The 288,358-nt window shown below is 35.3% G+C and overlaps 2 protein-coding genes across 4 annotated transcripts; one reads left to right on the top strand and one right to left on the bottom strand.

Moving 5' to 3' along the window:
• Window positions 1–100,163: 100,163 nt before the first annotated feature.
• Window positions 100,164–119,730, bottom strand: SLITRK5 (SLIT and NTRK like family member 5). 3 transcript variants are annotated; one of them, XM_005601295.4, is made up of 2 exons: window positions 119,605–119,730; window positions 100,164–116,488 (listed from the first exon to the last, which is right to left on the bottom strand). In XM_005601295.4, exon 2 carries the CDS (start codon window positions 116,478–116,480, stop codon window positions 113,604–113,606), a length of 2,877 nt encoding a protein of 958 aa, XP_005601352.3. In that variant the 5' UTR covers window positions 116,481–116,488; window positions 119,605–119,730; the 3' UTR covers window positions 100,164–113,603. The 3 variants fall into 3 exon arrangements, with proteins under 3 accessions (XP_005601352.3, XP_001916038.3, XP_070096486.1); XM_001916003.5 differs by lacking the exon at window positions 119,605–119,730 and adding an exon at window positions 119,014–119,536; XM_070240385.1 differs by lacking the exon at window positions 119,605–119,730 and adding an exon at window positions 118,297–118,878.
• Window positions 119,094–269,204, top strand: LOC138918461 (serine/arginine repetitive matrix protein 1). The gene is made up of 4 exons (XM_070240055.1): window positions 119,094–119,373; window positions 119,483–120,936; window positions 263,658–264,523; window positions 265,084–269,204. The coding sequence occupies exons 1-2, from the start codon at window positions 119,094–119,096 to the stop codon at window positions 120,220–120,222; spliced, it is 1,020 nt and encodes a 339-aa protein (XP_070096156.1). The 3' UTR covers window positions 120,223–120,936; window positions 263,658–264,523; window positions 265,084–269,204.
• The last annotated feature ends 19,154 nt before the right edge of the window (window positions 269,205–288,358 follow it).

The following is a 288,358-nucleotide window of genomic DNA, read 5'->3' as shown; positions in this document are numbered from 1 at the left end:
TACATTAGGGTTAAGAGAAAAATATGTAAGGGTACAAATTTTTAGTAACATACACATTCTCTTGAATAAGATCCCCTCACTTGATCTCAAACAGAACCTGGATTGAGTTGTTTCCAAAATTCTGATTAAAGTTTTAGATTTCAGAGATCCAAAATGTGGTTCCATCCACATAAGCTTAGTAGATCTTATTGTGCAAAATATGATAGGGAGATAGGCCATTAAATTATAAAGAGTATGCCATCAACTTCGATTGAGGCCAAAAAAAAGGTCAATAAAATCATTGCAAGTGCAAAGATGTAAGAAGGCAATTTAAAAAGCCTGAGCTGGAATTCTGTCTCTAGGAATCTCATTTCTCAGGAAATCCAGGAGTGACTGGATTGATTTAAAAATATGCTTTTGTCTGGATTTCAGGAGTGTGAAGAGTGAAAACGTAATAAATAAAAGTTAATTAAGCTTGAGAAGGAGAGAATTTCCACATAGGAAATGTGATTTTAAAGGAGAGGATATATACATTTGCAAGGGACAAATGAGAACTTGGAGGTCAAGCCAGGTAGATAAGAAAGCAGGAGAGACACATCTGAGTGTAGTTAGTTTTAAGGACAATATTAAAGAAGAGGGACCTGTTTCAGTTTCTACTAGATCTGAAAGAGTGGCTGGGTTCTGCCCAAAAATCAATAAATAAGAGCAGAAAAGAAGCAAGATCTCTGGGACTGGGAACCTCATGTCTGAAAGAATCCAAGAAAGGTTGAGAGGTGTCCTTTTACAGATTTAATTAACTACCGAATCCTAAAACAAAATGAATCACAATTTGAAGATAAGGACTAAGTCATTAGAGAAATCCTTAGAAACATTAAGTTGTTAGAGAACATATGGACAACTTTGAGAGAAGACTGGTAAGATCAGTGTATATAACCATATAATTAGTGAGTGAGTTTCAAGGTGACCCAGTTAATGCAGGTGGAGAAGAATTGCTTGCGCTCTCAGGAAACAGGCACAAAAGACATGACACATCTTGAAAGAGAGCCAGGCTGGATAACAATAAATCATATTCATCTTTGGTCTTATGGAAAAATTTTCCTTTGGTGGAAATATTCAGATGAGGGATGTAAAGATATATGTCTTTGAATATTCATTGATTTTTGCAAACCTAGAATTTGCTTATTTGTTCTATCTAATCAAGGGGCCTCAAGAAATAAAACTAGAGAATTCGATAGGAAACACTAATGTCTACCACCACCAGAGAAAGGGTAAAATAAGTCTTCATATTGAGCACAATTATTTGCTGTATATGTGGTGTAAAGAAAAAAAGTGAACTCAAATAGGTTAAACTGCTAAAAAGTCAGCTAAGCCTTCCTCAAAGTATAGGGGTAAAAGGAAGAAAAAGTAAACAAAGGTGTAGCTTCCTATGCAGAAAAAGAGAAAGTAGAAAGAAATGCTACTCAGGCTGGAAATATTCAAAAGACGGAAGAAGAAAGATGGCCAGGGCCTCGAGGTGTTGTGTAGAGATATTGGCCACAAGGAGGCTTTTTTCCTTTTTTTGTATTCTGCCCAATAACACAGGAAATAAAGAGATCTCAAGATCTGGGAACTGGGCCACCATCAGTGTAAATTTCCACACATTGCTAAAAGGCACATATGTCTCAAATGCCACTTTCTGAGTGAGGAGACAGTATGAGTAAGTGGATGACAGTCCTGGCACCAGCTACTGAAGAGACATCCACTGCCCAGCCTTCAAAGCGGGTTATCTGCCCAAGTATTTCAGAAGGCAGCTTTAGCTCACAATGTCAAAAAGTTTTAATTTTTAGAATGTAATTTTTCTTTTACTTTAACAAGAACTATGGACTTTGATGTATTTTCAAGTTTTATACCGTATTTGGATACAGGGATTGAAATGTTGGGTTGTAGTATTTTCTTTTGAACTCCATAATGGGAGGGAGTTTAAATTCAAATATAGAGAATGTGTGGCTGACTACTATCAGGCTATTCCAAAAGCTGTTATTCAATCCTATCTATTATTTCATTCACTGCTATTTAATTTCATCTCATAATCTCTGGTGAGGCACGTCAAAGATAGTGGTCATGGGTAATTTGTCCTGGGAACCCGATTGGGAGGAAATACTCAGCATAGAGTTTAGCACAGCCTTTGAGGTACTTTAATTAATGGCTTGTTCTAAACCAGTGCTTCTTGATTTTTAATGTACATAAGAATTACCTGGGGATCCTGTTAAACTATGGAATAAGGAGATCTGCAATTCTGCATTTCTAACAAATTCTGCATTTCTAATAAGCCCCCAGATGATGCTGATCCTTTTAGTCTGAAATAGTAAGATTCTAACCCCTTTCAAAACTCTCTGGGGCTGAAGCTAACTTCCTGTCAGTGAATCCAGAGGACTGACACAGAAACGCAGTTGTCATTAGGGGAGTGGCTTGGGAAGCTGGGAACAGGGCTAGCCTGATCAGCGACCCTGTCCTCTACAAAAGTGAGCAGCTACAATCAGGGCTGATCCTAGAGTTAATTGTTTAGCCTAACAAGAAAAAACAATCTGAGGAGTATTAGGGGAGAATATTTATTTCCCATTCTTCACATTTCCATGGAAGAGGAACAAATTCCCGCCTCGGAACCCAAGGAATAAATGTTGGGAAGAACATATCCATCTCTCCTCTGGTCCCTTCCTCTCCTCTGTACAAGAGCGGAGAAGGGACACATTTGCTTGACGGGCTCAGGGCACTCCAAGTTCTCTCCTGCAGCCACCTAGCCTGCAGGATGTCTGCTTACTCAGCTCCTTCAGAGGATAAGCTCTCCCTGGTCAAGAAGGCCATCTCTCTTCAGCTCTGCCAATACTGGATATTACACTCTGTTTAACCCTGAGGTACAGCGTTTCAAATCCAAGTGGCCATTTTCTTAAAGCCACATTGACTAAACACCTTTATCAGTAATAAAGATGCCATTTTTTTCCTCCATCCATCTGATTCTTGTGTCTTATTTCTCAGTAAGTTCCAAACTCAGGAGGGGAAGACAGAAGCATTCCTCATGGGTTGCCTAAAAGACCAATGGTAGATTCAATATTCTTGAAATCCCTCCTGATTTGTGCTTCTCCATCACAGCACTGGTTTCTCTCCTGACTCTACTTGCCACTGGGTAGAGTTCCAAGTCATGAAACTGGACTTAAGAAGGAAGAAATAAAAGAACAGGCTGCTCCTTCCCGACTTCGAGGATTATTAGAGGACGAAGAAAGATAATGGTAACTTGATGATGTCGCCCTACTTAATTGGCACTTTGCCCACTAGGAGCTAATCTTAACAAGGAGCAAGTTTTAAGTGCAACCAAATATGCACTGGGGACCTGAGCACCTAGAGCAAGTGTCCCGTTGCCCTTGAACTTGCGTGGAGAAAGCCAAGGTCCACTGAAGAATCCTGGCTTCTGCATCAGGGCCCTGCCCACCAAGGCATCAGAGAAATTACACAGATGAGCAATTAGTTAAGATACATAACGATTCTCCACCCCCACACCTAACCTATGTGTAGTGGTCAGGCAGTTAAGAAATGATTGCTTAATTCATAAAGCAAAAAGAAGGTGCTGAGCGCATAAGTAAAAGGTTAAGGCCTAGGATTGGGGAAGAGAAGCCTATGAGTGTGAGGACTTAAAGATGAAAGGCACACAGACGGGAACCACAGATCCTAGCCATAGGTGTCTACGTGTCCCACAAAATGCCAAACAAGACCTGCTCAAAATCAGCAGTTACATGTCCAGTAATCATACCAGACCAGCCGCTCACAGCAGAAAGCAGCACAGAGGGCATTCCTGAATGTGAGGTCCTCTTAACCATCAAGGACACAGTAAGACTCCTCTTATACACAGTTGCCGTTTTGGGGGAGAATGGGGAACACGATCTAAAAGAGACTCCTTTCTATAAAAAGAACTATTTAAAGTAGCACTGGTGGGGAGTTGAACTATGAATAGACTAACATTTTAACAGTAAAAAACTGTGATATTATCTGAAATATCTGTTTCTTTACCAGTGGCATAAGGTTCATAAGAGATAGTAATTCAGCAATGGAATAAACAAATAGAAGCTACATTTTCTATATTGACCAAATACAAACTAAACTGAGAATGCAGGTGGAATGAGGATAAGAGACTGGGGATAAACTCAGGATATCCAAGCTCAAAATAAAGGCGTTTAAGAAACAGACAGCAAAGAAAATGAAAACTGGGCACAAATGAAAGATAAGAATTACTAAAAGCTAAAGAGTAACATGGCTCTTAAACATATTTTTGCCAATTGCACACGTGTGCAAAACTGATACCTTTATATATTGCTTTGAAATTCAGTACGTGAATAATATAGAAAAAGTTACAGGAATTCATAGAGGAGAAGATGATCAATAATGTACAGAAAAGAAGCCAGTCTCAGAATTCTTATCAGCAATACTGTGTGTTAGAAGACAATGGAGTAAGGCCTTCCACATTCTGAGGGAAAAGCGCTTCCTACTGAGAATTGGAAACCCTGACAGATTATCGATAATATCTAAGTCAGAACAAAGGCATAACAAAATTCAAAAACTTGGAAATTTATTTCTGGCACATTCTTTCTTAGGAAATAAATTAGTTGAGTGCGTGCCTGGGAAGGAATGAGGAATAAGTCAAGAAAAGATCCAATCAATAGAAGTTTCAAACCAGGAGATCAGTGAAAGAAAATTCTAGGATATGAGTTGAAGCAGGAAGACAGAGCTCTCTGAGAGGGAGGTCATGGGCATGAAGAAAAGGGTACACATCAGAACAGACAGCATAATTGGAAAATTGAAAAAAACTGATTATGTAATAAAAACATAGATCAAAAGGAAAATGATCAATTAATTATTAATATGGCTATATTCATATTTTAATTAATAATTGATGTACAATATCTAATATAATGAATGATATAATTAATAATTAACATAATAATATTCTTAAAAAATTTACAGAACTGGGGGTTAAAAGGCAAAGCAAATCAAACAATTGCATCGTTTTGAGGACTTAATGGCATCTGTGTTAGTCAGGGGACCAGAGAAGCACACGCCAAGGTAAGATTCAACCTGCAAGGATTTTATGAGAGTAAGTGATTGTGTGAGAAAATGGGAGGAAGCTGGGAGGCTGGAAGAGCTTTCAGAGAGCAATTTGAGTCTGCATCTGAGTGAAGAAGAGACGGAAGGCAGGAAGGCTGGAAGCATCCTAGAGCACTGAGAAATCTAAGGGAGGTACAGTAAGGCCAATAGGGAGTTCTTGTGCCAATTACAGCTATGAGAAAAGTCCCAAGTGACCCAGAACTGAGCCTGCCTTTGTGACCCTCCCACGCTCAGTCCTTGGCTAGGAGCAGCCCCTGAAAGTCCAGCCTCAGTGCAAATGCAGCCCCAGCACTTATTTCAGAGCACAGAAGCTGTGGTCCTTGGTGCTACAACTTCCTGCGGTTGAAGGTTTACAAGGCTCATTCTCATGGCTTATCACAGCACATAAAAAAAACCACTTAATTCTAGGAATATTCTATTTTGACTGCCCAGATCATGACCTTGTAGTCCAAGATGAGTCACACCACCTGGCTTTGAAACGAAAAATATGACGTAGTCATAATCAAGCTAATACTCTCCAACTGTTTTCAAATGTAAAATCAATCTCCACACAGATTCCAAAAGTTAACCTGGTTACAGAATAGCTATTGCTTTACAGATGCAAACAGAATATTATAAATGTCAGAAATAGAATAGTAGAAGTGGGGAAGAGAAGTAAATGAAAGAATAGAGCAGTTCTAGCCTCATCTACAAAGTGAGAAGTCTAGAGATAATTTCTGTAGTTGAGATAATAAGAACTGTGGCTTAAATGTTTTATTTCCTTTAGTATTTCAACCCACTGAAAAATTAAACTGCGCGATATGACCATATTGGTAAGAAAAGGAATGAGTAGGTGGGGGGAGGCGTCGTACAAATGAGCTAAATCTTCATCTATTAGAGAGATAAATAGTGATGTAAGAATATTATCTAGTATTATGGATGTACCCCTCAGAACTAAAAACAAAAAACTATTATACCTCTGATGAGTAAGGTCAGGAAGATTCGGTTTAGAAAATTTTTGAACTTAATTATATAACTTTCTGTATATTAGATACACTTACCTATACGAATTTGATTTTTTAAAGTTAGGGAAAAAATTAAATCATAATTCCATCATCCAGATATAACCAGTTTTTATATTTACTGTATTTTCATATGTTATAATTACATAATTGACCTTATAAGGTACAAGTTGTCTTGCAAACTTTTCTTTCTACTTAATAGTAGTTATAATTTTTCTCCTATATCCTTACATATTCTTTAAAATTATGATTTTGACTACTTTCACGTACCATGTCAGGAAAACGTGCCATGAATTATTCAACACATATAAATTCAACACTTAGGTTATCTCCATTTTTAACATTTACAAAAAATACTATAATGAAACCCTTTTATATGATTTTTTTACATATTTTAATTGTCTCATTGTGACAAATTCCAATAAATGATAATATTGCACCAAAATCATAGATGTTTTCAATTTAAGATAGACAGAAAAATTTTCCTTCAGATGTATTTATCATGTATTTCCTCCATTCTCACAGTACCTGTTTCCTACTTGTTGCTAGCATCTTTTTTCTCTCTGTCTTTTCCAGTGTGGATTCATTGCTATTTTAATTGCATTTCTTTTTGTTTGATAACAAGTGAAGTTCAACATGTCTCATAGGTGTACCGGCCTTCTTGTATGTCTTGAGGATCGTCAGGTCATATTTCTCAATCTATTTTTCTATAGAAATGCTCCTTTTCATGTGTTTTAACATGTAGGCATTTTAAATTGATATGTGGCTAAATCTATCAATCTTTCTATTTGTATTTCTTTTGTTCCAGTGCATCTGCAAAGCTGAGTCGTATTTATCTTACAGAATGTGCCCTTTCCTCATCAAGGCACATTCTCACTGGATGTGCTGCATAGACGGAGACAGTATCCCATGGTGTACGTGCCAATCTGGCAGAATTCTGTGCCCCCCACTCAAAGTACCAAAGCCAGCTTCTCGGGACGCTCCCACTGATGCTTCCTAGGAAATGGGCTCAGAGATGTCATCTCAAGGTATTATTGTTCTAAAGACGCTTGGTGGGGTTTCATAAGTAGTTTCTATAAATGTTAGCTATGTATCTTCTTTATATTTCCTCCTATGCCTGTGTCCTACCTTCACTCAGCATTCATTCCATGCTGTGGATTTTATGCAGTTTGGGAACACATCCCTTTTTCTTTTGCCTTCAGGTGAATTGGGAACCTCTTTGCCAAATGTGAGTTTTAAGCTTTCAAAAACGTGAAACAGGCAAAATAACAGGATTAAAACAAAAAACTTCAAAGAAAAAAATTTCAGGGAGAAGAATCACAGAGTGATATGTACCCAAGAGCAGAAAGAAAACGATTTGTATAAAACTACATATTTAGAAAACTGGCTATCCTGTGCTTTGTCTCACAAGGACTTAGAAACAATTATATTTAATGATTCTGATGCAAATGGAAATGTTGTTGCTCATATCTTGCAAATTCAAGAGTTCTTCAAGTATTATGGGCTTAAGTTTCCCTTTTTTCCTAGGAGAGAAAAAGATTGTGGTAAGATGCAGAGCAAATATGAATCGTCCCTCCACGGCCTTCTATTTTTTTATTTTGGGAAAGGGAGATCCCCTTCTCAGCAGTCCTGTATACCTTGAAGGGAAGAAACTTGGCTGTGTCTTCCCTTTTAATCATTAGAGAATCTACATCAAGCACCAACTATTTATTTGCCAGATTCTTCAGAAGAAATATAGAAGAGCATCACACCATCTCGGATGCGTAGAAACAATTAATTTTGTTACGCGTATCCCTGCCCCACGGTTTAGGTGATGCTAACAGAAACAGAAATTTTGTTTGCTCTCCGGAAGTGGTTGTCTAGCAAATGAGAATATCTACAATGGTCACTGTCTACCATGGCCAACTGCGGGAGAATGAATTTCTAACAGAATAGGGACTTCAGAGTCACACATACACACCAGGGTTGAATGCTTACTTTATTACCGGTACAGTGGAGACTCAGGATGTTGATATATGAATTAGTGCAGCAACTGGCTTGGGGAAAAGCAGAAATCTTATTCTTAGAGGGGAAGCTTTTCTGGCCTGGCTTAAAAGAAGATGTTGACGTAAGCTAGAGGAGCGACCCATCAAGTTATGTCTTGGTACCATCTTGTCTGAGACCTGGGGCAAGATATATAACTTCTTTGAACATTATATCTCTCATCTTTAAAGTAGAAATAACATTATCTGATAAGAATGCTATCTATCTTCTAGTTTGCTGTTGGGATCAGAAGCAATGCATGTGGTCACTTGCACTTCACAAAAGCACATGTTATAGCATTTGTTTCTAATGTGATCATCATCATTATTAGTCACTTTGTATCTGTAGCCAGTCTTAGATACGCCATAAATGCTCTCATAAACTATTTTCACTTTCCACATGGCCAATATAAAAAGTACCCTCATTTTCAAAGAGTTGTTTTTAGTTGTGTTTTTTTCTCTTTCTTTTTTAGCTTTTTTTTTAAAGAAGAAAGCAATGCTACACTGATTCGTGATAATTCTCTGTGAAACATTATTTGAAATTGCCTTTTTCAAGGAAGATCCAGTCTGTACACCCTTTTTCTTTATTACATTTAAACAAGGGATATATCTGTCCTAAAAAAATCATATTTCTCAAAGTTTGATCCTAAGTAAATCTGCTAGAAAAGATCTTAAGTAAAAATATGCTATTTTACAAATCAAGAGATGTGTCAATACCCGGAGTGGTCAGAATACCAAGTGAAGTTTATCCCCTGTGGCCAGATTTCCCCTTCAAGTATACCATGCTTTCTAGAAAATCTCTTCCGACAAAAAAGATGTGCTTGAGAAAATTTTGTTTCTCTCCTATTTTATCTTCAACGCCATTAGCCATCTTTCTGGCGGTTTGCTACATCTCTTCGATGAAGTGTGCTATACAATAGAGCTGACTGTGGGTGCTCCTGCTATGTCTTCCGCTGCCCTGGCTGAACTTGACTGAGCAATGACAGACCTCAGGGGTGGCAGGTGCATTTCTCTGGAGCCTATGATCAAAAACTTCATGCAACCTAGATGACCAGTGAGGCTCAGCTGGCTTGGCCTTACCTTGTTTTGTTCATTGCAAGAGGAGGGTTGTCACGAGGAATTGAGGCCAACCAAATGGCCTCTTTATGGTGTCTTTCAACTCACGCTCAGTCACCATCTTAGCTCCTCGGCTTTCCTCTCAATTGTACCCTTCTGTGCCTAACATCAAAAAGAATACTAAGAATAAATGATTATTGAATGTTTACTATATGTCTGGCACTCTTCTAAATATTTTACATGTATAATTCCCATAATCTTCACACCAGCCTTGTAATCGAAGTACAGGTGTTGTCCCCGTTTTACAGATGAGGAAATTAAAGAACCTAAAAATTAATGTGCTAAGTGTTAAATAATTATTAAAGAGATTCTAGCACAATAGGTATAAAAAAAACAATGGATTGGTTATATACTTACATTTGCAAGATTTATCCCAATGGTATGATAATTTCTGTGCATGTTAACCCCCAAAGTAGCTGCTTAAAAACCTCAGTAAATCAAAGTGCATGTTCATTTTTGGTGGCAAAGAACAACATACTGGACAAATCAAGTATTATTTATTTCTCCCCAGTACTGTGCACCTGAAAACCTGATGAACATACTAACCGATTGAAATCTTGTTAGAATACAGACCCCACTTCAGTGGGCCTGTGGTGCTTCCTGAGATTATGCATTTCTGATGAATTCGAACATGATGCTGATATAGCTGGTCTGCAGACTACATTTTGACTAGTAAGCCTTAGTATGTCTTTGAATTCAACTTGAATGCTTGATTCTCTATTTCAAAGAAATTCCTGTTGTAACATGGGAAAAAAAGACAATTGAGTTATTGCATAAATGATTTTGCTTTCGCTTGGTCTACAAGTTCTTAAAACCTGTACACATATAAACCCAACTGGCCATCTCACAAATTCACAGTAGGTACTTTAAATTAAATTATGAGATTAAAAACGGCATCAAGAAAACACATGATTGCCACTGTGAGTGCTAGTGAGATGACCAATGAAAATCTGAAAGTGTGTACTATGGGGGAACAAAAAGTCAGTATATAAATTTTCTGAGTGCATAAACATGCATGCAAAAAAAATCACATCCATACATCACAAAACTGCATGCACCCATTTATTAAATAAATACCATCACTGACTATCTGAGTGTTAAATGGTAATTGGACTGCCTATATCTGATGTTAGAAAATAATTATTTTTCTCGTAACCATCTCAAATCCTACTTTAGTGCCACTACATAAATCCTATTAGAGTCATACTAGAACAAAACATTTTCACATTCTCAACATTTGTCTGAAGTTGCCCACCCTTAAATTAGCCTTTACAGCAATGTTGTGGATGTTTTAGTTCAAATGTTGCATTTCCTCTGAGCCGTCTAGATTGCCCATGTCAAGTTCCAGTCGGCAGTAGTGGGGCTTGTATGGTCATAAGCAAGAGAACAGGGTAACAGGGGGCAGAAAAAGAGTATCAATCATGCCATGGTATTCATAGTTAGCCACTTTGTGGAAAGAATCACTGCCTCACAAAGCTACCTGAAATTAGCTTTGCAAAATGACCCATTTCTGCACCTGTATTATCAGCATCTTGGGCTCAGCAGGAGAGTGGAGGGCACTTTGCACTTGGAGCGCTGTCAGAACCAGCCACACCTGTAGCCTCACATGTGCCGAGCATTGAAATAGAAATTACTGGCGTCACAATTAACCTTGACAAGCCATGATTATTGACTATTCAATTTAAAGGTATATACAAATACGTAGTAGACTCCATTAAACTATTATCAAAGCTACGAATTGAGCTACAGAAATTTGAGAACAAAGACTAAATTAGATATCACTTCAAATTATACTTGGGCTACGAAAGAAAATGTCAAATTTATAGTTGGTGCAGGTGACTTTTTCCTCTCTGACTTTTTTTAGGTCAAGACTACTTGCACTGCCGAAAGAGTGGTGAATGGTTTACCATATTTCACACTATAGTTTCCAGCAGTAATCTGCAGACTGTATCATGCGGTGGAATCTCCTGGGGGGATCTTTAAAACAGTTAGGTAGGCCCTCCTCCCACTGGATTCAGTTGGTCTGCAATGCACGTGACAATTTGCATTTCTAAGTTTCCCCTGTCATGCTGATGATTCTAGACCCTAGACCACACTTGGAGAATTACTGCCTTTATGTGTACTACGAAAGTGTTCACTCCTGATTGGCTAATCTAACTCATTTTTATTTTGCAAACAAATTTTCTTACAGTTTTGAAAATGTTTATTTTTCCTATTGCTTCAGTTACAAATCTTTTATGCAAAGATTTGTGACCATGTTATTCCAGATAATTTTTGCGTCACATTAATCTTCTGAAATAGTTTAGACATATTCACATTATTAAGAATTAAGAAAAAAGTTAAAATTCAGCCTCTTTTCCTTTATACTCAACATACAGGTTTTAGAAATTTGTAATTTGCTGATTATGTAAGACATTGTTCAAATAAATCGTATACCATACGGCAGACTACAAATTTAAGAAATAAGAAACGAGTTTCCAGGTTAATTGTGAGCAACCAGTGTGGAAGGTTTTACAGATAGCCATCACCCACAGCGCCCTAACCTCATGATTACCAGTAAGAGGTCTCTGTAAAGTCAGATGGTTTGATCATCAGTACATCTGACATCCCAAGCTCTCACTCAAAACCATGTACCATCCACTTACATCCTCTACTTATTAGACATTTTCTCCCCAAAAGAGGCCCTCTGTGGAAAGTACAGGTTTATTGCAGGCAGATTTCAGTACACAAAAAAGGAATCTGACAGATTGAAAACGGAATGAATGAAAAAGTAGTTCTAGTCATACATGAGTACTGGTCATATTGTGTTAGTTTAGCTTGGAATGACGTTCTTCAAATTATCTGGTAGTGAGCTCGTCTCAGGAGAAGATAAAATTGCAGGACTCAGATCTTTGATGCCATAAATCAGGACTTAAATAAATTATAAATCAGGGTGGAGTTTCAGGTCCTAGGGATTTTGAAACATCTCAATATCCATGTATCCCAGTAAATAGTTGAAAGCCTGAAGAACAAAAGAAATATCTGGCTCAATATCAAGAAATAGATGTGTTTATATATTCTAAAATTGAAACAAAAAGCATAGTAGTTGTAAATCGTATGAGTTGTGTCAAAAAACCCTCGGATCTGGACTCATAATTTAGCCTCTGCCAGATTTTCAGCAGGTTCTATTGTATTTACAACTAAATTTTGGCAGAGTTGAAGCATGAAAGTAGCCATTACAGTGAGCACACTCAAACAGATTTAGAATACATAGTAGAACATTTTCTTTTGGTTGTATCTGCCCTCTTAATCCTCAAATTGCCTCATAATTTCTGTGGAATATTTAATATCATAAAATTGATATGCAGAACCAGATAGTGGTGTAAATCAATTTGATAACCTTAAATTCACTTTAGTTATACCCATATTTTGGGGATCAGCATTAAACAAAGTGGACTCCTAAAAAGATGACAAAGGGGCAGCCTTGAGGCTAATTTTGGCTGCACAAATTTAAATGTATGAATAAAATATGTGGAAGAAGTCTGGAAGGAAATTTATCTTTGATTCAACACAGTAGCTTGAAGTCTTTCCTTTACAAGAGACTGCGGTGGTTGTTGAATGGGTATAGGGTTTCAGATTCGCAGGATGAAAAAATCCTGGAGATATTTTTCACGACAATGTGAAAATTCTTAAAACTACTGAACTATGCACTTAAAAATGATCAAGATGTTAAATTTTACGTTACGTACTTTTAACCACAAGAAAAGAAAGAGAGTAGAATCTGAGAACTAACATGCTAACTTCTTGATATTTTTGATGCTCCATTTCTGTATGCCAGCCCTAGTGGCCTATGGTTAAGATTCAACACTCTCTACCATGGCCCAGGTTTGTTTCCCAGTCAGGGAACCACACCATCCGTCTGACAGTTGTCATACTGTGGCAGATACGTGTTGCTGTGATGCTGAAAGCTATGCCACCAGTATTTCAGATACCAGCAGGGTGACCCATGGTGGACAAATTTCAGCAGAGCATCCAGACTAGACAGACTAGGAAGAAAGACCTGGCCATCCACTTGCAGAGGAGTATTGGCTGCTATAGTGCCGGAAGATCAGAGGATGGTACAAAACAGACTGCAGTACACAAGGTCACTAGGAGTTAGACATGACGGCGCTAACAATAACCATTTTGTGTATTTTAGGTCGTCTTATTTTCCAAACGATAGCAAAGCTGACTTTAAATAATCAAATCGTAGAGGAAGTATAAAATAAAAGTATAATTCTACCTCTACGCAAAATTTACAGAACTCTACCCAAAACCCCATAAATATTATTATACATTTTTTCAATTAATAGTATATCTTGGAAGTCATTTATGCAACAAAAAATTATGGGGTTTAGAGAACCTGCTGTAAAAGGCAAGCTTCATCTGTATTGCTGTTGCAGACATGAATAAAACAGACAGTCCCTACCTGCACTGGGCTTATAAAACAAATGGATTTCTTTTCCAATAAGGTAGTTTTGATATATGTCTTTTTTTTAAATGCTGCCCAATATTTTATTGGACAGATGTATTCCATTCTGTTTAACTTGTCTCCTACTGTTAAAGACTTTGGAGAATTCCATTTTTGGGCTGTTACAAATGATGTTGCAATCAACACTTTAAAAAATATATTTAAGCACATGTAAGAATCTATTTCTATAATAAATGCATAGACATACAATTGGATCCAAAGGAGTTTCATGTTTTAAATTTTGGAAGCCTTTGCCATAGAGTCTCCAAAATCCTTTTACCAATTTCATCTCTTATTACCCTGTATGGAATTCCTGATCCCAGCTTCACCACTCATCCTACGTAAACACAACACACAGCAGAGTCTCATCACTCCATAATTACCTGTATTTTGTGATTTATGATTGATTCAGGTGATATCTGCACGTGAGGGCATGTCCTTAGTAGCTAAAGTCATGCCAGGTAGCGTTGCTAGTCATGGTGTGGTTTTTGGACAGGCAGCGTCAGCATCACCCGCCAGCTTGTTAGAAATACAGACTCCTGAGCCCCAACCCCAACCTACTGACTCATAATTAGCATTTTAACAAGATCCCTGATTGATCCAAATGCACATTAAATTCTGAGAAGCACTGATTTAGGGTATCAGGCCTAGGTTTTGATCTTGTTACACTGCCTAAATACTTAGCAGCTGTGTGAACGTGGCTACGTCAATAATCTATCCGAGTTTCTACATCTACATAATTTAAACAATAATATTATGTATTTCATTTTATTGTTAGGTGACTTCAAAGAAATAGTGTTTATAAAGTAGGGAATAGAGCACTTGGCATGTAATAATTGTCCAGTAAATATTGGCTCTTATTAATTATTTTGAATGCCATATGTATCATATTATTATCTGATTACTTCCTGTTGTGGACATTAATTGTTAAGAATAGTTAAAATTTAAATTAGTGAAGTTTACCACACTTTTTCATTATGACATACGGTTTTTGCACACTGGTATAAAAAGAGCTTTCCCTTTCCAATATTATATATAAATAAATTCGAGATTTCTTCACATCTTATACAGCTTTAACCCTTTAATCTTGCAATTTGTTTTCTAAATATACTTAATATGAAACTTTTTATCATGATCATAGTTATTCAAAAATATTGAGGGTAAGTTAACATTTAGCTGGTTTGCCAGTCAGTGCAGATAAGTCCTACTAGCATGTTTCTTAATGTCATGTGTGTGTTTGTGTGTGTTTCCCAAGGCCCTGTTTAAATGATTCAAGTCTGGCCTTTAACACCTCCCTAGGGAGACTATTACATACTTTAATAAATCTGTTTCTTTAACCCTTTATGTGGAGCTTAAATTCTTCTTGGCTCAGCTTCATTTCAATACTTTTAGCTCAACTAAGATTTTGTTTTATCAGCCTATTGAGAGAGTAAAAACATTGGATCTGCATTTATTTATTTTTCATTCACTAAACACTTTGAACACGTCTTGGTACATGTGCACAATACACTAAAGCCCTATAGTTCTTATGAGCATTCTGTTCATTCATTGCAGGAAATATTTCATCTCTGGTCAGCATTGCAGCCTAAAGGGTACTTTATTCATAAATGATACACATCTTCACGTTTTAGGTTCAGGAAAGTTTTCTTCAAATTTCCACGAACATTTTGGTGTTACTTCCTTCTTAAAATGAATACATTTTTGTTAGTGATTTGTAATTGCCTATGGAGAATAAAGAAGCTGAAAATATTATTCCATGGTAAAGATAGGTTGGAAAAAGAAAAGAAGGAGCTACTAGAAAGCCTTTTCTGATTAAAAGCTTCTTTAATCTATATATATTTTAGATATACACAAAATTTACAATATAGACAGGTATATGATTCTTATTTCTACTCTTTTGCTAGAGGAAAATATCTGTGATTTCCAATTTTACTTTCAGCTCCCCTCCACCACTTTCCTTTTACTTGAAACCTTGATTCCTCAGGTTTCAGAGGGTCTGCAAGTGGCCTAAGAAGACAATTCAGAGCTTCCACTCTGTTTCTGAAATGGATAACTTTATATATATTAGTTCATCAATTACCCCACTATTCTTCTATGCTAGTGAGCGATACATCTGAAGTTATCTTAAGTTTTCATATAGATAACCACTGACAGAAATGGAAGTTCATAACTCCTTCAGTGTGTTGAATACACAGTTCCTTCAAGCCCTTTAAGAAAAGTATTAGTTGGAGTTCTGTCTGCATCAGATTCTACTTCCACTCAAGATGTTAAAAGCCACAAGGCAATATCTACCCTACGTTAACAATGAGAAAAAGCCAGATAATCTATAAAATCGTAATCCAAAGGCTGACAAGTCCATCTTAGGGAGACAGGACACACAGACGTGTTTTGCCTTTGAAAGAGTGAGGGTGACAGTCATAGAAGTGGGGAAGAAGAAAACTAAAAGAAGTTTATCCAAAGTTTAAGGGCCAAGTATGAGTTGTGTGATGGTTTAGAATGCCCTTTAGCCCCAGACATGATATAGTCTTCACCCATTTGTCACCTTTTTTCCATGGACTTCCACCAGATGCACATGAGAAAGTTTGGGTTCAGGGGAAGAGAACTGAGTGAATTTTCCCTCAGTGGTGCAGGTGTATTAATCGTGATTGACTTTTGCAGCACATGTGCAAACTACTGGACTCTTCTTCCGTACAAACAAAAACTGTCTGCCACCAGGGGAAGGGCAGAAATGTTTTCACCATCAAACATCTCATCTTCAGTCCCTGGAAAACCTTAGCCACCATTGTACCATTTCAGGGCTCATTTAAAAATAAACGATTGAATAAATACATAAATGTAGGAGAAGAGACAAATTTCCCATGCAGAAGAACTCTCTAGTTTGCTAGGGCTGCCGTAACAAAGCACCAGGTACCGGGTGTCTCAAAACAACAGAAATTTATTCTCTTACAGTCCCGGAAGTTAGAGGTCCAAAGTCAAGTTGTTGACAGGACCATGGTCTCTGTAAAGACTCTAGGAGAGGATCCATCTTTGCTTCTTAGTTTCTGGTGATTACCAGCAATCCTTGATATTACTTAATTGTAGATCCAACACACCAACATCTGCCTCCATTGTCACATGTCTGCCTTCCCTCTGTTTGTCTCTGTCTCTGTGTCTTTTCTCTTCTTATAAGGATACTAGTCATATTAGATTAAGATCCCACCCTACTCTAGTATCTCCTCATCTTAACTGATTGCATCTTCAATGATCCTATTTCCAAATAAGGCCACATTCTGAGGTTCTGAGAAAGACATGGATTTGGAAGGGACACCACAATCCAGCACAAGTTCCAGATAACTTATGTAAATATTCTTCCCTCAAGGAGGTAAAGCATAACTCCCCACTCCTTGTTATGTCGGCTGCACATATTGACTTCCTTCCAAAGAGTTCAGTACAAAGGTGGGGGCAGTGGGGGAGAGATTAACTTCACAGTTGAGGGACTTGGCAAACACCACCTCAGCTAGGTGATCAAGGTCAACATCAACAGTAATAAGTGAGATTGATTGTGTGTGTACTTGCCATGATGTAATAAAAATGACACTTAACCTCAGTGAACTTCCTCCCAGTAACCCATAACCCCAGTCTAATCATGAGGAAAATCATCAGACGAATCCCACTCAAGGAACATTTTACAAAATACCTTAGAAATACTCTTGAAAACTAAGGTCATCAAAAACAAGGAAAGTCTAAGACAACATTAAAGTCAAGAGTTAAGGAGACATGACAACTAAATATAATGTGATATCCTAGATGGGATCCTGGACCAGAAAAAAGGTTGTTACATAAAAACTTAGGAAATGTGAATGAAGTATGATCTTTAATTAGTAATACTATATCAATATTTGTTCATTTATTGTGAAAAATGCACCATACTAATGCAAGATATTAATAATAGGGGAAACTGAGTCTGTAGTATATAGGAACTCTCAGTACTCATTTTGCAATATTTCTTTGTCTAAAACTGTTATAAATAAAACATTTATTTAAAAAATAAAAGAAATATAAATCAGAAAAACAATAGAGGAAAGTAATTGGTTCAAAAGTTTATTATAATGAATAATAAATTGATAAAGCTCAAGAAAAATTGATCAGAAAAAAAATAAGACACAAAAAGCTATTATCAAGAATGAAAGAGTGGGCATTACTACAGATTCCACACATTTTAAAAAGGATAAAAGATGACTATTATGGACTTCTTTGTGTCAATATATTCAGCAACTTAGATGAAAATATAAAATGATACAAGCTCACTTAAGAAGAACTAGACAACCAAGTAAGCTCTATACCTATTAAACAAGTTGAGTTTTTGGTTAAAAATCCCAGAGAAAACACACTTAGGTGATTTCAATGTTTCATTCCACCAAATTTTCAAGGAAGAAGTAATATTAATTATACACAAGCTTTTCCAGAAAATTAAAGAGAAGGGAACATGTTACCTTTTTATGTTAACTTTTTAAAAAACCATTTTATGAGGCCAGTGTTACCCTGATTCCAAAACTAAAGACTTTAGAAGAAACAGGAAACTATACAATAGTATACCTCAAGAACATTGATTCAATAATCTTTAACAAAATATCAGCAAACAAAATCAAGCAAAATACAAAGAAGATAATTGATCATAAACAGGTGGAGGTTATTCCATGAATGCAAGGTTGGTTACAGATTTTTTAAAATAATCAATATAATTAACTATATAAACTGACTTTCAAAAAAGGCAAAAAAATGATCATGTCAATAGATATAGAAAAATCATTGGACAAAATTCAGAAACTGTTTATAATAAAAACTCTCAGCAAAGTAGGAATAGAAAGAAAAATTCTTAACCAGATTAACCTCCACCAAAACCTGTAGCTAAGACATATTTAATGGTAAAAAACTGAATAATTTCCCTTTAAGATTAGGAACAAGGCATGGATGTTTGCCAGGCAGAATTCTCAGATGACTCCCCATGAACCTTGCCCTTGTATAACCTCCTACCCTTGAGAATGGGCAGGGCCTGTGAATATGATGAGATATCACTTCTGTGATTATGTTCTGTTATACGGCAAAAGTGATTTTGCAGGTGTAAAGTTACTGATCAGTTGACTTTGTTAGTCAAAAAGGAGATTATCCAGGTGGACTTGATCTAATCACTTAGGCCTTTAAATCTGGATCTAGAAGTCAGAGACAGATGAAGTCAATCCCTCCAAGTGTGAGAGGTATTTCAGATGAAGGAGATTCTATATTGCCAGCTTTGAAGCAGGAGGAGGCCACATGCCAAAGAATGTAGGCAGCCTGAAGGACCTGTGAGCAGCGTCTACCTGATAGCCAGGAAGGAAATGGGGATCTCTGTCCTATAGCTACAGGGAGCTGAATTCTGCCAGTAACCTAAATGAGCTTGGAAACCGACTCTTCTCCAGAGCCTTCAGAAAGCTCTGCAGCCCAACTGATACCCTGATTTCAGCTTACAAGAGCTTGAGCAGAGACCCTCTCAAAGCCATGCTGAGTCTTCCGATCTCAGAACTGTGAGTTATAAATGTCCTAACAGTGCAATAATGCATTAAAGAAAAAAAATCATGTAGATTGGAAAAGGAGAATAAATGTATTGTTATTCTCACGTGATACAAACCTTCCCTAGGAATTGCCCAAAAAACCTACTAGATATGTGTGTAGCAAAGTCACAGGTTAATAGCAAAAAGTGATTTGATTTCTATAAACTTGCAAGGAACATTTAAATTTTAAAATAATGATTTCAATGGTTCCAATAAAATATGAAATACTAAAAAATAAGAAAATATACAAAACCTTTAAGCTGAAAACTACAAAATATTACTGATAGTTAAGATATAAATAAATGGAGAGATATACTGTCTATGTATTAAAAAACTCATTTCTTAAATGGCCATTTTTCCTAGAATAATCTATAAATTCAATACCTCCTCAATAAAGTTCTCAGTTGATTGACTCTTTAAAATAGAAATTAACAAGCTGATTTTAAAATTCACATGGAAATGCATAGGATCTAGGAAATCAAAACAATTATGAAAAAGAAAAACAAAATTGAATTTTAGAACTATTTTAAGTCTACAGTAATCAATAGAATGTGGTATTGGCTTAAGGATAGACATATAGATTAATGAAATATAATAGAGTCAAGAAATATATATCTAGATATATATGGTGAGTTAATTTTTGACAAAAATGACACGATAATTCTGTGGAGATAATCTATTCAACAAACAGTGATAGAAAAGGTGGATACTCATATGCAAATTAATGAACGCTGACCCTTATCTTGCACCATACCCCCAAATTAACTTTAAATGGTTGTGGACCTAACTTTTTACAAACTAATTCTATAAAACTTCTAGAAGAAAAAAATAGGAAAATACCTTTTTCACCCCATATAAGACAAAAGTTTCTTAGATATGGTATCAAAGAACAAACCTTAAAAAGCTGATAAATTACGCTTCTTCAAAATTAAATTGCTTTTTGAAGGACACTATTGTAAAAGAAAATATAAGCCACAGACTTGGTGAAATAATTTCAAAACACAGATCTTTTAAAGAATTTTTGTCCATAATATATAAAGAACTCTTAGGACTCAACAATAAAAACAAAACCTGATTTTAAAATAAGGGGAAAAATATTTGAAAGGACACTTCACTAAAGAAGATATCCTAATTGCCAATAAGAACATGTAAAGACACAAATCATCATTAGTCAATAGGGAAATGTGAATTAAAACATTAGGAAATACCCCTATATATCTGCTGGAATGGCTAAAATCAAAATGACCGAAATATTATGTTCTGCCAAGTATGTAGTACAAATTGATTTATCATACATTGCTGGCAGGAATGCAAAATGGTGCAGCTATTTTCGAAAGCCATTTGGCACTTTCTTGTAGCATTAAACATAAAACCACTATAATACCTAGCAATTTCAAGAGAAGTGAAAAGACACATCCATGCAAAGACCTACTTGCTAATATTAATAGCAGCTCTAGCCATAACTGGCAAAATCTGGAAAGAAGTCAAATGTGCACGTACTTGTGAATGAGTTAAATTGTGGTACACCCATAAAATGGAATATTACCTTGTAATCAAAAGGAATAAATAAATTACTAATACATCCAACAACACGGATGAATCTCAATAGCATAATATTAGTGAAGGAACATTTAGTGTGCATATACTACGCCTCCTTTTATGTGCATTCTAGTAAAGGCAAAACTGCAGTGACAGAAAACAAAGGAATGGTGGTGAGGTGTTTGGGGCACAAGGAGGAATTGAGGGCAAAGAGGCAGGAGGAAAAGTTTTGGGACGATGAAACTGTTCTATATATTATTAATGTTGCTGGTTACACACCTCTTCAAACTGTACTCTTAAAGAGGGTGATTTTTATTTGTGTATGTAATACCTCAGTAAACCTGACTTTTAATACAAAGTTCAGTCCAAAAACCTATAGACTGCATCAGAAACACCCGGGGATCTAGAGTTCTCAGGGATTCAGATTTCTGGACCTCAAACAGACCTATTGAATGAAAATTTGAATGTGAAAAAAAGAGAAAGAATGTGAATGTGGTTCCTGAGAAGCCACACCTTTTAAAATTACCCCTTCAAGCCCCTGCTGTGACACAAGACTTGGTCTTGCATTGGTCTAAGCTTGAAGCTGCCTGCTGAGCTTGTTAAGGAAAATCAGTTCACAGGTCTCACTGGGACCGGATATAATCATCCTTTTATTAATTAGTATAGAACATTATTATATAATGCATTGCTTACATCAGCTTTCTGAGGACAGATCCATTGATTTTGATGTACCGAGTATTACCACAGACATTTTTATATCTCATTGGTACAAGCAATGGGACTGAATTTGGACTTTACTTTTAGGGAAGTAGAAAAGGTTCCTGTGTCAAGAGCTTTGTAAAGATCCACTCTCAGGCTTCATGGAGAAGTAAATATAGCAGTTTCTTCTGTTTAGGGGTCTCCGATGAGTTGAGGACATAACACCTGTGCTCAGTGGTGTGCCGCTGACTTCTGTTTACAGGTGCAAAGCAAAGTGATGGCTTTGATGTTAAGTTGATTTATGCTACATACAGACTGTCTGAGCTTTATTCCTTATCTGGATAATTCCCTTTCCACAGTCTTTATATCAATTTTATACTAAAAATTTGGAATTGTTTTTAAATTACAGTGGCTGAGGAGTCAAGTTGTTTTTTGTGAATTTTCATGTCTACATTATAGTTAATGCACTTCAGCACTAGAAACTAAAATATCTGTCTAAAGGCATTGAGTGGCATGGTGCAAGGGAACGAGGATGAAAGGAGGCCCTGCTTTCACACTCATTCACATTCTGGGGGTAGAATGGAAAGTATAGCCTACAGGCAACTATCATTCAATTGTGTAACCTCAAAACATTTTGTACAAATAGAAAATGCCAGATGCCAAAGTTACAATGGGACTTTCTTTTCTCAATTACCATGATTTTATTAGAAACATGGAATTGGTAGCTGTTTTATTTCAGCACAGATAACATCACAACTTCCATAAGAACAACACATTAAATGCCTAGGATTTTAATTTATGGTTACAGTATGATTTCACTTATATAGAGAATCTAAAAAAGTCTAACTCATAAAAACAGAGAGTAGAATGGTGGTTGCCAGGGGCTGGGGATAGGGAAAATGGGGAGCTGTTGGTTAAAGGGCAGAAAGTTTCAGTTAGGCAGGATGAATAAATTCTGGAGATCTAATGTACAGCATGGTGACAATAGTTAATTAATACTGTAGTATATACTTGAAATTTTCCAGGAAAGTAGCTCTTAAGTGTTCTCACTACAAAAAACAAAAAAGATAACTATGTGAGGTAATGAATATGTTAATCAGCTTGATTGCGGTAATCATTACACAATGTGTATGTAGTTTTGATCACAATGATGTGATCAAAACATCACATTGTGTAACTTAAATCTATGCAATTTTTATTTGTCAATTATACTTCAATAAAGCTCGAAAAAAATTATAAACATTTACATGCCATGGAATATTGTCTAATATAAATTGTAAATATTATTTGAAATAGTATCCAGCCAGAAATTACAAAATTCTAGTAGTCATAGTAAAAATACCTGTGCCAATTTGAGGCATCCTTATAAATTTTTTACTGTAACTTTAACCTGATTTATTTCTATATCCATAACTTATTTGGCAAAGCTTATATAATGCAACTGGACAAGGAGCTGCAAAACAACAAATTTGTCAAGTTAATCTCAGGTAATTTTCCATTGTACAACAATTGTGTTTTGACGAAAACAAACGGGTGTCCTGTCACATTCTAGCAAATGTCAGCGTTGCTTGACAAGGGCAACGTTCCACTTGATTAGAGGCCCACATCTCTTCATGTCCCTAGCCTTCACTGTCTTTCACTTTTGTGCCTTGGGCATCGCATAAGGTGTAGAATTTAAGCCTATGTGCTATGCTTTCTGCTCCACAACTCATGACTGCTGACAGTTGTGTGAACACCTGACTTAAAATGGCATCATCTTAATCACTTGCAGATAGATAAATAGCAGAGGCACAGACATGAATCTTCCAGTGCAATGTCATGTTTGAAGAAGGAGCATTTAGAGTTGCCCTTAGCAACCCAGCTAGTTTATTTTCCTCCTTTCAGGTACAAGCAATTTATCTGCTAAAGTGGAAGTTCCCTATTTTTCAGGTAGCCTCCTCCTTTCAGTTCACATTCTTTTTCTTATACACACGTGATCACTCATTATTCCCTTAAGGTTTACCTAGCATCAGACTCTGTCAAAAGAAAGGCTGTAATAAATCATGATAAGTTAAATAATGTTTCCCACTTTTTATTATTTTTGCTGTTGCTATAGTGTTACCAAAAATGCGGTTGTGTTTATTGAATGGATTCATATCAAGTGTTTACAAGGTTGGACAGCTACTTAAATCTAATCATTAACAAAGATAAACAAATCCTGAGATTTGAAAGTAAACATGAAAATAAACTTTTGTTTTCTTTGTTTTAAGAGTACATGAACTGTTTTGATTCCAGGTTAAGCATTTATTTGTCTAATTACATGGATTACTACACTAATTTTTGTCCTATCTTCTAAAGCATTTGTAAAAATAATAATGCATTATGGAGATAGATATGTACAAATAATCTTGAGATTATATTATAACCTATCATCAGATTGCATTGCATTAAGGCTCAAGACTTCCAAGAAATTTTATTGGAGATAAATAACACCAGAAACTCAACATTGCTAAATAGCCATTTGTTTTTAGATCAAATATCAGGACAGACTTCTTACGTTATCTTCCTTGAGAACACTGTATTTACATTCACAATACCCCAACTTCATTACTGAAAGGTCCTATACCCATTATCTTCTTGAAGAATGAATAGCTAGAAAATAATAAAGTCATTTAAGTGTTAGAAGTGTTGTTAATAATAAAGTTCAATTATCTGTACTTAAATGTAGTCATGCTAAATATTCTGTGAAGTTGGACTCTTATGTTTATTGAGCTTTCAGCTTGTAATTCTTCATTCTTCTTACTTTTCCAAAATATAACATTCAAAATAATCTCCCTAAACTTCTCTTAGGATAATTTTACTGCTGTTTTTCTGAGTTCAACAAATCTGTGCCATCCGGCATGGAAGACATTATACATGAAACAGTGAATAGTGACCAGTATCCACATTGTCTCTCAATATGCTATTTATTAATCAAACATTTAGACATCTACTCTGTCTCACTGTTGTGATTAAAACAACACTGACAAGGGCACCTCTCTAAAATGTTTTTCTTCAAGGTCTATAATGTGAGATCACCCTGTTAGTGAAATTATCTTAAAAAGAGGTTTCATTGGCTCTATTATCTCATGCAGAATATATCCTCTATCAAAGACTTAAATCATGTTTGAGGGTAAAATTTTCTCCTGGGTCAGATTTTTCTTAATAGCTTATGTATATGCTGATGGCTGCACAAGATTTCAGACATGTTATGACTTTACAGGAATGTATAAAAATCCTAGGTCCTAAAATACCAGTCGGTGCAGTACTTCATCCGGTTTCACAATACCTCACATAGAATGAGTTCGTCAGTGGTGAGAGTGAACATCCTTTATCAATAAAGCTTTACATTTCCACCTAAAAGACGGAAGCCCAAGGTCTTCATAATTGTTTTAGATTCACTTGGGAACTGAGTGTACATGACAATCCTATAAGACTTCTTTTGAGGGTGAAGGAAGAGAGGGATATTAATCCTGAGGATCAGGATTAAAAATAGGATATGTAGTTAATAAAAATTAAAATTCAGCATAGAAACAATCACGATGTGCATTTATATGAAACCTACATTAAATACTTTCAAAATTATAATTTTATTATGTTTTCACAATAAAATCTCTTTCTGAGATTCCCAATTTTCATATAAGGAAGCCATGTCCCTAATTTACAAAGCTAGACAGTGGAATGCCCAGTTAGGTCCCAGTCATTCTAATTTCAAAACCAGATGCTTATTTTTATTTTCTTTTTCTATTTAAAGTGATTTTGGTAACATGATTCTCTGAGTGGGAAGAGCTCAGAGCAACTCTATTGAAACAAAATTTTATGTGCAAACCTTCCCAACCAGAGCAGTCCTGCTTTCATTCATTTGCACTTGAGCTTTTATATAAAATTTTATCTCAATAAAGGATTTAGTAGCTTAAAAAGTTTGAAAAGCACATAATGCATGTATAAAAAATAATCTTTAAATATATTATTTAAAAACTATATTTTTATCTTCTGATATTATAAACAAATATTGGCTAAGATTATCCTTGAAAAGTTGCTTTTTAATATTCCCTTAATAATGTGAGCAAAGTTGAGTTTGACCTAAGGAATATCTGGAATTAACATAGTAGTACTTTTCATATGGTTAGATTTCTCAGGGTAACAATAACTCATATCTGCAGCGTTGGTTGGGCAGAAGTCAGCATCCTCACTTGATTTTCACTGTTACTTTTGGTTATTGTCTTCCTCACTATTTTCTAAAGAACGACAACAAAGTGATGCCAACTAAAATAATCTACCTTGTGGTCCTACAAACCTGAAGAAACATTTTCGCAACCTTACATTTGAACTGGAAATACCAGTATGGACTTGTGATTAATCTTCCTTTTAAAGTATCTGTTCTACATCTGTCTAGGAAAAAGCCAATACATGAGCCCTCTTCATCTCTCCTTACCCAAATTATAGTTTCTAAATTTCATTTACAAAATGCATACCAGGGCTCTTTGTAGAAATGGTTAAATACAAGTGGTGAAATCGAGTGCAGGGGATATGCTAGATGATCCTGGGACATGTTTTTGTGCCATCAGACTAGAGAGCTATAAAACCACAGGATTCGTGTCCATGGAACACCAGAACCAATTGGAAGGAACTCCCACTTTCCTAAGATGGTATAATTTAAACAAAAGGAGACCAATGATGGTTATTAAACAAAACACTTAAAATATATAAAAATCCAAAAGTACATAAAGATTTGAAAACAATTAACTTATCTATCACAATTAAAGATTGTAGCACCAACTAGTTACTCTGAAATATTTAAAGTAAAATGAAAAAATCAGACATTTACCCCGACTGACTTAAATGAACTGTATTTGAAATAACCACATAGGTGATGATAATAATCTCCTGTAGAAATTTGGAATTAGAAATTAACCATTTTTTAATTCCTAATGATATCATTGATTCATAAAAATAATCTCTATCTTAAAATTAATCATTGAAATTTTGAGGTAAACTTTCTAATGGAACATCCAAGCTTATACCTGGACCTAGAAAACTCTATTAGAATTCTCAATGTCATTTAAAAAGAATCTTTAAGAACTAATCCTTTATACTAAAATTCTATCTTGAAAATGGATTTTCTACAGTTTACACATACAAATTGCAAGATTTGGGGAGAGTGATGAATTTCACAAACAAAAAACCATTAAAGACTTACCTCATATTATGACTATTTATTAAAATTATTTCTCCCTAACACTCTTGAAAAGTTATATCACTTATTGAAAAACCACTCCTTATTATAATATAATGGCTTCTTTTTACGTAAAAATATGCTAAATTCATACTCTATAAGGAGTGCTATTTTGACATTATGGTTTCATGAAGATACACTAATCAATTTACTCAACACAACAATATGACAAGAAAAATGATTAAGAAGCATTAATATTATAATGGAAAAGACAAAACTATCACTTCTTGCACAAAATACAATTGTCTTTTTCAAAAATTAAATATAGAAAATAATTGTAATATATGTAAATTAAAAATAAAAATACCTAGAAATTATAAAGGTGGCTCAAAAAACAATGAAAAAGACAAGTAATCCAAAAGAAGAGTGAATGTAATATATAAACAGGCAATGTTTTTAAAATATTTAATTTAACTCATAATCTAGAGAATAGAATTTAAAACAATACTGACGTAATTAATTATTCCCCCAATAGATCTTCAGAAGTAAAAATGTTTTATATCTTATTAACTATTGCTGAGGGTGTTTAAAATGGGTACTTTTATGCACTTGTTTAGAATATTAACTGAGGAAATATATTTGAAAAAGCATCTTAACTACGTCTATTAAAATTTTTAAATGCTCAGATCTTTAGATCTTGCAATTCCACCTATTGGAAAATTGTGTACATTTTTGCTCATGTGCATCATGATATAGGCATAAAGATGAACAATATAGTATGTTTTGGCAGCAAAAAATGAAGAAAAGGGGTCACATGAGCATGGGATATAAGCCTTGAGATTAGATTTGAGGCTAAGATTGTTAAGGGGAAGGGAAGGCTTCCTTTCCCAAATAGACATTAAGTGAGGTTTTTTTTTTTATCCATTGAAGATTAAGATACAACAACTGATTCTGGCCAATTTCAACCCTTCACTGAGATTCACCTTCATAGAGAGAAGTGGTATTTTAATTTTTCTTTTGAGGATGATGGGCCCTGACCTAACATCTGTGCCACTCTTCCTCTGTTTCAAGTGGGATGCCACCACAGCATGGCTTGATGAGCGGTACTAGGTCTGCACCCAGGATCCAGGGCTGCGAACCCTAGGCTGATGAAGCTGAGCAAGTGAATTTAACCACAATACCACTGAGCCAGCACCCAGAGAAGTGTTTTTTTAATGGTAGTATGTCATAAACCTCTGACTTTGGGTTGAATATGTGCCAAAAATAACAACTATTGATGAAATGTTAAATTATTTAATACTTGTAAAATGTTGATATCGTGTTCTTAAAATCTCTAAGCCATATCTTAATTTTAATTTTTTAATTATGATAGCTGTAAAGTTTATAAAGTTTACAACTAAAGTCCATCATTTTTTGCTGCATTGTTTGTTTAGTTTCCATTCTCATTAATCTTTAACAATTAAATTGACTTGCTGGGTATGCTTGTTCTTTTTCTGAAGACTGTCTCTGAGGAAGTACAGAGGTAATCCCTGTTCACCAATTAAATTGACTTGTAAGGTAAAATTCTGAGAAATTAGATGATATGATCAATCATATCTTCATAGCTACTTTCTTTATTATAAAGGACTGATATGTTCAGTGAAAATATTTGTTCAAGCTTCTCATACAAGTCTGCCACTTGCCTTTTTGTTATTGACCTGATGTTCAGTATGTGGAGGTAAGACAGTTTCACATTTTTGCCCTCTCTAGAGATCACATTTTTTACATGTAAACATGGTGAAATGTTTTCTCTGATTGCTAATGCATTGCTCATGCTCTGGTCTTAGTTTGCCAAAGGCTAACTCGAGAAGGACATGTGAGAGCACAATTCCCTCCTTCATTTGTTTTTTCTTTTGTGGAGTAAATGTAGGAGTTGAAGGGGACAAGGTGAAACTCTCTGATTTGAGAGTTGGAAAATAACGAGTTAAAATCCAAGATGTACTTATTACAAAATGTGTGATGTGGGGCAATTTAGCCAACCTTTCTGAACTTCGTTTTCCTGTTTATAAGTAGGGCTAACATTCCCTGATTTATACCACTGGGTCATTGCTGGCCTGAACTGAGACAATCTATGCAAGCTGTCAAACCACTTAAAGATCACATATTCAAATGTTCCCAATCCGGACTTCCTGGTGCAGGGAGAGAAAAAATAAGTGACGGGGGACTTATTCAGAGCAGTTTCTTAATCTTGAAAATGTTATAATAGTATATCTTGTGTAGGTTACTCAAGGATTAAATAAACTGATAAATGCAAATTACATAGTAATAGTACTTCACAATATATGTTCAATAAATGTTAGCACTTTCGTTTATTGAACAAATATTTATAGAATGCTTCGTAAATGCAATGCAATGAGCAAGTTTCTTGGGGAGAAGTTATCTATATACTTGTAAAAGAGGTAAAATTACCTACAAGTAATATCAGACACATGGCATAAAATGTAAATACATGGTCTCAACAGTCATAGTGTGGAGCCAGCCCTGATGGCCCAGCAGTTAAAGTTCGGCATGCTCCACTTCAGCAGCCTGGGTTCCATTCCCAGGTGTGGAAGGACACCACGTGTCTCTCTGTAGCCATGCTGTGATGGTGCCTCAATAGATGAACCAGAAGAACTTACAACTGTACGCAACTATGTCCTGGGGCTTTCGGAGGGAAAAAGCAAGAAAAAAAGGGGGAAGATTGGCAACAGATATTAGCTTAGGGTGAATCTTCCCCTGGGGAAAAGAAAATCAAACTGTGTCAGTTTGAGTTGTTTAGAATCTCTGTGGATTAGTTTCCTAATCTTTAAAATTAGGTTAACAATAGTATCTATCTCATAGTATTGCTTTGAGAATTAAATTAATGAGTATTTTTTAAGCACATAAAATAATGTTTGGCATATTGTAAATGTCAAGTTTTTGAGAAATTAAAATACAAAATACATGGTAGAAGGTAACATGTCATTTGGTTAAGAATTGATTGGTACACTTCTCCTCAGGGGACATGAAACTCATGTAACATTTCATATGGGAGATTGCATTTGATTTAGGCTTTTATGTTGGAGAAGATTTGAGCAAATGGAGTTTAAAGAAGAGAATGCCATGTGTGAAAAGAGAAGATGAAAAGGTACAGATCTGGAAATCCAAGGGTTTCCAAAAGGAACAATGTCTTTACTTTAGTGGAGGGACCAATTTTGAAAGAGAAGAATGGGAAAGAAAAGATTGAAAAGGTAGCTTAGAAAATAGATCTTAGAAGTTGTTGAATGCCTTTATTCTCCTGGAGATGGGAAGCAGAAAACAATTAATTTGGCAGCACAATGTAAGAAAAAGACATAGAGATTGTACTAGGAAGACCAGTTTTACAGCCTTGCAGCAAAGTAAGGGAAAGAGTCAAGTCTCAGAGGAGAACATGGTAAGTAAATGCAAATAAAAAGACACGTGTTAAAAATACTGCAAACATGAAACCAACAGAGTTTTGTAAGAGATAACAGAGAGAGAGAGTATTCAAAGAGGCTTATGATATTCTTAGACTATGAGTGAGAATATGGTTCTATTATCAAAGCAGTAGTAGATATACGATTATTTCAGATTTGGCTACACAGTGGTATTTTTCTAACCGTTTCAAATTTTGGTTCTCTATAAATCCAAATAAAAGAGTATTCATAATTGTGACACACTTATACTGCTTTGGGAGAAAATGCACACATATACATTTACACCACCACTACCAACCATAGTCACTGCTTTCTAAATGAACATGGAAACACTTTTAAAAAGTATTTAGGGGCCAGCCCAGTAGCGTAGTGGTTAAGTTCAGCATACTCTGCTTTGGTGGCCCAGGTTTGCGTGTTCAGATCTCACATGAGGACCTATACCACTCATCAGCTATGCTGTGGTGGTGACCCTCATATAAAGTGGAGGAAGACTGGCACAGATGTTACCTCAGGGCTAATCTTCCTCAACAACAACAAAAAAGTATATAAGCTTCTAATCAGTAACAAAATAGTTTTGTGTGTGTGTGTGTGAGGAAGATTGGTCCTGAGCTAACATTTGTTGCCAAACTTCCTCTTTTTCTTTTTGCTTGAGCAAGATAGTCACTGAGCTAACATCTGTATCAATCTTCCTCTATTTTATGTGGCATGCCACCACAGCGTGGCTTGATGAGTGGTGTTAGGTCCACGCCCAGGATCTGAACCTACAAACCCTGGGCCACCAAAGTGGAAGCACGTGAACTTAACCACTAGACCACTGGGCTGGCCCCAACAAAATAGCATTTTATTTTAAAATAGATTTTAAAATAAAAACATCATTTCTCTTTCTCTTCCCTTTTCCATCCTTCCCTTTACCATACGAAGCGAATTAGGTCTAAAACTAAGTGGCACACTGCAGTGAAACCGTGTGTACTTGCGGGGCTGAGTTGGGGAGTCACAGAGGATGAAAATGGGTTACCAGAGCAGAGCTTGGTGTTAGAACTTGAGCAGGGTGAAAGATCACAGAAGATAAGGCTAAAGAAGCAACAAAAGGAGCTCGCCAACTGACAAAATAAATAATATTAATTGATTTTAACTCATTGAATAAAATAAGAAATCATGAGCCCATACTGATATAAAAAACAAATTGAATAAATTGAAAGTTTGATGAGGAACTTGGCTATTCACATTGTTTCAATGTACCTGCTACAAAATACTTTGCAATTGTTAAAGAAAAAGAGTAACTTTACAATGGTAGAGTTACAGACACCACCTTAATCAACTGATCAAAGTGATCATCATCAGTATTAGGAAAAACAGAAATTGCATGCCACCTAATAAGATGCAGTGAGAATTCAGCGTAGCTTCTGTGATATTTCTGGCAAAGACACATAACCCGTAAAATCACGAGGAAGCATCAGATGCTCAGATTGAGAAACATTCTACAAAATGATTTTGTTATACTCCAAAAGTTTGAGATCATGAAAGCCAAGCAAACACTGAGAACTATTCTAGTTTGAAGGAAACCAGAGAGCCACAACAAGTGGATGCCATGGATGATTCTCAACCTGATCAATTTGCTACAAAGAACAATGTAAAGATAACTGACAAAGCTTGAGTGGGATCTAAGGAGGAAATGTCTATAATGTATCAGTGTTAATTTTCAGATTTTGACTCGTATTATGGTTATATGGAGGAGCGTACTTAGTTACAGGAGTTACATATTAAAGACTTTGGGGTGATAGGGCAATCGGATTAGCAACATGCTCTCAAATATTTCAGCAAAAACTCAATCTTTGTGTTGGACTTGCAACTTTTCTATAATTTTGAGATTGTTCAAAAACAAATGATTACAAATAAATAGCATTTTCACATATTACCTTAATAGTAAGTATTGTTTTTTACTTTACTTTTTTACCTTTTATTAATTCTTTATTTACCACAGTTAGGATATCTTTTCATTCATTGTCAAATATATGCATGCGTATTTCTATGTTTTACTGTAGACTGCATGTATTTTAGGATAGCTTATTCTCATACCTAGTCCACTGCACAGATATTTAATGTTTCTATGAATACAGCCATGTGGATATTCTCAAAAATACTTCCAAATTCACAGCATCAAGTTTTACATTTTCTATAGGTCACAGGAGAGGGGTTATATAATTCGGCAGGGAGGGAAATACACACTCAAAGAAGGAAGAGATAACATTATGTGTGCAACCAAATGATACCTTTATTTTGTGCATCTGTGGAATTACAGAATCTTAAAGTTAAAAAGGACCTCAAAGGGTCTTTAATATGGTACTTATTAAGCTTAAATAACCACGCGCATACTACTTTCCTCAGGAGAAATACTTTCTGGAAGCCCAAGATATGAAGTGCTTAAAGCCAATCTGCCCTGCTTAACACATCAACATAGGCCCCAGAGCGCTGTCTTCTTGGCTCTTCCTTCATTCCCAGAGAGGACCCTTGGCAACCAGAAAAGAATCCCTAGAAATTTATAGGCTACAATGTGAAAACCACTGTTCTATATCATTTCATATTTGATGTATGAACCCTCTCTACAGCATATCCAGGACATAATTATCTATTTCTCAGCTTTGTTTTTGACAGTTCCAGTAAAAGGAACTCACTAAATCCAAAGGCAGTCCATTCCCATTTGGACAATACAAAGTATCTATCACTAAAGAGACCCAGATAACTAGAGAAGCCACATTCATGATACAAATATCAATGTTATCTTCTATCATCTACAATTAGAAGAGTAACAAGAAGCAAAAAAAAAAAAAGCAGAGATGTCACATAATGAGCCAAGCCCCAGGTCAATAATTAATCTTATTTTTGTTTCCGAATGCACTCCCCATGTGTTGCAATTTACGGCTAAAATTTTTAAAAATGTATTACAAAAGATGATATATGTTCCTAAATAACTACAGTTTGTTTTAATATTAACAAGTAATTTTACTAACAGTTGATTTGCTCATATTCCACATTGTATAAACTTTTGTTCAATTTTGAAATAACTGGAATATTAATTATCCATTCATATCTCAATTACTGATTCTTACATATTGACAGTGATGGGTCCTGATCTATGTGCTTGGGGTACAACTGAGGACAAGCAGAGTCCCTGCTAGCATGTAGATTAATTAAACACTGGAGTCAGTGAACTACTTAGAGCAGATATGTCACCAAACACGTAATATGAATTACAATTTAGTAACTTTAAAAAAAATTGTATATGCATTTAATTATTTTATCTTTAATAATAAATGTTATTATGTACGATCATATCTCTGAGAAGATACCAACATAAACATCAACATTTGCTTCCTCTTATCACTTACGTTTATTCTTAACAATTTTAGCAGAAGATTAAAAGCTTCCTTCAGCATGTCAATCAAACATGTTATGGTAGATTCCAAAACAATTCGTTCCACTTTTGGACCTATTTATGTTACTAAAAACCTCATGCAGATCGTTGTAAAACAAGAGAAAGTAAATAGTATGTAATATATATTCAAAATCATTTTTTATTTTGAAAGTGGATAACTTGACAGCTACTATGTCTAGAAACATGTGAGCTCTTTGCTACAAATAAATAATATATTCACATAATTTCTCTGATTCAAAGTGTAATATGATGTTTCCCTTAATATTAAAAGTTTTAATGATCAAATATGAGAATGGGAGAATGTTATTTTATTCTTAAAATAACTATTATATTAAATTTTCTCAAAACACCTTTCAAAAGAAAAAGCAATTGCTAAATGCATTGACCTAATTTTATAAGCCATCTAAAGCTCTGTCTCTTTTCTTTTATTGATATCTACGAAGTCTTGCTCTTACCTTCATACTCTTGTCTTGAACTGGCTCTCCATTTTTTTTTCCCTGAAATCTCCTTGATTCTCCTAGTGTTTGTACTACAGATCAGAAATAAACTATATTTGATTTCAGTTTCTAATCCTTCTTCTTGAAACCCAGAAAACTCTTTTCTTGCTCAATAAAAAATGTTATGCAATTTAATAAAATCATTGTAAACAGACAATCATTTTTCACAAATGTTTACCAGATATATCTGCATTTAATTCCTGCATCAATCACAATACATCTTCATGGATTACTAAGTATGCATATGTCTTAGAAATGCTATTTTGGAACTGTTGAAGGATTTTACAAACTACAGTTTCAAATATACATAAAGATGAAAATATATTTCATAGCACTTTTACTTATTAAGCAAGTTTGATTTCTCAGTTTTTAGGAAAGAAAGTATGTTCTCCCAAGTCACATCATATAATAAAAATGACTTGATATGCTGTTGAGTATTAAAAAACAGGAGCATTCATTTTTTAAATGGTAATGAGGCTCATACTCATATATTTATTAGATTAATGTATACATTAGTGAGTTAAGCATCCTAGCCTGATATGCAAAAGTCTGGTAAGGCTCAAACGTGTGTCCCATTTGTTTGGCAATCATTCATACATTAAAAAAAATATATTGTGAGAGAGTAAATGTCATTTTGGAGGAATTAACCTTGAAATGTTCATAATTATATAGATAAACACACGTAGCTTTAATTAGAATGTGTAATTAATATCACATATATAATTCACTAGAATAATACCTGATGAAAATCTCAGTGATTGGCAGATAGATTCTACTGACCTGTTAATTTATGCTTGCTAGCTAAGTAGGCAATTACATTTTTCTCAGTATTTCTGGATAAGTCTGGCTGTATCTATCCTTCAAGCTCCATTTTGATAACATGGTATAGTGGCAATATTGGTACAAGACCGACCATCAATGAATGAAACATTTATATTGTGTTTTACACTTTACAATTTACTTTCAAAACCAGTCACAGTAGTCGTGTTAGGTATGATTATCATCTCCATTTTATAGATGTGTAAACTGAGGCTCAGAGAGAAACGTGCTTGTTCAAAGTCACAGGATTTTTAAGACAGAAAGCTAAAGTTAGGCCTTTGGAATGAAAATAAAATTTACCAAGCTAATTTATATGTCTGTGAGATGTTATAAAAGGGACTATCGCTAAAGATAATGTTCTTAGCCAATTTGTACTGGGAAGACGGCGAGAACAATGTTTGAGATTTTTGTATACACAACAATGGTGATGATCTTATCAATCACTTATAGAAAACAAATATTCAAAGCACTTTACATTTGTCATCTCTCTTCACCTCTGAAAATACCTATGAGGTAGTTATTGTTATTCTCATGTTGCAAATAAGAGAACTGAAATCTAGAGAGTCTAGGTAATTTGCCCACAGTGAGATCACTAGTGGATGCATCAGGTTTCAGTCTCATCTCTGACAGGCTCTATCACACCAGGACATGAGGCCAAATCACTCTATGTTGATGTTACGTACACTTTCAGGTCTCCGATTACATAAGATCCAGGCATAGTGCCTATGTATATTAGATACACTGGATTAAGGTAAGGATGAAGCCTACACACTACACTGAAAAGGCTGGGGAAATGTTTTAATATTGTACTTTTTCCTAATCTAGTTTAACTAAGCTGTAATAAAGACCATTTTCTGAAAAGTTTTAGATATATAAAAGAGCCAAGTTCTAGAAAAAAGTGAGTAGACAAGACAATAAATTGAAAAGTAAAAAGAAGAAAATAAAAGATTTTAAAAAGGTATTGAATAAAATTATAAACAAAATTTTAAGAAGAGACGTAAACTGAGAGGAAGAAGAGACATGACTAGAACATCAGTCATACTCAGAAAGCTACCTTTCTCAGCAAGTCGGGACAAAAGGAGAAATAGCCACAGCGCTGGTTCACACCCCACGGTCCTTGCAGCCTCTGATTTTTTTCACTTGGCCTCTACATATCTTTAATTTCCGCCCTGAAAGACATTGCCAAAGATAAAATCTCTGCTATTTGATGATAAATTCAATATGGTAGAAACACCAAAAATAACTAGAATTGCTTGAAGAGAGGTTTAATCTTCACCTAGAATTATTACTTGCATTATACTTTACGTTTTATAGTCTGTAATATCTGAGTGTGGGGGTTGGATGGGTGAGAAAAAGCAAAATATCACATATATAATACTTTGAGGGTGATGATGACACTCGGAAAAAATCTCCAGGGGCCAAAACTAATTGAAAAAAATTTGTTCAATTAGCACACACATGGTAACTCCCAACACCTCCGTTCCTCTTCTCCAACACCCAGACACAAAACATAAGAAAACAAACCCCTTTTGCTTTTACATTACATGTTAAATCTTCCAAATTACTGGTGCCCAGGTGGGTACAAGGGAGAGTAAAGAAAAATCAAATTCCTTATAATCTTTTGCAGATGGTCAAGAATATATTTTGTAGGTAAAAATGCTCATTTATTGTCCATATGTTAGTGAGAAACCAAATATTCAAAGATCATGCCATTATTTTTAATTTATTCCACATTTTTTTAAAGAAAGACTGAAATACCAAATTTGTTGGTGTTCTGGGTTGAATAGTGACACACCTCCCCCCCAACAAAATTCATACGTTAAAGTTTTAACTCCCAATATCTCAGCAAATATCTCAGCAAGTAATCTTATTTGGAAATAGGACTGTTGCAGATATAATTGGTTAATATGACATCATTAAAGTGTGCCCCAATCTAATATGACTGGTTTCCTTATAAAAGGGGGAATTCGTACATAGGCACACACAGAGGAAAATATCAAGTGAACATGAAGACAGCCACCTGGCTGCCAAGGAGAGAGGCCACGAACAGATCTTTCTCTCACAGCCTTCAGGTAGAACTAAGCCTGTCAACACCTTGACTTCAGCCTTCAAGAACTGTGAGACCATGTATTTCTGTTGTTTAAGCCCCCTGGTTTGCGGTACTTTGTTAAGGCAAACTAGTGTGTATGGCATTATGTCAATAAGAATTTGAAAATCAAAAAACTTTAATATTGTTCTAGTTTAATGTGAAGCACTCAGAAGTGATCATTAGGAGACTAAACCTACTTAGAATTAGTCTTCACTAATTTGCTATAAATATTTTGAAGTCAAATGCTTTGAAATAACTAAACTTTAGCGAAAATATCAAATTATTTAATTATTTCACTTGCAAATATTTCAGAAAGGATGTTATCATAGATGTATAGTCCTATATAAATGTGGTTAATGGACTTTAATTTACTAAACATTATCAAAATTTCTAAGAATAATCCCTGAAATGGAAATAGATAACACTTAACTTCCTCCTTGGATTGGCCTAACCGAATAGTCTGATTCCACTTTGGAAGGTGATGAAACTTAGCACTTAGATTCTAGAATTCAAAATACAAAAATTTAAATGAGTAGTTTTTAGGTAAAATCACACCCTTTCATTTTTTTTTTTATTGGTGCCCAGTTGTCAAAAAATGCTGATTTAGAATAGCACCTCCCGATTAGAAATGCTAGGAGGTACAATTGGAAATCCACCGTGCAATATTTTCTTTACGTAAAACATTTTACCTTCTTTTGCAATTTATTTGCTCGCGTGTTTTTCTTCTCAACTAAACCTGAGCACTTCAAGAGATAAGTGTCCACAACAGCATCTGCAGCACACTCAGGATTCAATGATTGGTAAAGGAGAAATGGGAAGGCCTGAGGGATTGGATAGAGAAGATAAGAAAGAAAATTGTGGAGGAAAAGCTGTGTAATTTCTAAGGGACTATTTATTCATATCCAATTAATTTTTCCTCTATATCATTCAGGGTTTTAATTTTCAGTTCTCAGTAATCTTCATGGTGACCTACTGTAATCCAAAACACAGTATGATACATTTCTTCCTGGAAATGCGGAAGCAATTGGTTGGCTTCTGTACGGGTACATCAACTATATGAAACCATGAGCCAGATATATGAGAGGGAGAGAAAGAGAGATGGAGAGACTGGCTGGGGGTAAGGGACAAATATCTTTAGACCCTGGACAAAGAAGATTTTATTATTCTGGTTCTATTCAAGGTAAACATTCATACCATTGTGCAACTTTTATTAGTATGATCCCTCACTTTTGTGTGCATGGCTTAGGAAATGAGAGACCATGCAACAAGTTAAATAATGTTGTACTCCTTCAAGAAAAACTCAATATATGTTGTTTATTCACTATCTGCTAAGAAGAAATTTCAAATTACACAGTTTATAACCACAGTATCTCTTCCTGAATTATTGATGCAAAATTAAAAATAGGTTATTGCAGTTACTAAATGTGTTTTCAAAAATCGCAGTCCTGAATCAATGTTGAAATTTTAGCATTAATTACCTAACTCATCTGTATTCTGTGTCTAAAATATAGTTTACCTGTGAGAAAGTCCAAGGCTTTTGTGCTTAAAGGATTAATAGTGAAGGAAATTTTACTTCATACAAAATCCATTTAAAATAGTTTCAACCTATTGCTTTCGATAATAAGCATAAAATCATGTCTAGGATTAAGAGTCCAGTTTCTATACCTGAGCTACTTCTATGTCAATCCTGATTCAATAGTGATTTTGTGAATTATTAATTATATGACGCTGGCCATGTAGTTTAATGCCTAAGTCCCAGTTTTGGACAGATAACAGTACCTACCTCACAGAGTTAAGTATTAAATGAGATAATATCTGTAACGTTCCTAGCATAGTGTTACAAGTATCGTAAAAGTATTAGCTATTACAATTATTTAGAGTTATATCCATATGAGCCTACCACCAAAAGGAAAAAATACGTATGCTGTGCTTCTTTCTGTTTTCCTTATTAAATATGCAGTTATTAAGTTCCACTTTGACTAGACATTTGCAGTACGGGAGTAGCAAAAATAAATCAGCAGGGTGTTCTTACACTGGAGTAAGAGTTAGCAAAGGATAATCCTTTTGCCCTGCTTCACTATATGGTAACAAATCGGTAATGACCTGTATTTTCCCAATTAACCCCTCATGCTTCTCTATAGATAAAAAATCCAATATTTAGTTCTTAAGATGTCTTTTCACAGGCTAGACCAAGAAACACAAGTCAGTTGATGTTTAGGGAGCGGGGTTGTGGCTTTCAATCCCAGCCTAAGAGAATCAGAGGTTTGTCACTGTTTCTCACTGTCAAAGTGTACACATCTTCTAGACCTGGTCGTGCACAGTAAAGAAGATGAGGCCTGTCCTCTGCTGCTGTGGTGCATGGCAGGTCAGGAACTGCCCAGAACCATAGTGGTGTCCACAAGGAAGGGCTAATTTGTATATTTTTCAATGCTTTCCCCCATGTTCAGCTATTACCACACAAATGTGACTAATGAGCCTCAAAAGTATTCCAGCCTTTGGTACAGGCTATGGTCCACACCATAATCAGTAAGCCCCCTCCCCACAAGCTCAGAGTACCCCACCCACCTGCGACCCTCCTTTGGGGTACTTGAGGTCTTCTCTTACCAAAGAAGATCAGATATGCCGCCCTTTCTTCACACAAAATGTTGCTCTAACTTTGGATCTCGGAGGGCAGCTATTCAAGGCAACCCTCTTGATTTTTTTTAAAAAGCCCCGGGACGCCATATACAATCCATCCAATGCCTACGTGAAGCTGACACACCAAAATAAGTAATGTTTGCTAATATACAAGATTTGCTCCTGGTTACTTTCAGCAACGATACTTTTCAGCAGCTGGTAGCCTTTCTCATTTTTTTTTAAAGTGTTAACATTTACTCTGTTCCATAATTAAACAGATGATTCTAGTACAAAGAAGTGTGCTGTGATTGAAGTGAGTATGTGGTACTATGGGAGCGCTGAGAGGGCAACAAATTTGAATTACCGTAGTAGGCTCTAGAGGGGAAAAAGAAAGAAAAAGACAAAAGGGAAAAAGAAAAGCTTTCTTCTAAAGCAGGGTTGAGGGATCAATCTTGGAGTAACTGTGATCAGCAGGATAGCAGCTTTCAACCATGAGAATTTGAAAATCATTGATCTCGGCAAGAGAAAAGGTCAATGGCTTTAAACTTAGATTTGGGTTCAAATTTGGTCTTTTCCACTTACTATATATAAAATTGAGGTCATTTCTCATCTCTTCTAAACTTTTGTTTCTTTATCTAAAATACTGGAATACGTATTATGAAGATTAAATTTGTCTTAACTGAAAAACAATGCAGATCATGAGACAAACTTTTCTCAGTTTTCTTGCAAATTAACCAGAAAATCTGAAGCCCACATAAACAGCTAGTATAGCTGAGTGGCTAACCACCTTGACCCTGGGGTCAGGCTTTCTAGGTTTGATTCCAAGTTCTATCAAGTACAAAACTGGCATTTGACAACTTACTTAATTTCTCATCTATAAAATGGGGTTATTAGTAGTTTCTAGTTCATATGGCTATGGATTGAATGAGTTAATATGCATGAGCATTAAGAAAGGACTTGGGGTATTGTGAATATTAATTTTGGGGGTATGTACCTGCCTCTATTGTTACTCCTTCTCAGGAACAAAGAGGTTCTACTTTTCAGTTGCTTCTGAATCCTCTTGGCTTGATTAATTACTACAGGATGAATTATTTACAGGATCATTTGCTATTCTTTTTTCTATATATTGCATTCTACCTCTTTGTTTTATGTTTTCGAACGGCACTGTAACAGGCTGGAATCTCTCTAACCTTATATGATAAAAAAAAAAATTCCTCCTTCAAAGTCAGTTTCCTGCCCACCTTCCACCCTGTATTCTTATCTTCACAGGCCAACTACTTTAAGGAATTTCTTCATCACGCTCTCATTCTCCACTCCATTCCATCCTGTCTCCGGGTTCCCCTACTCAGAGAGCTCTTTCTTTCCTCATCACTGATTTTTATATCACTAAGTCCAGGGCACATTTTCCAATTTTCACTTTGCCCGATAGTTCAGAAGCATTTCACACTACCTCTAAATTGACATTAAAGAACTAAATACCTCTGAAGAAAATAATTAACCACTATGTCTCAATAAAATAATATCAATAATAACAATAGTAATAACAATAACAGCATATTGCCTTGGTTTATTGATATCACACTCTTCAGGCATTGTTCTTACCCGTCTAATTTTCCCTTCTGGATCAGATGGATGGTCCATTTTCTTCTATCCAGTTTTTAATTGTTGAATGTGCTTTATCCTAGATCATATTTCCCTTCTCATTCAATGGTCTTCAATTCAGTCTTCACAACATACCCACCATGGCTTCAGTACTTAGGTATTTACTCTGACACTAAATATGTAAATATGTGTCTACATCTCAGCCCTCTCTTTTGAATTCTAGCCTCATATATGCAACTGCCTATTTGTATGTTTCCATGTTCAACAGTGAACTTACAATGTCTTCCTCTACTGGCTCCCATCTGAATGAATCAAAACAATATCCGACCAATTTCACAAATTGGAAACCTGAGAATACTTCAAGACACTCTCTTCTCTCTCAAATCACTTATCAGTGAAGTCTGATGCTCTATTGATTTTGCTTCCTAAATAGCTTTCAGACTTCGTATCTCTCAGCATCTTCTCTGCCAGGATCCTAATCCAAGGGCTCATCATCTGTTTCCTGAATTAATGCAACAACAGCCTAAGTGGTCCCATATCCTTTTTGTCCTGCAAATTCTTTTTCTATGGTACAGGAAAATCGATAATTTAATAATGCAAATCTGAATGTGTCTTTCTTGTTTATAATCTTTTAGTGACTTCCCCACTTTTAACATGTACAACAAGGCCCACCATTTTCTGGTCCTACTTCACTCTCCAGCTTTATCTTTCCACATTCTCCTATTCTTTCTTTTCACTCTGACCTTCATTTCCTCTAGTGAGCAATACTGTTTCCTGCCTTAGACCATCACACACTGTTCCCTCTGCCAAAACCATTTTGTCTTTTCTCTTTTTTGTCAGCTAACCATTCATCCTTTAGTTCTCAATGAAAAGATCAAAGTTTTTATTTTCAGGGAAATACTGAGGACATTTATCTAAACTAAGTTGGATCTTTCATTTATAGCACACTGTATTTGTCCTTCATAACACTTACCATATTATTTTTAATGACTATCTCTCTCACAAGACTATACTTTTTGATGATAGCAAAATGGTGTCTGTTTTACCCACCATTAAACACCTCAGTTTTTAAAGGGCTACGAATTCCAAATTCTAGCAACATTTATTAAAGCCATTTTTTTTCTCTTAGTTTTACAAACTACCACTCTATACTCAACTCCCTGGACTAAGTACAATTCTATGTTAAAGAAAAAAAACCCCACAAAATTTAGAACACCAAAGACAAAAACCAATTAAACAATTTCATTTTTAATTCTCACTAAATGCAATGACTAAAATATTTTTACAAATTAGAATTACCCTTATTGATTTTAGTCTTTTCCCTGAATTTGAGAAAGTACAATTGACTGAATATTCTTAGACGTGATCTTGCTTCTCTCTGTCACATTAGGGCGATAGAAGAGGTACCTGCAGCTAACAAGGCAGTGGTATATTCAAGGAATTTCTTCGATAATATACTGATATATGCAAGGAAAGGGCTGATTCTTTTTATATTTTAATAAACCTTCCTAGTGTTAAAATTAAAGTCCCTTAGTGAATGATCCTCTCAAGCTTTCCTGTGGTGAAATCCCATTAGACTTTAATTTGCTTTATTTGGAAAACAAAGGTAAAAATCTTTCCTTAAGTAGTTTAGGGATACGTACATATCAAAAAAACAAGGGAGAGCCCAACAGTTTCCAGAATCTCAGAGGTTCAGTTTCAGGTCACTAGCACCACTCTATCTCTGGTTGTAGGAAATGAGATGATATAGTTAAGGACACCAAATTGTTATGGCCAGGTAAAATAAGACTTGGGGGCCACTGGCTGAGGCAATAACCCTGGAGTTACTCCTCATTCTTTACCATCTTCCAATAAATCAAAAGAAAATGGACCTCAATGGGCAGAAAGGAAAAGATGAGTGTAGAAAAGCAGGTTGGTGTTGAAGATGTGAGACAGATAGGAAGGAAGGAAAGAAGCAAGAATGATAGCACCATTTTTGTGGCCTACACAACCTCCAGTTTATATTGTATTTATATTATTCTCCCAGAAAGCTGTGTCTGCTTTTTACTTGGCTTGTTTGTAAAATATTTTTGCTGTAGTTTCTGAATATGTGTTAATTCTTTGATTCAGCCAATATTTACGGTATTTCTTTTTTTTTTTTTTATTAATGTTATGATAGATTACAACCTTGTGAGATTTCAGTTGTACATTTTTGTTAGTCATGTTGTGGGTACACCACTTCCCCCTCCGTACCCTCCCCCCACCCCCCCTTTTCCCTGGTAACCACCAATCAGATCTCCTTCTCAATATACTAATTTCCACCTATGAGTAGAGTCATATAGAGTTCGTCTTTCTCTGACTGACTTATTTCGCTTAACATAATACCCTCGAGGTCCATCCACATTGTTGTGAATGGGCCAATTTCGTCTTTTTTTATGGCTGAGTAGTATTCCATTGTGTATATATACCACATCTTTATCCAATCATTAGTTTCTGGGCATGTAGGCTGGTTCCACGTCTTGGCTATTGTAAATAATGCTGCAATGAACATAGGGGTGCAACGGACTCTTGAGATATCTGATATCAGGTTCTTAGGATAGATACCCAGTAATGGGATGGCTGGGTCATAGGGTGTTTCTATTTTTAACTTTTTGAGAAATCTCCATACTGTTTTCCATAGTGGCTGTACCAGTTTGCATTCCCACCAACAGTGTATGAGGGTTCCTCTTTCTCCACAACCTCTCCAACATTTGTCGTTCTTGGTTTTGGATGTTTTTGCCAATCTAACGGGGGTAAGGTGATATCTTAGTGTAGTTTTGATTTGCATTTCCCTGATGATTAGCGATGATGAACATCTTTTCATGTGTCTATTGGCCATATTCATATCTTCTTTTGAGAAATGTCTGTTCATGTCCTCTGCCCATTTTTTGATCGGGTTGTTTGTTTTTTTGTTGTTAAGCAGTGTGAGTTCTTTGTATATTATGGAGATTAACCCTTTGTCGGATAAGTGGCTTGTAAATATTTTTTCCCAATTAGTGAGCTGTTTTTTTGTTTCAATCCTGTTTTCCCTTGCCTTGAAGAAGCTCTTTATCTGATGAAGTCCCATTTGTTTATTCTTTCTATTGTTTCCCTCAACTGAGGAGTTACAGTGTCCGAAAAGATTCTTTTGAAACTGATGTCAAAGAGTGTACTGCCTATATTCTCTTCCAAAAGACTTATTGTCTCAGGCCTAATCTTTAGGTCTTTGATCCATTTTGAGTTTATTTTGGTGTGTGGTGAAAAAGAATGGTCAATTTTCAATCTTTTGCATGTGGCTGTCCAGTTTTCCCAGCACCATTTGTTGAAGAGACTTTCTTTTCTCCATTGTAGGCCCTCTGCTCCTTTGTCGAAGATTAGCTGTCCATAGATGTGTGGTTTTATCTCTGGGCTTTCAATTCTGTTCCATTGATCTGTGGACCTGTTTTTGTACCAGTACCATGCTGTTTTGATCACTGTAGCTTTGTAGTATGTTTTGAAATCGGGGATTGTGATTCCGCCGGCTTTGTTTTTCTTGCTCAGGATTGCTTTAGCAATTCGCGGTCTTTTGTTGCCCCATATGAATTTTAGGATTGTTTGTTCAATTTCTGTGAAGAATGTTCTTGGGATTCTGATTGGGATAGCATTGAATCTGTATATTGCTTTAGGTAGTATGGACATTTTAACTATGTTTATTCTTCCAATCCATGTGCAAGGGATGTCTTTCCATCTCTTTATGTCATCGCCTATTTCTTTCAAGAGAGTCTTGTAGTTTTCATTGTATAGATCCTTCACTTCCTTGGTTAAGTTTATCCCAAGGTATTTTATTCTTTTCGTTGCGATTGTGAATGGGATAGAGTTCTTGAGTTCTTTTTCTGTTAGTTTATTGTTAGTGTATAGAAATGCTACTGATTTATGCACGTTAATTTTATACCCTGCTACTTTGCTGTAGTTGTTGATTATTTCTAATAGTTTTTCTGTGGATTCTTTGGGGTTTTCTATGTATAAGATCATGTCGTCTGCAAACAACGAGAGTTTTACTTCTTCGTTACCTATTTGGATTCCTTTTATTTCTTTTTCCTGCCGAATTGCTCTGGCCAGCACCTCCAGAACTATGTTGAATAGGAGTGGTGAAAGTGGGCACCCTTGTCTTGTTCCTGTCCTCAGAGGGATGGCTTTCAGCTTTTGTCCATTGAGTATGATGTTGGCTGTGGGTCTATCATATATGGCCTTTATTATGTTGAGGTACTTTCCTTCTATACCCATTTTACTGAGGGTTTTTATCATAAATGGGTGTTGGATCTTGTCGAATGCTTTCTCTGCATCTATTGAGATGATCATGTGGTTTTTGGTTTTCATTTTGTTAATGTAGTGTATCACGTTGATTGACTTGCGGATGTTGAACCATCCCTGTGTCCCTGGTATAAATCCCACTTGATCATGGTGTATAATCTTTTTGATGTATTGCTGTAATCGGTTTGCCAAAATTTTGTTGAGGATTTTTGCATCTATGTTCATCAGTGATATCGGCCTGTAGTTCTCCTTCTTTGTGTTGTCCTTGTCAGGTTTGGGGATCAGAGTGATGTTGGCTTCATAGAATGTGTTAGGGAGTTCTCCATCTTTCTCAATTTTCTGGAACAGTTTGAGGAGAATAGGTATTAAGTCTTCTTTGAATGTTTGGTAGAATTCTCCAGAGAAGCCGTCTGGTCCTGGACTCTTGTTTTTGGGGAGGTTTTTGATTACCGTTTCTATTTCCTTACTTGTGATTGGTCTATTCAGATTCTCCATTTCTTCCTGATTCAGTTTGGGGAGATTGTAGGAGTCTAGGAATTTGTCCATTTCTTCCAGGTTGTTCAATTTGTTGGCATATAGTTTTTCACAGTATTCTCTTATGATCTCTTGTATTTCATTGGTATCTGTTGTGATTTCTCCTCTGTCATTCCTGATTTTATTAATTTGCGATTTCTCTCTTCTTTTCTTGGTGAGTCTGGCTAGGGGTTTGTCAATTTTGTTAATTCTTTCGAAGAACCAACTCTTTGTTTCATTGATCCTTTCTATTGTCTTTTTTGTTTCAATATCGTTTATTTCTGCTCTTATTTTTATTATTTCCCTCCTTCTACTGACTCTGGGCCTTGTTTGTTCTTCTTTTTCTAGTTCTGTTAGGTGTCGTTTGAGGTTGCTTACGTGAGCTTTTTCTTGTTTAGTGAGGTGAGCCTGTATTGCGATGAATTTCCCTCTTAGGACTGCTTTTGCTGCATCCCAAATGATTTGGTATGTCGTGTTCTCATTTTCATTTGTCTCCAGATAATATTTGATTTCTTCTTTAATTTCTTCAATGATCCATTGTTTGTTGAGAAGCGTGTTGTTTAGTCTCCACATTTTTGCACCTTTCTCTGCTTTTTTCTTGTAGTTGATTTCTAGTTTAATAGCGTTATGATCAGAAAAGATGCTTGATATTATTTCAACTCTCTTGTATTTATTGATGTTTGCTTTGGTTCCCAAAATATGGTCAATCCTTGAGAATGTTCCATGTGCACTTGAGAAGAATGTGTAACCTGCTGTTTTTGGATGAAGTGTTCTATATATATCTATTAAGTCCATCTGGTCTAATTTTTCATTTAATTCTATTATTTCCTTGTTGATTTTCTGTCTGGATGTTCTGTCCATTGGTGTTAATGGTGTGTTGAGGTCCCCTACTATTATTGTATTGTTGTTGATGTCTTCTTTTAGTTCTATTAAGAGTTGCTTTACAAATTTTGGTGCTCCTGTGTTGGGTGCGTATATATTTATAAGTGTTATGTCTTCTTGGTGGAGAGTCCCTTTTATCATTATATACTGTCCCTCTTTGTCTTTCTTTATCTGTTTTGCTTTGAAATCTACCTTGTCTGATATTAGTATAGCGACACCTGCTTTCTTTTGTTCATTATTAGCTTGGAGTATTGTTCTCCATCCCTTCACTCTGAGTCTGTGTTTGTCTTTGGGGCTGAGGTGTGTTTCCTGGAGGCAGCATATTGTTGGATCTTGTTCTTTGATCCATCCTGCCACTCTGTGTCTTTTGATTGGGGAGTTCAATCCGTTTACATTTAGAGTGATTATTGAGACGTGGGGGCCTACCACTACCATTTTGTGTCTTGTTTTCCGGTTTTCTTCAGTTTCCTTTGTTTCTCGTCCCATGGTTTAATCTGTTCTGATGTAGAGCTGCTACTCTCTGTTGTTGTCCTTCTACTTATCTCCTCTGCTCTTGGTTTTGTAGCCCCTTTCCTTTTTTGGATTTTTCAGGAATGAGGGTTTTCCTGAGGATTTCCTGAAGAGGAGGTTTTGTGGCAATGAACTCCCTTAATTTTTGTTTATCTGGGAAAGTTTTTATTTCTCCATCGTATTTGAAGGATATTTTTGCTGGGTAGAGAATTCTCGGCTGTAGGTTTTTGTCCTTCAGATTTTTGAATATATCATTCCACTCTCTTCTAGCCTGTAAAGTTTCTGCTGAGAAATCTGCTGATAGCCTGATGGGGGTTCCTTTGTAGGTTAGTTTCTTTTGCCTGGCTGTCCTTAATATTTTCTCCTTGTCGTTGACTTTTGCTAGCTTCACTACTATATGCCGTGGAGTTGGTCTTCTTGCATTGATAAAGTTTGGAGATCTATTGGCTTCTGTCACCTGAAGATCCATCTCCCTCACCAGATTTGGGAAGTTCTCAGCCATTATTTCTTTGAATAGGTTTTCTGCCCCTTTCTCCTTCTCTTCTCCCTCTGGTATACCTATAATCCTTAGGTTGCATCTCCTAATTGTGTCTGATAATTCTCGGAGAGTTTCTTCATTTCTTTTAAGTCTTGCTTCTCTCTCCTCCTCTGCCTGCAACAATTCTATATTGCCATCTTCCAAATTGCTAATTCTTTCCTCCATATTATCGGCCCTACTGTTCAGAGCATCTAGATTTTTCTTAATCTCCTCTATTGTGTTCTTCATTTCCAGTATTTCTGTTTGGTTCTTCTTTATCGTATCAAACTCTTTTGTGACATAGCTCCTGAACTCGTTGAGTTGTCGGTCAGAATTCTCTCTTAACTCAGTGAGTATTTTAATGATGGCTGTTTTGAAGTCATCATCATTTAGGTTATATATCTCATTTTCTTTGGGATTGTTTTCTGTGTATTTGTTACTTTCTTTCTGTTCTGGAGATTTAATGTATTTTTTCATATTGCTTGATGATGTTGATTTGTGCCTCCGCATGGAGATAGAGTTTAGTTGCTCCTTTCACTTGTTTCAGCTGCTGCAGTGGGGGGAGCAGCTGTTTATACTTCACCAACCAGGAACCCTATCCGTAGTTGCTAACTGGGCCTGGGCCCCTCTTCGTAGCCACAGTGGCCCTTTGGATTCCCTCCTCTGCCGTGGGGGCCGTCACGGGGGGCTTCAGGCTGCAGGTGCCTACTGTTGTTGCCCACCTAGATGCGCTCTCTCCTTGGGGTCTGCAACTGTGTTATGGGCTTTTCCAGCGGCCAGGGGTGGGATCACTTTTATTTGTCGCTCGGTTGCTGTCGGCACCCACCAAATCTCACTTGTCCTCTATGGGTCGCAGGAGAGCTATTGGCATCTTCTACAGTCTGTGGTTAGTACACCTAGCTATGCTTCTTTTGCCCTGGGGTCTTCCAGCCTTGTGGCTGGCAGCTGGGTGCCTTCTACTGGTGCTGTGCAGAGGCTTTCCCTAAGGCTTCTGTGAGCCTGTAGGGTTTCCCCCTAGGCTACTAAGCTGGGTCTCTGGAACTCTCTCCAGCCCCAGTCCTCTCCGAGATCTCCGGCAATCCCTAGCCTCACCGGGTGGGCAACGGCAGCTGGGGGTCGCCCCGCCCTCTGGGCTTCTCTCCGGGCCTCTGCCGGGAGCTCTGAATGCTCAGCGTGGCCCCTCTGCTACCGGCAGACAGAGAGTTTTATCTGCTGCCTGGCAGAGCTCCGGCGCTTCCCCTCCGGGTCGCCGGACCCGCCTTTGAAAGTTCCCCCGCCCCGGTCCTCTCCGAGATCTCCGGCAATCCCTAGTCCCACGGGGCGGGCAACGGCAGCTGGGGGACGCCCCGCCCTCTGGGCTTCTGTCCGAGCCTCTGCCGGGAGCCCTGAGTGCTCAGCGTGGCCCCTCTGCTACCGGCAGACAGAGAGTTTTGTCTGCTGCCTGGGGGAGCTCCGGCGCTTCCCCTCCGGGTCGCCGATCTGGCCTTTGAAAGTTCCCCCGCCCCGGTCCTCTCCGAGATCTCCGGCAATCCCTAGTCCCCCGGGGCGGGCAACGGCAGCTGGGAGACCTCCGTGCCCTCCGTGTCTCTCTCTGGGACCCTCCGGGCGCCCCGAGCACCAGGCCAGGTCTCCCCGCCAATGGCGGGGAGAGACTCTCCCCGCGGGCTCAGGTGTGCAACTCCAAAGTTTCCCTCTGCGTTTAGGAGTAATTGCGGGGGGTTTAAGTAGGGTTCTGGTCACCTGTTTCCACCATCGCTCCTCTGTTGTGTTCTCGCTCCTGCCCTAGATGTGTGTGGATCCTCTGGGGGCGTCCGTTGGAAGAAAGCCGCTTGCGGGTACTAGGCTGCCCGTCGGGGTCGGAGAGTTTTCACCTATTTCCACATCCTCCCGGAGGAAAGTCCGTCCGCCTTCCGATGTATAGTCGCGTGGGTGTCTCAGACGTCCTGGGATGCTGTCTGGATATCCTTTGTCAAGCGATAAGTGTCCAAATCTTACGGTATTTCTTTTATCTACACCTTGAGTAAATAGTATATATATTTGCTGAGAAAATAGTCATCAACTAAGTGGATTCAGCGGCTCTTCAAGGGATGCTACAGTCACTGAAGGAGATTCCAGGATGATGAAAATGGACTTTTGTGGTTTTAACTGAGCCTGTACAGATATCTTTTGTAGCCACATATAACTCAGGGAAAACTTTGTCTTTGCCATCTGGATTTGAGACAAACACACGAATTCCATAAAACGTGTACTCTAATTTGTATGTCTTCATCTAGAAAAGTTACATCTCCTTTCAGATCATGTCATACTCACACATTTGATTCATAGTCTCATGTATATTAGAGATTGAGTTGACTAACTTTAGGACACATTCCTTGATAAGACTCTCTGTGACTTGTGAATATATGAAGAACACAGAGGGGGGTTTCCAAACAACTTATAAAGTGAATAGCATGGTTTCTTCTAGGTCTCATATGGGCATAAAAATCAAAATCATATAACTAAATATATGTTTCTTCCCCTTTAAGATAATTTTATTTCTAGGTTCCCAAACACTTTCAATTGCAATATATAAGGTATATATATATATATTTATGTATCTATGTAGGTATATATATATATATATACATATAAGGCATATGTGTACATATATATATATATACACACACACATACATATAGGTAATTTAAATATATGTAATCATCATCCTCTTAAGTTTTCCACTCTGATGGTGGACTCATTATTTAAGCAAACAATCTTAGGGGAAAGTCTTTTATGGGAAAGTCTTTTATAGGCAAGTCCACAGGCTGGAATTTCTGCAGTGACCTTAAGAGATTCATATTTAGTAAGGAAAGCCTCTATTCATTTTGGAGAAACTACTGCTATTTTGAAAATAAAATGCTGGTCTAATTTATTGGTAGGAAGAGAGTATAAATGTGTTACCAGAGTCCTGGAATCTCCTGCCTCAGTGCCTCTTGTTTTTGCTGAAAATCTACAAGTTGCCTAGTATAGACAATGTCTCTTTTTAGATTGTTTGCTCCTCTGACCCACAAGCCACTATTATAAATATTGGAAAGTTTCATTTCCTACATTTCCTACATTTATACCTGAACATGAAAGTATTTTGCATCCAAAAATGTGTCCCTAGATCACCGGACTTTTCCTTTGTGAGGAGCTGGTGGTTAATTATCCATCGCTATGGGTCCAGATGGAGGCACATTTGTGGACTTGACATTTTTTTTATGAAGCAAGGCCAGAGTTGATTCCCATTAGTGAGTAGGGATTGTCTCGAAGAACCTGGGAACGTCACACCTCTTTCTAATGCAGTGGCAAAGCTGCAGTGTGAACGTGCCCACATGCTGTCTTCCGCATGCCCTCTACCTTTTGCACCTGCTATTTTGTTGTGATTTTGAAGTTACACCATGTATCTATACTCCCAAAGCTCAACCCATCTTGGGCCAGAAATTGATTATCAATTCACCAAATAAGAATAGTATTCTGGGGCCAGCCGGGTGGCACAGGAGTTAGTGCGCACGTTCCACTTTGGCGGCCCGGGGTTCACTGGTTCGGATCCCGGGTGTGGACATGGCACTGCTTGGCAAGCCATGCTGTGGTAGGCGTGTCACATATAAAGTAGAGGAAGATGGGCATGGATGTTAGCTCAGGGCCAGGCTTCCTCAGAAAAAAGAGGAGGATTGACAGCAGTTAGGTCAGGGCTAATATTCCTAAAACAAAAAAAAAATATATGAATAGTATTCTGCCCCTAGAGTCATAGAAACTTTTAGAGTCATCAGGGGAAGTTTTCCTTTACTACCAAAGTATTACAGGACACCTAACTCAGCCTCCTGAAACAATTTCCAAGCCTACTGAATTCTAAGGATCCAGGATTTTCTCCCTCGGAATTTTAATGACCCTAACTTCTGAAATCCTTATGTTCTCATTGAATTTTGAACATTCGTCAACATGTTTTATCATTTATCTATCTATTGTCTATATCTGTCATCTATCAAAACTGGATAGGTTTTTCTACTTGTAGAGGAAATAAATTGCATTTATGATGGGGTGCAAATAGCCTCATCTGATCGCGGCCCCCCTGTTCAGACCATAGCCTTCTCTAATAGTTTCACATAGATATCTCCTCTAGGCAATAGTTATTACAGATTGGTCCTTCTAAAAATTTTTCTAGACTAAGCCATTAAAAGATTAGTTCTGAAATTTGCTGCCACTATCACCACCACCATCAACCAAGTTCTAGGTTTATGGTGCTCCCCTGAAACAAGCAACGAGTCTTTCACTACCCATGCTTCATTTTCACATAGCAAAGCCCTCTGTAGACACATACCACAGGTGTCTTCTCTCACACGCACTTAATTACAATGACCATAATATTGGCAGTTATTATTGCATAAAGGTTAAAAGTTACATCAGTTGTTAATGAGGTCAAGCAAAAGTGCAGCTATCGTCTCTTTCACTAATTTCCATATTAGCTGATGCTTTTCTCTCCATGGCTGATTGTTACTGAAAATTAGCTGAGCTTAGTACGTTGTACGTCTGAAGTCCAGCTTATTTTTCCATTGAGAAAGATGTGCTCCTCCAGTTGGACAAGCAATTACTTTTCTTAAATGCCTCCAATATATGGATGGTTATTTTCTAATCTTCCTGTGATTTCTAACCAACTTGTATTAACAAAAGATCATCAAAACTCCCAATTAGCAAATAAAGGTCTGTTCTTGAAAGTGTTCATATAACCAAATAAGTTTTCTGATGGAACTCTTCATGTCTTCTGCCTACTTTCAATGTGGTCCAAATTTGCACTATCTTTTCTTCAATGATATGGATAGAACCAATTTTTAATTCAAGAGAGTAAGGAACGTTGGCTAAGACCCCACCTTTGGGGATATTCTAGATTATGACATAAAGGGGTAATAGACTTGGTAATGTTTAGGCTCGTTATACTCATGTATACGCCCCTATACAGTATTATATTTTTATTTTGCAACACTACATGAATATAGTTTCAAAAGAAGATATATTTACCTATTTCCTTTAAACTGAAATTGATTTACCCACATCTACCACTTGTTTGCAGGTTACTTGTATTAATTAGCTTCACTCTGGTAACAACAACAACAGAATTCCGAATGTTCCCTGGCTTACATTGTATCTTACACTGAGCCCTACAACAACATATCATTATTTCTCATGTTACAATGCCAGCTCCCGTGGCTTGGCTCTTGTGGCTCTGCTTCATTTTTAGCCCTCTGCTGAAGGAACAGATTCTGTTTTGAACATGTCATTCTCATGGCAAAGGAAAATGGCTCTTGAAACTTTTATTTGTAAGTGACATCATTCATGCATGCTCCTATCCTATTGTCCAAATGCATTCACATAGCCAAAGCCAATGTCAATTCATTGAGCAAGTGTATTCCTCCCATAGGGAATGACACAGAAAGTCATATGGCAATGGGAGAGGATATAATATTCTTCACAGGGAGGTGAGAAGTAAACATTTGGGGACAGTAGTAAATCTATAGCAATAACCTATACTGTTTTCAATTTGTCTGGAGCCTACAGATGTTGTGTCTGTTGAAAGGCTAACTACCCAAATATATATTTTAGTACTCACCCCATACCTTTCCTGGTATCATAAACATAGGCACAAATCATTGGTACTAATAGAAATTTCTTGACTGCTGAACATCTTAGCCTATTGGCAAAATATTTAATAACACTTATTTTAATTGGTTCTCCAATAATATAATTAACTCAATTGATGACAATCCTCACCACCTTATATATAAAGTGGTTCCTGTAAATTGGTTATTCTCACTCTCTTTAGGCATAAATTCCGAGAAGGTTGAAACTAATAAAAACCCTAATACTGATAATGAAATTCCAAGGAATCTGATCATTGACCATTACCTAGAGTATAAGCTGATGACTAGAAGTATGAGCAAAGCACACCTGAACTATTTTTTTTGTTGTTTTGGAGGAAGATTGGCCCTGAGCTAACATCCACACCCATCTTCCTGTATTTTATATGTGGGATGCCCGCCACAGCTTGGCTTGACAAGCAGTGCACAGGTCCACGGCAGGCTGCTGAACCTCAGGCTGCCGAAGCAGAATGTGGGAACTTAACTTCTGTGCCGCAGGCCAGCCCTCACATCTGAACTATTTTAATGAGTCTATCTACTTTCAGGTATGTAGAAATGACTTAACCTTTTAGCTGATTTTGTTTTTATTTCCTAAACTCATTTGTTTGTTTTAAGGAAGTCACATTTCCTTTCACTAGTTGGCTTTTTGAAATTGGGATATGTCTTTCAATTGGTGTCTGTGTTCACTACAATAGTGTTTTAATTGTTCTCTCATAGGCTAGCATGAAACAAGTTATATCTAAAATTTTAGGATCTCTGTATTCAGACACCATGGCTGATTGGTTCTCAATAGATCCCATCCTACTCGGTGTAACAGACCATTTCCATAGTAAGAAGTTCACTTGGCAATTTTCATGACTGCACATTACTGACAGTCTCAGTCACTTAGTCTCCCAGAATTGTTCTGACCTCATCAGGCCATGTCTAGTACCTTCTGAGTCTTCAGGGTCTATATCCTTCCATCAACATTATTTCGCCTTTACTTTTATATGATATGTTCTCTTTCTCTTAGCTCTACCTAGAAAACCTATCCTTAGCACAAAAACCGGACATACAGCCACAATTCCTTTCTCTATGCTTATTGTTTCATAAGTGCATCTTCCTAACATCCTTCTCTTTTCAGCATAGTGACATTTCAACTAATGTCATTTAGTAATTCAACTGCCAAAAATATGTATATATAACATACATCACAAGAGTACCAGTTTGGGAAATAAATTATATGCTTACCCTATTTATTGAATGTATAATATCTAATATAAAGTTGATTTAACCTAGACTTCCTTTTTGTACATTTCTTCTTAGTACTTCCCTTTACGTTTAAGTCCATACACTGCCCAGGCATAGTCTTTCATTAAACGTACCATTCTCACTTGCCCTCAGCTTCATTAAATGTACAGTTTTGCAACACACTGAATAGAATCTGAAAAATGTTGTTTATTGTTTGCTTAAATTGTCCACAGTGGTGCAAACATATGAGGTAGTTACTACACCCATTTGGAAGAGATTCCTCAATTGATTTCATTATCGATTTATTTTTCAACTTTCAGAGATTATTGTAACCATCTGGCTGTCAGTTCACTATCTGGAATCTTCCCTGAACACATTGTTAATATGAAGTTCACCGGTTACAACTAAATACCTGCCTTCTTCCAGACTGTATGTAAAGACCCAGACCATCTCTCATTGTTGTTATTTTTCCTTTAGTATAGCTCTCATTTTCCTTTCATATATATATTTCCTGTTCTCTGAAACCTCAAATCTTTTCATAAACAGTTGTCTTTTTTACTTTAATGATGATTTCTACTATTGTCAAGGCTAAAGTACCTACACATAGATTCTCTTACAGGATAGTTTTCTCCAGCTTTAAAATTCTTGTATTCATTGTGCCCACTGAGGAAGAAAACAGATTAAGAAAATACCCTCCTCAATCATTTTGCAATATATACATATATCAAATCATCGTGTAGTACTCCTTAAACTTACACAATGTTATATGTCAGTTACATTTCAATAGTTGGAAGAGAAAAAGAAAATGCCCTCCTCCTTCAACTTGTTACATATTGTGTAACAATTGGTGCAACTCCTGACCTATGCTTAAATTGCACCACCTCAACCCAAGAGAGCCTGCCGGATCCACCTATTCCTCATGCAAATCAGAGAATGAGCCAAAATAATACTCAGACATGAGAGAAGGAATAACAGATTGAGCAGAGGTGGAGAGAGGGGAGAAAGGGGAAGTGGGTGTCGTAGTCACTTGAGCTGGGATAACGGAGTGGAGTAATTCTGGTGGAGTGAGGTTACAAAATGAGAGGCTTAAGAGAATGTAGGGTGTAACAGATTCTGGGAGAAGAGGAAAACAGATATAAAATGTTTCCAGGGGTTATATATTAAGTCACTTTGCTATCCTATAAGAGACTGGAGTAAAAAATATAAATTTATTTCATTTACTTAAGTATTTATTGATTAACTCACCTGATTGTATTATATTCTTTAAATGTGCCTCAGTGCCTAGTTAGACTCACATGGATGACTACATTAATAGTGTTATAAGCACATTAGTGTTACTTTGATTTTCAAAAGCAAAGACATTCCAAGTGCAGGCCTCTTAGCAAATGTGGGGACTTTATTCCAAGAATACGGAAAGTTCCATATAATTAAGACAACCACTAAGTATCTGTTAATTAATAATGCGCACAGCAACACCAATAATCTGGGTTTCTAAGATCCACTGCTAAAATTGGTACTGATTTAAAACACAAACCTCAGTCAAGTTGCGCTCACTTAGCAAAGGAGACAGGATACCTCAGGAAGATTTCTGGAAAGCCAGATGAATTCCTAGAGGCTATTCTAACAACAGTTCTCTTTTTTGAGACAGGAGTTGATCCAACAACAAGAAAAAGAGTAATCAAATTTGAAGCAGTCATTATACAGACACCTTCCAGGACACAAAAACCAACGCCAAAAATCTAGTACCCTCTAGACCTCTGTATAAGACCTAAATGTTTCCCCAAATTTACAGATATATTTACTTCCAGGATATTGTACTGCCATCACATACACAAATTTGATATCAAATTGAATCTCTGAGGTTTTCAAGTCAGGCATAGGCTGAAAATGAGAGATGGACTATTACTTTGTGCCTTGGGTGGAGCCAGCAAATAAGTATATGAGGCAGCCAACAGAGATACTCCAAAGACAAACCACATCAGGATCGTGCCAAAGCCTGCTTCTTAATAGATGGTAGAGAAATGAGCAAATCCTAACCCATTTTTTAGTCCAGTGTTTATCTTTGTTGCATAGGTTAAAAAAGATCTGTGGTGGTTGACTTATTGGGAGATGATCCACTTACTTTTATAAATGTACCCATTGCTAAGGAATCAAAAAAATTTTGATCAAATCCAATTTAAAGTGTATTTATATTGAAGGAATGCAGCAAAGGAAGCTCTATCTGCCTTTGATGGGAAAAAAGCCTAAAGCAACTAAAGAAACTGTGGTTTCACTTGAATGACCAGCTTCCCCCACCCCACTGCCAGCCATGCCCTTGGCCCTGTTCTATGGCTCCATGACCTTGGTAACATAATTGACAGGCAAGGTGTCCAATGAACTAGATTAGTTGCACCAGTATGCTAAACTTAATAAATAGTTAACTACCCATGACATATTATTCAAAAAGCATGCATTACCTTGAGTATGCTCACGGCCTTGGTGCGCGCCAGATGTTCTCCAGTATATAACATACGATCAAATGAATGAGCTGTCAGAGCATGCATGTTCACTGGATCTGTAGCAATTTTGCTTTAATTTTAGATATTTTAATCTCTTTCATACAAATCTTAAAAGTTTAATGATATGTAGCACTATAGAAACATGAGATTGATACAGTTTTATATATCAGTCCCATTTATTTAAGGAATGTATTATAAAAAGCATAGGAAATTAGAATCAAGCTAGTTAAGCCATAACTGAAACAATGTGGACTCCAAATTGCAGGGTTTTTAAAGAAGTAAAACAGGGGAAAGTGGGGGCAGTATTCTCTTTTACCTAAATCAAAGGGATAAAAATAAACATTTTTTTCTTTGAAATGGGAAAAGTATGCTTTGGTTTGAAAAGCAATTTATTTTGTCAATTTTAGGGTAGTAATTGGATTATTCTCTTAAGAATGTTCTTCATTCTCTCTCTTAGCTAATTCCCATTTTTCTTTCAGGCTTCATTTGGAAAGCTGCCTATGCAGAGACTCCCTCCTCAGGTTAGGTTATGCCGCTAGCGTCTTGCCACTATTCTCCCACTTGGTCCTATCATTTTCAGAATAGTTCATCCATTTCTTCCTGGTAGGTATTTGATACATTTTTCTGCTCCAGACTGATTGAAATCATCCTCAATCTATGTGAGAAACTTCTCCAGAGGAATATTTTATTTCTGTATTAGCTTTTTGTTCGCGTCACCTTAATTTCAAAAAAATTCAACTTGCAGATTTACTTTTAGTACAGTTATTTTTTGAAATGGAGATTTTAAACAATGACTATTTAGACTTTGTTTGATGGAAATTCAACAAACATTTTCGGATGTAAGGAATTCACGGAGACGTAAATTAATCCAAATGAAGGGCATTCATCAAACTTGCAAATTAAGGGTTTGCAAAATTTTATTTTGATGCCAGTTTGAAGCCATCATCTTTATCCTTCTGTCCCTACTAAATGAAATTCCCGAATGCCAACATATTTCTTGGGTCTTTCTTATGGACTAGATTGTGTTTCCTCAAAATTCATATGCTCAAGCCCTCACACCAATTGCCTTCAAATGTGATGGTATTTGGAGATAGGGACTTGAAAGAGGTAATTTAGGTTAAATGAGGTTATAAGAGTGGGGCTCTAATCCCCTGTGATTGGTGTCCCCATAAGACAAGGAAGATATCAGACATGTGCAAACACAGAGGAAATGCCATTTGAGGACACAGTGAGAAGGCAGCCATCTGTAAGCCAAGAAGAGAGGCCTCAGGAGAAACCAAACCTGCCAGTGCCTCAGATTTCTGGCTCCAGAACTGTGAGAAAATAAGTGTCTGCTGTTTAAGTCACCCACAGTGTTGTATGTTGTGTTAGCCCCAGCACAGTACACAGTAGGTCAACACTGATGGCTACCTAAATATCTGAAAACATTGATATTCCATAAGAATGAAGTAAATCCTTTAGCTAGCTGTCTCTAAATCGACAGTTTAATCCAGTACGTATCTGAACCGTTAGTCCACTCAACTCAAAGCAGAAGGTCCATTTACAACTTTATCAATCACTATAGTTCAATATGTCAAGGTGTAAAGAATTAGAAAAAGGGTTTAATACTTAGTAAATGTACATATTATGTTTATTTTCCCTCTGCTCAGATGTTGCTTTAGGATTTCCATACCCTCGGAGATACAATTGGACTCAAACTCTCCATTTCATCAGCAGAGAAAATTCAGCGTTCTCCCTTAAATTTTATAGCTTCTTCGGATTTTTTTTTTTTTTTTAATTCCTACATGGCTACCGTACTCTCCTACATTTACCTGGGGAATTTAATCATTTCCCCCACCCACCCAACACAGACACACTGCAGCTCAGAGCACAAACTCAGCTATCACCAAATTCAGTCACTCCAGGTATGTCATTATACTCGTAGTTTTATTGAATATTTTTTCAGCATCATGGGGAGATGAACATTCGGGAGACCTTAGAAGAAGGTGGGGACTTTGAAATGTGATGATGTTCATTATATTGCTGATTCTAAGAACATAACTTATTCTTCTGGAAACTCTGACTTAACCTCTCAACATCTTTGTAATGTTCAAGCTCCATGAAGATGACTCTCTTTGGTTTGCATAACCCTGTCTTCCTCTTCATTGCTCCATTGTCTTAAGCTATTTATCTCTTTGGGGATTTTCCCAATAAGCCAATTTGTCATTCTCACTCTTAACTTATTTTAATGTGCATATGCATATGCATGTTTTTTAAAAACAGAATCTTGATCATATGTTTTATTAATTTTAGCATCTCTTTGTTCACTAGAATTATATTGTAAGCATTTCCTAAGATCACTAACTATATTCTAAAGTGTTTACAATGATTAAAATATTATATTATTTGAATGCTCCACAATTTATTAACTGTTGTCCTGCAATTGAACATGTTAACTGGATCTCATTTTTGCAGTTAAGAAGAACACTGATATGAGCATATTTGAATATAAATCTTTCCATGAATTTCTGGCTATTTTCTTGTAATTTATATAGAAAAAGGTGACTGTTAGATTAAAGTTATATAATGTGTTATTGCCTTTTTAATAATTATAAAAGTAATCATTTCACTAAAAATCAATGGATATTGTAATGTATTATTTTAACAATTTATACAAAGAGTACTGTATAATACATAATTTTATGCAGTTTATTTTTTATAAAGTTTATCTTGGAAAAATTGTCTATATAGATAGGTAAATATCTACAAATATATTGCATATACATATATTTACACATATATTTGTATATATACATTTCTATATTTTAATATATGAATAATGTGCATTTCAATTTTAAAGCACTGTGTGCATTTCAATTTATAGAGATAAGAATAAATCAATGTTGTATTGATGGAAGTTTAATGTTTCATTATGTTTATTGCAAATTTTGCTGCAATTAATATGCTTTTATATATAACCCTCTATACACAGATCTTTATAGCAATTGTTAGAACTGAATTTGTTGGTTCAAAGCATATTCACATTCAAAAATTTAATGAATTTGAGCAAACAGCTCTCCAAAATTGTTCAGACAATTACCTTCCATTCAGCAGTGAAGATGATACATATTTCACTTTTCTTTTCCTAACAGTCATATCATACATTTTATTAATATTGAAACAACAGTTGAATTGATGAGTAAAATTTGGTAGAATATTATGCTTATATTTTCATTCCACTAAGGTAAGCAATATTTCTTAGGTTTAGACACCATTTAAGTTCTTATATAAAATGTATATTAAACATACATATATACATATATTAGTGAGATAGGGTTACAGTGATATTGTAAAATTATTTGGGACCACTCCAACCATTTTCATGCTGTAGATCAATTTATGTAGCCTAGAAGTTGCCTATTTCTTGAAAATTATAAGAACTTACCTTAAAAACACGTCTAGCTTCAGAGCCTGTGGGGAAATTTCTACTTTATTCTTTTCCATTTCTTCCCTAGACTATTCTTATTTGCTTATTTGTTTGAGAAACTCAACGTCTTAAAAAGTTTTATATTATTTTGCTACTTGATATAGATAAAGCTCAAGTATTTCTGTTACTGCCCAAGGGGGCTCATCTGCCCACCACAAGACATGCCAATAGTCAAGAGGCAAGGTGGTAGGAGAGAAAGGGTTTCTTTATTACAGCTTGCTAGCAAGGGGGAAGATGGCTGACTAATGTCCGAAAGAACCATCTTACAGAGCAAAGACTGCAGGCCAGTTATATAGGTGCTTGTCTCCAGGTAGGGGAAGCGTTTGGTCTCTGGTTGGGGCAGACATCTAGTCATCAGATGGAGCAGACGTCTAGTCTTAGCTCCTGATAATCTTTTGTTTTACTGGATATGAATTAGAGACCAGAGCAATACCTTAAACATTGATCTTTCAGTTGTCATAAATGATGTCATAGAGTCAGCGTTGACTCACCACCCAGTGGTCCTCACATTCCTAAGGAACTCAAAAAACAAAGTTATCCACTTATTGCAGTGGGAAGGGGCCATAAAATCTACAGAGCTTGTATATCTCCTGGAGGGTGCATATCCAGCTGGGTTAGTCAATGAGAGATCATTCAAAGTTACAATGTGATTTCTTTTCTACAATGTGGCTTCCCTTATGTCAACCTCGTGTTGAAATAGTATCGTTTCTATTTTCATATGGCATTTGTCGTTACTAAGTTTATCTGTTTGGGCAGCTTTTTCATTGTTTGAACATGATAGAAGTTAGCATCATTTTCATGACAGATTAAGAATTTTTTATTGTATGAAAAATATTTAATATATGCCAACTCCTTGAAAATGTGTAGTTAGACTCCGATACAGGTGGATTTAAGATAATAGCACTTGAATGTGTGATAAACCCCTCATACCCTTCTCTCATCGTACACATTGTTGGGTTAAAATTTGGATGGTCAGTGCAAGCAACTTCTCCTGATTTATTGATTGTGATTATAGGAAAATGCAGAATTAACATGCCCTTCATGTCTTGAAGAAATTCACTCACTGCCAAGTAAAGTGTGTGCATTGAAATTATTGCCATTTTCTGTATTGATTTCTCCTTTCTTTGAGTATGTGAATGGGGATTGTGTGGGCAGAGATAACAGATATACTTCATTGATGAAGATGCCTCTAAGTAGTTTAAAAATTATGAGGAGAAAAGTGTCCACATTTTTAAAAACTACTGCGAATTTGTGCTTACAATTAGTGTCACACTGTGAGTATTAAAGCAAAAAGTAACAGAGAAAAATGTTGGTTACCTTACCTAACAAATTTATTTTATATCCACACATATCACTGTGTGCATACACATTTCTTCACTGGGGAATCACTAACAGAATTTTTAATTATATTAATTATTTTAACATAGTTTAATATAAGTCAATGATAATGATAATGTTTTAACATCATTAATATATTGATATGCACTGTTAATATTTTGATGATTGTTTGCCATTGAATATTTATTTTCTCTTTTATATTTTAAATTGTGATATTTCTCCACCCAGAGATTAACTATTTTTTCATTGAAACACATAATGAGGGTCAAAGGAAAAAGATAATTCATTAAATAAAATTGTGTGTCAAGATAAATATTTCCTGGAATATTTACATTATCATATCCAGTATATCCTGTAGACATATATATGTATTAAAATTAAAAACATAGCTTAATTTTTTAGAATCAAAATTTCCAGTTTTTCATAATCCATCATTAATTGAACAGGAGAAAGAAATTTATTTAAAAATAAACCTTTAAATGAGCTTCTATTAAAATATTCACACACTACTCAATTCTCTTCTCCAAAGAAAAAGAACAAGCTTAATTAAGTGTAAGACAAGCTCTATACTTTGAAATGGACGATAGAAGAAGAATCTTCGTGGGAGTTTTGGCTAAACAGAGATATTTTATAAAGAAAAATTTTCTTGGTGTTTATAGTTAAAGTAGATTAAAAAGAACAACAACAATAAACTTTAGCTTGTAAACTTCTGTAAAACTGAAATGGTGATTTATAAACTTTTTTACTCCTCAGAGTTTTAGCACAGTGTTTCAAAGGTGACCCTGAATATATACCAAAAGAATGAAAAAAGGCAAAAGGAAAGAAGCAGGGGAAAAAAGGAGAAAGGGAGGTGGTGGGGCGGGGGGGGAGAGAGAAGACAAGAAAGAAAAGAAGAGTGAATAAATCAATACTCATTCCAATGCAAGAAAGAAACCCAAATAAATATAATACAATAAGATAGTGCTAATTTGCAGATAGGCCTAGAAGGCTAAAAGAGAAAATGTGCTCTTGACTCTGACTATCTAGGAAATCTTCCCTGAACAGAAGGCAATTAGCACAAGAAGCTCAAATTGGCTAGATGGTGGCCTTAGCATAAGGTTCAGTGGGATTTTAATTGTGCCTCGCCCTGCGGAAGCATTCCTTGTCTGGAAACCAGAAATGAGAACTACAAATTCCTCAAGCAGATCACTGGAAGTGGTAGAGTGGGATCACTCTTAATTACGCCTATTGTTTCCTAGACCCACGATTGTAACTTTTGGGGACATAGCACCATATAATGGCCACATATCTGTCTATCTTGAAAGATAGAGTCTATTTTCTCAGGATAGCATCTCCTCAGCTCTGCTTTCAAAAGGCCATTCCATCGCTCTATCAGGAAGCATCTTGATAGTGCAGCATGTGGATAGGTCCAGTGAATTTCATTATCATGCACTTACCACCACATTTCCTTTGCTGGAAAGTGGATTCCTTAGTGTAAGGAGATGTTTTCGGGCATCCCATGTTGATAGATAGAGCCTTTGGGTAATTGTGGTACAGGCACTGCAGGCAAAAAGGGAAATTTATCTAAGAATATGAGTCAATCTCAATCAATAAGAAATATTGCCTTTCAGGGTAGAAGGGACTTGATCCAATCGGCTTGCGACCAAGTAGCTGGTTTTCCTCCTTAGAGGGGATATCATATTGGGGGCTCAGTTTTGGTCTCTGTTGCTAGCAAGTCGTTTATTCAGCAGCATTACTCGGCAGTAGTTGACCTGAAGGAGCCCATGCTATTGGGCTCAAATATATCGGTTACCTCTCCCACTATAGTATTAACAGGCATGATTCCATTGCATAAGCACTGGGTTGGCCTAGGACAGAGACTGACTGAAATCTACTCACTGAATAATCTGTTGTCCAATTACTTGTTTAGTGATGCTTCTAATGGGCACTCATTTTGTGATACAAACATCTCTATACTTTCTTCCCATGTCCATAGGTCCATCTACATGCCTCTTCCCCAGGTCTCCTTGTCATCAAGATTTCAATGTCATTCTTTCCAGTCTCCTGATCAACAAACTAAGCCAATCTCTATTGCCATGAGTATGTGTACTTTTACTTAGTTCTTTTCCATCTTCACATAAATAACCCTGACCTGTGCCCATTGGGAGAATTTTCTTCACTGCTGTCTTCCAGGGCCACTTTTGAAAAGAGCTTGAATGCAAAGATGGGAAATTTTTAGCTGACACTCTCATACCAGGCTGACCTAGCCATGAAACAAGTTCAGGTGTTTTCATCCTTCATCAGCTCCTCACAGGGTGGCCATTTGGCTATAGCTATCCACTGAGAGAGAGGCACTGGTGCAATATTGATAGGCAACGTGGGGTACTGGGCAGTATACTTGTGCAGCTTGCTTGTACTCTCTAAATATGCTTGAGCTGACTTCTATTTTATGAAGGATTGCTTCTGAGCCCACCCACACTTATGACTTGCTGGATTTCATAATGGAAAGTTTGGCACACATGATCACTTGCTGTCTCATAGGCAGACACTCTTTCTACTAGGGCCCAGGAGCATGCCAAGAGCTGATTTTAAAATGCATAGTTTTCTACTGCTGGAGTAAGGGATTGCCTTACCCCAGAGCCCCAGTGTGTGTCTGCACTGTAATTATTTTATTAAGGCTTATCAGTCTTAGCAAATACTTAGTAAATCCACAGGACATATTTTTCTACCACAGGTACCTCGAGTACCATGGGATCTGTAGGGATATATGGCACATATATCCAAATGGCACAGCTTCTTATATCACAGTCTAGAACTGCTATAAACCCTTTTCTTGACCTCCCCCCATTCAAATCCAGCAGGCTTATACACCAATAAATGAGCTATAGCAGTATTCCACAGTATGGAAAATGCTGATGTCAAAATCTAAGGATGCCTTCCAAACTTTGTGCTGTTTCATAGCTGTAGGATCCACAAGGTGCAATGACTTGCCTTTTACTTTGGAGTGGAATGTCCTCGCAGGCTCCAGACAGTTGGTCCCTGAGAACTTCACCTATGTGTCAAACCTTTAAATCTTCGTAAGATTTACTTTGCATGCTCTAGAGGACAGTTGTGTTACCAAGTCATTCAGAACTCTTGCCATTTCTTGCTCATTGATTACAATTAATATGATGTCATCAATATAGTGGACCAACATGATGTTCTTCGAGGTGTCTAGAACATTACAATTCCTCTGGACTATTTCAGGAAAGAGAGCGGAAGAATGACCTAGTACTGGGGAAAGAGAATCAGATATAGTATGTGAGTGTGAATTGCTTCTCATCTTACTTCTTGATGGTCATGGAAGAGAACACATTCACCAGATCAATAGCCACAACTGGCACAGCAGTTGCAATCAGGGATACTAATTGGTTAAATTTGTGCTAATCTACTAGTCCCTTCCATTATCCATGCGATTTTTTGCCCCGAGCCAGATTGTTGAATTAAAGAGGGATATAATGGTCACCAATTACATCCTTTAAGTCTGAGAGGGTGTCAACAATTTCTGCTATTTCTCCAGGGATGCAATATTGCTTTTAATTTATTATCTTGACCAAAGTGGGGATTTGGCTTTCAAGGTCTCTGTTTTGCCTGACCTACTGTAACAGCTCCTACTCTACAGGTCAAGGAAACCATGTGAGTGTTCTGGCAATGCTAAGTATGTCAAATCGAATTTTACATTTCAGAAGTAGGGAAATCATCACCAGTGTTTCTCTGAAACCCAGACCTTGTCCAAGACACAATGTATTACTTAAGTTCCATGCTCCCCTACTCTAAAGGGTAGGACAGTACATTATATTCTCAAGTTTCAGAGTCAGTTTGCACACCATACCCACCAGCTCTTGAAAGATCTGGGTATTCTGATTTTTGTAGTGTATGGTTGTGCAGGTAGACGACAAAAGGCCTTTTAAGAGAAGGACTGAGGGAATCACTACTTTATACAATTTCTGAAACATTACAGTGTCTTTCCTCATGAGAACCTTCTCATCTCTCTTTCAGTCATGGTTTCTGATTTTAAAATCAGGATCAGGTCTGGAAATTAAGCAAGGGATCATGAATTTTTCATCTGGGTGGCTGACCTCAGCTTTCTTCTCATCTATTTTTGAATATATACGTGTATACACATCCGCACATATATGCATACATTATATATACATATACATAGATACAGTACATTTATTTGATGCCTATCTATCTGGCCCTGAACCATCTCTATATTCTTACAGCAATGCCCTGGATATTGACCTTACTGTCCAATTAACTAAACCAACATTTCTTATGGAAGTTAAGTGTTACCATCTTTGTTAACAGGAGCCCAGTTCTCTAATATCTCCTACTACCCATCCAGATGTACAGATGACAGTCATTACTGATCTTTCAACATTTCTTTCCTTATTGCCTTGGTAAATGGAGTGGCCTCCTCACCCTTTGAAGGAATGTGATCATTTTGTGTGTGTGTATGTATGTTTTCTTGTCTTCTATAGTAAACCCATTCTAGCACACTCAATTCTCTCAGCTTTTTGATCCCTTCCTCCAGAGTTTGTGACTGAAGTTCTTGCATCTCTACTTCATTGAATTGGGGCTGTTGCTTTTTCAATCTTCGAAGAGCAATCCCATCCATTTGTTAGTTGTGGTTGTCATTATTATTACTATTTCAGGGTTCTAACTAAGGTCACTTTGTGTATAATTCCTCTCCTTCCTTAGCAGACCTAGCACTTTCTCAGTCTGGTAATGCTGAGATTTGACCTTAATTATGAATCTATTGGACAGAGAAAGTGGGGACAGAGCCTGAAGAGGGAAAGTATTGTCTTGCAAAGTATCTGTCTTATTTGAAGCCTTTCCATAGTCTTCAAGCAAAAAAAAAAGCCTCTATTTTTCACTAAAGTATAATGGGCCACTTCTGAAGAAACACAGGTTAAGAACAACTGTGGATTCAAGGTTCTCAAGTGTCTGTACATAGATATCCATTCGAAATCTCAAAGTCCCACTCTTTCCCTGTTGGGACTCTCCTTCAACAGAGCAAACTTACCTGGTCTGAAATTGACCCTTCTCTGGTGTTCTTCCACTCTTACAATTCGACCCAGTGCCTTATCTTCAACCCTGCCTGATTTCTGATCATAGGAGTTGTTTCTCCTTGATATTTCCAAGGAAGCCCTCTGATGCTTACATTTGCTTTAAGTTATTAATAAATCTGAGCCTATGTTGTATCTCTTCAACAAATCAATAGTGCTTTGTAACTGCCGCCTGATTTCACAAGTGCTTATATCTATTAGACCCACCCTCATATGCTAGCAGGGGAGATGGATACGAAACAACGCTCTATAGATTAGTGGGGAAAATACAATTGCAAACACATGTATTTAATACAAATATGGTAATGTATATACAATCTCTGATGGGGTAGTTACTGTGTTTTAGGGAGGATTCAGGAAGAATTTTATTGAAAGGTGATGCTTGAACTAGATATTGAAGTGTAAAAGAAGATTCTGTAGTATATACATAGAGAGAAACTTACTATATTTGTCATTAAAGGAGTTTAATCTGGGTAAAGAGATAATTCGGTTTGTTTTCTAGAGATATCATCTGGGGAATAGTTGCCTAGTTATTGAAATAGTCTAGCCAAGAATTGACAAGCTTCTTAACTAAAGAAAGTGTAGAGACAATGAAGGATTGATTTATACGAACAGCTCATGAGTTTCTTGTGGAGTGGCTAAGTGGATAGTGGGGTTGGTTTCTGAAACGGGAATTATAGGAAGAAAAGTTTTGAATATGTGGTTCATATTGTACATTTTGATTCCAGATGCCAGTGAAAAGTGTAGGTAGAGATATCAAGACATATGTTCTAGATATGTGGCAAGCAAACAGATTCTCTTCGGATATTTCTAAACATTTTTAACTAAGAGTATAAAAGAGGATAAAGGAAGGAGTAATAGAAAATGCCCAAGTTTGAGGAATAAGAAGAAAACGATTTAGTTGTAACCATACCTACATTTGAAAGATCTAGAAAGCAAAGAGGAAGCTATTTTTTTAAAATCTCTCATTTTCTTTTAAACTTAGCAGAGTCCTCCCTTGTACTATTAAACATAAATAAAAGGACTGAGCTCTTGGACAATGCTGCTGTTTGACAAACTTTCAGAAAGAAAAGCATATAAAAGTTGTCCAGAAGACTCCCTTTTAGTTAAACCCATCAAGACAACTATTACAAAAAATCTGTCATGAGCTAAAGAATATTCAGAACAATAGCATTAACCCTTATAGAACAGGTCATTTTATTTTATTTTATTTTGAGAAACAAAAAGAAGTGTAAGTATTAGATAAAAAGGAAAGTAATTTTTCTAAATGAGATGTAATTTCCAAAACATCTTTTGAGAAGATAGGAATAGCAACCTTTAATTATGATTGGGATTTGCATAGAAATACTGGGACACCGATTTAATCAAAAGCAGATGTTCTACTTTCAGTGCTTTTCCAAAATGTGGGGAGATGACAATAGCAACTTAGTAACAAAAATAATAGGAAATGTAATATCTTACTAATATTCATCTTACTCAGATGCAGACCTTGCCATGGGAAGATCTTCTTTTGTTTAAACTAAGCCTAATTACTATAATAGTTTGCTAATTTTGCTTTCCTTGAAGTCATTCCAGAAGCTTAAATTCTTGCAAGGCGATGCTACTCATTTTCCATCTTTTCTTCCTTCTCCACCCACAGCGATGCCTTTGCGGCTTGTTCTAAATATCCTAAATGGATCTATGACAAATATATGAGGCATACATCCCACACACATCAGATTATCATCAATTTCAGATTTTCCTGGGTGTCCATTTTCTAGTTTGAAGGTTATATCTTGCTTCTCTTTAATTCTTACCAGCTTGAATTAGATCTCTAAAGCCAGTTAGAAATCATAGGAATTCATTTGAGTCACTTTTATAAATTGCTCTATCAGTTACTCCTAAAAGGAACAAATTGTCTAGAGCAAAGTGCCCCTGAAAATATAAAAAATGTCTGTTTGGTGTGATCAGAACCTGCTTTTCTTTTCTCTTGTCATTGCCATCTATGTTTTAATCACCTGCTTCTCATTTGCAAACAATAGTGAAAAGATAAATTAATGAAAGCAAATTTAATAAAAATGTTTTTACACGAGAACTCAGTTGAAGGAATGAGATGTTTATCCCTGTATTTAACGACTTAAAAAAGAAATAGACAGTGAGCTTAGTACATTTTCATCCATCATACAAAAGAACAAGCCACACAAGACCTTTGGTGTATTTGCCAAGTAATATAAAAAGTTATGAAAAAACAAGCTATATTTTAGATGTATAAAAGAGCAAATTAGAAGAATTTGAATACATAAGTTATTTTGAGTTTTAATTACATGTAACATTATGCCAATAACTTTACAAAGCTTGATAATAGGAAGAGTTAAGGAAATTTTTATATTTAATTGTTGAAGAGTATTCAGAGATTTATGAGAGATATTTATTAACACAGAACTTTGGGTACAATAAGAAGTCAGTCTTTTGTATGATGGTAATAGGTAAGGTTGACTACATAATTTATCATCAACCAGCAAAGTTTTGAAAATCAAAGTTTGAAAAATAAAATATAACTATAAATATTTATATCAAATATTTATTACTTATATTGATTACTTTATAACATATTTGATTAAAAATTATTACTAAAAAATATTTTTTCTTTCTACATGTCCACACTTTGTCTTACCAGTGAACAACTAAACAGGCCATATTTCAAACTGAAGTGTTGGTATCATTTCTATGAAAGTGGTCATATAAGGAGAGGATTGTGATTCCAGGTAATCTTCCAAATAAAACTAAATTTCGAAGTGGGATTACTAGAAAAGACCAGGGAAGAAGCTAGTTTTACAAAGTGGAGTCCTATCAAACCCAGTGCGGTTTATTTTAACGCAGCTATTGTACTAAGATAGTTAAAAAATGAAAACGAAAAGGGTAAATGCTAAATTATATGGTCCAGACTATTCCAACAGATGTAAAATGGGTATTCTCCTGGCCAAACTTGGATTTCCATGTACTCAGCAATCGGATGAAGAATGACATGTTTACATTATATCAGCATAAATAGCCAGAGAAGAAATTTTTATATTCTCTAAAGTATAATGTTTTTGATATAAATGAATGAATGTATGAATGAGTACATTATCTGAAATATTTCTTACCATGACAAGTAGACCAAAAGTACATTAAGAAACACTTTTCAAGGTTTTGCTACGCAATGAGGTTTTTTTCTTTCTTTCTTTCTTTCTTTTTTTTTTGTGGGAAGATTGACTTTGAGCTAACATCTGTTGCCAATCTTCCTCTTTTGTTCCCCTACCCAAAGTCCCAGTACACAGTTGTATGGTCCAATTGTAGGTCACTCTAGTTCTGCTATGTGGGATGCCTCTGCAGCATGGCTTGAGCCACCGGTGTGTAGGTCTGCACCCAGGATCCGCACCAGCGAATCCCGGACCGCCAAAGCAGAGCACGTGAACTTAACCACTTGGCCATGGGGCTGGACCCTGGTATTTTTTCTTAAACAAGCACTTATTTCTTCTTTTTTGATTTATTTAAAAAACTTTTACACAATTTCTTATACAAGTTTGAGAAATAGTAAATGATTTAAAAACTTGTGTTATTAGAATAATACATTTCAGTCTTTACCTTTCACTCATGGGGAAAAGATGAGTTTCAAGAAAATATTTTTATAAATGGTAAAATATGATTAATATTCAAACTAAAGCATTATATTGAAATCACACTATCTCATCTGGTTTATTTCAATAAACTCAATAATCTATCCTCTTTTATTATGTGATTATAATTTATCTTAACAGGTACTTCTTTATTTTCTCCTTCCCATTTATACACTCAAAGCCAGTGTCACTTTTGATAACTAGCTATCAAGGATAGCTAATCTCCATAATTATCTCTGCCAGGAAAATTGTCCTACTCAGATGACCAACACTTGTGGCAGACTCATGTTCATTTTTCAGTTGAAGAATGATAACATGTGTGTTCTTTGCAATTGTTGTATACATATACTTATTGTAATCGATGTGATGAGTTTTCATGTATTAGTTATTTTCATTGTCATTTAATGGTTATCAATTGCCTAGAGTTTAAAAAAAGTTAAATTCTAAGTGTAATGTTTCTCCTGTTACATAATTTTAAAAATTATTATCTGGCACCATGTGATTTTTTTTTAATTTTAATTTTTTTTTCAGATGTACATCATATTTCGAATTCTGTGTACATTACATCATGTTCACCACCGGAACACTAATTATAGTGCATCCCCTCACATGTGACCCTAATCACCCTTTCGCCCTGTTTCCCCAATGGTAACCACCAGTCCAATCTCCAATACTGTGTTTTTGTGGGTTTTTTTGGTCATTTTTATCTTCTACTTATGAGTGAGATCATATGGTATTTGACTTTCTCCTTCTGAGTTATTTCACTCAGCATAATACCCTCAAGTTTCATCCATGTTGTCACAAATGGCTGGATTTCGTCATTTCATATGGCTGAGTAGTAGTCCATCGTGTATAAGTACTGCATCTTCTTTATCCATTCGTCCATTGATGGGCACCTAGGTTGCTTCCAAGTCTTGGCTACTGTGTATAATGCCACAATGAACATAGGGGTGCAAGTATCTTTATGCCTTTGTGTTTTCAAGTTCTTTGGACAAATACCCAGCAGTGGAATAGCTGGATCATATGGTAGATCTATCCTTAATTTTCTGAGAATACTCCATACTGCTTTCCACAGTGGCTGCACCAGTTTGCACTGCCACCAGCAGTGAACAAGGGTTCCCTTCTCTCCACATCCTCTCCAACATTTGTTGTTTCCTGTCATATTAATTATAGCCATTTTGACCGGAGTGAGGTGATACCTCATTGTAGTTTTGATTTGCATTTCCCTGATAGCTAATGATGTTGAGCATCTCTTCATATGCCTGTTGGCCATCTATATATCTTCTTTGGAGAAATCTCTGTTCAGATCTTTTGCCCATTTTCTAATTGGGTTCTTGGTTTTTTTGTTGTTGAGCTGTATGAGTTCTTTGTATATTTTGGATATTAACCCCTTATCTGATTATATGGTTTGCAAATATCTTCTCCCAATTGTTAGGTTGTCTTTTTGTTCTGTTGATGGTTTCCTTTGCTGTGCAGAAGCTTTTTAGTTTGATGTAGTCCCATTTGTTCATTTTTTCTTTCGTTTCCCTTGCCCGGTCAGACATGGGACTTGAAAATATGCTGCTCAGACCAATGTCATAGAGCGTACTGCCTATGTTTTCTTCTAGAAGTCTCAATCTTTCGGGTCTTACATTCAAGTCTTTAATCCATTTTGAGTTGATTTTTGTGCATGGTGTAAGGGAATGGTCTACTTTCATTCTTTTGCATGTGGCTGTCCAGTTTTCCCTACACCGTTTGTTGAAGAGACTCTCCTTTCTCCATAGTATGCTCTTGGCTCCCTTGTCAAATATTAGCTGTCTATAAACGTGTGGATTTACTTCTGGGCTCTCAATTTTGTTCCATTGATCTGTGTGTCTGTTTTTGTGGCACCATGTGATTTTAAATCAGAAATTCAATTGATATTTATTTAATACATTTAAAAATATTCATAAGGATAGTCCACACTAAATACTTTTGTTGTGGTTTGGAATTAAATACATTTTATTTTAGAAGGAAAATTTGTTGTAGAAAAAGTGTAAGACAAAGAATAAAAATCAGCATAAGTTTACTACCCATAAAAAACACTGAAAATGTTTAATGTGTTATATATCGATAAAGAATTTATGATCTCAATCATAATCTTTTGTAATGTTTCTTAACTAAAAATGTACATAAAATAAATTTAATACTCAATGTAAAGTGTGTTAATCTGCTACATCATTTTAAAATTCTTATTATTCTGAAATACCATCACTTTTTTAAACAAATTACCCCAAATTTGTTCAAGATATTTGCAATTCTTTGGTACAGTACATAACATTAAGATGAGAAAATCATTAGAATTAAGCTTTTTTCTATATTTTATTTATATTTTTACAATATGTTCTTAAAATTGTACATACAAGGATGTGCAAACTTTTTTCACTTATCTTGCTACTCATGTTTCAATATCTGTATGAGAACACGAGCTGTTACTTGAACCAGACCCAGTATTGTATACGTAATTTTTAATATCTGGTACTATTATAAGAAGAAGAAATGATATTTCTATTGTTTACTTTACTTTCTTTGGACAATTAAGTTTGAAATGGTTTCATATATCCTGTTTCAGGAATAGCCTATTCATATAATTTATGTATTTTGTTATTGAGATGCCCATTTTTTACTGATTTGCAAAAATTTTTCACTCATTAAGGAAACGCACTTTACCTTTAATGTTTGTTGGAATCAAGTGTTTCTTGATCCGCCTTTAAATTTAGTTTATCATTTCTCAGATATATAAAAATATTTTTTATTTATTTGTAATTTATTTTCTTCAGACTATTTTCTTTTGGAGCCATGCTTAGAAAAACCAGGGCAATACTTACTTATGTGTCCCTCTGTTATGTTAGTGATGTTACACTTAAAATTTAAGTCATTCACCAATTTGAAATTTATTTTGGTATGTCTCATGCACCTGTTTTACTCAGGTTTAGAATCATTCCTGGAATTTTTGAGTTCATAAGCTCTGCCAATTTCTGTAATATAACTGCATACAATTTTCTACATATCATTTTGTGTCTCTTACACTTTAGAAATCTCTCTGTACATTACACAAGTAAATTCTTCAAAAAAAAGTTCAAGACACTGACTAGCATATATGACTTGTTTCATATTTTTACCTCATATCCAAGGTACTCGAACTTTGCATAACACAGAGTACAAAAAGAAAGTAAAATATAGAGAGAAAAGCTTAAATTATATTACATGCACTGTTTTGAGATTAAAACTTACAGAATGGCTGCGTGCAGGCAGATACTCGTTTCTGTAGCAAGCAGGACTGAGACTCTAGCGAAAGTGCTTAAGGGTGCATAAGCATATAAATCTATAAAATCTCAGTGTTGATCTCTTGAAGTTCTTCATAATGCTGATCTGACAAAGACCAAATATATTGAAATTGTAGCTTTTCAGACCATGATGTAAAGATTCACTTCCATAGCATGAAGCCCTGACTGTCAAACTAATTACAAGATATGTTTTAATCTTTTAAAACCATTTAAATTATTTCATAAAAAATGGTTTTAAATAATTTTAAGTATGTATTTATGTTCCAGTGCAGGTGAGTCTAAATGTGTTGTCCCAATTATTATGAATATGATACGAAATTAATTCATATTTTACCCTGTTTTCTGTGGAAGCATTATTTTTAAAAAATCCCTCAGGCTCATTTCATTTCTGGTTGCCTTTTCTCTGTAACTTAGTAACATCTGTCACTGGGGACTCCCCAGGGAAGACAAACTGCTTCCCAACCCTGAGTCATTCACCTAGGCAACAGTGGGATGCAGGTGGGCAACGTCCTTTAAAGGGAGATTGAACCGCACTGGCTGTTACAGACGATTGCCATGCCCCTACTCCCTCAAAACAGAGTTTTTCATTCACGTTTGCATTGGCCTGCCTCAAAGGATGCCCTGGCAGCCTTACTGGCTCCTTTCTCCTAGAATCCACATCCCTCCAGCAGGAGCCAGCAGCTCCTTTCTTCTGTTTTATTCATCCCAAGTGTGGAGCCATTGGAACCAGGACATGCAATTATAAACATACATATACAATAAACATTTACAATTATTCTCATTCTGTAGGATTTTTTTGTCTGGATGAATGATTCTCCAACTATCACTCAACTATAAAATGGCAAAGAGCTTGAAGGTAAGAGATAATCGAAACTGTGTTTAATGAATTTCCCCTCAACCTCATAAAATTATTATAAAAGTGGGACAAAAGCAATTCTACACTACCTTTCTTGCATTCAGGGGCATTCATTTGACGTTTATTTTTATCAATACAGAAGCCTCTTCACACTATCATCTATCCTTGGATGAAGACCTGTCTAATATAGCATGACATGGCTCTTTCTGTCCTCTCTTAAGATAAACTTGAAACAGTTTATTACATAATTTTAATATTATCACTAAGCAGCCTTCCTAATCCACTTTCACATTCCCTTGCTATGTTTCCTTTCTCTCCTCCTTTTCTCCCTTTTTAAAAGAATTGGGAGGCAATGTGCAGTGATTACTGAGACCTGGATTTTCCAGAGGACTGAAGGACAGGCCTATGCATCCAGGAACACAAAAATATGCAACTTAGTCAATATTTTCAACTTTCTATTTAGTTGCTCTCTTTTCTATTAGTTGTAAGGATAGAGTCTTGACCCACACTTGTAAAGAATTATTTAGAGAAGCTTCTCAAGCAGGCTATTTTTCTACCACATTTTTCAACCACGTTTTTCTAGAATGCTAACATGATTCTCCACAGTGATTCTCATAATTAATGTGGTAGGGAACACAACATAACCTGAGGAGTCCCCAGCTCCTGGTTAAAAACTTGTGTGTGATGTTTTCAGGCCCAAACACAGGCAATGACAAAGGCTTTACCTGTTGGACTTCCCCCACCCCACAACAGGCTTGGTGCACAGCCAGTGCTTTGCAGTCTCTGAGAGGAGTTGCAATGAAGAACTCAGGCTCTCTGCCAGTCATCTCATGGCATATTTGCCTTCCTAGCCTCTGTGCATGCATTCCTAGGTCTCTTTATCTGGGTCCTTGGGTAGAGGTCCTCTTCAGGCACCTCTGCTGAGGCCTCCTTAAGGTGGAAGGAGAGGGTATCTCTAAGACACTCCTGCCACCAACCGCCCCACTCCTAGCCCTTCCCCCTTGCCCTGCCCTACCCCATTCAAGCTCCATAAAACTGCCAAAGTGTTTTTATCAGGCTCCCTCAACAGTGGGATGATGTCCACATCTACAATGAGTCACTTGACCTTCAGTCTATATGCCACTCTGGAGAAAAATGGATCCAGGGAGTCGGCTCTTCCTCCGGTTTTAGATTCTTATTTATACCATTGCAGTGACTAAAGGCTTAACTCTTTCATTTTTAACTTGTTGCTTTAATGTGGTACTCCAACACGTGGCATCTTAGTTCTTTCTCTGCCAGATCAACTGAGCTCCTGATGTGAACATCCATCATTTTTAGGACGAAATAGCAACACATTAAAATAGGGGATCAACAGAAGAAATTGACCCTGATGCCAAAAATATTTAGCTCACAAGTACTCAGCATTGTGCATTACTGATACTCATAGATTTCCACTATACATGTTAGCCATCTGTTACTATTCTAGTGGCCATATCAATGGCAAATGTTCTCTTACGACTGAAATCTATCAGCATTCCATCTTCTTCCCCTTCTTATTTGTATCTTATTTCATCTTCCACTGGCAGGAAGAAATATAATCATTGCTAATTCCTTTGGCAATTGACCGTATGCCAAAAACATTTAGCTCATATTTAATCAGGTGATGTATGTCATGGAAACTGAGGGAAGAGAGTCAACGCTATGGCAGAATTAATAAAAAAAATTTTTCTAGTAGATTATGAGCAATTCAAAGTGCAAACCATGTTTGTCTAATTGCAAAACATGTCTAGTGTTGATAGTTTAATTAAATACTTTAGGAAAGTTCTTGGTGCAGACGTAAAATGATATTTTCTAAATCTGGTCAAATATCGATTTCTCTCATATACGAGTTCAATACACTTTATAAAATTATAATTATGGTATAATGTCTATCTATATGGAAAAATATCCACAAGATTATAAATTTTAATTACATGGAAATCATTTTTAATAGTCTCATATTACATATAAAGTTAATAAAATATTTAAACATCGATTTATATTGTTTTAGTAATTTAGTCCAGTAAAAATGATAAAATCATTAGAAAGTAAGTTTCTAGTTTTGGAATGATTTTTGTTCTGGTAATGCATATTAGAAATTTATATATTTGTATTTTGATCATGAAGATTAGTCTAAGAATACTATTTGTAAAACCTTTGATCCATAAGTTATTACTTGTGATGATTCTAGCAAAGCTAAATATGAATAATGCCAGAGGAAAATGATAGTTCTAAATTCTGGTTGGTCTACTCCTATGATTTTTGTTTGAAACCCTTTCCTTAACTACTTAATCACTTGGAAAAAGTTTTTTATTAAATACAGTTTATGATAAAATAAAAAGAAAACCAGGAAAGACAGAAAATGTTATATTTTAAATTGAAAAACAATCATTAAAAGAAATGAGCAGGAAATATACATTTGAAGAAGAAAAGTGCTAATATTATATATAACTTTAGTTCTAATTGGAGCAGAAAATGTATTGCTTATGTTTTGATGTTTTAACTCGTGTCCTTTTTCAAGAAGCTATATATACACATAAATATAACAAGGATCAATAATAATAAATGAATATATATTTATTTGAGATTCTTGTTCTTTTGTTCTTATATCAAATCATAGAAGAAATCTCTCTGCCCTGAATTCCCTCTTTCTCTCCTTCCTTTTCTCAGGTGAATTAGAGATAGAATATTGTTTTTCAAGAGAATCTTATTTCTGTTAGTTTCAAAGTTTCAATTTTAGAAGAAAAGAAGGAGGATTTTAAATTATTAAGACCTGAGCCATTTTCAGGGAGTAAGTAATGTCTTTATAGAAAGAATAGACTGCATGCAGAGAACACGAAAATGGAAATACTTGGTAAAAGAGAAAATTTGGGGAAAGCAGCTGAGTGAAGAACAGTACGCGGTTCAGACTGATGAAAAGCCACTAAGTTATTCTAGGAGAATTTGATGGTGTTCTGGAAGGTGACGGAGAAGACAAAGTCATCTGTTCACTTAACCAGACAAGTGACAGGTGTGGGAAGAGACAGACAAGTCATGACAGAATATATAAATACTTCATGTAAATTCCAGAAGCTCAAAAAACTGGCTAAGAGGAAAGAACAATAATGTAGGGAAGGATATTAAAAAAATAAAGAAAATTTCTTAAAGTTTTAAAGAAAGAAAACCACACATTCTCTCTAACAGAATAGGTAGTAAATTATAGAACTAGTTTGCTTTCAGAATGGTTCAAATCAAACATTCGAGATAAAATGTAAAGGTTTGGAAATCTTCTGTATGGTGGTTCTCTAACAGATTAAGAAAAACTTCAATGTTTTCTATTATAATTCATTGACTGTTTAGAGGCACAAATACTTTCTAGCAAGATTGTGAATTATTTGGATACACAGGACCAAGATGTATTCACACTCTTGTCTTTGTGACTGTTTTATACTAAGCAAAGTACAGATTATTAAAATCCCTATGGAGTATAAAGCAATTAAACTGAACATTTAATTTTAAATCATGAATATTTAAATCACTAAAAATATCTGACTTTTTTTGCATTTTCAGCCAACATTACAGTCTTGAATAAAATATACTTATTTAAATGAGTTCAAATTTTAAGAGCTTTAAAAATGTACCAACCTTTCCTTTATGTAGACATCTGATGTAGAAATTATGCAGATTCCCAAAATATATCTTTATGGCATTTAAAAAATATTATCAAGGAGTACCATGTTGGCAGAAGGAAAATGTTGACCCATGGATGATGATGCTGTATATGTGTGTGCCCCACACACTTTATCCTTGTTTTATGAAGAGATCAGATAACTTTTTGAGCATCCTAAACTATATACATTTTATGATTAATTCAAGTAGAATCAGATTAGGTTATCTTTGGAAGCAACTCTTTCTCTCTTCATTTTTAGTGCATGTTTATATTAAAAAAAAATCCTGTAGGTTTGAGCATGGTGTTAATATATTTAAAGTCTTGAGTTTGATCTCCAGCATAGTTAACTTTGCACTGTCCAAGAGCCATAACCTCAATATAACATGAGGCAGACTACTTTTAACTTATGTCCTTGATCACAAGGAGAACTGATGACACAGAAAAGAGCAGTATTAATTTATACACACTTGAGGGGAAAATAGTTTTTGGAATAATCCTTATTGACGGTTCATCAATTCTACTGCCTCCCTCAGTATAAAATGGAATTTTATGTTTCAGAAAGGTAGCAGTTTAAAGTAAACAATTATGTAGGCTGGATGATACAAACATAAAATAAAATTTGACATCAATATAATAAAGTATTTAAAGGCAGAATGTTGGGGATGGGCACATGTGGGTTCCTGTATTGGCTCTGCCAATTAATTTCTTTGCGAACTTGAGAAAATCATTTACTGTCTCCAAGAGGTTAAACGGTAAATGAGGAAAATAAATCTCTTTTTGTTATTGAGTTGTTTTCTTATTTCATAGTTAGAACTGTATAGTGAATTTAAATGCTTAGTATGGTGATTGGCACTTGGCAACCACTCAATAATTATTAGCTAAATTATACTTACATTCAAAAGTGGTTTAAATGTTTTCAAATTTATTTGTGTGCATTTTGCTAGAAACAATGCCATTCAAAAAAGACAAGGAATGCAGATATCAATACAATAATTATTTTAAGTTGTATTGATATATTAATAGACTCTAAGATCCCACTAGATTGGGATCCTAGGATCACAAGCTCTCTGTTTAGATGGTTATTAATTCCTAAACTCCCATACCTAGCAGAGTGCTTAATGTATTATAGGTGAAATATACATATTTGTTGAATGAATGTGTTTTAATCATTCTTATATTTTTACCTTTTGCAAAACATAGAAAATTAAATCTCACTTACAAATAAATTTTAAATATTTAAGTTACTAGTTTTCCTCATAGAAAAATAAACAAATTCTTCGCTCTGATGTTTCTCAAATTGTTTTTAGGTATTATTGCCTAAATATATTTTGTTGTAAGATGTTATAAATATTCTTTAAAAATTCAAAATTAAAAAGTGCTTTACTGTTAAGCGTAATTTAACAGTGCTTTATAACTCAGGATGATGGTCAGGTCCTGAATTGCTGCTTTCATACCCCTTAATACTATTAACCAATGTCTGGCAATTGCTCAGAGGTGTCAAATGGATGACAACCTTATTTACAAACTTTACCTAATACGAATCACCCTTCTTGATTTTGGAGATCTTACTTTTAATATGATCCCACAGAGAAATTGAAGATGATTGAGCGGCTTGTCAAGAAGCTCCTCTGGCACCACCTTTTCTAATTTTCTTCCCTTTTTTTAACCCTTTCAATAGAGTTACTGCCTAGTTTTTTTAAGAGAATTGATGAGGTATTTTGTGATGCAGTCTTTTCAAGAAGCAGCTCTCTGTATTAATCATTTGAATTTGCCATGTAAAGGATATAAATATATATCTCAAAATCACCATACAATGCAGAAAAATAACTACAAATCAAAGTAAATTAAATAAGAAGTTAATGGGGTATAGATTGTAAATGGACAGATACATATTTTTCCTAATAAACACTTGGGCCATTTCCTCCCTGACTTACTCTGTACATGTAATAATAATTCACTGTTTGCAGGTTCAATTATTTCGGTTGTGTTTAGTTTTAGTGGGGCTCTTTGGTACTTTTAACCACTTTACTCTCATTAAAGAAAAAATTTCTTGATTGTTTTCCACTTATTAATGGGTTTTATATATTGAGACAATACTTTTCCTTACATCTTCCAATATTTCTCAAATCAGTTCAATTAATAATTCAGTTATAGTAAAGAGTATTTTTAAATTTATAATGGTCCTGACGCTGTGTATTGCCTGGTAGAATTTACTTTGCCTTTCTTTATTATTTTTTTTAATTTTGACCTGTTGATTTTGTGTTTCAGTACTCAGTATTTGTCTTCAAATGTGAACCTTTCATTGTATACCTCTTCCTGTAGATGATGTATAAGTCATTTCCTCACCACCTCTATGATAGCTAGAGTGCTCCATATCTCTTAACAATCTCTATTTCCTTCCTTACTGTAAGTTGTCCATTTTAAAAACAAAACATATTTAAAAAAATTTTTTTTCTCACTCACAGGGTGACTTATTACTAGTGAGACAGCTTTTAGAAACATCGCAAAAAAAAGAATTTTAGGGGCCGGCCCCATTGCCTAGTGGTTAAGTTCCGTGTACTCAGCTTCGATGGTACGGGTTGGGTTGCTGGGCATGGAGCTTCACCACTTGTTGGCTGCTGTGCTATGGCGGTGATCCACATACCAATAGAGGAAGACTGGCACAGGTGTTAGCTCAGGGACAATCTTCCTCAAGCAAAAAGAGGAAGATTGGCAACAGATGATAGCTCAGGGCAAATCTTCGGGAAAAAAAGGATTGTAAATTGAAATTATATTATCATAGCAGATATCAAATGATAATGTTACCTACCTTTTCAAATAATTCTATTTAATAAAAAACAATTTATTCTTAGGAAACCAATTTTTATGTTTCTATTCAATTATTTTATATATTCTTTAAGTTTTCCCAGCAAAAATTTAAACATATGGTTTATAGTTGCCGAGATCCTTTTTGGACTCCTTCTAGTAAATACAAGTTATATTTTAAAATCAGAATTCTTCAATACACTGGGTAACTATTCCAACAAATAGTTCCATTTAAGTTACCTCCAAACCTTGGGATTGGTACTTGCAGTAGCATAATTTGTCTTTTACAATAGCATTAATTAAATATAAAGCATCCTAGTTATTTTTTCTAGTTTCTTTTAGTTCTCAACTCCGTTTATTTTAAATGACAACAAAACAGTTGGAATTTGAATTAACTTATTGAGAATATCCAATATTTAATATCAGAAAGCAATTAGAAATTAAATAATATTTCCAATATGTCTTCATTTCCTATGGCTACTGTAACAACACAACACCAATTTATTCTCTTACAGTTCTGGCTATCAGAAGTCCAAAAGGAATCTTTATGAGCTAAAATCAAGTTGTTGATAGAGCCAGCTCCTGCTGGAGGTTCCAGGGCAGAATCCATTTCTTGCCTCCTCCAGAATCCAGAGCTGCCAGCATTCTTTCGCTACATCCCTCCAATCCCTTCCTCTCTCCTTACAGTGCCTTATTCCTCCTTTGATACTTCTTTCCTCCCTTTTGTCAGGACCTCTGTGATTACAGTTAGAGCCCACCTAGATAATTCAGGATAATCTCCCCATCTCAAGCATTTTAACTTGATGTCTCTTTTACTGTGTGAAATAATTCATCCACAGGTTCCAAGTTCCAGGAATTAGGATGTAGATATCTTTGGTGGGGTTGGAGAGAGACTTGTTCAGTCTATCACAGTCAATATTACCTAAACTATAAAGTATATGGGACATCACTCCTATGAAAAATATTTAACTGGTATTCTATGAAAATATCTGCCAATTAGAATTAGTATTCTACTTCAATATTTATTGAGTTAGCATTATGTTACCAGATATCACGAGATACAATAGGGTTTTCTAGAACAAAATTGAAAGATTTCATCATGTTTACTACTGTTTCAGAAATATTCCCAATTTAAATCTAAAAATTTAAATCTAAATATTTCTCACATGTACAATATGTTTGGTAGTTTCATATTAATTGGAAAAGTCAATTTTTCTAACTGGGTGTTTTGTGATATAGTAGAAGCATTATGAGGTTTACAACCAAACAAACTTAGTTTGCATCATGACCTTGATTCTCTGGTTGTTTAACTTCTCTAAGTCTCAGTTTGCTTTCTTATAAAATAAGGATAATAGATAATTTTCCAGATTATTTTTTGTAAGGATAAAATGAAGTAGTTTTGCAAAGCATCTAGCTTGTTTTCTAGCATGTGAGAAATGCTCAATGCCTTTAGGTCACTTACCTGTAAGATATGAAAGACTGTATAATAAATTTGCTTAATAATACAGCATTCTTAAAATTGTTACGATACTCTTCTTCTGCTCTGTCATCTGCAAGTAAAACTAAATTACAAAATCTTGGCATGTAATGTATGTTAGTTTTGCATAGTATCATTCAACATTCTGCATTGATACATAGGTAATATGCTAAAAGCATATAACATAAAAATAACTTTGCATTATTTAAATTATTAAATTTCAGAATATCTTATGGGAGGCATCACAATGGAATTATGTTCAACAGACAAACATAGAAATTGGTAGGTGAGCACAGATTTATGGAGGTGACTTTAATTACAGTTGGTCCAGATCTTCCAAGACCATCAACCTGTAGAGATCAGGCAGCTCATAACAGGTTCTACTCTTTTACTGTACTTGATTGTGACATCTGTTTCTTCAACCGATACCCTAAAATTTGAACATTTTTTAACAATGTATTTCTAGGCAGAACTAAAAATAAGACCCACTTAAAGGAATTTTAAAGAAAGGAATTAGAATAATTCAATAGATGGAGTACTCAATGATGAGACACTAAAATAATTATATGATTTTTCAGCCTGGAAATAAAGAGACTCAAAGAATATAACTGACATCCCCAAAATTAAAAGAGAGAGAGAGAGATAGAGAGAGGAAGAAAGAAACTTAGATTAAGGTCATAGAAAGCATAAAACTAGTGCAAAAGTCCCAAACTACTAAGATTCACTATTTATTCAAGATGCAGCTCAGAAGGCAGCTATTCCACATAGTTCCTCTTGCCTTCTTTTCTCTCCTTTTTTCTTTACCCCTGGTAGATTAGGTTCCCATGTTATTAACCAAAAAGAAAAAAAATGTTTTTTCCTTACATCTGTCATAGTATTATTAGGTAAGCTTTCTAGGGTCTCAAATAGCCACTTCTTTCTTTCTTTTTTTTTAAGATTGGCACCTGAGCTAACATCTGTTGCCAATCTTCTTCTTCTTCTTTTGTCCTCCTCCCCAAAGCCTCCCAGTACATAGTTGTACATTCTAGTTGTAGGTCCTTCTAGCTGTGCCATGTGGGCCGCTGCCTCAGCATGGCCTGGTGGGTGGTACCATGTCTGCAGCCAGGATCCAAACCAGTGAAACCCTAGGCCACAGAAGCTGAGCATGTGAACTTAACTACTTGGCCACAGGGCTGGCCCCTGGCCATTTATTTCTTTTTCCTAATTCCTAATTCACTGCCTGAAACATTGCAAGAACCAAGTAATGTCCTTTGAAAAAAGGGATATAGGCATGAATGCACGAGCAATCTTTAAAATATGACACTGTAATTTTACAATAACTAAAATAAATACTTACTAAGTAAATATTGCTGATTTAAATCACTAAAAAAGTTAAAGGACTTACAGATATAGTGATATTATTGTGAATATTATTGTTACTAATATGTTAGAAATATCAGTGGTATAATTCTGTTTTCAGAAGACTGCTAATGATACAGTGACATGATTTTCTGAAGACCTTCCAAGTCAGAAGCCAAGTACAAAGGAGGTAGCCAAGGAAGAATGGCATTTTTATAGGAGTTGATAAATGAAGGAAGATTGGATATTGACCTAATATGCAATAATATTATCTTACATGATTCTTTTGTTCCTGTCAAATTTATGATGAAGGCCATAGCATGATTTTTCTATTTTTCACTACTTTAGTTCATTTTGGAACCAGACTATAAGTATAATAGACAATTGTAGGTTCTATAGTCTGACCCAACTATACAGGAAAAGTATACTTTTATCAAGTATATTTTTATATCAAGAAAGATATAGGAGGAGTTGATATTCCTAGATATAAAATTTCAAAGTCAAACTAAAAAAAACAAATCAAAACAAAACTAATGTGTATTGTATTGCAAAATATTTTAAGTGAAGTAGATAATTATTTCAAGTCTTCAGCATAAACAGAGCAACACAAAACATCTACCATTTCAATAAGTCAGAAAAAAATATAATCTGAATTGTGGCATTACGTTTAAATTGGTTTATCAGAAGAATTCTTGGTTCAGAGTTTCCAGAACAGAGAGATTTTTCCAAAATAACTGTAGCCTGAGATTAGTGCTGGATTAAATCACTCGCAAAACCAAGACTATCCACCATAAGTACTTCTTTTCCTCTATTATTTTAAACCTAATCTGTATGTTATAATAAGGAACAAGCCCCAATCCAAATGGTTGGTGAGTGGCCAAATGATGGCAGCAAGTCCTTTCTTCCAGGTACTTCAAAGGCTGCGTCAGGACTTGTTTTTCCCCTGTGGTCATAATTTCATTCTCTTACGGGTAATACGTCCGTGGCTGCTGTTGACCAACTGCTACTGACAGTGACTTTTGTTTCCTTCTGGGGAGGTGGCTAGGCCTCTTTTTGAGCAATTTTTCTGTGTGACATTTAGCCCAGAAAGAAATACTTTATTTTCCTGGATGTTCTTGACCTCCAAAGTCAAATGACCTCCCTCAAAGCCTTTCTGATCCCACATATATGTCCATTCTCTTGCCTTTATCCAGATTCCTCACTCACAGGCACTGAACCACTCTCAAATGCTGTCTTTCCTCTTAAACTTGGCCCTTTCTAAGAGAGTCCCGCCCTGCCTTGCCCATAGTTCCTCAATTACCTCCTTGTCTAACCTCCTTCACCTCAGCTCATCTCAAAAACTACATGCTCCTCAAGTTTCCACTTAGCCACTAATTTAACATTAAACCTAAAATTATGCTAAGGCATAGGGGATAGAGAGGTGAATAAAACATAGTCCTCTCCCTAAGAAAGCTCATGATCTAGCATGGAAAAGTGACAAATATTATTGTTATATAGTAACTGATAAAGTCATTGTAAGAGATAGGCATCGGATTTAATGGTGAACATGAAATGGACTCTGTCTGAATACCGTCCTTAGAGAGTGGAAGGACATCCTGTGTACAGTATGAACTAGAAGAGAGGGATGGCATTCTAGGAAAAAGGGTAGGGAGGCAATAAACTGCATATTATGTGTTAATGATGTTCCAGAGGGTGTCGAGAGTGAGGCAAGGGCCGGAACAATGAACATCTTATTTACCATCTTAACGAACTTAGCCTTTTTCCCTTAGGAAAAGGGGATACATCAAAGAGGTTTTAATCATGAAAATGGCATGACCAGATTTACAACTTATACAAATTACTCTAATAAAAATGTGGAATAATGAATGCAGGTAGACAATATTACAACAACATGTCAAAAAATGATTGTTGAAGTTGGACCCTTACTTTATGCCATATATAAAAAATAACTCAAAATGGATCAGAGACCTAAAGGTAGGAGCTAAAACTATACAACTCTTAGAAGAAATTGTATGTGGCAATGATTTCTTGGATATGACACTAAAAGCACAGGCAATAAAAGAAAAAAAAATACACTGGACTACATCAAAATAAAAAATTTGTGTATCATAGGACACTACCAACAAAGTAAAGAGACAATCATGGAATGGGAGAAAATATTTGCAAAACAGATATCTAGTATGAGGTTAGTATCTAGAATATATGAAGAATTTCTATAACTCCACAATTTAAAAAACCCAATTAAAAAAGTGACAAAAGACTTGAATAGACATTTCTGGAAAGGAAATATACATATGATCCATAAGCATGCGAAAGTATATTCAACATCAGTAATTATTAGGGAGATGCAAGTCAAAACCACAATGAGATAGCACTTCACACCCAATAAGATGGCTACTATCAAAAACAAAATAAAACAAAAAGAAAATAAAAATGGTGAGGATGTTGAGAAATTGGAACCTTGTGGATTGCTAGTGGGAATGTAAAATGGTGTAGCTGATATGGAAAACAGGATGGCATTTCCTCAAAAATTAAAAATAGAATTAGCATATGATGCAGCAATCCCTCCTCTAGGTATATGCCCAAAATAATTGAAAGCAGAGACTCAAACATATATTTGTATATCTATGTTGACAAATAGAAATGGCAAGCAATAGTATATATTGGAGTATATGAGGAAGCTATTTGGTGTAAACCTAATTCGGCCTGACTTTGTTTTTTCCAAAAGGGCCTGACTGTGGCCATTGAGGACGCATTGTATATCTGCTTTAAACATTTCCTATGGCAAGAACAAATGGCCTTAAGATAAAGGTGCAACTCCCCACCCCCCCCACATTGGCATTTCCTTAAGGATAAGCATCTTTCTTTAGGCTAGGAACTGATTGCTGTGCTCACCTGTGACCACACAGCTCGAGACAATAGACCTGCCACCCTGCTGTGTTCACTAAGACAGCAGACCTACCTGCTGTTTCCATCAATCACTGTGCCAACAGAGCAGTCTCACGACTATTGTAAAAGGGACATTTCAATCATATGTGAAACATCCTGTTTGGGGGTATATAACCATTCTGTGCACCCCACTTCTTCGGTGCCCTTTCTTCCTTTGGGGAGAAAGGCCCTGGGCCATGGTCCTCACATTTTACCTCAGAATAAACTCTCCCAAATTTTCATTTATAGATTGGTTATGGATTGTTTTCATTGACACTGTTCATAGCAGTATTACTCATTGTAGTCAAAAGGTGGAAGCAAACCAAGCATCTGTCAATAGATGAATGGATTAACAAAATGTGTTTCACATATATACACACACAATGGAAATATTTAGCCTTAAAAAGAAAGGAAATTCTGACACAGTTACAGCATGGATGAACCTTGAAAACATTATGCTAAGTGAAATAAACCTGTCACAAAAGCACAAATGTTGTATGATTCTACTTATGTGAGGTACCTAGAATAGTCAAATTCATAGAAACAGAAAGTAGAACGGTGGTTGTCAGGGGCTGGGGAAAATAAAAATAGAGAATTACTGTTTAACAGGTATAGAGTTTAAGTTTGAGAAGATGAAAAATGTTCTGAAAACATATGGTGGTGATGGTTGCACAACAATGTGACTGTACTTAATGCCAGAGAACTATATACTTAAAAGTGGCTGAATGGTAAATTTTATGTTATGTGTATTTTACCACAATTAAAAAACCAATTTGTGAGCTAAATTTGAACAAGTACTATCAGGGACAAAAAGAAATGACTTGAGAAATATCCAAAAGATAAAATGGCAGCAAATGAGGAAAGAGAATAGTGAATGAATATTTCTGGTATGAGCTGATTTTACTTTACCTTCCTCCTTGTCAATTTTCAGCAGTAGTAGTCTACATATACCAGAGAGGGTATATAGGGTTGTCTTTCATATGGCGGGAGCTACAGACCAGATGAATCAGAATGATGGTGGGGGGTCTCCAAAGCATTTTGAGTTTTAATAAGCTTCCTGGGTGACTCGAAGGATTTAGAATCATAAAATTGAGGAGAAAAGACATATTAGGAGATTGAATTTAGACATCTGGAAAACACCAGGCTTAAGGGAAAGAGGGATAAGCGGTATTCAATATGGAGACAGAAGAAATGATCAAACAGATGCAAGATGAGTCATAAGAGGTAGGTGGAAGCTAACCAGACATGTTCCTGAAATACGGGAGCAATTAACTCTGTCAAATGCAACAGGGAAGTCCACTAAATAGAACATATGTTTACTGGGTTAAAAAAATAGGCCATTACTACTAACATTAGCAGCGGCGTTGTCAAAACAGTTGTAGAATCATAAATCCAATTGACATGGGTTAGGGAAAAAATCAAATCACTTGATAAGAGTTAAGTAGTGAAGGGCAGATCATGGTTTAAAAATAAGGTTTAATTAGAAGGAGAAGAGAGAGAAGAGAGGAGACACAGCAGCTAGAGGACTCATTAGAAAAAATAACTCTTCTTTTAAATTCATGTAAATGGGATGTGAGCATGTTTATAGACTGGAAGTAGAAATCCAGTAGAAAGGGTAAAAAAGACACATACAAGAGAAAGGAGAAGAGAGAGAAACATTAAGGTTACAGCCAAGGAAAAAGCAGACTTGATCTGGACAACGCCTCTTCTGGATTTGCAAGTCCTGTTCCAAGCCACACATTTTTTTCAACGAAAAATGAAAAACCTTTTAGCTCATAATTATTTTCTTTCCCAAGAAACTATGACAACACTTACCTTGTGCTTCAAATTTTAGGTAGATGTTCCAGAAATTCAGATTCTAAACATTTCTAATCATCCCAGAGTTTGCCGTCTTTTCTGCCTCAGTTTGAGGCTCATATAGAAGCCTGGGAAAATTTATATTCCTTTTTAAATTTTACTTCCTCTCTAAGGATGAGTGCCCGGGGGCACATCTATACATGCACGTAGAAAGGAAACGTTGCATGTGTGGCTCTCCTCCAAGTGAGGAGTTAAGGTGGGGCCAGCTGGCCAGAGCAAAGCTATTGGAGCAGTCATCTCCTACAAGACATCATAAGGTCCTTGCAGAGGCAGCTTCATTTTCAGGTGCTGAATCTTGATCCTACTGTTGTTTCATTTGTAACACACTAGTTGCACAAGAGATTAAGAAATGCTTCAGGAGTAATAGAAATGCGAAAGAGCACCCTGCAATGAAAATCTCACCTCTGGCACTGTGAACAAATTATGCTACCGTGTGTTCATTTCCTCTTCAGGAAAAGGAGCAATTGAAGTGAGGACCCATCCAACTTAGACTATAAAATATGCTCTAGGAAATTAGTTTCTGAAAGTTTGATGCAGGAAGTCTATTATATTACTAGAAAAACGTGGATTATGTTACCTGATGTCTTCTGTGGAATGAAATTATTAAATTCCCCAATCCCAAAAGAACACCAAAGGAATCGTGCTAACCCAAAGATGTATGTTAATACTTTGGACAGCCTTAGAGAAATTTAGAAACAATTTGTCCCATACGAAAAATGGGAATCCTGCTCAGATTAATACAACTGGAGGACCGGGAGATTCAAGTAATTAAGCTAATTACTACAAACAGGAAGATGAAATATACCATGACACACATGGGCACACACACATACACGCACAAAACCAATAGAAGTGTTTATCAAAGTGACTCTCATACTGAACATATTTAGTGTACTTTATATTCACTGGAAAATACTTATTTTTTAATTTACTTTTTCCATCATAGGAAAGCACTTGAAAAAATCAGTTATGTCTTTACTCGTGATGAAAACTACAAGCATATCTGAAAGGTAGTTTTAAAATCCACTGTGCTCATCTGCAATTCATAGTAATGAATTGTTAATAGTTAATAGTTTATTATGTAAGAACTAAAAAAAATAACACGTAAAAATATTTACCACGCTTCATTCTCTATCTTTGGTAGAGTTGCACACACTCGGTAAGCTTCAAGGCAGTCTTTATTAAATGCTCCTTCATTTCCTTTTCCACTGTGTCTCTTTTTCTCTATTTCACACTTGGGTTACTGAAATGCCTAGCCAACCAATGTTCTTTTCTCCAGTGTTTCTCCTTTTTTAGCCAGTCCATCCTCTTCAACGAGTTATATTTTCTAAATGAAAATTTTAGTTATGTCAGATTCCTGCTCAGAAACTTTCAATTGCTCCCCATTGTCTGGAAATTCCCCAACATTGCTTTAAGGCTCTTCATTTTTGGAAAAAAACTTGATTTTCCAGAATGTTCTGCCAATTATGCCACTGAACGAATACTAATACTAATGTTAAACAGGACTGCTTCCACCTCCTAGGTCTGTCCCTGGGTTTTATGGCTTCGATGCCTTGGCTGCTACTGCTCATCAGAAATTCCTACTTTTCCCTGTCAAAATCTTAACTTTATTTTTGAAGCATTTGAGGATACTATCTCTTCCATGATACCTTTTCCAGTCCCAATGTAGCGTATCTTCCCTCATTGGTATTCTCACAAACTCCCTTTCCATTTCTATAAGAGATCCCACAATTATCTTTTCATACATCTACTTTTCTACATATTTTTAAGTTTTAGCATTCATGGGATAAGAAAAGGCATTTGGAGTCAGAGGGGATCACCTCTTAATCCAGACTTCATCACTTACTGGGTGACTGTGAGAAAGGTAACTTCTCTATGAGTCATTTTCCCGCTGCAGAGTGAGAATAGATTGCTTACAGAATTAGGAGAGCTGGTGCATGCAGAAATCGACAAGGCATTCATAACCACATATAGAGTACAGTTTGAAAAACAATGGCTGTATACACTAGGAGAATAGACAATGCTAGAATTTTTCATGGCTGTACTAAGTGCCTGGCTCATATTACGTATGTAATAATGTATTGATTTATATCAAGGCTTATTTCCAAAGTATATCATGACTACCAAATACTGGGTATTAAAATAAAACCTGAAGATTTCAAGCACAAATCTACGTAAAATTTGGAATCTAGATGCTTGTAAACTGACAATTTTGTTTTGATTAATTTTTTTTCTCTACTTATTCCTCTTGTTTCCCCTTTGTAGGAAGGGGTGTATTATATTAATCCTAAAATAAGTAAGCTACATCATATTGCATTATATATTGACTAAACTTATACAGTATTTTTTTTGCTGCTGTACTATAATCATTTTCTTCCTTGCTGACTTTCCAAAAATTAGTCGCAATGAAAGTTTTAAGCCTTTACTACTATAGATAAATTTCCTATTAAAAAAAAATCTTATTTTTCAAGGACCAACAATTACGAAATTTAGATGTGGAAGTTAACTTTATGACACATTTTCTTTTATCTCATAAAAAGAAATTGTCCAAATCCAAAGGAAATAAGACTTTGAGTATACATGAATATTAATAAATATAAAATTTCTCTTGCCTCAATATCACTTTATTTTACTCTACTGATTTTCACTGCCAACAAGTGCATTAATGTGTAGTATTTTCAGGGGGAGTTAAGAGAGTGAACATCTTTTTGGCAAAAGAAAGTAAAGTGTTCTAATTATATCTACATGAATATTGTAGTCTGCACTTACTATAAACCTACACAATTTTGGATAAAAACTCTCAAAAAAGATAAATAGCACAGTTCCTTGTAACTCATGATTCTCATAAAATATGTTTATTTTAACTTGACTTTAGTCAAAATTGCAATATTGGATATTTTATATAGGCAGTTCGTCTCTTTCTAGAATGCCACACAGGCACAGAGGACAATTCTAAAATTCTGTCAATTGCGTTAATACATTTTGAGTTGTTCACCTTCTATTATTACATAAAATTCCCAGGATGACTTGAATTTTAACCCTTATGAATTTTGATATAGATTCAGGCTGAATCTCTACAAATTTACAAATCTGAAATTCTAAGCTTTTCTCAGGTTTGGAGGGAATTGACAATTTTCTAATATCTTAATGTTCATTGAATTGAATAATATAATCATTATATTTGACCAAACAAATACTTTTTGGTAAATTTGGTTTAAAAAAATGTCCCTGCTATACTTATGTAGCTAAAGTCAGAGACACATCTGAAATGACAAAGAAAACATTCCAAAGAACCTGGAATATCTTTAGTCTGAATAGTTTAGCTGCAGTAAAATATTAGTAAATCATTTTAAGTAAGGCTGATCTATCAAGTGGTGAAGTTTTATCTGGTTGTAAACTGTTCCTGTAACTGGAATCAGTTAATTCTCTGTAATCACTTAGTGGGTGCAGGAGAAGAAGGAAAAGGAGAAGAGAAAGAGAAGAGTGAGCGTTTTTACTCTGGCGCCTCACAGACACTAATTTCTTCCACTTAACTAGTTGATACCCAGAGAGTAGTTAACTTAGCCTGAGGTCCAGGTTACAATTTCTACCATCATTTCTGTTTGCAGAATCACTTTTTGAGTACTCAAACACACCACATTCCAAATCAATTGAATCCTTTATGTGCAAAAGAAAGAAAATTAAAATGTGCACAAAAGCCATGATTCCTATGATAAATAATGGATTCAAATAAATAAATAAAAACAGGGTTTCTTTAATGGTTTTAGTAGTAGAACTAATCAAGCTACTCAAACTTTTAGTAAAAATTAATTCAAATTGGGGATGGGAAGAAAATTCGGAAATATATGTATAACGTTTTCAGCAATATCTACTGATATGAATGTGATTAACAGAATCATTAAAATAAAAATAATTCAAAGTAATCATCTTCAAATCAATATTTGATCAATATTTTAAAAGTAACCTTCTGGTCAAATTTACAAATTAAAGTGATGATAAGAGATTATAAATTTATATACTGGTATATGGAAATTATCTTTTTTCCTGTACGTTTCTCTGTCCAGATAGCTATTGTATTGAGAGTAATGACTGGTTCTGTTTCATCGTCTTTTAATATGAATTACCTGTAGAGTTTCTCCTTGGTGCTCTATGAATGAGTATTAATCCAATAAGACAAGAGATATTCTTTCATTTGATTATTTAAAAATGAAAAAGAATATAAAATCTGGCCACTCTATTAAAAGGTCAATCAAAATTGGCCAATTTCTAGCAAGGACTACTGTCAGTTGTCAAGTGACGAATATAATGTCTCTGGTTGATTTACCCCACACCCACCTCATTTCCCAGCTGAATATGAAGACTTGGATGTTTTGTGTGTGTGTGTGAGGAAGATTGTCACGGAGCTAACATCTGTGCCAATCTTCTATTTTACGTGGGATGTTCCACAGTGTGACTTGACGAGCAGTGCTACGTCCGCGCCTGGAATCTGAACCTGCAAACCCCAGGCCACGGAAGCCAAGTGGAGGAACTTAACCACTACACCACCAGGCCAGCCCCAAGCCCTTCTTATTTTTAACAGTAAGAGTAATGAGTATCATTGAACATAACATTCCCTCTGCATTATCACGCTGCTTCTTCTGAAAATGGTCAGAATGACAGTCACCTGACATGTCACATGTATGGTTTATTGCCTTAAATGGTTTGCTGCCATTGGTGGCTCTCTTCTCACTTTCAAAAGGCATTTCACTATCTGCTACTTTTTCTCTTTGCCTCGTCGTCTTCATACAGTAATTTTTCGAAAATGCAGCAATTCTTTCTTCTCAGCAAAATCTGTCTGCTGCTGTCATTTCGTGGGCATAAATATTCTGCTTCAAATCAGGCTGAAAAATGTTCATATAAAAATTCTCTGACTCATTCACATGATAGAAACAATACAATTTCATGGTATTATTAAATAATTAGTTAGAAATCCATTCACAATCCAGCTCAGTTATTAAGGGCGAGTTGCCTTATTTATGACTTCACTAAGCCATTAGATAGTAAGGATGTCCAAATGAAGCTAATGTTCCCTAACCAGAAATGTCCAAGGCCATGATGATTTCTTAAAGACTGATGACGTACATCTTGTTTTAATGAATGCTTAACAATATAGCCCTCATTTTAAAATTAAATCAATTTTTTAAAAAGCCATTCTCAGAGATATAGTATTCTTTATATTTATATGCATTCGTCTGAACAGAAAATAATTCACACAAATTATTCATAGTGTGCTTTTAAAAAGATGAAGATACCTATTGCAAGTGTCCCATGGCTCTGTTGGACTCTATATATAGCTGCATAAAATGTTGTGGCTATGCCTTTTTACATGACAGAATATCTTCAAGGATGTACATTCTTAAATATATCATTTACTTTACCTGGACATCAAGGATTTTTTTCCAACACCTCAGCATTTCAAATACTAAATAAAAAGCATTACCAATTTTAGTTCTACATGGATATATTCTTACAGTATATTTCTGCCACTAATAAATTGGATTAAATGCAATGCTGTGAATTAGTCAAGAAATACACAAAAATGAATTTACAAACAGGTTATTTTAAAACATTATCATTCATAGTCCCTTTTTGAAGTTGAACTTTTCTCTGATATAACTGAAACTGTGAAAACATACTTTTACCGGGCCGGCCTATGGCCAAGTGGTTAAGTTCACAAGCTCTGCTTTGGTGGCCCAGGGTTTCCCTGGGTCAGATCCTGGGCGCAGACACAGCATAGCTCATCAGGCCATGCTGAGGCGGCATCCCACATAGCACCACCAGAGGCACTCACAACTAGAATATACGACTACATATCCGGGGGCTTTGGGGAGAAAAAGAAGAAAAAGGAAGAATGAAAAAAAAAACAAGACTAGCAACAGATGTTAGCTGAGGTGCCAATCTTTAAAAGAAAACAAAACATACTTTTATAACTGTCAACAAAGATAATCTAATAAATAATGCCCCTTAAGTATTTATTACACCATGTGAATATAACAGAGAACCATATGTGACAAGGTTCAAAATAATTCAAAAATCTAAGTTACCAGGTTCATATTTCCAGTCAGATTACAGGTTATTAACTTTGCCTTCTCCAAATGTAAAGGCACAAGGGATTTCTCGAATTCTAAGAAAGCAATTATGCCTTTCAAGGCCTGCAGAAGGAATTCAAGGTGGGTAAGATGGGCTGAACACTGAGGAGTGGAGATAAAAATTCTGGAGATGAATATTCAGCTCAGGGAGTAGGGAAGATCAGCAGCTCCAGATAATAGAGAATAAAATAAGACTCCTGAAGACAACACATCTTAGGCCAACTACTATTTGCCCGATTTCTTTCCTTTTACTAATGCTTTCCCCTGCCACTATTCTTTACTTCTAATCAGGGTTGTTTCCTCCCTAGTCCACTGAATAATAGACTAGTGCTACAACTACACAGTGTCTTCCCCAGCCAAAACAAATCCACAGTCCTCTGTCTATCTACCTATCTACCCACCCATCTATCTATTGTTGGTAGTGTTAGGGAAACAAAGATAGGGTTAAATGTTTCTCTTTTCTTCTTCACCTGCCCATCTCTTTTTCATACAGCCAGAGAGTAGTAAAAACCAACACACACAAACTAAGTTCCCAATGCATGGACTAAAATCAAACACAAAGACAGACAAATAAAAACCATTCGCATGTCAGGAGGAAATATCAAAGAAACATCTTCACAGAAACTAGGCCCAGCGCTTTGCCCTCCCACCTGGGGCACTTTCTGGGAATCGTGAATGAAGAAATGGAGCAGGCCCTGGAAAGCTGCAGGCATGTGCAGAGTCGCAGGGCTGGTGCAAACAATGGTAGAAGGGTTCCCTTCTCCATTTCTTTCTCTTTACTCTCCTTTTTTTTTTTTTTCCTGTTAACTCCATTTTGCCACCAAGGGCTCCACAGAAGTGAAAGAAGAATGCGAAGGAGCATCCTTGAGAATGAAGAGTGAGGAGAGGGGGAGCTTTCAAGGGCAGAAGGAGAAAAATGCTTGGTTTCAAAAACACTGAACTGCAGTGATTCTTAGGTGGTTATTCCAAGGTGAGATCTTTGAGTGACTCAGATTATTGAAATTGTCAAGGTGTATAATCTTAAGTAGCTCCTGGTTTAGTATAGTTTTAAAAATCAATTATCCAAATGAATAGCCATTTGTAGTCCAAACTTAACTAATTTTAGGAGGTTTGGTTCATAAAATTACAGAAAAGAACCAAGGGTAAAACACACACACGAATTATTCTTGCTTAAGGTATAATGCAACCTTCATTTGTACATGACACCTTTTACATTATTTCCCTAAGTATTGTTTCAATTCTTCAAGAGTACTCAAAGCAATAAAATGCAGAATAAAATTTCCTGATTTTCAAAATTTTAGTTTTACAAACACTCACAAATGAATTAAACAAAGCAAAAACTTTTGAAAATAATTCATGGGCCAGCCCCATGGCCGAGTAGTTAAGTTCGCACACTCTGCTTCAGGGTCCCAGGGTTTTGCTGGTTCGGATCCTGGGTGCTGACATGGCACCACTCATCAGGCCAGGCTGAGGCTGCGTTCCACATAACACAACCAGAGGCACTCACAACTAGAATACACAGCTATGTACTGGGGGACTTTGGGGAAAAGAAGAAGAAGAAGAAGAAGAAAAAGAAGATTGGCAACAGATGTCAGCTCAGGTGTCAATCTTTAAAAAAAAAATTCATGATTCAAAAAATTGATTTTTCCATTTTTCAACCTAGTAATGACTTTCAGATTGTCACGTAAATCCCGTAATAAAAATGACCTCTTGCAGGGGCCGGCCCTGTGGCATAGCGGTTAAGTTGGTGCCCTCGGCTTTGATGGCCTGGGGTTCGCTGGCTCGTATCTCAGGCACAGACCTGTGCACTGCTTGTCAAGCCATCCTGTGGCACACGTCCCACATATAAAATAGAGGAAGATGGGCACAGATGTTAGCTCAAGGCCAGTCTTTCTCAGCAAAAAGAGGAGGATTGGCAGCAGTTAGCTCAGGGCTAATCTTCCTCAGAAAAAAAAAAAGACCTCTTCATTAAGCAAAATATCAAGGAAAAGGGAAACTAAAATAGAACATAGCAAGTAAGGCGCTGGAATGCATAGCAAGAAAAAAAAAACATTTTATATACTGGATCATTATCCACAAGAGCATAATTTGTATAAAGTCAAATAATTATCTGGAATTTTATAATAGGGAGTATTTTGGAATACTTCAATAATTTAAACCTTTCTCTTTTTAGATAAGTAGTAGAGAAAATGAGATTATGCAAATAAATAACTATTCCAAGAAAGAACATCAAAAATAGTCCTGCTGTGGCACACTAGAAATATACTATGTCAAATAAGGCAAAACGAGTGGAAGAGGGAGATTAGCTCACAGTGAGAGGTCAATATTTCACATGGCTTTGCCTTTGTCTTTATCTCAAGTACACAACACCTAGCTTTACCTCATTTGTAAAAGGAATACAAAGGAAGAGATTTAAAAAATCTCTATTTAAGGCAGACATGTATTAGCTATGTTTACTCACTCAAAATCTTATTGAATTTTTTCTGGACCAGAACTCTCTTTTGAAAAATTGGTATATTTGTCCACGATATTTGAAGATGAACAGATATCGCTAATATCTTGTCCATCATCCCCCAAATCAGAAATGTGTGCAGTTAACAAGGTAGACCCTACCACTGGAACACTGGTAAGCCCCACTCTGTCTTGAGAACATGACCAACAGAGATTATAGCTCACAAGTCTTCTTGGCATCGTTTTCTGCTCGTGATGGCTGGGATAAAAGGATTGCTAAAAGATTGTCCTACCCCTTCCTTCAAATCTTCAGCATGTTCTTGTGTATGCAGCTTATAATGAAAAGGTTCACGACAGCTCGCAATATATAAAACAAAAAAGAAACCAACAAAAATGAATTAAACAAGCAAGCGCTCCTGTAAACCTGGCATAACACAAACATACGTACACATATCATAACCTAAAATACACGCTGAAAGGAAACATCATTTGTTTCTTCAACTCTCTTATGTCTCCAGACACAAAAGATAAGCTTACTGCACCAGTTTATAATTGCTGACCAGGCAAATTCCTGTTTATCGTTTATCCGTCGGAGTGTTTTAACACGGTTAAAAGATGTTAATGGTCTCAAAATAGTGAAAATATAAGGAGTCCTTAACCATTTTATCATACTTGTTAGATTATCTTATAGCAAAGTTATTTAATGCCCTCAATTTGAGTTTTATTTTTATACATCCCAATTGTACGACTAAAAGCATTACTGTTGTTTAGATTAAATTTAAAAAGGATAAGCACAAAATCTTTCTGTTTTATTTAAGAAAGAATCACAGAACCATACGTCTATTGAAGGGTTATGCTTGTACTTCAGAAGCTAGTCAAATTAGAATTAAAAGGAAAATTTTAAAGGAAAGAATTGTTTCTTCATTTGAATATAGCTTTCACAAAATTGCATTATATTTGAAGAGGTAGAAATAAAAGATTTCATTGTACCAGTAAATAAATTATAACTGAATAGTATAATACCAAAATGTATTTCAACCAAGTTTGTAATTTATTAAATAAATATACATAATTGCTATATCAGCCAATTAATGACCAAAAAACTGTGTATATTCTCTTTGACAATTTTTAAAACTATAGACTAATGTCAGAGTAAATTTAGTTGCATATATGAAAAACTAATAAGTGATGCAAATGCACTCCAATTTTTCCACTAATATCCCACATGAAAAATGTGGCAAATGCAGTTTAAAACAAAGTTTTTTTAAAAGCATTGACATAATAGTTAGAAATAATTAGATTTGGTGATTAAAATATCTTTTCTTGATTAAGTCCCAACTGTACCCTTCAACATTTTTTATGCAAGATGGAAAATATAAACCATAAAAAGGCAAGTGAGCTATTCTCTTAGGTGACTACATTGTCTATGCGATCGGCAGGCATGGCCCCCAACAAGATGAGTGAGCTAATCTGCATACTTTCTGTCTTTGGTGCCGAGTTTGGTTTCCTGGGTGTGTCCCCTCCTACTATCATTGTTGTCACAGAGCATGGGGTTTCATAGGTAGAGGTATGTTTAACAGCTTTGAAATTCTTTTTCATCTCTGAGGCACCTTCATCATCACATCAGTCTCATGAAGGACAATGTCATGAACTAATTAACACTTTAGAAAAAATAAATTGGAAGTGACATGATTGTAACTTTCTTAGTGAACTGCAAGTTAAAAGGAAAACCAAAATAGAGAAGAAAACTGAAAAGGACATGTGAGTTACCTCCTTCACAGTTTTCCTAGCAGATAAGTCCAAGCCAACTGAGTGAATGCCTAAATTTAAGAACTAGAACAATGTAAACGTAAAAATTTTTCAGTACTCAAAGTAATGTAAATCAACTAGAGTGATCAAAGTATACAATGTTTCACTGAGTTGAATATTGTCAACATGTAAGAAGATCAATAATCAATTTCGGAATCTTTGATTTACATACATAGACAGATGCCATATCCTTGCACTGTATTTGATTCAGTTACCAACGCTACCTGGCTCATTGCATTACAAAAAATTATCAGCCAAAGACGCTGTTTTATATACAGTGAATGAAAAGAATAGGGTTATCTCAGCACAGAGGTAAATATTTTAAAGATCCACAAACCACATTCAATGAAACAATAGGAACCATAATAATATATCATGAAATATAGTCTAACAATAATGTAAAAACATGAATCTGGTTCTTGTGAATAATTCACTATACAGGAACTTTTGCACCAAAATTCTATATCCATTAGGAAAACAAAAAAAAGTGAAAGGAGAAAATGTAAGACCTCAAATTCCAAATCCTAGTTAATACATAGTGCCATTCCAGTTATAAAACAATTGTACTACTCCAATATGAGAAGACATGTATGTCATATATATGTGTATAGATATATCTATATAAGTGTATAGATATATATGTTAATATATATATTTAGAGTTCATGACTGAATAAATATTTGGTATAAGAAACGACTTTATTTTATGGAGATTTTCTTTATAGCACCCATAATCCAGTGCAACAACAGTTCTAGATGATAAGACCTACATAGCATTTCAATTACAGAACGATTTTAAGGGGAAAACATAGCAGCAGCAATAACAGCATGATTCATTTGAAGAAAATCACATCAAATGGAATTTTGTCCAATGCTTCTAATATTTTGAATAGGGAATCTAATAGCAATGTCACAACAGATTATGATGTCCTGGGATTAAGAATTAGTTTAAAACTATTTATTCAAAATTCTTATGTGATTATCATATTTATGTATATATTTATTTACTACCTGGTAGATACTAAATTCAGAACTCCCTAAAACTAACTTAAGGTTTTTTATTGGAAAAGTTTTCTTAGTTTGACCATAACCACATTCTTATTTCCCTTGGTTTCATTGTAGCCCCAGTCCATCCACATGGGAAATGTCCTGTTTCACAGAAAGATTTTCAAATGGAGAGGAATCTTTATTAGTAGTAAACACAATAAATTGGGAGCAAAACTAAACCAAACATTGCTCCTCCCATTGTGATATTTACAAATTTGTCATAGCTATGGCACAGAGTATGTGCAAATAATTGTCTCACCTTTTCTTTTTTTGCTATTTTGAAATAACATTGTTAAAGGGGTTATCTTTAGCATGTATGTCAGACATTGGCATTAGTTCAAATAAGTGAATACAAAGAGTATGTGAAAATACATACTAGTAATTGGATCACCGTGCGAAACACCTAGAGATCAGACTGAGGTTAAAATTTGCCATATAACGAATTTTCTCGAATTATTTTTAAATAAAAGTTACTAATTGTTTTTGAACTATGTTTGTCTTCATTCTCTGGCATTGTAAGTAATGTTGCCTTTAGTATTATTCATAGCACATATAATAGACTAACCTTTAAGGTAATTTTATTTAAAAAAATTCACAAATAGAAATTTAACCATATAAAATTTGAATAAAATATCTACACATTATTTAACTTTAATACAAATATTCAATATCTGCCAGTATGTATATTGTTGTATTTTTTCAAGTTACTTTATAAAAATGTGCATAATGATGATATATTGCGAGATAATATTATATCAACATGAAGACCTTAAATTTTCTCAATTAGCTGTTTAGATGTTATGTTATTTTTTTCCAATTCCACAAAAAATAACGTAGTTTAAACTGTTAAGACAGTATTTAAATCATGCATCTGAATACCCACATTCCCATTTAAAAAGACAAGAAAACAGAAATCTGCATGTCAGTATTGTTTATAGAATCACAGTTCAAACGTTTAAAGAGATTCAAATTTTTGAAAAAAGATTCATTTTTTTCTCTTTAAAAGTGTTTACTTTGTTCTAGCATACGATAAAACGGCTTAAGTTTCAATAAATATAATAGGTTTTATATTTCTATTTTTAGGAAATTCATTTCAAAAATAGCTGATCTTAATTAATTTTACTTTAAATGTTGTCTGAATGCACAAAGAAATAGCTACATCAAATTTACTTATGAATCAGTAAAGCTGTGATTTTTATTTTAAATAACAAATAGTGATTTTATTTTTACATAATAAATAGCAATTCAAATTAAGCAATTTTAATGAATATTAATAACAGGAAACTGATTTGCTATTAAGAAATGAGAGGAAATAGCAGGAGGAAAAGATCTTTCTCAAACACCAACATCTAACTTTCATTTTTATTATTTTAAATATTTTGAAAAGGTACTTCTTTGATTTTTATTCTTCATTATTCTACATGAGGCTAGTATTCTTAAAATAAAATACATTTCTCATATTTGTCATCAGATTTCTATTGAAATATTTTGATAATATTGATATATCTTATGAGACAAAAAATTATTTACTATAGTTGATGGTTATGAATGTGTATGTTTTACAAACAAAAGCACAAAATCAAGATATCTCAATGTTTTAATATTCTATATTTAATATCTACTTGTTTCTTATTTTGGAAAGAAAATTATGAGTTTGTAAAAAAAAAATAGCTAAATATTAAAAATCCAAAACATTATGTAGTTCTATTCCAATAATCTTTAATGGGCAAAAATGGTTACTGATCAGAATTTTGAAATATATGAATATTAAATATAACATTGAGGAATTAAAATATGTGGCTACAAAGTCAAAAATCTTCACACTCTTATGTCATAAACTCTCCAAAATATCTGAAGGGACCGTAAGAAGTAAACACTGCATCATCCAAGTGTCCATCAAGATAAAAATGAAATATGTTGGGATGGAGAGAAAGAATTTATATTTTTGTAACAAGACAGCTTAAAGACTTGTAAAGTTGTGCTGTTTGGGGTTCATTCGTGAAATGATAAAGCCACTTCTTTTAAACCTCTTGTTATGTTCAGTTTAACAAAATATGTAAAGTACATATTAGTAATGATCTATTTTATTGTATCTCAAATATGAAGACAGCTAAAATTTTAACAAGAAATAAAATTCCTTAAATTATAATTGATGTATAAAAAAGCTTAGAAAAATATGTCAATATATAGTCAAAAAATACTGTATCCTGTGTTCACGGTGCCTTATGACTAAATGCAATGATATTTTAAAATATTTAAACTCTCCCACTGAAATATACATGCAGTCAGCCCCAGAGAAAAATGTGTCCCTGTGTAGGCAACTGCCCTGAGGAATGTATCATTCCTTCTGGATTACTTTTTCCCTGGAGGTAACATTCTCATTAAAAGGATGAACTGATTTTTCTCACACCCAAGGGAAAGCACATAGTGCCCAGGAAAGCTTTTTAAATAGATAAACACGTCACCAGGCTTAAAAGACCAGGAGCCCATCTGTGAAATGCCTGAAAATTTCACCAGTATCTGGTATAGGCCAGGCTCTGAACAGTAATGTAAGTACAGAACAGCAATCATGACTTTCCTTAACTATTTAAAAAACAGCTAATTACACCAGCAAAGCAAAATTAATAATAAAAGTTAAAAATTGAGATGAGTTTTATGTTTAAGTGTTCAAGTTTTATTTCCATTTTTCCTTAATGATCTGAGATTTTTTTTCAGAAAAGTGGACTAAAAGTGAAGCTACTAGGAAAATATTTCCTGTGTTTATTATAGATATATTTAAAATTCAAGAACAGCATCTTTGATGGTTTTCTAATATACATTTACATACCAAAATATTAAGCAGTCACCTAACATTCTTGTGGATACTTCAGCCATCTTTGAAGTTTACGCCAAGGTAAATGGTGTAGTGACTGGCAACTTAGGAAGTTTATAGTATTCACTGAATTCACCTTAGTCTGTAGACATCTATAAACACATGTTTGTTAATTCAGTAGAGGAGTGCCTGCTAAGTACAACGTACAGTTCTAGGATCTGGTGACAGATACAGCGGTTATTCCAAATAGATCTTTTTCCTACTATACCTTTATTTAGATGAATTTTGGCAAGTTAATTAGAGAGAAAACTTGTGATAAAAATAATTCTGGATTATTTAATTTTCTGTTGCACTGAATAGAAACATAATGTTTGTATAGAACAATATAAATGTTGTAAGGTGATATTACTAAGACCTTTTGATTAGGTATGACTGTTAGTTTACTACACTTTCAACGTTTTGAGACGTTATTTTAACGTACTTGAGTTTCTGTTCTCTTCTTAATAGAGAAGGTAATGATTTAATTACGTTGTTTATAGTGGATTTGTCATTGCTACATTTTAAATTCCAGATATTAGAGTTCTCTGTTTATAACAATCTATAGAAATTCCTTTAAGCATTTGAAGAGGAACTCATTTTTACTGAGACTAGTAAATAACAGTTGTAATGATATTTGAAAATATTGAGAATAGAAATAATTTCATTATTGGATTATCAACTAAATTTATAGCACAGCAGATGAAAGAAAATTACCACTGTCTATATCATTAATCATTATGTAGGAGAGTAGTTGCTAAGTTTAGAATATTAAAATGATGAATGATATATCACATGCTTAGTCTACTTTTTGTAATTAACTTTGCAAAAAAATAAGCCAACTATACTTAAATGTTATACATAGTATATATTATTGACACATCTTTGTATAGAATTTATTATGGAATCTTATCTAATAAAAATTAAGTATTTCCAGGGTTGTTTGGATTAAAACCAAAAAATAGAAATTATCTCACACATAATTCCAAAATGTGTTAAATGCAAACAAAATGAGCAAATGTAAGAAAAAAGATTACCAGCTAATTTAGAAACAGCCTTCAATTTTTCGAGAAATAAATACTGATCATACATTTTTTAAATATACTGAAAGTTCAATGTTATCATTTTGAAGGTTAAGAATATGTACGGTAAAGTTAAATAAACTACACTAAGTTATTTCCCTTTCAAAGAGGTTGTACTTTTAGATTTAAAGTATCTACAAGTGACCATATAATTTTGTAACATAACAAACACGGTTAATGAAGAAATTGAAAAATACATTTCAAACTAATGTGATATACATGTGTGTGTATGTGTACATATGTGTATAGAGAGAGATGTTTTCATCTGAATGACATATTCATAACTTTCATAGGTATATAGCAATGATAATTAATTTCTATGTTGCTAATTTTAGAAAGACTCACAGTTGACATACATCCAGTAGAGAAAATCAAAATCTAAATTTCTTTAAGCTCTTCATAAACCAAGCACATTGTTTTAATTTTTACAAATTGAAAATGAGGCAGAAACACAAAGAAAGTTGCCAAAGGACACACCATCTGTAAAGGAAAAGGGAACACAATTGGGAATATTAGAATCATCTTTCTGCTTTGTTGAGACTGGCTACCATTTGGTATAAAATAACAACAAATAGTGTGCAACTATTATTTCATTATTTCAGGCACAGCTTATTAAACTTTCAATGAAGGACAAAGTTAAGATTACATGATCGCTAAACCAAGTCATCAGTAAAAATAAAAATCCAACTGACAGTATATTTATATAGCAAAGCGAATTCACATTTTGTTAAAAAAAAATAATAGAGAAGATAAAATCCAAAATTTCTTTAGAAAGTATGTCGGTGTTTAGTCTTAAAAAAATAAAAAAAGATCTAAACAGATTTGGAGAGTTTAGGAATCACGTGACATTCTCTCTTATTTCTTCTAGCTATACATTACTTCTTCAAGACATACATCAATTTACAAATGACTTACACTAGAACAGTCAGGAATACTGAAGAATATCTTTCTTCTACTCATTAGTTTGTTTAACACACTGAAAAAATTGTCTTGGTTATTTTGTCTCCCCATTTAAAAAAATTTTTAGTCCTAAATCTATTGAATCAGATTTTCCAAGTTATATCTTCCATCCTGGAAGTGATTCTCTTAATATATGATGTTTGACATATTTTCACTGAATTGACCTTTTGCACTGTTTTCAAGTACATCAGCAGTTAGATATTCTGGGAAAAGCTTCTGTTGTGAGCTGTGATTATAATTTCCTTCGATAAGAACATACTTCTTAAGTTACTACTCCAGCTCCCCTTCCTTAGGACGTCCAGGGCCTGTTAGAGTCAGAGCAGTTTACAAAACCTGCTCTGGGAGACTCCAAGTCACCGTAAATCTTTAACGCTTACAACTACATTTCCAATAGAACATTCATATACAGTAAACCAATTTCCTCTGGTTGTAAAATTATTCATTCCGATTTTTTCCTATATTTAATTTTGACTTCCTTATAATATAAACCTACATGGAATCTGCTACTTCATATATTATATATAAAGCATTAATAAATCTGAGCTCCTTGACAACAATGCCTGAAAGCCCATGATTATGATACATAAATTTTAATATTAAAGGAACAAATTTTATTTAAATATGGTTGAAAGTGCAAATGCCCTCATGGTCCATCAGACAATATAATATTATATGAAGCTGCTAGGTTAAGATAATATGGAGGGGGGTGCTTAATCAGCCTAAAGGCACTCAAATTCAAATTTATTATTTTATAAAAGGAAATAGAATTGTTCTGATCAAATAAAACATGGATTTTTTCAGAATTTAGCCTGTGGATTGCCACTTGGCAAGCATAGCTTTAGTGTTTATAAGCACACAATAGTGGAACTTTCTAAACTATATGAGCTACCCAGTTAATCGAAGTGTGAAATTTTAATTACATTCACATTCAAGGAAATTTTTACTTTTTATTTAGATGCCGTGTATTGAAGGTGATTATTAATGAGTGATAAGTCCATAGTGACAATCTAATAGCCACATTTTCACATTCACATTAAGTCATGCTTACATAGTACTTGAATTGTTACAGTAGGAATGATGCGGGTTAATTATATTTTTAATTTAACAATATGAGGGAATGTTGTTTATTTGACTGAGGATACATTTAAAACTCATTAAAGCAAATGGGGAAAATACACCAACTTTTTCTTTTCAATTCTTTCGGGGGTAGGAAAACGATTTGAGTTGCAAAGATTAAACATAATAATAGAGACTATTTTCACTATGTTTAAAATTGGGCACAGAGCTTTTAAATGAAAGTGTAGGCCAAAGACATAGTGGGACAACAAGATGACTCAAGGGCATCCTATGCAAAAAATATCATCTCTCAGATAAAAATTCTCAAATGAACAAAGAGTTCTTCATTAACTTTAAAGTCAAAAGATTATGCAAGCCATATGAAATTAGCAATTTCATAAAATGTATAATTTTAAACAAAGACCCTTTGTAAGTCTTTTCTGTATATACGATTTTGTTAGCTTTGTAGAAGATACTGTAAATTTAGAATCCAAATACTCAATATTGATCTTTTGCATTTTTTTAATTAAAATTTCTAATGAGATACTTAATTTTCATCTAAGACTTGAAGGTCTTTATCCATAACCAGCTAACAAAAAGATCATTGTACTGATCGAACAAGTTAAAATGATGGTATGGTGAATGATTTTGAATATTCTCTGACATATATGAGTAATTTCTGATCTGATTGATCACATATAGAGGCTTCTATGTAAATACACCATTCACTAGCTTTAAAAATTTGGAATAATTATGAAATTGAGGGATACTGCTAGAGTGAAATGAAATTTAATTTACAATTTAACAAGTGCTAGTTCATAACTGTTTATTTTCGTATTTGCTACCTACATGTCAAATAAAAAGAAAAACATGAAGGAAAAGTATTATGTATATTTGTATGCTTTAAGGGGACTTTAGTAAGGGCAGATTTCAGTAATATAAACAAACACACGTACCACGAACTTTACACTTGGGAACAGAGATTTAAAGTCAATGTTAAAATAGGATTTAAGTAAACTTGATAGCTATAAATTTTGCAGTATTATTAGGATTGTGAAATGCCCTTTTCGACTTTAGACTTAAAAATAGGAAAAACATTCTATTGTAATGTTAAAAAGCATGACTTTTGTACAGATAATTTATGTAGATAGATGGCTACAAGTATAAGATATTTACTGATCAAGTATTCATTTTTGCATATCAATTTTTATATTTAATATTTGAAATTTTAGTCTACATGAACATGATGAATCTCTCATAGATAAAACACACTGGTCAAACTCTCTATTGTAGTATCTGACAAAGAACTTTCTTAATCACTTAACATGGAGTTACTGCCATCCTTCATGTTTTACTTAAATAGGCATGTACCTAATCACAAATTGAAAATAAACAGTAATTTTTGGTTTCAATATCCAATATTAAGGTTTTTTTTTTTAATGAACCATACATGAAGATTCTTAAAAAAGGTGTTAGTTGGAAATGCTAGAGGTTATTATTGGTGGTAGAATAAATTTGTAAGAAAACCTAAAATATGCATATTCCAGAACACTGAAAAGCAACACAATTTTGCTACATCCATACATATAATTCTATATTGAACTAGTACAATTCAATTTGAATTGAATTTATATTGTGATATGTTGAAAATATTTCTTAAAATGTAATGATCTGCAAATAAGTTTGTTAAAAATAGACCAAGATAGGGGCTGGCCTGGTGGCACAGCGGTTAAGTTAGCACATTCCGCTTTTTGGTGGCCCAGCATTCTCCTGTTCATATCCCGGGTGTGGACATGGTACCACTTGGCAAACACCATGCTGTGGTAGGTGTCTCACGTATAAAGTAGAGGAAGATGGGCATGGATGTTAGCTCAGGCTCAGTCTTCCTCAGCAAAAAGAGGAGGATTGGCAGTAGTTAGCTCAGGGCTAATCTTCCTCAAAAAAAAAAAAAAAAGTAGACCAAGATACTAATGAGCTTTCAATTTGATAAAGCCACAGTTTCATTTCTTTATGTTAAATTAAAAAAAATTTATCCTTGAAAACATTGTTTCATAATTTCCACATTTAGAATTACATGTGTGTAATTTTGAAACAGTATACATTTATTTTATAGTAGAAATATATAATATTCCTTCATATTCACTGACAAAGATACCTAATTATGAAAAAAACTCTGCGAAAGACTTCCATTTAACATATTTTATTACTTTTCTTCTATAAAATGGTTTTTCTAGTGTCTAATAAAAATATGTCTGATATACTTATCATTATGCAATATATCATTGCATTTTTATTTTGACAGTAAATAGAAAATGAGAAAGTCAAATTATTCTATATTTCCATTACCTCATTTCTCTATGAAATATGTATGTTTTGAGCTTCCAAAGTACTTTTCATAAGTAATCTAAATTACTCTTAAACTAAATTAAGTTTAAACTTTGTTCTTTTAAAAAATGGGTATAAAAATTATTCATTTTATAATACTGATAGAGTCACCATGAAAAATGTTTGACGTGTATCTTATAAGCCAAATGGCCTGCTATGAACAAGGGAAGAAAAGAGTATTGTATTTATTGTCACACTCAACTATTATATTGCATAAAATTCTTTTCTTTTCCCCACTCTAACATTCCTAAAGCATAGAACATGAAAATATAATTTGAAATAAATTTTAAAAGAACTCTAGAAGAAAATTGAGTATGCAATGTTCTCTTTGATAATGCATATTTTTGTATGCCATATACATGCTACATATATTGAGGAAATATATATGGATAGTTATAGAAAGGCATTGAGTTAAATTAAAATAAAATTAATGATAAAGTGCACAGTTGGCAAATGCAATATTAGGTGATACGAGGTTCTTTTGGATATAGATGTTTGATAATTATTTTCATGTACAGGACTAATATCCATCCAACTACTTTAATTTTGTCGTATATTTGTATTGCAAAACAATAGAGAACTTCAAGAGGTTTGAGGAACATTATCTGTAAGTTAAACAGTTAATTTGATAACAATTTGATTACCACTTTCACAACATTTTATTCCTTTTGAAAATCAATTAATTAAATGCTTCTGTCTTCTAGCATTTAAATTGCTTCTTTCGTTGTTCTTAATTCCTCTTTTTCAGAGTAAAATTTATTCTTAAAATTAGTTATACCAAATATTTTGCCACTCCTGCAAATATCTTAATCAGGAGCCATCTGAAAAGTTCAACAAGAGCGTATTTCCAAATGAATCAGAAGCATAGTTGTGGTCTGCTTTATTTTCATTAATTTGGAGTTGCATGACTTTGGGAACAATCCATTGAGCTCTTGAAATTAAGTAGCCAGTTTCTGGCATTTCAGACAAGGACTGAACTATTCTTACTCGTTCCCTTGCTCTACTGAAGAATAATGAAGTGAAAGAAGAAGCGAGAAGGAAGGAGGAATGGGGGAGATGTAAAGAAAAAGGAAGAAAGTCAGAAAAAACTGAATAGGAAAAGAAAATTATATATATTTAATCTGAATAATATGCTTATTACCAAGGATAGAATTACTAATGTAGGGCAAGACACTGGTATCTTAGATTAAGTTTAACGTTTTTCTATATTATGTGTGGATATTTTCATTACACACTAGACTGCTTTTCCTATCGAGGTTGAGGGAACAGTGGTGAGGGACAGATCTGGATACCAAAATTTTCTACATTACATGTGTAAAGTTGGTAATCTTGCCTAAACAAAAGATGTGTTCCAAGTATGAAATTTATGCTAAAGTTGATTAGCTCATAACGTCAATCAATAGTTTAGCTGTAAATTATTTTGAATATTAACATACAAATTATCTACATTTACATGGAATGTACTTACTTTCTCTGAGATAATTTAAGTATTTACACCATAGGCATATATAGATAAAAATAAAATTTTGCAATATCTACCTGGAAATATATTTGTATAAGGTTATGCAAGATATCAAATAGAACAAGCACAAAGAGTAAGCTTAGTTTGCATCCAAACTTTAATTGATGCCTGAAACATTACATATTGTTGTTCTCCAAAATTCTATGGAGAGAATTTGCAGGGTTCCTTAATTTAATCATATACCTCTGATATATCCAATTTAATTATTTATTCAGTGAACAACTGAAAAACTAAAAATCAATATTCAAAACCACACAACTTATGTTCCTTTGTATATTTAATGTATTGGCAGGAAACCATGTATAAGGAGAGAAAAATTCATTTTCAATTCTATACAATTTCATAATTCTACATGTTAAAAAATTTCAAGTTTATTAGAGCAAGGATGAAGTCACTTTTATCCCTTAATACAGTTGGGAAAAATATAATTTAAAAGTTAGAAGTAATCTCTTTTCATAACTCATACAATGGTTATTTTTAAGATTAAAAAACTGTTGAACACATTAGGAAGAGCAGAGTTATAAATGGGCCACCTAAAGAGAGTGTGACAAGATTATGTGAAATAGGACTGGTTTGAAAATAATATTATTATTTTGTAAAGTTTTGAAAAATATATCAACAAACTTTCTTTGGAAGCTACTTATATTGTCCAAAACTACATCTTTCATTTCATGTAATTCTCATCTCTTACTTTTTATGCATCAATTAAGAAATAAAACTTAGTTACATGGAGGATTCCACTTTGCATTAATATTTTATAATTTATACAACTGTCATATTTACATATAATCATATTGGGGAAGTGATTTTGTCTTTTTAAAAGAAAAATAACTTACATTGTGAAGAAAAATTAACAGCAGCCCCAATTGTGAAGTCAAATGCTAGCATTTCTATTTCTTTTCTAATCTTGGGTCTAATATGAAGGAGGTAGATGAATAGTAAGAGATACATCTTGTTTCATGATAACATCATGACATTATTAAGTTTATTTCTTTCCTCTTTGAAAAAAATTTTTGGAAGAGAAAATGTTGCAGAGAATGAGGGATAGCTCACTTCGCTTGGCCCATGTAGCATTACTATTTTTTTTTTTTAATTCCTCAGGGAAACTGTTACCACCTGTTCAATCTGAATTCAAGCAGTTACTGTCAATTTACTTACGGGTGAATGCTGCCTCTTTGTGGCAGAATGCCACGGAAAGTGTTCCTTAAATATAAAGTTCATGAACAGCCCTTGATATTGTACACATTCCAGGTGAGATTATGGGGAGATCCACCAATAGCAATGAAGCACATGGCTCTTTAAGTTTCAGATTTCCTACCCTTAAATACTAACCAAATTCACTGGCAATCCTTATTCAGAGGTGAACAGCTTATATCCACTAACATCTCGCACATTTAGGATACAGATCAACTTCCGATAAAATACCCATCATAATTGTTGAAGATAGTTTTACACAAGTTAAAATATGGAAACTATGGAAAACTGTAGACTGAATAAATAATACTGACATGACAAAATACATAATATTGAGAGAAAAATGAATATGCAATATATTACTTACCATGCTCCATGTATTAGATGAATACTTCAGTAAGGAAAGGAAGTACACAAATGAAATTTCATTAATAAACACATTAAATGACACATTTAGAAAAACGTATTTCCCTGAACCAACAAAGGTGTAATATTATATATATATATAATATATACTTTTAAAATTTGATAATTAGGGGAAAATTTTTTTATCAAGCATAAAAGTTAGCTATTATGCCCTAAATTGTTAATAAGGGAGATTCAGTCAACCACACATGGTTAATCTTTTTGCACCTTAAGTAATCATTACTTCAGTCCCTCATATTTGACATAGTTATCAAGTGTTTATTCAGAAACTATTTAAAAAATTACATGTGCTGGAATACATATGAGACTGTAACAACAGTAGCCCCATCTTACAGAGATCCTGTTTGTGGTTATCATCATTGCTTGCTGCCCAGAGAGACAGACATTGTATAGAGATTTGTACAGTCCATCATTTGGTCTTCTGAGGTGCCAGTACACGTGGATCTGTACAAATGCAACTGGGTTTGGTTAAACAATCAAAAACCGGCTACAATAGTAGTCAAATCAATACATCATTTTGGTTGACTAATAAAAATACTTTTAAATCTTCTCTAATAAAAACAGAAACTTGCACACAATTCTCCCTCGAATGAATGGCCCAATTAATTGCCCTCAATTTTTTTATTTTAAGCATTGGAATACAGTTTTGTTTTGTTTTTTTTAAATTTAAATTACAGATCCAATTGGGTGGGTTGCATTGGCTTTAAGATTTTACCATTAAGTTTTTCATATTTTTAATTATTTAAAATGCTTTCCTGATATCACTTCAGTTTTGGAAATGCAGCTCCTAATATAGTGTGACACCTCTGTGAAAATCATAGGCTAAATAGAGAAGGAAAGAGAAATGCTAAATGTGCATATAAAAATAGGTGCTACAATAAAATATTTGTATATTTCATCAATAAGTTATTTTGACTAATCAATTATGGATCATATAGCTCTGTAGTTTTAATGATTTGTCCACATCTATGGTGATCCTTTTCAAGATCACAATACTTTCGTTTTTTAATTCAAATGTCCAGAATGCATACAAACACATCCTTTAAAAAGAAAGGAAAGGAATGAGAGAGGAGGGAGGCAGGGAGGCAGAGAAAGGGGCGGGGGAGGAGAGGGAGAAACAGAGAGAGAACAAACTTTCTATTAAAGTTGGGGTGTGCTAATCTCTCCACAAAAGCCATTTAGACCCACCCATGGCTTAAAGGGGGAGAAGAAGAAGGGGGGGAAGGGAACAAAAGAGGAAGAGTAGAATCTATGGGCTGCCATCTTCCTCCCTACTTAGCACTTTCAACCACTACAAATATGACTGCGACCTTTAATAATCACCCGCGCAGCAAATTGTTCTCCATAAAGCCCTTCTCCTCTCCTCCCCCACACGCCAGAAGAGAAAGTGATGTGCCCAGTTTACACAAATGTTTCCCCACGTGTAAAATTAAAAGGAAATTGCACACCCTTTCAGTATCTTCCGCCGAAGCTGAGAATCTCGTGCCAAGGCACTTCACCCTAAACGTTGAAACAACACAATTAATCAAATGTGTTCACCGTGTGTGTCTGCTTGCTTGTTTGTTTTAAATGCAAAAGCTCCAAGGGAGTTTCTTTGCTTTTAGAACTGGCTAAATGTGGTCTGTTTTTCCAGCACTTCGAGGTAGTCCGGCTCAACGTTTAGTTTTGCTTTTAACTCCAGATATTCGTTCCGGTTGGGTTCTACAAAGACAGCACTGGGGGGGCTGTAGAGCACCGGTTCCCGCAGCCTGCTGTCCCCTGCCCCCGGGTGCAAATACTGATGGGGGCGTCTCAGGTCATAGTTGGGGGAGAAAGTGTAAGCAGCGGGGCTGCACGGGAATTTGGGATATTCCGGGAGGCTATTGCCGGCGGGGGTGGTGGAGCAGTGTTTGTCTGGTTCTAAAATGCCCCTGTAAAAGCGGTCGGCGTCCTGCACCGGCGACAGTAGGTCCTCCCGGGGCTCGATGGTGCTGACGCTATAGGCGGGGCTCCGCAAGTGGTGGCTTTCCCGCCTCTCCTCCTCCCCCGGCTGCAGCTGCAGCTGCGGCGGCGGGGGCTGCTGCTGGGGCTGCGGTGGCGGCGGCGGCGGCGGCTGTTGCTGCAGGTGGTGGTTGCTGCTGTAGGTGACCTTGAGCTCGTGCAGGTCTTTGTAATCCTCCACGGAGTTGCCCTCTCGGGAGCGGTAGATGGGGTTTTTGCACATGTGGCCCAGTGGATGGGGGATGTACTCGTACACGTGGCCCGCGGGCGTCTTCACCTTGGGCAGCGCGGGCCCGCGGTGGTGCACGTGCGCGTGCGGGTGGCCGCCCGAGCCGCCGCCGCCGCCGTACACGCTGTACTGCATGTTGAAGGAGCTCACGTCGGAATTGTTGGTGCTGGTGTGGTCACTCTGGTTCTTCTTCCTGCGCTTCATGACCAGCACGAAGAGCCCGGCGGCCACGAAGACGGACATGATGAAAACCAGCAGCAGGCTGAGGATCAGCACCGACAAGGGCACCGACGACGCACCTCCGCCCGCGCCCAAGCCCGCGGGGGCGCCGGTGCTGTTCAGACGCACGGCGGGGGTCACCGCGTTGGTCCTCTCTGGGACCTGGACGGAGGAGGGAGTGGGCGTGGAAACCACCACGTCCGAGTAGTCTGGGCACAGCAGCTCCGACTTGATGGAGCGCATATCCGTCTCAGCGAACTTCTTGGGCGCCTTGCAGATGACCTCGTCCACCAAGACACCCACTTTGAGCTGCTCGACCCACAGCTTCATGCCCACCACGTCGCAGGTGCAATCCCATGGGTTGTCGTGCAGGTCTATTTGGATAAGTGACTTCAGCTGGTCCAGAACTCCACTCACCGGCAAGGAGGTGAAGTGGTTACTCCTCAGGTTTAGCCTGAGGAGGGTCAGGCCTGAGAAGACGCCTGAGGGCATGCTTTGCAGGAGGTTGTTATTCAGGAATAGCAGCTGGAGGTTTGGGACCGGATCGAAAGTCCCAGACTGAATCTCGCGAATGAGATTGTACTGGAGGAAGAGATACTGCAGGCTCTGCAGGCCATAGAACAACTCCGGGTTCAGCCTCTCGATCCTGTTGCCATTTAGGTAGAGGCGCCTCAGGTTGGTGAGATCCCCGAAGGCGCGGTCCTGGATCATCGAGATGCGGTTGTTGCCCAGGTGTAGGAGGTCCAGCCCGGTGGCCTCCAGGAAATCGCTCCTGCGCACGACGGCGATGTAGTTCTCTGTCAGATACATTTTCTTGGGGTTGTAGGGCTTGGGCTGCAGCTCTGCGATGCTCTCGATCTTGCGCTCCTGGCAGTTGACGTTGAGGCCCAGATCGGAGATTTGCAGGTTGCAAGTGCACGCGGTGGGACACTCCAAAGGCACCGGAGATTTGGTCTGGTAGGCGATGCTGGGGCCATAGTTACTGTAGCCCAAGTCCTTGGAAGGCTGCCGAGAGGTGGGGCGCGCCCTGGGCTTGTTGGGTTGGCGGGTCCCCTTAGGGGACTTCAAGGGAGGTTTGTAAACAGCAGAGGAAGAAGTGGCCACGGAATTCACCGAAGCTGGGGTGGTGTGTAAATACCCCGTGGTGCTCAAAGGCGTCTGCGGCCTCATCTCGTAGTCTGAAATAAGTTTCCTTGGGCAAAGTTCCTGCTTGGACACCTCGTCCAAGTCCCGGCCGTGTAAGCGGAAGGGGGTCTCACAAACCACATCCCCCACCAGGGCCGAGTAGGAGATGCTGTCCAACCAATCCTTGAGAGAGATCAGCTCACAGGAGCAGTTCCAGGGGTTTTCCTCCAGCTGTAACTCCACAACTTTATCCATGTGCTGCAACAGCCCCACATAGGGCAGAAGTTTCAGCCGGTTCCCCCGCAGGTCCAAGTGTGTTAAGGGCACAAAACGGAAAAGGTTGTTGGGTAAACTGGACAAGAGATTGTCATTGAGGATAAGCACCTGCAACAAATGCAGTTTCCCAAAAGCATTGGGTTCAATGACACTGATGTAATTGTAATCGACCTGTAGGTACTCCAGGCTCTCCAAGCCAAGGAAGGTATCATCGCGCAGAAGTTCCAGTTTATTATTGTTCAGATGCAATCTCCTTAAACCCCGCAGCCCATGGAAAGCCCCGGTCTCAATGTCCTGGATAACGTTGCTACCTAGATGCAAAATTGAAGCCCCAGTGTAATTGACAAACTCATTGGGATAGAGACGGTTCAAAAGGTTTCCAGACAACAAGAGGTGGTAGATTGGGAAACGAGGAGGGCTAATTTCAGAGAGGCTGATGATCCCCCGGTTTTCACAGCTCACAGTTAAAATGCCGTCCTTTTCCTCACAAGGACATGCATTGTCACAGATTTCCCCATAATAATCGATGGTTTCTGCACACGAAAGGACGAGAGATGTTAGAGCAAACGCTAGAGTCTGCAGCATCCAGCTATGCATTTTTCTGTGAAGGTCCTGTTCCAAAGTTACTGGGGGGCAGCAAGTGTGCATTTTACCTCCTGCAAGGGAGAGAGGAAAAAAGGAAACAACAGAATATGACAAAAATTTAAGGGATCAGTCAGAAAGTCTGTCTCTTCCCTACTACTATTTCTCTGAAATCCAGAAGGAGGGGATATGAATGACCCCCCCACCGCACCCCGTGGAACATCAACATTCTCCAGACTTTATGAAAATCTGATATTCATTTTGATGTAAGGGTTGATTTCATTTTCTAATGAGAACAACAGGAACATGCTGCTCTTTACAAGATAAGGGCAGGTTAGATAAAGTCCCATTTTAGTGTTCTTCCTCGCTCCCCCCCTTTTCAAAACCAACCCATAAATATACATAAAATGGCTGTCAGTTCAGTTTCATGGTTCTAATTTAAGAGAAAAGAAGCACCATTTTACAAGGTCCCCCACCTCACCTCTACCCAGCCCCTTTGCCTTTCTTTCAGAACCTCTTCACAGTTAACAGTTCACCGTGAAGCTCTCCCATTTTCACAGAAAAGCAAGGAGCCACAATACTTGGGCTATTCTAAACCGTCGCTGGAAATGCCAGGGTGGGAACCTAAGGAATACTTTTCAGAGGCAAAAAGGATGTAAGATAATGCATTAAAAGGACCCAGAAGAAGCTCTTAAATCACCAATTGTCTTCAGGAGCTTTGAGTAGGGAGAAAAAGGAGAGCGCGTTCGCTTTGATGGTGGACTCCACTACCACGCTATTAAGCACATCAGCGTCCTAATTGCATGCACGGTGCCACTTAGCAGCGCTTCCCTGAGAGCGCCCTACGTCCCCTTCTCTTCATTGATCATGTCAGCGACGCTACCAAACCGCATCTTTAAGCCATTGAAATAGTTATGCACGATGGATTACAAAGAACTCTGCGAAGGCATCCGCAATCCCGGAACGCCTCCCGATACCTGGAGTTTAAAGAGGACGTTCCTACCGCTTAGCCGGAATCAGCTGAAAGTAAACCAAGGACCAGCGCCAAAGCCTCCCTTCCCTCGGGCTCCGCGTCTGTTTGACATGGTATGCAAAACTAACCCTAGTGAATTAGCAAGATTTGGATGAACTACCACTTCGCCAGCATCCCCATCTTTGGAGTTGCTTATAGCATTTAATTGTCAATGCTTTACTCACCCCACCGCCCTTTCTATTCTCGGGGAAAGGGTACTTGGGCTGATGAAGGGGCAAAATAGAAAGGTGGAAGGGAGGAAGAACAGCAAGTGACATAGGTCAGTGCTTTAATATCCGAATTTCATCTCCTCAAAGAATCAATGTGATCCCTCCCCCCTTTTCTTTCTTGCTTTCTTTTTGTCCCCTTAAAGGCTTCCTTCGACTTCCTACTTCGGGTCGACAGCAGCACTCATAAAGGAAAGGACATAAATGGAGCGAGTGTGTGAGTGTGTGTGCGTTTGCGTTGGTTGGGGGGAGGGGGAGGGAACATTTGGTAGAAACGCTGGGCTCGGGGAACCAATGCCTTTTTTCTGGTCAACGTTGTCTTTGCCTCACCACCACTGAAGGCTGATGTCGAATGGCAACCCAAAACTAAAGCCAAGACGTTTCTGAGTCACGGGTTCAAGCCTGGAGACCTCGATCTTGATCCCCAAGCCAACTCCAGCCCGCGTTATTAAGAACCCCTGCATTCGCACGCACATGTGCAAGTGTGCCTGCGAATCATTCACGTGTGGCCACCCAGACGTGTCGAGACGAGTCGGAATCACAGTGTATAAACCTCGCAAGTATCCCCGACCTCCCCAAGCAATGGCAAGCATCTCTCGGCTTAAAAGCGGCAAAACACCCCCTAGGAAAGCAAAATATTTACCTTGAAATTTCGGTTGTCCACTGGATCAAATCTGCACAGCCATTCAGCGGGGGTTGGGTCCCCTCCCCCTCCCTCCCTCCGCTTCCCCGCCCCCATTCACCTCCCACCCCTTCCGACAGCCCCTGGCAAATTGTGTCCAGCCAGTATTAAACTCGAGCGTTTACAACTTTAATTCAGTTCTGCTTAGCCAGGGTCGAAGAGCTTCCTCTCACCCCACTCCCTTTCCCCTCCTCCTTGCCATCAAAGGAGCCCGAAAATTTGAGAAAATAAAGTTGAATGAGCCGAGGAAGGCTGACATTCTGACTGGGAAACGCACCTCCGATGTAAATCGCGGGTGCGCTGCACATTCTCAGATTATCAGATTTTTTCTTTTGGAGGGCGGAGGCGGGGAAACTGTATTCGTTTCCCCCAAAGAATTGAGACCCGGGGTCGTCGCCCTGCACATGCCCGCAGTCAGCGGCTTGGGGCCGCGCGGGCTGGAGCCCAGCACCCAGGCCAGCCCCGCCGCTCCCGGCACACAAGCTCCCACGGCGGCCCAGGCAGGAGCACCCGGAGTTCCCGGACGCGAGGCTCCCCCTCCCCCACCCCGCCCATAGCGAAGGAAGGGAAAAGGGAGGAAGGAGGGGAGGGAGGAGAGGGGAAGAAAGCCACCCCGCCGCCACACACACAGACACACACACAGAGGAGCCTCTTTTGCAAAGTAAACGGCCGACTTACCCCGTCTCACATCTCCTGGGCCCACTCATCATAGCCAGCCTTACAAAAGATAGCTCTTTGGGGTGTGCACTGGGTGTCTGATGCCCAGGCAGGGCAAGGAGGCGGCGAGCAGCGCGGTCCGAGCGGCTGGAGAAAAGAGGCGCCCGGACGCCGCCAGCCCGGGGCCGCCGCCGCGGAGGCGACCGCGGGTGCCGGGGCTCCCCAAACGGCTCTCCCCGGCGCTCTCCGCGGTAGTCGGAGCGGGCAGCGGGGTTGCGGGGAGAGAGGGGGGCGATCGCGAGCGGCGGCTGGGAAGGGAGGGGGAGGGGGCGGCGGAGGACCGGCTGGAGAGGCGCCTCGCGGTTGGGGCCGGGAACCGGAGCCGGGAGGGGCGGGGAGGGAGCTCCTGGAGGGGGGAGGCGCGGAACCCGAGGAGGGGGACGCGGAGAGGGCTGCCTGGCCCCGTCGGCCGCGCCAACGTGACGGTCAGCCCCGCCGAGCGCTCGCACCCGCTCACCCTCACGCTCACTCGCAGACTCGCTCCCACCCGCGCCACCGCGCGATCGCCGGGACCCCGGTACTCTTCGCCGCGCCCCCCAGGCGAGTACTTACAGTTGCCATCTGCATAGGGGGCAACTTTCTCCAAGCCAGCAGCGGCCGCCGCCCCCTCCAGCCGCCTCCGGCTCCTCGCACCCTCCGGCCTGGGTTCGCGCCGGCCGGCCCTCCCCTCCCCCCTCGGCTCTCCTCGCCGTCTTCACCACATTCCCCCCTGGTCAGTGGCGCACGCCCGAGGACGAGCCAGAGGGAGCGGGGCGCGGGGGTGTGCATGCATCGCCCGCCTTCTTCTTGCAGCGCACACTGTACATGGTAGTGAGGGGGCGAGCGAAGGTGGCACCGGCCCCTCGGCTGCTCCGGCGGCGGCTGCGGATCCTGCGCCGTCCTCCGCCCCCAGCGCAGCGGCGACCACCGCGCTGGGATCCAGCCGCCGCTGTCCCCGCGCCGAGCCCGCCGCCGCGGCCCCTAATTAATATTTGTAAGGCTCTTGCATCCTCTGGGCCGTTTCATCGCTCTCGGTGTTTGCAGGGGTTTTTCTCTATTCCTTCCCCAGATGCTGCGCAGGATCGTCATTATTTGGAACTCTCTCTCTTTGACATCCTTTGGGGAGCCTGGGGGGCAGGAACAGCGTTGTTCTACGCCTGTGGCGTGTCCCGGCAGCCCGGTGGCTCTTAAAAACTCAGAGAAAGTCGCGTCTTCCCTCCTGGGCGCTGAGGAGGTGGCAACACGGTAAGCATCGCAGGGGTCTCTGAGACATCTGCTCCGTCCAGTGCACTTGTTTATTGTCGCGCGGCTGGTGCGAGCCAAGCTGCAGCAGACATGATGGGCCCGGGGCGAAGCGGGCGCTCCGTGGCCAATAGATGGCAGCCGAGGGCGAAGGCGTCTCTGGGCTCGGGCGGCGCAACCAGAGCCCCCCTTGGATGTCACATTCGTGGGAGACAGAGGAGTCTTGGACCATGTGCGTAACACGAGCGTGGGACTGTGCAATCCTCAGATTGAAAAAGGGAGGAGTGGAAATAACCCCACCAGTGCCAGGCTTGTTGGCGGTCAGGGACAGATGATTCCAGCCCTGTGCTGATCGTCTGCCTCCCTCCTGCCGTCTAGAATAATACAGCCCCTGCTGCTGTCTCATGTACTTACTGTGAAGGACCCTGGAAGAGGGAGTGGTTCGTCCTAGCAGCAAACAAGGGCTCTAATTTTTTTTTTTTTGAGAATTGAGTTTTATAGGTATGTCTGGGCGATACAAGGGAATGCGAACGACTTTCAGAGAGAATGTGAATATATTTGATGTGTATTAAAAAGCTGGAAAGCCCTAAATAAATGCAGTGTGGATAGAAAACGAGTTTCTTGAAGAGTCACCTGCCAAACTCCACTAACGTCATCTCTACAGTAAGTACTCCTGGCTCTTTCCATGAAACCAGACACTTCCCTCCCCCAAAGAGGGTCTTTACATTTGTAAGTTGTATTTCCAATGTTTGTAATATTAGATCATCCCAGGTATAGAAAAAAAGTTGATCATCATAAGTAGCCCGATGCAGGCTGAGTACACATGTGCCTGTTCCTTTGATAACTGTGTGGTTTTACTACTTGAATATATTTTATCCATTTTCTTATGGATTAATTGTGTTGTATCTTTTGGAATTGTCTTAAACATAATTGATATTATCTTCTTGGTAACATTTGGGATAATATTGTGGTTATAATATCCTGATTAAACATAGGATTAATATAGATTCTGATATATATAGCCACAAATGTATCTTCCCTCTAGCATGCTGAATTAGGAGTGTTCTAGAGGTGATGAATATCATAGTCTTCTGAGGTTTTGCAATATTTCTTGAAGTTTCCTCTGAATCTGTTTAGCAAATATTTTTTAGTTAAGCCATTCATACTTTGTTTGGAAACAATTTTGTTTATTTTGTTTAAATTTGGGGTATGTACATCAAAGGGAGAAAAGAAGTAATCTGTAATATTAGATAATGAAAATGAAATCTTATAATAGAACTTTTTGTTAAATTTAGAAACATTTGGCCTAGGAATGATAGCTACCTGCTACAGGTACATTATATAAACAGACAACTTAAACTTCACTTTTTACTTTGTTTTTTATTTAGTCATTACCTTCTAACATGATATAAGCATTTTATAAAATTTATTTTTTGAAGTATAAAAGCAGTTTTATATTTTCAAAATGAAAGCTTTCAAGTGTCATATTTTAAAATTGCATATTAATTACAGTTAGAAACTTTGGGCATAAAAATGTTAAATTCTATCATAGACATAATTTTCAATGTTGATAAACTATGGAACTTCTGAAAGAGTGTGGAATGGCTTACTCAATTATTGGACTTCTCAAAGCAGGTGAAATATAGCTATTTTAGTTCATTATTTTATCACTTTCCTAAATCTTAACAATTGCATTTAATATCAAGTTTTAGTTTAATTTTTGATTTTGTATTATTTTCATTTTAAATACTTATTACCCTCATAAAATAAATTTTGTTAAGCTAAGAAGTATTAAACATATTTGCAAGTAATTTAGGTTATAGTTTTGTTAGATACACTGATGCTAAAAGTATTCCGGTTTACCTCTTGTGGATCAAATAAATAAATGATGACAACTTTCTACCGTGAACTCAATATTAGGGATGGCCTGAGAAGCCGCCATTACCATTTACCACTAGGTGTCTCTATAAACTACTCTGCAGGAAAGTGAATTTTGAGAAAATACTGTGACATGAAGAGACTAGAACATAAGAACATGGGAAGGAAAACCTCAGGATAATAAGGAAAAGCCTCATTTATTCATCTGTAGACTCCTATTTGCTTTGAATGTTGACTATTTGCTTAGAAAAGAAATAAATGAATCATGTAACAGGGATTGAATTTGAGCCAAGACGTTCATCCACAAGAACAAACGCATCTATGTTTTAGTCTATACTAAACAATATACAGTCATGTGGCATGTATACATGCATTCATGCAGTACCCAAATGAACACACAGGATTGCGTAAACACACTTGGGAGCTAGAAAATGAAATGATTGAGCAGATAGATCTCTCCAGAATTAAGGTCATTAATACTAAATTAAACATTATTTGATCTAGCTGGATATGAAAAGCTGAGAATCTTTGAATCTTTGTCCAAATGTTTGAGAATATATTTATGCATATTATAATTAGCTCATGGTCTAGCACCATCATAGATACATTTCATATGTGGCAATATATTTGGCAGTAATTAGTGCAAATTAGGGACACAATTTGATACCTGCCTATTAGAATTTAAACTCAAACCACAATTAGCATAATTGTCACTTGAAATTCACCATGTATTTTTGTGAATTCATGTATATTATTACTTGGAATTATTGTTTGTGTGCCTTGTGGACTCTTTGGAGAAATTCTTGTATTAATGCATTTCTTAAAATATCTCATCCTATTACATTTGTGCATCACTGTGGGAATTCTTTAGAATATTAAAATGCTAAGTTGAGGATTATAGTCCCTCATGAAGCAACCTAACAGAGATTATAAACAAGGAAATTCTTTGGTAATAATAATGAGATTTCATAAAGACCAATCAGCATCTTTGAAATCTAAAGCTGGTAGATCTTGCATTTCTTTTTGTTAGCCTAACTGGTGCATTAAGATTATAGAATTCTAATGCTAGATTCCAGACTCTCCCCAAATTAACTCTAATAGATTACTTTTATGATAGTAATAATTAATGTCTATACAACCTTATTTAGTAAATGATACATTTTTCAGACCTAAATTATATTTTTACTATCTTTGAAATTGAAATGATAAATACCACATATTCCTAAAAGGAGAAAAGTTTCTCCTGGAAAGGAAAACATGAGTCATCCTTTATGGTTGTTTCTCTATTGCAATTCCTGGACTAAATATCTGTATAGCATATGTTTTTTATCAGTTTGATACATTTGGAATTACAACAGCCAAACATATTATGCAGTGATATTTATCAAATCAAATGGGCAGCTAAACGACTAATTTCACCAAGATTATTTACTCACTTATAGACTTAATTAGTTATTTACAGTCTTAGAAATATGCTCTCAGAGGCATGAAAGAAAGATATACGTAGAATAGACAGTCTTCTTCCTCGCCTCATACAGTTCCTTGTAAATACACTCTGATATTCTTTTGCCAGAATGATGTATTAAAAATTCTTATTTGGAGGACCACTTGGAAATATCTACTAAAGTTTAAAATGCGTGTATCTTTTGAACAATTATATTTTCAGAAGGTAGCCTACAAGTGGACCAAAATACAATGTATGAAACAATATGTAAGAATATATTCATTGTAACAAATGCTTGCATTTGCAAATGGCTAAGGACAGCCTACATGTGTGACTAAAAGAAAAGTGGTACACATCCCTCTATACCTTGGAATACACTTCTGCCTTTCATAACATTGTATATAGGAATATGGTTCTGTCATTATTAGTAGTGTATATAGCATCATCCATATACATTGTTTAGAAAGAAAGAGAGAGAGAAAAAAAAAGGAGAGAATCTTTCCGGAAGGAATCATAAATTCAGTAGTGATGTGTGCCACTTGGGAGAAAACTGGGGAGTCCTGAGTAGAATGGAAATTTATTTTTCACCATGCATTCTATTTTTTACTGCTTGAAATTTTCAGTTTGCATGTACATTTCCAATAAAAAATAAAAAGAAAAAATTGTAAAGTACTTGAAAAAAAGGATAATATTTGGAAGAATGATAGGAGAGGTGATGAAGAGTTGAAAATGACTTCACCAAATTAATTCTATCCCATAGTTCTCAAATCTATTTTTTTTATGATACGTTGCTTTCAATGGAGACACCAAATATGTGTCTAAATATATGAGTGTAAATTGATTCATTAAAATGGTTTCTCTTCATAACTCTTATATGTGACATTCAATTCTAGCAGTCAATATTAACTAATAGATTAGTAATTAATAGAATCTAGCTTCCCTTTTCTTCACTGTGTAGAACACCATGCTGTGTACTGACAACATTAGTTTTATTTGATACTCTAATGGGTGAAGGGTGAGATCAAAGAAGAAGCCAAGTGATTATACTTGAAATTGTCAGCAGCAAATCTTTACGGCTATCTGCAGGAAGATGCATGAGTGTGTAATTGTGACATATTTTAAATATACAAACTATCATCAGGCCCTGATAGAACCAAGGCTGCTGCCATCTGGCTTATACTTGCATTGAAATATGCACAATTCCACTGGAAAAGAGGCAGTTTCATTACATGGCTAGATTAGCTTCTCTATGTATCCTTCTGTGAGAGCTGTGATTTGTCTCTTGGGATCTGTTGGTTCTTGGTTCTCGCATATCTCTAATCATTTTTAGGAAACAAGTTCTAACAGGCATCGTGTTATGCTTACATTTTCTGTACCCTTTCTGGTTTTTCAAAGAAAAACAATTTATCACCCTAAACCACAGTTTTGTCACAAAATTTTCAGAAGGACCACTGCTTGTATAAAAATGTCTGAATTGGTGATACTTTATTCAACTTTTATCAACCGGAACTCTTCACTCAACAGGAGACCCCCATAATCTCTCTACCCCTCAAAATAAATCAGCCTTTCCCTCAACTCCAAAACTTTGGTTTGCACTGTCCTTTCATCTAACTGGCTCTTCACTTTTCTTTTATCTATTGTTCTGGAGATTCACCATAAACCCTTCTTCTCCAAAAAAATCTTCTCTCTCCACTCTAACCAATATTGAAGACTTGCGTATCTAAACATTCTCTTACATTGTCTAGCACCTGATCTAGCACAGTGTTCTATTTCCTGCTTAAAGTTGTCATTTTCTTCTGGACTAGATTATCGTTGCTTATTGAGAATTTTTTCTACTTGTTACCCCTCAATAGTGAGAAAAGTGATCTCCAAAAAACTCTTTGCATATACAAGAAATACTTGTCATTTATGAATTTATTCATCCAACAAATATTTATTTTGTACTAAATTGCGGTAGACCCTGTTATGTTTGAGATATATAGTTGATTCATATCAGGGTAGTTGGGTGATTTCAGAGACATTTTGATTTTCTGACAAATCATCTGTATTCTCTAGTCAAAATAAATGGAATATAATATATAAAAATACTCTTGCATAAATTCTATAGTTGAATAATATTTCTTGTAGCATATATTGACCAAGCCTCTCCAAGAGTGCATTTCACTAGGACTTTCTGTGGTGATGGAAGTATCTCTGTCTGCATGATCGTCATTAACCAACAGCCTAATTTTTATCTGTCACCATATACATGTGCCCCTTTACCCCTTTCGCCCACCCCCCAACTTTCTTCCCTTCTGGTAACCACTAATCTGTTCTCTTTGTTTGTGTGACTGTTGAGCAATTAAAATGTAGTTGGTGTGACACAGGAAATACAATTGCAATTTTTTAAATTTTAATTTATTTAAATTTAAATAGCCACATGTGGCTAGTGGCTACCATATGGACAGTGCGGGTCTAGACTGTAAGTCCCTAGAAGGCTGAAACTGTGTTTCTTGTGCAATTTCTGGGATACCTTGGAAATTCAATCACTAGGAACAGCTGCACTCATAAGTAATGATGGTGATTATGACACCCTCAATAAATAAGGGCAATTATGATTCACATTTGGCAAGAGGCGTGATTTGCGTTGTGTTGAGGGTCTCCATTCAATTCTTTTAAATTGCATTCAGTTGAGGGCCTCTACCATTCTTTAAAGATTTCAAGGCATTTTGCAGGCATTTCAGAATTCCTTATTACATCCTCATTACACTCCTATAAAGAAGGAAAGGTAGATTATTTTATATCAATAGAATTTTATTAGAAGATAAGTGCCTTTTTATGCATGATGAATTACTCTCCAAAGGCTTTACTCTAGATTACACAGTGGGATGTTAGTAGAACTGGAAAAGAAAGTCCTAAGTGGGTGTTTTGCTTCAGGAATTATCTAGAATAGGCTTTTTGTGCAGAGAAATCTGTCAGTCAGTAATAAAACTGCACTTGAACTCTTGCACTCCACTATTTGAATACAAAAGGACTATTTTGAAATTTAGTGGTATTTTGTACAATTAGAATGAGCAGAGTTTGGACAGCAAGTTGTAATTAATGAATTTGTAGAATGCAAATATGGCCTCTAATTTCCATGAAGATCTAAATAAATCTCAGTTTAAATAAGATCATATTTATATTTTTTAAAACAAAGATGTAATAGCTTGGTAACCAGTCTCAGTTACAAGGAATTACTGTAACTTATGAGATTAAATGTTGTTTGTTTTTAATCAATGTATTTAAAATATTAATAATAAAATGACAAATATTTCCACTATTATACTTCTTCCAGGGGCAAAATCAATATAGCTTCAAAAGGAGCATTAATTGTTTGAGAGCTTAAGTCCAAAATAAGTAGGAAGCCACCTGATCCAGGGCAGCAGAGTGGATCTCAGAGATCTCAGCTCTGTTCGTGACTCTGGCTTTGCACCAGCTGTGCACTTGCATTTATGAAGACCTCTCTTGGAGTAGATTACATATTTTAAGTATGAAGACGTTACCGCGCTTTCTCTTCAGTGGATCATATGACTACCACACTGGTTAATCAAATGATAAGTATTAAAATGTAATCTCCTTGCAAGAAAAATAACATATTCATTAAATTGTAGACTTCAAATTATTCACTTTATCCTAAAAGGTAAAGCTATCTTTATTTAAGTAAATATTGATAATCAAGTGCTAACTTGTTAATAGTCTACAGTTTGTGGAAAACAGATCTGTGGCAGCTCCTTTTTGTTTAATATGACATCACACACTTTTTTTTCCCGTGATCAAACACGTTCTAGCAAGCTAATGAAGCTTTATGGTGACACTAGATTTGTAGTTATTGTCATAAGACGTATACAATGTATGCTGCAATTTTAATTGATTGTTACATATCCCAATGAACACATACCCATTTTGGACTTGAATCATCAGGATAAGATGAACAATTCATTGTACAATCAATCTGTGTCCTTAATTACTCTATTATATGAGCAGTGACTGCTATGTAGACAGATTTTTGTCAATGACTGTACTGCCACTTACTTGAATGAAGATACGCATGAACTTATTTCTAAGTATTTCCATTTAAAAGTATTTCATTATAGTATTGATATGGTAGCATTTAGAAATAGAGAAAGGGAGGCCTACATTGATTTGTCTCAAAGAATAATCATCTGTTTGCCCAGATTTTTTCAATTTATAATGTGATTTACCAGCCACAGTTGACACAAGCATCAACAGGCAATTTATACATCATTTATAATTCAAAATCAAAGGTAAAAAAAAGTATACATACATACAACATACATATAATCATTTATTTTTTGCTAGCTATTTTATGTAGATTGTCTCCTTCTTATATGTAATTACTACAACAATTTCATGAGGTGTTATTTTTTTCTTACAAATGGGAAAACTGAGTTTCAAGGTAGTTGGTGATATTCCACATTTCATGCAGACAGTGCATAGAAGATGCAGACTATGATATGAATTACAGGCACTCTCAGTATCCATCCTTTGACTTCATCATGGTAATTCAAAAACACACTTTTGGACTTTTATTTCTGTTTAAGGGAAAAGTGAAAATAATGTATATCAATATTTAGTAATTAGCTTCAATAAAGATATGTTCTAAGTGGTTCATCATTTCTACAATATCAAATGTATTCTGAGAAAGTCAACAGTACAAATACATTTCAAATTACTAGTACATATTACTACTCTTTTAAGTATTACAATAATAAAATATATCTTAAGTTAATCATGAAAAATATTTCTAAATGAAATGTCTTTATATTGATGAACCTTAAGGACATCAACGACATCATTAACTACAGCAATTATTGTCACAGTAACTTGAATACAGAAGATTCATAAAACAGTACTTTTTGAATACATACAGTATACTTTTGCCTAAAGTAGAATATGTCTCTAATAATAGTTTTTTTCTATTTTTGGAATTTTGACTATAATTATTTTATATTTAATAAACCAGGAAACAAAGCAAGCATTATATACCTCCTAAAAAGTCAACAGTAAGAGAGTAAAATGGTTCCTTTGGGGAGGAATCATATCACCCCTTTCACGCATAAGATTACGGATACAACCCCATAGCCCTTTGTGACATGAACTTGTTATATAAATAATTAAAAATTGAAAATGGCATGACACATTTCCTAAACTTTTTCAAAATAATACGTACAATGAAATAATCTCATGACTAAATTAATTTCTTGATAATTGATAAACCACTTTGTTTCATGAAATTAATCACAAATGGCTAACATCCATTACAAATAGCTACATTTTATTTTATTATCTTTAAGTGTCCGCCCTTAATTTTATTGACTGGCCAAGTCAAAATAGTCCAATTTCACTATGGATGTTACATGAATACCTCCATAAAACTCAAAGAAAATATTTGAGTGTTTGGATATATCAGTATTTCCTCAATGTAAGTAAAATTATACATGAACTGAATTGACATAAGTGTAACTGTCCAATATTGAAAGTTTATAAATATTAGATTCATCATTGACTATCACTTAATCTCTTTATAATTATGTTGAAATAAATATGTGTACAGAAAAAATACCAGTATCTGTCCACGTTAGCAGTTCATGAGGTTTCTGACCACCTTCTCCTAATATGCACTCGGAGAGCCTGCAGCAGCACTTGAGAATGCATCTTGGAGTTCTTCCAGAAACTCTGAGTCAAAGAGCAATGTCTGCATTCACAAAGAAGCATTCACAGCTGTCAGAAGTTAAATGTCCATGAGACTCATAGTACAGCTGCATTGATTCCAGTACACTGACAATATCTGTGGAAACCAGAATTTGATAACTAGTTCTTCCATGGAAAAGATATCACAGAAGCATGATTAATCTTTGCCTGACCGATGATAAATAGTTATGCATTCATGGCACATGAAGCATCATTGTCCTACGTTACTGAGCTTGCAGTGCTTTGGCAGCTAATTGTCACTACCAGAGAAAGTACTCTTGCTGCAATAAACTGTCAATGAACTTCTTGTAGGAAAACACCTGCAGACACCTGCTAGCAGCAGGTGTGTAAGATTTAGGATCACAGAAATAAACCAAATTGTGCAAAGCTGTCCTGGGTGTGAGTGCGTGAGGACATACTTAGCTGGAGAAATGCATGCATGAACAGGTATTTTGTTTCCATTTATACTTGATAAAAGGAATAGACTGATTTTTTTTTTTCTGAAATGTATAATCCAGTTGAGCAGAGTGATAGAAAAACAAGCTATATTTGCAAGGTTTTCAACTTAGGGTAATGTATCTCAGTTTATTATCAAGTGTTTTCAGGACAAATGATTACTATGCCAAAAATATTTAGCCTTATATTACTCTCTAAGCTCATATGGAGGTAATAAGTCACCCAGACTTTGAATTACTTTGGGGAAAAAAAAGCTTAATATGCTTTTTGAAAATATCTGGAAAATTCTAAACAAAGCTATAAATCTCTGTTTCTGTAATAGTTTAGGTGAGGTCCAAATGGAAATAAGTGCATTAGCTCATCTTTGGGTAACTGTTCAACTTTATGGTTGAATGAAGAAACCCTTTGAAATTGTATCAGTTTTTAATTGCTGAGTCACTTAGCAGATCAGTAGTCCTAAATGTAAAGATCAGGTTCCTAAAATCTGGTCAATTATTGAAGATTTACTTCAAGAGAAATAGATTTTATCACATCTAAAAGCAAAAACAATTAGAAGCTTTTTATAAATGTCAGTTTTTGAGTGTGTTTTTGGAGTTGTGGGTATGAGAAATAATGAAGAAAAATGGAAAGTACTTTCATTAAATTTTAAAATTGGCAGAGACCTTGTGGATTACGGAGTCCTACAACCTAATTTAAAGGACCTAGACAGCGTACATGTTTTAATCAAAGTGCACCTCTGGTTATTGGAGAATTAGGTCTCCCAGTTTTCTGACTCACTGGTCAGTGTACATTTTTAGAGTGAACAAAAATGTGAGTTAACTTGATAATTAACGTTCTGAATGGCATGAAATAAAAATAAAACACTAACAAGCACAGGTTCTATGTTATTTTGCCAGCATTTCATGTCATTTGCATAAGACCTTCATGTACTAAACGGATTATCATAAAAAAAGTCAGCTTGGTTTATTGAAGAACTTTGTTAGACAAGGTAAGCAGTAGATAACTTATTAAGCTGTAGTCTTAACCTGTCTGTTCACTGACAGAAAAAAATCAAGCCAAAGTTTGGTTAACTTTATGGGGATATAAAAAGTTGGCCTGTGGCGAAAGCATCCCGCATTTCTGGTTACATGCATGTTAATTTATGCATGTTAGGTCATGCTTAGGGTACTCGTATTCCTCTTAGGGGACTCATAGCTGTACATTTCTGATATCAATAAATGCACTATAAGGACATCGTATTTTGGAGGTTTTTTGTGAATTTAATAACATTGTAACAGAAGGCATTATCAAAATGCAGAATGTTTCTTCCAAATGGTGTTTGGGGTAGATACTTTATATAAGGAGATTGAACAAAATTCTGAAGTGTATAGTGTTTTTTTTTTTTCTCCAAATCATTGTTTAGGAAAAAAATAGGTATAAACTAAGGCATATTTTTCATTGGATTTTTATCCAGTAATTCTTTATTAAAATACATTCATTTCATGTTTTCAAACACAGAGGTATGAGTCCTTTTGGCTTGCCTTGTTGCTCTTAACTGCGTTTGATGGACTTTTCCACAGATAGGGCAGTGACTAAAAACAAAGGTTTCGATAAACATTGCCCAGGATCCCAGTCCCATCGCTGCCTTTTAGTGACTGCTTAAAATATTGGTTAATTTATTTACGTCAGATAATCCGTACATTTTTTGGGAGGATTAAATGAGATAATCCATGCAAAATGTTCAGCACACATCCCAGTACGTTGTAAGCACTAAATGAGTGTTAGATATTATTATTTTTTTATTCTTATATTATTAATTTTCACAGACACCACATAGTTTGAGTCTATGCTGTAAAGCAAAAAATTGGAGATGGCCACGTAGGATGGCAGCAAGGTTTTTTCCCAGAATAGACGTCGTTCTAGCCAGGTTGCATTTCTTATCAGCTGATCCTGATTGGTTATGGATTTATGGCACCAGGAGTCTGCCATAGATTAAGTGGTTGCTGGCTTGCAGATTTTGCCAGCTCTTTTTGGCTGCTGGAATAAGAAAATGGGAGTGCTTGCCAGACAGCAGTTCCTAGTGATGAATTTTATAAAACTCATGCATGGACGTTGCTCTGAAAGATCTGGAGGACAGAATAGAGGAGAAACTACAGTCTTGTATCTTAGCTTTACAACATCATAAATAACCAAAACCTGTAGTGGTATTGTAAGGGAAATTGTCAGGTGTGAATGTGAAATATTTTGATACACTAAAGAAATTATAAAGCAATTCTTATAACTGTCTTCATGATGAATATATAATTTGGATATATTTAAAATAAGTCTGTAACACCACGGTTAATATTTAGATATGAAAGTGAAGGTTACTTTTATAGAAAAATATAGGACAGTCAATTTAAGTTACTAGAGATATTAAACTCTAATGTAAATTACTTAGTTTATCATGTATGTAGGACATTATATATGCATACCATTAATTCAAATTATTGCTCTACCATATTATCTGTTAATTTTTTTTCAGTATATATGCAAATGTATATCAGAAATATTATGGTTTTATTGTTACTTAAAATATATACATACATACACATATGTATATCTTTTTGCTTGTGTATTTCAAATGAGTTCTGTTATCCCTGAATTTGTATTTTAAGCACACAATCTTACTAACTTCAAATTCTGATATTTAATATGTTTACTTTTTGTAAATGCCTCTATTAAACAGGTACTTTTGTGAAAGTGCAGTTTTGAAGCCCAAAATTATAACCTTGAAAGTCACATATGAGAAAAAATTTTCTCCCTCTTGAAGAAAATATTTTGACCATGGGTATTTTGTTTGATTCCACAAAGATTAATTTTGGTGTATTTGACTTACAGATACTACTTTTCACATGACAGCAAGCTGTATAATAACTTTGCTCTCATAGCTTTGGAGATGGATGGCCTTGTTTACACACACACACACACACACGTACTAGCAGAGAGTGAGTGAAAATGATAAATGTATATACCACATGTGGAATATCCAATTTCCAAATATCAGAGCATAATAAAATGCACTCACCATGAATGTCATCCTGAAAACAGTGCTTTTTCTTGTTTTTCTTTTTTGCTGCCGGTTTCAAAAGACACTACATAGACGCAAATAAACTCTTCCTGTGTTCTCACTAAGCTGGAATTTCCTTGATGGTAGGTAGCAACTATATTGTACTAATATTTGTATCTCCCAGCAGCTAGGCTATTTGTTGACTGACTTTCACATGAATATTATCATCTGCTACATCTGCTCATCATTTCAAATAACAATTATTATTATATCCAAATGTTAGTTAATAGACACTTTTTGCTGGGAGAAAATCCAGTGATTCAGATTTTACCACATTTTGGGAGTTTAGATGTTTATAAATATTTATGTTGCTTTGCTTATGTGTACCAAGGTTCCATATTGGGGCAATATTCAGATGGCATGTTTAGACACGGTCCCAAAGCCTGTTTTATTTCTTCCTTGATATTTTCTAAGACCTGAGTGGAAGGATTTGCATACACATTTTTATTTTACTGTTTAAAGTTTTAATCCCTGCACCCCCAGCCATATTCTTGCAGAATGCAGAATAACCCAGGGCACACTTGAGTGTACTGAAGAGGAAGAGCCTGGGGCCACAGTAGCTGTATTTTGGGGGGCCCAAGGATGCTTCCAGTCACCCAGAGGGCTTCTGCCAGTAGAAACCCTTGAGAAATTCGTAGCCGTGTAAATCCTGATTGGTTGACCAGGCAGGTTGTAGATGGCCGTTAAAGCTGCTCTGTTCCCGCTTAAAAGGCTGCAGAAACCTTCTGGCAGCTGTTAGAGTAATTACTTCTAGAAGCCCTTCCTTGTCTGCTTGAGCAATAGGTGGTTCTAAAGTGCTCTGCCCTCCAGATTTCCTGAATTTGCAGTGTAAGTGTTAAGAGAGAGTGATGAATGCTTTCACAAAATAAAACACTCTGAAATGAGTTTTGGTTTGTTTGTTTGTTTGAAAATTCTTCTGACTGTGTGATACAAAATAAGAGCTGGATGTCTGCCAATACATGCAGACTATAGAAAGAAATTTACTCTCTTTCTTTTTTTTTTGGTGAGGAAGGTTGGCCGTGAACTAACATCTGTTGCCAAGCTTCCTCTTTTTACTTGAGGAAGATTGTCCCTGAGCTAACATCTGTGCAGTCGTCTTCTATTTTGTACGTGGGATGCCACCATAGCATGGCTTGATGGGCGGGGTGTGGGTCTACACACAGCATCCGAACCTGTGAACCCCAGGCCACTGATACAGAGTGCGTGAACTTAACCACTAGGTCACCAGACTGGCCCCAGAAATTTACTCTTTAAGAGGAAGCAGAGTCAGTAGGCAAAGGTTTTATTATTTTAAAATAATCTATGGCACTCATATTAACAAAGATAATGCAATTTGAGTAAAAAATGATTATAAAAGAAGTAAATTTGGGTAAATTCACTGGTCAAATTTGAGAAATGTTCAAAAAATTATTTGCTTTAGGCGTAATAACTATTTACTCTTTCGAACGTGATATTCCTAAAGTGCTGGATGATACTGCCTAACCGAGAAGAAGGCATCCTGCAGAGATTTTACATTTTGCCTCATCTGATTTTAATATGGAGCTCCTAGGCTTATCCTCAAAGCCCACAGTTCTTCCTTAATCCGACCTCAGTTCCTGCATTTGCTTCTGAGTGTAAATTATAGAGGAACTTTTCTGAGCATTCATGACACTTAGCATCCCCCTCAAATATAAGTACTTCATTATTACATATAGTTATTTCATTTCCTCAATATAAATATTAAATTATCAGGTTACTTCCTTATCCTTTTCTTTTGAATTTTAAACTTTTCTTTTCAGTTATTTCATTGCGGTCATAGGGGTTTCTAACATTGTGTAATTTTGGGTGTACATTATTAGTTATCACTTTCTCTATAGACTGCATCATGCTCGCCACCCGTAGTCTAATTTTTATCCATCACCATATATATATGCCCCTTTACCCCTTTCGCCCAGTCCTCACTGCTCTTCCCTTCTGGTAACCACTAATCTGTTCTCTTTATCCATGTGTTTGTTTATCTTCCACATATGAGTGAAATCATGTGGTGATTGTCTTTGTCTGTCTGGCTTATTTCACTTAACATAATACCCTTAAAGTCTATCCATGTAGTTGCAAATGGGACAATTTTGTCTTTTTTGTGGCTGAGTAGTATTCCATTGTATTAAATTAAGTGTTATGTGAATAATACAAGTAGGTTTTACATATAATTGTTCATGAGAACACTGCCCAAGCTACATAATCAATGGTTCATGCACTATATTTTGTAATTTTGTCCTATTTCAATCCTTTTTTGTAATTAAAGTTTGTGAAATTTTATATTTTAATATCTATGTATTTGACTGCTACATACATTTGAGTGAGATATCTTTAGATACTTTCCATGTTAAGTAGTTCGATTAGATGTCTACTGCTAATATGTGTTTATGAGTTTTATTTGTGAAATGAATGAAAAAATATCTTTATTCTCAGTCTTAACTTATGAGTCCCTCAATTTCTAACCTGGTCTTTATCAAGTAACACTGCTTATGTGTGTCTATATCTTCAGAAATTCAATTCTCTGATATACTAAACATTTAACAATCATTTACCAATCACTTAATATGTTGAAAAGTCCTTTGTCAATTTTCAGAAACAAATGGTATTAAGGAGGATAAGACATCTCCTTCAGGGAGTTCACAGTCTGTTGGAGAAACGTACAAAAAAAGAAATACTTAAAATGTAGTGAATTATTTACTCACAGTTCAGCTAATATGAGAAAAGACAATAATTTTTTGAAGACTGTAAGTTAAAAGGGAATCTTGATTAGCCTTCCTCTACTCATTAAAAAAATAGTCTTCCAACAATTTATGAACCACTAGAAGATCCAGAATATCCTATGTTCTATTTTATCCTGCTATAAATTCAATGTAGAATAAATTCTAGAGTTGAGTATTTTACGAAAGCAGAGCCCTTGCTTTCAACCGGATTGGAACCATGTAACATTTGATGCACAGTGAGCATCAGGGGATGTGTCAATTGTTGATTATACATATCCTTGTAAATCACCATTCTGGAAGGAATAGAATTTTAGCTTGCATTTTAAGTTAATTTATGATTTATTTTACAGGGAAGCATAATACTTTGTTGAGAGTACACTTAATTCTTCTCCATAAATAATTTAAGGTGAAAATAGCACACGAGTCCATCAGGATGTGTTAAAAGTTATTTGTGGATGGTAGCTGAAAGGTAAACCAGTGTAAACAAGAAGGAAGAAAAGTATAGTAGAAAATCCAATAGAAATTCACCGTGAGACAACGCATATCTATTCTCTCTCTTCCTCCCTCTCTCCCATTTCCATCTCCCTCTCCCATCTCCATCTCTATCTCTGTTTGTATTTCACCAAATCTAAGATGCATCGATCTTGCTTCTTGCTTGATCCTAATGGAAAATATCAATGGAAGTTTTTACTCAACTTTCTAACAATAACCATCTGACTGATGGTGATTACAAGACACCATTGACCGTAAAATGCACCCTTATTTCCTTGATGTAAAAATGTGAAAAAAAATGTGTGCCTTAGAATTGATAAAAACATATACCTAAATGTCTAAGCTGAGTCGAGGCTAGGACTTAATACTCAGGCTCTGAAGGAAAGGTTTCTTGTCTTTTCACACGCTCTCCTCTTCGTCTGAGTCTTCTTGCCATGTTTCTATCTAGGTAACTCTTCTGCTCAAATATCCTTCTAAACCTAAAAGGATCACCTCCCCTGGGGAGACATTCTCTTTCCCTTCCATAAAATTTACATCTGCTTTTCCTTTGCTTTAGAGAAACTGTGCATACCCCTGTGATTGCACTTATCACACCAGCGCATAATGATTTATTGGTCTTAGTGCCTTATTCTAACATAAGTTCTTTCAACTTTAAAATTTAATGAAAATTGTGTCTCCAAAATCAAGTATCATATATAAGCAGCTTATGATAAAGGGTCAATAAATATTTGTTGGATGAAAGTTCAACAAATCAGCAGTCAAGTTATGAATGTTGAATATTTTCATCACTATTTGACAACAGAGAAAAGTGAGGACTCAGGAAGGTTGAACGGTTTGCCCAATAATGGTTCCAGGACTCAAATCTACTTCCTCTGTATTCTAGCCTAAAAGCTCTCTCCATTGTTCAAACCTAATGTTGTGTTTTTCTCTTGTTAATTAGATGATACCAAGTGATTACACACCAGATAGTGGCTTAGGAACAAATTATGGCAGAGAAGAAGCCATTTTGAGGATTAATGTTTTTGCTAATTAGGTTGTGTGTGAATGCTGGACAATTATGTCCCTAACACAATACCCCCAACACAATAGTGTAGAGGAGGAAAACTTTTCCCTTCTTCCCTTCTAGGCTCTTTGATTAGTCTAATAAAATTGACATAAGACAGATTAACAGGAGAAAAAAAATTAATTTTGTACATGCAGAAGCCCCAAGCATATAAGGCTCAAAGAAGTGACTAAAGCAGGCAGTTTTATATCTTTTAGACAAGGAAACAGTTTGTGAAGAATTGACAAAACGAAGAGGTTTGGGCTTGGGGTAGTAAATTAGTAAATTAGAGAAGTAACAAGGTTTGTTTATGCAGCCTTCTCAGCCCTGGACCCTGAATTCCCTAGCTGCCTTTTACCATCCAGGGGTAGGGAGGGTACCCTTCACATGGGGTGAAGTTTCCTGCTTTCAGGGGGGCAAAGGAGGGTTGGAGTATCCTTCTTGCATTGGCTATTTCTTAAGTAATTCAAAATAATCAATATGCCAAAGTGACATATTTTGGGGCAGCCTGCCCTGAACCCCCATCAATAGCCATGGCAATGAACCCGGATGTTGTACAGTCTTAATGGATGAATCTAAAGAGCTGACTCCTAGTGGATTCTATCATGTAAGACTTGTTTTAGAATACTTTTGGGGCCTAAAAATCAGACATTAGAATACATTGACAGCTAGATTTTGGACTTCTTTTAAAAAATAAACAATAATTTTTAAACAATTCTAAACACCTGATATTACTTGATATATTTCCTATGACTTAATGTGGTCCTAATTTAAGGTTTCCTTGAATTAAAAATTTATGGAAAATGATACAAATTTGTAAGCATCTGTCCTCTCAATTTCTCTCCATGTTTTTACTTAAAATTCTTAGCTCATAGTGTATGTCAATAACATAAAAATCTTATGATTAATATTGTATTCCTGAGCAAGCAGCAATACCTCTTTGAAAACTCTTGAGGTTTTCAACTGCATAAAAAACGTATGTAAATTGCTAGACAAAAAAGTGAATAATTTTGCTTTCAGAATAAGTTTCATATAAATTATAAACATCTTCCATCATAATTATTCCTTAAGACAAGCAGGTGCAATCCATGGGATGGTTGCAACATTAGCCTGGCTTGTCTTTTAGGAATTAATATACATGAGTCCCTAATACATTTTCCAACATGAATATTGTCATCTTACCATTAATATGAGCAATAATGTTAATATGAAAATTACAGAATAACGTGACAATATGTTTCAGAAAATACAGATTAATTAGAATTTATAATTTTGGAGATTTTCTATCTAATATATAATTTTTAAAACATTGAGTAAAGCCATCTTTCTGAAAATTTGAAAATATATTATTGCCACAAAAAATGTATAACCACCAGTACAAGTAATTGGTATCAATGGCATATTTTTGTTTATCAGTGTTATCTGTTGATTCATATTTCTTCAATTTGTTACATCTAAGAAACCATATCCAAATGAAATGTATAAATAAAGCTGTTAAATTAAATTAGAAAAATTAAGATTTTAGATGGATTTTTATATGAAAGTGAAGCTTTAGTATTATTTATAAATAGAAGGTTTTCGTTTTCCTCTGAAAAATATTTGTGGAAACTATGCCAGAATTTAAGTAATAAGAATGAAACCCAGGGGCCAGCTTCTTGGCACAGTGATTAAGTTTGCACGTTCTGCTTTGGCAGCCTGGGGGTGGCCGGTTAGGATCCCAGGCATGGACCTATGCCCTGCTTATCAAGCCATGCTGTGGCAGGCGTCCCAGATGTAAAATAGGGGAAGATGGGCAGGGATGTTATCTTAGGGCTAATCTTCTTCAGCAAAACGAGGAGGATTGGTGGCAGATGTTAGCTCAGGGCTAATCTTCCTCAAAAAAAAAAAAACAGAACAAAACCAGTTTGCATTTCTGTACTAGCCTGTAGGCCTCCTAGGGATCTATGAATTTCTAATGAATGAATGTGAATGTAAGAATGTAGGCTTTCCTTGGTTTGGCTAAGTAGGAATATGTGATTACACTTTATATCCTGAAGTGGTGTTAGTAAAAGTTCTCTGACTATATTCTAAAGGCAGTAAAGGATTCCTTGGCCTTTTCAGAGGAGGAGAAAATTAAGAATAAACAGATTAATAAAGGGAAAAATAAATAGGACATGTAAAAAGGCATGTTTAATATATGATCAATGACATCTGAAACACTTAAAATGCCGACTTATATGAATGCTCTATTTGTGCCAAAGGACTTTGTTTTCTAAGCTGTCTGTTTTAGCATATATAAATCAGATTCATCATTTATTAAACTAGATTGAAATCATGTTTAGGGTAAAAATTCCACATATTATCTTTATTACCAATACTTTACTTTTAAGGATGTAAGCATAATTTAACATTTATTATTGAAAATTTTAAACATTTACCCATAACTCATGACCTTTCATGATTTTCATAACTTTTTTAATTAATTTTTCATCTATACTCCTACCTATTCAACCTCCAGATTTATATTGTAGTAAAAACCACACATCACTTCATTTCCTCACAAATATTTCAGCATGCATCTCTAAGATGGATTCGTGTTTTAAAGTATAACAACGGAATTATCTCACACAAAAATTAGCAATAATTCCTTGATGTCATCAAGTAACCAAAGTTCAGTTTCCTGATTTTCTCACAAATTTGTATTGTTGTTTTTCAAATTAAAATCCAAGTAATGTTCGGATATAACAATTTGTTGATATTTTAAGCCTCTTTTAATCTATATGTTCCTTCTCCTAGTGTGCACTCTCTCTCTTTTCTCTCTCTCTGTCTCTCTCCTTTCTCTCTCTGTCTTTCTGTCTGTCTGTCTCTATCTCTCTCTTTGCCTCTCTCTCTCCTGGTCTTTTCCTGCAAAAGATCTGATGAAGAATGTGGATCTTCTGATGGGGCTTGCACTGATTGCCCTCTGTGGTGATATTTAAAATGCTCCCTGTATTTTTTGTAGATCAATAGTTACATTGAGAGGCTGATATGGGTATTTTGAAAATCTACCAATATAATGAAGAGAAGGAAGGAAAAGGAATATTTGAGATTTAAATATTTCCAGATGTAAGTAAGATACGTATTTCAATTAACATAGTTTATAGATGATGAAACTGAGATCCAGATACATGTCAAAAGTCAAACAGCTTGTAGATGGCATAGTTTCTAATAGAATCCGAGTGTTCTGAATAGAGAGGAAAGGAATAGAAATTTCAGGACACAAAAAGTGCCCTGCACCTAATGAAGAGCAGTAGGGTACGTTAGTAAGCCAGTAGCAGTTCAAATTGGAAGATTTTTGTCTTCCTTACTGTATACTAACTGTGTAACGTTAAGCAAGTTGTTGATTTTCTGAACCCATAGTAGATATCAGAATGCTTATGACTTTTTTTCATAGCAAAAGCACAGAGATACAAATATTTAGTCAAATAGCATTTAATTGGCTGTCAATGGATGCAGTGAGTTTATCTGGCCTGCCGGGTGCCTGGATGAACTTTAACCACCATCGATTAGATTTGCAGCTTCAGCAGTCGCCCCAAACCAACAGGAGCCAGAAGCCCTCCTATAGTGGGTTTTTCTGAGAGGTCAGAGAGTCAACAGTTGTTAGGTCTTGAAGTGTTCTATGGGGAAAGCTGCTAGCTATAGTTGCATGTGCAGGTTCTTTTTCTGTCATTCCATTTTTATTAAATGTATTTATAACTGGAAAACATTTGTGCTAAATATAATGTCACGCAATGATTAAAAATGTCACTTAAGGCTGATAGACTTTCTCCTTTTAGATTTCTTATTGGATGAACATTTTTAGCTGGATAATCATTTGGAAAGTTGGTCATCCTAAGACGTATCCATTGCATGAAACTGCCCCATGGAACCTCATTTTCCTCATTTATCAATGAAGGAAGGATGCAAACTGAGAACACTCTGTGGCCTCTAGTTGTCACCACACCTCTTTCTCACCAAGTGAAGAATATCATGCCAATGTTACTGTATACAAAATAAATAAGCTGTAAAGGTGAACACTAGAATTAGAAAGGTCGAAAAAGTCCACTGCCTCCAGATATTTTCCCCAACATCTTAGATCATAAGACCAAAAAATTCAATAATTTATGTTAAAGTATTGCTTCCAGAAATCTCTCGTTAAACTATAAATATTTGCCTAGAGCTCCTTGTCACTGCTTATATCACAATAATATTATAGGGTATTGTGGATTTATTAGCTATTATAAATTTGACCTCTGGTGACCCAGAAAGTCAAAAATGACTGAAAAATGAGATGCCCCTACAACATGAGTTCTCCCTGTTCATATGAGAGACGTTCAGATATTGGATGGAACAGGGCATGTGTATAAAGTAAGTTAGACAGGATTGTCAAATGCCTGGGAAAAGTTTATAAAAACAAGGTAAAGTGGTTATTTTCATCAAATTTGTCCACTTTATATATTATTTTAAATCTAAATCTGGGCTTTACCTTTCTAGGATCCCTCGAGTTAATCACAGCTGACTTCCTCGGCAACTTGCTCTGGTTAATTACCAGTGTTTTAACTGAATGCCCCGGGGTATCGATGTACTCAAAGACCACTTCAAGCCTCAGAACACTAGAAATCAGGGCAGAACTCCAGAGACAGTTTATTAATATCTAATGTATTTATTACTTTAAAAAGCTACACAAAGTCTATGGATATATGGGTTAATGATACTACAGTGTTTAAACAGTATGAGTAACTGAAGATTTCTTAAAAACTGAAAATCATTTTCTTGCTAATACTCAGGCCATGTACTTTGAACGACTGTTAACATATGCTTTTTACTAGATAAAACTCAAGTGAGTATTTTATGTAACTATCTTTAGAATTTCAACATAAAACAATATTTTATTTTTAACAGTTATTTGAGACACTTATTTGGGAAACAAGATCCTCATAGCATAGGAGATCCATCCCAGGCCTGGGCTCCAGAACACATAAACTTGTAGTTTCAAGTCAACTGCCTATGATCTGTGTGACTTTGGGGAGATAGCTTGATCATTGTGAGAGGTTTTTTGTCCTCTATCTGAGAGAGCAGTTTGCTCCCTTGCTTGTCTACAGAGCTTCATTTCCCTCCTTGCCCCCTGCCATTCACCAAACTCTAGGCCACGGTCCTTCAGCCTCATTGCATGACTTGCAGTTGCCTGAGCTAGCCGTGCCCTCTCTTGCTTCTAGGCCTTTGCACCTGCTATTCAATGGAAAGTTGGAGGCAAGAGCCTGGAACATTCTTCCCCTCCTCTACTGACTTTTTCCCTGATTAAATGTCCATGTATGCTTTAGTGAAGTGTAGATGTCACGCCTTCCCCAAACTTTTCCTGACGCCCTTTGAGGTTACATCTGGGGTGATTACACCACTAGGGTGAACATAAATCCTGTGTTTTCGGATTTAGTCCCAGTTTATATCCGTTTTCTTAACTGAATTATTAATAGTGACCTTTTTCACTCTCAAGTATCCCAGTTTGTATAATAAATTATACAGTAGCACTGCATAGGATCCTCTGCTTGTCCCTTTTCTTCCATTTATATCCTCGTATTTTTACTGCCAGTTTATGTGACTGTTTTCACCGGAAGAATGTAATATTTGTAGCATCAGATGAGCTGTATTTTATTATTTACATTTCATACGCAAACTATAATCAATTAAAATATTGTAACTATTACAAAATATATTTGTAAAATAAATTGAAAGGCATCAAACAAAACAAGTGTACATAGTGGTTCTGTTTCTTTCCCATACCTCAATGATTCCTATTGAGCCCCTCTTAGATTGTGACCATTGGACAAATGATCAAAGGAAGGGTATAGAAAAATCCATTTTTTGATAGAAAAAATTATTCTGAATAAAGTATTTGCCACAATGGTTCACTCTTCTTGGAAGTTTTTATTTTTCCCTAACCACAATATTAAAGAAGGGAGAATAGGAAAAATAGCAAGCATATCAGAGCGTTTGATTCCATGAAGAAATAAAAAATAATGAATCTAGAAATAGTTTTGTCAATGTTATAGAACTTTCACTAACATGGTCCAGTGACTTAACTCAGCTCTTGAAATTTGTTTCCAAGTATCTAGAAGTCATATTCTTTGGAAATAAAGGTGTCAGTATGTCATAAAGTTATAACTATGCCTGTGTAAATAAGAGTAACAATTCTTCCCATTTATATGGTTATTTAGAGGTAACCAAAACTTTTACATATATTATCTAATTTTTTCCCCCAAAGACCTTGTGAGACAGAGATGTTATTATTTCTCTTGATATTTTTATTTTTTGGTGAAATTGATCTTAGTTTGTGATATTGCCAGAGTCTTCTCATTCTAAATCCAGTACTCCTTTCATTAACCATTTGCATAAATAATTATTAATACATTAATTAATATTAATGTAGTCCTGAAGTACTTAAAATAAAAACTTCATTAACCATTTGCATAAATAATTATTAATACATTAATTAATATTAATGTAGTCCTGAAGTACTTAAAATAAAAACTTCCTATAGTTACTGTTAACTATAGTCTTTTACTCCAATTCTTTTATACCAATGGCATGCAAATATAATTAGTTCAGGTTTGAAAACTGATTAGCTGGTACCATAGCTACAGTGACAAAAAGATATAAAGAAGTCCCTTTATTAAGATCTTTAGAGACTCGTTGCTGAAATATTAGAAAACTTTTTTCTTCTTTTTTGACAATTCTCTTCATTTTCGTAGGTCGAACTCGCCATTATATGCCCTAGACAAGGAGTAGCACCTTTGATGATAAGAATGTCTTACTGGGTTGGGGGAGGGGGAAGTAAGGGGAATTACGTTTTTTCCTTCTCTTCCAAGATTCCCTGAAATTCATTTAAATCTGTTTTCTCATGAGGAAAAGAAAAGAGTTTATTTTTTATAGACTAAATAAAATGATAGATAGTCTGAATCTTCACTTTATCGGTAATTCTTTTGCACTGAAGTAGGGACAGGTGCCTGTATTGTGAGAAATTGTTTCTCTGATTTGGTTGAGTTAGAGGTGAATTCATCCTAATTTTAACATTAGGTGTTTGAACTTGAGGAACTATGATACTAGTCATTCTTAGTTGAGAGCTTTTTTTTGTCAAGTAGAGTTTTCATTACTTTCAAGAGATAAAAATAAAGCCTAGTTTAGTATAAACCAATTTAGTGTTATATTGTCTTGAATTCTTTAAACCTTAGAGTCACAGAAGAATGGTGCTAATTGTTAGAATGGCTATTATCAAAAAGACTAGAAATAATGATTGTTGGAGAGGATGTGGAGAAAAGGGAACTCTTGTGCACCGTTTGTGGAATGTAAATTGGTGCAGTCACTATAGAAAACAGTACGGAGATTCTTCAAAAAATTAAAAATCAAACTATCATATGATCCAGCAATTCCACTTCTGGGTATTTATGCAAAGAAAATGAAAGCATGAATTCAGAAGATATATGCACCCCATGTTCATTGCAGCATCATTTACAATAGCCAAGACACGAAAACAACCTGAGTGCTGAGCAATGGATGAATGGATCAATTGTGGCACACACACACAATGGAACACAATTATTCAACCATAAAAAACAATGAAATTTTTGCCATTTGTGATGACACCGATGGAGGTTAAAGGCATTATGATAAGTGAAATAAGTCAGACAGAGAAAGACAAACACTGTATGATCTCTCTTATATGTGGAATCTAAAAAAAAAAACACAAGCTCATAGATACAGAGATCAGATTGGTGGCTGCCACAGGTGAGGTTAGGGATTGAAAGAAATGGATGAACTGTTTTTCCTTCTTTTTTTAGTTTAAATAAACTGAATAAAAAAAGAAAAAGAAATAAAAAATCTATCATTACATTATTTATAGTAGACACATCAAAGACAAAATTTAAAACATTTAAAAATAATGTGATCTCTATATATAGACCTGGAAATTTTAAACAAGATTTTCAATATATTTCAGTCAAAATAGCATTTATGGTAAAAAATCAAGGGTCTGTTCTCCATAAATCAGCAGACATTTGAGAAACAAGAATATAAGAGCATCACAAATGTGTAAGCTTTGAATAATATACATTTGCATGATGGAAAAACTCTCAAAAGTGGAAGAAGAAATGTAAAATAAACAGTTTCAAATTTGAAAATTGTATTCAAACATAGCAAAGCTAGCAAATAACAAATAGGAAAAAATGAGGCTGAATTACATGATAATAATAATAAAACTCAGTTTTACCTGATATTAAAAATTATCTCCCAATATTTCTTTTCTATTTTAATCTATAATATGTGTCCAATATATGAATAACATTCAATCTATTCAAACATCCATAATTTTTTACACACATAGAATAAGGACACTAAGAAAAGTCTCACTAAACCTGTATAAACAGAAACTATACAGATTATAATCTGATAAATATGTGAAAGGTTAAAAACAGTTTCCAAAAGGGGCCAGCCCAGTGGTGTAATGGTTAAGGTCAAATGCTCTGCTTCCGTGGCCCAGGGTTCACAGGTTCAGATCTCAGGCACAGACCTAGCACTGCTTGTCAAGCCACACTGTGGCTGCATCCCACATAAAACAGAGGACGATTGGCACAGATGTTAGCTCAGTAACAGTCTTCCTCAAGCAAAAAGTGGAAGATCAGCACAGATGTTCGCCTAGTGACAATATAGGCCCAACTTTCTTTGCAGAAATTTATCCCAGTGTCCCTTATACGAATCTCCTGCATAGCCAAGTTGGACTCTTGATTGGTTCTTGAATAGATACGTGTTCTCTCTTACGCTTCTCCTATGCTGTCCTCTCCATCTGCAGGTATTCCGCCTCATCTCACTGTGAGAACTGCTTAATTATCAATGCTCATATCAGTCTTTCTACCCTCCTTTATTCTTTTCTTCATTATTCGGCTGCAGGTAACTTGTCTTTTGAATAACCATTGCATTTTGAACTTCTTTTGGAATGTATATCACTTCACATTGTATTATGGTTATTGTATACTTGCCTAATTATTGCTAATTTATAAGGTGCTTGATGTCAAATATTATGCTAAACTCCTTTTGTATTTTCTACCATTTACATTGGTCATAAGTGTTCCAAGATATTTCTCAAGTTAAATGGCATCTTCACCTGGGTGCTAATAAGTTTAAAGAGGTAATTTGTTTTTCTTTCTCTCACTGTAGGTATAAACATGATATAGATAGATGGACAGATAGATGACAGATAGAAAGATAGTTCCCTTGTCAAGAGATGACAGTCAAAACTTTTGAAGTTCACTGTAGCAACTTTGAGAAAAAAGACATCATTAGAGAGTTTATATATCTTCTTTTGTGTTCCTAACCAGCAAAAATATTGAATGAATACATACACTCTTATACACGTATAATTATTCTTAAGTTAAGAGCTAATAGTATACTTCCAGTATCTAATCTTAATGAAACAGAAAGAAATGACATTTTTTGCAAGTTTACAGATTCTCTGAATCCAGTAAATTATAACAGCAAATGTTCGTTTTAACTTCGTTTAATTCTCTATATTAAGATACAGCAGAAAAATTAACATGGAAAACATTCTATTGGATCAAATTCTCTAAAATTATGACATGATTCAAAATCTAAATTATTCAGGTAGAAAGAGTCGCTTGCTAGAAAATTTAAAACTTGCAACTTTGGTTTCTATTTACCTATTTCCTACTGATTTTTTTTGGACTGAAGTATTCATTGTCGTCCATACTTGGAAGAATAGTGAGCTTTTTTTCAGAAGAAATTCCTTTAAGTTATTCTTCTATAGTACCTCAAAAATCCGAAATTATTCAAAACAGCTAACTGAAAACACCTATCATGGGTTGGCATTGAACTCGACCCAAGGTGAACTGTGCAGAAGAATGACTTGGTTTCTGTGTTCCTGGGCAAGAGTGACAAGAACCCAATGTTAGCAATTCATTGTTACTAAAACATCATCAGCTTCTAACAATTTGTTAAACTCTCCTGACAATTTTAACGTTTGGAAGAGTAACCCAATTTCCTTAAGAGCAATTTTAAAGATATTATTCTTGTTAACTTCTTCATTTTATAAATAAATTAAACATGTTGGCCCTACAGTCTCCTTCAATGATGAGTATAAACATTGTAAAACACAAATATAAATGTTCAGTTCCTGAAAAAATTTTTTGGCCAAAAGGTATTGAACACAGAACTCGCAAGAAATGGGCTGGAATAGTTACTTCTAAAAATAGTTTTAGGTGTAAAGGGTAATGGCACTTTACCAATATATGGATATTAGTTTTCCAAGGAATACAGAAGCTATAATTTAATATTTATATACAATATTTTAATAAATATGTTTTTTTTAATTCCTTGTCTCTCTTTCTATATAAATGTCAATTCTTTAAAGTGCATTGAAGTGGAAAAGAGTTCACATTTTATGCAAGGCCTTTTTGGTATTTTTCAGGCCTTTTATATAATGTTTTGTGAAAGGAATTGGAATTGACAGCAACCATAAAGGAAAGAAATCTCCACATAATAGGCATTCACAATATTTAAGCGCTGAATCTAAGTGAAAATGCATTGTCCTTTCTTGACTTGATCCTTTCTCTATCCACCTTCCACTACAGAGGCAGAAGTCTGAATGGCAATTAATTTGCTACTTTTCCATTTCACAATATAGTCTTCATTGAATAAGTGAAAAATGCTATCCAGTTTTGAACTGACAGAAGAAGAATATGGTATAACATCTCATTCAGGCAAAGTAATTGCACATTAATAATAATATAATTCCATGTATTATATTTTATTTATCAATGTAAACTTCCTCTAATTAGTTGCAATATGAAAACATGTGTCATTATTATACATAGATTATGTTTAGTCTTATGAAATATTTACAAATATTTGAAATGATTTTTGGTATAACAATGATGGAGAAATGAATAGTCACAGATTTATATATATTTTATTCATCAATATATTTAAAGTAGATATAGTATTTTAACATTTCTACATTTGCACTAGAAATAAATTATACTGGATTAGTTCATGATTAATATTTATGCTGAATGATGTAAATATATATTTTCATCCAATGTCTTATTGCATGCAAATATGTCACCATTTTCGGGCAAACCAGCTGGATTTGAGAGGAAGTATGCCATATCTTTTTAATTTATGTATCTACAAGAGATAGATGAATGTGTGTTCAGTTTAAGAAGCATATTTGTTCATTGTCTTTACATTTCAGTTACATGTTAACTTAAATTTAGACCATGAAAATCACATGACAAAGGATATATGGAGCACCTTATACTTTTTTTCCTACTAAAATTTCTCATATTTTCCCTTAGCTGTTCTGTCTAGTTCCTTCTAACTTTTTCTGTGTCCACACTTTATTGTGTTCTTCTTAAACTTGCTTATATAGGGATGTATTAAATGTGGGTTTTAAAAAAATTTCTCTGCAGAACTCGGTAATTACGACAGCACCTCTAGGTTATAAATTACAACAGTTGCACTCAAGGTGGCTGCTATTTCTTCCATCCTGAATACATCTCTGTAGGCATCTTTACTAACAAAAGTCCTCCTCTTTCTTCTTTAAACAGCTATACTTTTCCTCAGCCCTTGATTTATCACCAGTACCTGCTCAAAAACCTTCCCCATACTCTGTTCACGTCTTTGTTTAGTTATTCGTATGCACCTGAAGAATATGACATATACAATATAAAGAATATAGACTTTGAAACTTGGAAAGTTAAACCCTGATTTCAATATTCATGATCTCTTTAACCTCGAACCATCACCTTTAGTGTGTAAACCCATTTTTCCTTATTTATAGAATGGCTTTAGAAACTCAAGATGATTAAATAAATGAATATGTTTAAAACCGCTACCGTGGTACTGGCACATAGCACTCATTTAGTAAGTGAGAGTTTTCTATAAAACTTAAAAAATGCTGCTCTATTTTTCCCATTTATTACCATCATCTACAATTACTCATTGACCTTCATAACCTCCAGATACCATAGTAAATACAACAGTTAAAATGCAAGACACATCCTTGACCTCAAGGACTCATTGTATCTCACTAGATAATGTCTAGAACCTGAAATTTGATTTCTGTCTGTCCTCTTTTATTGAAAGTTATTTCTCAAAATTCTCCATGAGATCTCAGTTATTCAGCATATTCAATTAATATCTGTTGAACATAGATTTAGTGAATGCCATCACCATTTTCCTTGACTTTGATCATTTGAGATTGATCAATATCTCCCCATTTTGAATTTCTTTTCTTGGGATCTTGTAGTATTTTACACCAACAGTTTTTTTTTCGTGCTTCTATGACTGATATTTATCCTCTGCCTTGCTATACTTTATTCCTTCCATCACTTCTTACATATTTTTGTGCCCTGAATTCAGTTCATAAGCTTAACCCTTTCATTAATTGCTTAGTTCTCTTCTGATTTCACATTGAGCTTCAGTCCTGTTTTCTAGCTGCCTGATAGATAATTCTATACCTCATCATCTCAAACTTCACATATCTTTGAAAACATTCTGCATTTCCCTTGACATAAAGTCCCTTGCAACTGTGATTGTCCTATTATTATTAGCACTAAGTTCATAGTTATTCTGCCTCGGTCTCGATCAGTGATGCTCCAGAACTGATGTATAGGAGGGCATTAGAGAAAGTGGCTCAGTGACATTGGAGGAAGGAGGAGCATGGAGAGGAAACTTTTTCTATAGTTTTTCTAAGTTTTCTATAGTAACCACTTTATATATTATTTTTAAAAGAATAAAAGATAAAAATTTACCAAGGTTCTTCCTTTCATACTTTCTATAAAAATAAGAAAATATAAATTAATATTATGTTATTATGAGGAGTATTATTAATATTATTAGTACTTAGGATGGCTTGTGAAGGCTGATGGATATTATAAGGAGCTGAAATCTCCTGTTGTCCCTCACCTCAACACACCCCAGAGTACCATCAGGGATATATGTCGCTTTTCTTTCTACTTCTATTTTCAATTGTTCGGGAAGCTCACTCAATTTAGTTTACACAATGCCTCAGATCTCTCCCTTCTTTTCTATTATTGCTGCCACAAACCAGCCTCAAGTGTCCTCTGACCTTTCATCCAGGGAATTACAGTAAATTTTTATCTGATTTATTTGCCTCCAAACTTTTCTCATTCAATCTATCCAATATATTGCTTTCAGAAGAATCCTCCAGAAGCAAAATTTTGATCATGCAACTTTGGCGGTCAAAAATCCTGTTATCTCTGATTTGACCAATGAATAAATTCCAAATTATTTTCTGAAATTGGGAACCTTACGTAATCTGGCATTAATGCCTGCAATTACTTTCAACTACTCACATATACGACCCCATCAAACTACTGTGTAAATGCACTTTTCACTTTCCTGCTTTCCCACTTCTGCTCATGGATATTTGTGCCTCCTTGTCTCCTACCTAACTTCACCCTTTAAACTTCAGGAAAAATTTGCTTTTTTTTCTGACCAGTCTAGGTGGAACTTTATCTCTGTGTTCTCATGGGCTAGCAACAGTAGATTCTGTGCTCTTCAGGATTTTGTACATTTGACATAATTTAAGAAACATTACAGAACAGAAACACTAAAGCTTCTGAATTTGAGGAATCCCTAATTTCTCACTTAGAGACAAAGGGCTTAGTGTAAAACCGTGTACTTCTTCAAAATGGACATGTATGCACATACACTTAAATCATATATATAAATTACATACATACATATGTGAGAATATACATTCAAAATTACTGCGTCATCAGGGCTGGCCCAGTGGTGCAGTGGTTAAGTTTGCAAGCTCCTCTTTGGCAGCCTGGGGTTCGCCAGTTTGGATCCCAGGCGCAGATCTGTGCACCGTTTATCAAGCCATCCTGTGGCAGACGTCCCACATATAAAATAAAGGAAGATGGCCATGGATGTTGGCTCAGGGCCAATCTTCCTCAGCAAAAAGAGGAGGATTGGCTGTGGATATCAGCTCAGGGCTAATCTTCCTCAAAAAAAAAATCGCTACATCAACGGATCATCCAATTGGTAGAACAGAAATTTAGGATGTTATTGATTTTATCTCTGGAGATATTATACATATTGCATAATGCTTTTAGCGTATCACAGACACTAATCTTCAGAGGATTTCTAAATAATAATCTCTCTTTTGTTTCTTCTTAATCTTTACAAAAAAATAATGTGCATTTGAAAGGAGGACTAAGGTAAAATAAAATTAAGTTAATCATTACCTTGACAACAACCGTGTGAAATTAAGTATACAGGAAAGCATTGCTAACAGTCCTTCTCCAGCAGGAAAAACTGATGCTCCATAAGAGCTGGTTCTAATTGAAATTAAACATTGAATAAGTATTTTAAAAAAGAGATTCATATTGATGACAGTTAAAAGTATTAAAATTGGGTTCAGGAATATATTCTCAGGCAACCTATTAATTACTATCTACTTGATTATTATTAAGTTAATACATGTTAATCCTTTTTCATATAATTTTTCATTTAATCCTATTCAGAGAGATATCCATGTGGACTAATATTGAACATGTTATATAAAATAATGTCATTACTTTGTTTATAAAAGAAATTAAATATCTGAAGCATTTGTTAGTCTTAATTTTTGTCTTTATGTTACTAAAATTGACATTATATCGTTTTCTTGTTTTTCCTAAATTTGTATAGTTAAATTTATTTTTTATTATGCTAAGTTTGTGTGTAATAAAATTAAAGTTTTTTAAATGTATGGAGCACTTCAATGATAGTTGGACTGGTTTTCTCAAATAATTTTAATTTTTGTGGTAATGATCAAAGTAGGTAAATTATCCTTTCTTTTCATGATAAAATAATTGTTTATTATATAAAATTGGCATTAACATAATGAAATACCTGGACAGTATGTTTTTGTTAAAGAAAGGTAGGAAGAAAGAAAGGAAGGAAGAAATAAGCCAAGAGAATAAAAAACAAACAAACAATATAAGACAAAGCAAGAAATCATTGTCTCTTTTCAGATCTATGGTAATAAAAAGCACTAGGCCATTCAAAAGTTCATTTTACAATAGGGATAACAAATTTTCTCTACCCATTCTTCAAAATGAGTGAAACTAGTTGGGTTTTTCTCAAATTAATAAGATATTCCGTTCATTTTTAAGTAATCTTAGTGCTTTTGCTGACTGTTAGAGTTCGATTATTTTTTGATTTTTTTTAAGCAGGATTCTCTTCCTCAACTTATTCTGATAATGTTGCTCATCCTAATACTGTTTAATAAGTATTATTACTGATTTCGAAATTTAAATAATAGAAGTTTCAGTTTGGGATGACTTCAGCCTCTGATATGTTCTTGGCTTGTTTACAAGTATATTTAATCAATAAAAATCAATCCTTACTCCACTCATCCTTTAAAGATACTTATTTCATATGACTTATTTCATATGATACTTACTCATATGAGCACTTCATTTTGTTTTATTTTACTCTGGATACTGCCCGAAAGAATTGAAATGTAGTGGAAACATAAGCAAGGTTTCTACTTTCAATTTCTACACTGTTTACAAAAACAAGTTTATATTCATCTACCCTCTTCATTTTAAAAAGTGTTTTGTTAAACATTTTTTTTAGCTATTTGTTAGTATCAGACACTGGAGTAGAGGATTAAAGATCCGGTTTGCCTTCAAAGAGCTCATATTCTGGTAGAGAGACAAGTGATTAAAAATAAATTAACAATTTAATGTAATATGGAGAATCATCGAAAAATTTTATCTAGTCCTGATGGCACGATCAAATTTGATTGTTAAGTAGATTACTGTTGTAGCAATGTGTGAAATAGATCAGATACCAGAGGAAATGAAGAAAAGGAGTTCAGAGTATGTCACAGTAATTTCTACAAATAATGACTTGGGTCTGAACTAAGATCTGGGAATGCTTTGGATTGAATTGATTAGGGAATTATTAAGAAGATAAAATCACGAAAATTTAGTAGCAGATTTGAATATAGGGTCATAAAGAAGAAACTTCCAGATTTCTGGCCAGGACATTCACCCATACGAAATATAAGAAAAGGGACAGATATATCCATTTTGAGGTATAGAAATGAACTAAATTTTGTAAATTTAAAACTTTTTTGGCTGTAGGGCGTGCAAGTAGAGATATCCTGAAGAAAATTAAATGGAGCAATGCCAGATTAAGAAGGTAGTTTAGATCTATAAAAACAAAATTTAGAAATTCTGGTTTGGTCATATTTAAATTTGCTTTTTGTTTGAGATATAGTACTTAAACTCACCACACTTCAGTTCATTTATATTCTAGCAACCTCATGGAGAAAGAATATTAATTTCATTAATAAGTTAAGGTGCTTAAAATAGTTCTTGCAATGTATATACTCAGTGAATGTTAGCTTAAACAAAGAAAAAAGTGACATCTCTATTTATGTGTTGTCTGGGGTGAAATTTTGTTCTAAGTTTTTCTGGAACCAAATGGTCTTAAAGGAATGTGCAGCAGCTTGTAAAGAGGAGATGGAAAAATGATCATAAGTTTAGATCTCTTGCAAGAAGGCCAAGTTCTGGACTCAACTGATGGGAGAGAGTAATGCAGTAATGGGGGCTGAATGTCTGCAATTCGCTTGAAATCATTGAGCAAGTGAACTGAAGACTAAATATAGTCCATTTGATTCAAAGTCTACGTTACCACGCTTTTCAGAAAAATTTAGTTATTTGGTAATTTAACCATCTATAACTCATGAACTGGCATGTTTATGGAACCTAAATATTTTTGGACTCTCTTCTGTTCCATTAACCTCTATGTGTATCTTATCTCAGTCCAACATTGTCTCGACTATTGTAGCTTTAGAGGTACCTAGTTCTAATTTTCTTAAACAAAGGAGAAAAGAAAAGAAATTGCTTTAAATGTACTCCACTCAATTTAAGTTATATCTAAAAATTATATACGTGGCAGAACCCAACTCTTCACTCTCTTAAATAATATAATTATTTTGGCTTTTGTAAATGTATGGGACCATGTGGCCACAATGGAAAACTCTGGGATATCTTTATCTTACTGTTAAGTCTGAGTAAGATATTAATGTCATGCGGTAACAGGAAAAGGTGACAAACAAGTGAGGAACAAAGTATAAATTATGGTTGCTGTTCAATCCGTACTCATTTCATGTATATTTTTTAACACTTAGTATGTGTCACACACGGCTTTCGAGAATCTGCAGAGAACGGGAAGACAATGTGTCTGGCTTATGGAGGTTAAAATCTAATAGTAAAGACAGATAATAAATACGTGAATTAATATAGTTAATTTCAGTAATAACAAGTGCTATAAAGGAATAAAATGGGGCACTGTAAAAAGAGAAGTGCAAAGGGAACAAATTTGACTAAGATGATCAGCAAAGTCTTTTCTGAAGAGGTGTAATTTAAGCTGAATGGTGGAAAGTGACCACATAATAAAGAAAAGTATATTCCAGAGAAAAAGACAATAATAACAAAGGCCTTGAATTGGAGGAATACTGGATTGATTGAAGACCATAAAGAAACCTCTTGGACCTGCAAAATAGTGAGAGATGTTGAATGTGGAAAGAAATGAGGTTGGAGATGTGGTCCGAGATCAAGTCAAGAAAGGTTTATTAGGCTCTGGTAAGTAATCTGAGCTTCTGGGCTTTTTTCCAGTTCACTGGGAAATCTTTGGAGGGTTATAAGTGAGGAAATTATGTCAAATTAGTGTTCTTGTTCTCTGACAGACCACTGCAAGCTTACTGGCATAAAACAACAACACTGTTTTCTTTGGTTTACCAATCTGCAATCTGGTGAAAGGGAGGCTGGTCTTTGCTCTCCATGACATCAACTGGGTCAGCTCAATTGGGAGCTGGGGGATCTGCTCCATATGATCTCATATGGCTGTAAATTAGTGCTGGCAGTTGGCTGGAACCTCAGTTGATGCTGAGGGCTAGGGGCTTCTGTTCTTCTCCATGTGAATTTCTCCAGACAGTCCTCCCCACTGGGCTGCTTGGACTTCTTCACAGCATGGTAGCTGGGTATAAGGCGAGGGTCTCAAGAGACAGGATGTGGAAACTATCAGTTTCTTTCAGCCTTGCTCTGGACACTGGCAAAATATCATTTCTGTCATGCACTATTGGTTACGTATTTAGAGGCCAGATCTCAGGGAGAGGCATAGACTTTACTTCTCAATGGGAGGAGTAACAAAGAATTTTCGGGCCACTGATTATTTACATTCCTCCTACATGCAATATATACTCATCCTGCCCAAGAACCCCCAGAATTTTCATTGCATTACAGCATCAGGAATCAAAAAGATCAAGGAATAAGATCTCATCATCTAAATCATATATAGCTCTGGTTGACACTCCATAATAATCCTTAAATCCAGCTGAGAAAATGTTGCTAGTTTATTTATTGGGTCACAGTGCTGCTTCCCATGAGTGATTCTTGATGGCTATGGCTTCTCTCTTTGGCATCTTGGTTCTGCCTTCTGAAACATCGTTCCCTTTTCTTAAATTGTAGTTCACATTTACAGCTGAGTGGATCTCTCAGCCTGCTTCCAGCCCATAAAAGTTGAGGAGTTCAAAGACCTGTTTTCATTTCGTATTGTCTCTGTTCCTTTCAGTCCAGTCTTGTGGTGCGTCCACCAGAACATCTTTGTGAGCCTTCTATGAAATTTATTGGTGTTTACTGTTAGGAAGAAGCCACAACTACAAATCTTGCTGAGACAAGCTTTACTCTAACTTGAGATCCTTGTGAAACTACTATGGGATAATACCAGCTAATTAAGCTGGGGGTTCCTCATGCACTTGCAGTCAGATGTGACTGGAGCTGGAACGGCAGGTGAGATGCTGAGGGGCTGGCCATGTCTCTCTTCTGAAAGTCCCAAGCCTCCTCAGTGGGAGCTCTCCATGTGTGCTGGTTTGGGTTTTGTCACATCATGGTGCCTGGATACAAGAATGAGTATTTCTAGAGAACCGTGTGGAATTTTATGGCATAGCCTTGGAAGTTGCCTGTCATTATTTCTGTCATAGAAATAAGGCCTCCAGGATTCCAGACAAGGGAGTATAGACCCCACTTCTTGAAAGGAGAAGTATCAAAGTCACATTGTAAGAAAAGCATGTAGAATATGACTTAGGATTACAGTAATTTTTGGGAAAATACAACTTGCCACATTTAGAATTCAGGCTAAACTTCTACAATAAAGAAGTCAAACAGGCAATGGTTCAAAAAAGTTAAAAGGCTTTTTCCTTTTTTAGAGGAAGTATAGCCCTGAGCTGACATCCACTGCCAATCCTCCTCTTTTTGCTGAGGAAGATTGGCCCTGAGCCAACATCCATGCCCAGCTTCCTCTAGTTTATGTGGGATGCCTGCCACAGCATGGCTTGATAACTGGTGCATAGGTCCACGCCTGGGATGCGAACCAGCGAACCCTGGGCTGCCTAAGTGGAGCATGCAAACTTAACCACTGTGCCACTGGGCTGGCCCCTTAAAAGGCTTTTTTTTTTTCTTTTGTCTCTTGTAACAGTCAAGAGATGAGAGGGCCTGGTCTGTTACCAAGACTTTGGAATTCTCAAAAGGTGACTCCTAGCTCTGGGTTACTCTAAAAGACACTACCTCCCTGCCAGTGGGAAAAGACCAGGGAAGGCATGTCATATTCCTTCTCAGCGCACAGCCCTGAAGTAGCACACATCACTTCAGCTTCCCTCCAAGTGGACGAGGCTTAGTCAAATGTCATACTAAGCTACAGAAAACATGGAGCAGGTCGTTCTTAGCTGGGCAGCCATGTGTCTAATTCCAATCTAGGGAGTCACTTATTAACAACGGTAAGAATGGATGTCATTGGAAAACTAGGAGTTCTTCCACACACAACATAATCAATTCTTGTTTCAAATTGTTTCAAAATTTGTAATTCAAACTTTCTTCTTCACTGAAGAAGGAAATGATGAAGAAAAAGGAAGACCAGCAATGTGGCTTTTGGCTTAAAGACTATAGAAAGCCACCTGGAAGGTAGAAACCCAAAGGGATGAAGAGGAAAAGGAGACAGAGGCTGTCAAGTTCCTTTCCTTTTCTCTTACTCAAGAGTTAGGTGTGCTCATTTGGATGAATAATGCCAGGACATTATTTGGTTAACGTATTAGAAAGTTCTTCATTAAGTTTATTCTGTTTTGTGTTTCCACCTCCCTGTCTTCCTCCTTGCTAGTTCTCTGTCTAAATATCTCTTCCTCAGAGAGAATTTCACCAATTATCCAGCATAAAGAAGGTCTCCCTGTTATTCTCTTCCACAGAATCTATTTATTCATCTTATAAGATTTACCACAATTTTTAATTTTGTCATAATTTATATATTTATTATGCAAAATGTCTGTCTACTTAGAATGTCATTTTTGTGCTTTTCACAAATTTGTAACTCTTCAAAAATTTTATTCACGACCATTGGGTTTTGAGAACTCTTTCTCTGTGAACTTCTTTCCAAGAACACACTGCTGGCTGTATAATACAACGAGAAAGGGACCCTGCCTAAGAAGACTGAGAGCGTGTGACTCAGTCTGTGGCTCTAGGCCTTAGGGACACATTGATTTTTCCCTTTTGTCTTTGGTGAGTTTTTCCTTAGGACCAGCTCCCTTTGCTGTCTCCTCACTGTGGCAGCAACAGTATTTGAAAAGCCGTGATTAGAGAAAGGGCTCTGGAAAAAAGGCCAAGAAACCCATTAGTTCTGCTTTTAGTGGTGTTCTTAAGCTTGCCAGTGGTCGAGGCTAAAGGAATTCTGAAAGCTTTGCACAGACTAACCCAACTCATAAAGCCACTGGGCCTTGGACCGAAGCCAGAGTTAGTAATACAATCGGCCTTATCTCTCTGTATCTTCTGGCTATCTCCTTATTTTATTCTGTGGCTCTAGAAAATGGGTAGTTTGAGGATTCAGACATTCTACGTAGAAGCCAAGTATAGTTTCAGTGGTGAATTACATGCAAATGTAAAAGTTTCACCAAACCTAAAGAATAAGGATTATTGTCTACTACATCAAGATATCTTAACAGAATCTGATATAAATTTAGCGGCATATTGAGTATTGAGTGACATAAGACTATTAAGTAGAAGAATGGGAATCAGGATTCCAGATCTGTTGGGACACAAAAATACGTGGTCTCCATATTATGTTAATTTGCTTATGTGGCAGATAATGGTAGCAAGCATAAAAAAGAGCCTCGTTTTTTATTCGAAACTGTTCACAATTTTACTGCATTTGAGACAAAGGAGCGTGTCCTTGGTAATCAGAGCTGAGGGAGATACGGATTTGAGATAGACGGGATTTGGATTTGAGTAGGAGAGAAAGATGGATTTTCAAGGTGCTGGAGGTGTAGAAGGAGAAGTAAAGGCTTATAGGACCAAGTAGGTACAACATGTTGCCTAGCTACCACTACAGCCAAATAATAAGTTCAGACTCTGTTATAAGTAAAATAACCACGTGCACTGAATTCCTCTAAGTGTCATTTCTCTTTCTTTCATGTTTTAATAATGTTTCAAAAAATATGAATTTTAATAATTAATAAACAACATGAACTCGACTTGTTTCACAGACTGGCTTGACATAAGACTGGGAGGATTGTTGTAGCCTTATTTTTTTCCTCTGAGGAAATAATTGCTTACAATAAATGTTGTTTTAAAATTTTATTTTAGGGTACTTCTAAATCCATTTCTCACATATTGAAAGGGTGCACATGCAGACTATGAAATAAGAAGCCTGGATTCTACTAGACCTAATTTTTTTTTTTAGCCATTTGTTTCATTTTCAGACTTCATCAAGATTTACATGCTTTTCTCTCCTGAAGTGAACTCTGTCTCTCTCTTCACAAATCAAGTGTGTGAAGAATGGGATTCACTGCAACTTGCCTAAAGTGTAATAAAATTGAGCAAAAGAAAGCCGAAAGTTCACTTTTGCAAAATATGAATAATGTTACAGAAGAGAATAACACTCATCCTGGCTCTCCTTCTTACAAATGCCCCTAAAAGAATTTATTACTCAAGTGAATGAAGAGTCTAGTGGGATGCAGTTTTCTAGGCTAAGACGTAAAATATCCTAAGAGCATGTATTACTTCTGACTGCATCTGAACCCTTTTCAAAGAATAGGTCTGCAAATTAGAGGTATCGTGTTGGAAAAAATAGTTTCTATTAAATTTGAAGGATAATATAAAATAAGATTAACCTATTTGAATTATCATTTATATTTTATCTCATCTACTTCATATCCTCTGAGAATTTATAGTAGAATCTAGCTAAATATACACCAGAAATAGCATTAAGCTGAGAAGGATATTCATTTGGTTATGCTGTTTTAGTTCTCTCTTAGAAATGTTGTTTAATAGCAACTATTTCCAGAAAGCTCTTTGACTGTACTAGGAATCTTTTCAGATATGGTTCCATAATAAATATGGCTTAGATTACTGTTTATTCACTGTTAGTACCTCTCAGAGAAAAGAGGAAATATGCATGTTTCAAACCTTTAAAATATTTGTCCTAATTTTAGGAGTAGTTTCTAACTTAGCTCAATCATTGTTTCCATTTTTTATTTCACTTTGTCCATATATTTGTAGACTTCGCATTGCATATGTAAAAGTATATGTATATGCATTTGATATATTGTGAATGCTAATGGGAGGGCATTTATTAAATATAAACGTATTTAAATAGGTTACATAGATATTTCATGTTGCATCATTACAATTAATTTTTAAAATTATAGTTGCACTCAATTAAACATGGTTGAAATGTCAAAAAAGAAATTGTGTCCATTTTGTATGTTACAATTAACTGGTTGGTTGAGTGCACTTTCATTTTAAAATATACATTTATAATACTGTAAAGCCAAAAGATTAGATAGCAGTAAACTAAATTAATCCCCTTAATTAAAATATGCAAAAACTGACGCCAAGTTTGACATACACACTGGCTAGACAGCTGTATTTTAAAAACTCACTTAAAAAAAATAGGCTGTTTTATAATGAAATTTTTCAGAATAGTTGCATTGACCAAATATATTAGCAATTTGTGCATCTTTACTTTTTCCATTTTTGTTACAGAGAGATAAAACTATGAAACAAATAGCCAACTTGAACATATTTTGTGAAGCAATTTTGTGGAATTGCTTTAAAACATATATTAAAAATTGGCACAAATATGTGCAGTGGCCAGCTATAAAATTATTATTTAGACTAAAAACTCCAGGTAATTTAACTTGAATTTGAATTATATCCATTAATGGAGTCTTTTTCTACATTTTCTTTTCACATGAATTATCCAAAGTTAATTTTTCTTATATTTTTCTATTTAAATTTAGATTTAGGTGAACAGCTCCTATTTCTTTGTAACAAATGTGATCTTTTTTCCTTCAATTCACCTTAGAGGCAAATAAACATATATATGTTGTGTGTGTGAGGAAGATTGGCCTTGAGCTAACACCTGTTGCTAATCTTCCTCTTTTTGCTTGAGGAAGATGGTCCCTGAGCTAACATCTATGCCAATCTTTCCCTACTTTATATATAGGATGCTGCCACAGCATGGCTTGAGTGGTGTCTATGTCTGCGCCCAGGATCCAAACCTGTGAACTCCAGGCTGCCAAAGTACAGCCTGCCAATTTAACCAGTACGCTACCAGGCCAGCCCTGCAAATAAATATTTTTAACCCGTAAGTTAAATAGAAGGTTAATAATATTAACTTTTACATAACAATTATAAATTTGTAAGAACTGGATGGATGTCCTAGTAGAGGGTGTGTTTAAGACAGGAAAAGACAATTATGAAAGAGGAAATATAAATGGCCAATAAAATAGTTAATCTTTAAAACAATGGGATGTCATTTTTCACCTATCGTATTAGCCTTTAAAATATGTAAGATCCATTGTTGAAAAGGTGCATAGGAACATTGCAATCAATGTTAGCGGAAATTTATACATTTTGGCAGAAAGAATTGACTTAGAATTTGTGTAATTTCGCTTCTTAATACACTTAGACAAATTATCTAAACTATTTAAGCCTCAGTTTTTCAGTTTGTTAAACTGTGGTAATAATATCTACTAATGGAGCTATTGCATAGAGTAAGAAAATTAGGCATGCTATATTGTTTGTGTAATGCCTATATATAGGAAATTACATAAATGGTAATCATTATGATGATGATTGTTTATGATCACGTCTATATATTCTAGAAAGAAGTTTGGTAATCTTAATTAAGAACCTTCAAAATGTTCAGATCTTTGGCCCAATAATTCAATTTGTAGGAATTTATCTTAAGGAATAATAAGTTTCTGTCACTCTCTCGGACACACCTATAACATCAAATGTTGTGATAAAGATATGGTAAATTTATGACACTATCTATCAATAGAAGAATACTAAATACCTCATGGGTTTTTTTTTTTTTTGAGGAAGATTAGCCCTGAGCTAACTACTGCCAATTCTCCCCTTTTTGCTGAGGAAGACTGGCCCTGAGCTAACGTCCATGCCCATCTTCCTCTGCTTTATACATGGGACACCTACCACAGCATGGCTTTTGCCAAGCGGTGCCATGTCCGCACCCGGGATCAGAACTGGCAAACCCCGGGCCTCCAGGAAGCGGAACGTGCACACTTAACTGCTCCGCCACAGGGCTGGCCCCTCATGGGTTCTTATTAAAGCTAATTTTGTATGTTGTTAATAGGCTAAAATATTTTGGTCTAAGTTTCAGGGAAAAGTAAGATGCTAAGCCATGGGAACATGCTGACTTCGATCCTTTCACTGCCTGCACCACCCACCTTCCCTTGGTTCAGGAGGCTTCTGCAGAGCTGCCCTTCTCGCATTTTAGCCAGAGATGGCTCTCTGTCTCCCTTACTCTCAGAGGCTTCGCATTTGTTAAGGAAACTTTTAAAATGTCTCTCCTTTCCGGAATGGGCTTGAGGTGGGGGTATATCTACTTTATTTTTCTCTTCTTTATCTAAATATTTTCTCTTCCTTTTCTCTCTCTTTTACTATAAGCATGAACATTTTTACACAGTCAGAAAAGTATAAAGAATAGTATAGTGAGCAGTCCAATATCCAAAATCTGATTTTAATGTGTTGCTATTTTCTATATTTTCTTCACTAGCTATACTTTTTTTTCACATTTCAAAGTAAATTACAGATACTTTTACACTTCATTCCTAAATACCTCAAACATGCATCTCCCATCCCCCAAAATTCTCCTGCTTTACCATAATACCATATTACAGCTAATAAAATTGAGACAAATTACCTAATATTATTTAATACTAACCCTATATTTGAGAATATTTAGGTATTCCAAAAGCGTCTTTTATAGCTGATTTCTTCCCAGCTGGATCAATCAAAGACCAAACATTATTGCATTTGGTTGTTTCGACTCTTAAGTCTCTTCTAAACTGGGACAGACATAGCTCCTTTTTTTTTTTCTTTTCCTTTTATGACATAGAAAGTCTAACACTGGGAGTGATACATGTTCAAATTTGTAACTTAGAATTCATGAACTTTTCTTCTCTAAAGCCTGTTACGTTACTGCTTTACACAACACCTTCCTAATTTATCCAAAAATTAAATATTGAATTCTGAATGTGTTTCAGCCATTGGACACATTGCAACTATGGCAGTGAAAAAGACAGAAAGATCCTCATTCTTCTTCCTTTAAGTATTTTTCTCCTTCCTTTTAGAATGCTATTTACTCATCCAAAATAGCAGTTTGGTTATAGAAATTCTAAGGACTATAGTTTACTAAATTATATGGATGGATTTTTTCCCTCATCTTAAGAATAGTACAATGATAAATACTGAAAAAATCATAGTAGGTATATTTCTAAAAAGTAGAATTCAATTTCAAACACCTCCAGTTCTGTTCCCGAAGAATACTTTTGGAGTGAGGTTAAGACACAGGAATCTAAGGCCATTGACCAAAGGTGGTGACTGCTCACTGCCTAATTATTTATGGTGCAAAGAATAGCAATTTGGAGCGTCTGTGTCTGGCTTTGTTACAGGTAAACAAGGGGGGCATCTATAGGTCTTATCTAAGTCATATGGGGAGGGGTGGTTCTTTGCAGTGAGCTATTTCCTGGAACCAAAAGTTTGGGGGTGTTTTTTAACCTTCACTATTTTCCAGGAGCCAAGGATTCAGGTAAAATTCAATATTGTCAGGGATAGCCATGGTGATGAGAATCACTTGTATGTATGACTGCCCTTAACGCAAGTGGTGGCTCTGTCTGGATGAAGCAGTGGCATCTCTATAAAATTCTGCTTCTGTCCTGAAAATATGGTACATTCCAAGAAAGGCAATAGCAGAGTCCAGCAGAGGCAGTAGTGCTCAGAAGCTGCAGTGTAGATGAAGCATGTAACAGTTAAGATGGTAGTTTCTTGAACGTGTTTGTGAGCACATGCATAAAGTCTCTTGAGTTAAACCAAACCAAAACCAAACCAAGCAAACAAAAAAACAGGGAGGAGATTTGCAAAGGTGTCAACTTCCTGCAGAACTCCTGGGACCAAAAAACAGTAAAAAATGAGTTATTAGTACCAATGTGACTTTATTTAAACATAGTTTGGAAAATGACCTGTAGACTTCCAAGATCTGTGGAAGTGCAGGGTACAGTGGCATAGAAAAAACTTACACCTTCCCTGAACTGACTTGAGGTACAGTGGGAAAAGCCAAATAATACAATCTGTGGATGGTAGAATTCCGTTAACTCATAGCTACGATTATCTGTATTATCTGACATTTTTACCAAAAAGCATGTTTTACTTTTTTTTTAAAGATTGGCACTTGGGCTAACAACTGTTACCAATCTTCCTTTTTTTTTTTTTTTTTAAAGATTGGCACCTGGGCTAACAACTGTTGCCAATGTTTTTTTTTTTTTTCTGCTTTATCTCCCCAAACCCTCCGTACACAGTTGTGTATCTTAGTTGCAGGTCCTTCTAGTTGTGGGATGTGCGACGCCGACTCAACGTGGCCTGAGGAGCGGTGCCATGTCCGCGCCCAGGATTCGAACCCTGGGCCGCCGCAGCAGAGCGCACGAACTTAACCACTCGGCCACGGAGCAGGCCCCTGTTTTAATTTTGATATTGGGAAAAACGCTCATTATGTAAACAGAAATATTTGACATATCTGAAAGAGTAAATCTTCCCTTATGATTTGAGAAAACGACTAAGCAAAAAGTGGCCCAAACTATTTCTCATTTTTGGTTAAAATGAGAACTCAGTGATAGATAGTAAACTTCAGATTAGTGCTAAAGAGATATTGCTGTTAGGACAAAAGTGACAGACTTCAATTTCTAAGTAGAAGTATTCAACAACTAGTAAGGTAAATATTTGAAGGCCCCAACTGTAACCCCTTTTAACATCCCACAGAAGTTCAGAACCTCCTACCTCAGTAATTAAATCTACTTTTCCTCCAGCACCTGCATTCAAGATCAATTTTAAAAAATATCCAATCCAATATTACTCTGGAGCTTTTGTTTAATTACTGCTGTTGCAATACTTTGAGAAACTACTGCAAGGAGTTTACTTACTTTATATTCATATGCCGAAAATAAAATAATGACTTTCCCAATATAATTTCTCTCATATTTACTGAAAACATAGAGCTTTCAGCTCAATTATGAGGCAAATTAAATTGTGATATAAAGATATGGGTCCAAAACTACAAATTTACCATTCTCTTCTGGAAAAAAATTAGATTTCTAATTAACTTATAAATGTTTTCTGGTAAAATTAAAATGGTTCCTAACAATAACTTGTAGGACAAATGGCTTTTTTTTCCCCCATATCTACTACATAATATTTCTCAAATTTGCTACTACAGACACATAGAAATTTGTGGACCTGTTTTTTAGGTCCCACAATATCTCTACTAGAATTTGTATTTTAATTTTATTATTTTTTGAAAATAATTTAATTATAACTTCATATAAGCATATTCTGTATTATTTATATGAGGAAGTACAGGTATATTATTTCATGTCATGATTGCCTTTGGGTTTATAATTTCATTGGCTCCAAGTAGTACTTTAATGATGTCAAATTAATGAACAGATGAGATAGAAAGTCATATACAATGTATTTCTCCCAAGTGAAGTCCAAATTACAACTATAGAAACTGATTTTGTAACAATTTAAAGTAAGAAAAAAGAGAAAACAAGTTATTGCAAGGCCAAGGGTTGACTAGGCTTGTGAAACTCAACAGAAATTTTTACTGTAGAAAGCCTATCGTATTCAAGTTGAGGTTGGAAATTTACTGTCAGCAATACCACATGATTAATTACTTTAAATTTATGTTGTTAATTTTAATTTTATGGGTTTTGTAATTGTGCTTGTACTTAATTTATAAATTCCCTTTGGTTTTATAGTTATAAATCCCAAGAATAACTTGGACTTTATCCCAAGATTTATGTTTTTAAGTGTTTAATACCATAAGGTAATTTAAATTGATACAAAGGTCAATTAGGATTTTTTTTTAATGTAAAAAGGGCCTATACATTCTTCAAGCTTGAGAAACTGTTCATTGAATATATATCTTCTTTCGCTTTCATATTTGCAGGATAAAAGAGGAAAGGTGGAGAATATTCACTAAATTAGAACTTGTGTGCGAGTATATGGTTGAAATTACTTGTTAATGCCATGTCGTTCATTCTACACATTTTTAAAATCCCAACATTTGCCACTCAAGGAATTTATTAGGGGACCAGCCCAGTGGCACATAGTAGTTAAGTTTGCATGCTCTGGTTTGGCAGCCTGGGGTTTGTGGGCCTGGATTCCGGACGTGGACCTCCATACTGCTCATCAAGCCATGCTGTGGCAGCATCCCACATATAAAATAGAGGAAGACTGGCACAGATGCTGGCTCAAGGACAAAAAAAAGTTTATTAGAACTTGGTAGAAAAAAGCAAAGAACGTATATATATTCATACACACACTAAAGACAGAAAGGAAAATGTCTCTTTTAAGCCAAACATGTTTGTGCCTCAAAAAGGTAAGTAATTTGCTGTCAAACAGGAATTATATACCACTCCTGGAAAATTTTTTTAATGGAGACACAACCAAGAAGAAATGAACTTACCACTTTGAATTATTTTAATTTGTTGCCGTGACAACAAGGTAGAGATCAAAGACTTTTGATTAAAAATGATGCACCTGATACTGTAATAAAATGATGGATTATAAAATATAAATTCCCAACCACTGTCATTCCACACCAGTTCTAGAGGAGCTAAAACGAAGTGGAAAGAAAAAAAGCTGTGAAGGAAAAAGTGTTGCCTTCAGTGACTCCTTTGTGCTTTTGTTTATTTATGAGACGCCATGCACACGATTCTAAAACTCCTCAGCCTCCGTCTTCCCTGTCCAGCTTCCTGCTTTAAGAGTATCCTATTTGATCTTGTTCTTCCTGAGCAGAAACCAGTGCCTTGAAATGTTATAATTACATTTAAAGTTACTTGCTCTTTCTCCTATTCCTAGAATTTCCTAGCTGCTTTGTAAGAAGATATCATTTAGAAAATTATTCACTGTGATTTCCCTTCCTGGTATAAATGGCCAAATGATCTTAAATGTTGGAATTTTAGGTTGGGCAGTGGGTGGATAATATTCTTGAATAAGTTATTTTCTTTGTATTACCTCCTTATAAACATTATCTTCTAAGTTTCATTGCACTTTTTTGCTAAGAGTATAGAATATATTGAAAATTTTAATCTGCACACTTAGTGTCCTATTATTATGATTAGAATTGTTTGGGTCCTCAGTAGAATTTCAAATAAAATATATTGTGACATATTTGTGACTATTTATGTTTCAATCTTTGAGTCACCTAGTTAGGATCTCAGAAATGAATTTTAAGTGCAAATTTATTACTTCTTCCCTCCTTTATGCAGTCATCTGAAAAATGTTAACTCTTTCCTGCTTTCATCATAACTTGAGATGGCCATTTCCTTTTCATCTGTCTCATTCTAATTTATGTATGTATATTTATTACATGTATAAAAGCTGAAGTGTATTGAATAAGGTAGTGTAAAGTTTAATAAATATATATAATATCAAAACATTTTCTTTGATATTTAAGATACATTTTGTTTAATTAAAATGCATTATTTAGCTGAAGTGACTTGTAAAATTCATAATATTTAAAGGCTTAGCACTATGTCAAATATGAAATTCCTTTTTTTTTTGAGTTTAGAATTTCAGAACATAAAAAAAGTGTATCAAAATTATTTACCAAATTGACAGAATATGTTATTCTTATAAATAAAAATACCAATTTATATTTCTTCCTGTAAATGCAATATCTGCTTTGACTTGTAGTTGCTCTGTGGGGGTAAATATGCAAATAAAATACATAAGTGATGTAAAAAGCTGCCTTTCATGCTGCCTCACTCCCAAATAGATCTAAATATCAATCCAAATCAAAAACTATGATATGGACAATTTTAAGACTGCAGTCATTTTTTGTAAAGTATTAACTCTAAGTCTAAGGCATTAGATTAAAATATTGACTAAAATGAACAAGATTAGGAATTCAAGACATTTTTCTCATATAATGTGTTGAGCTATGACGGTCCCTGTCAGTTAAAGTCTCCAAGTTACATGGCAAGCCCTATAACCTTCGCAAACATAAATTATAGAGATAACCCTTTCCACTTATTTAAACCCCAGACATCTTTCTAGGCAGTGTTATATAGTGAAAATTAGTTAAATGTGCAGATAAATATTATAAAATAAAAGCCACCATTTATTGAGCTCACATCATATACTAGACAACGTATTAAGGATATATCATATACGATTTCCTATACTCTCAGAAACAAGCAGTGTAAATTCTGTCAGCCCCACTGACATTTCCTCCATTGCTTACAAGCAAACTGAGCTTAAATGATGCTAAAGTGGCAAAATCATCCAAGGTTGACACAGATTCAAACCTGGGCTTGGAAAGTCCAATCTCTTTCCACCACCAGAAGTTCCCTAGAAAACAAGCAAACAAACAAACAATACCGATTGGGCTGAGACTCTCTCTTTTTCAATGGCCCAAGCCTTTTGGTCTGGTCTCTTAGGTCTCATATTCTTTATTTTCAAACTGGGAATAATATTTGTCTGATTCATAAGGTTAAGGTGGAGAGCCTCTCAAAAAACTTTTGTGTACTTAATTCTCTGTTCTCTGAAAGCATTTTGTATTCGCTATGTATAATTTCTGTTGAAATTAAACCTGTACCTCAGTTTTCAAGATGTGGTCTGAGGCACCTTGGAGGACCCTGAGACCCTGTCAGCAGGTCTGGGAGGTCCTCTCTTTTTTCAAATATGCATTTGTCACAGGCTGGATCTCCTTTATATACTTCAACCAAAACAACATATCCCAAGAGATTGAATGCTGAAACAGTGGAAAATTCAATTGACTTCTTCTATTGAGCCAGACATTAAAGAAATCCACAAAAGTATTAAACACCACCATTCTTCTCACTAAACTTACCTTTGCTTTGGAGAATATGTATTTGTCATGAAAATTTGCTATTTTTGCTTACATTTATGTGTGCATTATTATTTAAAAATTATTAGTAAATACTTTTTAAATTTCTCAGTTTTAATTTCTAACTCAACAATATCAATAAACATAACCCACATAAACAAAAGATATTTGGGATCCTCCATAAAGTTAACAGCGTAAGAGTTCTGAAGATAGAGAAGTTTGAGGACCACTGCTGTACATATTTGTGACACTCTTTTAATTTCTCATGTTACTATTTGATATTTACTTACTATTTATTTAAGGTGTAAACTTTTTGAAAGTGGACATAATGCTGTTTCTTTTATTTTTCAATGTATGTAATGCCATGATTTGCCCATAATTGGCACTTGTAAAATATTTGGAGATTGTTGATTGGTAGAAGTTAATTGATTTATTCTCATCTTTATACAGGTAGTTAGACCCAGAGCAGAAATTCAAACCTAGATTTATAGTATTATTTGGAGTTGCAGCTAGAAAATAAATCTGCCTCCAAAATTGGAGGATTCCATATTTTAGCACTGGAAAATTATTTCCCCTTGTTAGGATATTTTAACTCCCTTCTGGTCAACCCCATTTGTTTTGCAGCCCCAAACCAGGACATAAAATTATGTCTTACTAAAGAGAAAAGATTTTCTTCATATTAAAGTTGAAATTTTTTTCAAAATATGAGTTTTTAAGTATACACATTTCGGTACTAACTGGAAGAAACAAATTAACAAATTTATTATAAGTATAGAGGTAAATAAAACGGAATTTAATTTTAGAAAGTATATTTAGGCTTTTCAATGATTGGAGAGCCAACTCTGTCTTTCTCCTTAGGTCTTGGATTCTTGTCTTTCTCTGCGTGCATATGTTCCCATCTCGTTTCTGTACATGGCTGCCTAATACTAGCATGTGGCAAATCAAAGCATCCCCAAAATGGGAATCTCAGAGACAGATAGGGTGTGTATAGCGTTACAGGTCAATCATGCCTAGCTAACTGACTCAGCATTGCTTTGTCTTCATTCCAGACTCTCTGGAGAAAGATCCACTTGTGTGTTATTCACTCTCTATAGAATTATCTGAGCCTGTGGTGGTGTCTTTGGGTTGAGGGAAGGGAGGAGAGGTGTTTCACCTGAAATGTAAGGCTAGCTTCCTGTCCTTCATGAGGGAATAGAAAGGAGTGAATCTATGGGAAAGCTCTCTAGCTTTAGGACAACAAGCAATTAAATCCTTCAAAAGATGTTAGACCTTTAGAGAAAGTGATGAAAAATCCCTACTGATTTATTAAAAATCCATTCCAAAATTAAACTTTTGCTTCGATGGCTTTAATATAAGTTGTCATCAGGCTTCTGGGAGTTTTGATCAAAAATAAAAATGTTATTATAGCTACAGCAGCAAGTCGTATATAATGCCTAAATGGCAGTTTTAGTTGGTTGCTCTCAAAAATAATATTACTATTCCACATAGATAAGTTTATTGGTTTCAGAATGAGATAAATGGGCCTATTTTTGAAACATTTTTAAATATGACTGCAAACTTACATATTGAAACTTTTCAGGATATATTTTCTTATGAATTTTCTCTATCTGCAATGTAAAGAAACATTAAAGTGTCTATTTTTATGTAGTGCATAATGTGAGGATAAAATTATGTCATTTTAAAATGAGCTCTTAGTAGCATGATAATATGCTTTTATAGAAAAGAAGTTAGTCAGAAAACACAAGGACTTGCAGTTGGCCGTATGTCAACAGGTACAAAGCCTGACTTGTTTTGCCATGAGTCTCGTGTCTAGAAGCCACATAATAGCTAAAAAGAGCTTAGAGGGGCCGGCCCCCTGGCCTAGTGGTTAAGTTCAGTGCACTCCACTTCGGCGGCCCAGGTTCAGTTCCTGGGCGTGAATCTACACTACTCGGTGGCGGCCATACTGTGGTGGTGGCACACATGCAAAATGGGGAAGATGGGCATAGATATTAGATCAGGGAGAATGTTCCTCAGAAAAAAACAAAACAAAAAAAAGGAGCTTAGAAGAAAGCTCTAAAACAAATGATTGTAGTGCTACAGATTGTCACTGCAATATTCCCTAAGAGTTCATAGGTCTTTTATTGTGCAATACAGGTATTGCTCACAAATTTTGTTCAATAAAAGAATCTTGCAATAAGGAGAAGGCAACCTAAATTAATATATGTTTTAATGCTATTCTCAAAAAATATTCCTGAAGTAAAATATCTAAGTCTCTACTCTGTTCAAGTTATTAAAAGTGAAAATGACTACAAAATACATTGAACAGTGAATCTGTTAGCTATTAAAAATCCATCTTAATATGGAAGAGGAATATAGAAACTGCATAGTATATAGTAAGTATATTAATTCTTGTGTATATTTCTTGTTGTGTATTCTCATTAAAGGTAGTGACAGATACTGTATGATAGATTTTTATATTTTGGGTTGTAATGGAAAGACTTAAACATGCCCACTTTCCATTTGTGAGAGGTTAGGAGGCTGAGTAAACAATCAAAAGTGCTGTAAAACAGATGAGCCTGCAAAGGCAAGTAATCCATTGTGTTCATCATCAATACCCTTCCAAATCAGATGGGTACAAGGTTGAATTTAGCGCTGGGTTGGAGAATTCCAAGAAACTTAGACAGCTGAGATATATTTTAACATTTCAACTTTTATTAAGGAAAACAGTTTTAGTGCTTCTTAAAAAAGGAAGAAAAATCTTTTCACCAATTACTGGATATAAGAGGAAAAAAGCTGTGTGTGAGGGAGACTGAGAATCAAGCTGGGATGCGGAAGGAAGGAAGTTAGCTAGTGGCACTGATTGAACTTTACTTGGATGAAGAGAGGGCACAACGGAGTTTTTCCAAGTATATGAAAGGTGCATGTGCATACTTAGCCAGAAGGTAAACTGAGGAAAGTGGTTTTAGCTGGTTAGTCAAGTCTGGATAAAAGTTTATTTCTATGCAAGAAGAGGAGAATAAATTTAGGGAGAAAAGCAGTTGTCTGATTTTCTTCAATTACCTTCTATTCAAATTGGCTCTTGGACCTACTCAGTCAGTGGCATTCTTTCTTGTCATATTTCCTGACCTTCCTCCCATCCCTGATTCTGTTTTCACTATCCTGCTAGCATGTTCCGTACTCTCATCTATGCGTTTTTCTTTATTTTCTGATCCCCACTCCTCAGTTTTGCTATAAGCTCTTTTAGCTCAAAATTATTTTTATATCCTGTACAAGAAATGCAATGAGTGTTAATGATAAACTACCATAGGACTGCAGAAAGGAAGGTTGTTTACAGGTAAGTAAGTTAAGCAAGATATCATGTACATGGTGCATTTAATTTGGGTCTTGAGTGTCATGATATTTAAGAGCTCTACAGCTGGAGAGAAAGGATAATTCTGGTTGAAAAGGACAATGTAGTAAAAGATAGCGTTGTTAAAAAAAAAGTACAGGGCTTTGATAGGAAAGTTAAAGTAATGAAATTTGGTTGGACTCTTATGCATTCAATAAATTTTTATGGTGTGTTGAGTATATTCTTGTTTTGACTGCTTAAATTCTCTCATGATCAAAACACCCAAAACTCACCGTCCATGAGAATCTAACATTCTACTGGAGGGAAAGGGATAATTGATTGTAAAAAATGTATAACATAGGTAATTGTATACTAGGTTAGAAGGCATGGCAGGCTATATGTATGGCTACATATGTTTGTGACACATTAATTGTTCATTCATTTAGGAAGTTATTTATTCAAACCTAACTATATATGCTGGAGATGGTCATTAATATAACTGATGTGATCTTCACTCTGCTAGAATTTATAGAGGAGCAAAGAGTATAGATAGACACGTTATTATTTAGTTGTTTACTGAGTAGTTACTATTGCCAAGCACTGATCTAAGCACTTCATGTTGAATTAACTCATTTATTTAATAATGTAATTCACTGACCTAGGTACTGTTATTGTTAGCCCCATTTTCTGATGAGGAAACCAAAACATTGGTTCTTTAAAATTTTCGGATTCCTTGTATTGGTACTTTCGTGGGTTTTTTTCTTTTCTATTTATTTGTTCATTTTTGTTGAGGTATAATTGACATATAGCATTATATTAGTTCTGAGTGTATAACATAATGATTTAATATCTGTATATATTGTGACGTGATCACCACAATAAGTCTAGTTAACATCTGTCACCGTACATAGTGTTACAAATTATTATTTCTTGTAATGAGAACTTTTAAGATTTACCCTCTTAGCAACTTTTAAATATACAACACAGTATTATTAACTATAGTCACCATGCGGTCCATTACATCACCAGGACTTAATTATTTTATAACTGAAAGTTTGTACCTTTTGACCCCCTTCACCCATTTCTCCCACCCCGCCCATTCCCCACCCCTGCCTTTGGCAATCTGGTTCTCTGTATCTATGAGCTCTGTTTTTTTGTTGTTGTTTTTAAATTCCACATATATGTGAGATCATATGGTATTTGTCTTTCTCTGTCTGACTTATTTCGCTTAGCGTAACGCACTCAAGGTCACAAATATTAAACAAATAACTGAAGTGAAAATTTCTTCTTTTTTTATTTGAAACACATGTTGCTATGGGAGTGGATACCCAATCAATTTTGGTGTAGAGGAAGACATTACAATCCTACAGAATAATTAGTCGGGAGTCTGGAAAGTAAGAAAGATAAATAATTTTCAAAAACAGAAAGAAATCCACAGTTGTAAAGTAGAGAGAAAGAAGAGAGTGACATACCCTAATTGTGAGGCAGGAAAGCCAAGGAATCTGCAGTTCTTTCAAAGTCATGCTACAATGCAGAACCAATAGAAATTGTTGACAGAGTGGAGGGAGTATGGCAAGGAGAGAAGCCAAGGATATTTCCAAAATGTTTCTCTTTTGAAATTGAAAGACAGAGTTACAATTTACTGGCATGGGAACGACTACAGGTGGCAAAGCTTTGAAGGGAAGACCTTAAGCTTGTCTTTTGACATATTAAGTTTGAGGGACTTATTAACCAACCAAGTGGGAGATGTCAATTAGGTATAGAGGTGCACAGTTAAGGGTAGAGGACCCTATTAGAGACATAACTTTGGAAATTGCAACATTTAATATTTAAACAAATGAGATGGGATGAGGTTACCAAAGGAATGAGTGTATGTACAAGCGGTGAAATATAGAGTTATGTTGAGGAAATTGTGATAGTGAACTTATCCAATCTCAGCTCCCAGCAGGTAGCTAACCGTTTCAAATAATTCGCTAAGCTTTTATACTGGCTATTTGCCTTGGGGCTTTGGGACTCGTGTTTACATAAAAGGGGTCATACTCAGTATATTAGAGTGCAATTTGTTTTGGTCCATAAATGATGCAATGAGGAAAATTTTCTTTTTCAGTATGTATAATTCTACAGGATTACTTTTAACTGCTTCATTATTTTTAGTGATATTCATATACCATAGTTTATTTAATCATACTTTTATTTAGGTAATTGGGCTTTTTAAATATTTAGTTGTACATGGGGTGAAGGCTGCTTGAACGCAAAAGAAGTTAACAAAGGAAGAGTTAATTTAAATATTAGAGGTAATGCTGTCTACCATCTAATCAGTTTACATATGCTTTCATGTAAATATGAATTTGCATACCAATTGTTTATTACCTCATTGGGTCTCAATCCTACTTCCTTCTAAGAGTAATAGAATCTTACCATCATGATGAGTGGGATTCTAGTGTTTTGTAGATAAGAATTTTTAGTGTCACAAGGCTTCTAAATACAAGAGCACTACTTCATTTAGTGATCAATTGGATGTAAAACTGTCTGTTAAAAGCGAAAGGAAAATACTGTTTCTGGTGGACTGACTCAGAGATGCTATGTAAGCATTTAGATGAAAACTTCCTTGAGATTTTTTAAAAATAATGCTCTTATTACTCAATATTCACCTTATAGACTACTCTTAATACTTAAGCCCTGCATAAGATGCCACACCATTCTGCAGGTAATGGTGCGACACACCTTCCAGGTGCATACTATATATCTGAATGCACACAGAACCAATTCTGGGGGATGTATTTCCAAAAGTGGGAATGCTGTGTCTAAGGGTTCACAAATTTTTCACTTTCATAGGACTACCAAACTGTCCTCTGGAGGCTGGAAGAACGTACACTCCTTCCAACACCTTATGGGAGTTGGTTTCCCACTCTTGATAACATGGATGTTATCAACTTTTTAAATTTTTGCCAACATGACCATTATTGTTTTAATTTTCATTACTCTGCTTACTCTGAGATTGAACACCTTATCATATATTTTACTTCTGTTTATATATTTTTACATTCCTATGCACGTATTTGCCTCATTTCAATTATTTTTTAGTTTTCTTTGAGATGATTTGTGGTTGCTCTTTATATTCAATCCGTATTAATTCTTTATTTCATATACTAAAGTACTTTTACCAAGTCTGCATTTATTGGTATTTTAACTTATTTACAGTTTTGTTTATGGTAAAGAACTTTTCTTTTGTGTGTGACTGCGGGTGCTTTGTGAACTGTGTCTACGTGTTTACTGTAGTCAAATATCGTCTTTTATTTTATTTTGGATTCTCTATCTTGCTTAGTGCTCAGAAAATGAGTTTGGGAGTTTTCAATATTCTTTTCACACTATTATACTTTTAAAAACTTAAGTATTATCTATTCTTGAAATTTTGGTAGCCACACCCATAGCACCATGTGCTGTGGTGAAATTTAGGTGTCCTTCCTGCTGTGGTTCTTATGCAGCTTCAGCAAGAATACTTTACTGGGCCTTTCTTTGGGTTGTGTGTTGTTCTAGACAATTTACTCATTCTTGGGCTCCTTTTCTTTTTTTACCTCCCAGTCAGAAGGAAATATTAAGCTCCTGTCATCGACTATCTCTGTGGTTGGCAAAGGTTTTCTAGTCCGCAGAGATATTTCATGTGTTTTATGCTTCTCACCCCAACTAGTCCGCCTCCCTCTGAATTAGAATTTAACTGTGTGGGTTTTTTTAAAAAGTTCACTTTTCCGTCTCATTTTTGCTTCTGGAGAGATGATTAGGAGATGAATATAAGGGGACAATATAACGGTTAAGTAGATTTAACCTTCAGGCAAACTGCCAGGATATGAGCTCTGACTGTGGCACGCATTAAGTTTTTAACCCTGAGGTTACATAATGTCACTGTTGCTTCATTTCCTGATCCATTAAAGGGATAATACCTCCAACCTCACTAGGTCATTGTGAGATTTAAATGAGTGTATATTCGTAAAGTTCTTAGCATAGTGCTTTCACTCACAGTAAGTAGTCAACAAGTATTATCTAATATTACTTTTGTTTAACGAGAGAGCATACGATTGAGTTAAGATAAATTATTGAAGCCACACAATATGAGGCACATATAGATCTTAATCCTCAAATTCATGATTGCAGAAATATATAAATATTATTTTCTCTCGTTTAACTACGTTTTCATATTTTTTAACTTTTTAATTGAAGTATAATGTATACAAATAAAAATGTGAGCAAAGCATGTATATATATATATATATATATATATTTCACTATGACAAAGAAACCAACTGTGTAATGACAACATATGGAGAAATAAAATATTGCCAACACTCCAGATGCTTCTTTATGCCTTTTCCCAATTTCTACACCCTTCCTGACTCTGCCTCAAAGATTTCTTTATTTTGACTTCTAACTCCATAGTCCAGTTTTGCCTATTTGTGGAATTTAAATTTTTTTTCTTTTTTTTAAGGAAGATTAGCCCCGAGCTAACATCTGCCACCAATCCCCATCGTTTTTGCTGAGGAAGATTGGCCCTGAGCCAAAATCTGTGCCTATCCTCCTCCACCTTATATGTGGGACACCTGCCACAGCATGGCTTGGCAAGCAGTGCATATGTCCACACCCAGGATCTGAACCAGCAAACCCTGGGCTACGAAAGCAGATTGTGTGAACCCAACCACTGTGCCCCTGGGCCAGCCCTATTTTTGAAATTTTAAATAAGTGGAATCATATAATATGTAATCTTTTGTATCTGGCTTCTTTCACTCAACATTATAGCTATAGATGATTTTCTTTGCTACATAGTAACATTCCATTGTATAAAGAAAACAAAATGCACCCATTCCACTGCTGATAAACATTTGGGTTACTTAAATTTTGGGGCTACTATAAATAATACATCTGTGAAAAATTTTATACATCTTTTAGTGCACATGTGTATGCGTTCACACATACACACACACTCAAGAGTGTAATTGCTAGGCCATAGAGTACATAAAGGTTTAACTTTAGAAGACAAGGCCACATTGTTTTTTCAAAGTGTCTCTGTTATGCACTCACCAGAAGTTTATAAAGGTTTCTGTTTCTCCATATTCTTGCGAACAATTGGTTTATCAGTTTTTTTAATATTAACAATTCTGGTAAATTTATAGTAATATGACATTGCTAATTAATTGTCTACTTTTTCTTGTATTTATTAAACTTTTGAGTAACCTCATTTTGGGTAACCTGAATAGGCATATCAGGTTAAATTTCTACAATGCATTTTTTGTATTTCTCACAGTGTTGTAGGAGTTCTTTATATTTTCATGATTTGAACCACTTGGCAAATTGTATGGATTGCAAAATGCATGTTCCACTTTACAATGTTGATTTTTGGGATCTTTGAAAATTAGATTCTTTCTCCATTTATTTAGGTTTTCTTTAATATCTCTAAATGCTTTTTATAATTTTCTCTATTGAGGTCTTCCGCATATTTTGTTATATTTCTTCACACTTACCTTTTTATTAAAAATGTATTTGAAAATTTCCTTTTAAAATCTTTTATATATTGTGTTTGTAATAAACACTCAAGTAGGTTTTAGGAAGGAAACAATGTATTTCAGATTTTGCTTTTAGGAAAATCATAGCTATGTTGTACCGATGGTTGGAAAGTAGTGGAGAAAGAAAATCACAGTAGAGGCGTTTCCAACAACCTAAGTGACAGATAGTCTGGGCTCAATGTAGAAAAATGGGAATTAGTATGCGATGAATGTGAAAGCTACATAAAGAAATATAAGAGACTGAGTCCATAGGGACTGGCATTATTTGGATTCAAACAGTGATGAGGTAGGATGAAAGGAGAAAAGTGCCTTTCCTTTATAAAATTTCATCTACATAAAAAATCTCATCATTTCCTTTTTCTAGAAGAATGGGATGAAATAATAGTGTTGAGTGGGAGTCAAGAGAAAGTGCAGGAATTCACGATGCTGTTTTTACAAGTGTTCCTGGAAGCCTTTTTCTACATTTTCTTATGTGCTCATTACATAGAAGATAAACAGTTTTTTAAAAGCTTTCTTTTCTTTTTGTCTGGTCTCCATGCTTCGAGATATATACTGAGCTATTGCTAGCCATGAATAAAAAGAACTCAGTGAATGTTTCAATGATGGCATAGGAGCTAACAAGTTTGTAGAGTCTTCTGGAAAAGTGGCTGTCATGCCTGATCGGTGCTGGGGATCCCAGGTCACACACCTGTCATAGGAGCTGCCCTGCAGTGCAGACTCTCACCAGGTGACCTGGTGCAGAGAAGTCCCAGTCTTGGGTAAGGCAAGGTGATGGGTGATGTCTAACTCTCCAAAATGGGCCTTAGTTTCTACACCCGGAGTGGAAGTGACCTAGGGAGAAGGCCCATCTTCAAGGAAGAGGACAAATCAGCCTAGCTTTTTATGTTATTTTTTGTTTTTTAGGAATATTAGCCCTGAGCTGACATCTGCCACCAATCCTCCTCTTTTTGCTGAGGAAGACTGGCCCTGAGCTAACGTCTGTGCCCATCTTCCTCTGGTTTATATGTGGGACACCTACCACAGCATGGCTTGGGAAGTGGTGCCATGTCCGCACCCAGGATCTGAAATGGTGAACCCCAGGCTGCCAAAGTGGAATGTGCGAACTTAACTGCTGTGCCACCAGGCCAGCCCCTGGCCGAGCTTTTTCGTTGTTGTTTTTGGTGAGGAAGATTGGCCCCTGAGCCAACATCCATTGCCAATCTTCCTCTTTTTGATGAGGAAGATTGAGCTAACATCTGTGCCCATCTTCTTCTGTTTTGCTTGTGAGATGCTGCCACAGCATGGCTTGATGAGCGGTGCTGTAAATCTGCACCAGGGACCTGAACTCACAATCCCTGGGTTGCCGAAAATGAGCACGCAAATTTAACCACTATGCCACTGGGCTGGCCCCAGGTGAGCTTTTAATGACAGAATGGGCACCGATTGGGTCAGAAACCAAAAGAATCCCTAAAGTAAAAATAAATCATTTGCACCAATACTTATTCTTTCCTCTACTGCCTCACTTTTTCCCAGACTGGATTTCTATTTTAATCCCTTATTTTTCCAGACTAATTTATTTCAGTAAAGCCAGGATTTCTTTTTTCATTCCTCAGTGCAGTTGCTATGTTCAAGGGATTTACATAATTCCCAAGGCATGAGGATAAGTAATCAGGGGAAATAGCACAATCCATTTTCACCTGATGCACAAGCATTGCTTTTATACCAGCCTTGACCTCTGGACACTGAGAGTTTTGGCTTTTAGAAGTTCAAAGGCATAGACTTGTAGACACGTTTAATGACTTCCCTGTCACACCCATACCTGAGACAGAAAGAAATCAGTTATTATTTCAAAAGCATTATTCTACTACATGTGTTTTAATAACAAGTGAGAGCAAGTAATCATCCCTCATAGCACCTATTTTTCAAAATAATTTTGACTATTTCCACTTGCTTCTTAGAGATGATCTTGAGAATACTGTAAAGATCCATTGTGACTGTTCTCTTTGAAAGATGGGTTTGTTAACTGCAATGCACATTTTTTTTTGCTAAGAAACACAATAACATGATGTGAATTTGATTAGAGGCAGACTTTAGGATACAGCACAATGTTTTGCAGGCCTTTTTACCATTTCTTACTCTTATTAGATTTTTGCAAGTTTTTGATTTCTCCCAATCTTGCACAGTTGGGCTGTCTCTGCATGTACTCGCGAGACGCCTGTACAGGTTGGCTCTCTCTGTCCACTGCAGCTAGCACAGGGAACCAAGCACTGGGGTGGTGGGGTATAAGGATGCCCAAGGCCAGTTGGGGGAGGGCTGCTGGCAAGATGTCCCAAGCTGCTTGTAGGCAGGGTTTCTGCACAGTCGTTAGTAAGACCTGTGGCCTTTTGATGAAGTCTGAGGCCTGGTTGCTGTGCTTCCAGCCTCTTCCAACCCCTGAGTCATGCCCATCACATCAGTATTCTGGGTGGGGCATCAAAAAAGTGGGCCTCTTTGGTAAGTGTCCCAACTGGCTAGGGAAGCCGGGCACTCCCTATGCCGTGGCCTGAGGGGGTCTCTCTTGGCCTTGAGCTCTGTTGTCTTGGGGGAGTGTGAACTAGTAAAGTGAAACTGCTCTTAAACACTTTAATTCATCTATTCTCAGATTTTATACTCCAGTGGTGTTCTAGAACTTCTCCACTGGACTTCCAGATTCCCACAAAGGTATTCTCGTCTGTGGGCAGTTGTCAAAATCAACGTTTTATGGGGCGATGAGGGTAGAAGACTCCTGTTTTGCCATCTTGCTGATGTCACTCCATGAATCAGTTTTTGGTGTTTTAAAATTCCTCAATTGCACATAAAATTATTAACAGTTCGTTAGGTTATGACATGACAATTGTTCTTTTACTATAAATTGTAACATTTATCATCCAAAGTAGTTTGTCAAATGTGTTTTTTCTCCTCCACTTTATATCTTAGTGAAGCTATCTCTCCTGAACTCAGCTAGCAAATACCGTAACTAAACTAGGAGCCGCTCTATCATTCTGGATTCTCTCTCCTTCTTTATTAGTCCATGCCAGTTTTGTCTCCTAAATAGTGTTAAATCCCGTCTCTGTTTTTCTTTCCTGTACTTTCTGTCTCGTGTAGGCACTCATCAGGTCTTTCTTGGGTTGCAGACCCAAACTCTTGATTCTTCCTCATCCCTCATGTCTTGCCAACCTCAGACTTGTCTTCTTGCCTGTGGCCAGGCTGCTTCAACTGAACATGCTGCTCCCTCACTAAGATGTGCTTTTGAAAACCTATGATGGCCACCTCTTCCTTGTTTTACCATGCTTCAGGGAGGGGTTGCAGGTGTGCTTACCTACTGATGTCCTCCCCTCTCAGGGCCACAGCAAGGGGCCCATGACTTCCGTGGTGCCCCATGACAGGAGAAGCTGCATCCTTACCTTAGCTCATCCTGTGAGCATGCCCATTTTCTGTGTGTTTCTAGACAAAAGAAATCTGGAAAGCACTAAACCGAAAAATAAAGTCCTGTCAATGACATATAAGATCTATGCACGGCTGTACTATATAATGCTCTTGTGCAAATTTTTAAAAGCATATCCCTTAGCCCTCAACAGATGGTTTAAAAAAGTTGCCCCAAGTAGACAGCCAGCCTACTTGATAGTATCTTTGTGCTTTGAAAAAAAGGAAATTGCTCCTTTGTAACAGATGCAGCCCTGTGTCAGATTCACAATTGGCGTAACCATGAGCAGTGCCCCACTTCCATTACCTTACCTCTCAGTGTAGCCCCTGCCTTCCTTTAAGGTATTTGTCACGTTATTTCACAAATTATGCTTTTAGTCTTCCTGTCATTACTGATTTGGAAAACCCGCTCTACCCTCTTCAATAATTTTTATTTACTCATATGCTTTCAACTCAAATGTTACCTCTTCCTTGAACCTGTAGCTTTGCATCCGTTGAATTTATTGTATCGAATTTATTGATCACTATCATATTATGTTCTGTGTATGGTGTTTGCCTTTTACAATGAACTAAAATTCTACCCAAGGGAAATAAAAACATCTATTCACACAAGGACTTGCACACAAATGTTACTGGCACTATTCATAATAGCCAGAGAATGAAAGTAACCTAATTGTCTATGAGTTGTTGAATGGATAAACCAAATGCGTTATAACCATACAATAGAATACTATTTAACTATAAAAGAACAAACTGTGGATATATGCTATGATGTGGATGAACCTCCAAAACATTATGCACAGTAAAAGAAGCCAGATATAAGAAATCACATATTGTATTATTTCATTTATTTTAAATGTCCAGAAAAAGTAACTCTTTAGAGGTTGAAAGTAGATTGGTGATTGACTGGAATAGGGGAGAGGGAAATCAACAGTAAAAATGCATAAGGGATTATTGCAGCGATGAAAATATTCTAAACTTGATTTATGGTGATGGTTGCATAATGGCAAATTTCCTAAAATATCATTGAATTATACACTTGAAATGGGTGAACACATGATATGTAAAATATTCCTCAATAAAGTTATTTTTAAAAGCTTAGATTACATCTTTATTCATTTTTGTAGTTTTAGCTACCAACCCAAGATCCGGCCCACACAAAATTTTTGATTCTTTTAGCTCTACCAAATATTCAGATTTTTGCCCATTTTTCTAGTCATTACGTTTTCATTTTTACTTAGAATACGGAAGCCTTATCTCCAATTGGCAAATTTTTGGTTGATAACAATATCACCCAAGATTCTAATATATTTCTGTATAATATTTTGTTAACTGTTCATATGCATTTTGCCGTTTTCCATAGTGTTTTCTGCTGGAAACGAGTTATTTGAGATGATTTCTGAAACAAAAAGTTCTGTGATGAAATAAAAGTTTGCAAAATTACATGATATAGATCTCTCTTGAAAGACTCATAATAAAGACTAGCAATTATATAGTTTTAGGAATCTTGAGATAGGAACTCTGTTTAAGTTTGTGTTGGTTCGCTAGTGCTATGAAAATGCTATATTTTTTAAAGAGCCAAATTTGTAGTAGTTTGTTAATAAACATGTATTTTTCACTCACAGATCTGAGAGTCAGCTAGACTTAAATCTAGTTGCTTCAAGCATTACTCTTTCTGGAACCTGAATGAAGGGGCAGAATCTATCCAAGTCAGGCTCTTTTCTTGGTGAATGACAGGCAACAAGAGGCCATGCCAAACCACACAGACACAAATGAAAAGTCTGCTTGGATGTGGTATATACTGTGCCCAGGAATCAGAGCCCAAATTAATGGTGTGAGGAAATATACTTTATCCATAGTGAAGTCATAGCAAGGGAGGGAATGGAAGGAAGACCTGTGACCTTGATAAGCAGTGTTTTCTAAACTTATAAATGGGATTCACCCATTTTTTTTACCACAAATTTAGAATCCCAGATTCACGGATCATATTGTAGAAAACAATGGTAATGTGAAATTGTAATTCTCAACTCTGACTACACATTAAAACCATATTGGGTGTTTAAGAAAAATATTGATATCCAAGCTTAACCTAGACCAGTTGAAACAGAATCTTAGTGGGTGGGGTCCAGGTGCTGCTACTTAAAAATTCCCTTCATTTCATCCATGCATGTATAAGAAAAAGTTGAGAACTGTTGCTGTAGAGAAATGAAATATGGCAGGATATTTTTCATTTTCTTTATTTGAGCATTTCTAACTAGACTTCAATATTTATTTTTGTGTCCCTAACTTTAAGTCCATTTTATTTCAGGCGTGTCTGAATTTTAGCCTCTTAGTTACAGAAGCGGTAGTTATTGAAGTTTAGAGATGGGCTTTATTCTAGTCTTGTGGCCTTATTAGGATTCTAAATTCTATTTTCCTTGGGTGACTCTGTAGAGAAGAGCAAATTGTAAATTTCTTTGTGTGATTTTTAGTGCCCTATCTTTCTCTGGTATATTCGTATATGGAAGAGAGAATATATTTTGAGTCACAGACACATTATGATTAACTATTTTGTCTTCCAGGAGGAATAGAAGCACAATATGGTCTCAATGTTCTATATTTGCATAGTTTTTAAAACACATAGCCAAGAAATTACAACATTGTTTCAGAAATGCCATTAAATCTTTTTGGCCTCAAACATTTTGGTCACCCTATGGAGACTCTTATTTTACCGTAAAATAAACATCTGTTATTTGGTTTGAGTTATATTTATTGCTTTTTAAATTAGTTTTCAAATACTTTGAATATAAAACACTATTTAATTACCTATATTTAATGAGTTGGAAACATTCCATTTATATTATCATTTTATTTGTATTATGATTTGAAATTCTTGAATACTAGTAAGTAACATGGCATGCAGGGTATGGAATAAGAAGAAATGAACAAGTCTAAATCATATCAAAGCATATTAGCAATAAAAAGGCAAGAATCAATACAAAAGAAAAGCATAGTACACAAAACAGGACAAAGTAATCAATAACAGTGGATTATAGTATACAATTGAAGATGATTACAGAAAAATCCACTCGAGTTATATAGTGTTACTAAAGAAGTACAACAAATATCCACTGAAAATTTGCTTCAAACAAAGGATAAAGGAAATTCCAAACAATAATGGTGAGGTTTAAGAGAAGACTATTGACAAAAAAAAAAAAAAAGGTATCAAAACTATAAAACTTTCTGAAGCATTTTGAAAATGATTTTTATTTCAGGCCATCAAAGAAGAAAAAATTGGGTCCTAAACCACATATTTCAGGGCTAAATTAGATATTGACTAATTAGGTATTACTTATTTTATAAGGAATTAATGCAGATTGTTCCAGTTATTTATTTCTGTATTGAAAAGAATGACCACAAAAATTAGTGGATTATAACCACAGCAATTGTTTGACTCTTCTCTCTCCTGGTCCTGGGGGCCGATCGGTCGCTGTTGGGATGTTCTCATTCAGAGTCTTGCTTATGGTGCCAGTCAGATGGTGGCTGGCTGGGCAATGACCTCAAAGGCTTCCTCTCTCACGTATCTCCACACGACCCGGGCTTCTTCACACTGTGGTGGCTGAATTTCAAGAATATCTATCCCAAGAGAACCAGGCAGATGGGGCTGGCCCCGTGGCCGAGTGGTTAAGTTCGCGCGCTCCGCTGCAGGCGGCCCAGTGTTTCGTCAGTTCGAATTCTGGGCGCGGACATGGCACTGCTCGTCAGACCACGCTGAGGCAGCGTCCCACATGCCACAGCTAGTAGAACCCACAACGTAGAATACACAACTATGTACGGGGGGGGGCTTTGGGGAGAAAAAGGAAAAAATAAAATCTTTAAAAAAAAAAAAAAAAGAGAACCAGGCAGAAAGTGTCTGCTCTATAATGACCTAGCTTTGGAAGTCATATGATGTCACTTCCACTATAGTCCAGAGATTCAAGAGGTGGACGTGTAGAGTGTATATCTCAACTAGGAGGAGTGTCAGTGTCATATTGTAAAAGCACATCAGATGGAAGATTTGTTTGCCGCCATCTTGGAAGTACAACCTACCACAGGGATCTTAAATTACCTTTTAATTTTACCTTTTTGTGGGCAATAAAATATCTACCACAGAGAAAGTTTCAGAAAAAGGTTCATGGAGGAGTAAATGCATCAATAGATGGCTAAACTGATTCATATATGAATGCTTTTGGCTGCTTTAATTTGGGGGGCATCTCTGTCTTTCTTAAATGGTCATAAGTCAGACAACCTGCAGCTTTCAGATGTGCATTATTATTCTGTTAGTCTGAGGCCACAGATAAAACAATTAATTCTTCCACATGTTAGACTGCACTTCAAAAATTTGAAAACAGCTTCCTGTCTCATTTATATCTTCACTTTAAAGGTTGATGCCTTTAAATATGTTTAATGTGACAGATTTCTAATCCTCTTGTCATCTTTGACACATGTCTTAGGCAGTTTTCAGTTTTCAAATGACCCTTTGAATGTGTGTGCTCCCAGTAGAACATAATACTTTAGATAATGTCTCACCAGCTGAGGAAATAATAGGACAGCACTTCCCTTGTTAGGGGGGTCTATATTTTTATTGATGCAGAATAAAATATTTTGCCTCTTCTGAGGAAACGTGTTTCACAAAAAAGTCAAATGTATGTTTCCATTTTTGATTATATATTTTTTGCCAGAACAAAAATCAGAGGCCCTTATCTTGTCAAGTGTCAAATATTAAGAATTTTAGGGCATTTTAAAATTGACATTTAGCAACCAAGGAAAGAAAAAGTTGTTCTAAATAGGTTACAATTCTAAAATAAATCCAAAGGATTGACACTAAATGAGATCATGCTGTTTTCACATTCAACATCAAAAGAAGCTTCCAAATAATTCATAAGACTTCTGATTTAATGCCATATGGCTGGCATCTCTGAAATAACTAGCTTGACTTCCTATTTAAAAATGTGAAAGACCTTCAAAAACAGAGATGAAAACAACAAAGCCTAAAATTGATTAACAACCAATTGTTAGAATTAGTTAAATTTGCAGTAATTATTTGGCTTATATGGTTGGGTTAAGTCTTTCTTTTCTCATAGCCCTACCCATATATTGACTCCAAATTCTGTAATTTCTAGAACTTTAGGAGTATCAGTACAGTGGTCAGACTTACTATATTCAAATCACAGGTTCACTCCTTGTTGCCTTATTGATTTTGAGGCAAGTTACTTAGCGTTTCATGCCTTAATTTCCTTATCTGTAAACTAAGGATACTAATAGAATCAAATCCAAAATGCATGTAAAGTACTTAAAATACAGTGCATAGGACTCAGTAAGCATAAAGCAAGTGCTCAATAAAAGTGTGCTAATAATAGTCATGTTCTTCTTACAGAATAGAACATTTCAGTTTGCTTAAAGACATTGAGACATTGAACTTTTCTTCAACGTCTTCCCTATTGGCTAAGAAATCCACATTTTCATCACCAGATTATTGGAGTTCCATTGCTCCAATGATAGGAATGTACTTTGGGAGGCATCTGGAGTCCCATCTCCACCATCATCACCTCCACTGCTTTTGTGCCCCAGACTCCCGACCTCTCCAGTAGACCTTTACTGCCTAAGCTTGTGTCTGCAGACGGCCAGCATGAACATCACCTGGAGCTAGCTGGCAATTCAGAAATTCAGCCCCATCCTAGATCTACTAATTCAGAATCTGCATGCGTTTTAATAAGACCCCAAGTTTATTCATATACTTATCAATAATAAGGAACTGCTATATATTTATTCAGAGGCTGTTAACTCCCAGCAAATACCAGTCAAAACAGTAGATCTGAGAGTTTGAAATAGGCCCTTTGGAGTCCACTAGTAAATCCAGGTACACTGGTTTGGAGCCAAAAGTAAGTGACACACTCTGGGATTTAAAGTTTTTCATCTATTTTATCTGTACACATTTGGGTATTACATAAAGGTATACAGGTGGGATTAATGGTCTAGTGTTTAGGGCTGGAAGCTGAATACATCAGTTGACATCCAGCTCCAGATATGAGAAGAGGATTTGAACTGCAACCAATTAGATAGCAAATAAAGGGAAAGGATATTGAAAAGTATTATTTGTGTTTTTTTTAAATGCTTGGATACATTTTTCACAACAAATTAAACATTTAAAAAAAATAGTAACTAGAAGAAACTCTGGAACACAGGAGACACCAAATATGTATATGTGGAAATCAACTAAAGAGTGAAAATAGACAGAAAATTACAAAGAACAAGACAATCTTCCATGCCTTAGGAAGCTTTGAGTGGTGGCAAAACCAAACAGACTCTTCTAATGAGGGGCCCTTAGGTGCAAGAATAGAAGCTGGCACAGGGCCTATGAGAACTCTTACGGGCACCTCATCTAACTTGTGTGCATATGGGTGTGGGAGGGATGTTTGTAAATGAGAGCACTTCCCCTGAGTTTAAAAGGCACAATTCATGCTGATGGGGATGGAAGGATAAGTAATGACATGCCAGGAAAATCAATCTAGCCTTTCCCACGAGTCACATATGATCAGGGAGTAGCCCGATGTCTTTGGAGAACTATCAGAGTCTACAGCATGGAGGTTCCTGCGTGATATCCTGAAGAGCTTGTGTATAAGGTGTGGGAGTGGAGGTAGTTTCAAATGAGGCTTTGAAATGTTTTAAGGATAAGAATGTTAAAATCAGCTTTTTGTTTAATATAATAATGATAATAATATCATTTTATATGTATATACACACACATGTCTCATACCTGATACAGTGTCAGTACACAGTGCCATTAGGTATTATTATTGTCATTGTTATATAAATATATGTATTATATATACAAACGTAGTCTCATTTAATTCTAATAAAACAAAATTTTATGCATTAGGAGCTGCAATTATCTTCATTTCAGCGATGAGAAAGTGCGAGTTTAGAAAAGTTAATTTTCCCAAAATTATGCAGAATGGAGCCTTTCACGTGGTAAGGGGTAGACATATTATTTTGTTAAAAAAAATGAACTAGGCCTTACCATAGTCAGAACATTGGGCAAGACCATAGTTTGAGCCATTTTTTCATGTCCTTCATGAATGAAACCACATGATCAGTGGAAATGAGTTTCTTTGTATTTTTTGCCTCTCATTTCACCATGGCCTGGCTTCAGCATTCAGGAGAAGGAAAAAGCAGACACTTCCTTGGGATAAAATAACTGACCTCAAGGAACTAGACCGTAGTGTAAATAGAGAGATGAGGACTTTTTTAATGCGTGGTCAACACAAGCTGCCTGCAGAAAAGAATCTGGGACTGGTTCACCTGAGTATTTGGTCTTCAGGATAAAAATATGATACAATAACTCTGCAGATCTTAGACAGTCTTCAGATTAACTATCTTCTGGATCACACCTATCCAATCGGAACTGGTTGTCTTCCATATCTTGCGCAAATGCTCAGCTTGGGGGTCTTGATTCACCATCCTCCTGGGGATTTCACTCACTTTTCTGTTGTTCCTCATCTATTTTCTTTATGCCACTTCTTTCTCTTTTTCGGTTCTCTCTTACTTGAAGAACACATCTTCCAATAACTTATTTAAAATTGCTCCTTGGGAAAAATGTTTACCGAGATCTTAAATGTCTGTGAATATTCTTGTTCTATGCTCATAACTAGTTTTCTGGGTATAAAATTTTAGGGTTGGGAATCATTTTCCGTCAGAGTATTTTAGATATGACTTCATTGACTTCTTGCTTCAAGATTCACTGTTGAGAAATATCAAATCATTCCTTCTATGTGACCTTTAACGTTTTCTCTAGAACCTTCTTAGATCTTCTCACTGTTCGTAGTGCTCTGATAGTCCACAATAATGTGCTTTTCACAAAAGAAGGTGGTGTCTGTTTATTTTTTTCAACTGTAGTAATCACTTAGTGATAACTTCAATCTGAAAATGTGCATTCTTTCGTTCTGGAAAATTTGTGATTTTCTCCATTCTATTTTGTCTATCTCTTTTTGGAAGTGCTAAATCCTGTATGCAGATTTTCTGATCTGATCTTTTAATATAATAATTTTAACCTCATATTCTTGATCTCTTATTGCTGTATTTAAAAAAATATTTCAACTTTATTATTAACACTTCTATTGAGTTTTCATTTCTATTAACATGTTTTAAATCCCGAGTTGTTTTTAATTCTTAAAATATTCCTTGTGTTATGACATGAGGGTTGCACTCTCTTTTCTTATATTTCTGAAGATACAGCAACAGCTTTTAATCCCTGCATAACTTCTGTTTCCACCAATTGGCTTCTTTTCTGTGTACTTTGTTTTCTTTCTGTTAGGTCAGAGGCTTATCTCATATGTCTGGTAATTCTTTATTGTCAGCTTATATTTAACAGTAAAAATATTTTTGAAAACCTGACAACAAATTCTGAACACAGAGTGAAGAATGATAACCTTGGAATTCACTGTAGGCTGATCCGAGTGGGGTGTTTAGTGGGCAATTCCTCATTCCAGCATTTTGAGTCTTTCTCGACTGTCCAGTTTTTGCATAGACGAGTGCTCCAAACTCTTGTTCAGAGTTAAGTATGGCTTCCAGCATTCTGGAAAAACAGAGGTAGAAGGAGTGTGAGGTTGCAGCATTCATATGTTTTTTTCACTTTTTAATGGTACCTATACATTCAATTATTCCAGTAATCATTCAGACTCAAAATAATCAATATTACTCTTTCAAACAGCATTAAGTAGGGTAGTGAAGATAGGCTTCTAAATGTTTCTCACACTTTTTTCTCCCCCATTTCTCCATATTTTAGTGGCATTCCTTCACCATCAGATCAGGCTAGGATGCACCGTACCCCTTACTAGAACTAGACCTCCCAACACAAATCTATTACTATTAATAGGAATGGCTAATAGGTTCTCTTGAGGTTGACATTTAATAGAAAAATTATGTTTGGTTAACAGAAATCTATTCATAAGTATGCATATCTATTTATGTTTATAACAGTTGCACAATTATACTGCCGAATTTTCTCTTTTTGATTTAGAGTAATCTATACATGGGAACATATTTTGTAGAAAATGAATATACAAATTTGTGAAGCTATGGCAGCAAGCACTAGCAATTTGTAGACATGCTGAGTTCCTTGTGAATTAATGTAATTAGAACCATCAAAGATACTTAGACAAAAGCACATGGATAACATTGACTAAGGTCTGAAAATGATACTTTTATTAATTCCAGCATCTTCTCTGTTGTTAATGTAGAGAACTGTGAGAGCTAATTGTGTAAATTTTCAAAGTGCAAGTATACTAACAAATAGTCAATATTACAACAATCGTGCAAATTAAAGAACATTTGTACTTTATGGAGTTTTTAATTTATAAAGCAAAGTGTAAATAGAATTATGTAGAGGGGAAATTTTAAGGAAACACAGAAAAAACTCTTACATTGAGTTTTAAGTGACACAGACCACTGATTAAACAGAAGACATTGAAAGTAATCATTAGAGTGTGGCAGAAAATGTTCTCATATAAGCAATAGTTATGACATTGTGCAAAGAGGCAGATGAATAGCGAGTGAAATTAAACGAGATTGTAGATCTGTCTATACGTTTCACAGAGAGAGGAATTTTAAACTGGATCTTGAAATAGATTGAGAGCTAAAAGAAAATCTGAGATAAATGAGAAGTCAAGCATGAGATTTAATGTATTATGAATTTGTACAAAAAGCTCCTGCACAATTTAGAAAATGGGAAGCTGAGATTTGTTCATGCTACTTCAGAGCAAAAGGTGGATTTAAAAGGAGTCAAAACTGAGGAAAAAAGCATGCTTTCCAGAGCCCTGGAAAAAGGTGGCCATGTGTGTTTATAGATGTAAAATGAGTGGAGATGAGCTGAGTTTTCTAAGTGAAAATGATCAGGAAAAGTTGATGGATGATGAACGGGATGCAAATGAGGTTAGAAACCTGAGCTTGAAAATGTTCCAGATCAAGAAGAACTTTTGATTTTGAAGTATCTAAACAGTGTATAAAATTATTTTAATGAGCTCTTTGGGTCATCCTAAAATTTGTAGGGAATATGAAATCAATTATATTCCATGATTTGTCACAATCAATTCATGCATTTCAGAAAAATAAACTTTTTAGACACATTATGACTGCCTGTCTGAGCTACTATGAAAAAACAGCAACAGAGCCGTAAACCTTCCCTACTCTCCATCCAGTTAGAATTTTTTGCATATAATTGTCAGGAACCCAAATTAAATTGCTGTAAGAAATATGAATTTATTGGTTTATATAAGTCATTTGAAAACAGATCAAATTGGACTTTGGCAAAGTTCTGCCCCGTCATTAAAAATGTATTATTAGGGATCTGTATCCACCTTTCCCTCCCTCAGGCCCTCGGCTCACTCCTATCTTTGCGTTGCCTTCCTTTTCTGGGAGGTTCTCTCCATAGGGTGAGAATATATATTTTCCTTAATAATCAAGCTTTATTTTTATGGTTCATGAGCAAACAGATGCTGAAACTAAAAACAACAAAAGCGACAAATACCACCATATGAATTATTAATTAAAGGAGAGAAATTTCCTGTCCTATTTTCTTCAGCTAACTCAGTTTTCTCTACAACTTTTACCACTGGAAAATGGTGAGAGCAGTTAGTGGCATAAATGGCTGTCCACAAATGGCATAACTGCTATCCGCCAGCAGTTCAAAGACCACGTGCAGCCAATATTTAACAAACACCCACAATGAGCCAGATAGTCTGCCATAGTCACAACTGTGAAAAACGAAACAAAAATTTCTGCTCTGATGGAGCCAAGGAGATCAGAATATAAATATAGTTGTCCCCTCATCCAAATGGATACATTCCAAGACCCCCAGTGCGTGCCTGACACCGTGGATAGTACCGAACCATATATATACTGTACTCTTTTCACTTAAAGGCAGCACTTTCTGGCTTCTCTTTGGCATATCTGACTTGCCAGCATCACTACTCTTGTGCTTTGGGGCCATTATTAAGTAAAATAAGGGTTACTTTGACACAAGTACTGAAAACAGGCATGTAGCCTATATAGTGAGGATGGTTGGACAAAGAGTTGATTCACATTCCCAGCAGAACAGACTGGGACAGCGCGAGATTTAATCATGCTAAGCAGAATGGCATGCAATTCAAAACTTATGAATTGGTTTTTTCTGGAATTTTCCATTTCATGTTTTGAGAGCACAGCTGTCCGCAGGTAACTGAAACTGCAGAAAGTGAAACCACTACTATAATAAACATAAAAACAAGTACATTATATAATACTTTAGAAGGTGATAAATACTTTGCAAAAAATAATAAAGAGTAGAGCAGAAGAAAAGGGCTTGGGAATGCAGGGATTTGGGATACAGGGAGGTTGGTACTTCACACATGCTGCTTAGGGTAGGACTCGCTGAGAAATTGATACTGAGCAGGCCTTGCATGGAGTGTGGGAATCAGCCATGTAGATATCTAGGAGAGTAGCTTTCCTTCAAGACCTAAGACAGGTACCTCTCCAACATGTTAGAGGAGTAGCATGAAGGCTAGTGTGGTTAGAAATGGAGAGTGAAGAGGTGAGGTCAGAAATTGTAAACCTTTTTTTTGTTTGTTTTCTTGAGGCAGATTAACCCTGTGCTAACATCTGCCGCCAATCCTCCTCTTTTTGCTGAGGAAGACTGGCCCTGAGGTAACATCCGTGCCCATCTTCCTCTATTTTATATGTGGGATGCCTGCCACAGCATGGCTTGATAAGTGGTGTGTAGATCCACACCCGGGATCTGAACCAGTGACCCCCCAGCTGCTGGAGCAGAACATCTGAACTTAACTACTGTGCCATCGGGCTGGCCCCTGTAAATCATTTTTGACTTTGACTTTTATTCTGAGTGAAATGTGGAAGCTTTGGAAAGGTTTGAACAAGGGAATGACAGAATCCAAATTATGTTTTAAAAAGATCACTCTAGCTACTCTTTTGAGACTAAATTGCAGATGGGCAGAGAAAGAGCGAGATCAGTTAATAGGACACTGAGTAATCCTGGACAGAACTGATGGCGTCTTGGACCGAGATACCTCCAGAGCCTTCTGGCTCCTGATAGACACTAAGCAGGCAGAGAACACATGTCTAGCAAAACCATTTGGATTACAATTGCTGTTTAATTTGGCTTATGCTTAAGGGAGAGAACAATGAGTTTTTTATCCCAGACAATTACAAGACTTTGTTATAACATACCTAGTTATTAATAATGTAGCTAATCATGGGTAGATTGATAACACTCTATACAATTATACAGGGCTCTCCTCTATCATTTATTTATACAATTATATTCTTCCATTATTCTGTGAAGTAAGAAAGCCAAGTATTATCAATGGAGAAATTGATGATCACTATTATTAAGTGCCTTGCTCAACCCAAGAGATCTTCAAGAATTCCAAGCGTCAAGCAACATCGAAAATGCAACTGTTTTATCCTACTATTATCTCTAATGCAGTGTTTTTCTGTTTAACATGTTATTTTTAGTGAAGTTATGCAGTTGTGTCCATTTTCTTCCCACTCATTCCTTTTAACACCTGTGTATTCTACTCTTAATGTTTTGATCCATCTTTGAATTACAATTGCCTTGGTCAGTGTTTCTCCAACCCTTCTCTTTTCCTTACCCCCGCTATGGAATTCAGAACATTTAATGGAGAACTTTTTTTTTCTTTGGTCCTTAAACTCTTTCTCTCTCTCTTTGCTTTCTATCTTGATTCTAACCATTTAACCTTGAATATTACAGAAAGCTAAGTTCTAGATTTTCCATTGAAAACCAATGTACTACATTCATATAATTTTAACCACAACACCTCTAACAGCCAAGTTCAGTTCACTTCTGTGCATACAATTATTTTTAGATGTCTACTTGAATGCTTCACCACAGCCTTAGGAATGTTAACTCTAGCTTTATAGGGGCCCTTAAATCTCTCTATTCTTCCCATTTCTGATGTCTGACTTTGACATTACTCATCTCCCGGTTGTTCCTAACATCAAAATTTGGAATTATCTTTGATTCTAGTAGGTCATTCAGTTACTTCTGCTGATTTCTACTTTCAAACTACTCTCAGATTCTAACATTCCCCTTTATTTTCATTTTTGCCATCCTGGACCTGGTACTCATTAGCTCATACCTGATTTACTGTGACAATATCACTGATGATTTCCTGGCTTCAAGATTATTTTGCATATGCTACTTTATAATACCTACCTGCATATTGCATTCAGAAACCCTATGGTGACTTTTTTCCCCTACAACATCAAGTCTAAATAGCTCTGGTTCTCAATTTCATATATAATTTGATATCAATTTACATCTAAAAATTTATTTTACCAATCCCCAAAATTTTCTGATTTGGTCAGAGGAACAGAGCAGGAATTAATGTTTGTGAAATGCCAATTGTATGCTGGTCATATGAGACATGGAAGAGCTTCATGAGAAAAAGACTTTAAAAAGAGTATATAGTATGTGGTATAGTCACTTCACAGAGAAGTCGTTGAAGAAGTTATGGTGATATGACTTCTTTTAGAGAAAGTAGGAAAAGCTATTCTGAAAAGTGAAATCACATGGCACTTGCTAGCACAATTAGTTCATTTGTTCTATCTCTGGCAATATGGAAGGATGACTTGGAGACATGCATAAGCAATACAGGCACATTTTTTCCTGTTAGGCCTTTGGATGGTCCGCGTTTACACTGAAGCAATATTTACAAGCTTATAACCTGAGTCTGAGCTAGTGTTGAAGATGAGACAGGCCCATAAGGGAACTCCTGGTCATTCCAAGATCAGTGCTTTCAGCTAGATTTAGAGAAGTTATTAGAAGTTCGACATAGAAGCTGGTACATTTCAAGGAGCTAATGAATTTAATGAGGATGATAATTAGGTTTTTCATACTTATTTGAGAAAAAAAGGAAAAAGAAAGAGTCTCAGTGAGCTTTGGAACAAATATATCTGTGATATCCAGTATCTTCTGGCAAATTACCGCTCAATATTTGGCATATGCTATTTAATGTTTCCTTTTAAATTCATTTCCTAATAAAACTTTGTAAAAAATGTGTGTTTTTTTGTGTGTGTGTGCGCGTATATGTGTGTGTGCATGTGTGCATGAAAGAGATTAAAACAGAATGAGGGAGATATAAGAACTTTCCAAAAGTCAGCTTTCCACAAAATGTTTTGTGGGGAGATTGATGAAAAGAGTCTATATCATAAATCTAGGATAAGATAACCTATATCAGGGATAGTGAAAATATTAATAAACTGAGAGAACTGAAACCAAGAGCCTGGACCCAGGTGTGACTAATAAAAAGACAGGACACTTCTCCTGGATACTGAATGAAACTGAAAAAGACCTGGGATTCTCACCGTAAGAAGGTTGTGATTTGAGTCAGTTTCATTTGAACCTGAGAAGACAGGGTTCTTGTCCAGATCATGTAATTGAATTCTCTGTGGGTGAAGCCATCCATACAGCTGGGTCATTTCACACACAGCTGGCAGTGGGAGCAGCCACTAGCGATCGTACATTGTATTCAGGCACAGTCTGTGCTGTCTTATGAGGGACCAGCACCCATTTTCTCACCTTATTACCATGAGGTAAGAAGAGGGCCAGTCCTCAAAGCCAGCATCTTAAGAGAATTTCATCATTTGAAACAACTAGGGAGATTTAAAGACACGAGAAAAGCAAGTAAACAAAAACAGACCAGTTAGATCTGCATCTTTTAGGAAGGAGAACAAGTTCCTATTTTTCTGTAAAGCTCGCTAGGTGATACTGATGTTAACTAAGGTTGAGAACCATTGTTCTGGATGGCATTACAGACTTCAATATAGTCCAATAACACCTTGTGCTCACTATTTTCATAGCAGTTAATATCATGTATGAAATACGTATTATTTTTCTCCTTTTTTTGAATAAATTGAGGGCACCTTAAGAACAGAGACTAAGCTTTTGTTTTGTTTTGTTTTTTATGTCTGTTATATCCTTGGTGCCTAGGACATTGCCTGGTGTGTCCTAGGATCTTAGACATATTTATTTTATGAATGTTCATGATTGAAAACAGAAGTTTGCACTCTCAAAGGTTTGAGGCTAGAAATCTAAAATCAAGATGTCAGCCACACTCTGAAGGCTCCAGTGAAGAATCCTTCCTTGCTTCTTCCAGGTTCTTTTGGCCTCAGGCATTCCTTGGCTATTGGCAGCAGAACTCCAGTTTCTGCCTCTGTCTTCACATAGCCTTCTTACCTCTGTGTATCTCTGTGTCCTCTCCTTCTTATAACATTACCAGCCACTTGATTTAGGGCTCACTCTAAATTCAGGATGATTTAATCTCAAGATTCTTAACTAATTACATATGCAAACACCCTATTTCCAAAAAAAGATCACATGCTGAGGTTCTGTGTGGACTTGAATTTTGGGAAGCTGCTATTCAACTCACTACACTAGGATAGCAAAAAAAAACTAATTAGAAATTGCCCCTGTTGAAGGGTTATGGTTGTGTTAGTCCTATGACAAATATCCAAGAGGACAGCTTTGCAAAACAATCAGGGAAATTCTACTTTGAGCCATAAAGTAAATGTACTGCCTTTCAAGAGCCGATTAAAAAAAATGGGAAAGTATCCCAAATAGTTTCTTTCTTAGTATTTCTGAAATCTTTGTTTTGCTTCAGGGAAAATTAGAAGTGTTTGTTAAAATCTGTCATTAAGTATCATATATGCAGATGTAAGTGTTGTTTCTGTATATGAGAACTTCATTAGGCAGCTTCTAGATTTATCCTAATGACTCATAAAACAACTTTAGCTGTAAAAAATCATTTACTATGGCAAGAAAGCATATTCTTATATAAGGAAAGTGTTTTTAAAACAGATTCTGAAACTCAACATTCAGGAATTTTCAGATTTGTAGACTGTTTGTTATACTGGTAAAAATATGTGCTTTATGATTAAAGATTCTAGAACATAGTGATATTTCTTCCCAGAAGTAGAGAGTAAAATTATAAATAGTATTATACAAGGACTCACTGTCTTTTGCCTTGTAAAATATATTTATGAATTAGGAATGATTGGAAATTCAAGAAATAGATGCTCTGTAATTGACTGCACACAATTTGTGTCACAATACAAACTTTGGGACTTCCTGGGTCAAAAAATTTCCTTTCATTTATTTAATTTATTCTATAATATCTGTAAACAAAAAAAAATGAAGATGTTGACTATAAAATGGTATATACATTTTTTTTCACAATTTATCTTATGAAAATGTTAGAAAAATAAAATAGTTTTATCATGTGTAAATACGGGTGTTTTGGCTGTAAAATATGTGCATAGTTTTTTCATATTTGTATTATCATCAATACCACATCGTGGCATAGCAACAATAATAATAGTAAATAATTAATATTATAAAGGATTCATGGGAAAAAATAGTATACCAAAATCAAGCATATTTTAAATACTTATATTTTTGATGTGTAACTTCAGAATATAACATTTGTGTTCAAACTTCAATTTAAGTATATTACATTTGTAGAGAGATATATTATGAATTTTAATTAGATGAATTAAATAAACCAAAACAGTAACTTCTTTCAAATATGCGACTTTAGATTCAAAAGCCCTTTCCTCCTTGATGTTTAACAAGTAGAAAGAAATAACTAATAGATTGTAAAGCAGAGGCAATATGCTTTAACACTGGCCTTAGAGCATTTTGATTAGCAAGAACACAGAATTTTGTTTCTAACTCCTACGGCCTAAAGCTTGCTATAAATACATAGCCAGTATTCATTAGGGAAACTAACAAAATCAAGTGGTGACTTCGGGGGAAATCAAACACATTGTGAGAATTGTATAGATTGCAATTTGAAAGATAAAGTGAAAAAACACTAGGGAAGAGAGAAAATTGTATCAAAAAAATAAAGCTTCAAGAAAGTATATGTAGAATGAAAAAAACACAAGATATCTGTTCATTGACAGATTTAAGTCAATATGAAAATCAAACCTTATAAGGTCATAAAGTTTATTTAGCTACATAGAAGAAAGAACTAATTGAATAAAAACAGTTTGTCCTATTTTTTTTTAGCTAAATCTATTTCTCATTCCATAGGTTTGGTGAGAAATTTTACATTAAATTACTACAGCCAGTGATTTAAAAAAACAGAGTGTTCTAGAGAAGTAGAAACTTAGAAAAATTGTTTAAAACACTTTAGTATTGATAGTGACTAGTCTGCTTGCCACCTACCATTAGGATACATACAAATCTAAAACAAAATCAACTCAGGTTATTATGATGACATTCCCAAAGAGTAAGTGATTTTACACGTGGTTTGTCCAGGAACCTTGTTATGACAATGCCGTTGATAACAATGTAAGCTAGTCTACAAGACACTTTATTACAATAGCTGGTTTACTCAGATATGACCACACAAGTGTCATAAATATGACATTTTAAGAAGCTTTTTATAAATTGTCAACATGCCAGTTTTCAGCCAAACAAGCACAAAATACAGAGGGAATAGACTCACTATTTAATGTTCTTTATCTATTGAAAAATATGTTTAAAAGAAATTGATTGATTGTGAAAGCATACATTTTCTGTAACATACTGAAGGGTAGATTTATGATATCTTTATTAAAGTTATGATTGCTGCATTCAAAATTAAAGAACATATATAAAGCCCTAAAATATCTGACCCTATGATCTATTATTGTTCCTGGAATTTTCATCGCATGTGTTATTTATTGTTTTAATTTTACATTTATTCAACTTGGAAAAGAGATCTGAATTTTGCCCATCAGACAGTTTCAGCTTGCATTTCAACTGCATCCATCAGGTTGCTTTAGAATCATCCTCTTAGATATTAGGCTGGGTTGCAATTTGATGTAAATTTCTTCAACAGTCCGGTGATCAGGAGCCTATTGTTTCCCAGGAGGAAAATTTCATTTATGTGCAGGGCTTTTTTCCCCGCTTTGTGTTTGGTGAAGCTGCTGTCCTGGGGCCCATACTCTATATGCAGCCCTTCTGTGTAAGAACCGCCTATGGCTGAGTCTAGCCTACATTTTGATGTTGCTGACTGAGGTATGAGAGAGAAGTCAGGTGTGCAGCTGGGGTTGTGTTTTTCCTCCCAACCCAGCCAGTTGGATATTTTTGATCCACAGAAACAAAATGGATTTTGTGTTGTGTGTTTATCCTTGGCCCCCTATTTCCAACAATCATACCAACAATATTAAGAGGGTCAGTGGCCCCTGGACAGGTGATCCACTGTGTATTTGCCCTGAAGCTGCTGTGATTTTCTCAACAAGAGGAGTGCCTGGTGGCCCGTGTGTGCTTTCCTTCAGTCTGATGGGATCAGGGTTTCATGATGTTATTTGCTGTGCTGGCGTCCTTCCCTGCTTTCCCAACTAAAAAAAGGCTCCACTTGATATTTCCAGGGGATTTAGAGTCAGGGTAAATTGTCTAAGGGCCTCGAGAGAAGTAAGATTAAAAAGATGAGTATTCAGTACTACAATCTGAAGTTAAATTGGGTAAAATTACAGACTTTGAAACAGAGGATCTCATTTCTAGTTTTGGCTCTATCACTTCCTAACTGTAAAATTGGGCAAGGTATAACAGGGTCTCGGTTTTATTTTCTTCATCTGTAAAATAGAATAATAATAATAGCCATTTCTTAGATTTGTTGTGGAGATGAAATTAGTTGGTTAAAGCACAGCAATTAGATGACCGCCTGGAAGGTATCACATACTGTGTTAAGGTTAGTTATCATTATTACAAATATTCCCAAACTACTTCTTCTAATATATGATTTGCTACTTCAGAATTTCAAGGGCTAGCACCTCATTTTATTGACAATTTCTGTGATTCAATACTGGGTAACACAACTTGTTTTGTTTATAATAAAAATGTAACGTGGGGAAAGGAGATACATACATTTGACTTCAGTAGCTAATAGTTCAGTTCAACAGCCATTCAACTGTTAAATATCTACTCCATACCAGAAGAATTGCCAAGATATAATCTCGGTCTTCAAGGACTTTAAAGTCAGTAGTCTTTAGGTTTTAGTAAAGAGAGGGAAGGAGGAAGAGAGAGAGAGAGAGAGAATGAGAATGCCTGAAATTGTTACATGTAGTTGCTTAAGAACTATAGATCTGGTGTGTAACTCCATTTAATTAAATTCATTTATGTATTTATTTACTTATTTTATGCCTTAATCATTCATTCATTACTTTATGTATTTTTTTATTTTGGTAACATTGGTTTATAATATTATATAAATTTTAGGTGTACATCATTATATTTTGATTTCTGTGTAGATTACATGATGTTCACCACCCAAAGACTAACTACAGTCCATCACTATACTCATGTGCCTAATCACCCCTTTTGCCCTTTTCTGTCCCCCCTTCCCCTCTGGTAACCACAAATCCAAGCTTTGTCTCTATGTGATTGTTTACTGTTGTTTTATCTTCTATTTATGAGTGAGATCATATGGTATTTGACTTTCTCCTTCTGACTTATTTTGCTTAGCATAATACCCTCAAGTTTCATCCATGATGTCACAAATGGCCAGATTTCATCAATTTTTATGGCTGAGTAGTATTCCATTGTGTATATATACCACGTCTTCTTTATCCATTCATCCCTTGATGGGCATCTAGGTTGCTTCCAAGTCTTGGCTACTGTGAATATTGCTGCAATGAACATAGGGGTGCATGTATCTTTACACATTTGTGTTTTCATGTTCTTTGGATAAATACCCAGCAGTGGAATAGCTGGATTGCATGGTAGTTCTATTCTTAATTTTTTGAGGAGTCTCTTTACTGTTTTCCATAGTGGCTGCACCAGTTTACACTCCTACCAGCAGTGTACAAGAGTTCCATTTTCTCCATATCCTCTCCATCACTTGTCATTTCCCGTCTTGTTAATTGTAGCCATTCTGAGGAGAGTGAGGTGATATCTTATTATAGTTGTGATTTGCATTTCCCTGATAGTGATGTTGAACATCTTTTCATGTGCCTGTTGGCCATCTGTATATCTGCTTTAGAGAAATGTCTGTTCAGATCTTTTGCCCATTTTTTAATTGGGTTGTTAGTTTCATTGTAGTTGAGATGGATGAGTTACTTACATATTTTGAATATTAACCGCTTATCAGATATGTGGTTTGCAAATATCTTCTACCAATTTTTTAGTTGTCTTTTAATTTTGTTGATGTTTTCCTTTGCTGTGCAGAAGCTTTTAAGTTTGATGTAGTCCCATTTGTTTATTTTTTCTATTGTTTCCCTCGCCCCTGGTAAGGGACTTGAAAATATGCTGATAGAAGTAATAAAGGAATATGGCAAAATTGCAGGAAACAAAATTAACATACAAAAATCAGTTGAATTTCCATACACTAACAATGAAGTAGCAGAAATAGAAATTAAGAATATAATCCCATTTACAATTTGCAACAAAAAGAAGAAAATACCTAGGAATAAATTTAACCAAAGAGGTAAAAGATCTGTACACTGAAAACTATAAAACATTATTGAAAGAAATTGAAGACACAAAGAAATGGAAAGATATTCAGTGCTCTTGGATTAGAAGAATTAATATAGTTAAAATGTCCATACTTCCTAAAGCAATCTGCAGATTCAATGCAATCCCTATCAAAGTTCCTACATTTTTCACAGAAGTAGAGCCAAAAATCCTAAAATTCATATGGGACAACAAAAGACCCTGAATAGCCAAACGAATCCTGAGAAAAAAGGACAAAGCTGGAAGTTCACATTTCCTTATTTCAAAATACACTACAAAGCTATAGTAATCAAAACAGCATAGTACTGGCACAAAAACATACACAGATCAACGGAACAGAACCAGAGCCCAGAAATAAAACCACGTATGTATGAACAGGTAATTTTTGACAAGGGAACCAAGAACATACAATGGAGAAAGGACAGTCTCTTTAATAAATGCTGTTGGGAAAACTGGACAGCCATTTGCAAAATAATGGAAGTAGACCATTATCTTACACCATACACAAACATTAACTCAAAATGGATTAAAGACTTGAGTGTAAGACCTGTAACCATGGAACTTCCAGAGGAAGACATAGGCAGTATGCTCTTCGACATCAGTCTTAGCAGCATATTTTCAAGTACTTTATGTATTTGAATGGCATTTCTTAAGTTTCTCAGGTATATTTACAATAGCTAGGTACTATTTTTCATAAAAGTAAAAAATGTAAATATACCATATGCCTTCAAGGATAGTAAAATTTTTCTTTGCCTTAATCCAAAAAAAAAAAACAAAAAACCCTAAATTAAAAAAAGAAATGTTAGGTGTCCTGGGATGTGTATCTTGTCCCAAATAGTGGGCTGCCTACAAATAATGTCTGTAGAGAATATAAGTTAGTCATATTGTCAAAGAAAATTTCCACTGGGCAGAGTTATACAGACAAGGAAAACTTTATTCAATACTATTGCAACAGAGGTCAACACTATTGTAATAGGAGAGAGGAAATGAACTCAACTCCACTGAAACAAAAGGGAGGAGAATTTAAGCACTGGGGTGAGCTAGTGAAAAATACTGGGAGTGGTTGGTCAATGAGATTAGGCCATCTGTGTTCCCTGGTAATAGCTTATGGGAGTTAGGCTCCCACCCTCCCACAGAGACTGGGAGATAGGGCCTATCTTGATGATTCCATTCAAGGAGATAGCTCCTAGATCCAAGAGAAAGACATTCCTGCCTTATAAAGCTGGCAAAAGGCTGAGAGAAGATTTAGATCTCAAAGGGGCAGAGAAAGAATTTACAGTTGGAACTTTCCTAAATTAAGTGCTCTAAAAAAAGGGATGTCAGGGACCAGTAGTCAGGAAGAATCCGGCTAAAGTATAATTAAACTGAAGGGAACAGTAGGTCTGCTTTGCTCAATATCCTGCTTCAAAATACGTATTTGCATTCATTTTTTAGACTAGAAAATAAAACTGAAAATGAAAGAACAAAGACACCACCAACGATAAAAGTGAAAAGCTCCACAATAAATGTATAACCAAACATGTGAGAGGAAACTTTCAATACGTGACCATGTTGCTAATTCAGTCTTGCTATTTAATGTTGAACAAAACTCACGAATGGTGATAATGAAATATCACAAGCATAGACCACTATCTCATAGTTCCAATGAAAACTGCACACACAACACTGTTTTTGGATCTTGAACTTGAACCTTTTGCTATGTTAATGCACAACATAATGATTCAAAGGCCACCTCTATTTGCCAGATTATATTTCATTCAATATGAACAGATGGCCTCTCATTTAGACTAATTGTACCTCTAAACAAAATATTCAATTCCTTGCTTTATAAAAAATACATATTCGGCTGATGATTTTTCTAAGTAAGCATGATATTAGATAAATAAGAAAAACAACAGTTGTAATTATGGTGAAATTACCTATCAGCACTGGTGATTTTTTGTGGACCACTTGTCATTTCTAGTCTTGCAAGTCAAAATATATTTTGAATTCTGTTCCATAGATGAAACATATTTTTAATGCCACTAACACTGACATTTCAAATTTTAAATGATTATTGCTGAATTACAGACTTGCAATTATATAAAAACTGTTCTCATTAACTTCCTAAATAGCTCTAAAATATTTAAAAATACAATTCTCTTTAATTTTGAACAATTGATGATAATTATTTAGTGGAGGTGAAAGATAAGAAAGACAAAATTCTCTCAAGAGGGAGAAAATGAGGGTTTGATGTAGATTATATGTTGTTTTTTAATTTAAACAAGAAAAAACACTATCTCTATATGTGAACAATTACATAATCATAGTCATCTCATTATTGTCATCATCACCATCATTATAATCATCCTCACTATCACATGATCATCATCATATATGAACCTAAGAAGGGAAAAAAAAAGAAAACTAAAAACACTTCCATTAGGTCCAAATACTCCCCAGCTATTGAGTTGTTTGTGTTTTTCTTGATCAGTTTAATAGCTTCTTACTTCTGCTTCTCTGTCCATCAACCTTTGCTGAAATCCTCCACAGAAACCACCCGTTAAAAGCATCAAACACATATATTTGCATTGCCAAAACTAGTGTTTGCTATTCTTCTCAACCATTTCCCATCCTCACCTTTAACATCATCAGTTGTCCCCATCTCTGTAAATGGTGCAAATCCACCTAGTTGCCCAAGCCAAAAAATTGAGATTATGTTATTATTGTTCTCTGTTACTCTCTGTATAATCCCTAAGAAGTTATACAAATTTGTAGTTGTATCAATTCATTTCTCCATATGTCCACTGCCGTTAATCTTATATAAATGTCATATTATCTAGGTTACTGCAGTTTTCCCCTAACTTGTGTTTTTTCTCTTGTATCCCTCCAGTCCATTCTCTATATGATATACAGAATTAGCTTTAAAAAAATGATCATATCACTCCATTTAAGAATTTCCAATGATTTTCCATTACATGCTGATTAAAATTACAACATTTACTTGACCCGTTCTGTTAGAGCTCCTATTTATCTACAAAGCCTACAGTTTTGTCATCCTTCTCCTTGCCTATTTAGTTCTAGCTGCCTGGCCACCTTCCATTTTCTCAAACAGAGTCACTGTCTTTGTGTCTTAAGGCCTTCACACATGACATTGCTCTTTCCTTGTAAGTTCTTTTCCCAGATTTTCCTTAACTGTTTTCTATCCTTGTGTATGCATGTGTACAAACTCATGAAATTATGTACATTAGATATGTACAGTTTATTGTATATAAATTATACCTCAATAAAGCTATTAAGATAAAAGGATCAACTTTAAAATTACCTCCTCAGAAATACTTTATCTCATCTCTCAATCTTAAGTTTTCTTCTCCAATTTTTCTCCATCTCTTTACCCTATTCATTTTGCTCATATCCCATATCTTGATTTGTAAATGAACATTTGCTTGCTTACTTTTTTGTTATAATCATAGTGAAATTATCTATCAGTTCTGGCGATTTCTTCTGGATCATATTTTTATTAAGACTTGTAAGTCAGAAAGTATTTTTTTTAATTCCTTTCCATAAATGAGACAATCTTTAAATTATGCCTGCCAGTGGCTACAGTATATGCTTTGGATGATAGGGATCACGTACATCCTCTTTACTGCCTTATAGTCAGAGTCTAGCACAACACTTGGCACGTAAGGCTGTACGTTATATATAAATTTTTTTACTCAATTGTTGAAGAAGGAAGTGAGATAAAGGCTTACTCTTTCTCCACAGAAAACCTTTCGTAAATTTCTACCACTTTATTAACCATAGTCTAGGAGATTTTCTTTATGGTTTTCTTACCGCAAACACGGGAGAATATTTTAAACCAGAGCCTGTATTTCATCATGCCACATATAATAGAAACCCAAATATAGGAATCCATATCAACTTCTATTATATAAAGCACTATTTTTTGATGGTGACTTTCTTTTGACAAACACATTCATGGGTAAAATACGTTGTTAGCCTAATTTACCAAGGAGTAAATTTAAATTATAAAAATGAAACAAAAACCTCCCGTGCATTGTGTCTTAGGCTGCTGCCTTGACTTCACAGCTACTAAATTGCCCCACTGGTTTGGAAGGAACAAGATATAACCAAACCTATTGATGGAAATTTCCGAATAGCATCAGTTAGATCTTATCAAGAGAAGAATACCTTATACCAACTGCACATTTCCTCCTTTCCTTTGAGAAATAGAATAATAAATAAATAAAAGAACTTTGAAAAGAGTTTGCACTGCAAGTCCTCGTCTGAAAGAAGAGCAGCATCCACTGCACTCTACCGGAGCACAGCTGGGAGCCTTAATGAATAAGAACATTGAGTTCTCCTTCAAGCAAGGTTAATTTAGAGCTTTTCTGCCTTCAGAATCATCCATAAATTAATTTCTACAACCTATAACATTTTTTATTAGCTCTTTCAGGACAAAATTTGAATGTAATGTGCATAAAATTCCTATAATCTTACATTTCTTGCTTAAGAATGAGATGAAATACCAAATAGGAACGTGTTTGTGCTGTAACTTATGCTTATCAATTAGCACTGTTATCAAAATACATGAGTTTTAGGAATATGTAAAAAATGAAATTGTGTGTTGAATAGAAATGTCTGCTCTAATAATTTTTTCAGTGTATCTTCTAATGCCTGTTTTTAATATAAGGTTCTTTTCTTGCTTATCAGTTTTGCTATAATCCATTGTGAATTGCTTGTCAAGAGACCCATTGTTTTCAATCCTTGTTTTCCAGTGCCTACTTATATGAACTTTATCACTTATTTAACCACTTTTCCTAAATTAGCCAGGTTTCCTAAGCAACAAAGTGGGTTTTTGACTAAAAATAATTACTGACAGACGATCTATCATTAATAAATTAGGAGTGATGTAATTTATTATTAAATAAGGTATGACTAACCTTTCTAAACCTATCATATTATATAGTGGTATATAGCCAAAAAGCCATTCCTTTTATGGAACTGGTTTATAATATACTCCAACATCCTTAAGTTGCTTGACTAGGGACAGTGTACAATTTTGGAATTTCTAAATTGTGATAGATTGTGAAATTACTATACACTATAGTGCCTGTAGTGGATAATATTGTATTATATACTTAAAAGTTGCTAAGAGGGTGGATCTTGCATCAAGTATTCTTAACACACACATACACAAATAGTAATAACGAGGGTGAGGAGAAACAGGTGATGGATATGTTTATGACTTTGATGGTAGTGATAATTTCTTGGGTGTACATGTATCACCAAATTCATCGAGTTACATACATTAAATATGTACAGGTTTTTACATGTCAATCATATCTCAATAACATGGTTTGAAAAGTAAATTACTTCCAAAAAGAGTGAAATATCAAGCTGTACTGACTAATACTATGTTCAAGGGATTCAGATAGTACCTTGATTGGGCTTTTAATGTGTTTCTTTTACCATATATTCAAATAAAATACACGTGCAAAAATGTATTTGTGTGTATATATATACTATTTTTACTAAAATTCTGTAATACATACATATATATAAATATTAACAAAAATATCTAAGCACTAAAAAGCAAAATGTCAAAAATAATTTAGAGACTTTCTTTCCAACAGGACCAACATTTCCCTCTCTTCTTTCCAGAGTCAAACATTCTCCTGAATTTTATGTTAAACATTTTATTATTTTTCCTTTCTATAGAAATATGTCATTTGTGTTGAGGCCCATGTCTGTAATATTCTTGTTTTTTTACTACGTAGTAATCCCATTACATGTTCATGAAACAATATATTTATCCTTTGTACTATAGATATATCCAGCTCTTGAGCGATGCGTATTATGCTATGAACATTATTGTACATGTCTCTTGGGAATAAGTAGAAGAGTTCTCATGGGGTATCACCCTGGACAGGCATTTCTGAGTCATAGGATTTGTCCATCTTCAAATGTGCTATATGAGATTAACTATTTTCGAAACGGTTTACCAATCATTGTACACTTGGATGGGAATAGACAATAAAATTATTTATCCACAACACTGCAAAACTTCACATTGTGCAACATTTAAATGTTTTTTCAACTTGTAGAGTATGGAATGGTATTATTTTAATTTAGATGTCCCATATATTTTTTAATTTGACAGTTTTTCCTATCTACAAAGGACATTTGTGTTTTCTCTTCTGTAAAATGTTTGGCAGGTTTTGTTTATGTTTATACTTGCCTGTTTCTCTTTTTTCTTATACTTTTATAGGACTTTATATATTTCAGGTTTTAATCCATCTTCAAATAAATGTGCTGAAATAATATTTCCCAATTTGTGACTTTTTTCCCTCTCACACTTTTTATGTGTTTCTAGGCACAAACTTCTTAAATTTAATATAGTTCTATTTGTCAATTATTTATTTTGTGATAAATTGTTTTAGTCCTATTAAAAAATCTGTATACCTCCAGAGAAACAGGAAAATCTGTAGGGTAATTTGTATTATTCACTAATTTATATTCTAAAGTATACTTCAAATTCTATATGATAATATATATTCTTTATCAAATAATTGTCACTAATTCATATTAATTAGTTTATGTTATTTCACTTGAAAGTCTAATTAATTTGACTATGATGTGTTGATAGGAATCTAATTTTGTTTTAGTTTTCTAAGAAAATCCAGTTTTCCCTGAATCATTTAATAAATAGTCCACCTTTTCTCCGCTGACATATAGTGCCCACTCTGCTTTATATTAATTTTGCATGTGTGTGTGAGCTCATTTCAGGCTCTCTAACTGTCCCCTCACATGGACGCCCTCCTTGTCGCATTTGGACTCTGACATCCATGCCACATGGCGCATCCTATCACAGACGCCTTATCACTCGGCTTGGACTCTGACACGTCACTTTGCACCATCAGCCTCTCTGCGTGGACCACTTCTTATTCTGCCTTGGATCTGACGCGCAGACCGCTCTACAGCGACATGCCCCTCACACTGCCGGGGCTCCCACATCTCACTCCAGGCTGTCCCTCAGCCTGCTTGAGATCCGTCACCTTCACCAGATATCCTCCAGCTTATATATATACTGTACATACACATATCTCTCCGAATCTAGCAGATAAAATGATGCCTAATAGGGTTAAATAATTTTCAATGAAAAAGTGAATGAGTAATTTTAATAAGTAAATTAATGAAGGATTAAATGAATAAAGGATTAAATAAAAGATTAAAAGAAAAATCTCATAAATTTTAGCTATACAGCTGGGTGGAACTTTAAGGGTTTCTATCAGGGCAATTTAGTTTGTATTTAATTTAATGCTTCCATTTAAGATTTATCAGAGATGCATACATTCTTGATGTACATATTTACTTCTTGGTTCCTTTACCATTCTGTTAGGGGATAGATAATCTTGCTTAAGAGAAGTCAAAGTCTTAATAGAAAACATGAACCTAAGAAGGGTTGGGAAATTACTCAGATAAATACAAAAGAACATTTAAATAGGACTCATAATGTGAAAAAAGAAAGTTGTAAAAAATTGTTAAAGATGGACCTCAGTAAGAAAAATGGCCTCTTTGAAGATAGTTTTAGTTGAAAAATAATAAAAATATATTTAGAATGGGTACAAGATTCGGAAGGTATGAAAGCCTGAGCAATAATGCATATTTAACTTGCTATTAAGTAGGGAACGTCGACTTGAGCAAGGAGATGGCACAATAAAAAGCAGAATGCAGGGCAGACTAAACTGGAATAAATGTTACATAAACAAACTATGAGAAAAATTTACATACCTATGCACAAGATGTTGATGGTATATTATAGAGGTGGAAGAGTATAAAAAAGGCTGACAGATAACCATATATGAGTTTATAATTTTAATTGTATTATAAAGTTCACATATATTCAAGAATAGTATCAAATTGGGAATGTGGTAAAATTAGGGTTTCTTTGGATCTTCTCACTCTTCCAAATTCTACCCACTAGGGGAAAAGTAAAGTATGCTGAGATGTCTGTTTAATGTGATTTTGAAGTTCAAAATGAGATTTTAGGAGCCCAAAAATAAAATTAGCAAGTAAAATAAGTACATTTCTAATGGAACTCTGGAGATCTAATAGTCCATAATGGAATATGATGATAATTGGTTTTCTTGAATATTTTTATGCTTTTATGTCTATTTTGAGTGTCTTCTTGGAGTCATACAATTTTCTTTTCATGTTATCAGGCTATTTCTGCTCAATAGTATAACAATTTGAGTAAATTCCATTATTTTATTAGTTTGATCAAAAAGTAGAATTAGGCCATTTTCTAGAATGTGTTGAACCATTTGCTATACTTTTCTTATAAAGTGATCCTTTATCATTTATTTTTCAAAATAATATAAATTCTTAAGTTATTAGTTCATGCTTAAACAATTTAGTGTAAAATATTTATGCTGATTTGTAGGTTTCGTCTATCGTATTTCTAATCTAATATAATCTAATTTTTAGTGCTATTAAGATAAAAATAATGCTAATAGTATTTTAAAAATCATAGCTTAGATATGATCTCAATAGTACTACCTAAAAGGTTCCCCCATCCCTCTGCATGTTTATGATGACAATGACATTCAAAATGATTTTTCTCCTGACACAACCAACATTTAATCTTCACATTTTGGGTAAAAATGAATGTCTCAGTATGTGCAGAAACCTAAAAGATTTTAGAAAATAAATGTAATAAAACACAGAACCTAGAGATAAGCAAATTTTTGGTTCTTAATTTTCTTAGTGTTTTATATATAATAACGTATTTAATCTTCAAATCAGTTCTATGAAGTAGACAGTATAATTATAATTATTATGCAGAGGAGAAAACTGGAGTGCAGAAGGGCTATGAAAGATCTTGCCCAAGTTCACACACTAGTAAAAGTCATAGTCTGAATTTAGGCCTTAACTATTCTATATCTATAGAATTCTATTCTATACTCACTATTCTATATTATACTCTCAAGATGTTATTTTAAATTAACAATGATGTGGTTCCAGACATGTATAATTAAAAACATTATAGATTTTAAAAGTCACGTAACTATCAGTGAGTTTTTGATCACTCACGGTTTATCATAAATGAAATTTCTGAAGTCATTTTCCTCTCTGAAATATTTCGTATGTACTGGAATGTAAAGAACAGACAGGACATTTTCCCCTTTCTTCTTAAAAGTGTTATTCTAAATAATGAATCCTTAACAAATGACTTGGAAACTTTTTAATGTCTTTTATTTCTCACTCAATAGAAATTTATTTCTTGATAGATAATTTGAAGCTGACAGTTGGATTATCTAGTGCAGTCATTTTATAGATGAATGTAATTTGTAAAGTATTTCTTAAAGAGCCTTTTTGAAAGTAATTTTAATATATGTTAAACATTCTAATTGTAATATCAAATATAGAAGATATTTAAAGTAACATTTATTGTTAAGGATGGATTTATAAAGAAGTTGAAATTGCCTCAGTTCATTGTTTTATTCTATACCATTTGATTTTGAGCCAAAAAGCATCTTGTTGGCCTAATATTTTTGACCTAGTTTGTAGGTTGTTGATTCTAAAAATAGAAATTTAACTAAAAAATGTACAGTATATAAAATGTTTGTAATATGTTATAAATATTATACTGTTTAAATAATAAATGTATACTGTATATCTCAAAGATGTAAATATATGAATCTCCCAGTGCTTTTCATAAATTGTTACATTGGGAGACACAATTCCTTGGCCCTTAGAAGCCATATTGTAAACAGTGTTTAGGTTCTCAGAAGAGATGAAACAGGATTTTTTCATGCATTAATTAGTTAATTCAACCAGCATTTATTGAGAGCTTAGTGTGTGCCAGGCACTGATCCAGAAGCTGTCAAAACAGTGGGGAACTAGGCAAAGAAGGTTTCTAGCCTTTCTGTTTTTATCTTTTCATTGGGGGAAACAGAAGAAAACTAATTAATTAATGTAGGTCAATTAATTAATTAATTAAACTGCTAATTAATATATGTAGGTTAAAAATTCCAGGAAGTGATAATAGGTACAAGGACAATTAAAGTGATAATGTGATGAAAATGAAGGTAGGAAATAAATTCTCTAATAAAGTGATATTTAGACTGAGACTTGAGTAATGAGAAAGAGCCAAATATACGCCTTATTTATCCTGGAGGGAGAGCATTCTAGATAGAACAGATAATGAAGCTCAGGACAAACTATGACATATTCAAGAGAAAGAAAGCCCTAAATGTAATTACAAGTGTCCTTATAAGAAGGAGGCAAAAGGAGATTTGACAACAGATGATGAGAGGGCAATGTGATGATGGAAGCAGAGACTAGAGTGATAGACTTTGAGGAAGCAGGAAGGGGCCACAGGCCAAGGAATACAGGCAGCCAAAAGAAGCTGAAAAATCTAAAGAAATGGATTATCCTCTCACAGCCTGTGCAAGGAAACAACCCTGCCAACAGCTTGATTTTAGCCTAGTGAAACTAATTTTGGATTTCTGACTTCCAGAACTCTCAAAGAATAAAGTTGTGTTGTTTTAGTTAAAAACAGGAAAGAAAAAGAAAGAAAGAAACGGGGAAGGAGGGAGGGATAGAGGAAAGAAGGGAGGAAGGAAAGAAAAGAAAGCAGTCTGGCCCAGCAAGCTTTAACAAGGTGCTGGAGAGTGCGAGTTGAAATCAAAAGACTGGTTTCCTGAACGCCGTGAGTAGAAATTTGAATTATATTCCAAGTGCAATGAGAGACTTTGGGGAATTTTAAAGTCAAGATGGGATAGAATGAGTTTTATATTAAAAAAAAGAGGAGAGAGGGAGCAAGAAACACATCAACCAAGATGCAATGAGACATATTATTCAAGTGCAATTTTTAAACCTTATTTCATTCAAAGTCAATTAAACAAGCAAACTAAATCTTTTGAGACTATTGAAATTTTTAACATTGACTGAGTATTTGATGATATCTAAAGAAAGGCTTTTTTTTTAGTGTGTTAGAGGAATTGCAGTTGCGTTTTCAATAAGAGCCCTCATCCTTTGAAGAGGCATATTGAAATAGAAAGGTGTATGACTGATATTGTCATATTATGGGAAGAGGCTAAGGGAGAGATAAACAAAAAAATTGTTGATGAATTTATATTTTTTGAGGTTGGTTTATGTGTATGTGGAGATTCAGCTCAGCTAGGAAGGGCCCATCACTCTCCGGAGCATTATTAATCTCGTCTTCTTGGCTTCTACAGTTGTCCCATGCCTCAGAAATATGTGTATACAATTTATGTGTTTTTTGTTTTGGTACAATGGGATCAATGGCATGGCTTTACCTACTCTTTCCTACTTGGGTGTGGACATATCTTATTCAAAACTTTTAATTCTACTTATTTTTTTAATGTATAATTTCTAAGGATATCAATAGAAGCTAAGTGATTTCCTATGCACATTGATATATTTCCAGGAGCTTCATAATTCCAGAAGGTTTTTTTATTTTTTGAGGAAGATTAGCCCTGAGCTAACACCTGCTGCCAATCCTTCTCTTTTTGCTGAGGAAGACTGGCCCTGAGCTATGATCCATGCCCATCTGCCTCTACTTTATATGTGGGATGCCTACCACAGCATGGCTTGACAAACGGTGCCATTTCCACACCTGGGACCCAAACCAGAGAACCCCAGGCTGCTGAAGTGGAACGGGTTCACTTAACCACTGTGCCACAGGGCCGGCCCCCTACCCAGAAGGTTTAAAGAGACTAGAGTATGCTATCTCGTTGCTGCTGAGACGCTGAGTGACACAGTAATTTGTAGTTGAGAAGGTCATGTAAAGCAAACCCTCATAGCAGGTAATCCAGGACTGTGTTTTTCCATAGATTCAAGGAACAGACTTATAGATCCAAGATTTCACTGATCTGCAAACACCCTCATTTACATGAAGGTAATTTGAAGTGATCACCACTGTTGCCTTAACTATTAAGTGCCATAGACATTTGCTCTCCCAGTGTCTTCCCTTCCATTTTTGCTACTTTCTATGCCAAAATAGTGATAATTTGACCAACTGTGATGCCACAAAATGCCATGGATTACCCATTTCCCGTTTTTCCTTGTAAAGAAGTTATCCTAGAGATCCTTAATACGTAAGCAACCTGATCCCAGATTCCCACTTTGTAAGTCTATTTTCTAAAAACTTTCCAAGTACCTGTTACCACATCAGTCAATGACCAATCAGAGAACAGATGACAATCTCAAATTAAGATGATTCCAGTAGGATTTGAGGGAATAGAGACCATCAGAGATGATAACTCTTCAAGAGGGAAACCAAGGAAATACATATCTCAAATTTACATTTGTTCCTTTCTTCCATTTCCTGCTTGTGCTCCTCTTTGGAAATCAAAGGGCAAGAGCATCCACCGATTTACGGCATACTTGTCAGGCTCTTAAGGTAGAGAGCAGGTGGAGAAGGTTACAGAATGGATCTCGAGTGGCAAATAAAAGATATTTGGAAAAGAAAAGGTTTTCTTAAGTTAGAAAATACTAAATCACTTTTTTTTTTAAAGATTGGCACCTGAGCTAACAACTGTTCCCAATTTTCTTTTTTTTTCTGCTTTTTCTCCCCAAATCCCCCCAGTACGCAGCTTTACATTTCAGTTGTGTGTCCTTCTAGTTGTGGCATGTGGGATGCCACCTCAGCGTGGCCTGATGAGCAGTGCCATGTCCATGCCCACGATCTGAACTAGTGAAACCCTGGACTGCCAAAGCAGAGCATGCCAACTTAACCGCTTGGCTGTTGGGCCGGCCCCTAAACCACTTTTAAATACTGATGGAAATGGTGGAGTTAGGAAAGAAGATTCGATAATGAGAGGAAGATGGAATTTTTCAGAATCAAGTCCTTAAGTAGGCAAGATAACAACAAAAGTGTAGGGATTATTCTCTGACAAGGGTAGTGATCATTAATCCATTTTAACGGTGACCAAGACAGTTTTCATGTTACTGATACTTGATGGTTGATATCTGACCCACTGATCTTTGGTCAATGGAAAAGAATTGAAGAAAAACTCAATACTATTAATACTAGAATTTAAAAAAAATAGAGAGAAGGAGAGAAAGGGAAATGGTCCAAATGCAAAATACCAGAGAGAGATAAATATCAGGAAGAGAAAAGTTAAAGAAGATATGTTTGTACATGAAAAAGAGATTGTTGAGAGTTATAGTTAACTGAAGTGTGTGTTGTGAAAGACCAGCAAGGATGGAAGGTTGTTGCATGATTTTTTTGTTGTTTTTGAAATGGAAGAATGTAAGTTGAAGACAAGAGTTGTTGGATTATTTACTTTTCTCTTCTAGAACATAAGAAATATTAACAGTTTAGGCATCTACAAAGAATAAGCTATTTCTAGAATTCAATCATCAGAAAGAGGGTATGGTCACAGAAATGGATTACTGAAATGTTAAAATCTAGAACCTAAAATAACGGAATTATAATTCATCTCAAAAATGAATGTATCAAAAGATAGAGAATCTGCTTAGAGTCAGTACATATGAAGCAAATATTATATGATATTGCTACACAGTAGTATTTTTGACTTAAGTATTACAATAGTAACAGACTTACTATAATGGACCTGCTATAACTGAAAGACATGGATATTTATTCACTAAGTAAGAATATGCTACCACTATATGAGAAGGAGCATAGCACTCTGTCAATGAGGTTGTAGTCAAATCAGAGCTACAAAGTCTGAGTTCCAAACCTCACTCACTTGGCCTACAATCTCTGGCAAGTTATATAAGCTGTCTGTAGATCAGTTTCCTCATCCATAAAACTGGGTAATAATTGGAACTTATTCATAGGATTGATATGAGTTTGAAACAAGCTAAGTTATGCAATGTTCCTAGAGCAGTACCTTACGGGCCATAACTGCCATTATGAGTATGTTCATCAAGCTTTCCCAAAACCTTGACATTATCAAACTGATTTTTAAGGAAACTTTTTGTTGAAGTATAACATAAAAACACAAAAGTGTCCAAATTACAAGTCAACATATCCACGAATTTTTTCAAGGTGGCTACACCTGTGGAACCACATAGATCAAGAAAGAGAAAATTTTCATTATCCGAGAGGTCCCTTTATGTAGTGTCATAGTCACCATACTCCCAAAGGTCATCAAATTAATTTTTTTTGGTTGGATGTTCATGATTTTGTAATTGAAGGTGTGTGATCTCATTAACAAGTAGTATTTTTCTGATTAATAAAAGTAAAATACATAGACATTTAGATTCATAAACCAGTCATTAGTGATTATATTATAATGTGTTCATTTTAAAGAAGCCTGATCAACTCTAGGGACCTGGATCAAATGTACGCTTTGATGGTGAGAAGGAGAGAAGTAGATCTTTGATTAAAAGATCAACACATCACTGAAAAATATTTGTATCTATAGCTCTATCTCCCCTTGAACATCCTCCTTCCTTTTAAATTCAGCTATACACCCTATACAGGGTTTCATTAGTTTTTTCCCCCAGCTTTTTAACAAGGATCAGATGAATATTAGGATAATTTGAAACAGTGAGCAGATTATTTCCATCTGTTTTTTATACCTAGTAGAGAAAGAAGATTCATCTTGCAAAAATCAAACAGAACCAAACCCAACACAAGCAACAGCAACAAAACACAATACATAAAACAAAAATCAACGCGGTTTATTATTTAGTGCACTTCTTCACCTAGTAGTGAGATAAGCCTTCACATAGCTACAAATGGAAGAAGAAATTATTACACCTCTTAATCCTTCCTTTCTTCCGCATAAACATGTTGGTCCTTGAAATGGAATTAGTTCAGCAGTATAAAAGTTAATCAAATTGAAACATAATGTTAACATATCAGATGCTATTTAAAACATAATTTTTAAGAAAAAATTTTTTAATTTAACTATTTAATTTGGAGAAGAGGTATAGTTAGAATGTAAAATCAGAAGTTGTATTATTCTATATAATTGATATATATTTATATATATTATTTACACATGTAATTTACATTATTTGCAATACTATTTAAGTTAATCAGTGTATGAGTATTTCATCTCATTGTGGATTGCAATAAATTACAATAGGGCTTAAACTCACATTTGCAGAATATTGAGGTAAATTGAATGGTTTTGGATGCATTAAAATATCAATGAAATGCTTTTTAAAGGCTGTATATCTTTTTTTTTTTTGTCAGTGGACTTTTCAATTTTATTGCAGTAACATTGGTTTACAACATTATATAAATTTCAGGTGTACGTCATTATATTTCAACTCCTTTGTAGATTACAGATGTTCACTACCCAAAGACTAATTACAACCCATCACCACACACATGTGCCTAATCACCCCTTTTGCCCTCCTCCCTCTCCCCTTCCCTTCTGGAAACCACCAATCCAATATCTGTCTCTATATTATTATTTGTTGTTGTTTTTATCTTCTACTTATGAGTGAGGTCATATGGGGTTTGACTTTCTCCCTCTGACTTATTTTGCTTAGCATAATACCCTCAAGGTCCATCCATGTTGTCACAAATGTGTGGTCAGTGGACTTGACTGAAGAGACCCGCATATGAGTGTCAACTCCCTTTTACTGAACTGGAGACTTCGGGAACATGACTTACATTCCATGAGCCTCAATTCTGTCATCTATGAAGCAGGGACAGTAATGTTTCCTGCTCTTTGAACCTCAGATTTGTTCTAAGAATCAAATGACATAATGTAGGTGGATGTGCTTCAAGAGAGGAGATTATATTAGATCAGCGATTCTCAACTGTGACTACATATTAGAATCACCTAGGGAAACTTTTTAATTTTTTTAAGAAATTTTATTGGGACTATAATGGTTTATAACATTGTTTAATTTCAGGTGTACGTTATTGTTTATCAACTCCTGAATACACTTCATCATGCGCGTGCCAGGTAGTCTAATTTTTATCCATCACCATACATATGTGCCCCTTTGTCCCTTTTGCCCAGCCCCCAACCCCTTTCCCCTCTGGTAACCACTAACCTGTTCTCTTTGTCCATGTATTTGTTATCTTCCACATGTGGATGAAATCATGCAGTATTTGTCTTTCTCTGTCTGGCTTATTTCACTTAACATCACACCCTCCAGGTCCATCCATGTTGTTGCAAATGGGACATTTTTTTCTTTTTTTATGGCTGAGTAGTATTCCATTGCGTATATATATATATATATATATATATATATATATATATACCACATCTTCTTTATCCATTCATCTGTAGGAGGGCACTTGTGTTGTTTCCACATCCTGGCTATTGTGAATTGTGCTGCAATGAACATAGGGGTGCATAAATCTCTTTGGATCATTGATTTCAAGTTCTTTGTATAAATACCCAGTAATGGGATAGCTGGATCATATGGTATTTCTGTTTTTAATTTTTGAGAAATCTCCATACTGTTCTCCATAGTGGCTGCACCAGTTTGCATTCCTACCAGCAGTGTATGAGAATTCTGTTTTCTCCACATCCTATCCAACATTTGTTGTTTTTTGTCTTGGTAATTATAGCCACTCTGACTGGTGTAAGGTGATATCTCATTGCAGTTTTGATTTGCATTTCCCTAATAATTAGTGATGTTGAGCATCTTTTCATTGTCTGTTGGCCATCTGTTTATCATCCTTTGAAAAATGTCTGTTCATTTCCTCTCCCCACTTTTTGATTGGGTTGTTTGTGGGGTTTTTTTTTGTTGTTGAGTTTTATGAGATTTTTAATATATTTTGGAGATCAACCACTTGTCTGATAAATGATTTGTGAATATTTTCTCCCAGTTGGTGGGTTGTCTTTCCATTTTGTTCATGATTTCCTTTGCTTTGCCGAAGCTTTATAGTCTGATGTAATCCCATTTGAAAACTTCTTTTGTTTCCCTTGCCCGAGTAGACATGGGATTCGAAAAGATGTTGCTAAGACCAATGTCAAAGAGTATACTGCTTATATTTTCTTGTAGGAGTTTTATGGTTTCAGGTTTTACATTCAATTCTTTAATGAATTTTGAGTTAATTTTTGTGTATGGTACAAGATAATAGTCTACTTTCTTTTACATGTGGCTGTCCAGTTTTCCCAACACCATTTATTTAAGAGACTTTCCTTTCTCCATTGTATGTTCTTGGCTCCTTTGTCAAAGACTAACTGTTCATAGATGTGTGGTTTTATTCATGGGCTTTCAATTCTGATCCATTGATCTGTTCGTCTGTTTTGGTGCCAGTACCATGCTGTTTTGATTACTTTAGCTTTGTAGTATGTTTTGAAGTCAGGGATTGTGATGCCACCAGCTTTGTTCTTTATCCTCAGGACTGCTTTGTCTATTTGGGGTATTTTGTTGTTCTGTGCAAATTTTTGGATTCTTTGTTCTATTTCTGTGAAGAATATCATTGGGATTCTGATTGGGATTACATTGAATCTGTAGATTGCTTTGGATAGTATGGACATTTTAACTATATTTAGTCTTCTGACCAATGAACATGGAATATCTTTCCATTTCTATATGTCTTCTTCAATTTCTTTCAATGATGTCTTGTAGTTTTCAGTGTACAAGTCTTTCACCTCTTTGGTTAAGTTTATTCCAAAGTATCTTATTCTTTTTGTTGTGATTGTAAATGGGATTGCATTCTTAAATTCTCTTTCTGCTAGTTCATTGTTAGTGTATAGGAATGCAACTGATTTTTTTAAAAAATTGATTTTGTACCGTGAAAGTTTGCTGTAGTTGTTGATTATATCTAATAGTTTTCTGGTGTATTCTTTAGGGTTTTCTATATATAGAATCATGTCATCTGCAAATAGCAAAAGTTTCACTTCTTCCTTTCCAAATTAGATTCTTTTTATTCTTTTTCTTGCCTAATTGCTCTGACCAACACCTCCAGCACTATGTTGAATAGGAATGGTGAGAGTGGGCATCCTTGTCTCATTCCTGTTCTTAGGGGGATGGCTTTCAGTTTTTCACCATTAAGTATGATGTTGGCTGAGGGTTTGTCATATATGACCTTTATTATGTTGAAGTACTTTCCTTCTATACCTATTTTATTGAGAGTTTTTTTTATCATAAATGGATGTTCGATCTTGTCAAATGCTTTCTCTTCATCTATTGAGATGATCATGTGATTCTTATTCCTCAATTTGTTAATGTGGTGTGTCACATTGATTGATTTGTAGATGTTGAACCATCCCTTTGTCCCTGGAATAAATCCCACTTGATGGTGATGTAAAGTCCTTTTAATATATTGCTATATTCAGTTTGCTAATATTTTATTGAAGATTTTTGCATCTAAGTTCATCAGTGATGTTGGTCTGTAGTTTTCCTTCTTTGTGATGTCCTTGTCTGGTTTTGGTTTAGGGTAATGTTGGCCTCATAGAATGTGATAGGAAGCATTCCATCTTCTTCAGTTTTTAAGAATAGTATTTTTTTTTGGGGGAAGATTAGCCCTGAGCTAACTACTGCCAATCCTCCTCTTTTTGCTGAGGAAGACTGGCCCTGAGCTAACATCCATGCCCATCTTCCTCTACTCTATATGTAGGACGCCTCCCACAGCATGGCTTTTGCCAAGCAGTGCATGTCCACACCCAGGATCTGAACCGGTCAATCCCAGGCCTCCGAGAAGCAGAACATGTGAACTCAACCACTGCATCATCAGGCCGACTCTCAGAATAGTTTGAGAAGGATAGATACTAAATCCTCTTTGAATGTTTGGTAGAATTCTCCAAAGAAGACATCTGGTCCTGGACTTATGTTTTTCGGGAGGTTTTTGATTACTGTTTCAATCTTTGTACTTGTGATTGATCACTTCAGAATATCTATTTCTTCTTAATTCACTTTTGGGAGGTTGTATGAGTCTAGGAATTCATCCATTTCTTCTAGGTTATTGAATTTGTGGGCATACCGTTTTTCATAGTGTTCTCTTATAATCCTTTTATCTCTGCAGTATCTGTTGTAATGTCTCCTCTTTCATTTACAATTTTATTTATTTTAGCCTTCTCTCTTTTTTTCTTGGTGAGTCTGGCTAAGGGCTTGTCAATTTTGTTTATCTTCTGAAAGAACCAGCTCTTAGTTTCATTAATCCTTTTTACTGTTTTTTTTATTCTCTATTTATCTCTTCTCTGATTTTTATTATTTCTCTCCTTCTGCTTACTTTGGTATTTGTTCTTCTTTTTCTAGCTCTCTTAGGTGCATTTTAAGATTGCTTATTTGAGATTTTTCTTGCTTGTTGAGATGGGCCTGTATTGCTATGAATTTCCCTCTTATGACCACTTTTGCTGTATCCCATAAGAGTTGGTATGTTGTATTTTCATTTTTGTTTGTCTCCACGTATTTTTTAATTTCCCCTTTGATTTATCCAATGATCCAATGGTTGTTCAATAACATGTTGTTTAGTCTCAACATATTTCTGACTTGCCCAGTTTTTTTCTTGTGGTTGATTTCTAGCTTCATAGCATCGTGGTCAGAAAAGGTGGGTGGGATGATTTTAGTTTTCTTAAATTTGTTGAGGCTTGCCTTGTTTCTCAATATATAGTCTATCTTTGAGAATGATTCATGTACACTTGAGAAGAATGTATATTCTGTTCTTTTCAGATGGAGTGTTCTATATCTATCCATTAAGTCTACCTGATCAAGTATTTCATTTAAATCTACTATTTGCTTCTTGACTTTTTGTCTGGATTATCTGTCCATTGATGTGAATGGGGCATTGAGGTCCCCTACTGTTATTGTGTTGCTGTTAATTTCTCCCTTTAGGTCTGTTAATAATTGCTTTATGTACTTTGGTGTCCCTGTGTTAGGTGCATATATATTAATAAGTGTTATGTCCTCTTGGTGGAGTGTCCCTTTAATCATTGTATACTGCCCCTCTTTGCCTCTCATTGTCTTTTTTAACTTGAAGTCCACTTTATCTGATAAAAGTATGGCAACACCTTCTTTCTTTTGTTGGCCATTAGCTTGGAGTATCGTATTCCATCCCTTCACTGTAAGCCTATGTTTGTCTTTGGAGCTAAGATGCCTTTCCTGGAGGCAGCATATTGTTAGGTCTTGTTTCTTCATCCATCCAGCTACTCTGTGTCTTTTGATTGGGGAATTCAGACCATTTACATTTAGAGTGACTATTGATAGATGAGGGCTTAATGCTGCCATTTTATCTCTTGTTTTCTGGTTGTTCTGTTTCCATTGTTTCTCTTCCATTGTATTTCTGACTGCCTTTTCATTTTGGTGGTTTTCTGGTGGGGGGTGGATTTCTCAGTTTTCTCTCTTTTTGTGATTTGTGGTTCTGCTCTGATTTTTTGTTTAGTTGTTACTGTGAGGGTTGTATGAAAGATGTTGGAGACGAGATAGACCATTTCCTCATAGCATCTTATCTCCATTAACCTAAGCAGGTTCCTTCCCTTTCCTCTCTGCTTCTGAGTAATTGCTGTTACAAACTGTTCTGTTTTCAATTTTGTGAGTTTGTGGTTAAGTTGAAGTGTTTATCATTAATTTGATACTTTCTTTCCCTTTCTCTTTTAAGTTGTAATTGAGTCTTTGCCTCACTATTCTGGTAGAGAGCTTCAGGTTTCTCATCAAAGGCTGTGTAATTTTTGACAATATAATTTACTTGTATTATAGATGTTTGAGAAATATATAAATAAAGTAATTGTTCAGCAACATTCTTTTTCATCCACATCCCAATCTCTTTTCTTGCCTCTGTGAATTAAGACACCTGAGAATTTAAATTTCATCCAAAATTCTTCCTCTCCTCTAACTCCTGGTGATAAGTTCTATTGAATCAGTCAAACAACATCATTTACAGTACTCCTCTTTTGCACTGACAATTTCACTAAGGTTTTCTCATTTCCTCTTGTATAGTGATCAATTCCTACCTGGACTTTTTGCATCTGGTTTTTATCCACAGATGTATCATTAACTTAGCCACAAGATATATTTTCCCAATGTACAATTCCAATGATTTTGTTCCCCTGCAAAAGACTTAAATATTTTCCTCATGCCAATAAAGCAACACTATTTAGCACAGATCATTAAGCTTTCCAAAATCTAACTGAAAAACATGTTATTTAATTCTTCCTATATGCAGTTTAACTTCAACTATACTGGAGTGTAATGTCAGCCACTGCTTTCTTTTCCTTTGAATCTTAGAACCTTCCAACTTTGCACTAATTAGAGGCTATAGAATCTCTCTGTCAGAGAGACTTAGGGTCGAAGATCTGGATATAAAGGGAAGAACACATATTTAAAGTTTAGTTTTCAGCATAGGCACACTGTTTTTACTTGGAATATATGTTGCAGATCAGCAAAAATAGCAATGTTTTAGAAAGCACTTCTCTTCACACTATATATAAGAAAAGAGAAAGCATCAGTGTTGCATTTCAAAAAATCATGGTAGCTGGGAGGGATGGGGTAGATGCTAAAGCCTTGCAAGCTACCATTTGTGCTGATGCAATTACATTCAATGCACAGATAATCCACCACACTGAAAAATGTATTTCTGCTCAATTCTTCAGTCAATCCTCATTGAAGCAGGAAGTCTCAATCAGTGATATCACCTGATAAACCTTATTTCAACTTATGCTTTAAGAAGAGAACTAACTTATTTGAGATACCATTCTAATATATTTCATATATGTGATCTAAATGTAGCCAATGCAAACTTTAGATAGGATACAAATGAGAATACTGCATTGATAGACTATTTTGCATGAAGTGTATTAGGACTTATTTCCCTAAGAGATGAAACAAATAATTTCTATTTAGATAAAAAAAAACTTTTGCAGATGGAATCCTGAACAGTATTTAATATTTCCAAAAATGAACACTGTAAGCCAATTCTAAAAATAATTGTATCATAGTCTCCATCTGTCACAATGCTCTGTTAAATTGTAGGATCCATACTTTTGTATCATAAAGAAGCCAAGGTAAGTACATATTCTAATGTAACTTTACTGTGTTCCACAAACTTCAGCTATCAATTTTCATATAATTATAATGATGTTATAACTTCTTTAGATGAAATCAACAAAATATTATTTTGAATGACAAGTAAATTAATCCATTAAAATGATAATAATACATTTTCCATCACAGTACATTCTTTAAAGGAAATGTTATGCCCACAAAAATGAGTCTGTTTATTCCTAACTGAAGATTAGGAATCTTCAAATACAACATAACAAAATAAACACTTCATAAAGAGTTTGACCCAGTAGTTCTCAGGCATTACCCTAGTTTACCCATTAAATATATTATACTTCATGGAGGAAAAAAAATTCCTTCTTAGGTTACATCAGCTGTCAACATAATAACCCTGTGTAACAAACCACCTCAAATCCCAGTAGTTTATATTGAAAGCATTTATTTTTCTTGCTCACAGTGTGCGATTCCCCTGGCGAAGCTCTGCTTCAGGCTGTGATCTAGCTGGGCTTGGCTGAACTTGGCAGGATTTGGCTCTAGTTACCTGACTCTGGGATATGGATTCAAGTCTTTTTCAAGTGACTTCACGTTTAAAGGGTTAAAGCTATAATGGAACATGCTATTTTTATGGCTGGCCAGTAGAGAAAAAGACAGCAAGCCAAACTATGAACTTCACTAAGATTGCTGCTTGTAGAAATCTTCTACACATAGTTCATTGGACAAATCAAATTACCTGGTTAAGTGGAAAATAATACTTTCAGGAAAACAGCTTCTTCCAGTAGTAGAGGGAGGGGAGTGAATATTTGCTGAAGAGTAATTTGCTGTATTACAGTCTAACGTTTTGGTCACAAATATTCACTTTCCTCCTATGTGCAAAATATACTTATATCTTCCCCATGATATGCTGAAATTTATTTATAGTAGTAGGCTGGAATTCTGGGATCTGGTGATCATCTTAAGTGTGAATTTGGCTTTTCTTAGTCTGGAGACCTATGAACTAAAAAACACTTTAAACATAATGGTGACAAAAATAGGGATGAAATAAATGATGGAACCGAAACATTTGAAAATGGGAAGAAATTGAGCCTCATTAGAACTCAGTGGTTTAGAACAACTCAAATACTACTGGGCAAATGTTTCTAGTTCCCTTTTAGCCTGTGTTTAGATAATACTAGTTTAGGCTTCTTTTTTCATGTTTGGAAGCAGGTTTCCAGTTCAATGTTATCCAGTCCTTGGCTCCACTCTCTAGGAGGCACTTCTTTTCCAAGATTCTCCTTGGCCACAGCTGAGGAGGGAATTGGAGAATTGAGCAACTACTGAAGTGGGAATAATGAATTGACATGACTGTTAAAGCACAGGCTTTTGTTTCATCTCTAGTGTCTCAAATTGAATGATTGAGTGCTAAATGTTTTGTCATCTTTTATACTCTTCCAAAGAAAGTATGCTTTTTCGATGTGATTTTTCTTATATATTTATATCTTAGTTACTTATCTTAATGTTATACTTATATTAATATACTTAATATATAATATAATATACTTAATATACTTATCTTAACATTTATATATTTCTTATATATATTTCTTATATCAAATTGATTTGATGACTTGCTAACTAGATACTGGCTGAAATAATGCACTTTATTTAATTTAAGTGATTGATACAACAGAAGTATCCGAATATATTTTTTGTCAAATTGTTTACTGGATTTTCGTAAGGTAATATTGAATATATCTAAAACATTTCATGATCTCCTAATTGCAAAATAATGTTTGTAAGTACATTTCTTTAGTAGCAATGCAATTTTGTAATATTATTGTTAGGATTTGTAAATTCCAATATAATCATATAAAATGTATGCTGACATATATACATGTGATGTTGCATAGTAAATTACATCTTATAAGAAGATTATTTTTTTAATCTTTCATCAAATTGAAGAAACCATTATACTTTGCTACTATTTCCTTTCTTATCTAATTCAGGAAAAATGCTGAATATTTGCCAAATGTAAATTTGCATTCATTATCAAGGGCTACATAAACATCTGTTGAATGTCCACAGTAGAAACTTAAAATAATTTTGGTAGGATTTCTCCAGATGATAAATGAGTTACGAGATTAAGGTGTATGCAAGTGAAAATAGCTTATGATTGGAAATTCTACCAAAACAGAATATGGTTCTTGTCTTTATTATATGCATTTTTATTTATTCTATTAATTATAGTATGGATATAAAAATTTTCTACTTTCTTATTATAGTCACACTGTGTTATCTTTTGGAATACAGACAATGTAACTTAATTAGCAAATCATAAGTCACTAATAGACTATTAGCCAAATGTAGGAGCTAAAATAATCAATATATTTAACTCAAATGTTTAGCCATAATTTATCAATTATTAAAAATTGATTTAAATTTGTGCAGAAGCATAATTTATTAATCTTTACAGTATAGTTTAGCAACCACACAAGGTTTGATGTCCTGGAGTGTATCAAGTTGTAACTACACGTACACACACAAAGCTACTAATTTGTTAAACAGCCCAAAATATTGTCATTTTCTAAATGATAGTCATTGATGTATTGGTATGAAATGGCTTAAAAAATCAGCATATAAAGGGAATAAATATGCAAAAATGAGTTTTATCCAAATAACTTGTTACAAGATAAAATTAATCAAAAAAATAAATGAAATGTTTATACATCACTTACTTTTCTACACAATAACACTGGATAAGTCATAGCTAAGACATATAATTCTATTGTATTGATCGACTCACTATAATAGAATATTTTTTTAAGTATTTTTTATGTTTCAGGATGGATATCTATATCAATATCTATTAATTTATCTACCTATTCATGAGAGCATATCAGTTAGGATTGCATTTTGCTTCATGTAAAAGAAAAACATGAAAAAAATGACTTAAATGAGTCTCTGTAAGTCAGGGGTTGGTTTCTTGTACCAAGACGTTTTGGGTGTGCAGCTCAGAGTTGGTGGAAACATCAGAGAGGTCATCCAGCATGGAGATTCCTTCCTTCTCTCTTAGTTTATGGCTTTGTCCTCATTGTAGAAATAAAAGTAATGATAGTTGATGTAACAGCTCTCTGATATCAATGGCTTTAATATGGTGAAATTTTGTTTCTTAGTCATCCAAAGTCTCTTGCGCTACCTTAAAATTTAACAAATCATGATTAAATTCTCAGTATTAGATTTGGATTCCTTAACGGAAAGGATTGTGCCTTATTTATCTGTAGACAACATTATTTCTCATGGTGCTTACCAAATTTCATCTGCTCAAGAATGGGTGTTGGGCTTTAATATACTTTCAGTAACTGTGTTGCATGCTTCTTCTGCTTCTTCTGAATATTAGCATCACCGATTGCCTACACACAGCATAAAGCATGAGGGCCATAGTGCTGAATGCAATCATTTTGTGACCTATTAATACTTCTGGATTCTTTGAAAACCTGTTCTCTGTAAGTTGTAATGAAAATGGATTTAGCAAAATGACAGAACAGAGAGAAAGAGAGAGAATGAGAGAGAGAGAGAAAAATAATGGATCAATTGACTTTCTGGTCTTGACAAATTCAGATTAACTCCTATTTAGTTGTCTATTTAGGTCTCACAAAATTCAAACAAATACTGGGTGAGAAAATGTGAAAGTGCAATTATGAAAGAAGAAACTGTTATAATAAAAAATTAAATAGTAACTAAATATTCTTTAACAGATTAATTTAATCATATGCATTATTTCACATGTATCTGTGTATATGTGTGTGAATAAGTATACAGTTCTCCTAGCAACTGCTATTGAACACTAGCTGAGATTACTAGTAGAGATAGTTGGTTTTTGTTCTCTAAATTTAAAGTAGAAGCTCCTTGGAATCATAAAAACTGCTTGTTTGCTCTGCTAAACTATTAGGTATTAATGTGGTAGGCATAACTTAACGTGCATAAATATTGTACTCTTCCTGTTCTAGGACATAAAAACTATATAACTGACTTTTTAAAACTTTCAGACATGCTTACATAGGCATTGATAAACTACAAACTCTCATCCTTTTCCAATGGTCTCAACTAGCTCCATCTTTCCTTCATAAGACTATTAAACGATGTTAATAAATATCCTTATTCTCCCTAGAAATTAATCTTCCACAGGATTCCCACTAAATCATTAATGTAACAGTAAGAGTGTTCTTTGTACATCAGTTTTGTGTTAGAAATAACATACTTATCTTGATTTTTAATTTATATGAAGAAATGATCGTCATATGAGTTTCACTTTGGTCACAAATGCATAGTATACATATTTGAATATGAATATGAGGAAAAGAATACATTTAATGCATTTTTCAACTCTACTTTTTCGCTACTAAAGCTACCTATTATATCCTTTATTTAAAATTGGAAAAAAATTGTTTGCGTTTAGTATTTTTATTAATTTAAATGGAAATCTAAAGCACACCGTCTTGAAAATGTTTATTTTCAGAAGAATCCTTTGGTATGACTAATTTGCCCTTAGCACATATAAAATTAATCACCATGTTTGAATGTTACCTCAGGGTTTGCATACTTTTCAATAATGTTACATCCCATTTATATATATTACTCCAAAGATTTGCCCAGAACAGATAACATGACTCAATATTCTTTTTTCTTCTGTTTGCAACTTTTAAAAATAAACAGAAACACAAGATTTCAAGACTTTCAAAAACAAACATCTTTCATCATTTAGATTGGAAAAAAATTATACATGCATCAAGGCAAACAAAAGTCTATCATGAACTGTACTGCAAAAAATTATTCCTAAAGTAAATAAATACATTTTTAAAAATATGACAAATTCAAATTCAAAACTTTACTTAACCTAAATTGAAAATTAATGAAATCCAGAAAGTTTCACCATTATGCTATTGGTTCTATTTAAAATAAATGAGTGATTCATACAACTTTTATTCCACTATATATAATTTAAAGGAAGTCAACAAATAATTATGAAATAAGTATAAATTATATGCTTATATGAATATATTCATATCTATAAATTATATATACATACATGTAGACTTTGTGTTCATATATATTCATATTCATATATACATATGAATGAGTAAATGGCAGGGTTCAGCTGGAACTGAATTAGAAAGATTAAACTATATTTTTCTTCTAAACTGTCTTTATTTAAACTGCAGAAAATCTGTTCAACAGTTTGAAAATCAGAGGAATATTTCTCTTTAGGATCAGAACAGCTATTTTCATTTTATGTTCGCAATTTTGTTAAGTATATCGATTCTTGATTAGCCCGTTTTCCTAATTCAGCATTCAGGTAATTCACAATTTTTTTCAAGCCTATTTTCGTAACACATGTTGCTTTGCATTAAATTGGTACACTGATCTCAGTTTTCAGAAGTCGCACTTTGATCATGAGGCCACGGGTTAGTATAAAGATTTTGTTACTCACAATACGCATTTCTTTGTATAGGATTAAAATATGGACTTACTGAACACACACGTATTGAGAATATTCATTCCTGCTCTGCAGTCATTTTAATCTTTTAGGAAGTAGGGAGGAAATTTTTCATTAGCCATCCTTTATTGACACCCATGGATTGAAAAGTTCCAAATGAACTGCTATGAGAATTTATAAAGTAGAAATCAACTATTCAAGGTGAAGATTGCCTGAATGGGATAATAATAATGAGGAGCTCAGCCTTTAGTTTTGAAAGGAAGGGGATCATAGTAATAGCTAATATAGTTTGTGTGTCAGATGATCTCTGCACTGAGCCACTAAATCCTTACAATTACCCAAGAATTTTGCACTATTATTTTCCCCAACTTTTAGAGAGTTCTGAAGATGAAAGATGAACTATAAATAGTTTAGTTATAGAGTTATCCAAGTTGTAAATGGCAGAGCAGTCAAACAATTCTTAGCAATCCGATCCTAGAACCCAATACATTACGTTTTTTGTAAAATCCTTATGAAGATTAAGTTACAATATGCATGTAAAGTGTACAGCAAAATTCCTAATATGTAGTAAAATCTTACAAGAGTTATCCATTATTTTTATTATTAATATGACAGTTTACTTTCATAGACTATATCTGAGTAATTCTAACATAAATCCTCAGTTTCTTTGATTGAGTAGAATAAACAAATATCAGTTGAAACAAAGAGGCATAAATCTCCCCTTATATATGTTAAATTAAAACGTTATCATAAATTTATTAAAAATATCTTTATGTAGACTCATTCACTTTTAATTCATCCAGTCATGTATTTTGATATTAATCGTATTTTGGTATTCTGTTATTTTTTCTGGGTTAGAGTTAGAAAATCATAACATTACTATATTTAAAACACTCCAATGACTTTCCATCAACTTGAGATAAAACCAACAGCCCTCACCCGGCTCCACAGACGTGCCGCACTCCTAGCCAGGTCTTCAACATTCCCCAACACTTCCCAACAACCAATTTACTCCAGAAGCAAGGGTCTCTCTGCTCTTCCTCAAATATACCTAAATAAGGATGCTTCACTTGCTCCATACTCTGCCAAAAGTAGTCTCCCCTCATTAAATAATTCATGTCTAGGCTCAAGGATGAGTACATCGAAGATACCTTTCCTAACCAACTTACTAAAAATGGTTCCCCTTCATTTTCATCCCTTAGTGAGCTTTTTTCCTTATATTACATAAAACTATATAACATTCTACGATATTTTACCTTAGTCTATGAATCTCTATCTCTACAATGTAGTGTAGAGATAGTTCCATATGGACATTATTTTTATTATTCACCTCGTTATACCCAGCACCTGAAAGAGAGCCTAGTGCATAGTATATACTAAAAATATTCTTGCATTAATGATTGTGTGAAGCCATAGATGAGCTAAACTAGCAGTATGAGAATTGGAGTTCCTCGTAGTTCTTCTTAAATAAAATGCACCCCTAATGCAATCTATGAAATTTCCAGGTTCATTTCTTTAAATTTGTATTAGAACCTGAAGATGCCTGTGAAAAAGTCTGAGTGAATTAACTCCTGGATTGGTGTTGACAGTTTTTTCCCCAACTTTAATGTTTTCTCACACAAAATTAATTTGATAACATATTTTAATAATCGTGTTAGAGAGTTTCCAAATTTACAAACCACAAATCTCTTTCTTTTCACATTCGTATTCTATTGGTGTATGTAATCTTTAACTGAATTAAATAGTTTGAACAACAAATACGAATGATATAACAGACTAGAAAAATCACAGGTGATAAACAATAAAAACTTGGGGGAACTTAGGAGCACAGGCTCTCTGGCAAGTAGTCTATTGTTCCTTAGCATTCAGAGGGCCAAAGTCACATGAACAGTAAATTTTATAGGGGGGAATGGAGAGTATCTGTTTGTCAGGCTAGACAATTATGACAAAGACAAGACAGAATCTACTGTACATTCTTATTTATCCACAGTGCTATGAAGCAGGTATGGAAGAAGGTTAAAATTTATATAAGGAAATTGAAAACTTTCCTAAAGATTTATCCTCATAAGTCACAAAATTGGGACTGAAAACAAATCCTGAGTTTCCCTTTCGCTATACAACATACTACGTAAAATCTGAAGAAATGAGCTAAAAATGTTATAACATTAACATCTCTTGTATAATAGCCATTGTCTCAAAATAAGTTATTTCACTTAAAAATTGTTGTATGGGAATAGGGAAGAAACCAAATATTTTACTGGGTAATGAATATATATTGATGCTGCACTGGTAAGTGTTGAATTGTGTGTAGCCAAAATTTCTCTACTTGAGAGTAATGATGAAACTTCAGTGTGGAAGAACTCGTTACAGCACAAGGAAGACTAGGCAGAAACTTAGTCATTTTTTATTCTCCCTGATAAACGAGTCACAGAAGTTAAGATAGAGACTGCTTTTTCATTGTACCACCATAGCTTCCAGAGAAAATGGAACTTTCCAACATAAGACACATTTTGATGGTTTCCTACCTCCTCCTTAAGTATTTATGAAAAAGGCAATGGATAACATTTTTAGTGTTTTAGACCTTAGGATCTCTTGAAGCTTATGTTCCCTTACTCTGAATGCAAAATTTAATGCACAAAATACATTGGATTACAAAGGATTACAAATACATAAAATACATTGGATTAAAATATAGTAGATTACAAAGTGGGTTATAACGAAATACAGCAATCAAAACTTTAGAAAACAAATTTGTGATTAAGTGAAATATGTACTTCTTTACTGATGGATTAAATAAAAAGATCTAATGAGGGGGCTAATAAATATTATAATTCCAAACAATAGCTAATGAAACTGATGTTTAAAGGCAGCTGCAATCAGTACAATATGAAATGAAAATATCTGTGAATGCTATTATAACAAAGTCCGTTTGTTGTCTATATTCATAAATGAAGGGAAAAGCAACTTCGTTAAAGGTTAGTGAAAATAAGGATATACTCTTTTTCTTATCTGTTTCCCCCCAAATCCTCTTTATAGACCACTGCATTCCATGGAATACAGAATAAGGACCCCTGCTGCAGAAGATGCTATGGCACGCATGTCTTCCTTTAGTTGTCTTTTAATGATTCTTTTGTATTTTATTTTTGGATTTCATACTTTATTACCTTCAAAAACATAACCAATTTAAATTTAAACGTTGCACATTGTCACAAATTGGATTCCACTTTTTGACATAATAGATTTTGACTTAGAATTAATTTTGTAGTAATCACAAGAACCTTTAAATATCAGAATCAAACTATGATGAGAAACCCTCTACCATAAATCTCTGTTATAAAAATAATCTGTTCACTAAAATAATGTAGACATACTCCCATGCTTTAAGTATTCATAAATATGGTTTGTTATTTTTTCTTCCATTCCAAAAAGTTTTCAATATTTATGTGTAAATGTAAATGTGGAATACATATCTTTATTAACTTTTTAAACAAATCTGTTGGAGGATAGCCCAGAATAGAGCATGAGAATCAAGGAATATTACTTTCTTTTTTAAGCCCTGAAGTAAGTTTATGTAAACAGTGGAGTACTGAGAATTAAAAAGCAAACAACAACAAACCTACCTTTGCCCAAATGCTTTTGTAATTTAGTTTACACATCAGTTGCTTCACAGGGAAATTCCCTGACTTCTATCTGCAGATCGGATAAGAGAACGGGGACACGGTTCTGTGGGCCTGCAGCTGCACCCTAACAGCGCGCTGGAGCATTCTCCTACTGTTGGAATGTGTGCTGAAGTGCAGCCCAAACAAAGCTGCTGAGAATTATCTTTAGCGCATGATTGGAGATGTGTCCTGAAGTCTTACACCTTTTCTAGAGCCACTTTCTCATTGCAGACTTGTTTACCAGGTGTACAATCCATGCAGTGGCTCCCTTCATCTCAAACATGGTGAGAACATAGACTCGAAACTTATTTCCATTTAAAAAAAACGCTAACACATTCACATTTATCAGAAATTTGAACTGAACAAGTGAGAGGAAGCCAAACAACATTGCTTCTTCTGAGACTCTGAGAGTGAGTTGGGTCTCCAAAGACCAGTATTCTCCACTCTCCAGCCTTCTATGGAAAAGAGCAAAAAGGAGCCCTGAGCTCTCGTGCTCTTGGCAAAAGCACTACCCCAACCCCCTGAAACAATCAGCTAGCCTTGTTGTACAGCTCACTCATTCTTGTATCAGTCACCTCTGTTCCCCCCCAGTGCTTAGGACGCACAGATCATCTTTCACTGATGGTTCAAACGAAGCATCTGCTGATAAAACGTCTCAGATTTTGCCCCGATGCCACACACTTCCTATCCCACTTTGTTTTTTCTTTATTAATAGCATCTGGCATGAACTATATTTTACATATTTTTTATCACTATCTTCCTGGTCAGGATGGTAAGCTCTGCTAGAGAAAGAAATTTTGTTTGTTTCTGGGTCTCTAATATCTTGACTGATGCATAACATGTAGTCCTTGCTTGATAATAAAGTTATTGAATGGGTGAATAAGTGGTTAAATGAGATGTCTCCAAATAGGATAGCTACTGCTGTCAGTTTCCCTCAGCATCTCAAATCCCAGCATTGATGACCAAATTGATGCTTCTCATTCCTCCAGGCAACTTCATTAATTTATACACACTCCATCATCTCCAATTTTCCAAATAGTGAAGAGGAAGATGAAGGAGTGGAAAATGTGAGACCACCCCTGTCTCCAGCTCTTCTTCCATGTTATTGCAGTCCTATCCTCATATAGGACTGCTAAATTTCTAGAAATTTCCAAAAATGATGTTTCTCTTAAAAAGATTTGGAATTTCTGATAGTTATAGCTCTATCCTTCATTATTGACATGTTATTGTTTTCATATAGTCATAAAAAGATATTCTAGTCTTTTTCTTCCCCCTCCCTGGCTATTATTTTACCCCTCTGCTATTATTCTCTATGTTGAAACAACATCTATATTCAAATAAAAACATAGACTATTATATTCATGTGAGGAACCATGCAGATAAGTTCAGATTAATAGTTTAAAACACTTCCTCATTCCTACTAATGTTTTATAAATGTTTTCCCTAGAAATAATTATTTTCTTAATATTTCTTAATATTTAATATTCTTTAATATTTCTATGTATGCATAAACTAATTTCTCTATATGCACATGGAATTCTTTCAAGTGCTATGGTAATTTGACTGCCCAACTAAATAAATAAATACTTTCAAGGTGATATCAAGTAGTGGCCTTTCCTTATTTTCTGGATGCAAAGAAGAAAAGAAAGACCGTGGACTACAAGTTAATTACTGCAACAAACTCATTACGCCAAGTGCTTGTGCTCAAGCAAGTTATCTGCCATCCTCTCTCTTTCTTGTGTTCGTCTGTCTTTCCTTATCTATGCTCCTTTTCTTCCTCTCACCATTTGGTGACATGTTCATTTTTCAATCACTTTACCTTGGCATCACTAACAAAATTTACTCTTTTTTTTCTCCCACATCCAGGCTGTTCATCCAACACATTTCAAAATTCTGTTATTTCTTCCTGTTCCTGTCCTTAAAAGCTGCCACTTCCTCTCTGTTCCTGAAGCCAAAAAACCTCATCCTAACATTTTTATCTACAGCAACATGTTCTCTTTTACTCAAAATGTATTCTGTGGTTACACCACGTAAATTGGCAAATAAAGTTCCTGTTTTCCACTCAAGGTGATTACACATTTTACATTAAGCTGCTTGCAAATTTCTTCTGACGCAACTGAAGTTGAATTCCTTTGGACTCTCCCTGGGACTTCCCTTTTAGATTTTCCAAATAGATTCTCCTTCTGCCCACTTTGCTTCTCCATGTTGTTTTCAGTACCAGACACAGTTTGATTATAATTGTTGCCATACTTCTGGGGTAAAAATGTCTCGAGCTTGATATCCCTGCATCGATCAAGATAGATTAGGGTATGCTGTGGTAACAAATAACCCCTGAATCTCAGGCTCACAACAACAAAGAATGATTGTCACTCAATATCAAGCTGAGGTTGACAACTGCTTGGTAGCAGTTGCATGATGTCTTCAATTTGGGTCCAAGGCTGATAGAGTAATCTCTGGTTAGAACATTGCTAGTTTGTGGCAGAGGGACACAGGAACTATGAGTTGGCTCTTAAAATTCTGCTTGGAACTGCTGAAGGCCACTGTTACTCACACTGAAATCAAGTCACATGATAATGCTTGAGCCCACTGGCATAGGGATATGTTTCCTGCCGGTTCACTGAGGCCGAGGCGCCAACCTATTTGGCCAACAGTAATATAATCTACCACATGCCCGCAATACTTGACACCACCACCAAAACTTCATATACATTTTTCTTTTTTTGTGTGTGAGGAAGGTTGGTCCTGAGCTAACATCTGTTGCCAATTTTCCTCTTTTTTTTTTGAGAAAGATTTCCACTGAACTAACATTGGTGCCAATCTTCCTTTCTTGTGTGTGTGGTACCACCGCAGCATGGCTTGATGAGTGGCATGTAGGTCTGAACTTGTGGACCCTAGGCCACCAAAGTGGAATGCATGAACTTAAGTACTACATCACCAGGCTGGCCCTTATGTATGCATTTTGATGAAGAAAATTCACTGACCTGGAAATATGAAATGCATAATCTATCATCATCCCTCTGAAATTAGATTGTTAATTTGAAATAAGTCTCCATCATATTCTAAGTCTGAGTGGCAGAGGCAGGGCAAAATATATCTTGGAAATATGATCTCCAGAAGGACGGATAAGAAGGATGACAAAAGGCTACTGCAACTCCTCAGGACAGCTGCATATATAAGTATTACTGTCAGTTATTTTTTAATCAAAAGCAAGGGGTAGTGATATAGTGTGTGAATGTCACCAGCTTACGAGAATAAATAGATGAAAAGAACCAATTAGCAAATGCATTAGGCAGGGCACCATTGTGGGAGAAAATGTTGACTGAGTTCGGGACCCTTGTCTGAAATGCAAGAGAGAGAACTGACCTGAGACTCAAAGATCTGCAGTTCACCAACCCTGAATTTGAACACTATCAAGGTGAGATTCCTTATTTTCACTAACCATGTAATTACAGTTGGATTTACTAATTGATTTTCACTGCTGCGAAGTCTTTTCAATGCTAGATAATTATTTTCAATAGATTATAAAAATATTTTTAGATTTAGTATATGTCAGTTGATGAAAAAATTTTAGTGAATTACAATAATTCCAATTTCTTGTTTGGCATTAGATAATGGTATTAACTAACCATAAAATCTTTATGCTATTTGGTGATCTTAGAAATGATTTAATCCAAATTTGCAACCAATCTTGGAAAATTTCTTTGGCATAAACTGGTGACTGTTCTTTCTCTGCTTAGTCTCTGTTAAAGAGCTAGAAATACTTCACTTGTCAACCTATTATATTGTAAAGGCTCCTACTTTTTAGTAAAGTCTCCCTTCATGTTTACCGGAAGTTGATCTTTTTGAAACTTCTAGTGATTTATCATAGTTCTGCCCACCGGAAGAGACTAAAACAGGTCCATTTTGTCTTTTATGTGAAATAACTTCAGACATTTGCAAACTGCTGTGGATTCTTTCTTACCTTTCCCTTACTTTTTCCAAAATAAATTACACAACATCTCTGATGTTTTCTGATATGGCAAAATTTATAGATCCTTTAACAATCTGATAGAATTCTCCAGAACTTGTATTCCTTGAAGAAATATTTATTGTCTGTATTCAACCACCCGAATACTGTTCTTGATCTTATGAAGTTTATAGTCTAGTTGGTGGACAGACAATTAGAAATAATCCCCTGTGTTCGTATATAGTTACATAGCCTGATACATGATCTGAAGGGAAATTGTGGCATGCTATCATTTTTGTTTAAGGTATACCTTTTGGTGAGGAAGATCAGCACTGAGCTAACATCTGTTGCCAATCTTCTTTTTTTTTTTTCTCCCCAAAGCCCCAGTACATACTTGTATATCCTAGTTGTAAGTCATTCCAGTTCTTCTATGTGGATGCCACCATAGCACAGCTTGATGAGCAGTGCATAGGTCAGCACCCAGGATCAGAAGTGGCGAACCCTGGGCCACCAAAGCAAAATGGGCTCACTTAACCACTCGGCCATAGGGCCTGCCCCATCTGCATGCTTTCTTAACATGTGTTACGTCGAACAAACTGCACTGTACTAATTGCTACATTTGCATGTCTAATCAACTTGCTTGCACATTTTATTTCCTCTATCACATCCTAAGTTGCATTAGTTTATTAGAAGTAGCATTAAAATAGTGACAAGTTATTGGTCAATAATATGTGTTTTCATGGCTTTAATACGCTTTCATATAGAGAACTTTCAATGAACATTTTAATTGTAACTTCCAATTCACATTATCACATATTAAAGAACCCTAAAGAAACAGACAACCTTTCTCACTCCCCCTTCCAAAAACAACAAAGAACAAGCGAAAACTCTGGGAGGTTTTTCTGGGTTTTCATTTATTTTGTTGGAATTATTTAAACTGAATTTAAGTTAAATTTCAGGCCTAGATATGAGTTCCATATGGAGTGTGGAAAGAGAATGAGGTGCTGTTTTACTTGACCCTGGAAATCTTTGGAAGGTGTCAGTTTGGATCGTGAGAAATGATTGCTGTTTGTACCTCTTTGCTAAAGTTCAGCCATAAGCCAGGGAGCAATGACGTTGTTTTCATCCACCGGAGAAGAAAGAGCTTCTTTTTACAACTTGGTAATATAGAATGTTCAAGAAAAGCCTAAGGTAGAAAATGTATTGAACGAGATAGAACTTAGCAATTTAAGGAAAACTGCTGTTCTTGTCCTGTAAAAATGAAAGAGATGATTGAAGCTTAAGACATTAAGAAGTAAAAGAAATTGAATTCTCAAGATTAATTTTTTAAAGGACCCAATGAGTTAGTCTTGTTTTTCTCTTTTCTAAAAAAAGTCGTAGTTGTAACGTGCAAAAAGAAAATGAAGTCTTCAAATTTCATTACATAAGAGAAAAAAACACAGTATCTGTTCTACACAATTTATGTACAGACAAGGTCCATTAGAGATAGTTTCCTAAAATTTGTCACTGATGAAGACTACAAAGGAAATACAAATGTTTCCTAGATCAATACAATTTCAGATTAGGGATATTATGAATCTAATTCAAAGGACGTATTTTAAGAAAGAAATGCTATGATATTAACTGTTTACTAATAGAATAGTAGTTTGAGCAATATTCTAAAATCTGAAAAAAATACTTGATTTAGATTAAATGTTAAAATGTGTAAACTGTCAAATGGAAAGTAGATGCATTTTCTTATGTAGAATAAAGAAAGGGACAACGAAAATGTCACAAGGACAAGGAAGATGGTCAGGAAAAACAGTAACTGTATAAGGTCGCCTTTTTCATTCTACCCTAGCTTCACGCTGAACCCCACCTAAATAAAATAGCTCCCCCCATGGAGTGTCTCTGTGTTTCTCAAGTAAACAAAGGGGGCAGAGCCTCATCCGCTTCAATTTGTGTCCCCTTAAAATGGCCCACGGTTGGCTTACCAGTCAATATTTAAAAGGCCTGCGGCTTTCCCTTCTTTAACAGTCCTTCTGCTCAGAATGTTCCATGCTGTCTTGACACGACTTGCATTGATCCTGGATTTGAAACTGACAGCTGTGAACTAGCAGAAAAATGATGCAGCAAGAATTGCCATACCCAAAGAAGATCCAAAGAAAGTTCTGTTTGGGCAGGTTGTAATTCCTCATTCATAGACAAGAACACTGATTTTTATCTTCTGAGTCCCTTTAGGCCACATGAATTTTGAAGAGAAATATATCTATTTTATTCATTATCTATATTTTATATTTTATAAAATATAAAATTTTTATATTATATCATATTTATATTACTTACGAATTTTATTTAATAAAATTATTTATATTTATTTAGATATATAATGCAAACACAAGGTATGGCAGTACACATACCAAAGATTATGTAACACTCCAAATAGGTTCTGAGGCACTACCCCATAATCAAATGCATTAATATTTTTGTACCCAAAAGGTACACTGTCACACTAACACATAACAATTATAAAGGATGTTATGGAAGTTCATGTTCCGTTTGCAAATGAGCCAAACCTTTTTAAAATATTGCAATTTTTGAATTTTTTATATTTTGTAATTGTGCATAAAGTATGATAAGCCTGTATTCACAAAATATTTACTGTGAATTTAATTTGATCTAGGTAACCTGTTAGGCATGGAAAAAGAATGTCAGGGAGTGAGAAAGATAAAGCCAGCTTTTCCGTTTCACACAAGTTTTAAGCAGTCTGAGGTTCTGATTTATTTCCACAGGAGAGATCGCCTTTGGGGCTCTCCATCTCGGGAGGCCGTGACCCCATCAGGGACAAGCATCTTCTCCTCCACCGCCTCCCATGGCAATTTAGAGGCACTGATTGGCAATTACTCCACAACATTATCAATATTTTTATTCATGCTTTCTATCTCAATAGACTATAAAATCTTTGAAAACAGGAGCCATATCTTATTTATATTTATATTCCTGCATCCAGCCCATTGTCTGGAATATGAAAAACACTAAATATGTACTTAATAACAATGAAATTATTTTGTCCAAATTTGGGGGAAATAACGAGAATGCTTAATGAGTCTCAATTTTATGTGCCAGATTCTATTAAAATTATTTCTAACCCACCAGAGAATGTTTATCAAAAACATACAAATTCATCATATGCAGATGTGGAAAGCAAATACATGTCCTATTCCTGGCATTGATAGTTCTCTAGTTGGGAATATAATATGGAGGCACATGAAAAAAGTAAAGTAAAAGATAGAATATACTTATCACATCGACATTCATCAACAAAATGTGAATTTAATTTGAGTGAATAAATATTTGCTGAAGGAATGGCATTTATTATTCCTGGTTGCTACTTTCCTCATTGGTTAAATAAAAACAAAATAACAGCAATCTCTATGCCACCACTCTGAAAAATGATTTGAAGAGCAAAACAGTGCCACATCAACATTATTTAATACAAGAGCTCAGGGAAGGGAGTAAACAATATGGGTTAAAAAAAATAAAAAAGATGATCTGGCATATGTGGAGAGATCGGAAAGAGCATTATGGGAAGAGGAACAGCCTTTTTAAGGATGCAAATTAATGTTTTATAGAAGAGGTACCGTGATAATTAAGTAGACATAGGTTTGGGAAGGCTAAACTGTGAAAGGTCTCGACAAAATAAAAGCCCAGTGCTAATGCCTAGGCAAGAATATGACAGAGTAGTCCAGTTAAAAATTAGATCTCTTAGTTTTGCTCCATTTGGATTTAACTGATAGAATTTAATAAGAAGATCATTTTCTTTAATCCAGGAAAATGTGTTTTTAAGGCTAATATCCATAATTATATTGTAAATGTACCAAATTTCACTGGACAATGACTATGCCAATATAGATCACTGCGTATTTACAGACTGTGAGCCATAAAACTTATTTGCAAGAGTTTCAGCAAAAGATCCTAGGTAAGACCAAGCACTAAGGTGCTGAGTGACCTAAAGAATCAAATGACAGTGGCAGGGCTACCCTCAGCATAGGACTTTTAGATTCAGAAGAAAGAAGAGAAAGATGGCCTTGTCTAGAAAACAATGTCTAGGAAGAAAAACAAATTTTCTGTGGTTCTCATGTTGAAATCTGATGAATTCACCGTATGTATTCTTTGGATGGCATACTCTTTCAGATTTTCACATGTGGGATTATTTTCTTTGCATTTAAGTCAATACTTCTCTCTTAGACTTGCATTGATCTATCTCAATGCAGAGTTTTCAAGTGAAAAATTTTTCAGACATATAGTAGGCATCATTTTCTGCCCTAGGTAGGAGCTATTTCTGTTCTAATAATGAACTTTTTTTTCTTTAAACTAGAGCTTTTTTAAGTTTCTCATGTTCCCTTGGCTGCTAAGAGAGAAAACTGATGTTTAACCATGTAAACAATTTGGAGCTAGAGAGCTTAAATCATATGTAGTGCTATAAATTGCCTAAGAAATTTTTTCTAATAGATATAAAAATACAAATTGTAGACAACCAACAAAAAAAAGAGAAGTCAGCAAGAAACATAGCTGGGAAATCATCCAGCTTAGAAAGACTCACATGCTTATCTTCTATGTATGCACATTATCTGTCTTGATATTTCCAATGTAAAGAACCAGCCTGGAAGGGAAGGGAGTATCAAGAACAACTGGCAATCAGTATTGAGGAAACAAATCTGATTGTAAAATGCCATGAAAGACGGCTTAAGAAGGCAATGCCATTTTTACACTTGGTACAAAATATCTATATTGTTTAAATATAGATCTCCCTGGAACCATCTTTTGCCCCCTCCTGTCTCCATTACTGTATGTACCGTCACCACAGAGCTCCTCAAACCATAAAATCAGTTTATGAGTTTTTTTCAAACATGTTTGATTATTATGTTTTGGGCAAGAAAGGAAATAGAACACTGGCAGACTTTACTGAAGTTACACGATAGTTACGTTCATTCAACTATTCAAGCAGGGATGAAGGCTAACTGTGATAGACATGAAATGAAATTTGCTTCTATCACCACCCCATCTCTCCCTGTAGTCCTTTCTCTTATTTATTATCAACTTTCTGTCCTCACTAATTAACAAGCTGAACTTAAGGTGCCTTTCGGCTGACTGATCTCCTTATTATGCTTCAAGTAGGGTTATTTGACCCCAAAGTGCCCCATGTTCTAAAACTTTCTTTCTGACAATATCTGTGTAGCTATATTTGATCGTTTCTTGACAGACTATTAAGAAAATAAGAGTATATTAGAAATTTATTTATTTTCTCAGTGTTTATTTTATGCTAGATGTTCATGTAGTGATAACCTCATTTTAATATGTCATAAATATTATTGAATATTGTATTTTTTATACTTGCAATGTCATCTGTATACTCAGTATATATAATTTACTTGAGTTTTATCAAATGTATTTGCATTCATCTAGTAGGTGTTCACACTAAGAAAAAAAGGAAGATAGAAAAAGCAGAATAAATACTCTTATTAGTGGTTGTTATTGGGACTTTTGATTTTGACTAAGATTCCTAAGCACTTAAACTCAGTAAATTCAATAATTGTGTAATAGGTGATATGTAGAAGATACTGCACAGTGAAGAATCAAAAAATGAGATGTCTTTTCCCAAAGAAGTTTAAATCTAGAAGAGAGGAAAACACAAATGTGCAATGATAATAATATATGATTGAAAAGTATAAAGAAAGTAAATTCCTCCCATAATATTCAGTCTTGCCCCAATAATGATTGATGTTGACCGAATAAAAAATAAGATATTCTTGGGACATTAACATGTTATTTTACAAAGTAGATGGGGAGTTATTGATTATGCTATGGCATAGGCACTGGAAAAGAAAAAGAAGGACTACCCATAATGTTGATAATTACATATGGAATGGTGTATGCAAAGGAATTTTTAATGAAACAAATTTTAAACACCATTTTTAAAACAATTCAGATGATTTCCAGGTTTCAGCTGGACAAATAGAGAGGTGGAAAGAGTACTCTTGAGACTTAGACAATTAATAAAAAGCTAGACAAAGTGATAATTAGCTACTTTTTCTGAAAATATTAGAAAACTGAAATTACAGTGCAACCAAGTTATGTGAAACCTGAGGAAAGAGAAGACCAACATTTTGCTGACCTGGGGCTGATCCCTCAAGGCAATGTAAGCCAATAAGAAGGTGTAACTTCAAAACGTTATATTGCTAAAGGTTGGCTAGCATAAGATCGCAAAGCCACTTAGGGCAGGATATAGGAGAATAGCGCTTTCTTGCCAGAAGCTCACAGGGAAGATCAGAGAGAATCTGAGAAAGCCTTTCCTGTGGTGCTGACTAGAGGACGGGAAGGGAAGCCACTGCTGAAACGCCTCACCAAGTCTACTGTCTCTCCCAGGGAACAAAATTCTTAATCTGCAAAGATAAAACAGGAAACACTCTCCCATCAGAGCACCAGTGCAAAACCATTCCAGCAGGTGGAAATGAACTACCGCTGAGAGAAGGGCAGACATGCTTCATTTAATTGTGAGTGGGGGGACTTGGTGGTCACGTTTAAAGGCAGAGGTTTCCAGATTGTAGGTGATAATGAAGAAAGGAAGTTAGACTAATATAAAATATTAAATATGATAGTAGGTATGATTAATCAGATAGATATTGGGACAGGCATGGATTTGAATATTTGTAATAGAAGAAAATGGAAGAGTGAGCAAAGACATGGAAGCAGGCAGATCGGGCTTATGAATGATCTATTATTTGTTAAGACTTTCATAGACTTTCCCAAGTGTAGCAGAGGGTACTTGGTGAGACATAGGCACCCTAAGAGTGAGAACAGTGAGAGTTCTGGTAGCCCAGGGTGAATTGGGTCAGATTCTCTTTGAATAATAGCGAGTGGACATCCTGGGAAATGCAATAGCTGAACAACTTGGAGCTGACATTCACCTCTCTTTTATGAGACTGAAACTGGTGATGCGATTGAGTCTTTATTATCTCTAAACCTATTGAATAATGTGATGGTGGCAGGGGATCTAGCCACAAAAATAGATATGATCTAGGTCTGCCATTCAGCTCCAGAAATGGAGCAGTAAAGAGAAACAGCTTACTAAAGTAGACTTCCTTGGCATGATAAAGTCTCTAAAACACATTTATCAGATTACAAAGGGGTTCCGGGTACTACGAAAATGTAAAGAAAAAAAAAAGCCAAAGGGCAGATTTATTACATAGGTAGAAGGATCATCTTCTTCTTCTCTGTTAGATAATTTTGGATACAAATGCTTAGGGAGAAGTAAAGCTCACAGAAAGATGAATGATATTATATAATAAGGCTACTATATTAGTTTCCTAGAGATACCATAACAAAGTTCCACAAATTGGGTGACTTAAGACAACAGAAATTTATTCTCTCACAGTTCTGGAGGGTAGACATCCAAAATCAAGTTATTGGCACAGTCATGCTCCCTCTGAGGCTTGTTGGGGAGGACATTTGCTTGCCTCTTCCAGCTTCTCGTAGCCCTAGGCATTTCGTGGCTGTGGCAGCATAACTTCAATCTCTGCCTGTGTCTTCCCATGGTTGTCTTCCCTCTGCCTCTGTGTTTTTCTGTGTCTTCACATGGCATTGCTTCTGTGCGTTGTCTGAATTTCCCTCTTCTCATAATGACAACAGTCATATTGGAATAAGGTCCACCATAATGACTTCATTTTTACATGATTAAATATGCATAACCCTATTTCTATATAAGGTCACGTTCACAGGAATTGAGATTAGATTAGGACTTCAACGCCATCTTTTTTGAAGGAGGCACAATCCAACCCATAACAGCTACAAGCTCTAAAGTAAATTAAAATTTTTCATATTATTGGGAGAGGCAATAATAATAACTAACAAAAGATAAAATGATACTAGTTAATTTTTAGTTAGTCTTTTATGTGTCCTAACTACTGTCCTGATGTAGAAAAGTAGTATTAATTTAATTACTCTTTCTAGAAACCTTTCAAAGTAGGTACTGTTTTTTCGCCCAAGACCACATAGCTGGCAAATGGTGAAGTCCATATTATCACCTAAGCGCATTATTGTGTTCTTAGAAAAAGTCATTTAGTCATACAAAAATTATAGGAGACAAAATCCATAAGTAGACCTTTGGCATCAGCACCGTTAGAAATGATTAGAAACTAAGATCAGAGAGAGTAACATACATGTGGCACCTTTTGATTGAGTGCACAGTGTAGGAAACACGTTTTTGTATTTTGGAGAACAACTCCGACATTCATAACAAGACAGCTAAGGACACTGAGGAGAGAGAAGAGACTCATTCCTCTCAGGATCTTGAAAGAGAATTCATAAACTTGGGAAATTGATGTTTCAGGGATCTCATGATTATGAGATTAGCCTAAAGACTATTTGGAAGACTTTTTTCTTGTTACCCATATCTTTATACCAGCTTGGTGTGGTCAGGAAAATTACTGTTACAAATTGTTATATTATGTATTCAAAAAAGTAGAAGGAAAATAAAGAAAAAAACTGGGAAAGAACAGAAAATTAGAATTCAGAAGAGTAGACTGTTACTACAAAACTAAACTTATTCTTAGCATATGATCCAGCAATCACACTCCTTGGTATTTACCTAAAGTAATTGAAAACCTTCGCATGACAGTAACCAGCACACAGATGTTTGTAGCAGCTTTATTCATAATTATCAAAACTTCGAAGCAACCAAGATGTCTTTCAGTTTGTGAAAGAATAAATAAACTATGGTACGTCCATAATAGAGTATTATTTAGCACTAAAAAGAAATGAACTATAAAGCCATAAAAAGGCATGGAGGAACCTTAATTGTATATTACTAAGTGAAAGAAGCCAATCTGGAAAGGGTGTTTACTGTGTGATTCCAACTATATGACTTTCTGGAAAAAGCAAAACTATGGAGACAGCAGAGAGATTGGTGGTTTCCAGGGCTTGGAGGAAGGGAGGGATGAAGAGACGGAGCACAGAGGAATGTTAGGGCTGTGAAATTACTCTGTATGATACTCTAATGGTGGGTACATGTCATTATACATATGTCCAAATCTACAGAATGTACATCACCAAGAGTGAACTCTTGAGGCCGGCGCTGTGGCCAAGTAGTTTAGTTCGTGTGCTCCACTTCGGCTGCCCAGGGTTTCACCGGTTCAAATCCTGGGCATGAACCTACCACCACTCATCAAGCCATGCTGAGGCAGCACCCCACATAGCAGAGTCAAAGGACCTACAACTAGAATATACAAATATGCACTGGGGGGCATTGGGGTGACGAAGAAGAAGAAGAAGAAAAAAAAGATTGGGGGTGCTGGCCCGGTGGCACAGTGGTTAAGTTCACACGTTCTGCTTCTCTGTGGCCTGGGGTTCCCCAGTTCGGATCCTGGGTGCGGACATGGCACCACTTGGCATGCCACGCTGTGGTAGGCGTCCCACATAGAAAGCAGAGGAAGATGGGCACAGATGTTAGCTCAGGGCCAGGCTTCTTCAGCAAAAAGAGGAGGACTGGCAGTAGTTAGCTTAGGGCTAATATTCCTCAAAAAAAAAAAAAAAAAAAAAAAAGATTGGCAACAGATGTTAGTTCAGGTGCCAATCCTTGAAAAAACAAATTCACACACAAACCAAAGAGTGAACCCTAATGTAAACTATGGACTTTGGGTTATAATGATGTCTTGATGTATGTTCATTAATTGCAAAAAATATAGCACGTTGGTGGGGGCTGTTGATAATGGAGCAGGCTGTATATGCCTGGGGGAAGGGTATACGAAATATCTCTGTAACTTCCTCTGAATTTTGTGATGAAGCTAGAAGCACTATAAAAAGAAAGTCTTTTTAAAAATGCCATAGAAAGGTAGATTGGAAATCAAGACTGTATTGTGTTATAAAAAAAGTCAAATTAGAGAGAAATTCTATAAAAATGTGCAGAGAGAAGAAAAGAAGGAGAACAGAGAACTTAATTTGTTTATTAGCAACTGGTTGTTAAGCTTTAATAAGTAATTTCTATTAAAGTAGGAAATGTTGAATCAGCATTGCAGAAAAGTAAAACGTGTGCATGATGTGGAAATGGAAACTACAAATAACGCAGATGATGAAGAGAAGAAGTGGGATAGTAGCTTGATGGCATAGTACTTTGGAAGGAAATTTGCCTTTGTGTGTGTTTTAACACAAAAGACAAGTGTAAAGTAACTACTGCTATAAGTAAAGTCATACAATTATTTTTCTCCCTTTCCAAATCGAGAGCATTTGAAGATTCAGTGATTAAATAGGAGTGATTGAAAGCTTATTAATTAGGGTCCCCTTCCATTATAAATTTCCGCTATAAATTGAAGATCTACTCGATTCTTACTGTACAATGGCTACTTGTAAACATTATGTGAACTTAAAATCTAGATAAACGGATGTCAAGATGTCAGCAATAGGATACCCCTTAATTTCTTTACTAAAAAACTAAAACTTTTTAATGTAATTTTGTTTTTCTGGATAGCCTAATGAACAGTCTGAGTGAAAGTTACTCGGTTTGAAACACACAATGTGCATTAAAAACAATAAGAAAGAAAACCTAATAATTTGATTAAATTTAGCTATAGACTGTGTTTAAAACAACCAAGAATTTGTAAACTGTTTCTTTGCTAAATTAATTTAGTTGTCAAGTCACGTGGCACAAAATAAATTAATTTACGTTATATGTAAATATGTTTATGTTTTATTACTGTAAATTACGGTAAACAACTGAAGGTCAAGAGGCAACCCAACACACTTCTTTGTAGCCATGACTGACTAACTTGCAGTAGAGCTGAGAAGAAAGCCAGACATGCTTTAATAATCATGCTCGCGTCACCCTTGTGCTGTCCATGGTCCTGGGAGAAAGACAACTCATCTGGGGAGATATGAGAGAATATGAGCATATTTGGTTATTCAGAGAACTCACCTTTGGTTGGAATTCTACAAAATAATGTAACTTCACCTGGCTGAGGATACTTTGGATTAGTAATCCATTAAATATCATACTTTCAAATAGAGCTTTTTTTGTTGTTCTTAGAACCTACACTTTTCAGAATGTTCTCTTACTGTCTAATTGCGGTTGAAATAACTTTTTCAAGCACAGCATCAACAGTTGTGTTGCTCCTTACGTGTTTCACTGTATTCTTCCAGGGATTAGATTTTATCTGTGAACATAAAGGAAAGAGAAAGCAATTTTATTTATTTTTTTCTTCCCACATGTATCTTTTATCCAAGAAACGAATTTCAGTATATTTCTGTGGAAGCGTAGGTTTTAATTATTTTCTCAGGGACTGACAATTCCAATTTCCCAGATGATAAGTTAAATGTGTAATGCTCAATTATATATCACATTTCATTATTTCCTACTGGAGAATACCCATGTGAAAGTTAGTCCCTGGAAACAGACCACGAAAGTACCGTTCAGTACACTGCTGATTTAGGACACAAAATGGTACTTCAATATCCAGAAATAGTTAAGAAAACATAAAAAATTATGTAATTTACTTTCTTGAAATATTTTCATAATGCCAAATTCTTTATAGTTTGCAAAGCAATGGCAAAAATGTTATCATTTTGTACTCATAATAAACCCAAGAGATAACTATTGCTTTCTCCATTTTACAAATGAAGATACTACAGCTCTAAAAGTTTTTCTGTTACTAAAGTATCTTTGGTTGTTACGTGGGAGGGCTGGAAATTTTACACGGACCTTCTCACAGTAAGTCTTAGGCTGGGCCCTATAATACAAGTTCCCCTAGCTTTGTGTATATGAGGATATTTAAGTCCTCTTCTGAGAGAAGGAACTATTCTCAATATAAAATATTAAACCAGCACCTTTTAATGCATCATCTCAGGAATGCAAAGCATAAACACCTTGAAGTGTTCAAAACTCACATTTTTAAATAATATAGTGATTGAATGAAAATTAAATACCTGTGATCAAATAGGGTATAAATCATATTTTTCTTTTTCTAGGACTTCTGAAAAAATATGATTGTTGGTTAGTGGAACAAGGATTTCTCTAGCTGTACAGCAGACGTTTTCTTTCTAGTGACATGCGAGAGTGGGTGGTGAGTATTTCAGATCAGAACATTGCGTTCTTGTGAACAGACAAAGAATATATAATGGCTGGATTTACTTTTTTTCCTTTTTTTCTTAGATTGGCCATCAGACAGCCTTTTAGAATTAAATATCAGCCCCTCTTCAAAAAAGAAACAAAAAGCAATACCAGATAAACCTTGGCTACAGATAACCTCTATAAAAGATCATTTCTTTATACTTTATTTTCTTTGGAGAATAATTCCAAAATGCTTAATCAGACAAGTATTAAAGTATATTTTCTTCTTTTTGAGGATAAGATAAAATTAAATTTGTAGTCTTGGTTATCGTTAAATACATTTGTCAAGGCCTAGGAAAATATTTATTCTTTTGTATTCTACCTAGAGGAGAGCACATGTAAGATTATAGAAAAAGATATCTCTGAAGTCAGTTACAGTTCTTTATCTTCACAGAAGACTAGATTCAATATATAAGCAAAAAAAAATAGGTTCAATTTTTACTTTCGTATGAGTGACAGGCATAGTAAAACAAAAATTCACTTTGAGACCACATGGTTTTCAAGCAAATAAAACATAGGTTTTTTTAACATAGACCTTCATATTCCAGGGAAGTCATAGTAATATTTCAAGCTTGTAGAATTCTCAGTTATCATCTTCTTGTCAGAAAAACTTAGTAGTCTGGTTTTTTTCTTTGCTTAATACATATTAGGCATGTAGACACGCATAAGGGACTCAGGCTTTGTGTGTGTCCTTGTACCCTTCTGAAAAACAGGGAAAATAAACCTAAATTATAGATTAATTTGAGGATTAAATGATAATATTAAATGAAATTTTTTGCCTATTTCTGATAATTTTATTGTCTTCAAACTGAATAGAAAGTTGCTACAGGATGAAAGTTGTTTAAGGAAAAAAGAAACTAAAAAGGTGCTAGAAGAAATGTATCTTCAATATTTGCTAAAACGTGTCCAAAAACTAGGCTTGCCATCCTTAGCTCACCACCCACATCTAAATTTATATAGTGACTAAAGATTCAGTGGATTGAGAGAGGAGGAAGTCTTTGACTTGAAAAAGACTTGCCAGGGTCTTCTGCATTTTACCTCGCTTTGCTTTCTGTGAGGGTGGGGGATTTCCTCTTATTTCAAGATTAGCTCAGAGATCTTCAAGAGATTCCCTGAGACAGGAAGGGATGGTAGACAAGGAGACAAGACCGACATCTCTGCTCCAGCCTGATGCTTTCACAGCTGACAAATCTTGGTTTGTCTAGGTTGCTATCGAAGAGAAGTGTTCTGAGAGGGGTTTGGTGAGCATATGGTCTGTCCCTATGGAGAGCCTGATCAAAGCAAACACAGACTCATGTCTTCTTTTGTCTGGAAAAGTCTCAATGTGCTAAGCTGGTTTGGCTGTATTCACCTGTGAGGGACACTCTGCAGAGCAGAGGGACCATGTTACAGGGGCGAGGCTGTGCTAGGTGTCTGCTCTAGGAAGAAACAAAATCTATGTCTCCAGTGGTTAACTTGAAAGGGAAACTTTGCAAGGAAATGGCGGTGTTGGATGTCTCTATGATAGAGAAATGTTACCTCCAAAAAGCCACAAACTACCTCATGAAAGAATAAAAATAACATTTAAGTATATTTGCCATGCAGAAGACACCAATGCTCAACTACAAAGCCACCAGTCAAGCCACACCTTCCCCACCCCACTGTCTCACTGTTCCCAGCCTGGGGAGCCAGAGGCAGCCCAGCGAAGTGGAGAGAAGCAGTATAAGGACAAGAAGTGACAGCGCACCATTTTCCTTCTGCCCTGAGGAATTCTCAGGTTAAACTTGTGCCAGAGAAGAGGATATACTAAAATTGGATAATAGGTCATAATTTTGATGCTAATCTTAGCTGAACTTTTCCAATATTTGAAAATGAGTTTTCTAATATGCGAAAGTAACAAAAACCGTTTTTGCCTCTAAATATATTGTCCAAGGGCTAGAAGGCAAGATCTGACAGGGATTATTTAAAGTGAGGGGTGAGAAAGGAATGTGTTCTATACACTGCACGCCATTGAATTCCGTTTTGTAGAAGTGAGTACTGTCTTACCAATTGTATCTTCAAAACATTACTCAGTTCAGCCCTTTTATCTCCATCCCTGTTGATGGCAGCTTATCCAAACCACCCATTTGTCTCACTTAAATAATTGCACCCTCCTCCTGTTTGATCCTGTCACTCCCATTGGTTCTTCTCCCCTATTTATTCTCCACAGAACAGGAAAAATGACTTTCTCAGAATAAAATTTGGGTCATATTTAACTCCCTTGCTTAAACATTTCAATGGTTTTGTATTGCGTTGTTACAAAATCAGAATTCCTTGCTTTGGCCTACACGATCTATCCTCTGCCCACTTCTCCAGCTCCTTTCTGAGCCACTTCCCTTCTTCTTTACTCTGCTGCAGACTTGCCAATCTCCTGGGATCATCTTCTGGCCCACAATATGCTCTTTACTGCATATGATTCCCAGTGCCAGCAACACCTCCTTGTATCTAGCCCTTCAGAAGCCAAGTCATCTCATCCCATTTCTTCTTCGGTGACTTCCTTGGCCTCCCTACATAAAAAAAGTGTCCTATGCACGTCTCCGTATCAACTAATTATTTTCTCTTTAATAGCATTGATTTACAGCTCTTTACAACCACTTGTATGTTTAATTTTTTAGTGCTCATTTCTTCTCTTAAAAATTCTGTGTCCCTACACATCAAACAATATCTGCACACGATGAGTATTCAAAAATTCAGAATGAATTGCCACATTATCATTATTGTTATTATTATTATATTTATTATGTAGAGGTCCTAAAGGAGCTCTGAATTGAAAGCAGATGTGAAAAACTTGTTACTTACTTACTATTTCTGTCATTATGAATGTGAGCTTTTTTTGTTAGCAAGACCTAGGTTTAAAATCACGCTCTTTGTGAATTTGGACAGATTTACTTAACCTAATTCTTGGCTTTTTTCATCTGTTATATGGCAATGTAATAATACTTGACCAAGAAATTGATGTGAGTATGAAATTTCATAAAATATTTAAAGAGCCAAGGGCTTGGATTCCACATGGCACTCTGAAATTATGTTTAAAATTCCTTCTTCTCCAAACATACAAAAAGAGTTTAAACATTTAAGAGACATGTAGATTGCTTATCTATGATGCAAATTTATGACTAGATAAATATCTCTGTTTACAAGAAAATTACTAAAATGCAATTCGTTATGTGAGCTAAGATCATGGAAGTACTGAGTGGCCTTACACAAATAGGTGAGGTAGCCTGGAGTTTTGCTCCTGCAGGAAAATGGACATCAGAATTCCCCAGTGATTGCGAGGGAGACTAAAGCTATTCTCACTATTGGAAAGTTGCTGCTGGAGAGGGGGTTGCTCATGTGTAAAGGGAGGGTGAAAAAAGGTGAGAGCAGAGACCAACATCTATGGCTGGTGTACAGATTTCGGCTGGGGTAGCTGCAGGAGGCAGCAAAAGCCTAAGATAGGGCACAGCCTGTTGGTTCCATCAGTGAGCACATGTGCAGTATCTCCAATGTCACTGCTGTTGCACAGCTCTGTTAGGGGCTAGGTGGCAGATCCATGAAGATGACTATAATGGGTAAACACAGACAGCAAGAAATAGCTTTTGGAAGCCCTTCAAGCTGGACCTGTAAAATAAATACCCAAAGTCCAAGTTGAAAACTCACTCTATAAAAGACAACCAATAACACTATTATTAAGAGGTGAATTCATTCCTGTCAAAAGTAAATTAGAGCATTCTATTAAGATGACTTTAATATAAATAAACCTATGACCGTCTAAGATATTCAGACTTTAACAGGTCCAAGAATTACTGCGATATCTTCTTAAAATGTAGAAGTTGGGAAAGCCAGTCTGGATTGGGGCCTGGGATTATGCATTTCCTGCAAGCTCCCAGGTGATACTGTTGTTAGTGATCCTATCACCATGTTTTCCATAGCAAGACTTTAGAATATAGGAGCAGATGAAGGTAATAAGGAACATTTTAGAAATCCTGGAAATGAAAATAATAGACAGTGACATCAAACAGTTCAAAACACAGAAAGCTCTGGATTGGACAAAGCCAAAGATAAAATTCATGTGGAGGCATTCAAGGAAGATTCAGCCCACAAGTATTGTTAGAAGAAAACAATTATAAGAAGAGATAACAGACATGAAGGACATACTAAGAGCCTACAGAAAAAGCATCCTTACCTAGATTATCATTGAGAAACAGCAGAATGAAGAAGGCAAGGAGAAAATCTCTTAGGGCTCCCGGAGGAAAAAGGAATCAACTCTAAAGGAAACATCGTAACTCTCCAGCAGACTTATCCTCAGCAAGAGGATTCAGAAAGTGGGAGGGGAATGTCTCAAAGTACTGAGGGGCCAGTAAGTGTGTCCCAAGAATTCTGTACACAAATAAACTTCATTCATGTATGAAAAGCAAAGCCTTTTTAAGAAACGAAATGTAAAGAGTGTAATAGTACCTATGGATCCACAATGAATAATCACCAAATAATAATCCCCAAAAGGTTTACTTCAGGGAGAAGAAAAGAGACAACAGAGTGAAGGAGTCAGATGGAAAAAGGAAGATACGAGTCAAGAAAGAGGTGAAATATGTCAGAAAGTGAATCTATCTATATCTATCTATCTATCTATCATCTATCTATCTATGATTAATTTTACGTGTCAACTTTACTGGGCCATGGGATACTCAGATATTCAGTTGAATATTATTCTGGGTGTGTCTGTAAAGGTGTTTCTGGATGAGATTAACATTTGAATAGACTGAATAAAGCAGATTGTTTTCTGCAATGTGGGTGGGCCTCATCCAATCTGTTGAAGACCTGAAGAGGACCAAAGGAGTAAAGGAGAGCTCACTCTCTCTGCCTGACTATCTTTGAGCAAGGACTTCAGTCTTCTGTCTTCTGACTGGAAATCACCCCATCAACTCTCATGCCTCAGAGTCCACCTGGAGCTATAGGACTGATCACTCTCCTGGTTCTCATGCCTGTGAGCTCAGGCTGGAACAAAACCATCTGCTCTCCTGGGTCTCCAGTTTGTCAACTGCAGATCTTAGGACTTCTCAGTCTCCATAATAGTGTGAGCCAATTCCTTATAATAGGTCTCTCTCTCTATATATATATATACATCCTACTGGTTCTGTTTCTCTAGAGAACCCTAATTATCTATCTATCTATCTATCTATCTATCTATCTATCTATCTATCTGCCTACCTACCTATCATCTGTCTGTTGACTTACTGATAGTCTACCTATCTATCTATGGATAGATTGATATCTATCTATTGATTTATCTATAAGAATGAAAACTGAACAAAATAAATGTCTTGATTTAAGGGAATCATAACAAGTGAGATCAAAGGGGCTTTTCTATATCTAGTGAAATCTGTTCAGGTGTGGGTTTGGCCTATGAGGAACATAAATAAATCCTGATTAATGTAAAAAATGTATACCTCAGATATGTTTGATTGTTAGGCTCAAAACAAGCAAAGGCAAAATTAAAGATATTCAACATTTCAAAAAGAAAAAAGGAAGAAAATTAAAAAGATAGAATAAAATAGAAACCCACAAGACAACAGAAATAAATCCAAATATGATCATCACCATTAAAGTAGAATGTGACTATACCATTATTAACAGGTGATGAATATCAGATTTCATTTACAAATATTATCTACAAATTTATTTGGAGAAACAAAAAATGTAGGATCATAAAAGTTGAACATAGAGATATATCAGAGAAAGAAATGAGACAGAGAGAGAGACACACAGAGAGAAAATTAGTCTAACAACATTAATAACAGGCAAAATGTAATGAATCTCATCCTAAGGACATTGTACAGATAGGCATGACCATAACAGCAACAATCCACCAAAGAGAGGTAAAAATCATTAATGTACAAGGATACAACAGCAAAAGCAAACACCCGCAAAACTATAAGGCAACATTATCAAAATAGCTATAATACTTGCAGATGTTAATACATGTCTTAAAAATATAAAGTTAATAATAGGAATATTGAGGATTTGACAGTGCAATTAACCTATCCAATCTAATAGATGGATATTTATCCCTGAACACATTAAAAAAATGTAAATTCTTTTCAAGGACACATAGACTATATTTAAAATTTATCATAATGTTCACTTATTTGTGTATCTTTCACATATGAGTGAAGTATGGTTTATCCTCCTTTGTCTAATTTATTTTACTTAGCATAATACACTCAAGATCCATACATGTTATCACAAATGGCAAGGTTTCATCTTTTTTATGACTGAGTAGTATTCCATTATATATATATATACCAGAGTGGAAGGGGGGTGGGGGTAAGGGCAAAAGGTGTAAAGGGGCACATGTGTATGGTGATGGATGGCAACTAGACTTTTGGTGGTGAACATGATGTAGCCTGTACAGAAGTTGAAATATAACAATGTACACCTGAAACTTATATAATGTTATAAACCAATGCTACCTCAATAAAAATTATAATATATTACAAAGAAAGTTTTAAAAATCAAAGAACTTATACCATAAAAACATGAAATTTAGGGCCAAGCCAGTGGTGAAGCAGTTAAGTTTGCACATTCTGCTTTGGTGGCCCAGGGTTCACAGGTTTGGATCCCAGGCAAGGACCTACACACCACTCATCAAGCCATGCTGTGGCAACATCCCATAAACAAAAAATAGAGTAATATTGGCACAGATGTTAGTTCAGTGACAATCTTCCTTAAGCAAAAAGAGGAAGATTGGCAACAGACATTAGCTCAGGGCCTATCTTCCTCACTAAACAAAAAAAAAGCAATTCAACACAAAAATTTTTTAAAAGAAAATAACAAACATCCATTTGAAAAGTATAAAGCAAATTTATAAATGATCAATGATAAGCAGAAAATCCCATGAGAAATTACAAGCTGTTTACAACTGAATGGGAATGAAAGTAATAGATATAAAATTTTGTGATGTGTCCTAAGTGGTGATTAGAGGCAAATTATACTGGAGGGTATATGAAGTAAAGAACAAAAAAGAAGGAAATTATATTAGTTGAAGATTTTAGCTAAAGAAGATAGGAAAAATGTATAGAGTAAAGAGAAAAGTGGGAGAAATAACATAATAAGAATCAGACACAAATAAAACAGCAATATTAAATATTGAGGGAGGAGACTATAGAGATAATAAACAAAACCAAAAGCTGATTCTTTAAAAGAGTAAAATTACAAGATAATCCATCAGAGCAAACTAGAAAAAAAAGCACAAAACAAATAGCCTTGGAAAATAGGACAGAGTTAGATTAGTAGAAGCTGTTTAAAAGATCTTAAGACTATGATGGGGGCCAGCCCCGTGGCCAAGTGGTTAACACTCTGCGCACTCTGCTTTATCGGCTCAGGTTCACAGGTTTGGATTCTGGGAGCAGACCTACTCCACTCGCTAGCCATGCTGTGGAGTATCCCACATACAAAAAAAATAGAGGAAGATTGGCACAGATGTTGGCTCAGGACTGCTCTTCCTCAAGCAAAAAAAAAGAGGAGGATTGCCAATGGATGTTAGCTCAGGACGAATCTTCCTCACGCACACACAAATCTTAAGACTATGGAAACATTAATGAAAATATGTTTGAAAAGGAGTGACATGGATATTTTAGAAAATATAATCTCAATTAATATTAAAGGAATATATAACCATTAATATAAAAATATGAATCAGGGCCAAAGATCCTTCCTGTAAAATGTTTAGAAAAAAATTATGGCCAATATGATTTTGGAGATGTTTTAATAAGTCTTCGAAGAACTAGACAGTCCTTATCTTGCAAAAGCTGTTAAGAGAATAGAAAAAGAGGAAGGACTCTCCAGCACATTTTATTAGAACTGCATAACCACAATTATAAAACTGGACAAAAATAGTACAAGAAAATAAAATTGTAGAGCACACTCATTTATGAACACTGGTGCATAAAGCGTGAATGCACTCTTACCATATTGAAACCTGAAATCTATGTACATAAAATACATCACATTTAAATTTTGTTTTGTCCCAGCAATAGAAAAAGTCTTTAGTATCAGAAAATGTAACAGTGTGTTTATATATTTTAACACATAACAATCTGTTGTTGCATTGAAATATTTGATGGAAATTTAGCATCCATGCATGAATAAAAATAAAATCAAGAGCAAAACACTTAGCAAATCATAAATTAAAGGTTTCTTCACCTGATCAAAAGATATTTATGAAAATCCTGCATCAAGCATTATTATCTTTATTAATGAAACTTTAAAAATATTATGAAGGCTTCTAGTAGTCCTCAACTCAAACTCAGTGGTCTGTGCTTGCACTTTGTGATGTCCCGGTAATAAAGTAGTAGTCAGAGAGCCTGCCAAAGATCATTCACAGGGAAGGCTGGCAGGCCACTGTGCATTTGTCGACTGAAAACCTCCCTTATTATATATGGGATGGTCCTCTCTATAGTTGTATCTGTGGTACATATTGTGAGGGAAAGAGCGTTGAAGGCAGCTTGAAAACTAATTGGAGTGGGAACGTATAGTTAATATCTTTTGCTGCATTTAATTGAGTCCAAGACAAATAAAAGTCTAATGCATAACGGCTATTGCCTCCCCAACATCCACACCTCTTCTTTCACCTATGTGTCCAATTGTAGTTGTTCAGTAAGTTAGACTCAATGTTAATTTTTAATTTCCATACAGCTGAAGGGTTTATTTCACTCTGTAACAGGAAGTGCCGCCAATTACTACTTCAGTATTCTTTCAAACTGTTGTTCCAAAAATGTACACTCATGCTAATAACTTCTTAGGTATTTGTAGACTTATATTTGCATTTATTTAAAATTTCATGGAATTTCCATGGAGGTCTAAACTTTCTGATTTATAAATATTCAATGAGTTGCTAGATATTCTTGATATAAACAGCACATGGGAAGAACATGGTCAAATGATTTCTTAAGTTCACTATCGGGACATAACAGTTCTGTGAATAAATCAAAATTCTATTTAACATGAAAGAACATACTATAATCAGTATATTTATTTAATTATAATCTTAGAAGATAGAACTTTCTTGTGCGTTTGACATCAAGGCATAGGATTTGTTTTCTCTCAATGTCTTCGCAGTCACTCCAATGTTAAAGATATTTGGTAAATAAAACATATTCCATACATTCAACTTCTCAGAGTGTTCAAGAGTTTTAAAAATGATAAAATAAATATATATAATTCAAACTGTGAGATTCTCTATAATTCCTGGTAGTGAGACAGCCTTTTAAAACATCATTTTTTTTATATTTGAAAAAATAACTCACACTTCTTTTCTATCACTGAAGCCTATTGTTTTAAAAAAGGAATCATGATATGAATATTATTAATAATTATATATTGCATTTGTATAATGTTTTAAGATTTGCTAAGTGCTTTTTATACATGATCTTATTTTTACCTTCTTTTAATAAATTAAAATATTAATCAAATTAATTATTTCTCATTCATTTCTTGCTAGGATCTAATAAAAACATTCCGTTAGCTCATGGAGAAATTATACTGGAATGTTTTATTTTTTATTCAGTGCTGCCATAATTTTTTAAAACATTCATATTATGTAACAGTTTTCCATCTTGTTAAAATCTTGTTGTGGCACCAATCTTTAGATTATTGTGTCCCCCTCTTATATTTGGTTGCTCATATCTGCTGTAAAGAAATTCTTTTCTTTCTGCTGAAACGTATCTTCACACTTCTCTAAAGCCTGTTTTGTATTTCTTTGTCAAACACTTCAGCCATTTATTTATCCCATGTAGCTTTGGAAGAAACGATAAAAATAATACTCTTTGGTTTTTTTTTTAAGGAAGATTAGCCCTGAGCTAACATCTGCTGCCAATTGTCCTCTTTTTTTGCTGAGAAAGACTGGCCCTGAGCTACCATCTGTGCCCATCTTTCTCCACTTTATATGTCGGACGCCTACTGCAGCATGGCTTGCTAAGCCGTGCCGTGTTCGCACCTGGGATCCGAACTGGCGAACCAGGGGCCGCCCAAGCAAAACATGCCAACTTAACTGCTGTCTTACTGGGCCAGCCCCTAATACTCTCTTTTGATGATTTGGATCAAAGTGATACTTTCAAGTTTTTCTAATTTTACCTTTAGATTTATTCCAAAGATAGTCTTCTAAAATGAATTTCACCTATATTACATTTAATATAAAAATGCTTTTTTAGAGTCGTCTTTACAAAGATCTTTAAAATTTCTCTTTTTGAAAAAGATATGAAGGCTTTTGGGTAAAAATTTATTTTAAAATTTTAGGCATAAATTCACTATAGACCTTATATTCCTATTTTACTCACAAGTTTTGCACTTAATCATTTAGCAACACATTGATGATTAACATTAAAAATATTAAAAAGGGGAGAGAAAAATTCTAATTTATATAAGGAGACTGATGAAAAATTTAGAGGAAATGATAGAAATAGGAAAATCTCCATTTAAAAACCATCATGGTAATAATTAACTCAGGCAAAACCCCTAAGTTAATGAAAAATCATCAGATTATAAATGTTAGGATATTCGAAGAGTCTGAAATTATTACCTCACAGATTACTAATTTATAACAAAAGAAATAAAAACTTAATTTTACAATGGAAATATTTGGCAAATACTACCTTAAACAAGTGATAGAACTTAATATCACTGATTATGGGACCATTAAAGAAGTACTAATGTCAGCTATTTATTCTTCTTAAATATTACATTTTTGTCGCAATAAAGAGTGATGGCTTTTTTGTCTCTAAATAATTGATTTTCATGGATTTTTATCAACACGAACTCAAGACATAAAGTAATATCAAAAGAGGGCTTGTTTTTAACCCAATGGAATGTTTTTTCTTCAGCAATAAGCATAACTTGTGAAAAATGAAAATCCAGCAAATAAACGTTTTCTTTTCTTTTTGTGTAATGTATGTAATATATAATTTGTTTTATATCCTGGTAAAGAAGGATTGAAGTTATGGTCTCATCTGCTACTAATAAGCTTGGAGACTTTATAAATTTGTGAGGAAAGTAATATGTTCTTAGATCACTGTGTACCTTATAGTATTTACCAAATAGATAAATAGACATTCAGAATGTGCTTGGTTTACTTATGAAAGTCTCTGAACTTTTCCTAGTAAAACACACTCTTTGAGGACTTGAATTCTCACTCCTGAGGAGTTGCTTTGGGTCTAAACTAATATTACTACAATTAAAATTTAATTAACAGATTTCAAAATTAGTACCTAACGTCTAGAAGACACAGTGTCTGGGGAACTCCCTTTATCTTTTAAAACTTATAATCTAGTAGCTTGGTTAAAATAAACACCCTAAATTTACACACAATTTCCGGGTTAATGCAAATGCTGCTTTCCTTCTTACAGTTCTACTGATCTGTAGTATCTGCTTTTCTCGGAGTATCCAAAATCTTTGTATGAGGGGATGGTGCTTATCTCAGACTTTGGTTTGACGCGGAATGACATGAAGTGGTTAATTTGAAAATCCCAGCTTTTTGTAACCAATTGATGGGTATAAAAACAGATGAGTTCAGGACACCAATGCCCAGTGATATAGCCTGAAAAGATCAGTAAACAAAGAGAAGAAGAACTTTGACATTTCTCTAGTAACAAAGTTATGTCATATCCCCATAGCAAGAGCTATGGATACACAGGGAAATATTTCTCTCTTATTGTGAATTTACATGGCAGTGCATCTGTGGGTGAGTGTTTGTTCTGTAATGTTTGTGTGTGTGGCTTTTTGATCTAATTGTTTTCTAATCTCCAAAAATGTCAGGAAGCACCTGAGCTGGCATGTTGACTGTAAAGAGATAGGACTTTGAATGCACTCACCCATCCTGAAATGTTCTGTGCATCTTGAAGTGCCAAGTCCAGCCTACTGCTACTGTATCCCAAAGTGTGTTATTCTTAAATGTATAGTTCAGATTTGCTGAAATGTATTACTGAGGGCAGGGGCCTAGAACCTGGGGTAAGACAAAGCCACGTAGGTAGGGGACAAATCTCTCCTTAAAGAGATTAACAGCCATATATTTGGAAAAGGATGCGCTCAGATGGGAGGGAGAGGATTCTTGTCTACATGGTGGACTGAAGTAATAGACGTAGGTTGCCACGCTGAAAAATATGAAAAATCTAGCCAATGTTTTAAGAATATGTAATTAAGCTCAAAATAAAAAGGAAATTGATTCCAAGTTACAAGTAAAAAGAGGATAAAGTAGTAATGTGAATGGGAGTTAAGGTTAAACATTTCAATGGATATCAAAAATTGATATGCACATAAATCCCAGTAAGAGGGGAAAGATGGCCATGCCATGGACCCGCACACTCACCTCCAGGGAGATGAAACTGAGCCTCTAGCTTTAGATCAGCATGGAGGAAATTCTGCCTCATCTTTGAAATGAAACTATAGATTTTTACCCCAAAATCTCAGACATGAGGTGAGGAAGCAGGATGCTTATAAATCACCAATGAGTTGTAGAAACTCCAGATCAAGTACTAATTTTACGAAGTGGTCAGAATTTAGACAATCCATATGGATTAAAAAGCATAAATAAAATATTTTATAGGAGTTTTTTCATTCCAGGGCTCCCAGATACAACAGAAAACAACTTCCACGATATATATTAAATAATTGACAAAGAGCTAGACATTACAGGGAACTATAAAAGAGATTTTAAAATAAGCATGTTTAAAATGTTAAAGTGAAAAATGACTAGAAACTGTGAGAAAAAAAAGGATATCATTTAAAAGAGCAGCCATATTAAAAACTGTGAAATAAACAATTCTGTAAATAAAAATTTAGTCTTTGAATTAGACAAAAAAGCTAACAAATAGACAAATAAAACCAAGGATGAGGCATAAATAAATAAAGAAATTGGACGTAAGATGGAGAGCCTAAGGGAAAGAAAGTCTTGAAACTGGGGCGTGATATCACACATGATCGTATTTAATGTTTTGGTTTATTTGTACGTATTTTTCATGGTCTATGAAGGCAATTTAGAACAATTCTATAATACGTTTCTCTTATGATTTAATTTTCCTAAGTTATGTGAACCACTTTAAAAATTGTACATATAACAAACTTGTACATTGCTATTGTGAACAGTGAAATTGTAGGGGCGTAAAGGAAATTGAGCCTGAGCACCCTGAAGTCTCCACCAGTGTCTTTTCAGAGCTACCTGCATCACTTTGAGAGGGCTCTGAAAGCATCTGCTCTGAATAGACTCACTCCGTACAGAGATAGAAGCAGGGAAGAGGAGGGTGTAACCCAAAATAGCAGGTGCTTGGAGTGATGTCAGACAAATCCTAGTATTCCACAGTACATTTTATGAGAGGATGACCTTAGAAGAGAAGAGTAGGGAAGAGAACCTTGGTTAAAGTATGAGCCCCATAAGAAGATAGAGAGTTGTGTGGAAGCTTAAAGGATGGAATCTTCATTTAAGACTGAGTTCCGGTAATCTATACAGAATTTGAAATATATTGTGATGTACACTGGAAAGTTATAAAATGTTATAATCCAATATTACTGCAATAAAAAAATAAATAAAAAGACTGAGTTCCTATGGACGTTTTATTTTTAACATTTGACATAGACATTGAAGAATCCCTTGAATGTTGACAAAAAGAGATAGTAAAATGAAGATTTTATGCAAAATCAAGAAAGCGATACCATGAGTAAAGGCACAAAGTCTACACTAGAAAGAGTAGACAGTGTTCTTTACTTGGTACTAGAGGAAAAATTGGAAGTTAAACTACAAAAGTGAGGATACAATGTGACGATATCATGCAGATAGTTAGAAATGGGGAGATGAGCTCTAAAGAGAAATCCATGAAATAGAGATGAAAATTAAAGATTGACCATAGAACATGGAATAAGAAAAGTAGACACCCAAGGAGATATAGGGCTTACAGAAATGAGGGCAAGAAACTGTGAAAAAGAGAAGAGGTAAAGAATTGAATCTCTGAGAAATTAAAAGAGAACAGATGTTCAAAGTATGAGGGTTATTGTCAAATGCTGAGGTGCTATAAGAAGAAGGAATGAAAGAGTGGGAAAGGAGTTTAGGGGAAGGTATTTGGGCAAAGTTATTGACCTTTATTGAGTGCTTTTTGGAGTGATAGTAACATTTCATTTTTTAAAGTTAAAGTCTTGTGCCAATTGTTATCCCAAAATACATTCCTCCAGTCTTCCTGGGCATATGGCTGCACTTAAATGTTGGAGAGGCTAGAAATATAGTTATTTTATCTGTGCCATTATATTTCAGGACATCTTGATATTGCAGCCTAAGCTTTAGTCAAAATAAAACAAAAATTAGTATCACAATTGGGTTGCTGCTAAAACAGAAACCTAAAACGTGACATTGGATTAGTGGTCAGGCAGTATGGACCCACAAAGGCTGGAAAGCGGGTGACCCTGGTTATGCCATCATAGTTGGTAAACTATTGTCTTTGATAACTTGTAAAGCAGAACACATGGCTAGTGAGCCTGCAACTCTGGGGAAATTGTTGCAAAGAGCCATAATATGAACGTATATTGCCTGATTCTTGCTGCTTTATGCAAATTATTACAGCAAAGAAATAACCTCAGGCATGATTTGACTTACTTTCAAAACAAGTTGAAAAAGAAAGTCCAGAAATATGGGGCTTTGCAGGATTGGAAAATCCAACTCATTTTGTATTCTACAAAAACAGGAAGATAAAAATGTCATTCAGAACATTCATCAAGGCCTCTGTTAATGGTTCCTCAGCCAAGAGAAGGTACCTAACTTGAGGAAATTATAAGATTGTGAGCATTGTCTTTCACTGCCATCTACTGTATCAAAAGAGCTTCAAGTTACCTCCATTAAAATGGTTGAGGGAGAAATGGGCACACAGAAGAAAATTTTAGGTCACGCTTAGGAACAATATTCATAAAAGAACACTGCGATCCGTTCCTCAAACGGGTCCTGAGGGAAAGCAAAAGATCAGAAGCCTAATAAATTTTTGAGAGAATAAGTACAAAGAAATCACAAGACTGGCCTACAAAAATCTAATTGTTTACTTTCAAAACATTTTTCAGGCTCCCAGAACTGCAACTGCAAGAAGTAGTTTGTGAAACTACGCAGTCTCCAAGGAGAAAGTAGACTCTCTTCAGATGCGGCCACTGAAGATTATGAACACAATGAAGAACTTCCTAGAAGGCAAAGCCAAGTACCAAGGAAGACTGAGGACAAGTTGGTTTTTCTCACAGATCAGAATGAGTCTAACCAATGATTTTATTCAGCATTCGACAAAGCCAGCCTTTATCATTTCTGCAAAAGACCTCATTCTTATGGACTGACTGACTTGTTTCCCATTCTATTTTCTGAATGAATGTTTTGGAGATTTTAGTAGAATTAGTTTGTTCCTGCTCCACCATCATATATTGTTCTCATTTCCAATTTTACAGACAGGCAAGAGGGGTTACTGCCTTGGGATCCATCCTTTTGCAGGTCTGACTCCTTCCCTTCTCAACCTTACCCCAATTGTCAAGGTGAGACTTCCGCAGGCCAAGTGGCCGTGATGTCCCTGGAGGCCATGCTCCACTTCTAGGCCATGCTTCCGATACCTGGGACTCCAGACTGCCCTGTCCGCATAGCACTACATTGGCTTCCAGGTTTTTCACAGATTTTTTTACCCACATCATCCTCCTGAGAATTCTCTGTTCCACTGTTGGCCTTAGCCTAAACCCAAGAACTGGCTAAAGGGCAGCTGTTCAGGGGAAGTGTGAATGTAGTTTGGACTCGCAGGCTGAGGTGTCCACAACTGGCCATAAGAGAAGGATGTGAAGAGAAGGAAGCACCATGGCTAAGGATTAAGATCTGAGGGCATTTCTCCCTGTGTTGCCACATTCTAAAATGGAAAACAAGGAGGTTTGAAAATTCTGAATTGTCAGAGTAGACAGAGGTATTTTATTTAACAATGTATTTGCTTCATTTATAATTTTTAAATATTTAAGTATATGTTATGTAATCCTCCACTTGTATGTACTCTTGCTTCTGCCCCATCAATGTTGGGGGATACCCAAATCTCGTCTGTGTAAGATGAGAGTGGGTATAGAAGACAGATGGTTTTTTATTAGTTTGTAAGTTGCCAGGTTGCAGAATCTACAACTGGACATAATGGATAGAAATGTCCATTAGCCACAAATTCTGCTTTGACCTGGATGTGGCAGGAGGATAATTTTGTCCTTTGGGGAGAATACGAGTTTGATTTATTGGAAGAGAAGTGTACTCAGATATTTGGTGGCCATAGGAAGGACTTGCAGTATGCTAGTTTCCTCCCCAAATCCATTCTCCTCTTCTTTCTGGGCACATGGCTGCATAGCTATGAACTACTTTTCTCGTCCTCACACTTACACCTGTGGATGGCTCTGTACGTAAGTTCTCACCTATGAAATATGAACAGAAATGAGTGGTATTTAAAAGGACATTTGTTACCCTGGTCCTCTCTTTTCCCTTTTGCAGACTGAAATGTCCATGTAGCAGAAGTGCAACGTCAACCACGCGGATGAACATAACATCCGCGGGAATGCTGGCGCATGAAGTGGCAAGAAAACACATCCTTGAAAAGGCATCACTGAGCAAAGCTGCCCGCCTGCCTAGGCGCCTTGGGCTTTCAGTTGTTCCATTGCATGAGAGAACCTGCAAGCTAATTTAGGCCAGAGCATTTTTTTTCAGCAGCTTAGCTTTTATCTTAATAAAACTGTTTAGAATAATATGGAATAATGGCTACTCTTTTAAAGTGAATGGATAGAGTTATGATAAAAAAATCAACTTATTTATCTTTACTGTAGATGAGAGACAAATTCATTGTGTGGAAATTAACATAACATTGTCTTTTTGTCACAGAGTTTCTCACATTCTTAAGAAGTAAGATATTAATCTGAATTATAAGAAGAGGCAGGTTTCACAATTGTGAAATCTTATCATGAATATCTCCTCCAACTGTCAGAACAATATCATATATAAAAATATATAATAGTATTTAAAGTATGTACTATAGTATATAGAGTATTTATAGTATAGATTATAAAGAGTATATATCATACAGAATGATATTATATATTATTCTCCATGTATTCATAAATATATGTATTCATATATTACTTTCCACACATTCACAGAGAGTACATGTTTTCTGAAACTATTAGTAGATTGAATTTTCACAATTCACAAAATAACAGAACTTTCAAGGTATTCTAAAATAAGGTAGAAAATAGTTGCTTATAAGAAAACATTTAGAAATGCATCAACTCTCTGAATGTGTAAATAAATCTGACATTTGCTAGCTGCTAATGAGATACATGCCTGCTGTCTAAGTTGTCAAGCATTCTTATTTGGAAAGCTTAAAAAAGAGACGCCTTCTAAATCTGAATCATTAAGGTGAGACCAAGTCAAAACATACCGAAAATCAGAATCAGATTCTAATGGTATTTCACATGAAAAAGCAAGGTCTCCACTGTTGGGTAGATTTGATTTAAAATCCTCATCCTGTGAATTGTTGGTTGTCATCATAAGCACTTTACTCCACTTCTTGCAGCCTGGTCACGGTGACAACTTAGGAGTCAAAACCAACTACAGTTTTGGTCCCAGCCATTGCCAATGTTGTGACTTTACTTGCCCTTTTTTTTGCATTCTTTCCAGTTTACTTCAACTGCTGTCTCCTCTTAGAATGCAAAATCTGGTGTCCCAATTATCATGTTATATTTAGGCCACTTTATCTCCTAATGCCTGATAAAGCAGTTTAGTCCGTACCCCCATACAACCAATTATAGGCCACTGATGGCTGCTAGATTCAACTCCATCTTCGATCTGTTCCTTTAAGGAAATATGCTTGAATTTTGGTGTATGTGCAGAAAATTATGCTGTTTGCACTTGTAAAAAGTGGTCTGAAAACTCTCTCATTATTTCCACTTTTGTTAAATATTAATGTATTTTTACCATTTATCAATCATGACTTTTCCTCATTTTTGTTTTTCAGATAATATTTTTTCTGAAAAATAATTCCTTATTAGTCATTTGTATTGCAATTATTTTCTCCCAGATTGCAACTTACCCTTTAATTTCTTGATGTGTTTGATAAATAGATGTTCTTTATTTTAATGTGGTTATATTTATGAACTTTTTCTTTTAAGATTAGCATTATTTTTATCTTGTTTAAGAAATTCTACTCTTTCCTCAAGACATAAATGTTTTCCTAAACATTCTTCTGAAATTATTAAAACTTACCTGCCACATTTAAGCCTTTAATTCATTGAGTTTTTGAATTTTGCCTTTGATGCAAGGTAAAGTTTAATTTTACCTAATGGTTTTTATCTATTAGATAATTATAATTTAACATCTTTTGATTTGTTTAATTGGTGACTAACATTTTACATCTCAGAAACTTAAATTAAGCTTACATGAATAATTACAATTTGATCATGAATTTTTTTTTTTAGTATATAGCTTTTTATTTGATAATGTTCATTTAGGATATTTTCATCTGTATTTATATGTGAAACTGGCCTCTAATGTTTCTGTTCCTTTTTAAACTCCTGTACTCCAGGATAAAGTACATTAAAAAATGTTACAAATTATGAGTGAACAGCTCAGTGAATTTTTGTATGATAACGTAATGATCTTGGGTCGATAAATAGAACACCATGAACATCCCAGAAGCTTTCCTTGTGATCCCTTGAAATCACTATCTTCAAAAGTATTCAGGGTTCTGGTTTGTATCACCAGAGAGCAGTTATGCATATTTAAAAATTTTAAATAATAGACTATTGCAGACTGATTCATTTCTAGTTTTATTCCATTGTGATTGGAAAAGATATCTTGTATCATTTCAACCTTTTAAAATTTAAAATTTGTTTTGTGGTCTAACGAAAAAATATTTTTGTTTTAATCCATTCTGACTATTTCTACCTTTTTAATGGAGAGTTTAATACTTCAAATAGTTACTGATAAGAAAGGACTGATTTCTGCCATTTTGCTATTTGTTTTCTGTATGTCTTATAATTTTTGTCTTTAATTTTTCCTTTACTGCCTTATTTTGTATTTAATTGGTTTTTGTTTTGTAGTGAATCATTTTGATTCCATTCTCATTTCCTTTTACGTATATATTTTTTAGATATTTTCTTTGTGGTTAGCATGGGCATTACATTTAACAACACAATCTAGTTTGGATTGATACCAACTTAACTTCAATAGCATACAAATATTCTGCTCCTAATCACCTCCAGCCCCCTTTTATATTGTTGCCATCAAAAATTATATCTTTATACATTTTGTGCCCAATAACATAGAATTATAATTATTTTTATGTATTTGTCTTTTAAATCACTTAGGGAATAAAAAGTGGAGTTACAAATCAAAAATACAATAATATTGGCTTTTATATTTGCCCACATTTCTACCTTTACTGGACATATTTGTATCTTTATGTGACTTCAAGTTACTGTCTGGTGTCCTTTCATTTCATCTGAAGAATTCATTTTCCAGTCTTGTAGAACCAGTGTACTAACAGTTAACTCCCTCAACTTTTGTTTATCTGAAATGTCTTAATTTCTTGTTCATTTTTGAAGTACACTTTATTGGATATAGAATTCTTTTTTTTTTCTTTCAGTACTTTAAATATCTTTCAGCTTTCTAGACTCCATGGTTTCTGATGAAAGATAGGCTGTTAATCTTATTGATGATCCTTTGTATGTGGCAAATTGCTTCTCTCTTGATGCTTTCCAGATTCTCTCTTTGTCTTTGTCTTCCAATGTTAAATTATATGTGTCTTTGTGTGGGTCTCTATGTTGATCTTACTTGGAGTTAATTGAGCTTTTTGGGTTTGCATAGTCATGTTTTTCTTCAAATTTGAGAAGTTTTAGTCATTATTTCTTCAAATTTTTTTTATTTTACTATCTCTTCTCCTTCTGAAATCCCATAGTGCACATGAAGGTCTCTTTAAAGGTATCCCATCATACTTAGGCTCTGTTTACTTTTCATCATTCTTTTGTCCTTTCTGTTCTTCACACTCTATAATTTCAGTTGTCCTATCTTTAAGTTTTCTCGTTAATATTCAGGAAGGAAAATACTAGAAATTCAGCAAAAAATAAAAAGCATTGTTATATACAACAAATTGGATGAATTTGAAGAAAGTTATGCTTCATATAAAAAAAAATCTCAAAAGGATACAAACTGCATGATCCCATTTACTTAAAATTCATGAAATAACGTGTGTATAGAGATGGAAAACAGAACAGATTACCAGAATAGTGGCTGCCAGATTAGAGATTTGGGGAGATGGAGTGGGTGTAGCTATAAAGAAGTAGCAGGAAAACTACAGGTGTGATAAAACTGCACAGAGTTCCAGATGCACACACACACACAAACACACACAGGTATGAGTGCATTTATAAGTGGTGCAATCTGAATAAATTCTGTAGGTTGTATCAATGTCAGTCTTTTGTGATATTGTACTATAGTCATGCAAAATGTTAACAAAGGGAAAAGCTGAGTGAAGAGTGTAAAGTGAATGTGTACATTTCTTTGCAATATCCTGTAGATAAATAATTATTTTTAAATAAAACAAAAAAATTTAAAAAGGACAATTTTGTGCTTTGAGCCTTTTACTTTATTTGTTTAAACAGGGTACAAGGTAGAAATAGGATGCTGTCTAATGTTTTCTAAATGCATTAGCTGTTAAAGATGATCAGTCCTATCTGGCCTATGTGAATGTCATGAAATTATTAGTGACTTAAAAAAAAGTAAAAAAAAGAAAGAGGACTTTTAGTTCACTATTTCCTTAAAGAAATAGCTTTGTTACACTATTCTTGAAGAAATGGTCACAAAACAAAACAAAAATAAATTGGCATTTATATTGAATCGACTATGAATTCATTTTACAAATATAGCTATGGTCAAGTCAGAGTGGATCACAGTATAATCCCTAATGGGTTTAATTCATTAATACTCTTATTCTTTTTGAGAAACACTATGTACACACAATTTATTAATTACAAGGGAGTTAATGGGATATTCTTCTGTGTGGTATATATTTGCACATACTTCTACATAAACACACATGCCACCTGTATTAGTCAAGGTTCTACAGAGAAACAGAACTGATGATATGTATATGTTTATAGAAAGATTTATTATAAGGAATTGACTCGTGATTAGGAGGCTGACAAGTCCTAAGATCGGCAGGGTGAGTCAGTAAGAGGAAGACCCAAGGAAGCCAATGGTGGATTTTCAGTCTAAATGCCATCAGGATCAAGACCTAGTGAGAGCAAATATTTCAGTTTGATTCTAAAGACAGGAAAAAAAATCAAAGTCCTAGTTTAAATCCAGTCAAGCCAGAGGAATGCCCTCTTACTCAAGGGAGGGGTCAGTTGTTCTATTCTATTTATGACTTCAACTGATTGGCTGAGGCCATCTCATATTAGAAAGGGCAAGGTGCTTTACTCAATCTATTGATTCAAAAGTTAATCTCCTGCAAATACACCCTCACAGAAACGTCTAGAATAATGTTTGACCAAACATCTGGGCACCCTTTGGCCCAGTCAAGTTGACACATAAAATTAACTATAAATCACAAAAGACTCCAAATAGCCAAAGCAACCTTGAGCAAAAAGAACAAAGCTGGAAGCATCACACTATCTGATCTCAAAACACACTACAAAGCTTTAATAATCAAAACCGGATGATACCAGCATAAAAATGGACATATAGACCAATGGAGAATAGAGAGCCCAGAGATAAATCCACACATTTACAGTTAGTTGATCTTCAGTGGTGTCAAGACTGAGTTTTGTTCCCCATTCTGTCTCATCAGTTGATTTGTCAATATTTATGCTGATACCAAATTATTTTAATGGCTAACATTTTATAATGTCATGATATATCTGCTTATATCCATATTTTCATTCCTAACATTATACACTTGTGGTTTCTCTCTGTTTCCTTGATCCATATCACCAGAAAAAAAGGCTTTAATTCAGAAGGTGGGGAGAAGACAAGAATATATGAAGTGATGGACTACATCACTATGAATTATACAGCATGAATAATGGAAGAATATCAACTGTTATTGTTATATATTTGTTTAAAGGAATTTTATCAGAAAAATAATTCAACAGGAACAACAGAGAATTGCTGTTCATAAACATTCGTTGCTTTTTATCTCAAACAACAATCTTTGGTTTTGTTGGTCATCTCTATTATGTATTTGTTTTCTGTTTCAGCTTTTTTTTGAAAAATTTATTTAAAATCTCCTTACTTCTTTATTTAGGTTTAATTTATCTTTTTCTCATACTTTTTACATTGGATTCCTATTTCATTCATATTTTAGCCTATTTGCTTTTCAACTGTGACCACTTAAGTACAATCAAGTTTTCTTATAGAAGCTTTTGAAAGTATAAATGTTCTTCTAAGTACTTTTTGGGCTGCATTTCACAATCTATAGTATTTGCATTATCACTCAGTTTTAAGTAATTTTGCATTTTTATTAATATGGAAATGTTATACATTAGGATATATTTCCCCCATATTATTTTGTATTTCCATGTTATTTCATTGTTTTCCTTTCTGTGTTATATAGACTAAATGTCTGTTACATGTTTATCTTAGCATTATGGAAATTATACACTCTATTTCTACCTTTTAAGTGTCTATTATTGAAATTATCATATACATTTCACTGAAAGTTTGAAGTGAATAAATTTCTTCACCCTATTTTAAACAATTCAATGACTGCACAATACTATATCTCAAATTTTTCCTCTCTTGTCGCTTACTAAGGTACATTGTCGTGTACTCTTTGGATCTCATCTTATGGTTAGCACTAACAGGAACATTTCAGTTTTATAGAGTCAACATTTATTTAGATTTCCCCATAAATTTACAGATTATTTTTGGTCACAGACCATGCATTTTCAATCACTTTTTTGTGGGGTCATTTTCTTTCTTTGTGAATTACATATAAAAATATATTGGAAAGAATTAATGCATGCCACAGTCAGTTTTTGGATGGTTTATTTGGGAAAATTTTCTTATTTTAATATCATTCTGGAGTGACAATGAAGATAATTAACTCATCTTGCATCCAATCTAGATTGAATTCTGTGCCTGCAATGCTTAAAATTTGCATAAAGCTAATTGGGCATCATAAATGTATATATCTCGTACATTTAATTTTAATATAATTTACCACTTAAAACTACTTTTAGCCTTGGTTGAAGAAAAAAGAGCTGTGCATTTTACAGTGACTTATTTAATGGCCCCTAGTGTAGAGAATTGTTTGAGGAATAAAGTGTAGAAGACTGTGAATACACGGTTTGCATTGATTGTTAGAGAATTTCTATTTAAACACTTCTCATTGGCAATGGACAGGAATTAGTATTAAGAATGAAAATGAAAGAGACTTGAGGGAGGTATAAAGGAAACAGTGTGGTTCCTCACATTACAGATTTAGTATCAATGTTTATTTTGCCACTTAACTAAGTTTTAGAACCTACACCAGTAATTGTCTTGGTGTAGAGGTTGTTATGAATGACCAGCTACATTGGTTTTAGTGTTAATAAGTTAAGAATAAAAATATGTGTTTGCAAAAATATGCCCAAGGAAATATAAAAAGAGTTCCATCTGAGTCTGGGATTATGAAGTCCCAGGTTATTCACTCAGCATTCATGAACTATTTCATTTGAGCATTTGGGTGCGAATTGACTTTACCTACTAGTGGCAAAATGTTTATTGCCTTATTTATAGATGAGATGGCACTTTGACTTTAGTTCATTTTTAAATAATCCTCCAGATAGCAGTCCTACTTCAATATTTTTGCCAATGAAATCTTTATAATTTAACTCACAATGTTAGCAATGTTGAACTGCTGTTTTGGTGATCATAATAATTTTCTTTAAAGGAATGTTAATTGCTCAGTGTGTATTTTCTATTAGTAAATTTATTCTCAGACTTTATCTTCAACTACCATTGAATTTACCAGGAAGCAATTTAAAGACATGAACTCCAATTTTGACTTTAACTCTCTGAAAGTCAATTCGTTCATTACTATTAATAAAATGCTCACTTTGTAAAGTTAAACCACTTCAGTGAGCTTATAAGAAGGGCTGGGCACACAATACCTCAATATGTTTCATTTGTCCACATTCCCTGGTGGACACGAAGGCCTAATTTTTTAATTTTACTTATAACCTCAAATTCTTGGGATCCCAACAAACCTCTTAGATGTCTTGTGGCAGGTGATTTTCTGTCTAGGATAATATTTATGAAAAGAATTAGCTAATTGTTAAGAGCTCAAAAGAGTTTTGATTATTTAATCAAACCACAAACGTTGAACCTCTTTAAGGGAAAAGACTTTCTGATCTCAAGGATACACGATGCAGTGAGTACACAAATGAGCTCTCCAATCAGTATATAGTCCTGAGTAGTGAAATACAGTGAAGGCCCAGGCAGACCCAATCACTGGGCTCTGAGAAAAGTGTGGCTGCTTCCAGGGGAGTCTTCTCAGATGGAGTGAATTATAGGAAATCATTATATTAAATGTTACAATTGCTTCTTTAGTTGATGATAGCTAGAAGTTGATAAGGGAAATTCAGCAGTACTCTTGTACAGCTTCTGCTATTCCTTACTTGGTCCAAGAAATAAGTATGTAATTTGATGTTGTAGCAAGCATATTTTCTATGTGATCTGATATTACATAATAGCTTCTTATGCAAAAAAGAAAATAAATTCTCAACCTTGCTGTTCTTTGGTCAAGAAAGTGGATATGTGTAAACGAGAGAGATTGGAATCTTTCATTTTCTCCTCCATTTTCCTAGGCTTGGACAAAGTAGTTAGAACAATTTTACTCTAAGCCTCCATCTTAGAGTAAGGCTTAAAGTTATTGAGGGAAATGCAGTCTTATAGAGAATGGGGAAAAAAATCATACGTCTGAATTTAAAGTGTGAATCAATAATAAAGGCACCAAGGTATCTGGAGAGAGAGGAAGAGCAGAAAATGTGAGATACTAACTGGGGGAAAAAGCACGAAAAGAAGAGTCTGGAGCCCTGGGTGGCAGTTTTATGCAATGTGAAACTGTGCTGACCCTTAATTCAGTGTCTAGGGAAAGATAAAAAAAGCCTCTTAAAATGCTCTTTAAGGCTGGTATATTCCAGGAATAGCATATAAAGAGAGGCTGTGAAATAAAACTTGACGATTCTACTTTTACAGTATATAAGCTAAAGCTGAAGATTATGTGCCTTTAGCTTCTCTGTCATCTTCATTTTTCCTCCTCTTCCTCCTCCTTGCCTTTTTTCTTCTACTCTTCCTCCTCACCTTTCTTCTCTTTAATGAATATAATCACAAACACAGGCTCTGGGAGGACTCTGTGCCAAACACACTGTGCAAACAGTACTTAGTGACTTTGTGATTAGGCTTGAAGTGTCTAATCTAAAACAAGTGATTCCCAAGCAAAGAAAATTTAGGTTAGTCAACTTCCTCAGATCAACAGTAGTTCACTACAGGATCAAACCAAGGGAACCCAATCCTACACCTGGCAGGCTCATAAAGCGCTAACACATAAAGAGGAGGATTTTAATCTGGTGTGAGAGATGCATTCAAATTTTTTATTTTTACTCTTTCAAAATGCTATGCTGCTTCACGTAATCCAATAAAATTTGAATGGAAATTCTTCCAAGAAAAGTGAATACACCTTTATCAGGTACCAATTTTTTGTTTAATGAAAAGCAAAGTAGAAGTTATCTGTTTTAAAATTGTTGGCATAGAGGAAAAAAATCCTCTCCCTTTCTTTAATATTACACTCATTCACCTACTACTGGGAGAAAATTTTTAATAGATTATAATAAAATAGACTTTTCAAGAATAAATTAGGTTATTGATTCGTTCAAGCACCTAATAGGTGACAGACATTCTAGACCTCAGAATTTCCGAGGGAACTTCACAGAAGCTATTCCTTCCTTCATTGGAGTTTCTAATTTGGCTAAATGAAGAGAGACAATAATCAAGTAAACAAATAAATAATTAAGGTAATTTCAGGTAAATGCATGATACGAGGAAATTAAAATAGAATGAGTTGAGGACAAACTTAAAGGTTTGATGGGCAAAAGCTGTGGGATTTCCGATCTGAGTCCTTCAATTACTGCAATAACAGATGGGTGCATGCTCATCTGCTAATCACCTAAGAGTAAGGGAGGAGAAGGTGTGTGAGTTTGAAAGAGATTAAAGCAATTAGAAAATACTTGGTTTAGGGAATTTACCATTGCTAGCGAGTGAGTTGGGCCACTGTGGCTTCCTTTCCCATGATGAATTTAAAGCAAACTGGTTGTGTGATTTCAAATGTTGAGGTGCAAGCAGGAAAATGCAAAAGGGTCAATGCTGTTTGTTTTGTTTTGTTAATAAGCTAAAACTTTTCTGTGTTTTCACCTTTTTAATTCTAATGATAGACTTGTTATTCTAAACTGGGTACCCAGGAATAGAAGAAAGATGGTGAATGGTGATAGTAAAAGAAAAATTGGCTGAATACAAGGATTGTATGTCTTGGTGAGTTCAAATAATGTTGGATTCTTGTAATACAGTATCTTTTCTGAAGCCCTTGGGACCAGGTGTGTTTCATAATTCAGCATGCTTTAGGTTTAAGTAAGTTAACATGGTGTTTATTGAGTGACATCAATAGAGATTGAGGAAAGACTTAAGAATCCAAGATAATTATTTTTCTGCATCTAAACATAAACACAGTTACATAAAGCGAGAAAAACAATGACTATAAAGTGAAATGAATAAAGTCAACCTGGTCAGGTTTTACCACAAATTGAGTTTTAGCCCAAAACTTATGAAAATAGCTTTTGCTTTAATAGTTTTAGTATTCTGGAATTTCAATTAAGAGATTTTGAAATTGCATTTAACTTAAATGAAGAAGAAATGTAGGATAAGGTTTCAAATGGTAGAACACTTCAAGTGAATATTTCACAAATGGTGCTACTATCATAACTGGTCTAAAAATATAGCCATAAGATTAGGGGCTGATGAGAGGAAGAAAATAACTGATGATTAGTTGGTGAGCTAAACAAATTTAGAGACCAAAATGTTGAACAATTTGTCCAAATGGATACTGATGCCACAGAGGAGTAAGAGGGTAGAGGACTTGTGTGAACCAAGATTCAAAAACCTCATAGACAAGAAAAGTGGCGTGGATGTTGGTAAATGAGAATAATTAGGTGGAAAAAGTCTCTATTTTGGGCAAATATTCTTTGCTCTAATTCTTTTGGTTTATAAAGTTTATTCTAATATTTCTTTCCTTTTAGTTCTTGGGAAAATGACCCCCTCTCCAATCACACAGTCAAAACATAGAAAAGAAAATAACTTGGCAAATTATATGTTTGTTTAGTGATTTCAACAAGGTCTCTAAACTCCATTATTCCTCTTTCTAATCAAACTGAAAAGTCATGAACTTGAGATGGGAAAGGTCAAGATTTGGACTTAGATCCTGGAGGTGGTATCTCTCATGCTCTCCATTAGCAGTGGCAGTCTTTTTCTTTTTCCTCCTTCTTAAGAAAACAAAAATTCCCCATTTAAAGCTTATGCCTTGGTTAAATTTATTCCTAAGTATTTAATTTTTTTACTAATAGCCATTCTGACAGATGTGAGATGACATCTCATTGTAGTTTTGATTTGCCCTTCCCTAATGATTAGTCACGTTGAACATCTGTTCATGTGCCTGTTGGCCATCTGCATATCTTCTTTGGAAAAATGTTTGTTCACATCCTCTGTCCATTTTTGATCAGGTTGTTCATTTTTTTTGTTGTTGAGTTGAATGGGTTCTTTACATATTTTGGAAATTAACCTCTTTTCAGACATATGATTTGCAAAAATTTTCTCCAAGTTAGGTTGTCTTTTTGTTTTGTTGATGATTTTCTTTGCCATGCAGAAGTTTTTTAGTTTGATGTAATCCCATTTGTTTATATTTTCTTTTGTTTCCCTTGCCTGAGGAGAAATGGTACTCAAAAAGATACTGCTAAGACTGAAGTCAAAGAGCATTTATTGCCTGTTTTCTTCTATGATCAAGCTATTCCACTCTGAGTGTTTATCCAAAGAAGATAAAAACACTAATTCAAAAGATATATGCACCCTTGTTGTCATTGCAGAATTATCCACAGTAGCCAAGACTTGGAAGCAATCCAAGTGCCCATCAATGGGTGAATGGACAAAGAAGATGGGGGGTATGTGTGTGTGTGTGTGTGTGTGTGTGTGTGTGTGTGTATAAATAAATAAATAAATATATAATGGAATACTACTCAGCCATAAAAAAAGACAAAATCACGCCATTTGTGACATGGATGGACCTTGAGGGTATTACGCTAAGTGACATAAGTGAGACAGAGAAAGATAAGTACCATATGATTTCACTCATATGTGGAAGATAAACAAACAAACATATAGATAAAAATAGACTGGTGGTTACCAGAGGAGAAGGGGATGAGGGGAGGGTGAAAAGGGTAAAGGGGCACATATGTATGGTGACAGATATAAACTAGACTTTTCATAGTGAACACAATGCAGTCTATACAGAAGCCAAAACATAGTGATGTACATCTAAAATTTACACAATGTTGTAAACTAATGTGACCTCAATAAAATAATTTTTAGAAAAAGCTTATGCCATTCAGGTAGAGTACATACTGCCTTTTAAGAAATTATATATTGAGATAAAATGAAATTTCAGATTATCAAATCACGTACAAGAATCTGAGATGTTACACAATGTCAAACTTTAATCATAATTTCAAAGATAGAAGTAGTCACAAGGCAAATGTCAAGAACTAACATATCTAGAGCTACAGACCTAATTTTCATACTTACCTTGTTAGGAAATACTGAGGTTAAGATATAATATATGAGTTTACTAAGTGATATACACCATCATTGTCTACAAAAACGGTACCTATTTTCATAATGAAACATATCCACTTTACATATCAATATTTTGTGTGACACGTTCCAGGGTGGTATACACCTCCTCCTCATCTAAGGATTATAGGTTTGTCTGTCATGAACAATCCTAGCCCAACCAGGCACAGTATGTTAGTAAACACTATCAGTGCATTTGTTAAATATTTGTCATTAACATATTGTCAAAGAGATTTGACCAGAATGGATTGTAGATCTCTGGGTAACTTTTCTTTTCAGTACACTCTCTGACTTCTGTCAACATTTCCTTGATGCATATGTCTCAGTTGTCTTTTTATAATTCATCTTAAAAAGTTTCTACAATATTTCATTCAGAAGAATAAGACTCTTTTCATCCAGATGACCATCTGGATTTGAAGTATACAATGGGCATCATGAATTATTGCTACTAAACATATTAATAGCCACTATACTCATTATGAGGCCTTTTAACAATGTATTTCATGCTCAATTACTTTTTTGTTTTGTTTTTGTTTTAGGTTTTTGTCATCTGTAGTCGTTTGAACATTTGTAAGATAATAATAGGTTATGTAATCTTTCTAAAGCCATTTAAAAAAATTTTTCTGGCCAATTATTCTCCATAGATATCGCATTAATTAGAGCCTTCAAATCAACTTTCAGAAATCTTCTATCATCCTGTGGGTCATTTTCTACATAAGTTTGATCGTCACTTAATTCTAGCAATGAACTTATAACACATTTGTTATAATACATACATGTAGCAGAATGATGAAAGTATTATTTCACACACCATACATCCATTAAAATTAGAATATCATTCTTATTTCTTCCCAACAGAAATGACCTTTGACTGTTAACTACATATCCCCAGTGACTGGGTGGAGACTAGATGCTATTGATCAATAATTCTGGATTGTACTAGTTTATGAACATAACCATAATCCAGATATCTAGCACAGGCTATTATAGACACTGACTTTCAGGTGGCATACTTACTATCCATCAACCTCTGTAATAACAACATCATGGTGTTCCTTTCTCTGCCCAATTCCAACCAGTTGCTCCATAGAGAAGTCAAATTCCCCTTTTAATTTGTGTTGCCCAGACCATTTGAGAATAAAGATAAAGACTATGTTTACCAGAGATGTCCTGCCCTAATTGAGACTTACTATATAGTGTTCCCATAAATGACCACACCCTCCCCCCATTAGCAATTCTGACCTTTAAAGGCATTTTGTTCCATACTATTTAGAATATCAATAGTCCTTCCTGGATGAGGGTATAAGCACGCTCCTGGCATTATTTATGAGCATGATGTTCCATTACAGTAATCCAATTAGTCTATTTTCTCAACCTAAGTATTTGTTTATAACACTTGCTTTAAGATTTATAAGCCTAATTGACCTAAATCTTTGCATCTAGTTTAAGAGCTCCTAAATCTTTGCATCTAGTTTAAGAGCTCCTAAATCTTTGCATCTAGTTTAAGAGATTGGAAGGACAGATCTTGACCTCTCAGCCAATCTGTCTTGGATACTATGGGTTTAATTGGGGGAAAAATTCAGCCTCTCTTCAAGTATTTCTGTTCTAAATCATGATACTCTTAATTTGATTTGGGTTTCTTTAGATTAGGATAGATAGAAAAATAATTTCCTGGCATTTTAAATCCAGGGTGGTGTCAGAGTGACTCCTCTGTCCACAAATTTTGATAGTGGGCTTTCAACTGTTCAGTAGAAATCCTGTCAGTTTCCTTTCTTTTTTTCATCCCTTTTTTCAAATGGCATGAATGTTGTTTCTATCAATCAGCCCCATGGTATTAAATGAGTTATCAGGTCAATTACTACTACCCAAATTTTCTCTTTTTATTTCTATAACTAAGGTACATAAGGCTCTAAGACTGGGGAGTCCTTATCCCAGTATTTATCATAGTCTATGTCAATTATCTTAAATTAGATGTGTCCACGTGGCCATCATAAAGACAGTCTAGGATCATCTGTGCTTTGGAAGATGTATTGCATTTGTGGTTTGGTAAGGGTGTGTGGCTGTTATCCCTCTGAAAATAAGTCATTCAAATCCCTACGTTCACTCAATATAGTACATCAGTTGTCACTACACTGGAAAGTATCTGTTTACAAAACTTTGCAGCTACCTAAGTCGGTTCCCAAGCCAACTAGTCTAATTCATTTAGAAATATCTAGAATTATCAATGTTTTTCCATGATCATTAAATCTAAGAATCTGTTGCTGAACCAGGTTCATTTTTGCCTGTCTCCTAGAAAGCCAAACACCGAGATGATGAGATCGCAGCAGAGAGAGGCTTTAATCACAAGGCAGACAAGTGAGGAAATGGGAGAATAGGTCTCAAATCCTCCTCCCCAAGAATGGTGGCTCAGGGATATTTATGCAGTAGCGGGCAAGGTGGTCTGAAATGAGAAGAGAGATGATTGGAGGTGAGGAGAGGTGAGGTACTTGATGATCTCCACAAGCTATTCAAACGCCATGCCTCTTCAGAGGATGTGTTTACAAAATGGTGGTGTTAGGGTGATCTGAGGGTGGAGTTTTCAGCCTCTTGATGCCAAAAGGTCACTTATGGGGCATCTGCATGGACCCAATTGATGAGTTGGTGATCTCAACTAGCTTGAACTGGACAAGGGGTTCTAATTCCTGAAAAACAGCTCAAGCACCCATTTCCACAGCGACCCAGGCACCAGGGAGATGTTATCTATGGGAACCTATGTGGAGTCGGATAGCATATTGCCTAAGCAGCACAGTTAACAATGGGTGGCTGAACAACTAAAAGCTATAATCAGTAATTGCAAAAAAAACCAAAAGACTTTAGTTACTAGCTACCTAATGGTCACTGGCTGTTTGCGGGTTTCAAATCCATGTCAGTAATTGTTCACCACGCTCCTGCAAGTATTCCTCTGAAAAGTGTCTTAACCCTTTAACAGAATATCTTCAAGATTCAGTAGACACAGTGGTCTTCAATTATGTGTATACTTTTTAAAAAGAACCAATAGTCACAATTGAGTTACTTTTTGAGTGAATATAACATCTGTTTAGGTGAACAAGTAAGAATGAGGTTTTTCAGTGATAGAAAAACCAATCTTTTTTTTCCACTACTCATGTCTCTTCTTTATGGGGTCTAGTTTTTACCAATTCTACTAACAGTAGCCAGAGAATTGAATTTTTCACTAATCTCTCTTTGTCATGTGTTGCATATCTATCCATTTATCAGTTCTTTTGGATCTATTTCCCTCAAATTCCATTGATAACATTTGTTCCCTAAAATTTGTCCCGAAGCTTTTATTGCTTTCTGCCAAAGGTGAAAGGGAAGCCATCTTGGCGTCAAGTTCTCATTCCGTTTTCCCATTCCTTCCTTTTTCTTGCCCCTAATAAGTGCTTTAGCTATTATATTTTATGGGTCTTGAAGATGATTGGGGACACAGTGCTAACGCGAGATAACACAAAGGTCAAATTGTCAAATTTGATTCACAGTTATCGGTGTCAAACTTAACCTGCTCTGTTTTTGCCTCACAAATGATGGATACAACAACGAATGGGAAGGGGTTCAGGATCACCACCAAAAGATTCAAAGGGCGTTCATACCTAACTAGAGAACTGCACAGCAAAATTCCATCTTGCCTACAAAAACAACGGGAGCGTTGGGGTGGAAATAGTCTTCAGATTTTTGAATAGATAACAGGAAAAAAATTCACTATCAGAAGTATTTTCATGTTGCAAGATTTCTATTAAGTACCATCCATAATGTTTGTTTCTTTTTAATTTGGTGTTTTCTTTAGTAAGAATTAAAAATATATATTGTATTCTTGCATTCTTATAGATGAATTATTTTATATCTGAGTAAAGGGCAGCTGATATTATATCTATGTATGAGATAGTCTTACCATGGAAAAGACTCCAATATAGAAACATAAATTGTGTTAATATTAACTAAAGAAGGAGAGGAGACTAGTAATTTACTTATCAGTAGGGTAAACGTATATATATGTGTATATATATATATACACACACATATATATATATATATGTTTTCTCATTAACTATTTACAAATATCCTAAGAGCTGTTGTCTTTCCTCTTGAAATTCAGGTGAAGAAATTGATTTTATGAGGTAAACTCCTAAACTAAAGACAAATTCATTAAACAGAAAGCCAGAATGTTAATCAAATTTTTCTGGCCTACCATCATTTTTATGGCATGATGCTAAGAAATTAAAGATAAGAAATGAATCAAATAGGTAAGAAGAATCGATATCTCAAAACTATTTAAAAACTTAAATTTTAATATTGAAAACCAGACATCCTTTAAACTTTGAGCTGAATATAATCTGAAAGTATTCAAATGCTACCATAGATAAATGATCCATACTTTTTCATAATTATACAGAAAACAAAATTTCATAATATATTTGACTCAAAGATTTCAAATGACAATAGTAGCAAGTAACATGACTATTCTCTCTTAAATTGAGGTGACACTGTAAGAATCAACTAACAACAGGTAATTTTGTACAATCAGTGAGTTACGTTGTGTGTTTTGTGTGCCCTCAATTCTTTGACATGCTCAACTCATTTTGAGATCTTTCACCCAAACTCATATGGATGGGAAGAATGTTCAGTCTGTATTTTATTTCCTCTGAAGTGGTAACCATTGTTATTCCACATTGCACTCAGAAATCTCATATTTTCTAAAGAAAATGCCAAATTAATCTGCAGGATCCATTTTCAGTTTATTCATGATTACAGGACCTCCTTCTGTTTTGAAAATTCTTAGGGCTGCTATAGCACAAGCATTAGTGGAAAAGGAATATTTATCTCTTATGGATAGAAAGATTCATTTATGGATCTTTTGTTGGTATATAGATCTAACATCCTCCAGGGAAAGTCACAAATCCTCATAATGTCCTTCTGTGTATAATTTTGCATTTGATGTTCAGATTTAACTGACAGATGTGTAAAATCGCAAATAATTGAATGACTCCCTACTGACTTCACAGCTGTACTGTAGAAGCTGGAGAGCGTGAATTACTGCCGGGATGGTCAGCAAGAAGCCACACAACATTGCGCATATCCGGGAGTAAGGAAGGCACTCAGTTGTAAATATGAGCTTGGATTTATGCATGTAAAACAACTTTTTTCATGAAATGTAATTTTTAAGATATAATCTTTAGTTTAGGAAACAGGTCATAAAAGTTTTAGTGGTTATGCTGTGACTATTATGGAATTGAACTAACAGCATCAAATTAACATATATATGCTTTTTTCATTGCTTTCAGATTATATTTTCTTAATTGCTTATGTTTCTTTTTTATAATACTCCACATATTCATTTTGAAATTAAATGGTGTATGACTTTTGTTTGAATTATACCAAGAATATATCTTGTGTTGTTTTAAAATTCTTGTTTATTCAGAACTGCAAACCACCAATAATAACTGAAATTAATCCAGAATTAAATTTTTGACAACCCTCAAAATCTGCCTTGTAATTTAAGTGAACTTTGGAAATCTTGCATAGCAGTTGCTTTTCCTATCCTCTGGGTTCTATCTGAAGGTTGCAAATGGGTCCCTTCTCCATTGTATTTAACATTTGGATAGAAAAAAATGACACTTTCTCTTACTACTTCATGAAGCAAGCTAAGCAGAGTCTGTTTCTTACTTTAACGACAATGTTTTTAATACATTAATAAAAACATGATCCAACTAGTACCACACTTATCAATTAGATTAGCTATTCCATAAAAAGCATGGAATGGAGTTAAAAAGAATGTAAGACAGAAGCATCCCATCCGCCTCAGTATCTCAAGAAGACAGAAGGTTTTACCTTTGTAGGTCAAAGAAAGGATGTTCAAATGGCCAAAATGAGGTTCCTGCCAATTTCCCTTAGCCTATTGTTCTCTTAAACCATATGTTGTATAAAGTGTGGCGGAGACTGCTAGTTGTCTACCCAAAGTTCTCTTCTCCCTCATTTCCTTAATAAAGACCTCCCACTTTTTAAGAGGGCAAATGACTATCTGTTGTAAAGGCAAGATTTCCCAGCCTCCCTCCCTGTAAAAGTGTGGCCACATGGCCAAGCTCTAGTTGATGAGATGGACAGAAGGGTCATGTGTTGATTAAAAACATTTGATGATCACGCATGGCCCGTTGCTCCTTTTTCTTTTTCCACCTTACTTCTCGGTAGAAAGATGAAGTAACAGAGTCCCCAGCAGCCATCCTAGACCATCACCATGAAGCTCACACTCAGGGACGGCAGGATGATGAAGTGGAAGGAACTTGTGTTCCTGAGCATTGGAGAGCTGAAATCTCAGTCTCCTTCTGCCAACCTCTGGCCTTCTCCATTTATATGGGAGAGAAATAAAGTTCTATCTTGTTAAAACTTATTTTGAACTTCAGTATTTCTTGCATCCAAGTTTAACCGTAACAAAGGCAACGCCTAAGCCTGTAACCATCTCCTGGGAAAGCAGTGTATGAAGCCAGACCTGCTTTCACCATCATAAAATTGCTTCTTGTGACCAAAAAATGCCTGAGGACAAGTTGTGAGGACATCATTTTGCCCACAAAATGGTCTACAAATCATCATAATAGGATCTATTTAAAACAAAGAACACACAGCTACATCAGAGAGGGTTGTAAAATGACCAATACAAACCGCATAAAGCGTCTTGAAATAATGCAAGCAACCTAAAAGTATGCCAAATTTGAATACAGACTACTATGCTCTAAATTCCACAAAAAATTAAAGTACAAAAGTCTGCCCTCATTAATTTTTTATCCTGGTTTGACTGAGATTAATTCCAAGTTTCTTCCATAAGAGCTGCATTTAGGCTTAGTTCTTTATGGAAAGGAAATAACCCCTTTACTATATTCAAAATGTGAATTAATACACTCTCGTTTTGATTATTTGCTGCAATATTTTTTAATGCAATCAGAAACATACCGACTATCACTGCATTAACAATAACCAGAAAAATCCAAAGCATGTTTTCAATCCATATGACAATTGTTAAAAAAAAAAAAACTAGCATTCTTATATCATGCAAGTAGTAGCATTCATACGCCACTCTTGTTACTGATCAGCCAGACCCTTAGCAGAGACTTAATATTCTCCTCCAGGAGAGACAGCATAGAATACCTCAAGTTCAACCTTGCCAGTATGAAAATTACTCTATGGAGATAATCAGAAAATGAAATGCTATTAATAATAATTAATTAAACCTGGGACAGTAGGTTAAACTAAGACTGTCCTACACAAACTGGGATTTATGGTCACCCCAGGTTGGTACTTGCCCTCTGAAACAAATCCATGACATTAAACTCAATCACTCAATCATTCATCTAACAGTGATTTCAATGCTGAGCATATGTTTTGAGTAGCTCTAGGTCTAGGGATAAAATGATGAACAAGCCAGATAAGATAAGTATGCTCAGTGATTTTTCATAATGGTGGGGGAAGAAAAGAAATGATATGCAACAATTAAAAATAATTTTAGATGATGCTCAGGGGCACCAATAAAGTAATACAGGTTTACACTGATGGAAGGAATATGGAAAGGTCAACAGGAAAAGAGCCATTTAAGCTAAAGCCTGCATGATGAGAAGGATCAATTCAAATGGAAACGATAGAAAAGATTATACTAGTTACACAGTAGAGCAAATGGAAGCTTATTGAGACAGGAGTTAGCTTTCTCTGTTCAAAGAACAGACAAAAATTAAGAAATTTAGAGAAATCCACCCAAGTGAGTTTACTGTGGGCTTTTTGTTTACAAATGAAATATATTGACTACTCACCCACTCAAAATAAATTACAATCAAGTAAGCACATGGGAAAATGAACAAGTTCATAAAAGCCCTGGACACAAAGGGTATCAACTGACGTTGGCCAAAGACTTTGATGAATGTATAAATGACAGAAACTATGTTTTCATGCTGAGAGTCCACAGCAAAAATTGACATTGATTTTAAAATCAAAGTTCCTAGGTAAGAAAAGTAGAAAAATTTTAGCAGAGAGCAAGTATCAGGCACATCTCTCACAGAGTCAATAATTGAAAAATACCAACAGTACAGACAAAGGATTCAAGTTCTTCAAAGGACCCGGATATTATACACAGTGAAAATCCCAGTCAAGGAGCAAGACACGTTGGCTTCAATGGGTCCTATTGAAAATTAAACCGCCAAATCATGGCAGTGATCTCTAACAGTCTTTCAAAAAACTTTTGTTTGCCACTTTCACTTTAAAAAAAAAATATACCACTTATCCTTTAACTCTTCTGGAGACTCCTTCTGGCTATGTGCCTGATCAGCAGACATAAGTATGGGTATGTCATCTACCTGAAGATTCATGCTTTAAGCCTAACTGTCAGCAGTATACATTGCACACAGACATAAGTAAAATAAAAAAAAAACCGAAATAGCTGGCATATTTCCTACGTCTCTACTACCACCCATTCAGAGAGATTTCCAGCATAGCTACTTACCCCAAGGCTAAAACCAGAGCTATGTTCTCTATGAAAAAGAATCTCCTCTCTGAATGTTGATAAAGGTCCTGCTTGCTTTTGGTAGCCCTTTATAGTCTGAAGAGACTTAGTCTGCCCCCTCTATGTTCCTAAAGGAAAATCTTAATATTTATCTGTCATTTGCATTATTGAGATTTGAAAGGAAGCCAAATATTTACCATTCCTTTGGCCTGGTTGAAATCTGTCCCAAATGAGATTCCAGAAAACAAGATCAGCTAATGTATAACCAACATATATACTCTACAACTGGAGGACGATTATATACAAAAATGGCTTAGTGTAAAAACTAAATAGGAATCCCAGTCTTCCTAACCAATCACCCAGCTTAAGACCTTGAATAACCAACCCAAGGAAATTTTGACTCTGAATATCAGATAAATGTTTTCTAAACAATTCCCTTTTGGTGGAAAAGAAAAGAGAAAACCAACTTAATCCCAAGCTCTTATGACCTTGAAGGATCTACTCAATCCATTAGAGAAATGTGAATGTTACTATCATCAACTAATCAAATTTTAACTATTCGCATATTCAGTTAGCCCTCAATCAAATAAATTAATTTAAAAACATTCCAGATTACTATCGCCCTCTGATCCTTGACAGTAAACAAGGCAAAGTCTCTCTGGATGAATGAACAGTCTTGATTCAGGCCTCTTAAAAGTCCCACAAAATAAAACTAGGGGTAGAAACAGCAGAATTAGATTCCAAGGTCTTCAGATATTAAAACTGTAATGTAAATAGGGTAAAAAACATGTTCATACAATAGTTACATGAAATATAGGGATTGACATTGTGAGCAAAGATAGAAATCAGGATAATTAGGTAAATCTGAAAAAGGAAAAGTTGATCTTCTAGAAATGAGGAAAAGATCATAGAAATTATAACTCAACAAACAAAATTACTAGTAGATTAACCAAAGCTGGAAAATTGGTTAAGTGGAATATAGGTATCAACAAATCATCTGGAGTGCAACACACAGAGAGAGAAGATGTAGAAAATAAAAAAGAATTTAGGAGACATAGAATAGAGACGATGTACATCTAATCTGATTATTGGGTGCCTCCTCCTGAGGGCAGTCTTTTGTTGACCATCCACATAGACATTACACGTTTGCATATTACTCTTCCCATTCTCTCTATTCTATCTTATGGCCTGCTGATAAAACTGAGAGGCAGAGTACGTGTTTGATCAAAGTTAACACTCATTCATAACTACAAAAAGCCTAGTAGTAGAAAGAAACATCCTTAAGGTAATAAGAGTTATCTACGATAACACTGAAGTAAAGGTATTTCTTCCAAAATTAAGAACGGCCTAAAGGTGCCTAGTATATATAGCTGCCTCCATTTAACCCGATATTGAGGCACTAGCCAGAGGAATAAGATGAGAATAAGGATAGAATGTAATAACATATAAAGTCTCATTATTTGCAGATTCTATTAATTTCTCCTAGTGAAACCAAGAAAATATAATTAAAAAATAGACATAAGAAAATTGAGCAAGTCTTTGGGTTTAAGATCAACATAGTAAAGATAATTAGATTCTCATACAAGAGCTAAAAACATAAAATATATCATTTAAAATAGAAAAAACTCTGCATCTATTATACATAGAAATAAATCTATCATTTGGATACAAATACATAAAAGATCTAAATAAACTGAGTTGTACACCATGTTCATGGGTAGGGAGACCTGATATCATAAAGACATATATTCTTCTGAAGCACACTTATAAATTGTGGCTTATTTCAAAATATATACACATTGCAACAGACCAAAAATAAAGAGGACATTATTGAAGAACAAGGTTGTATGACCTACTCTATTAAATATCAATATATATCACAATTACAAATTATAAAATGTATTAATTCCGGCAGTGTGGAATAGTTCCAGGAAAGCAAATTAACAATATAAAAGAATAGAGACAGACACATGCATATTACATTAGATGAGCTATTTAATAGTGATGTTGTGTCAATTATTTATTCTTTATAGAAAAATAAAAGAGATCTTTACCTCATCTTATGTAAAAATATCATTTCTACTTGGATTAATAATCTATGGATTAAGGGGAATTTAAGTATAAATTATTTAGGGATGGGACCAGTGTGAGTGATATGATATGAAAAAAAGAACTTTATTTTAAGGATAAGATCTTTTCTCCTTTGTCAAAAGCTAAGGTAGTAAAGGCCTAAAAGGAAGCTATTAGAAGATAAGAGAAATGCTATTAACCAGGGCCAGCACAATGGTGCTGGTGAAGAAGTCTATACAAGATTATTGCCTCAATTCTGGT

The sequence above is a fragment of the Equus caballus genome, chromosome 17 (genome assembly GCF_041296265.1).
Source record: "Equus caballus isolate H_3958 breed thoroughbred chromosome 17, TB-T2T, whole genome shotgun sequence".
NCBI lineage: Eukaryota > Metazoa > Chordata > Mammalia > Perissodactyla > Equidae > Equus > Equus caballus.
The sequence above is the reverse complement of the archived record's forward strand: the minus strand, read 5'-3'. Positions and strand labels throughout refer to the sequence as shown.

Excerpts from the sequence above, each read along its gene's own strand:
- SLITRK5 (XM_005601295.4), bottom strand. The coding sequence starts at position 116,480 with ATGCACACTTGCTGCCCCCCAGTAACTTTGGAACAGGACCTTCACAGA.
- LOC138918461 (XM_070240055.1), top strand. The coding sequence starts at position 119,094 with ATGCCCAGGCAGGGCAAGGAGGCGGCGAGCAGCGCGGTCCGAGCGGCT. Across the intron at positions 119,374-119,482 it reads GGTTGGGGCCGGGAACCGGA|CCCCGCCGAGCGCTCGCACC; the intron begins GCCGGGAGGGGC and ends CGTGACGGTCAG.